A 288,358-nucleotide genomic window follows, 5' to 3' on the forward strand; every position below is an offset into this window, starting at 1 on the left:
AACGTGGGACAGTGCATCACAATCTCACAGCGTGCACCGTGTTCAGCCAAACCAGGGTTGGAAATGATGTGGCTCACGAGGCACCCGATTCGCATCCCAGGTTTAGCTAAACAGAACCATGAGGTGGTGCGGCTCATGGACCCCCTCTTGGATGGGTCTAAGGATGACCAGTCGTGGCTCAGAAACCTCTGGGGAAGGATGGAGTTGGCCCTTCAAAAGCTAAAGGACACAAAAAAAGGAGCAAAGAAAACTTCCAGAACATACAAAACCCACACTGAGAGGAAGTCAACATGAGAAATACCGAGGAGCGGACCGGAATACGGGCCCTGTGGGGCGCCATGGCCAAAGCAGAGTATAATTCTTTTGTCAGCCGCTCTCTGTTTGTTCGCTCCGCAAGGAGAAGGCCAGTTAACTTAGACCCTTCCACCCTGTGATCGCAGAAAAAAAAATACGTAGCAGGAAAGGGCTAGAGGTGACAGGTCAGCTTCAGGCTAGCTCTGTGGAATGACGCCTCAAAAGAAAAGCTAGTTTTCCTCAGCGTCATTCATGTTCCTCCCGGCTCAGGAAAAGAGGAGAGAAAAGGCACTGGTGACGGTCAGGAATCAGGATCGGCAGGGTCTGAGGAGGTTGGGTGTCTGCTCAGGCGTCACTGCGATCAAAACAATCAATCTGGGGACAGGCGCATCGCACCGACATGGCGGCTATCCTGTTATTGACGTCTTTGCGAGGACTCCCGATGACACCCTCAAGCCAGCTTAAAAAATGGCACTCTGGGTCCTTTTATTCATTCGAGGCTCAGACCCCTGTGTCTAATCCCAGCCCAGGGGAGGATCCAACATATACAAGAATCTCTGTGCCCTCAGGAACAGTTTTTTCCTCATGGCGAGTTCCACGTGAACAAGTACGCCTTCTGTGCACCTCTGGGTCGCTGGGAGGTGCTCTTGAACAAGGATGGGACCACGTCCAGAGGATCAGAAACCGGGGTCTGACCTCATGAAAACGGGTCGGCTACCGACGCTGAGCACATTTTCGTAAAACCGTGTTCTTGATTAGACTTTTAGTTTTCTGAGGTGCTCGCCCAAGACATACAGGAGGTGACCCCAATATCATCCCGGTTTATTTATCAGGGGACAAGTCTTTGGTAAGGTCCCTTACACAAGCTTTATCATCACGAACAAGGGCTGTTTGAGACACACAGATGAACCCAAAGCCTCATATGACCTCAAAGCTGGTCCATTTTCTCTTTGCAACTGGTTTTCAGTGCCAGCTGATGGCCACGAGAACAAACCTCAAAGACCCATCGCCTGGATACAGTTCGTTTCCGCAGTGTGATATCACAACCAAGGCCTCTTGAAAAACACTGGTTCATGCTCCAGTGTGGACAGTATCACAGTGCAGAAAGTTTAAGAGCAAAACACACCCACCCACCTGCTGATTTCTCATTAGCACAACCTCTTCTTACCAAGTAGGAGCCCCTAACGAACGCTGAAGGGACACAAAGACCAGGATCCGTCCCCACCTCTCTCCCCATGCAGACCCAATCCAGTTACACATAGCTGTCTGCCTTTCCCTGTTCAACCATCGTCTTAAACCACTAAAAAAAAGAAAAGCACCAATATAAATTTCATACGTGATAATAACCGCATAGGAAAAAGTCGTCTCTGGCTGAGCAGGCCGAGATAACCAATTTACACACTCTTGTAATGACAGCAAGGAAAGAAAAGAAAGGAAAAAAAACTCCACACATTTCTATGTAGTGAAATATTTTGCAGTTTTTGACACTATCATATACTTTGCTTGTTATAAAACTGTTGCATTTGGCAATAAATGGGTAAATATAAAAATGAAAGGCACTGCCACTTTTTTTTAAAATACTAAACATTTGACTTTCACGGCCTTTTTCATGCAACTTTTTCTTTCTTTTCTTTTTATAAATAGATTTTTCATTTACTTTAGATAACTTTCTGGGGTTTTCTTCTTAAACCTGTTTTATCTACCTGCAGTCAACACAGGATTTAAGAGGGAACTGGGGAGGGCTTCTAAACATTTGTTCAAAGCCCTCTCGGATTACACAAGAAACAGAAAACACACTCACGCACTTATATACAAAACTTAAGAGGACATTGTCGCCTACACACAGTCCATACAAAAGAAGCTCATTCAAGGGTGGGAAAACAAGAGAAAGAAGGATATGGTTCTTCATATCAGAATTTTATCATGGTTACCAGCCATAGCAAGATATATATTTATCCAAAATAATAAATCTCAGTACTCAGATAACCTCTGTTTTCTATATTCAGCAAAGGAATAAATAACAGACTGATTTGCAAATACTTTGAAGAACGGCTACGCTTTTTTTACACCCACCCACCCCCAATTACACTGCATAGTTCAGTCTTTCCCCAACCTGGCGTTCTCCATAACTGTTGGCGAGGAGGTTAAGAGAGATGTAATCCAAGACATCTTTGCCAGGCAAAGCCGGGGGGTCATTGGTGGCTCCTCGTCAAGCTTCAAAACTGCCACCCTCTGGCCTTTGGTGGCCAATCCTTCTCCTACCTTCTCGGAGAAGCCACTGGCTTCCCCGGCCGATGACCCTGGCAGACAGCGGTTCCTAACATTGAGTTCCCAGATGTTCTCTGGCTAAAACTCTCCAAAGCCTTCTCCACTAGCTGTGCCGGCTGGGATTTGTGGATGTTGTCGTCCTTGAACATCTCGGGACCCAATGTTGTGGAACCACGGCTGGCCGAGGCCGACACGTCCCAGAATCTTATAGCCAAAAGCGCAAATCCCTAACGGGTAACTTTTTCTACCAATGCAGCCTGGGGAGAACCGACCCCCCCAGGCTGATCTGCAGAGAAAGCCACAACCGAACACGAAGAGGAGGGTTGTGTTCCGTGCAACGCAGCCCGTGCAGGAGGAAGCCAGCTGCCGGAGCGAGCCTTCTTTCTCAAGTATATATTTTTTAAAATCACCTTCTAAAAACCTTTCCCACAATCTTCTTTCTTTAGACAAAACGCATTCCCGTCCACTGTGACACCTTCCGGTGCACATGAAACCGAGAAATGACAATGGTGTTTTGGCACTTTTGTTATTATTCAAAAATAAAAAAACACACACATTGAATCTCTTAAAATACTGCATCTTGAGCACACCTTCCTCGATTTCTTTCATCGACGGGCCCCGAAAATTGTCCCAAATTCAGAAGGGCCGTTTATTCCCCTCCCCCTCCACTAATACGTGTTTAAAAATATCACTTGTACTGTTTGGCACAAGATGGGACCGGAGAAAGAAATGCTTTGTTCTCCTTGAATTAAACACTGGGTAGCGTTGGGAGTGTGGAGCGATTTGCATTACCAGCTTATCTGCGGTGGTGGTGGGGGAGCTTTTTGTGTTTGGAATATGCACATTTAAGGCTTCAAACCGATTTCACATCGACTGCTGAGGCTTCCAAATGAAAAGTTTGCCCTTGGGGGTATGGAACTGAGATGTCACCAGCTTTGTGACTCGGAAGGAGGCTAAGCGGGAACCATATCTATTTAAAAATGGCCTCAAACCCATTTTAATTTGAAGTATAGATTTTATCTCAACAGATCTTTAAAATATATATATATCCTCTGGTTTTCCAGGAGAAGCCATGCTGGTGAAACTGGTTTCCAGCCATTCATGGTTTTTGTGGTGTAGGAATAGGGTTGGACCTACCATGCACAACCGAGAGAGTTGTCTTCTGGGAGGAGAAGACACTCAAGGTATTTTTCCTCCATCTAGATCACTGGTCCTCGACCTTGGGCCTCCGGATGTTCTAGGGTTTCAACTCCCAGAAATTCTGGCGAGCAGAGGTGGTGGCGAAGGCTTCTGGGAGTTGTAGTCCAAGAACATCTCTGGAGGCCCAAGGTTGGGGGATGTGATAGGCTGGCATGCATTAATATTTTTTGCTGGATGTATTGAAGCAGCATCTTCCCACCGGTGGAAAAAACACACAATCGCAAGGCTGAAAGGGAAAGCTTGCATAGAGGTGGTCAAAACTTAGCCCTCCTGACCTTACTGGATTTAAGGCCAGGAGCGTTCCTCACCCGACTGGGGAGGGACGCTGGGGAGCTCCGAACCCACCAACATCTGGTGGGTCAGATTTTACTTACCTTGAGCCATAAAACATGGAGTGTGCGAGACTCACACTTTTATTTCTTCAGTAGCCAAGGGTATTTATGGGTGTCGGTTGTGTTCCCCTCTACACTGCTGTTCTTTTGATTATTTCAAGTAGACACGAGGGATGGAAATCAGCCTAAGACACAGCGGGGCCTCATTCAGACCAAGCACGAGTGAACCCCAGGTATACGGCACTTGTCCAGGTAATCCCGCATGTGTCTTATGGGCTGACATCGCGAGAACTTGGAAAAGTTGCCTTTTTGAACTACACTTCCCAGCGTGCCCCAACCACCATGTCTGTTGCCTGGAGGACTCAGGGAGGTAAAACCCTGGAAAAAAGCAACGTCTCAAGCAAGGCAGCTCCCCTCTCTTTCGGCTGCTTCTGGAGGGGGGCCTGGGCGTGCAAATTAAACTCAGGCAAGCTCGAGTGCTGTCGGAGTGGAAAGGGTTGCAGCATCAGAAAGCCCAGCGCAACCCGAGTTCTGGTCTTTCGGGCCCTTTTTCCTGACCCACCTGCGTGCACTGACCTCGGCTGAGCTCCCTGCAAGAGCTGGGCTTGCTCGCTCATTTCCTCCGCTGGCTTCGTGCGTGACCCTTGTTTGCCAGGTCTGGAGAAAGGCGGCCGTGTCTTGCTTTCCAGCACAAACATTCTCCAGAACAAACGGCCCATTTAGACGGAGAGCCGCTGTCTCACACACTGCTTTATTTATCCTTCCCTCCTGCATGGGTCTCTTCGGCACAGGAAGGGCACACTGTGCCCTCCTAGTCTTACACCTCCTCTAAGTAGCTCACGGGGCAGGAAACAACAACCAGCCAGGCATCTTTGCCTGGGGAGTCCTTTTACGGATTCTGATCGGTAGAGGTGGGCACCTCCTACACCAAACACTGGCCCGAGAAGGTCAGTCCACCACCGGTTCCTTGAAAGACGGCCCAAGGAAGCCGGCCCCCTAATCACTCTGCCCTAAGGATTTTTACTCAGAAGTATAAAGAGCTCTTTCCAAAACGACCTCAGAAGGTGGCGAAAGAGGGTTGGAATTTGGGGGAAGGCACTAAAGTAAAGTGACAGTGAACCTCTCAAGCCATGATGCATCTCGAGATGAACAACCACGCCAGGAGGCAGTCGGGAGACGAAGGCTGTTGAAGCCGGGCCCACCATTAATACTGGTTTGTTCTCCATTCTACTCCCCAATTTACACTGACAGTACTTAAGCAGAGGGTGGCTTATGGAAGGTGGGAATCATGGCCGCAAGGCAGGTAGGTCTGAGAGTGGGGCCAATCCTGGCAAGAAAGGATTCTGAGCCCATGAGAGGAAGGAACCAAAGCTAGCAATACTATCCAGTAAAGATGTGCAGATCTGTGCGTCTTGAGCTACCGCTCCCAGAATTCTGGGAGCGGTAGTCCAAAGAACACAGACCTCCAGATTTCTACAGTCTACAGACACCATAGAGGGTTCCCTGATACTGTGGAAAATCAGCCATCACATAGCAAGAAATTAGTATAACTCAAAAACATGTTTCCATAGGCGGCTTTAGGTTATGTGCAAAGCCCACAAGGAGACATCTGGTGCTAAGTGGCCCTTTTCTGCGGGTGGGGAAGGGCTGTACACTTCTGCCCCATACTTATTGTCTTGCATTACAGTTCCAAGCCAAGAGCAGACATACATCTGTTCCCCCAATAGACATGCCTCTGCTCATCCAGATAAACATCCTTCTTCCTACAACATGGGACCAGCTGCGTCAAGTCCCAAATGCAGCATCCTTTTTAAATATACATTCTCTCTCTCTCTCTCACTCACGCACACACAGACAGACAGACACACACACAAAACCAAAGGAAGAGAACCTTCCCTGCAACAATTCCTCTGTCTGCTCTGAAACGTTTCCCGCTTCCTTCTTTGGCACCCTGCTTCGGCCCAGCTTGGAAAGACCAGAAAAAGTCACAAGGGCCCAAGTCTTCCTAGAATCAACAGCCTGGCAGCGATTTCAAAAGGCAAAACTTGCTGCTACTGAGAAAGAAAGAAAGAAAGAAAGGAAGGAAGGAAGGAAGGAAGGAAGAAAGAAGGAAAGAAAGAAAAGAAAAGAAGGAAGGAAGAAAATAATACACACCCACACAGATACCATGCAAAAGATCCTTTACGAGAGGGAGGTGGGCAGGAAAGAGAGAAGGCTCTGGATCCCTGCAGGCGGCAGCAAACGCCTGCTCTGGGATTCGGGAGTCCTGATTTCTCCTCCTCTGGCATGTGTTGCCCCTTTGGATTTGGTTCCTCTGCCCTTCTTGCTGGGTCCCTGTGTCTCGGCAAGCAGCCTTCTGCAATGCTTCCGCTCCACGTGGGCAGAGTTTCATAAGGGACCGTGGCGGATTGGGTGGGGACACTGGCAATTACCTGGAGTAGTTAATGTGTGTGTGTATGTGTGTGCATATATATTTGGGTAACACTGCAGGAAGGGAAGGTGGGTGGAGTGCTCAGCACCTCTAAGCCGCTCTTTCCTACCCACCTTCGTGTAAACAATACACAGGATTCAAAGCCACTCTTATGAACTTCGCTGCAGGGAAAAGGTGGTTTTCCTGTTTGCTCACGGCTGTTTCCATCCGCACCCCCTTCTCCAGATATTTTTTTTTAAAAGCACAGCTCCATTTGCAGGTTGGATGTCACGTGAAATGTGGCTCATATTTACAGGTGACCGATAGGTTTCCTTCTTTCTTCTCTCTTGTGGTTTGGCGCTCTCGAGACGCACGGCGGGAACCTTGCCCTTTCGCTGGCTTCCCCCGCCCAAAATCTGGCCGGTCCCCGTTCTGCTTCTGACGATGTCACGGGGCAGATAAAGCGGCCCTTCCACAAAATGAAAACAAGAGAGAAAGGAGGATGATGGAGGAAATAAGAAAACAGCCACGAAAAGGTTGCCAAATATCTCCAGGGATCTTTAGCACGTCGAGAGAGGCGCGTCTTCGAATCTGTCACTGGTCCAGCAGCCCTATATTTTCACGGCCAGCACCGTTAAGCGCTTCCGACGTCTAGATGGTCGAGGTCCGGTCCACACCATCTGAAAGAACGTGTCCAGGGTTACACACAGGAACCAGAAAGCACAGCCAGAAGATCATCTAAACGTTGGCCTAAACAGGAGCCAAATCAGGCCTTCTGGGTCGCTGCTCCCAGGCTTCCGAACTCCCATCGAAGCGAAGCTACACCACCTCCCCGAAGCCCCATTTTCATTAAACACCAAATAGCTTTTAAAAGTTAGAGGAGCATCTGCCGACTTATCAGCCGGAAGGAGGAAGCCCAGTTTTAATGCATGGGTGCTCCCTGACTGGTGTGCTTTTAAAAATGATTTAAACTAAATTCCGTTTAAATTGGACTTACTTGTGGATGGGAAGTGAGGAGGCGGCTTTCCCTCCAGTCAATTAAACTGTCTTCACCTTTTCTTTAATCTTTCCATCTTGGCAAGGCTTTTATATACAGTGGTGCCTCGCACAGCGAGGTTAATCCGTTCCGGATTAACCCTCGCTGTGTGAAACATCGCTGTACGGAAAGAAAAAAGCCATTGGAATGCATTAAACTTAGTTTAACGCGTTCCAATCAGCTGATTTACTCACCGTACAGCGATGTCCCTCTATGGCCGGCAGCCATTTTTGCACCCTCCCCTCGCTGAATGAGGGCGCGAAAATGACTGCAATCAGCTGTTCCGCGGCTTCAAAATGGCCGCCGGAACAGCCGAAATGGCCGGCCGCAGTGTTTTCGTGCCCTTGGTAAACGAGGGCAGGGTGCGAAAACGCTGCGCGCAGCCATTTCGGCTGTTCCGGCAGCGTTTTCGCGTCCTCCCCTTGCTTACCAAGGGCGCGAAAACGCTGCGCCCGGCCTTTTCGGCTGTTCCGGCGGCCATTTTGAAGCCGCGGAACAGCTGATCGGCGGGTCGCAAAGCGAAGGTCGGTAAGCGAACCGCTTACTGACCTTCGCTCTGCGATTTTCGCACATTGGGGGCATCGCTCTGTGATCGCATTAGCGATCGCAAAAGCGTCACCGTAGAGCAAATTCATCGCTCTACGGGGCGCTCGTTCTGCGAGGCACCACTGTAATTGTTAAAATTTTGATATTTTAATGTTTTTAATGCTTTAAGACTTTATAATGTTTTTACGTATGTAAGCCGCTCCGAGTAGACTTGGTCTAGAGGGGCGGGGCATAAATCTAATTAAAGTAAAGTAAAGCGAGGTCGAGAGATTAACTTGACTCAAAATGGGTGGGAATATCAATAAATACACATGTGCATACATAGACACATTTCTCTGTTTGAAGCAAGGTATCTGTCCAACTCTGCCCTGCTTTTCTAGAAAAATCTAGCAGTGAGGGGGGGCACGCAGGGTTCATTTGTAAATTCTTCTGCATGTCCCAACTTTTATGCGGACGAATGGATGCTCTTTAAAAGTGTTACGTAGGCGAGGGAGAAACGGCGGTGCTCAGCCAAGTCCCTTCAAGTTGCTCTTAGGGAGCGAGTTCAACCAGAGGATGACATCACACCAGGTCAAGGAAAAATGGACGCTCTCCATTTAGAGATGGGCTTCCTGGAGGAGGTGGAGCTGGGGAGCACAGAATACCTGTTCGGCCAAAGGACGAATTGCTAAAATAGCGATTTGTGCCCATCTCTGCTCTCCATCCTTGGCACCATTTCGAAGATTCTTCTTACCCCCCCTTGCCCAGAAGGGAATTAGAGCAGGATTGGGGTTAATAGGGTGAAGATAAAGCGAGGTGAGCACGGGAAATGGAACACAAGGTAAGACGGGAATGAGAGAAATAAGACAAAAGCTGAGCCCTCCTGGGTCCCACCGGTGATCCTACCCACCTTCCAAGAATTCGGTGACACCTGCCGGAAGCCACTAGATCTCCCTGCAGCATAAACCCTGTGTGCCATTGCAAAACGGCCCGTGGCGATCTACCAAAACACAGCCCCGAAGTGAGCAAATGTGTTTTTAATGTGATACTTCTTTGATTCTTTTTTCAGTATCTGCACCCTTGCTGTTTTTAGCTTTGTATATCGCCTTTTGAACGATGCGAGCCGCCTTGGGTCCTTTCGAGGTGAAAGGTGGGCGGGGGGGGGGAAGAGAATATTGTAAATAAATACATAATAAAACTGGGGAAATAATTTTGTGAGGATTGGTGGAGATTTCTTGTTTGATCAGGGGTGTGCCGTCCCTCGGAAATCAGAGCGTCTGAAAAGCTTACAGGGCTTAAGGCACATTTTGGAGGAATACAAGAGGCACAAATTCAAAAACATGTTTTAAAAAGGATAACAGAATAGTGTCTACTCCCCCCCCCCCTCAGATTGAGATCCAGGACAGGCGAGATCCAGGACAGGCGAGTCTTCTTTCCTATCACTTATAGCCTGAAGTGTTTTGGAACTGAAACAGCTCAGGATTAAACCCGGGACGTCCTCTTGGTACAACACGGCCTCTGCTACATGGTTGGCTCTTTTTTCCAAACACCAATTCTGAGGATTAAAACGGTGGTCTTAATTGGAAAATGTTGGGATGTATTCGAAGCAGATGGATCAACGCGAAACGGGGAAACGACCTAAGCCTCAGCATTTTGCTTTCATCTGTTTTGTTTATAGGCAACCTCCTATAATTGGAGGCCCGAGGCAGCTGGGTATAGGCCAGGCTTACTTGGCGAAGTTGTTTTTTTTAATATATCATTTCATATGTGCCTCTGGTCGAAGAATCCTTCATGATTTTTGTAGGTTTCTAGATAAACCATCGCATCAGACTGTGGGGCGTGTGTGTCCCATTCAACATCCCTGTTTACACACACCCGTCTCAACCGGTTCTACATCGCCATGCGTGTTTCCGAAAACTCTGGTTTCGGAACCCAGCTATTTTTAATGTTTAATGTAAAACCTCCCCTCTTTCCAAGCTCAAGCGTGGAATATCATCTTGAACGTGGCAGCTCTTTCACCCATCCGCAAGAGCGTCACTGCGACCTCCCATTTTTCTCTTGGAGAAGTTCAAGAAGGACGCAAGAACTGGAAAGGAGCCATTGTCATTTTAACACCCACCCCCACCCCGTCTGCTGCCACGAGGACTTGCATAATGCTCTCCTTTTAGTGCTGAAGTGAAGCAGAGGAAATACCTCTGAGGGTTTCTGCTAATGCTGTGGCTTCTAAGTTACACAGGCACAGATGGCAGAGAGACACAGTGGGTTTTGTTAAGGACGGAGGCTGAGTAGCCCCCTACAACTTCTCTGGCCGTCTCCAAGTGAGCTGTTCCATCGCTCTCCCTTGTCAATGCTTTTAAGTCAAATAAATATGACCACTGCCTGGCCCCCATAAGCCTGAATGGATCCACCCAGGAAACTTCTCAGACGTAAGAGCAACAAATGTGGAGTCGTGCTAAAGGTCTGATGCAAGCAGAAATCACACAGAAGCCAGCCAGACTCAAGGAACCCACTTGCTTCCCCTCTTTCTTTCCCAAGTTATTTATAGCACTGGTTCTTAACCTTGGGTTACTCAGGAGTTTTGGACTGCAACTCCCAGAAGCCTTCACCACCAGCTGTCCTGACTGGGGTTTCTGGGAGTTGCAGTTCAAAAGCATCCGAGTAACAAAGGTTAAGAACCACTGATTTATAGCATCCTTCCAACTGGAAATCCTTGGTCATGCGTTATTGGATGGAAACAACTGACAGGGAACAAGATTCAGGTGTGAGATGTCTCCGTAAGATGCTTTTCAAAGCAGCTGCAGAAAAGATGAGCCTCGCTGTCCCATTGCAGCTTGAAGGCATATAAGAAGCCAGGCCGAAACAGGTCTCTGACGCTATTTCGTCTCCTGGGCTGAAATTCTGATGGACCCTTTGGGTTTCTCTTCCACCTTGATGAGCGCAACTTCCTCAATTGACACTTCATCCTTTGAATGGCCGCTGGCTTGCTATGATTGCTCCTTTTCACCCACAGCATGGAAGCCTCTTCACTCAGAAGGAAATTCCGGGGGGGTCTTCTGTGAGGCTTACTCCAGAGTAGGACAAATAAGAAGGACCCAAATAGGCTTGCCCATCTCCGTCCTCCTAAATCTGGGTCTCTCTCTCTCTCTTACTCTCCTCTTGTTAGTGCCATCTTGACTTCTACCACCTGGTTTAGCACAATAGACAAGACACCCAAACATGCTATATTGGTGGAAATGCAAAGGAGGGAATAAAACGTCATACTCACCTCCCAGGGCATGTTCGGTCATACTGAGGCACAACGACTCCAGCCTGTTATTGATATCCGGTTCTGTTGCCGGTACCGGGAACTCTGCCGAGGTAAGGAAGAAAATGCGTAAGGTGAAGAAGAAAAAAAACCCCACTGAATGCTAGAAGGAACTTCACAATGGGATCACCACCAGGACTTTTGTGTATTTTTTTTATTGGGACACTTTTCAGTTAGAGGTGGGCTTGTGGACTACAACTCCCAGAATTCCGCAGGCGGTCAAGCTCCTCCCCCCACTCTCCCTCTTTTTTCCAGGATGACGGACAGATGCCTTTCTAGCCAGCTGAACCAAACACCTCGGAGAGATTTATCTCTAGTGGCAAAGGCGCTTCTAGGACCTCAGAGGTCTTGTCTGCAAAACCCGTTTGCAACAAAAATCCAAATCCTTTTCAAGTCTTTCATACCCGGGAATACTCACAGTGGGTTCAAGGGGAGCTTTTCGGCAAGGCTATTCTCCATCTCTCGTTTCGCTGCTCTGAAAACAAGGAGGGTGGCCGGCCTGAACAGGAAAGGTTTCTTAACAGTGGGGGTTCTGTGTGCGAATTGGACCTCTGTGAAATGAGGACCCCAGTTCACATGGAGAGCCCCCATGGACAGCGTAAACTCTCCTGTTCATATTCGCCACCTCCCATGCATTCAGGGTTAACAGCAGGGAGAGGGGGAGAGGTATTGGCTAGAGCATACGTCCTAGGCGGGGTGAGAATTCCTGCATCGTCATATCTGTAAATTCCCAAAGTGAGATGGAAAATACAGGGATTCCACACCGCTCCCTTTTCTGCTTAGGGTTGCAATCCAAAAGATCATGAGTCATAAACAAACGGACTGTCTCAATGCAGCTAGCTTTACTGAAAAGCAAAAAAGGAAGGATCCAATTGCAATTAATTGCACATAAGCGACAAGAGTCCAGAGGCCTCTTGCGACATAAGGCAAATCGTCCATACAGCGATAAGCATTTATCGGCTTGATGCAAAAATTGTTTATGCCCCTTTGTAACATTCTTCATCTCCAGAGACTGCTGGGACTTTCCAAACTATTTCTTAACACAATGCAGCAAAGCATGCTGTCCATCATACATTTCCTCTGCTTCAGCACATTTCTTCTGTGGTTGCCAGATGGAGCTGGGTATAAATTCAATCAATCAACCAATCAATCATCGCTTTCTGTCTTTCCTGGCTGTCCTGTTTTGGTCCGGGAAAATCCTAATTTCATGAACCGAAGTCTGCCTTCTGTGTCAGGCTGACAGACGGGCGGTTTGCCTCCCAGATTTTTCACACAAGCTCACACAACGGAGGTCTGGTTTGTACTGGGATAGGAGAGGATCAGCAAGAATCTTCTGGTAGCGCTGGGGAAGCCCAGCCAGGTAAGGGTCAGAAACATTGACTGATGTAGCACAAGGCTCTTCCTGTAAGGTTGCTCTCCCCCCCCGTTCCTGCGAGACAAAGCGTGAGGATACCTTACTTACCAAATGCGGAGGGGAGAGAGAGTGAGACAGAGTGTGTGTGTGTGTGTGTGTGTGTGTGTGTGTGTGTGTGTGTGAGAGAGAGAGAGAGAGAGAGAGAGAGAGAGAGAGAGAGAGAGAGAGAGAGAGAGAGAAGCAGAGATGGCAACCATCATCAGCAAAGGCCTACCTGACTGCTGAAACATCAGCATCGTCTGAGGAGAGGTCTGGACGGGCAGCGAGCGCGTTCTTTGTACCGAGCTGTGGCTTCGGCTGGGCATGCTGTTGCTCCCTCCTGGATTGGCAAACCAAAGGTTCTGTGGGCAGAAAGAAGGAACGGGGCATCGCGGAGGTAAGACAAACCGCCAAATCAGAGAGGAAAGGAGGAGTACGAGACCGCCCCTCGCCTCCACTCCATGCTACTGCTCTCGGCGCTCCAGATCTGCCCACCACAACCTGCCGGGACCATTTTGGGGGTGTCCGCCCGCAAGTGTTGGGTGGATCCCTCTTTAACGGTCAGATCCGAGTGCCAGAGCTCACAGAGTGCTAAAATGGACCTGCCGCCTAGGGGATTCTTGGAACCGTAGTCCGAAATACAGTGGTGCCCCGTATAGCGAGGTTAATCCATTCCGGATTAACCTTCGCTATACGAAAACATCGCTGTGTGGGTAAGGAAAGCCTATTGGAATGCATTAAACTTAGTTTAATGCGTTCCAATAAGCGTCCAAACTTACCCCTCCAGCGATGTTTTCGCGTCCGGCGGCCATTTTGGAGCCGCCGATCAGCTGATCGGCGGCTCCAAAATGGCCGCCGGACGCCCCAATCATCGCAAAGAGAGTGCGGCGATTGGGGCAGATCCGTATAGCGATCCCCAAAAAGGGATCGCTATACGGATTCTTCGTTAAACGGTGCGCTCGTTAAGCGAGGCACCACTGTACAGCTTTCCTAGAATCCCAATGGCCTGCAAGGCTCTATAACAGGGTGCCTCGGGTTAAGTACACGAGTGACTGACTGCCTGGAGCTCAGGAAAGCCTGGCTCGGCCAAACGCCGACTTCCAAGAGGGATTGCACGTCCTACCCGCGCGTCCCAGACGGGAGGGCTGAGAGTTTTAACCCCAAGGGAGGCCCAGAAGGATGAAACAAGGGACCGGACCTTCTTGGCGGTCGCTCCTCAGCTTTGGAATGAGCGACTGTCTGACATTCGCCTGCCCTCCTCTCTGGTGACCTTTAAGAAATCCTTCAAAACCTTCTTATTCAGTAGGCTTTTCAAAATACTCCATCTGAATAACCTCTGGAAAGATCAACCTATGGCTTTTGGTGGCTGCCGATTTTTAAAGGCAATGTCAACTTAACTTTAGCTTCGCTTTTAACTATGTTTATGTTATTTAATGCTATTATCGCTGTTCTACACTTGCCCAGACACATGCTGTATCTGGCAGAAGATTGCACAGACCGGGGTCCACTTCACTGAATGCAAGCAGCTGATGAAGTGGGACACTGTTCACAAAAGCTTACACCAAGCAAAAACTGATGTCCCTACACCCCCAAACCACTGTGAACACCCCCAGTCTTGTTCTGATTTTGCAGGCTGAGCAGGTTCAGATCTGGTCAATATCTGGGTGGATCTCCACTTAGGGACAGGAAAAGATTTTGCCTCAAATCCTGGAGAGGTGCTGCCAGTCAGAGCTGACAGCCCTGAACTAAATGGGCCAAGAGTCTAAACTCAGTGTAAGGCAGCTTCCTAAATTTCCATGGGCTCAAGAAAACAGACCTACAATTTCATGAGTGGCCTAAGGTGCTTTTGAAACGACCCGGACGAGTTGCAGTATTTTATAACAGCACACTCCAAGAGTCCAAGCAACTTTTCCTTATACAGTGGTGCCCCACATAGCAACGTTAATCCGTCCAGGAAAAACGTCGCTATCCAGAAACGTTGCTATGTAGGGGGGGAACCCCATAGGAACGCATTAAACTCCTATGGGGCGAAAACTCACCGGTAAGTGAAGATTCCCCATCCGGCCGCCATTTTTGCCGCCTCGGTAAGCGAGGGCAGGGCGCAAAAACGCTGCGGGCCGCCATTTTCTGCACCTGCCAGCCATTTTGGAACCGCTGATCAGCTGTTTTCTAAACATCGCAATGCGTTTCGCTTACCAATCTTCGCAATGCGATGTTTTGCCAACCAAAACATCACAATGCGATCGCATTAGCGATTGCAAAAAACACGTCGCTATGCAGATTCGTCATTAAACGGTGCGCTCGTTAAGCGAGGCACCACTGTATTCACGAAAAGTTCCAGCGGGATCGGTGGTGACATGGGAGTAACCTTCAGCACAGGGGCACACTTGGATTCCGTTTTCACCGCAATCCCTGCGGGAGGAGAGCCCTGTGCTCCTTCGAACCTCTGTTCACAGCCCATCCTTCCGTTGGAAAGAACCAATCACGCCACCTGGCGGATACCCACCTGTCTCCCTTGCTTCAGGATGGTGGGATTAGCAGCTGCGTTGCGCTGGGTTGTTCCGAGAAGGCCGCTGGGGCCCAGAAGGCCCAACCGTGTGGTGGAGAGGTTCCGGGAGGGAATCTGGAACTGGCGTGGGTTCCGCCGACCCATTCCTGCACCTACAGATCCAGCTGTCGGTAAGGAGTTTGACTGGCCAAAGCCTCGGCTGAAATAAATAGATAGATAGATAGATAAATAAATAAAACAAATCCACCACAGCACCCATTTGAAACCACTAGAACCATCTAGAACCATGCCGCTTGTTTCTGAACTAGAGATGGGCACGAACTGCCAGTTGGGCGGTTCGTCCGGTTCGTTTACTGCTGCAACAGGTCTTTGGCGGTTCAGCGTCCCGCCCCCTCTGGTGGGTGCCCACTCAGAAGCAGTGTCCCAGCTTCCCTGCTCTGCCTCCTCCGGGTGCCGTTTCTGAGTGGGCGCCCAACAGAGGAGGCAGGGCCCCGAACCGCCAAACCCCTGTTGTGACAGTCAACGAATCGGGACGAACTTCCAAACTGGGGGTTTGTGCCCATCTCTGCTCTGAACCATAGACTCGGCTGGCTAAGTGTCACTGCTCAAAATGGGAGAGGATGCAAATTTCATCTCAACGACTGTAGTTAATTACACAAATGTTTGCCTCACCGTTTTTAAACAATTGGGAATTAATTATTATGTAGGCCTATCCATCCCACACCTCAACAGTTCTCCTAGTATCGTAGATGTTGGTTAGAAAGATGTCTCTGAGCTAGCATTAGGAATTTCTAGGTCCATCTCCCACACGGGCAACAACAAGCCAAGGTCTGGATTCTGGGCTTCTGGCTCCCCATCATCCTGCCCACCAGCCTCCCAAAACCAGCGCAGAACCCGCATCAAGACCACCTTCCCCCCCCCCCCGAGGCCACCTTTTGGAGGCAAAGTTCTAAACCTACGTTCTTTGCTGCCGATATCCCGAGAGGTCCAAGATGGATTTCCGAGGGAAAGACCTGAAGAGTTTTTGCACCTGCTGTTTCCACGATAAAAGTCTTTTCTTCTGTGTCTCTGTAAATGCCTGCCCAAGAGAGAAGGAGAGGGGGGGGGGGAAAAGATCAGGAAAAAAAATATGACGACGATGGATGATCACATACCTGGGTCACTAACAAAACATCTCACTAAACAAATCCAACAGAGGTGTGTGTGAAAAATAACACACTTGTTCAGAGGCCCCTTCGGGAGCCAAGCAGCAAAATCCCGGGGAGCCTGAAAGCTCTTATTTCTTGAAACGTTGACCCAACTGATTACCCTTTGGAGAAAAACAAATGGAGGCAAAGACGGGTTGCTCAGAGCCGTCCCCACAAACCAAGGTCGATGAACTCCACGGATTGAATGCGTTGGTGACAACCTTGTGGGGAAGCGGGGCCGAGAGCAGCCTACGCTCTCGACGCCAATTATGGCTCTTACCGTAGCCAGCAAGCAGGGCGCTTGCAATAAAGCACCTCACGCCACTCATGCACATCTGGAAATGGCAAAACTCCTCCGGTCGCCATGGGACCAAACGTTCAGACATAACAGCCCTCTTTGGCCGTATCTGCCCATGTTGTTGGGACCGATGTGTTCTCACCCTTCTCCATAACGCCCTGCCACTCCCTCGAGTGGACAACGTCTCCCGTGGTATTCCATACGGGATTCTTTTAAAAAAGGAACAATTTCCCTCTTCTCTTCTTTAAACAAGGCCCTTGGCAGAGACGGCAACCGAAAGACTACAGAGAATGGAAATGCAAAGGAAACGGTCACTACGCTGGTCAAGGCCGAGCCAGGAGTCTTTGCAACAGGGAAGATTTCAAACCGCACTGGGTGGTTTCTAACACCACGTTCATCTGACAAATTAAGAAGGACTCTTGAGACTTTTAGGGTCAAACTCAATGTGAGGTGAAGGGCAGGAATGAAGTTCACATGCCGGCTTTTCAATTATGGAAACAGCCGCGGCCTCTGGACCAGGGGGTGAGGAATAAAAATGGTTTCCCCCCCTTAAAACGGGCAGTTTTTCTGTTCTTGGACTTCACAATAATGCACTTTTATAGACCTGAGTATCAGAAGCCAGCTTGCTCTAGTTTTGTTTAACGGCACTCCGCTTTGGGGTGAAAAAAAACCACCCCAAAACAAATAAAGCATGCAGACCTCTTTTTGGTAGAATTAGGATTTTAGGAATGATTACTCTTACACAAAAAGAGAAAATAGGAAAGCTTGGGGAAGGTTTTTTGGGGGGGCAGAAACAACCAAGGAACCACAGGAGGCCACGCTTGATTCGGAGCATCAAACGTGGCGGGGTGGCCAGAAGAACCAAAATGGTCGCTGAGAGGTGAGAGACGCTTTCGTCTGAGTTTGTACGGGTCCGGAGAAATGGGGGGAGCAGCAAACATTTTTGATCTACGACTCCCAGATTTACTTAGCCCGCTGAGCTGGCTGAAGGGTTCTGAGAAATCTACTTTCCAAACCTTCAATGTGACAGAAAGCCACAAAAACCAGGAGCAATGGTGTGGACGCAATGTGGGCGGGTAATGGACTCGATTGCCGTTTCCTTTACAGCAGGGGTCTCAAACTCAATTTATCTAGGGGCCGCTAGAGGCAGCGTCTGGGTGAGGCTGGGCTGCATCAGATTTTCCGCCAAGCAGAGCAAGAGCACGAGGAAGCCGCCCAGGAGTTTCCTTAGCCCGGCTGGGGCTCCAAGAAGGAGGAGGGGTGTGCGAGCCCTCTTCCCTGGAAGAGGCGGCGGTGGCAGCTGTTGGCGGCTTGGAGGCGCTCTTCGAGGGCAGACCGGGAATGAGCTCCGCTCTCACGCATCGCTCAGCGGCAGCTCAGGCGCTTGGGGAAAAGGGCCAGCAGCGCACCTCGCTCACCAGCTCTCTCCCAAGACAGCGCCTCTTGCACCCTCCATCTGGAACTGCAGCCTGCCAACCGGCAGACAGGTGGGCTGGCTGGCAGGCTGCAGTTCCGGATGGAAGGTGCAAGAGGCGCTGTCTTGGGGACAGCCAGCAAGCGAGCCAAGGGTTTTTTTTTTTACTCTTGACAGCAGAGGACGCGTGGGCGCTTCAGGGGGCAGGCAAGGTAGGGGCCACAAACTATCATCCAGCGGGCCGCAAATGGCCCCCGGGCCGCATGTTTGAGACCCCTGCTTTACAACGAAATAAGCATCTGGATATGCCAAATTATTATAAACAAGCTATCTCGGTTAGCCGAGTCCTGTTGTTCAGTTACCATATGATACCTGCTGAAGTTTATCCTCCCCCCCCCTCTTGAAATATTCTATACTATGGAATGTAAGTGTTCCTTGAGATAACCTTAGTTCCAGTTCCCTATGAATTAATCATTTCTCTACTGAAATTCATATCATCCTTCTCACCTTGCTCAAGAACGGTGCTAGAAAACTAGCATATATTGGCATATCAGAAAAGAACAGAAAATTTGAGTGCATCTAGCGGGGTGTGACATGGGGTGGACGGGGCTCACGTCTAGACTGCTCAGCGGCAGAATGTTCCGGAAGGTCACACGGTGCTGGCACAGAGATCCAAATGTCTGACTCACAGAGACCACGGCCAGGAGCTGGCCAATTCAGAGATCCAGAAGAATCCAGAGGTTGTCTCTCTCAGCCGTGGAGGAAAGGAACAAAGTTTTCTATTTGCCTAACACATGCTTGTATTCCTGCCGTTACTCACCTCATGAATTAGGCATTTGTCTATGAGCTGCAAATAGGAGCTGATGTTCTCCTCATCGGGTCTGGAAACGAGGAGCTGAGTACACACTGGAAAAGGGAGGGGAGGGGGGAAAAAGCCACAATACTTTTAAAAAGTCAGGGGAGGAGAGAGGCGAAATGAAACTCTTACTCACTGGGGAAATATGTGCAATATGACATCATCCTTTTTTTTTTTAGAAGGCCTCGAACCGGCCCTGCGCAGCCACTGAAAAAGGACCCACGACTGAGGGAAAAGCCACCCACAAAGAATACGCATGAGCACATGCATGCATGCACCCACACACAGAGGTGGGATTCCAGCCATGCCTTGCTGTGTTCAGTTCCATATTTTGCTCGCGGTGACTGTGGTGTCAAGTCTGGAATTACTCCGTTTAAGTCTATTTATAAAAGGGAAGCAGCTGGGTTGGCTCTCTCTTGTCCCGCTACGGGAAGGGGAAAAAAACGGCTAGGAAGGTTTCCCCCTCCGAGGAGAGGAGGGAGTCGCCGTGGGTCTCTCACGTGGCCATGAGGGGGCAGATGTGAATGCTGGGGCCTCGCATCCTTTCAAGCAGCTTGTACTGTCTTGGGCAGCTGAGACTCCCTATACCAGGGTGGGTGATGGTGGCAATAGGGCCACAAAGATTCCCGCCCCCCGTTTCCAAATCTGCTTTCGCAGCTCCCCGTCCTCCCTTGTTGCTATTTAGTCACTAAGTCGTGTCTGACTCTTCGTGACCCCATGGACCAGAGCACGCCGGGCCCTCCTATCTCCCACTGCCTCCCTTATTTTGGTATTAAGAGGCGACACTTTGACTTACATTATAAATAATAATAATAATAATGAGCCGTGAAGTCCATTCTGATGTAGGATGACCCTCTTCAAGGGTTTCCCTTGGGGGAGAATACGCAGAAGTGTTTTACCCTTCCCTTCCCACAAGTTCTCCAAAGGAATGCCAACTCATCACTTTTAAGCCAGATTAGATTGAGCAACCAAGCACAATTACTCAAAGTGAAAAGAAACCAATGCATGCACGTGTGCACATGCGCGCGTACACACGCACACATGTGCGCGTGCACGCACGCACGCACGCGCGCGCACACACACACACACACACACCCCAAACGGAGTTTTGCAACATCGGAGCGGATGGCGGCGGATTACCTTTCCCCATCACTTTAGTGAACTGTCCAGGGAGGTCGCCTTCGGGCAAAGGAGCCCCGCTGGATTCGCTCTCGCAGCCCGGCAAGTGGGGGTGATGTGGGCGCATCCCCCCAGAGGCGGCGTCCTTGTAGTCGGAGCCTTGGCTGTCGGAGCCGATCAGAGCCGGGCGGCGGGGCTCCGGATCCCGTCCGTGCTCGCCTGCCGTTGCGTTCCGAGAAGAGTACGCTTTGATGGGGGTGAGGATCATTTGGTGAAGCTCTTGCAGAGGGACGCGCAGATTACCCCCTTCCAGGATGTCCTGTGGATCAGAAAAATGGCCCCCGACCATTAATGTGGGTAGCTTCTTATCCCAAGTTCTGAAAGACAGTAGGACCTCACTATTTGCAGGATAAAGAATCCGCGCACTCACATCTGCTGGCTGAAAATACTAAATAACAACACACACATACACACCCCTGAAATATCTGTTTATATGTAATTCCAGGGTGTATTTAACTGGCCAGAGACCACGAAAGGAACAGCATGCAATACTTTTGCATTTTTTTTGCTTCTGCAAGATGGGGGAGGGCCTTGGATCTCAAAACACCATTCTGAGCACCACAAGTCTCTGCAAACGGATTTTATTGCACTAGATCAGACAGACAAAGGAGTTGCAAAGGTCAATGGTTAGAGGACTTTGCAGGATCTAAGACGAGTCATGTCAGGTCAGACTGGGAGCTCATCTTCATCCTGATCCTACAGTGGCTCCATGCCCGGACGCAACAGGAATGGAAACCTCCGTCTTGCACTTCTGAGCAACTCATACAAGAGATGGGCTGTATTCTAATCTAAGGGGCTGAGGTATAAAAGCAATTTGTTAGGAGAAGCCTCCGTGAGATAGATTTCTTGATATTCTTGCTGCCCAGAAAATCCTTCATCCATTTCCTCAGAGGTTATGTCCAATGGCTCAGAATCCCATTCATTCTACCCAAAAGCACAAGCGTTTGGAGTGAACTGCTGCAAGTGAAGAAGTTAGCGTTGGCATTTGCTGACATGTGCCATGCCGGGCAACCGGAAAATGCCTACGCTGACTGCTGAGGAGATGGAGGCAAATTGCATTAGGCCAGGAGGTGTTAACAAACTAACAGGGGGTTTGGCTGCTGTGTTTGGTGGACCTTTCTCTCCAGTCAATGTCTTGAGCTGAAATATCAAGAACCATCATCTTCAGTTTTGCAGCACACGTCACAGGGGGATCATGGGGGCCTTTGTGTCTTCTTGACCCTCAAACGGGCACAGAGTGAGGAAAGGAAGGTGTACAAACTATGGATTTGGCTCAGAAATCAATGAAAAACGTGCTGGCTGTTCCTCAGCCTTTAGGAGCGTATATCAACTATGAAAGAGATCTATCACAGCTTCATTGCCCTCGGCAGGTTTCCTCAAGATGGCCTTGCCTGACAAACGAACAGAACAGAGGGCTGAACTAAGCAAATGCCTGGGTAACTTGATCAGGCACTGAAGAGGCCCAAGCCGAGATGGGTGGGTAGTTAACTATACACCTACTGTCTGCCTGGATGCCCTGATTGATAAGGCCTCCTTCAGTCTCTGAGGGACAATGGGAACGTGCTCTGAGTAGAGGACTTGGAACAGCATCTAATGTGGCTGAGGAGGCCAATTTGAGAGTGACCATCCCTTCCACATGGAAGACAAATACAATCTGCCCCTCGTCCAGCTTCCTGATTTGGCTGGTTTCGCGACTGCCTCTTGGCCTCGGCCTGCTGGACAAGGGTCTCTTCAAATTGGGAGAGGCCATGAGGCTGAATGCTCAGATGTCAAGGTTTCCCATCTGTTGAGGTCAATTCCTAAGGCCCTCAGATCCCGCTTGCAGATCTCCTTGGATCGCAGTTGTGGTCTCCCTCTGGGGTGATTTCCCTGCGCTAATTCTCCATACAGGAGATCCTTTGGAATTCGACCGTCAGCCATTCTCATGACACACCCGAGCCAATGTAGATGTCACTGTTTCAGTAATGTATACATGCTAAAAATTCCAGCTTTATCTAGGCCTACTCTATTTGGAACTTTGTCCTGCCAGGTGATACCAAAAATGAATTGGAGACAACGCATATGGAAGGTGTTCAGCTTTCTCTCCTGCCGTGCACAAAGGGTCCAGGACTGACTGCCGTGCAGGAGTGTGCTCAGGACACAGGCTCTATAGACCTGGATCTTGGTCTATGCCATCAGCTTCTTCTTCTGCCTCGATACCACGAGTGTAATATTTAGAGTACCAAGTATTTTGTGAGGCTTCGTAGACTCTGACTGTTGAACTACGGGCCACCACCTTTCCCTCTCCCAGACTCGAGCCTGCTTCATCTCCTCCTCTTCCTGAAAAATCACTCTTTCTTCCTTGTCTCCTTCTTGATGGCACTGGTCCCTTTCCAATTCTTCACTCAATAGATTAGATTTCCTCTTCTTGGAAACGGAACTTACTGTGACATCAGGGGAGACAAACCAATGACAGCATGTGGTTAAATCGCTGTACTGCAGCTAAAACTGTGCTCACGACCTGGGGTTCAAATCCCAGGTAGCTGGCTCAAGGTTGACTCAGCCTTCCATCCTTCCGAGGTCAGTAAAATGAGTACCCAGCTTGCTGGGGGGGGGGGGGCAATGTGTAGCCTGTATAATTTTAAAAAAAATTGTAAACCGCCCGGAGAGTGCTTGTAGCACTATAGGGCGGTATATAAGTCCAATAAATAAATAAATAAATAATAAACATTGGCTTCCAGAGAGAGAGAGAGAGAGAGAGAGAGAGAGAGAGAGAGAGAGAGAGAGAGATGCAAGATCTGTGGAGCCATTCTTCAACCCTAGGGTGGAGCAAAAATCTGGGGACCTTGGTATTCGACGTGGTGTTTGGTGATGATCCAGAAATGCCGCAATCATGTCACGGTCCTGGCGACAGAGCATACTGAAGTATCTCCCAAAGGGAAAAGGGCACATCACCCCTCAAATCTGTGTGCCCTTTACCTGGTTGGGTGTGTGTGTGTGTGTGTGTCCACACACCCCTGGGATCAGACCGATCGGCTTAGAAAGTTTAAGAGTTCTAGGTGAAGGCCAAAATGATTAATAGCAACTGACCAATGTAACAAAAGTCACGGGTGAAAACCTCAGCTGAAAGTAAAAGCTGAGGCCACCTTCGAAGAAAAGATGGGACCACTCACCCTTTCCAGAGATTTAAGAAGATTCTGCCTCTCCTTTAGCTTTTGGATGCTGATTACGATTTTGTGTCGTGCGCCTTTGGTAACGTTCTGCAATGGAAACACAGGAATCCCTGTTAAGCACGTACATACGGATGTCAATCTCCCCAAGGAAATGGGGCTACCCATTACATTTAGCCAAGAATCGGAGAAAAACAGAGTTGGAAGGGGGGGCCTCTAAGGCCATCCAGTCCAACCCCCTGCTCAAGGCAGGAATCCAGGTTAAAGCAGATCTGACAGAAGATTATTCCATTTTTCTCTTGAAGGCCTCCAGCTTTGGAGCCCTCACCACCTCCAGAAGTCATCAGTTCCACTGTTGTACTGCTCTAACGGTTACGAAGTTTTTCCCCTGATATTCAGCCTAAAAGTGGCTTTCTGTAGCTTGAGTCCATTATTATGCCTAGGTCTTTTCTAATTGGGGGTGATTCTAATTCCAGTGGATGGGGTTGCTTGCGTAAGTACAGTGTGTCTTACAATGCTAGCAAAAGCTACTATTTTGGACACCAATTCCCAGAATGCTCCAGAGAGTGTGGCCATGCATCACTTCTGCTTGGAGGAGTCTGGAATTCGGAGAAATATTTCCTCATTTTTCTAAAGCTAATTTCCCCCAAGCAGGGCCGTTACACGGGCCCCGCCATTTTGTGGAAGTCCTTTACTTGGTAGTCCAACTTACTTGTGCCTCAAGCTGACTTTCCGTCAGGGCCATCATTTCATCGTACGTCATCTGGGAGAAAAGGGCAGCGTATTTATGGAGGCGCAGACTTTTGAGCCACGCAGGGACGTCTGGAAATGAAACAAGACAAGTGTGACAATTAAATACCATGTTTTGGGGTGAGGGGGAAATCACAAGAAAGTTGAACAGCCTAACACAGAGACCAGGGGCGGGTGGGCGGTAAAAAATCACATTTTAACTGGCAACCACAGAGTACATTCTTTCAGACCGCGATGTCAGGAATCCTTATTGTCATGATGGGATATCTCATCCAACCCAGGCGTTCTTAACAGGAAGGCGTTCTTAATGACTGCTATTTATGACCTGTGTTATCTGCTTTTCTGTGGGGATATCAGGAGATGCCAAGCTTTCTGTGACATGCTTTGCGTTACTACTGTACATAGCATGAAATAGTGTTATACAGAGAAATACCTAGCGTTACTTGAAGAATGGCCTGGGGTACGGAAGGGTCTTTGTATCTTCTAGCTGGGAAGCGAAACTGTAGAGGTTCAGATTGAGACTGATATGGGCCTGAGGACAACCAGCAACAATGCAGAGGAAGACAGGATAAAGACCCTGAAACAAGGTTCTCCTTGGTGCATATGGTCGGACTCAGATACTTCAGGACCCAGGACAGCTCCCAGGGATTGTAGAAGTTGCTCCAAGACTGGTCACAGGGCCATAAAGAAGTCCCAGCATTTTCACGCAAGGCAGCCAAAGCCTCAATCTGTGGGTGAAGTCGCACTACAGCTTGAAGCATTTTGGGTACTGTGTCTAGTGCAGGCAACACACAGCCTTGCAACACATGCTCTAGAACAGTGGTCCCCAACCTTGGGCCTCCAGATGTTCTTGGAGTGCAACTCCCAGAAGCCTTCACCACCACCTCTGCTGGCCAGGATTTCTGGGAGCTGAAGTTCAAGAATATCTGGAGGCCCAAGGTCGAGGACCATCTGCTCTGACAATTAACAGCTCTCCTGGGTTCTAGGCAAAGACCTGAGTGCCAGCAAAACAGAGAAGTGGTTCACGCCTGAACCTTCACCTGGACACAGCAGGGGGTTCAATCCTTTGGCTTGTCAATGACACAGACTTCTAACTGAGCTCCTATTTCAGCCTTGAGGGGCACAAAAAAAGCCTTCCTTATTTTCTAATGTTCTCAGCTGGACTCACATCACAAGTCCAAGATTTGGCATTTACTTATCCTTTAGTCCCCAGCAGGACGTCCTGCTGCAGAATCTACCAAACCGACACAATAGGCATTTTGGGGCACGATCACCAAACGGGTAATAATCCATTTCCTCAGGTGTAAGTGGCTGGTCATGGGCAAATTTTTGTTTTTTTTAAACCAACCACCACCCCCAACTCACCTGTTCTGTCTGTAAAAGGTCTACTGACAAAATCACTAACGTCAACAAGTCTACTGGCTGTGGCCACTGGGGTACTAACGTCACCTATGTCCCAGGCTCTTTAATGCCACCAAAAAAAAAAAAAAAAAAAAAAAAAAAAAAAAAAAAAAAAAAAAAAAAAAAAAACCAAATGCAACAAAACCAAAATCAAATCTTCCCCACATTCTATCATGTACTAGCGTTTTATCAGGATACACCATGCTGCATCCATTTTCTCCACTTCTGTGCTAGTGTAAACAGTTAAATAAATTGGATTTTATAGTCTATTGTGGAGGTACTGCTCACAATAACAAACAAGGGAGGCAAAACAGCTTCTCCGCGTCTAGAAAAAAAAAGGCTGGGTGTTTTTCACACTCCTGGAAGCTCCCGGTTCAGCAATTTTTGCATGGGGAGGGGTTTGCTGCCTGTTAAACCTCCCCGTGTCCCCCCCAAGAACAAACTGGAAGTAAATTCCTGGCCCCATCCATTGAAATTTTGCGATTTCGGGTCAAATCCTGTGACAGCCTAAGAAAAGTCCTGTTGGACCAGACCAAACATTTTCCATCAGAGCTTGGAAAAGTTACTTTTTTGGGGATTACATGTTCAGACTGAAGCAGGTGCGGGGGGGGGGGGCAGAAGGGACCAGAATGTTCTACCCCTACACGCATAGGAAGAGCCATGTGGGGCACTAGGGGGCAGGTCCTTCCCAGCAAACCAGGATCCTCCAGAATGGTGTATTAAAAGCCAGCATTTGTGACATAAATCTTCCTTCGCAAGACCAAGTGTGCTCCTACAGCAAGAGGTGGCAAGAATCATGTACCCTCACCTCTTTAGACTACAGGCTGAATAAACAGTTTGGAATGCTTCCCCAAAGTTATAGAAAGAACTACAACTATGGGCTCCCTTTATAATATATGCACACGAGAGCTATTGCACTCCACCACTGCTGGATAGCTCAGTGGTTTAGGCATCTGATAGCGGAGTCAAATGTTGGGAGTTCCATTCCCCCATGGGGCCTCCTTGACAGAGTCTGGACTCTGTGATCCACAAGGTCCCTTCCCGCTCTGCCATTCTAAGAGGATGATGGTGGTGATGATCTATTTTGAATATTTATTTATTAATTAGATTTTTATCCCGCCCTTCTAGACATATGTCTACTCAGGGTGGCTCACAATAAATTATTCATAAAAACAATTAAAACAACAATTTACCGTGTTTTTCTGTGTATAAGACGCCCCCGCTTTTCTAATCCAAAATTAAGAAAAATAAATGGGGCTTAGCAAATGTAGGGGGAAAGGGATCAAACCACTGCAAGATTGCTTTGATCCCTGCTTTCCCCGCCACTTGCTTTTGTTGTCTCCTCAGCTTACTTCCGTGTATAAGACGAGCCTCAATTTTTAGTCTAAAGATTTTAGACATAAGTATAGTCTTATACACAGAAAAATACGGTACACTGACAATATTAATATTAATCAAGATGGAGAATATGAAACAAAAGATAAAGTAAAAAGTAAAAGTCAAATATGAGGTGATTTCTGCATTTTTTTTGTTTTGTTTTTTGGTTCCTTCCCTGTGATTGTTGGATTGTGGAAATGTATTTGTTTTTCTTAGTTCAGAAAAGAAAAGAAAAGAAAAGAAAGAAAACGAAGGCCGCACAACTAGTTAAGCTGAGGCAGAGAAGAAGCGATCACCCATTGTGAGCTAGATTTTTATTTCTTGGGCATGGAGGAGTTTATTTCTGTTTTCTAGAAAGGAATCTTAGCGGGAGCAGGAATTAGAATCCAAAGTTCCTTCTTCGTACGTCAACCCTCATCAACAGCGAGTGTGCAAGTTGTGTGATTCTGGGGAGTGTAGTCCAGAAAAGTAACTTCTCCAAGCACTGGGAAAAGCCATGACGGAAAGGTAAGGGGCTGGCACGAGAGGGCTTGCTCAGATGATGAGCCATTACTACATGGCACCAACTATGCTAATAATAAAATGCAAAGCAGTACGTAGCTGTCAACTAATGGATCTATAACAGATCCCTCTGCTTTGAGCATTCTGGCCCTGCCTCAACTCATTTTGATCTATGGTTGCTTTCTTAATTCAGCCAAATTAAAAGCGCCACACGCAGGGTACTAAAAGTTACCTGGAGCCATTGTAAACACAATAAAAAGCAGAAAAGCAAAACGCTGTCTCATCAATTGAAAAGGAACAGGCAGGCCGCTGAGATAAGAAAAAAGAAGCATCCTTTCCGAGTGAGACTATTTGGGAAATACAAGCAGATGGAACATCACAGACCGAAAAGAGCGTGAAGAATGATAGGAAAGCCTGCAAGTTACTCTGAGTGAGGGCGACATACCCAGACACATGCACTGGAGAAATTAGGATCACCAGACAAGCTGTGCAAATAAATCACATGAGAGTATGAAGAGTGTCCAGCTGGATCAGAACGAGCAAAGGTCCTTCATCAGAGTGTGGGAGTGGTACTTCTTTTGAATTAAAACCTCTGGAAAATCAGAGTCTCTGTTGGGTATTCTGAAAGTTGTAGTTCAAGGATTGGAGCCTCAGCTTCAGGATCTGTCCTTCCAGTGAGCACTCAGGGTTGATTTCCTTTAGAATGGATAGGTTTGTTCTCCTTGCAGTCCAGGGGACTCTCAAGAGCCTCCTCCAGCACCACAATTCAAAAGCATCAATTCTTTGGCGGTCAGCCTTCTTTATGGTCCAGTTCTCACTTCCATACATCATTATCACTTCCATACATCATATGCTAGGGAAAGCACTAATATAAATCCAGAGGGCCTACACAAGAGCCATTCATGGCCTGAGCCTGGGTTGGAGGTTCAGCCCATCGCTCTTGGGGAAGTTCTTTTCATGGACTATGACTCCCAGAAGCCCCCAACCCAGCAGCCCCATGGGCTGGGCCATTTGAAGAGCTGCGATCTAAAGAAGGCATTCCCCCTAAGCCCCTTCTCCTTTTCCTTAGCGTGACATGTGTTGCTCGCTAAGCGTGCCGACAGGTCTGAGCTGAACCTGGGAGTCTCTCTTTCTCTCCCTCTTTTGAGAGGCCAGGAGAAGAGTGGGACGTTGGGGAAACTGGATCATCTTACCACTCACCTTTCATGCCACTCCCTTCTTCCTGGAATGTGTTACGGGCAGAAGTCTGATCTTCTAAATGTTCACTCCCACCACTTCCCGAAGAGGCTACGCTGCTTTGAGGAGAGAGGGGGGCGTGGTCGGAGGGGACGGCTTGGGGTCCTCTAGCTCGCAGGTCCTCGTGAGACATCCATCCGTGTCCTAGAGGCTGGCTGGGCACAGTCATGGGTGGGGTGAGGGACACAGACCGTTTCAAAGGGCTGTGGTGGGTCTGGCTTGAGAGAACTGAAACGAACAAACAAGCAGACAAAAGTGGGAACAGGATTAAAAGCACGATACTCTCCCCCACTCTCCAAGGGCTCAATGGATCAAAACCATCAACGGCTTTGTCCAATCTAAACAAGAGACATTGAATGGGAAAGGTGGTGGCTATACTGCAGTACTGCAGTCCAGACTCTGCTGACAACCTGAGTTCAATCCCAAGAGGCTCACGTAGTTGGTTCAAGGTTCACTCTGCCTTCCATCCTTCCAAGGACAGTAAACTGAGTGTCCAGTTCACTGTGGGGGAGGGAGGGGGCAGTGTTTGGGCTGCATAATTAAATTCTAAACTGCCCAGAGAGTGCATTAAGCTCTATTTGGTGGTATATAAGAAGCACATCTTAATATTTTTTGCTTTCAACGACAGAGCAAAAAGGCATGGGAAGGTCTGAGGCATGGGCATGACTCTGGATTACAACCATAGCACTGGTTCATTTCGTAACTTTGGTGCTCCGAATAGTCTGTTAACCTGATAAGGATTTCTATGAAACTCAAAACTGTGCTGCACTACTAAGTACGCTAAAACGTCACTTGAGCAATATATACAAGATTTGTGTTTGAAAACATGAGCCCCAAAAGATGGGTGAGTGAGGAGGTGGAGGCAAGCATCTCTACAAATTACTTTTCTGTATTATAATTTTCAGAACTAGAGATGGGAATGAACCATGGTTTGGCGGTTCAGATCGGTGCCGGCACAATGTTCCAAGAGCACCACATGCTTCCCTGCTCCGCAGAATCACCCATGCGCTTCCCTCCTCTGTGTGATCGCCGGCTCACCAGCAGCAGTGTGTGCTTCCCTTCTCTGCCTCCTCTGTTGGCTGCCCACTCAGATCAGGAGGCGGGGCAGGGAAGCCCGTGGCACTGCTGGGGTGTGTGTGTGGATGACTGCATCAATGAGGCGTGGAGGGAAGTGTGGGGCACATGCAGAACACCGGTGCGGTTCCTGCCCTGGCCACGGGCACTGAGGGATTCTGGGAGGGGTAGTCCAGAAAAATGAGAGCCTCCACTTTTTGCCCTTTCTCCCCTTTGGTCAATTTTAGCACAGGAACCTGGTTAGAGGCCACCCATCTCGTTCAGGCAAAGTGGTTCAAAGACAGGAAGAAGCTCGGAGACAGATTTCTGCAGAAAGTGGAACAGGATTATATAAGATTCATGTTTTATTCATAGTGCCAACTGCGAACTAGACAGCAAGACCCTGTGGGATTTCCGGATCCAAATGGACAGAGACCTTGAACGTAACACACCAGACACTGTATAATAAAACAAAGAAAGGTTGGACCATTGACATGGCAATTCCAGGGGATGCCAGAGTTGAAGATAAAGAATTGAAAAAACTAACAAAATACAGAGACATCTCGCCTCTGGATGAAACACACTTCAGTGGTCCCCGTAGTCATCGGGGCTTTGGGAACAATATCAAGAAATTTCACACAGTGTTATAAGCAGTTGCAGATCTCAGAAACAACAATATCAGAGCTACAAAAAGGGCAATATTAGGAACACCATACTTACTGTGCTGATATTTAACAGACACTTAGATTTTTGGTTAAAACTTGTATCTATTATATAATTAATACCAATGTTTTTATAATTTTGATTGACTGTGCCTGGTGTTTTTGATTAATAATAATAACAACCTATGAACTGCAGAGCTGGAAGGGACCCTACTGATTATCAAGCCCAGCTCCTGTTAAAGAGGCCGAACGGGGAATTGAACTCCCACCCGCAGGTTCCGCAGCCAGAGACCTAAGGCACTGAAACACCCAGCAATTCATCTCACAGTTCCTTTCTCAGTTTCTACTGGGCTTCCTTTCCATCTGTATCTATATTTAATTTTATTATTTCATGCCGCTTCCGAAATGAAGTTTTGACAAGGAGGCGAAGCTGCGCCCAGGAAGATGTTGGTCAGAGAAATGCAGAGGAAGAGAAAGATGCCATTTGCATTTGCAAAGCTAACAATGGTTCCCAACCTTGGGTCCCCAGATGTTCTTGGACTACAAGTCCCACAAATCGTGGCCAGCAGAGCTAGTGGGGGAGGCTTCTGGGAGTTGTAGTCCAAGCCTATCTGGGGATGCTTGATGGGGAGCTGGGACAAGCGACGGGAGCTCCCTCCGTCACGTGGATTCGATCTTACGACGGCCGGTCTTCTGACCTGGAAGCACAGAGGCTTCTGCGGTTTGACCCGCAACATCACCACGTCCCCCGTTTCCTGTATACACTCCTAGAAAAGCAATGTTGGAACTGGTTCTTGGAGAGACAACAGAGACAGTAATGTTGGCATCGGAAGCAATGGGATCATCTCAGTGAAAAACCAACAAACCAGTGGCTTCTGATTTGGTCAAGACTCAAAGACCTTGCAAACCACCAAGACACTTTTCAGCCAGTGGATCACACAGATAACAGTGTCCCACTGTATACATGCAGCAAAATATTCTGCTCCCTCCCACGTGGCAAAATATATGGATCTTTTTCCATTGAAAGATATATAGGCAGAGAGTTCTGCTAATTTTTTATTTCTTCCTCTGGTGAACGAATTGGAAGACCGGTCATATTTTGTGCTAGTACCTCCTGCCCTCTACATTCACAGATTTGCTCTTTCGGTCCTTTTTCTCCCCACCAAAGCGTTACTCCTTTGAGCTATCGGAGTAACTGTTGGCCTTGGCTCACAGCAGATGCCAGGTGCTTTCTATATTATTCATAATTTCATATTACATAATTTCAGTGAAAGAAAAGTCTCCTAACTCATTGCAAGGCATAAAACTCTTGGAGCGTAGAACAGATGGCTAGTGCCATCACCGTTGCTAAAATAAAAGGAAGTGAAACAGAAAGAGCAATCAGGCAGAGACAGGAGCCAACATTTTGCAAACTTCCCTTGCTACAGAAATCCAAAATAAACAACTCCATGAATATCTGATCCGAAGATGGGATGCAGAAAATTTCATCTGATTCATAATTCTTCGATTAACATGTAGAGCAGAATGCAATTCAGGGATTTTGTTTGGTTTTTTTTTTTTTTGCAAATGCTATGCTACAGCTTCTGCTTAAAAACGTGGGAAAGATTGATTATAGGATGTGTATTTTAGGATACAGTACATATAAATATCTATATTTTAGAGTAATATATACATGAAAGGTAAAGGTTCCCCTTGACATTGAGTCCAGTTGTGTCCGACTCTAGGGCACGGTGCTCATCCCCGTTTCCAAGCCACATAGCCAGCATTTTGTCCATAGACAGTTTCCGTGGTCACGTGGCCAGCGCACCTAGACACAGAACGCCGTGACCTTCCCACCGAGATGGTACCTATTTATCTACTCACATTTGCATGCTTTCGAACTACTAGGTTGGCAGGAGCTGGGACAAGCGACGGGAGCTCCCTCCGTCGCGTGGATTCAATCTTACGACGGCTGGTCTTCCGACCTTGCAGCCCAGAGGCTTCTGCGGTTTAACCCGCAGCGCCACCATGTCCCTCTATATACATGAAAAGATGCATTTAAAGACAACTTGCATAAAACTTTTTTAAAATCAATGCTCATTTTTTTGTGAAGGAGAGAGAGTGAGCTGTCCTCCCCAGTCAGAGGAGCAGAAGGAGGAACAGAGTGTGTGGAGGGCATATTGGTGGAGGTAGAGACAGACGATAGGGAGGTGCAGAATCCTAGAGAAGTGTGTTTGGCTGACGATAGAGGGGAGGAACTTGATTTGATTATATTGGAAGATATAACTGAGGACGAAAAGACGGGAAGCTTCGGAGTGGTAAGGAGTGAGCCGGCTGATAAGAGAGATAGATCAGTGCAGACAGAATGGAGCATGGGCCAGGAGAGTTTCTTCAAGCTGCTTAAGGAATTCCCAAACTTACAAGTTGATGGAGCATTATTGCCGGGACCTCCTGATTTCTTCGCGCGCGGACAAGAGGTAAACCCTTGGAATGGACTGTGGTGGTTTACCCCCGCAATCAGCGTGGGGGGAGGAGCGTGATCCGTCCCAGTCCCTCTTTACTCCAGAGTCAGTGGGAAGGAGACTGGGTGAGACACCCTTGTTGTGGGATGGTCTGCGCGGTCAGAACCACACCGATCCGGCCTATGACGAACCGGGAGCGCTTTGGACCAGCCCCCCCCCCCCCCGTAAGAAGAAAGGACAAAGAAATGAACACTCGAGTTCGGAGTTATAAGTTGTTGCCAGAGTTAAGTTCAATGGACCTGTTCGAACCATCCGAGTTGAGTTTGTTTACTAATAAAACTGAGTCTGTTACAAAAGAAGAACAGCCTCCTGTCCTTTTTCCTGCGCTGTCAATGGAACCGCCCATGGCAGAACCAACACGTATTCACATTTTTGTTAATTTGCTAACCAGGTAGTATGTACCTATGAATGAAAATATGTGAAATGGGTGTGGGCTAGAAAGAGAATCATAGAATAACGAAGTTGGAAGGGGCTTATAAGGCCATCAAGTCCAACTCCCTGCTCAATGCAGGAATGCATCTCAAAGGAGATCTGCCAAGTGGTTGTCTATGTTTCTCTTGAATGCTTCCACTCATCATTTCTCGAGGTCATTGGTTCCATTGTTGTACTGCCCATCAAGGCCAGATAAAGCTGTAGGGAATGACCCATGAAAAAGAAATTCACAAATCACTGGCTCAGATGGAAATTCTTTCAAATAACTGGCTTGTGGTTTTCACAGGTTGTATTGGTTGGGGATTCTGGGCTCTAGTAACATTTTGGAGCTTGTGCCTTAGACAAATATGAGGATTACAGCCCCAAAAACGGAGACCTCAGTAACTGTGTGCCCTTTGATTATAGACAAGTCACACTTTCTGGCATTGTGTAGAAGAGAAACCCAGTATCTCTTGTGTTTATATAAACGAGAAGCTTGACAGTAGCTGTGTCATGTACTACATAACGAAATGTCCTTTCCACTGCCTGTTTTTTTTAAAAAAATCTCTTGTTTCGACTGATTTTTTTTGCAGCATCAAATGAGCAAATTCCAGCCTCTCCCAATTATCCATGCCAACACCGGGAAGTGCGCGCGTGGGATGAAGGGGCACAATTACTCCTCTGAAATTACCGCTCTGCAGCTGTGTACTCTGCAAAATAGGAAAGCAAACAGTGTCAAAAAGGACAACATGGCTTTTGAACTGAACAATCAAGGAGGAAGTGCCGATTGCCGAGAAATCCTGGCAGGCAAATTTAAAAATTGAGTGTTTTCAAAAGCTGGAGGGGGCTCTGTCCCCGGACGGTTATGATAACGCGCCTCCGAGGGTTAAAACGGGGGCATGGCGCCCATAGACACGGACCCCAAAGTGCACGTCAATTCATGCGAAGCTTTCTACTGGCCGAAAGGAACGTCTACTGCCATGCCGTCTGAAGAATCTGCAAGGCGATTCTGCCATTTCGAACGACAAGACTCTATAGCTTGCTGCTGAAATTAGATTCCTGGGCAGCTGTTCTGCATTCTAGTATCTGCTGCTGTGTGGGCGTTGGAGGAGAAGTCTTCAAAACTCTCCATTATTTGGGGCACAGTTTCTCCACTCTGCCTGACGCTTCGCTCCATAAATGACACGTCAAATACTCACATCTGTTACTTGCTTGTACAGGCGTACCTCGGTTTACAAATTTAATGCATTCTACGGCACGTTACATAATGCAAAACATTCGTACACCGAAACGGGGATTGCCATAAGAACGGGGGTGGGGTTATAAACCTCCAGGCACGATGCATCCTGGGGAAACTTGCTTCACACAACAGGAAAGAAAAAAAAGGGGGGGGGGAACACCAATGTAAACTGAGGCATTATTTTCAATGGATTTTGCTTCATAAACCAAAAATTACATTAACCGAGGCATTCATAAACTGAGGTACCGCTGTACTTTATGTCCTAGCAAGCATTTTCTGAGGAGAAGGACAACACTGAATTCCACATAATGTCCACATTCAATAAAAATAGACAAACTCAGCAAGCTTTATGAAGAATTGTTTCCTTTGCAGATCGCTAATGGTCCCCCAGACTGCAAAGAGAACAAACCTATCCGTTCTGAAGGAAATCAACCCTGAGTGCACACTGGAAGGACAGATCCTGAAGCTGAGGCTCCAATCCTTTGGCCATCTCATGAGAAGAGAAGACTCCCTGGGAAAGATCCTGATGTTGGGAAAGAGTGAAGGCAAGAGGAGAAGGGGACGACAGAGGATGAGATGGCTGGACAGGGTCACTGAAGCGACCAACATGAATTTGACCCAACTCCGGAAGGCAGTGGAAGACAGGAGGGCCTGGTGCGCTCTGGCCCATGGGGTCACGAAGAGTCGGACACGACTCAACGACTAAGCAACAACAAAATGGAACCATTCTAAGAACAAAACAATAATATGGTTAAAGGCGTCCAGCAGTGGGGAGAGTGGCTCTTTCCTTCGGCCTGCGGCTCCCTCCCTGAATACAGTGGCAGTAAGGAACGGAATGTTCTGGAAGCTGTCATCCAAAAAAGCAACCTTTCACCCTCTATCATCCTTTGAAACGCATTGGTCTGCAAGGGAAGGATGAAACTCTTAAGAGAAGCAATGGTTTGCTCCCATCTCATAGATATGGAGTGCTGGCTAGATAGCTCAGAGGTTAGAAGTTTGGTTCCCTCCACTGTGCCTCCGAAGAGAAAAGCCAGCCTGTGTAACCTTGGGCAAGCTGTACATTTCCAGGATGCTCCCAGGAGAAGGGAAGGGTCTACCACTACTAAGTACCCTCTACCTGGAAAACCCCAAAAAGGGCCAGCATACGTCAGAAGCATATCACTGAAGAACAAGACCATCCACACTCTTATATTTCCAATCACCGTACATGGGTGTGAAAGCTGGACAGTGGGGAAAGCTGACAGGTCAAAAAAAAAATTGATTTGTCTGAAATTTGGTGCTGGAGGAGCGCTTTGCGAGTACAGTGGACCCTCAACTTACAGACGGCTCCACTTACAGACTTTTCGAGTTACAGACTTCTCTGGCCGCAAAATTTAGGTTCGACTTGCAGCCGGAGAATCGACCTACAGACCGGGGGAAAAAAATGGAACAAAAACAGCTGGTTACGGGATTAATCGGTTTCCAATGCATTGTAGGTCAATGGAGCCTTGACCTACAGACTTTTCGACCTGCAGCCACCGTTCCAATGCAGATTAATTCCTTAAGTCGAGGGTCCACTGTATTCTGGACTGCCAGAGAGACAAACAAGTGGGGCCTAGATCAAATTGAGCCTGAATGAATTAATCTGGGGGCAAAAATATTGAAACAGAGGCTGTCCTCCTACTTTGGACCCATCATGAGAAGGCAGGCTTCTCAGGAAAAGACAAGAGAGTAAATATGAAATGGACCGACTCCCTAAAAGAAACCACAGGCTTGAGTCTACAAGAGATGAGCAGAACCGCTCAACATTTTGGAGAACATCATTCATAGTCTCGCCATAAGTCAGAAGCGATTTGGTGGCACTTAAAACAAGTCAGATCTGACTTGATGGCGCATACGTTTCACGATGATTACTATCTACTGTCAACATCTTGATTGCAGAATTCTGCACACGAATCTGGGCCGTGTGACAAAAACACTGGAACTCTATTAAAATCATCAAGCTCTGTCTGATCCTTCGACATTTCCAGTCAATGACAAAGGCTGGGAATTCTGGGAGTTAACGCCCGGTACCATCTAGCCTGGGGAGGTGGTGGCGCTGTGGGTTAAACCGTAGAAGCCTCTGTGCTGCAAGGTCAGAAGACCAGCCATCGTAAGAGTGAATCCACGCAGATGGAGTGAGCTCCCATCGCTTGTCCCAGCTCCTGCCAACCTCGCCGTTCGAAAGCATGTAAAAATGCGAGTTGATAAATAGGTACCATCTCAGTGGGAAGGTAACTGCGTTCCATGCCTAAGTCACGCTGGCCACGTGACCACGGAAACTGTCTTCGGACAAAACGCTGGCTCTATGGCTTGGAGACGGGGATGAGCACCACCCCCTAGAGTCAGACACAACTGGACTCAATGTCCAGGGGAACCTTCACCTTTACTTTACCATCTATGGACCCAAGTTTGGGACCTGCTAGTCTGGGCTCTTGGTCAATTTCTCTGAATGGTAAAAGCTGATTGCATTATAACAGTATTTTCTGGAAGCATCACATAAGGGAGGGATTATGTAAAAGATGCAAACCATGCCGGAATGCTCAGAGAGTTTAGGTCTCTGGCTGCAGAGCGAGAGGTTGGGAATTCAATTCCCCACTGGGCCTCTTTGAAAGGGGCTAGACTAGATGACCCACAGGGTCCCTTCCAGCTATGCCGTTCTAAGATAATGATGGTGAATGTGAGAGTACAGGTTTTTTCTCTACCAAATCTTTTAGGTAGAGAAAGATTTCACTTCTGAGTTGACAGCTTCAGATCGCACCAAGCTACTCAGTCGCTCTGTTCTGTTCCCAGGACATTTCTCTCTCCCAGGCTTACAAAAAAAATAAAATAAAAAGCAATGCAAAAAAGGGAGGTTCAATCAAGCGTGCTCCAAGGGCTGGCAAGCTATTCTCCGTTTGTGCACAAGCAACAAGGCCAATGGAAGCATCTAACAGAATTAAGCAAAGGAAAAACAGATACAAACAATTAAAAATGTGACCGAACCGAGCCAACACGCCCCCACCCATCCAGGCAATTCAGCATTATGACTACCAATTGCCCGAGCTGCTCATTTCTTGTTCTGTGAATCCATGATTTCCAGCAGCTTCTCCTTTGGATGTGGATAGAAGGGGTTGCAGCTATGAAAATGAAAAGAGGCTGTTTTCATGACAATCTGCTTATCGCTCTCTGCAGGAGATAAAAGGATATCTTTAAAAAATGGTTTGGAAGGAAGACAGCCTGGGGGGGGGAGCATGAACATCTTTAAAAAAATATTATATTACAGAGCATGAACAGGAAAGGATTGCAACATTTACTCATTTATTAATTGAGTAAAAATGCTAGATCAACGAAAGGGTGCTACCCATTAATTGGCTGCAGATTACTTTGGTAAAAATAATGAAAATAATTAGGACTTGTCAATTCTGATGGAAACCACAGACCCATGTACTGGGAAGGCTGGGTTTTTACTGCTAGCGTCAGTATCTGAAAATGGAGACACTGGAGGCGTTCAAGAAAAATGTGGCAGACAAGCTTTGATGGTATTCCTGTATTGAGCGGGGGGGGGGGGGTTGGACTGGATGGCCTTGTAGGCCCCCTTCCAACTTCACTTTTCTATGATTCTATCTGAGAATTGCAGAGCTGGAAAGGGCCCTACAGATCATGGGGTCTATCCCCTTGCCAGGGAGGAACAGGGAGGGAATCAAACTCCCAACCTCTGGCTCAGCAGCCAGAGGCCCAAAGCACCGAGGTGTCCAGCCGCGTGATCCTTTGAGGGCCAGCTTGCGGGCATGAAAGGAAGGATCTCCCCTTAGCTCCTCACGCATGGCACCTGAGGGCAACGCCTGCCGCTTTCCAGATTTGTTTCCCCCACCGGTTTCCAAAGTGGACTTCCTCCCGGTGTTTTAAACCGAGGGGCCTTGCATTTCACAAGGAGGATGCTCCGAACGTCGCCACCCCTGACCTCCATCATTTTTTTTTAATGGCCAGATAATTTGAAGGAAGGGGGACGGCTCAAAAAAGGGCTGCCCTGTGTAATCCCAAAATGAAAAAAAAAAACAGTTGTGTCAGGCAGAGGAGCACCCTAGAAAGGACCTGAGGCAGGAAAAGGCTCAAGAACGGAGAACCAATGATTTCCGAGGGAGCTGCAGAAATCAAGTCCGGGTTGGGATCAGAAATGCTGAAAGCAAACCGCGCTGTTATAAATAAGCGATGTGACAGCAGCTGTCAAAAGGGCTTACGGAAAGGCAGCCTCCGTTTCTGAGCACCGCTTAATTACATTCCACCGAGGGCTCCTTTTCTTTTTTTGCACAGACTTTGGTGCTGGATCGGCTGCTCCTGGCGAGCTGGCACGTTGAAGGAAGGAAATGTCAAGGTGCAACGAGATAAGCCGGTCGTTGCCACCCCTCTGTCTCCTCCCCTGTCTTTATTGTTTCAAGCAAAATCCAGAAAGGGGGGAAAGAAAAAGAAAAAAGAAACCTAAAAAGAGAGCCAAAAAACAGGTGACGCCTTAAAAGACTAACATATTTTAATCTACGAGCTTCCACGTCTCAAGATCACTTCTTTAGACATATGGAATTTATTTATTTAGGATCCTCTGTAAGCCAGCTTTGTCCCTGCGAGGGGACCCAAGGCGGCTTACTCTGTTAACATACACAATACAGTGGTGCCTCGCTAGACGATGATAATCCGTTCCACTGAAATCGCTGTTTAGCGAAATCATTGTCTAGCGAAAAGCATTTCCCCATTGGAATGCATTGAAACCTGTTTAATGCGTTCCAATGGGGAAGAATCGTCGTTGTCGAGCGAAGATCGGCCATAGGAAAGCCGCTTTGCGAACCACCGATCAGCTGTTTAAATAGCTGTCTTGCGAAGCTTAGGTCCCGAAAACACCCGTTTTGCAAGCACGGAGGGAGCTGTCAAAATCGTTGTCTAGCGAAAATCGGTTTGCGAAGCAGGGACCAAACATTGTCCAGCGAAATTCCCCCATAGTCGCCACCCCTGCCCTATAGCGATCGCAAAAAAGTCAATGTCTAGCGAAAAAAATGTCATGCGGGGTAACTGTCTAGCGAGGCACCACTGTACTTTAAAAAGCCATAATAAATTACAGCTCTGAAAGCTGCAGGAAGACTGTAGGAATAATTAAAAATCCATCAAGTTATTAAAACCGTTTAAAGCTATTATTGACATTGAAGGAAATTTGGGTTGCTGCCTTCGGCTGGCCTCCACATTCATGTTGGACATCTGGGTTACGTTTTCTCCCTTTGAAAGAAGGGGAAATTCAATTTTTAATTATTGGGTGTTCTGTGTCGTCAGAACTGACCTATAGTGACCCAAATAGGGCTATCGAGGTGAGATATTTAAGGAGTGGTTTTGCCAGTCCCACTTTCCCCCCAGTGAGTTCCCATGGCTCAGTGGGGATTTGAACTCCGATCTCCAGCTTCCAAGTCAATCTCTCCATCCACTATACCTCACTGGGAATTCCTAAACAGCAGACTGATGGGTGGGTTGGGAGGAAGAACCCTAAAAGTGGCAACCCTATAGATAAAATGTCCATAGGGAAGGGGAACTGTGTGAGTCAATAGCAGAAAAAACCCACCCAAAGACAAATCTTGCATCTTGAAGGCTGACAAATCTCACTTGGCTTAACGTCTTGTGTTCTCTGACTCAAACTTCCTTACCTCTAATGATCCCACGCCTTCTGATTTCAATGCCTGGACGCTAAAGTTTGGCTTGGGCAGTGACTTTTCTCACCAGCACTGGTGTTCAATCTCATCCAAGTTTGGATATACCGCATTTTTCCATGCATAAGACTACACTTTTATCTAAAATCTTTAGACTAAAAATTGAGGGTAGTCTTATACACGGAAGTAAGCGAAGGAGAGAACAAAAACAAGTGGAGGGGAAAGCAGGGATCAAAGCGATTCTGCAGCACTTTTATCCCTTTCCCCCTACACTTGCTTATTTTTAATTTTGGATTAGAAAAGTGGGGGGCGTCTTATACATGGGGTGACTTATACACTGAAAAATACGGTAATTGTCACTGTCTAAGGACTGTTAAATAGCTCTTAATGGCCACTGTTACCATGGTCAGTAACTTCAGCCACTCTTATTTTGCAGGATCACTGGACAGAAACCGCAGTTGCTCTTCTTAGGACATCTGTCCCCGTTTGACAAACGAGGGCTCAGAAGTAACACAGAGTTATGGTTCCTGTCCTCTGAAGAGGCTGGCCACAGGGACTGGCGAAACGTTAGGAAGAACAACCTTCAGAACATGGCCAAAGAGCCCGAAAAACCCACAACATGATCTTCTCCAGAGAGAACGACACCGAACTGGAGTGGGATTAATTGGAATGAATTAGTGGCTGAAATCCTGTTGCATAGCTACACAGACAAAATCTGATACTACACGAGCAGCAGCCAAAACACCATCAAGGCAGAAGGGCTAGCCACGAAACCTTTCTACCAGCGCACTGCACAGTTGGTCACAATGGGAATCGCATGACGATGTGCACAACTGGACGGTACGATCTGCGTTGCCTGGAACTAACCCCTGACAAAGTTACATCTGTGCAACTTCACATGACGTGGGACAAACTGGATTCTAGCCAGTGTGTGTGTGTGTGTGAAAACAGAAAAAGGGGGCAAATGGAGGGTGGGTTCTGAAATTTTGATTTCTCTCCTCCTGCCTGCAACAGATCGACGCAAGAACAGCCAAAGCTCTATGCTGTCTCTATTAAAAACTGTGTTTCTCAATGACGCTCCCGCGCTCTCTCATTCCACTGCCTCATGATGCTGGGGGGAAATGCTGAAATGATGTATTAACGCCTTTAAGCGGGAACTATGTTCCTGTAAGGAGGAGAAAACAGGCTGGTCTTTGTAAAGGTGGAAAGCTAAGGTCAAAACATGCGCACGTCTGGCTGAAAGCCGGGTCATTTCAGGGCTGTGTCCCATGAAAACCCATTTTGTCTTCTGCTGGCAAGTTCTGTGCCTCTGTGTGTGCCGGACCTGCGTTATAAGATTACCCACCACGTGTGTTATGAGTTATAAAGTCAAGGACCAGGTTGAGAACAGACCTCTGAAATTGCCTGATACGGAGCCAGACCCTGAGTTCAAGAAGGTTTCCTTTTCTGATGAAAAGGACCAGAATCTCCCCTGCCAGCTCAGCCATGGTCTGGGACTTGTGTGTATGGGTTCTGACGTTGAGGTTATACAGTGGTGCCTCGCATTACGATGTTAATTCGTTCCAGCGAAATCGCTGTAGAACGAAAACATCGTAAAGCGAAATTTAAAAGCCCATAGAAACCCGATTAATGCGTTCCTATGGGCTTGAAACTCACTGTCCAGTGAAGATCCTCCATAGCGCGGCCATTTTCGCTGCCCGTGCAGCGAGGAATCTGTCTCAGAAAACAGCGGGCGGCCATTTTTTTTACCCGGCGGCCATTTTGAAACAGCCGATCAGCTGTGTGAAAATCGTCGTTTTGCGATGATCGGTTCCCGAAGCAGGGAACCGATCATCGCAAAGCGAAAAAACCCCATAGGAAACATCGTTTTGCGATCGCTAAAACTTCATCGTTATGCGATTTCGTCGTAAAATGGAGCGCTCATCTCGCGAGGCACCACTGTAGTTATATGAGTAGCTGTTGCTCTCACGTGGCCTGAACCCCAAGGCAGATCTGAAGTTCATTTTTACGTCAATCTGCCTGCCGCTTCTGCAGAAATGTTGGAAGCAGACAAGAGCTGCAAATATTTTTCTGTGCTCAACGAAAAGGTTTATGCAAAGGAAGCCAAATCGATTAACTGCCCAATAGCTTGTTCACCTCCGTTTCTGGCTGATCCTTAAGTCAGTGTACATGTATGAAGTATAAAGTTGGGTTGAAGATTGTTCCCCTTCCACCCAAAAATAAGCTTCCTGAAACGTCCTCTCCTGCTTTTCCTCCCACTCAGTTTCCCTTCCCGGTCATCTGCACACAGAAAAACGAATCTCCTCCACGGGACAGACAAGGTAAGAAAGGTGTCTAGGCACCAATCAAAACTCTTCAAGACTGAACTGGGTTAGCACTTTATCTGGTTAGTGCTTTAAGCACTGCGCTTATATAGAGATGAACGCAAGCCCTATTTCCCCACAGCTTATCCCTTTATTCTAACAAACTGCAATGCTACTCCTGAGATCTGCTTACTTATTTACTTACTCACTAGTGTCCCAAGCTCTACTTTTGGTGGCATTTTGGAGCGCACCACTTGAAAACTAAATCTATAGCCCTCAAGCCGAAGGAGCCTGCCGGCTCTTGGTTGAACACATGGTTTATCTATTGAGCAGTAACTCTTGACAAAAACCTTTGATAAAGGTAAGAGGTCCGTGTGATCTCTTCCATCCCATATGTATGTCCGGGTATCTTTCAACTCTACCCATTGCATAGGTTGTGGCATATAGCACACAGGCTATTTCATAGCTGGGGAGGGGATCATAACCATGAGGAACTACAGAGCAAACACGGATGGCCTGAAGAATTTACTTTGGATGGGGAGACTGGCAGACCTATCACTCAGATCTGGGAGCCCGGGCAGGAATGGAATCCTGGCGTGTGTTTCGCACCACCCAAAACAGGTCTTCTGTTGTTCATGCCCCTGTAGATATTGCGGTAAGGATGCTTATGAGCTTGCAGGATAGTTGTCCAAACATACTGCTGTTCCAGGAGCTCACACAACTGTTCTCCGAAATCTCTCCCATACCATCATCACCCAGGGGTGATAATACCGGATCCCTTTTGATGTTTTCTGGTCTCGGGAGATTCTTTGAAGGGTGCTCCGTCTGCCCAATGGCCTCCCTGTGCATCTGATGTAGCAACCCAACAACCTGCAGAGAACAGGAGGGCCAAAAAGGAAGGCCAGTCCTTGAGGCCACCTCTAGTATCCTGGCAAAGATCTCCCAAATCCTAGCAGCACTTCAAATTTGCAAGTGAAATAATAATAAGAACCGGTCCCTCCTGCATGCTAATTGTGTAGTTCTCAGGCTATTACAGTGGTGCCTCGCTTAACGACGTTAATTCGTCCCAGTGAAATCGCTGTAGAGCGAAAACGTCGTAAAGTGAAATTAAAAACCCATTGAAATGCATTAAAACCCGGTTAATGCATGCCAATGGGCTAAAAGCTCACCGTCCAGCGAAGATCCTCCATACAGCGGCCATTTTTGGTGCCTGTATAGCGAGGAATCCGTCCCTAAGCACAGTGGGGAGCCATTTTGATCGTCGTAATGCGAAGAAGCGGTTCCCGAAGCAGGGAACAGATCTTCACAAAGCGAAAAAAAAACCATTTAAAACATCATTCTGCGGTCGCAATTGCAATCACAAAAACATTGTCATGAAGCGGACTCGGCGTAATGCGGGGTAATCGTTAAGCGGGGCACGACAGTATTCCTCTACTGTAAAATATTTTTAATTGGTTGCCTTTGACCAGGTAGCATTGCCAGCATGTGGCTCATGCTGGCAGGCCTGACTTTCTGCATGCCACCTTTCTCTGCCTAGCTCCAGTTGGTGGACTTTAGGGATCTAGTGAAAAAGGAACCAAGCCTGCAAGATTCGCGTCTACCCACCTGGGCCTACAAACACAAATGTCAAGAACCACAGACCGGCAGAGTTGAAGGGACCTCAAGCACCATATCGCCCAATGTCACGCTCATGCGGGAATGTAAGATTAGAATTATCGATCTCCATTCTGCACCCAGGAGGATGTGGGCGGGATGATTTGACTTGCCTAAAGGCCACTTTGTGAATTCGTGGCCCACAGAGCCGTCCGACTGAGAATGAGAGTACATGTCCCTTATGTTTCTCCGCCCCATTATCTGCAAAAAAGCAGCATGGGGCGTTTTTCACCCCAAATACTGTATATTAATTACACTGGCTGAGATTTAAAAAATCAGGTCAAAAACAAAAGAAAAATTTAAAAATAAAGACAAAAATGTTGTGGCACTGTGCAAACCCTAACTGAAATATTTTAATGCGAGCTTTCTTGGACAAGCCCACTTCCTCGGGGATAAAAATGTATCCTAGTTGGAAAAAGCAGAATTAGTAACAAAAGTGGTATACTGCACCGATCAGTGATAAAAACTATGCTGGTTCATGCCCAACATGAAACAGATGCAAGAGAAAATAAAATATATCTTAAATAAAATACGAACTGCGAGTACCATATAAATAAATAAGAGAGCTCGCAACAAATCAATCATAGATGGCCTGGGTCCAAGCTATCTCAAAGACAGTATCTCCCATTTTGAGCCAGCTCGAGTGTTAAGATCATCAGGAGTGACCTTTCTCTCAGTCCCACCACTTTCTCAGGTTTGCTTGCTGGGAACACTGGAAAGGGCCTTGAGTATTGCTATTCCCAGACATTGGAACTCCCTCCCACTGGAGGCTAGGCTGGCCTCATCTTTGCTGTCCTTCCGCAAGCAGGCAAAGACCCTTCCCTTAAGGCAAGCCTTCCCTTAGAAACTAGCCATCTGTAGTATGTGATTGGTCTGCATAGTCAAAGCAATGGTTTTTCCAGTAGCGATGTATGGAAGTGAGAGCTGGACTATAAAGAAGGCTGACCGCCGAAGAATTGATGCTTTTGAATTGTGGTGCTGGAGGAGGCTCTTGAGAGTCCCCTGGACTGCAAAGAGATCAAATCTATCTATTCTGAAGGAAATCAACCCTGAGTGCTCACTGGAAGGACAGATCCTGAAGCTGAGGCTCCAATACTTTGGCCATCTCATGAGAAGAGAAGACTCCCTGGAAAAGACCCTGATGTTGGGAAAGTGTGAAGGCAAAAGGAGAAGGGGATGACAGAGGACGAGATGGTTGGGCAGGGTCACCGAAGCGACCAGCATGAATTTGGCCCAACTCCGGGAGGCAGTGGAGGACAGGAGGGCCTGATGTGCTCTGGTCCATGGGGTCACCAACAGTCATTAACGACTAAACAAGAAAAATGTGATTTTTAGATAAGATTGTTATGCATTACCGCTTTGATTAGATTTCTAATACCACTTGTGTTTTCCATTTCTCAGAGTGGCCATTCAAAAAAAAAAGTATACTTATTGATCTTTGCCATACTATTGCCCGTTCATGCTGTAAGATGTCTCGATTCATTGCTATAGTTTCATATATTGTCATTTAATGATATTGACAACCGTTGTATACTCATTGTTTCCAACTTTGAATATTGTCTTTGTTGTAAGCTGCCTTGGGTGCTATTCAAGGAGAAATGTGGGGGCGGGGCGGTGTAAAATATTTTAAATAAATAAATGAGCCAACAAACACTGGGGGTGTAAATTGAGTTCTGTGTGTGGCATTCTGCAGCAAAATGCGGAGTCAGATGGTCCCGTCTGGGCGGGTGGAAGGGGATGAAGGAAAGATTCTGGAAGGAAAGGCACCAGGAACTGGTTCTCCTGAGCCTCCCGCTAAGGAGAGCGAGCGAGGCAGGAGAGCCATCTGCGGAGTCCCTTCAGCAAACAGCTTGTGTTTGCGGGGAAAAGTTTCCAGCCCAAGGGGCTCTGTAAAACTCCCTGGTGAAATAAGAGCTGCGTCTTGGCTCCAGACACGCCATGCTGCTGGTGAGGACAGAACGCACTCCTTGTGAGAAAAAAAATAAATACTACTTGGTCTGGGAGAAAGCCCGCTTATGTAGGAACATCACAGAGCGCGTAGTGAGTCAAAAGAGAGAACAAGCTGTGCACAGCGAAGCTCCTTCAGTGGGAGCGCATGCTCCCTGCGCCAGAAGAATGGCTGAATGGCACACTGTGCAAGAGTGAAAGGCCAGAGCTGGCCTTTTTTGGGTGGGTGTGTTCGACCTGGTAACTACCCGCCACTCCCCGGAAGACCACCGGAAAATGGGGTCTGGGATGGAAAGGCTCCTTAAAAGCTGGAAAACTCTCCCACTAGACTCGAACTCCCATCACCTCAGGAAGAGTGCTTTCATTTTTCCCCCCAGAGCTCTGGAAAGGGAAGCCTTGTGGTGCAGGGGTTAAATTGCAATACTGCAGTCAGAACTCTGCTCAGGATTGGAGTTCAGTCCTAGGGAACTGGCTTGAGGTTCACTCAGCCTTCCATCCTTACCATATTGGCAAATGGAGCACGCAGCTTGCAGAGGGAGGGAGGGGGCGGCAGCAATGTGAAGCCCGCACAATTAAACTGTAACTGTAAACCACTCAGAGAGTGCTTTAAGCACTACGGGGCAGTATCTAAGCAGCACACTTATTTTGGACTACAACTCCCATAATCCTCCAGGCAGAACACAAATGGTTCCAAGCAATGAAAAAGACTGAAAGTGAGGGAGAAACACATTGGCAGACGTTTGTGTGAAGCTCTCTCTCTCTCTCTCTCTGTGTGTGTGTATATGTGCATGCACGCGCACGGGCGCGCACACATGCAAAGTCATAGTACTTTTCTTTGGGAATGGCATCTTTTTTTTCACTTGCTTTTCAAAACACTCAGAATGCTTTTAAAAACAATTACTGTACGCTCGTCATTACATGGGCAAATATGAACTCAGCTCCCACCCATTCCACTTGTCTGACCAAAGACACGGTTCAGCCACAGCGAAAGATAAAAACCAGCACTAAGAGGCAGAGGTTAATCTGTTTTAAAATGGAACCTTTCCTGGGTGTTTTGACTGCCGGCAACACCATAGGAATTTGGGATATGTGAGACCTTTGCACCTTATTAAGATCAGGTGCCTTATTCTGCATTTGTCAGATGGTGGTGGTTGTTATACACTGTTGAGTCACTTCCAACTTACAGCGAACTTAGGAATTAATAACATGCCCCCCCCCAGGTCCAATCCTTAATAGACCAGCTCAGGTCTTGCTAAGTGTAGATGTTTGGCTTCCTTTAGGGAGCCAGTCCACCCCATATTGGATCTCCCTCTTTTCCTGCTGCCTTCAGCTTTTCCTACCATGATTGTCTTTTCCAGAGAGTAATGCCTTCTCAAGATGTGCCCAAAGTAGGAATCAAAACACTGTGAATTAAAACACTCTGTCTTGCATCTACTGATGCCTGTTCCATATGGCTGAGAGATCTGTGACAAAGTTATTGGATGGGCGGGTGGATTAAACCCCTTTCCTTACATTATACATTTTTCCCTATTTTTTTCTTTCATACTGAAATAATGCTTTTCTCTCTCTGTGTGTTTTTTTTTTAAATTGAAGGAAATAGATACAATAACTTTAGCTCTTTCCCCTGTGCCTTCACTCCATGGGGAATAGAAGCTGACTAATTACAGTGATGCCTCACTAGACGCTTATAATCCATTCCACTGAAATTGCTGTTTAGCGAAATCATCGTCTAGCAAAAAGCATTTCCCCATTGGAATGCATTGAAACCTATTTAATGCGTTCCAATGGGGAAGAATCGTTGTTGTCTAGCGAAGATTGGCCATAGGAAAGCCGTTTTGTGGACCGCCGATCAGCTGTTTAAATTGCTGACTTGCGAAGCTTAGATCCTGAAAACATCTGTTTTGTGAGCGCGGAGGGAGCTATCAAAATCGTTGTCTAGCGAAAATCGGTTTGCGAAGCAGGGACCAAACATTGTCCAGCAAAACTCCCCCATAGGAATCACTGTTTTGAGAATCACTATAGCGATTGCAAAAAGTCAATGTCTAGCGAAAAAACTGTCATGCGGGGTAACTGTTTAGCGAGGCACCACTGTAAAATGCAATTAAGAGAGTAGCCATAGAGGGGTGGTGGAAAACTGGGCTACTTTTCCACATATGGAAAGTGGGATGATACTGTGAGATTTGTGAGCCCTTTTGCTGCTAGAAAGGTTTTACACAACACTGTAGCCTGTGGGTGCTGAAAGTCCAGATGCAGGACCAAAATCTGCTAGAATCGCAGGGGAGGGAGGGAGGGACCTCAAAAGTCAGCTAGCTCTACTTTTTGGGGGTGCAAGGAATTGCCCGAGAGCAGTTCTGTCTTCACAAACAAATAGATTGACGAGGGAGTACTCCGAGACAGATGTTGCATCCAATCAGACACAGAAAGACAGAGGAGAATCCACGTCACACCTTCTTCCATCACCCTCTGAGCACCGTTTCCTCACTTCTATATACACCGAAAAGCCCGGACCTCATTCTAAAGGTGATACTTTTCATAGAATCAGTCTAAAAACTTGTCACATCTCCCAATCTCGCATTTGAAAAAAAAAAGCCTGAAATCATAGAATCACTGAAAAGTGAAGTTGGAAGGGGCCTCTAAGGCCATCAAGTCCACCCCCGTGCTCAAGGTAGGAATACCAATCAAGGCATATCTGCCAGGGGATGATCCAGGTTTTTCTTTAATGCCTCCAGCGTTGGAGCACTCATCACTTCTCGAGGTCATAGGTTCCCTTGTCGTACTGCTCTAACTGTTAGGAAGTTTTTCCTGATGTTCAAGCGAAATCTGGCTTCCTGTCACTTGAGCCCATGGTTGCGTGTCCTGCACTCTGGGATGATGGAGAACAGATCTTGTCCCTCCTCTGGATGACAGCCTTTCAAATATTTGAAAAGTGCTGTCATATCTCCCCTCAGGCCCAGTTCTTTCAGTCTTTCCTCCTAAGGCTGGGTTTCCAGCCCCCTGATCATCCTTGTCGCCCTCATCTGAACTTGTTCCAATCTCTCAGCATCCTTCTTGAAGTGTGGCGTCCAGAAACTAGACACAAGACTCAAGGTGAGGCCTAACCAGTGCTGAATAGAGGGGGACCAGCACCTTGCCGGATATGGAAACTATACTTGTGTTAATGGAGCCTAAAATATCATTCCCTGTTTTTTGGACCACGGTGGGAATTATATGACTTCTGTGCCCCCCGCCCCCCCAAAAACGCTTCCTCCTGGAAGCCTGCAGGCGTGTCTGACCTGCCTTTTAAAAAAGGCCTAGCCTGCTCTAATTTCCCTCCCCCAGTGGTTTTATGGCACAGAAAGTCAATTGCCGGTTGCTTTTGGCTTCATTTTGGAGTAAGGGAATTGCTACGGCCTTCTGGCTTGAAACGGTCACCTAAATCGGCTGCAGATGCAGTGACCCAGTGGAGTGACTGAATCTGCCCACCGCTTCAGTGGCTGTAGCGTGGAAATGGAAAAGGTATGTTGGGTGGTTCCCTACAACAGTTTTTGCCAAGGAGCACCCTACAGGTGTGTTTAACTACACGTCCCATTGTTCCCATGGCCTCTGATGGGCACCAGGCTGAAGACCCACAGCACTGCAGAAAGTCAATTGTCTAGCCCAGCCTTTTCCAGCCTTACGTCCCCTGGTGTTCTTGGACTACAACTCCCAGAAATCCAGTGTAAAAAAAGGATGATGTATTTGCACATGTCGTGGTCATGTGATAAAATGGGGAAGGAATGGACACAAGCCTTCAGAGAAATTAGGGAAAGGTAACTGGGTTTGATATTCAAATGTCTCCACTCCCTGCTTCATTGAATACAATTAATGATAGTCAACTGAAGAGAGAAGAAGGGAGCTCTAATTACTTTTAACAGCCACAGTCGCAATTCTTGTTTGCAAAGAATTGGAAAAGTGATCACTCAATTAATATTGAAGAATGGTACAGAGAAATGTGGGATACGGTAATTAATGATAAACTGGCTTGTGAAATGAAATTAAGAAGAGGTTTATCAAGAAGCAACGACTTAAAAAAAAAGAGGAATTTATTTCTGGAAGATGTGTTTCAGAAAGGGAGGGGGTATAAACCGGGAAAAGAATCAACGTGTTTCTGGAGAGAAAGCGGGCGGAACGGAATGTCAGAACATGAAAGGAAGACTCTTAACCCCGAAGGTGAAGTTGGCACAGGTTGAGTAATCTGTTTAAGAGAAATGAACTAAGGTAATGCAATGTAGAAGTGAGTTTTTTTTTGGTGTGGTTCATGTTGTTTTTGATAAAATAAAAATATATATTTTTTAAAAGGACTACAACTCCCAGAAGTCCTGGCCAGTACAGCGAGTGGTGAAGGCTTAGAGGTGTTTTAGTCTGAGAACATCTGGCTGGGAACATCTGGCTCTAGTCCAACCCAACATGAATGCAAGGAATCCAGAACTGAAGGACAGCCATTGCACCAGGCGTGGGGGGGACTTGAGTTTCTACAGGACTGCGACACCCATAATTCGCCAGGAATCCCCCTAGGTAGAATTCAGGAGGTGTGTTTAGTCGTTTAGTCGTGTCCGACTCTTCGTGACCCCATGGACCAGAGCACGCCAGGCCCTCCTGTCTTCTACTGCCTCCCAGAGTTGTGTCAGGTTCATGTTGGTTGCTTCGCAGACACTGTCCAGCCATCTCATCCTCGGTCGTCCCCTTCTCCTCTTGCCATCACACCTTCCTAACATCAAGGTTTTTTCCAAGGACTCTTTTCTTCTCATGAGATGGCCAAAGTACTGGAGCCTCAGCTTCAGGATCTGTCCTTCCAGTGAGCATTCAGGGTTGATTTCCTTTAGAACTGATAGGTTTGTTCTCCTTGCAGTCCAGGGGATTCTCAAGAGCCTCCTCCAGCACCACAATTCAAAGGCATCAATTCTTCGGCGGTCTGCTTTCTTTATGGTCCAGCTCTCACTTCCATACATCATGACAGGAAAAACCATAGCTTTGACTATTCGGACTTTTGTTGGCAAGGTGATGTCTCTGCTTTTCAAGATGCTGTCAAGATTTGTCATCGCTTTCCTCCCAAGAAGAAGGCGCCTTTTAATTTCAGGGCTGCTGTCTCCATCTGCAGTGATCATGGAGCCCAGGAAGATAAAATTTGACACTGCCTCCATATCTTCCCCTTCTATTTCCCAGGAGGTGATGGGACCAGTGGCCATGATCTTAGTTTTTTTGATGTTGAGTTTCAGACCGTTTTTTGCACTCTCCTCTTTCACTCTCATTACAAGGTTCTTTAATTCCTCCTCACTTTCCGCCATCAGAGTGGTATCATCTGCGTATCGGAGGTTGTTGATATTTCTTCCGGCAATCTTAATTCCGGCTTGGGTTTCTTCCAGTCCAGCCTTCCGCATGATGTATTCTGCATATAAGTTAAATAAGCTGGGGGACAATATACAGCCTTGCCGTACTCCTTTCCCAATTTTGAACCACTCAGTTGTTCCATGACCAGTTCTAACTGTTGCTTCCTGTCCCACATATAGGTTTCTCAGGAGACAGATAAAGTGGTCAGGCACTCCCATTTCTTTAAGAACTTGCCATAGTTTGCTGTGGTCCACACAGTCAAAGGCTTTCGCATAGTCGATGAAGCAGAAGTAGATATTTTTCTGGAACTCTCTGGCTTTCTCCATAATCCAGCGCAAGTTAGCAATTTGGTCTCGAGTTCCTCTGCCTCTTCGGAATCCAGCTTGTACTTCTGGGAGTTCTCGGTCCACATACTGCTGAAGCCTACCTTGTAGGATTTTGAGCATAACCTTGCTAGCGTGTGAAATGAGTGCAATTGTACGGTAGTTGGAGCATTCTTTGGCACTGCCTTTCTTTGGGATTGGGATGTAGACTGATCTTTTCCAATCCTCTGGCCACTGTTGAGTTTTCCAAACTTGCTGGCATATTGAATGTAGCACCTTAACAGCATCATCTTTCAAGATTTTAAATAGTTCCACTGGAATGCCATCACCTCCACTGGCCTTGTTGTTAGCCAGGCTTTCTAAGGCCCACTTGACTTCGCTCTCCAGGATGTCTGGCTCAAGGTCAGCAACTACATTGTCTGGGTTGTCCGGGATATCCAAATCTTTCTGATATAATTCCTCTGTGTATTCTTGCCACCTCTTCTTGACATCTTCTGCTTCTGTTAGGTCCCTCCCATTTTTGTCTTTTATCATGTTCATCTTTGCGCAAAATGTTCCTCTAATATGTCCAATTTTCCTGAACAGATCTCTGGTCTTTCCTTTTCTGTTATCTTCCTCTATTTCTTTGCATTGTTCATTTAAGAAGACCCTCTTGTCTCTCCTTGCTATTCTTTGGAAGTCTGCATTCAACTTTCTGTAACTTTCCCTATCTCCCTTGCATTTTGCTTCCCTTCTCCTCTCTGCTATTTCTAAGGCCTCGTTGGACAGCCACTTTGCTTTCTTGCATTTCCTTTTCTTTGGGATGGTTTTCGTTGCTGCCTCCTGGACAATGTTATGAGCCTCTATCCAAAGTTCTTCAGGCACTCTGTCCACCAAATCTAGTTCCTTAAATCTGTTCTTTACTTCCACTGTGTATTCATAAGGGATTTGGTTTAGATTATACCTGAGTGGCCCAGTGGTTTTTCCTAATCTCTTCAGTCTAAGCTTGAATTTTGCTATGAGAAGCTGATGATCAGAACCGCAGTCAGCTCCAGGTCTTGTTTTTGCTGACTGTATAGAGCTTCTCCATCTTTGGCTGCAGAGAATATAATCAATCTGATTTCGATATTGCCCATCTGGTGATTTCCATGTATAGAGTCGCCTCTTGTGTTGTTGGAAAAGAGTGTTTGTGATGACCAGCTTATTCTCTTGACAAAACTCTATTAGCCTTTGTCCTGCTTCGTTCTGAACTCCAAGGCCAAACTTCCCTGTTGTTCCTTTTATCTCTTGGCTCCCTACTTTAGCATTCCAGTCCCCTAGAATGAGAAGAACATCTTTCTTTGGTGTCAGTTCTAGAAGGTGTTGTAAATCTTCATAGAATTGTTCAGTTTCAGTCTCCTCAGCAATGCTGGTTGGTGCATAAACTTGGATTATTGTGATGTTGAATGGTCTGCCTTGGATTCGTATTGACATCATTCTATCATTTTTGAGATTGTATCCCATTACAGCTTTTCCCACTCTTTTGTTGACTATGAGGGCTACTCCATTCCTTCTACGGGATTCTTGCCCACAATAGTAGATATGATAATCATCTGAGCTGAATTCGCCCATTCCTGTCCATTTTAGTTCACTGATGCCCAGGATGTCGATGTTTATTCTTGCCATCTCCTGCTTGACCACCTCCAGCTTCCCAACGTTCATAGATCTTACATTCCAGGTTCCTATGCAGTATTTTTCTTTGCAGCATTGGATTTTCCTTTCACTTCCAGGCATGTCCACAGCTGAGCGTCCTTTCGGCTTTGGCCCAACCACTTCATTAGCTCTGGAGCTACTTGTACTTGTCCTCCACTCTTCCCCAGTAGCATGTTGGACGCCTTCCGACCTGAGGGGCCCATCTTCCAGCGTCATATCTTTTAGCCTTTTGTTTCTGATCATGGGGCATTCTTGGCAAAGATACTGGAGTGGCTTGCCATTTCCTACTCCAGGTGGATTGCGTTTAGTCGGAACTCTCCACTATGTCCTGTCCGTCTTGGGTGTCCCTGCACGGCATAGCCCATAGCTTCTCTGAGTTACTCAAGCCCCTTCGCCACGACAAGGCAGCAATCCATGAATCCTTTCAGAAGGGGAGAATTCAGGAGGAATCAGCCAAAAATAAAAAGGCCCCAGGACCAGCTGTCGCTACCTACACACGTTGTCTTCAGCCACCATTCTACAGCCTGAAGAAGAAAACCACGCCAATGGTCCCCGGGGAGGCACAACGCTTCTGGAGACTGGCAAGGAATCTAGGGAGGGGTAGTCTTGCTGCCCATTAGGCTCCATATTGTTCCTTCCCAAGCAAACACCGGCCATGAGCCCCTATGACTCCCATCGGGCACGGTGCCTTCCCGGGAACACGGGGGCAGTTTCATCGTAACAGCTCCCCCAGCCATGTCTCCAAGGAGGACTACAAGCAGCTATATGGATCCACATCCACAAATCCATTCTAGAAGTTTCCATCTCCACCCAGGAGCAGGGGTTTTGTAAAGCTCACAGATCTTAATTGCTCAACCCACAGCAAATGGCTTTGCATTACAACAGGGATTGCCGATTACCTTAGAGGGGCCAAAATCCAAATTTATATTTTATGCAGCCTTAAGGGAAAACATGTAGAGATTTCTGGCTTACGCCCTTGCACACAATCGTCTGCACAACTGATTTTCGCAAGCAGGGGTTGCCCGCGTGCACCAAGGAGAGCCTGCACACTCGATTCCTCCTACACCATCACTGAAGTGAAAAGAATTCTAGTCCTTAAGAAGACTGAACAGGCGGCACAGGATCTCACGGGTCTACAGTACTCTGATCCTGAGAGTCTTGGAGCCACTGTTGGTATCAGTGGAAAGCATTAAAATACCCACGCAAAACCACACTGCAGACGAAGGAAGTGTGGATGTATTCAGCACATGCAGAGAGAGAGAGCGAGTGCTGACACTCACCGGTTTGATGGTTCGAGCCGGTTCGTTTCTCGGTCCAAAAGGCGTTCGGCCCTTCCCAGCCCCGCCTTCTTTGGAGGGCGGCCACTCAGAGGCAGACCGCCCAGGTTTCCCTGGCCCGCCTCCTCCGGGCCCTGCCTCTGAGTGGCCACCCGTCGGAGGAGGCGGGGCTCTGAAGTGCCGGACACCCGTTCGGCCGATACACGAACCAGGACGAACTGCGAAGCCAGCCTTTCATGCCCATTCCCACTCGGTGTTGTCACTGGGGGAGGATTTCTAGGACATTTCACATCTTCTCTGCAACTTACATTCGAACCCCGTAAGCAAGTTCCAACATGTTTACGAATAATCTGGCCTTTCTCTTCAGATTACTCATAAAATGCGTTTGAACTAGAGATGGGGATGAACCGCCAAAATGGCAGTTTGTGGATTATCAAGGTTGACGACCCACAAATTTCCCCAGGGGATTTTCGGCGAACCACGAATCGGTTCATCGGGAAAAACAAAACAAAGAAAGCTGAGCCCCCACCCACCCCCACTCTCCTTTCACTGCTCTCAACGGAGTTGGCCAACCACGTCAACGTCACCCACTTACTCGGGCCTGTGCCGGTCCCAATCGTGTTGATGGTTGCTGGGACAGAGGAGGAGGAATAGAGGGGCAGGTGTCCATTCTCACACCCCAGATTTTTCTCCTGCCAGCTGGAGGCGTTGACGCAGATGCCGGAGTCCCGAGAGCTTTGCCACCCGTTCAGCTTATCATCCGAGTTCTGTCTTTGGTGATAGTAGTGCGACTGCCCGTAATCCACCGAGTCGGAACGGCCCCGGTTTTGGCTGCTGAAAGGACCCGACGTACGATCTTCTAAGTGGTTCAGCCACATGGCCAAGGCGCTCCTGTCCTCCAGGGACGTGGCGGGGTGGATCAAAGCATAGGACAAGAGTTGCCGGCTCTCCTCTATGTGTTGGTTGTGTTCGATCGAGTGAGCCAGGATTTTGGGGAGCAGCTTCATGTACTCCCCTTTGGCTTCGATGTTCCCGGGCTTCAGCAAAGGCAGGTGGGTGAGCAGTAAGGAAATCACTTTGTCCTTCGATTCTTGCTGCCACTGGTTAATGATTCCTGGGCGGGGAGAAGGGGAGAAAAAAAAAGGAAAATGGGGGTGGGGTGGGGTGGGGAGACAGAAAGAGACAAGAGAGTTGTGAAATCAGCAAACAGACTCAGGAAACCAGTAAAGGTCCAAAACACATTTTAGGTGCCCTTGCAACCCTCAAAAGACGAAAAGCAGCCCCCAATCGCATGACGGAATAAAAGGCGTACAAAAGTGAAAACACAAAACAATTTTAAAAATGGAACTTTGATTATCTCTGCGGAAATCTGTGGACTTCTGAGTAACAGAAGTGGGAAATAGTCTAAATGTGCTTAGGACGACTGCAAAGCAGCTTGAATAACATCTGTAATCATTGAGAGAAGAAGTCGGGAGTGATCTCTCCTTTCGATGATTCAAATATATTCACGCTGGAAGCAACAAGGGAAAAGGATTGGGGCTAGAGAAGGTCACTTTTCTGGATTACAACTTCCCAGGATGATCTATCAAATGGTAGGTGCTGGGAATTGCAGCGCAGAATGATAATTTCCCTTTCTTGATCCTGTGATTTTAGGACCATTCATAATTTTAGTAGCCATTTTCGAAACCTGGAATGTCCCTTCAGCAGCGGCCGGACCTTGAAGATGAAACAACCGGTCACTGCCTTAGGCCAAGAACGTGCAATGTCCACTCAAAAGATGCAGTGGGACCCAGACAGCGTTGAGGTCTCAGCAGAGGTAGCAGCTGCACACGAAAGGAACAGGAAGGTCTATGTAGGGAACAGAAGGACAGGCACCCCCTTTCCCTGGCCCATATGCACCTAAATTGCCTTCGGCCCCAATGAACCCTTGACCATCATGCAGCTACTTCCAGCATCAACCACACGTTCCAGACCTTGTGCTCTCTCTCTCTCTCTCTCTCCCCTTCCTTGCTGGAATTGTAGTTGTGTTTGCCTAAGGGCTGTATGACTTGCCACTGCTAATTGAGGACAACTGACGTTCATCATCAGATGATGATTAGAATCGCCGAGCTGGAAGTGGATCATCCGCTACTCTGGACGGCTCACATCTTGTCTGTTGTGAACCACCCAGAGTAGACTATATCTAGATGGGCGGCATATAAGTGCAATAAATAAATAATAAATAAATATCCAGTCCATCCCCTGTCAAGGAGGCCCAGTGGGGGAATCGAACTTCTGGTTCCTCAGCCAGAGACCTAAACCACTGAGCTATGATGTGACAGGGCACATCCTGGTTGTCCTGCTCATGTGATGAGACATGTGATTGAGATGCATTCCAGCCCCTCACCAGTTAGTAGCAATTAGCTACAGCAGATAACACAAACCCTATGCATAATAGGATTCTCCCCCAGCCTCTCTTTCTCTCTCCCACCCCCACAAACACAACTTAAAAGAAGAAAGTTAGTTCAGTGGTGTGTGTGGGTGTGTAGGGGGGGGGGAGAGACTTGTTTCAGAGGCTGTCGAAAGTTGTCATACCTGGCATCACAAAGCTTAGGAAAGAAGGAGTGGGCGAGAGAAGCAAGAAACGTCGAGACTCGGTCCTGGCCAGGAGTTACAGCCCTGGCAACTGTAGTTACTTTAATAATGGCGATTGCCAACTTAGAAAGGCAGATTGAAGGATGCCATGATCAGTGTACACCTTAAGGGGCACAGAATCCAATCGCTTAGCTCCATCCATGTTGGCAAAAGCGCCTGCACCTCGCTGAAAATCAAGGCAGAACCTGGACAGAAGGAGGGCATTGTCTTCAAGAAACTCAAACGTTCTCAAGATGTGTACAAGAAACGAATACAAATGCACCCCTCAAAAGTCTTAACACAGATTGGTACGAGAATCCTGCAGTGCTTCTTCTACAATTTCTAAACAAGACAGCCATTTATAACAAGCGGCAAGAACTATAATTAAAGTCCAAAAGGGCTGAAAAAACAGGGACGGGAGGGGGAATAATACATTGCCACGGGAATCTAAGAGTGACCTACTAGCAAATGGGTGTATTAGTTTTACACAGTTATTTATAAATTTGGTTATAAAATGTTGCACGGCTGCCTTTTCGTTCTGCAACAAGATCACAGCACCAAGGCGGTGTATTTAAGGGTTCCAGTTGTTAGCAAATTGCCCTTAAATTGCTGCTTTATTACACCCTTGTTTTCAGTGGAACAACACACTCTATAAAAACACTCCCCTTCTCTCCTGAGAACTCCAGATAATTTCCTCAGGCCAGAGGAACAGCTGAAAATTAGGGTCAGACCACAGGTTAAAGCAAAAGCGTTATTTCCTCCTCTTACAACTTCATCCCCGGAGGCAATGCATAACTTTCGGTGTCATTAGCCCAGAGACATCCAGACAAAGAAGCAAATAAAAGCGGTGCTCTCTGCCAATTACAAAAGAAAACCAAACTGGCTTGCCAAATCCAGGCTGAGGTAAGTGGCACCGACACCCACACACAAAAAGAGAAAATACAGTGGTGCCTTGCTAGACAGTTACCCCGCATGACAGTTTTTTCGCTAGACATTGGCTTTTTGCGATCGCTATAGCAATTCGCAAAACAGTGATTCCTATGGGGGAATTTTGCTGGACAATGTTTGGTCCCTGCTTCGCAAACCGATTTTCGCTAGACGAAGATTTTGACAGCTCCCTCTGCGCTCGCAAAACAGGTGTTTTGGGGATCTAAGCTTCGCAAGACAGCAATTTAGACAGCTGATCGGCAGTTTGCAAAGCGGCTTTCCTATGGCCGATCTTCGCTAGACAAGGACGATTCTTCCCCATTGGAACTCATTAAACAGGTTTCAATGCATTCCAATGAGGAAATGCTTTTCGCTAGACGATGATTTCGCTAAACAGCGATTTCAGTGGAATGGATTATCATCGTCTAGTGAGGCACCACTGTATAACCCCTCAGTGGAGCAAATTCAGAGGAGAGCAGTAAGGGTGACTGAAAGCAGCAAGACTGAAAGAACTGGGCATGTTGAGCCTTGAGCAAAGAAGACGGAGGGGAGATAAGAGAGCATTTTTCAAAGGCTTGAAAGGTAATCATCCAGAAGGGGAACAGGATCCGTTCCGAATAATCCCAGAGTGCAGGACACGTCACAATGGGCTCAAGTGACAGGAAGCCAGATTTCGATTCTATATCAGGAAAAACATCTTAACTGTTAGAGCAGTACAATGATGGAACCCATGATCTTGGGACGTGGGGAACGCTCCAACACTGGAGGAATTCAGGAGAACATTGGACTACCCTCAGATCGGTTTTGACTTGGATTGCTGCCATGAGCAGGGGGTGGGACTTAAAAGGCTTTAGAGGCCCCTTCCAACTAAATTATTCTAAACACACACTCATACTCATACACACACACACACACACACACACACACACACACACACACTAATGAACTGCTAAAATGGTGGATGCAGATACTGTGGTGCCTCGCTTAACGAGCGCACCGTATAATGACAAAATCGCTTTGCGAAGAGGTTTCAGCGATTGCAAATGCGATCGCATACCGATGGCCCCATGGGCAAAACTCGCTTTGCGAAGATCGTTCGCAAAACGAAGCCCCGACGATCAGCTGTTCGGCGGCTCCAAAATGGCCACCGGAAGCCCCAAAATGGCCGCACGCAGCGTTTTCGTGCCCTGCCCTCGCTTAACGAGGGCGCGAAAATGGCTGCCGGACCGGGAAGTATCGCTGAACGGTGAGTTTTCGGCCCATTTGGAATGCATTAAACCATGTTTAATGCATTTCAATGGGCTTCCCTGTCCCGTTCAGTGATGTTTTGCTATAGCGAAGGTTAATCCGGAACGGATTAACCTCGCTATGCGAGGCACCACTGTATTTGGCATAGCCACAGCTGCCAGCCCGTGTGGGCAACACTGGCTTAGACAGATCAAGGGCCCAACTCTGTATAAAAAGAGGCTTCCTGAGTCCCTCTGCCCTTAACTGGGGATGGGAGGACAGTCACCTGGGAGGAGGTCCCAGGGCCCATCCAGAATCAATAATGTGGGTGATGGAATCCCTGTTGTCAAACAGCTGGTGCAGATGCTTCTGGAGCGGTTACACACACACACACACACACACACACACACACACACACACACACACACACACACACACACACACACACACACACAAGAGGACGAGTCAAAGAGACATGTTTTGTGGGACCCTGGCTGGCAGGCAAAATTCCATTGAGAAGTCAACCCTGATGTTTCATGGTTGCAACGGCCAACCTCTGTATTCTGGGGGAAGGGGTGCACAGTTCTATGCAGGGGCCTTTGAGATCAGACGAAGGCAAAGATTCAAACAACTGGACTATGGACTTCTACCTGTCCCAGCTCAGCTGTTACGCAGGACGAAATCACGGGCTAGGCTGAGTGGAGGAACGTCCGGCAGAAGGACACCCCACTCACCAGCCTAAGAGGGTTGCATAGCCATGGGGAACCATGGCTTGGAATAGTTCCTTTTCTGAGCCACGGCTCCCGGGATCCTCCAGCAAGCTTGGCCCAACATGTGAGGTATGTTGCAATCGCGACAACTTTGCCTTCTCCACTGGCATCGGAGGCTGCCCCACTCTTTAGTGCAAGATCAGCCACAATGTGCCCTTCCCTGTTTGCAAGTTCATAGAATCCTAGAAGGCCATCAAGTCCAACCGCCCTGCTCAAGGCAGAAATCCAAATCAATGCAGATCTGACAGGTGGTTGCCCCATTTCGCTTGAAGGCCTCCGATGCTGGAGCGCTCACCACCTCCCGAGGTCATGGGTTCCGTTGTCGTACTGCTCTAACAGTTAAGACGTTTTTCCTGGTATTCTGCCTAAATCGGGTGTCCTGTAGCCTGAGCCCATTATGACATATCCTGCATTCTGGGTAGATCGGAGAACAAATCCTGCCTCTCCTCTGGAGGACCATCTTTCAAGCATTGGAAAAGTGGTGTCACCTAGCCTTCTTCTCTCAAAGCTAAACGTCATTTTAGCCTTTCCTCCTAGGACTTGGTTAACAGTCTCCTGACCGTCCTTGTTGCCTTTCTCTGAAATTGCTCCAGTCCTGACCTAGAGAAGATGGTGAGGATCTTCTTTTCTGTTGCACCGTGATTCCAACTGCTCACTGGAAGGACAGATCCTGAAACTGAGGCTCCAATCCTTTGCCCATCTCATGAGAAGAGAAGACTCCCTGGAAAAGACCCTGATGTTGGGAAAGTGTGAAGGCAAGAGGAGAGAAGGGGACGACAGAGGATGAGATGGTTGGACAGGGTCATCGAAACGACCAACGTGAATTTGATCAATCAAACTCCGGAAGGCAGTGGAAGACAGGAGGGCCTAGCGCATTAATTGGAACAAGTGATTCCAATTAATGCAATGACAGGTAACGACCCTTCCCCACCAGCTGGTTACATTCTGGAAAGCATTGCTGGTGCTTCTCTCCTCACGCTCGCCAGAGGGCGATGGAGCCCTCGCCTTGACGAACGACACTGCGGGTCCTCCACAGACCAACTCAGAGGAATTCAAACACGCTGTAGCATTTCTTTGCTTCTATGGATTACTGCCGGCCAGAGTGACTGGTGCAAAATAAAAACAACAGTGGGAGCCAGCATCAGCGGACTGCGTGCTTGATGACTTTGGTGCGGATGGATCAGAATCCCAATTCCCTGCAAGACCACTTCATAAAACTATTGACCTCCTGTCTTAAAAACCACGTCCCTTTTTCCTACCACCATCCAAGTTGAGAAGGCTTTAATGGATGTGATGAGGAAGGTAGTTGAAGAATAAGGGACCAGAAAGGGTAGAGCTTCTGATCAGAGCCATGCTGGCTGGGGGATTCTGGACACTGTAGTCCAAAAAAATCAGATGGAGAGACTGGGTCTCAGGACGTAGAAAAATGTAAATAATATTTATTCTGATTTAGAAATTCTCTCTCTATCTCCCTATCTCTCCATCTATCTAAGCAAAGCAAAGCAAAGTGTGCTGCTTATATACCGCCCCATAGTGCTTCAAGCACTCTCTGGGCGGTTTACAAGTTAATTATGTAGGCTACACATCTATCTATCTATCTATCTATCTATCTATCTATCTATCTATCTATCTATCTATCTATCTATCTACCTACCTACCTACCTACCTACCTACCTACCTACCTACCTACCTACCTACCTACCTACCTACCTACCTACCTACCTACCTACCTACCTACCTGATTTCTACCCTGCCCTCCCCCTAGACAGCGTCTACCCGGGCCGGCTTACAAATATTGTAAAATATTGTAAAATATAAAATAAAAACATCATAAACATTAAACAATTAAATCAATAATATGGTGTGTTCAAGATGGGGAATAATAAGAGGAGATAGAGTTTCGGCACAGAGCCTTCTCTGGAAGCAAGGTTTTAGGACCTAAACTTCATCAGCTCGTTTTGGAGCTGAAACAGACCAAAGAAGCTAATGAAGTATCCATTCTAAAACTTTGCTCTTGAAGAAGGTCACGTGCCAAAACGTGCTGCGCATTTTAAAATATGATCGCACATTACAAAAACTTGAACGGTCGTCATACAGAGGAACAGGATCTGTTCTTGATCATCCCAGAGTGAAGGACACGTCATAACGGGCTCAAGCTACAGGGAGTTTGAGGCTGAATAGCAGGAAAAACATTCTTAACTGTTAGAGCAGTATGACAACGGATCCAACGACCTCGGGAGGTGGTGAGCGCTCCATAACGCTGGAGGCATTCAAGAGAAAATGGGACAACCCTCTGTCAGATCTGCTTTGATTTGGATTCCTGCCTTGAGCAGGGAGGGGGGTTGGACTTGATGGCCTTCTAGGCAGATCACTTCCAACTCAATTATTGTAAGATTTTAAATCAGAATAAAGATTATTTACATTTTCCTACATCCTGAGGAAAATTCTGAAGGAAATCAACCCTGAGTGCTCACTGGAAGGACAGATGCTGAAGCTGAGGCTCCAATCCTTGGCCCATCTCATGAGAAGAGAAGACTCCCTGGAAAAACCCACTTGATGTTGGGAAAGTGTGACGGCAAGAGGAGGAGGGGAGATGACGGAGGACGAGATGGCTGGACAGGGTCATCAAAGTGACCAACATGAATTTGACCCAACTCCGGGAGGCAGTGGAAGACAGGAGGGCCTGGCATGCTCTGGTCCATGGGGTCACGAAGAGTCGGACACGACTTAATGACTAAACTACAACAAGACTCCACCTAGCGCTATTGATACCTGGACCTCTTCAACAGAATCTGCAATACAGTATAGTTTATAATTGATCATTCTTGGCCTTTTCACGGTTACCATCTACTTCTTATTTTCTTATATTAGGGTCACGAAGGGTCGGACATGACTTAACGACTAAACGACAACAACATCCTGAGACCTCGTCTCTCGTTCTGATTTCTGACATCACTGGATGCACCAGTTCCTTGCGTTTCTGCACTGCACTCCAAAACCAGCATGCAAGAGAAGCGACGAAGGCCAGTGAGGTTGGCTCTATACTTAAAAATACATCTGTCTGGGCAACTGGCGAATGCCACAGGGTGGGTGGGGGTGGCGTGGCAGGAAAGGAAATGCTCCAGCAGCTGACTTGTTCCTGCTTGGTTTTCAAAGGGGTGGCACACCAGCCCATTGGGTTCTCACCCATCAAGCTGAAAAACAAAGCAATATTTGCAAAAGCCGTCCCCCTGTGTAGTGCCTGATATGTGATCTTTCTTCCTCCCCCCCCCCCCCCACTTTACTGCTCCATCTTGAGGCTACCCACTCTTGGTTCAATCTCGAAACTGACTCTCTGTGACCTGTAATAACACCACTCCAAAATTAGATCACACACAAGTTTCTCTTGGCCTCTCTCCGCCCCGCAAAGCGGAACACAAGCGTCCAGGGTTTTATTTCCTCCTCTCTCTTTTCTCAGCGTTCATAATAGCTTTCTTTCTTCTTGCCAGGTCCGGCCCTCCTTAAGCTTTGGAAGCAGGAATTTCCAAAGTTTTCTGCTTTTAGGAAAATCTCGTCACACCGTATGACTTCTTGGCCTCCAAAAATCACCGTGCGTGGCTGAAGATTCCCACGAAAAGATCAAAAGGTACAGATCCAGAATCCATACAGGGTGTAAGACCAACCCTTCTACTGCAGAACTGGAGTGTTGACCATCTTAGGATCAGCACCTTCATTTCCCCCTCCAAGTTTATAATTAGCAGGAAACTGTTCTGGACATTTCCAGCAGACGTTGGCTACCCACAGCACCCATTAGGTGCCCAGCACCACCAGCCAGCCAGCACCCTCCCATCTTCTCTCTGGAGCACCTTTTCTTGTTAAAAAAAAGTCCCCACCCTTAGGGAAAAAAATCAAAACCCAATGATATCGCATTTAGGTGCTTGTAAGGTGTCTGTAGAGGGATGGGGTGGTGCTGCGCATTAAACCGCAGAAACCTCTGTGCTGCAGGGTCAGAAGACCAGCAGTCGTAAGATCGAATCCACGTGACGGAGTGAGCTCCCATCGCTTGTCCCAGCTCCTGCCAACCTAGCAGTTCCAAAGCATGTAAAAATGCAAGTTGATAAATAGGTACCACCTCGGTGGGAAGGTAACAGCGTTCCGTGCCTAAGTCGCGCTGGCCACGTGACCACTGAAACTGTCTTCGGACAAACGCTAGCTCTACGGCTTGGATGAGCACCGCACCCTAGAGTTGGATGCAACTGACTAAATGTCAAGGGGAACCTTTACCTTTTAAGGTGTCTGTAAGGTAGGCAGATAACTTAGAAATCCCAGAATGGAGGAGAATGGAATCTGTAGTCCAGAAAAAGAAAAAAAACATTCCTACCTACTACACATACGTAAGAACCTGTGAAGAGCACAGCTGGATTAGACCTCATGCCCACAAACAATAGGAAGGCCACTGTTTCTTAAATTCAACCAGGACATTTCTAGCAACAACCATTTTCACCCTCCTCTCCTACCCTCAAGTATGTCTCAAGTACACAGTCTGGTTTTTGTTGGGAGTTATAGCAACCTCGCATGCTTCCTTATCAGGTTTGACTGGAAGGCACCTTTCTGGGGTGACCATCAATTAATAATAGCACTAATTAATAGTTTCTTTTCTGCCTCCAATTCAAAGAGAGACCCGCCTCTCTATTTTTGGTTGTTTCCCCCCCCTCTTGTCTGTTGAGACCTGTTGCTGCAAAGCAGTCACGTTAGCTTGCTGTTATCTGTTGATTTGTAAGTAATGAAATCTTTTAATTCTTTCTCTTAGCCATGTTTCAGAGTGAGTTATTGAGACTGTAAGTGCCAGCGGATGAGAAAAAGAGAGTGAACTATATTGGAGAACCTGAGGCTATTCTGCTCTGCGAATCCCGGCAGCTAGAGCAGTTTGACCAAACTTTCAAAACTCTGCAACCTCTTCCACATTTTACTAAACTAAGGGTGGGCGACATGGATTTCTGCAGGCTGCATTTGTCCCCCCCCGGGATCACTTCTGTCACACATTAGCACTCTGCTCCCCAAGCACTTTAAAAGAAAGCTGATCAGAAATCTCCCTTGTGCCTTGCATGAAGCAGAAAAAATGGAGAACAAATTTGGGGGGGGGGAGAAGGTGGGGCGAGAAGGAGGACATAAAATATACTGTCATCAAATCCTGTTCTTCATGTTACAATATCAAGTGCACTTTTTCCACCTTTCTACAGTTTGATTGCCATTCCAGATTTCTACTTGCAGTTACTTCTTAGCTTAATTCTATGTTAATCTACCTCTCTCTCTACTGACCCAAGCCATTTATATAATAAATCCCATCGTTCAGTTGTCTTTTGCATTGGACAATCTTCCAACACTTCCGATACGATATCCTTTTCTGCCGCTTTTTGCGGTGTTTTGAGGAGCTTCCGTACTGCCGAAACACCTTTAATTCAAAAAATAATGTGATCAGTAGAAGGTGTTTCAGTCAAAAATCTTTTATTTTTAAAAAAAGTGAAATATATTTCAGGTAACTAAATCCACTATAGCAACCAGTCCATAACCATCCCATTAAAAACAACAACTGCAATTATACTTTAAATCTCTCTTCTCCCTTGAGAAAGGGGCCTTTGAGCTGCTGGATCATCTTAAAAACGCCCCTCAGCCCATCTAAGACCACTTACCCTTTCACGCACAAAGTAGTACGTCTAGATGATCTTTAGGGTCCCTTCCAACTTTCATCCTTGTGATACAGATATTATGGAATGTCTCTCTGAGGGACTCTCTTGCCAAAGACTATGCAAAAGAATGAATGGCAACTGCCAACTCCCTACCCTTAATTTCAGAAATGGATCCATCACTTTACCACCAACAACAGCAGTCAAACGGCAATGACATAAGAACACAACTCTAATCTAATGGCAGGAGAAGTTACTCTTGACATGGCCCAGCTGACTTTGGAACTCTGGGAGTTGCAGTCCACAGAAGCAATGTTTCTACACTCTGCTCCACAAAAGACCTGACTGTTTAGCCGTGAGAAAAGATGACGGAAGGGAGAAAGGAGAGCATTTTCCAAATCCTTGAAAGGTAGTCCTACACGGGGGAGACAGGATCTGTTCTTGATCATCCTAGGGAACAGGACATATAACAATGGGCTCAAGCGACAGGAAGCCGGATTTAGGCTCAATATCAGGAAAAACTTCTTAACTGTTCGAGCAGTATGACAATGGAACCCATGACCTCAAGGGGAGGTTGGTGAGCGCTCCAACGCTGGAGGCCTCCAAGAGAAACCTAGACAACCAGCTACCAGATGAGCAGTGGGCTGGAACCGATGGCCTTAGAGGCCCCTTCCAACTCCATCATTCTCTGAATCTCTACACTATGAATCAGACAATCCCAACTGTGTAGGAACAGACAGGTCTTAGCAGCAAACAGAGGTGGCCATAAAGCATGGAAGGGCCCCTAGTTCTACACCTGAAGCTTTGCTCCTCAGACTGGCTCCAGTATCAGGAGAAATCTCAGCGCCAAGAGAGTCAGTCTGACTGTCAAGAGGTCAGCAAACAACCACAGGGAGAATCAAGTGCGCCTTCAGCTGTTAAATTTGGAACCCCTCTCTTTTTATGCAACTGGGGGCAGCTCTGCATTTCAACTGCCCTTGCTCCTATTTTGGCCGTCATGTGGCTAGAAGATTATCTGGCACACTCTCCCCCTAGCAGGGCGTGAACTCAGTCTCCAGAGCCTTCTTGTGGCAGACGGGAGTGAAGGACAGGCCACGCCAGCTCTTGTGATTGGGGAGGAGGCTGAGGTCTCTGGGTCAAGAAGACCAGCTATAAATAGGAGGGTTTCTGCTAAGGCCCGGTCAGCGGACCCAAATGGGGTGAATGACTGACATCAGGAATTCTGATTTAGGGAAACGAACTCAGATTTGGGGGTTGGGGTGGTAGAAACTTACTTACAGCGGTGCTTCGCTAGACAATGATAATCCGTTCCACTGAAATCGCTGTGTAGCGAAATAAGTGTCTAGCGAAAAGCATTTTCCCCCTTGGAATGCATTGAAACCTGTTTAATGTGTTCTCATGGGGAAGAATTGTCTAATGAAGATCGGCTATAGGAAAGCCGCTTTGCGAACCACCGATCAGCTCTTTAAATAGCTGTCTTGCGAAGCTTAAGTCCCGAAAACACCCGTTTTGCGAGCGCGGAGTGAGCTGTCAAAATCGTCGTCCAGCGAAAATTGGTTTGCGAAGCAGAGACCGAACATTGTCCAGCGAAATTCCCCCATAGGAATCACTGTTTTGCGAATCACTATAGCGATTGCAAAAAGTCAATGTCTAGCGAAAAAAACTGTCATGCGGGGTAACTGTCTAGCGAGGCACCACTGTATTTTGGACAAGGGCTCCAGGAATTCTTGTGGGCAACTGGGGGACCAGAAGGCTGGAGGTTTTCTGGAAGCTGTAGCCCAAGAAAGCTGCACTTTTCCAAAGGTGGGTTTGGTTCTTTGTTTGACAGCCACCGAGCACCGAGGCCCACAACCTTTTATGTCCATCCTCTTAAGAAACCATACTGGATATTGAAACCCATAATGTAAGCCAGAATGTACAAAGACAGAGGAGGGAAACATCTGGCACCACAACAGTTAGGTGTGGGGGGTTTAGGTTCAAAGGTGTGCACACCAATCTGGATCTGTCCCTGGTCTCCTTTCTGAGAGCCAAAAGGATTCTGGGGCTGGGGGCGCCGCAAAAAACACCAAAGGAAAGAAAAATCAACAAGAAAGAAAACTGGGGGGAAAAAACGGAGCAGAAAGGAAGCTATGCAACACAAATACCAAGCTGGTGACATGAAAGCTGGACAAGCAAGGATGATGACTCACCAGCGAATAAAATGTGCCTGAATCCAGCCCCATATGCTCCAAAGCCATGATGCACTTCCACCTTCCTTTTAAAAAGGAGGAGGAGGTGGTGCTGGGGAGAGCAGGGTGAAATCATTGGGCATTTCAAGCCAGGGTGGAAAGAAGCGTTGGCCAAACGCAACCCTACCAGCTCTGCTCTCTCGCTGCAGCCAACGGGAAATTTTGAAAGGGAAGGGGGGAAAGTGGGGGGGGGGGGGGTAGGGGTGGGAAGAGAAAGAGCCAGCTGGCTGGCTTTTTGGAAGGGAAGTTCCCCTCAAAAGGGTCAGAACATCCCAAATTCCTTCCAGCCTCCCGTCCCAGCTGCGTCTTTCCAAATCCGCCTGAACTCTGCAGACTTCTTAAACGGAACACAAATGTCTTGCAAGCAGAGGTCCAAAGAGTTACTTTCTTTGGATTTCAACCTAGCCCCGATATCTGTGGGGGGATTCCAGGAATCGCAGTCCAAAAGAAAATAACTCATCCAGCTATACACAGAGTCGCTAGGAGGCCTGGGTCTTTCCCTCTAGAAGACCGTGTAGCGTCAGATTATACACTACAGATAGCAAAAAGTGGATCCACGTCAAGTAATTTCTCAAGTGTTGAAAAATGCCTGCTTGTTATAGTGGAAGATCTTCACATCTCCCTTAACAACAAGCACAACAAAAACGGCATGCTGTCAAGTCCATTCCGGCTTATGGTAACCCTCCCTAGGGTTTTCTAAGTACAGGGTACAGAAGTGGTTGACCCTCAACTTCTACTGGGGAACCCTGGGACTGAGCCCAAGGCTACACAGGCTGACTTCTCTCCCAGAAGGCAAATGGCGACGTGAATTCCCAACCTCTTGATCTACAGCCACGTACTCCACTAACTGAGCTATCTAGAAAGTTAGGTCTTCTTATCATTTGCCTATATGTGATCGCACACTGCAAGAGATACATGGATTTTCATGGATTTTATCTACAACTTTCTTTTTTGGTCTAGACTGGAAAGCGTGACGGATTCACCTCTTTAGAACCCTTATGTGATTCAGCTCCTAATGAGGTTGAGTGAAGTTGTAGTTGGGTCCCTCAGCTAAAGTCTTGGCTGCATGCGCTACGAGTGTGGCATAAAGAGAGGACAAAGGGCTAAAATTCACACTGGATCTGTTCACAGATCCATGGCGGGGCCTGGGCGCAACAATAAGAGATGGAAATTAGATGAAATACAGTGGTGCCCCACATAGCAACGATAATCCGTTCTGGATAAATTGTCGCTATCCGGATTCGTCGCTATCCGGGGCAAAAAAAACCCCATAGGAACGCATTAAACCCTGTTTAATGAGTTCCTGTGGGGGGAAAACTCACCGTTATGCGAAGAACCTCCATAGGGGCGGCCATTTTCAGTGCCTCTCAAGCAAGGCAAGACAGCGGGCGGCCATTTTGGAACCGCCGATCAGCTGTGCGAAAATGGGGCCTTTGGGAGGGCCGTGGGGGAGAGAACCCTCCCCCGCGGTTCTTCCAAAGCCACCGCCGCTCAGCCTGGCGAAAATGCTGGCTAGGGCTTGGGAAGGAGCGCGGGGGAGCCCTCCCCCGCACTCCTTCCCAAGCCCTAGCCGGCATTTTCGCCCAGCTGAGCGGCGGTGGCTTTGGAAGCTCCCGCCGCTCAGCTGGGGGAAAATGGGGCTATGGGGAAAAACCGCAAAGCGATTTTTCCCCATAGGCAACATCGCAATGCGATTGCAAAAGCGATCGCAAAAAAGCCATCACTATGCGGATTTGTCGTTAAACGGGGCGCCCATTAAGCAAGGCACCACTGTATCCTACTTTGAAGATCGTCCCTGCAGTCCAGCTGTTCACTGAATTTTGGTCCGCTGACCTGGCCACAGCAGAAACCCTCCTATTTACAACTGGTCTTCCCAACAGGGCTTCAACCACCTTTGGTCCCAGTGCAACCCTGATATACTTGGTCCAGTTCTGAGAACATGGTCTGATCCTGAGCTGTCAAATACAAAAGTCTTGCAGTTACCAATCTGCTTAGCTACTGCAATGTTTGAACAGGGCAAAAACCGTATCTGCAAAGTGAACCAGAAATTGTTTTATTTTAATTTTTTTAAACTAGAGTTTGCAATAAATGCACTGACACATAGGGCTGGTGATCAGTAAATAGCAAGTGGCCCAAGACATGTTGTTGAAGATCCCAAATGAAAAAAGGAGTATGTTGACCAATGTAAGTTATCTTCCAACTGGGCTATATTAACAGTGGGATCACAGCCATTCAATAAAAGCCAAACAGAGACGGCCCCGAGCAGCTTCCTTTAAAACACAGAGGAAAAACGAGAAGTTAAAACTGGTGCTGAGCATGTGCATTGTACAGGGTCAGGTATTCTTGGCTCTGATGCACGGCATGCACCCCAAACTTTGACATCTGTGACTTTTTAAAAAGAGGCATTTGAAATATGGCTTCATCACAGGGTGCTAAAGCTTCTTTGAATCAAGAAGATGTATTGGAGCAAATGAATAAAGACAAATAAATCAGCAGCTCCTAAATGTACCAAGCTTGAGCATTTTGGTCGCATAATGAGAAATAAAGAGTTTATTCCAGCTGATCACTCAAATCAAAATAAATGGGAAAACATTTGCCAGAATCTAACTAGTATTTGTGTAAGGTCTGCAGACTGCAGTTAACTGATGAGGTTCGAGTGTGTATCTCAGCTGCAGACTTGGGCGGGTAACCAGGCATGTGCCCTGGGCACCTGGTGAAGTAACCACAATTAGTTGTGACAATTTTTACATAAACACCAGTAGGATTTTATCCAGAGGTACACTGTCTGGATGTCACACAACAAATTGCTTAGAGCTGCCACACCCAAAGTCAGAATAATCAAAGTGATATCGAACTTCGGATGGAGACAACTCCCAAGTAGCAGTTAATTGTAATTTGCCCAGTTCAAATGTCACAGTAAGCTAAAGTTAGGTGAACAAACAATGAGAGATTAAAAGGAGCATGTAAGACTATCGCCAGACCAGTCTAGAGCATGGCTTCTGGACAGAGATGGGCACAAATCGGTTCGTCCCGGTTCGTAATGGCAGCAGCACAGATGCTGCTGTTCCCCCTGCCCTGCCTCCTCTGGCTCCATCAGCCACTCAGCAGGCCCAGCAGGCTCGCTTCCGTTGCCTCCTCAACTGATCTACCAATCATAAGCAAGAGCTCAGGCTTCTCTGCTCCGCCCTCTCGGCTGATCTCCCAATCAGAGAAAAGGGCGGGGCAGAGAAAAAGTCTGGGCTCTTGCCCTTGACTGGGAGATCAGCTGAGGAGGTAAGAAAAAAACAAGCCAGCTGGGCCTGGTGAGTGGCAAGGAGAGCAGCCGCACTTGTGCTGCAGTCTTTACGAACTGGGACGAACCGGTTCGTGCCCATCTCTACTTCTGAACAAGACCCCTGTTGTCGAGTCTTTCAAAAGGTTAAGGAACTGAGAAAGGCCCAAACCAACTTTCACAGATGATTAAATTGCCAGGAAAACTACTGAGGGCGAGGCAGGGTGGGAGTGAGCGGTAGGTGATGTAGGAGTTACAGAGAAGGCGATGCCGTCAACGCACGTTGCACAACTGATTGGAACGATGACCTCGCTCAGCTTTCCTCGGAAGGAAGTGGCAAAAATATTTTATCCGACAAAATACTGGAAACGACAGTGGCGGTTTCTGGCTGGCTGGTGGCCAGAGATGGACCACATGACAGACGAGATTCCATCCACTGCGATGACCTTTTCCTGGCAAAGCAGAAAGCGCTGGCAGAGGATGCTGGCTTGCACTCCGCAGCTTTTGTTGCTATGTGTCACCCCTGCTTGCACCGTCCATGCTCGCCACCGGCAAGTGAAAAGGCATTCCTTCTCAAAAACATCACTCTCTCAAAAGCCAGCCGTGACTCATCTGGACATGCCAGCCCGGCGGGATGTGCCGGGATCCTCTTCTGTCTTCCTGATGCCCCCCCCCTCCAAGCTCCCCTTGCATATGACATTTGCACCACCCAAGCGAGGAAGAAAGCTGAGTCAGGTCTGGGTAAGCACATGCACAAGAACGGCGCTAGAGCTGAGATGTGAAACCCTGCAGGAGATGGATGCAATTCTGATGACCAAAATGTTTCCCCCACAAAAAGCCATTCAGAACCATCCCACCTAGATCCACTTTTTTGTTGCTTTAAAAAAACATTTTGTAGTACCTTAACGATTGACCAATTTTTACTGAGATCAGCTTTCCGTCGTCTTTCACCGACTCCAGCCTATTCCTTCGAATGTGATCTGAAGAAGGAGTGCCAGAATCCATGAAAGCTTGCGCCGGATAATATAGTTGCTCGTCTTTAAGGTGTCACCAAACTCTGGGCTATTTGCCCTCCTCCGTGAAACTCCTTTCGGGCAGGGAAAAAAAGTGAACGCACCATCAGCCTTCTAGACAAAATGCAACCCAGCAGGGTCTCCCTTAGTCCGATCCTAAGTTCTTCAACTATGCGTTGATGCCTTTGAAAATAAAACCAGTAAAATCTTTTCTCTGTTTCAGAATGTACTACAGAACGTATTTTATAGCTTGACCATTGTTATGGTGTAGTTTTTTAAAGTTGAGATATTTTTTAGGATTCTATCGTTTGTTTATCGCTGTTTTATGTTGTAAACTGCCCAGAGTGGCCCTCGGCCAGGTGGGTGGTATGTAAATTGAATGAATGAATGAATGAATGAATGAATGAATGAATGAATGAATCAATCAATCAATCAATCAATCAATCAATCAATCAATTCTCTCCACAGCCAAACAGTCCCTCTTTGGGGCTAAAACAAAGCTCACAGCATTTTTGCCATTGATGTAAACCACTTTGAGTTCTTTATAAGGAGAAATCTGGGGTAAAACTATTTAAAACAAGCAAAATAAATTGTTCTTTAAAGCAGTGGTTCTTAACCTTTTTGAAAGAAACGCCCCCTTGAGCCATTGAGGAAGTTATCATCGCCCCCCTCCCTGCGGTGATGATATCTTATTTATTTATTTATTTATTTATTTATTTATTTATTTATTTATTTATTTATTTATTTATTTATTTATTTATTTATTTATGACACTTAAATCCAATGACCCCTGAAAACAAAATTCAATTGCAAGAAAATGAAATGCCCCACAAAAGTAACATTTTATGATTTTAGTTGCAAGTGAATTTTAAAACACAAAAAGCAATATAAAAAGGGCATAAAATATACCGCAATGCAGGAACTAAAAATTTCAAGACGAAAACTCTGAAACTAAATTAAGATTGGAGGAAAATATATATTCATGCACACCGTAAAAAGGCTGCAGCCATCTTCACAGGTTTGGCTTGCTCCAGCGCCCCCCTACTGCCCCCTTCTGCTCCAGCGCCCCCATGCTGCCCCTTTTTGTTCTACCGCCCCCCTGAAAAATGAAATCGCCCCCTGGGGGGCATTATCGCCCACGTTAAGAACCACTGCTTTAAAGAATTATGTGGGCGTGTTCTGGTCCCAATGGCCATAGTCCAACCCTAATTACAGTAGTGCCTCGCTGTGTGAAACCATTGCTGTACGGATCAAAAAAAGCCATTGGAACGCATTAAACAGCATTTAATGCATTCCAAATGGTCAAAAACTCATCGTACAGCGATGCTTTTCCGGGTCCGGCAGCCATTTTCGCGCCCTCGGTAAGCGAGGGGAGGGTGCGAAAACGCTGCGCGCGGCCATTTCGGCTGTTCCAGCGGCCATTTTGGACCCGCCGACCCGCTGATCGGCGGGTCGCAAAGCGAAGGTCGGTAAGCAAACCGCTTACTGACCTTCGCTCTGAGATTTTCGCCCTATGCGGGCACCGTTTTGCAATCGCATTTGCGATCGCAAAACTAGCCTCATAGAGCGGATTCATCGCTCTACGAGGCGCCCGTTGTGTGAGGCACCACTGTATTATACTGGCTGCTCTTCCTGTTTCAGACATGCAATGGGGTTAGCTCTCTGTGCCCTTCCCAGGACAGAGACATTTTCCTGCCCCAGGACACAATGTCTTCCTGGCAGGCCAGGGAGAGATGGGCACAGAAACACAGCCACCTAACTGATGTGTGTTTAATGCAGATTTTTCCCAACCTGGCACCTTAAGTGATGCTTTAGGTTGCAATTTCCGTAATCCCGAATGCCAGCTGGGAGTGAGGGACATCACATCCCAACAGACCTGGAAGACATCAGGGTGGCCACACACCAAGGCTAAATAAAGAGGGTAATAATAGCGGCATTATTATAATATAATATTATATATATTATTATAATATTATAATAATAGCTGCAAGGAACATTATATTATGACATGTAATTGTGAATGTGTAACTATGTGTAGGGACGTATTGTGGGTTAAACCACAGAAGCCTCTGTGCTGCAAGGTCAGAAGACCAGCCGTCATAATATCGAATCCACGCGACGGAGTGAGCTCCCGTTGCTCGTCCCAGCTCCTGCCAACCTAGCTGTTCAAAAGCATGTAAAAGTGCAAGTCGGTGGGAAGGTTACAGCGTGCCCTGTCTAGTCACGCTGGCCACATGACCACAGAAACAGTCTTCGGACAAATGCTGGCTCTACGGCTTGGAGATGGGGATGAGCACCACCCCCTAGAGTCAGACACGACTGGACTAATGTCAAGGGGAACCTTTACTTAACTGTGTGCATATGTTGTAGTTTGCTTTTGTGTGCATAAGGTGAGTCATAGACGGTACTGCAGAATTCTGCGCTGGATGTCGATTTCTGCGCCCAGTTTTAAGTGGTCTCATTTCAAGATGGGCAGGGCAGGTGGTTGTAGCTCCCCATCCAGTTTGGAACGGACCTATTTAATACAGGATGAAATCTTAAGGAATTTGGCACTGAATGCCACATTTCTGTGTTATACCCCGTCTAGAGTGGTCCATTGGTCCAGATAGGCGGGGTATAAATCAAATAAATAAATAAATAAATAAATTTACACTGATGTGAATTTGCAGAAAGATGATAAAGGTAAAGGTTCCCTCTGACATTGAGCCTAGTCGTGTCCGACTCTAGGGCGTGTGGCTCATCCCCATTTCCAAGCCGTAAAGCCAGTGTTTGTCCAAAGACAGTTTCTGTGATCATGTGACCAGTGCAGCTAGACACGGAACGCCGTGACCTTCCCACCGAGGTGGTCACTATTTATCGACTCACGTTTTTACATGCTTTCGAACAGCTAGGTTGGCAGGAGTTGGGACAAGCGACAGGAGCTCCCTCCGTCGCGTGGATTCGATTTTACAGTCGCTGGTCTTCCGGCCTTGCAGCCCAGAGGCTTCTGCGGTTTAACCCGCAGCACCACCACGTCCCTTGCAGAATGATGAGCATGAGCATACTAAAAAAAAAGAAAAAAAAAAGACAGATCACAAAATCCACCTTCCATATCAGTGAATCTGGTCTACCCCAATGCGGAATGGTTATTTTGTTTTCTGCCTGTTAACAGCACAACAAAAATACTCCAAGATTCAACCTAGTACACCACATGACTCCTAATTAGTGTAGGAGGTTATTACAACAAGCTTCAAAGCTCTGTCAAACTATTCCTAACAGCTTGAAATGTGGATTTATCACAGGGTTACTTGGTTTACACCACCAGAAAGGGGTGTAAAAGGGAGCCAATTGTTGAGTAAGATGAGGATGGACTGTGTTTACATAGCAGATGGGGCATCTGGACACTTCCTCATGACATTCCACCCGAAAACCCTTTTCTACCTCTATAGCAAATTTTGACAAAAAGAGATGTACAAAAGCCATCTGGAAATGCAACCGACTGGCTTTTACTCATGTATTTGATTTATATGTCACCTTTTCCCCCAGACTGGCAGCCAAGGTGCTTCACAACCAAATTAAAACAGATGCAAATAAAAACAAATACAGATAAAAACACACAAAGGGTTGTCATATATTGTCAGTGCTGCCCAGAGAGGGGCAACGCTAATGGGACAGTAAAGAAACGGAAATGAATAAATGAATAAAATAAATTGGAATGCACAAGAGAACTAATGCAATATTCAGGTGTTACTGAAATAAAAACCATCTAAAACAAGTTAACGAGAGTGGGAGCAGCTGAGCAAAACTCCTCTTCTTTAAACAATTACTCTACTGCTGAGAGTCTTCTAGGATGAAATAAAAGATTTTTGCTTGCCAGTGAGAAGACATCACAGAAGGGGTGAAGTGAGCATCCCGAGAAGAGAATTCCAAAATTGCTGAGACCGGCCAGCAAATGCCTCTGTCTCTATTCTCTTGGGCAGATTTGCAACCCTTAACTAACCTGTCTGAAGTTTTTTTGGGGATGGAATTCTTTAAAATTGTCTCCCTGGATCGAAACAGGTCCCAATTTCTCCCAAAGCTATAGGGATCATGTCCCGCCCGTGGGGAGCACCGGTCTGTCCTTTCTTCAATAGGGTCAGCCTAGACAAGATGCCAAATTCGTAATAATTAAGAAGCTGAAAGTTCTCTTTCGGCCACGGGATTTGTCCCCGAGCCATCATGACTTGCAAAGGAAGCACCCTGTTGACTTCAAAACAACCCATCCCAAAACAAAGCAAACTCATTTGCAAATTGCGGAAATGATCTTCCTAAATGCAAAGCTGGCCTCCATCTTGCATAGTTTGGACCGGAGTGTAGATTTAACTCTTGGAGCCCTCCGTAATTGACATGTAACATGAGGTTCAGACTGTGACCCTTACAGGAGAGACAAGGATGCTCTTAACTTCAGTATGCCATCAAGTCGATTATGACTTAATGGTGACCCTTTTGAGGGTTCTCCAGGTAGAGAGTACTCAGACGTGGTTTGCCACTCCCTTCTTCTGGGGGGCACTTCTGGGATTGTATAGGTTGTAGGTTGCCCAAGGCTCTTCCGAAACGCACAATCGGGAACTGAACTCTCAACTTCTGGATCTACAGCAAGATCTCTACAGTGGGGTCTTGATTTACGAACTTAATCCGTATTGGAAGGCAGTTCTCAGGTCGAAAAGTTCTTAAGTCGAATCTGCATTTCCCATAGGAATGCATTGAAAACCATTTAATCCGTATCTGCTCTTTTCGTCCATAGAAACTAATGGGAAGCTGCTATTCCGCCTTCTGCCACTAGAGGGGGATATTTTTTCTTTTTTCCTTTTAACCTAAGAGGACTTAGCTTTTAAAAAAAGGGAAAAAAAAGAGTCCGTAACTCGAATCTAAGTTCGTAAGTCGAGTCCATATATTCCTATGAGAGCGGTTCGTAAGTCGAAACGTTCATATGTCGAGCCGTTCGTAAGTCGAGACCCCACTGTAACTCGCGGAGCTATCCAGCCTGCTAAGTACAGTAACTGTCCCCCCTCCGCCTCAAAAATCTAGGACATCTGAGCACCACCATCACTCAACAATGTTTACTACTTTCAGCCTAGCAACCTCTTTCCACCAACGCATCCCTTCCCCTATAGCAATATGTCCACTCAACTGGCTGGAAAAGTAAATGATGCTGGGAAAAGCTGAAGACAACAGAAAAAGAGGACGACCAAATGTGAGGTGGATCAATTCCATAAAGGAAGCCACATTCTTGGATTTGCAAAAGCTGAGGAGGGCCAGTTGAGGATCCGGGACCATCGCTCATCCATAGGGCCACTATACATCGGAGGCAACTCAGGTGGAATTAACAAGTGGGAAAGCAGATGCTGTTTGAGAAGCCCAGCAAAAGAACCAGAGCTTGGAAATATTACATTTTTAAAAAATTATATATTTATTTCAAATATTTATATACTTCGTGCCTGGCACTGCTCCAGGCAGTTTTCAATCTAAGCGGAAGAAAATAAAACTCACAAACTCACCCTGCAAACCAAAGGTTACACTAAAAATAATCATCATCAACAACAAAAGCAAATGGCAAAAGTAACTAAAACCTTAATAATGTCAGATTGGGCAGCTCAATTATAGTTGAGTTCAGGAGACCATGTCCTTGAACCCTCCTCTAAAGAGTCGTACTGTCAACATTTTCTTAAAAGTTGGCAGGGAAGGGGCCTGGCGCAGCTCTAGTGGGAGCTCCTTCCACAAGGATGGGGGCCTAAACTTGAGAAGGCTTGGTTTCTAGGGGGGGGGGTCTCCCTTGGTGTCACCCCCTGCAAGAGTAGAATCCGTGAAGACCAAGTTGTATGGGCCAGAGTTCTGAGGAAAAGATGCCCCAACAAACTGCAGGGTCCCAAACCATGAAGGGTTCTGTAGGTTAAAACCAAAACGTGGAACCTGGCTCAGAAGGGAGCAGGAAGCCAACACAAGTGGGGTCACTACTGGGGTGATGTGATTAAACTTGGGCACTCCAGAAACCACCCTGGCCATTGCATTCTGCACCCACTGAGGATTCCCAGTCAGCTTCAAGGGCTGCCCCACCTGAAGAGAGTTACAGTAGTCAGCCTTTGAAACTGCCACCAGATGCACCCACATTGTCAGGGATCTCTTTTCCAGGTCTGCGTGTATACCTCCTTTTTGGACTACGGCAAGCCAGAATGCCCATACCAGCATAGCAGCGGTAGCACTATAATTCACTTACAACCCACAGAAGCCCACACTGAAATAAATACGCTAGTCTTAAAGATGCAGCAAGAATTTTGCTGTTGTTATCATGATCGCTATCATTATCAACCCCAGCGACACAGGGGAAAAGGTGGAACGTAAGTCCCGTAGCAATACAGTGGTGCCTCGCAAGACAATTTTAATTTGTTCGGCGAAAATCGTCATCTTGTGAAAAAAATAGTCTTGCGAGGTTTCCTATGCATCGGTCTCAAAAAAAAAAGTCTTGCGAAGCATCGGTCTTTAAAAAAAGTCTTGTGAAGCATCGTTCTAAAAAAAAAGTTTTGCGAAGCACGGTCATAGAAAAAAAGTCCTGTGAGGCACCATAGTGATCACAAAAACCAATTGTCTTGTGGGTTTTTCGTCCCGCGAGGCAATCCTCTAGTGAGGCACCACTGTACAGTGGTGCCCCGCATAGCGAGGTTAATCCGTTCCGGATTAACCCTCGCTATGCGGAATCGTCGCTAAACGGGTAGGGGAAACGTATTGAAATGCATTAAACTTAGTTTAATGCGTTCCAATACCTTGCTTACTTACCCGTTGCCGGCAGCCATTTTCACGCCCTCGCTAAGCGAGGGCAGGGCGCAAAAACGGCTGCTGGCAGCCATTTCCGGGCTTCCGGCGGCCATTTTGGAACCGCCAATCAGCTGTTCGGCGGCTCCAAAATGGCCGCCGCAATACCCGATCTTCGCAATGTGGGTTTTCCCCATTGCGAAGATCGGGTATGTTTCCGTATAGCGATCCCGAAAAAGGGATTGCTATATGGAAACATCGCTATACGGTGCACTTGCTAAGCGAGGCACCACTGTACTAACAATACAGTACATGCTATGGCTAGTAATAAACAACTCTTTGGCCCGGCAGGGTTTACATTAGATTTTGCTGGCTATCAAAGATCTCAGGCTTTCTCCACCCAAATCTATGTAAAATCAGAAGCTACAAAAGTTACTTTTCTGGATTGCAATTCCCGGGAACCCCCAGCCAGCGTGGACAGAGGCCATGTTGAATGGAGAGGTGTTGGGGAACTGTCCTTTGACCTGCGATGAGGCTGCGTACCTCTAACAGCAATGCAATAACATGCACTGATAAATGCGGACAACGAAGTGCGCAGCTGTGTCACCCTCTGCGGTCATCTCTCTCTCTCTCTCTCTCTCTCTCTGTTTGTGTGTAGGGGAAGGAGGTGTATAATGTGGAAGTGAGAACTTGTGCTCTATCTGTTAAGAGGCAGAGGGCTGTGTACGAGTATCATGCTATTTGCTCTTGCAAAGTAAAGCTGGACACCCTTTTTTTAGACCCCTTGCGGCCAAGTCACCTGGCAAAACATGAAACACCAGGGCAGCCGGCCTAAACCCAGCACCGACTCGATGAACTCCAGTCGTTCGGCGCTGAATATAAAAATAACTGTGCAAATACGTGCAAAGGTCTCCCAAGATCTGCACTGCATCGTGGAAGGAACAGGACTTTTTTTTTACAACCCTCAGGCGATAAACACCATGTGTTTCCCTTTAAATCTTCCTTGCGCAGAAGAAGACCTTCTTGCACGGCGTTTGTGATCTGTAGGTGTGCGGTCTACATAAACTCAAAGGAAAGTGCATGGGGGTGTTCTGTTGTATATTTGGCAGGCAGGATGGGAAGATGACTTTCTAGGGTTCACTACTGATTGATTGACTGAATGACTGATCAATTGATTGCCAGAAGCACAAGGTCCACTGCCAGAAATCAGGAGAAACACTGGACGGTTCAGCCCAGTTTTCACATGAAAACTTCCTCAGCAAGACCTTCCTGTTAGATCTACAGTATTTGAGACAAGATGGGTGTCACTGCTGCAGCAGCCAGTCCGAACCTCCTTCCTCTGGATCGCCCCCAAGAGCTTACCAGCAGGTAAAGGTAAAGGTTCCCCTTGACATTGTCGTGTCTGACTCTAGGGTGCGGTGCTCATCCCCGTCTCCAAGCCGTAGAGTCAGCATTTTGTCCGAAGACAGTTTCTGTGGCCACATGGCCAGCGCGACTAGACACGGAACACCGTGACCTTCCCACCGAGGTGGTCCCTATTTATCTACTCACATTTTTACATTCTTTCGAACGGTGAGGTTGGCAGGAGCTGGGACGAGCAACGGGAGCTCCCTCCATCACGTGGATTCGATCTTACGATGGCTGGTCTCCTGACCTTGCAGCACAGAGGCTTTAACCCGCAGCGCCACGCTGTTCACCCTGTCCCACGTTACCAGCAGAGCCCACCCTAAACCAGTCTGACCTTATTTTCCCCCCCTGCCATGCCAGAATTTGCAGGGGAACGTTCTTCTGCCTTTCAATTCCAGCTAAAATGATAGCAATCCTGACCCACCCTCTATGGCTTCACGGGACACGTTCTGGAGGAAAGGCCATCCTTCAAAGTCAACTGTGATGGGGCGGGGGAAAAAATTCTAAGCCAAAAACACGTGGAGGAGGGGGAAACAGTCTCACCCGTGACCTAAGGGGATGTCTTCGTGAGCCAAAGAAGTAGCGTGAAAAATCCAAAGTCATCCTAGAAATGTATCGCGACAGCAGTCAATAAAAATATTCAGAAACATTGCTATTAATAGAATATGGGGGGGTGTTGGTGTCCCCCAACCCCTTTTGATGCCTTCAAGAAATGCTATGATCACAACCCTTTGCCTAAAAGGTCTAGAGACACTGCCTAAGGAAGTTCGGGTTTTTTTGGAATGTGCGTTTTCCCCCCATGTGGTTAATGAACCACGTTCTTCCAGCCAGGGGGCAGATCTCCACTTATCCCCGCCTGCTGGTCCCGAAGGGTCTCTTAACAAAACGTTCAGGTCTCTGAAGAGAAAACAGCAGCCTCTGGATTTCCTCAAAACCCTGATCAGGCGTTCTCCAGCAGCTTTTTATTCTCCTTTGGACTTCCACTTTAAAAGCCGAGAACACCGAGCCGCCCCCTCCCACACGCTCTCTCTCCCCCAAAGAAACCAGTTCCAGATTTTTCTTGCTTCCTTACCACAGGCTCCCCTTCCATGCCTCTTGTCTAGAACCCCCGGGACAGGTTCCCCCAGGCCAGCAGAGGCTCCTTCCCCTCCTTGTGTTCAGGAAACGGTTGGAAACAGGACAAACGCAAGGCGGCCTTCAAGAACTCAGTCTCTTGGATGCTTGCTCTTAATATTAATTCCCCTCCCTTTTTTTTGTAGGATTTTTTTTTAAAAAATCACCATGTTGTTTACATACATTGCTGTGTGGGGTCAGTGGGATTTTTAAGTTTTAACTTGTAAACTGCCTAGTCTAGTGTTTACATTAATGGGGTGGTACATAAATCAGATAGACCAACTGACCGACCCACCAACCGATAGATGGACAGAAAGATGGACGGACAGATTGAAGGAAGGAAGGAACAAAGGAAGATAGATAGACAGACAGACAGACAGATAGACAGACGGACGGACGGACAGACGGAAGGAAGGAAGATGGATGGACGGACAGAGGGAAGGAAGGAAGGAAGGAAGGAAGGAAGGAAGGAAGGAAGGAAGGAAGGAAGGAAGGAAGGAAGGAAGGAAGGAAGGTAGGTAGGTAGGTAGGTAGGTAGGGAGGGAGATAGATAGATAGATAGATAGATAGATAGATAGATAGATAGACAGACAGACAGACAGACAGACAGACAGACAGACAGACAGACAGACAGACAGACAGACAGACAGACAGACAGACAGATAGATGAAGCAAGCAAGCAATGAATGGGGGATTGTAATCAGAGGCCAGCAGGGATTTAAAGTAGAATCATATTTATTTTACTTTTTACATATATTTACTTGAATAAAAAAGGGACGTGGTGGCACTGTGGGCTAAACCGCAGAAGCCTGCGCTGCAGGGTCAAAAGACCAAGCAGTCGTAAGATTGAATCCACCCGACGGAGTGAGCGCCCATCGCTTGTCCCAGCTCCCGCCAACCTAGCGGTTCGAAAGCATGCAAATGCAAGTAGCTAAATAGGGACCACCTCGGTGGGAAGGTAACAGCGTTCCGTGTCTAAGTCGCACTGGCCATGTGACCACGGAAGATTGTCTTCGGACAAAACGCTGGCTCTATGGCTTGAAGAGCGGGATGAGCGCCGCCCCCTAGAGTTGAACGCGACTGGACAAAAATTGTCAAGGGGAACCTTTACCTTTACCTTACTTTAATAAAGGCAATTAATGAAACAATAAGAGGTAGTAACACAGACATCTTTACTTTGATGAGGATTCCTGGGGGAGGGAACTAACCCTTGTTAGTCTGTTCTACCAAGGTAACAAAGTACCTTACAGCACCTTATAGGCACAAAGCACGGGTTCGTTTAGCAGTTTGAACAGGTGTTTGGTGCTTCAAAACCCCGCCTCCTCTGGCGGGCACCCACTCAGAGGCCTGGCTTCCCTGCCCCGCCTCCTCTGAGCGCTACCTCTGAGTGGATGCCCTCTGGAAGAGGTGGGGATTTGAAGGGCCAAACATCTGTTTGGTCATTAGACAAACTGGCACAACCCGCCAAACCTGTGGTTAGCGCCCATCTGTAGATACAACTCTGGAAAGTAAAGGCAAAGGTTCCCCTTGACCTTTAGTCCAGTCGCGTCCGACTCTAGGGCACGGTGCTCATCCCTGTCTCCAAACCGTAGAGCGAGAGTTTGTCTGTAGACAGTTTCTGTGGTCACGTGGCCAGCGCGATTAGACACAGAATGCCATGACCTTCTCACCGAGGTGGTACCTATTTGTCTACTTGCATTTTTTACATGCTTTCGAACGGCTAGGTTGGCAGGAGTTGGGACAAGCAACGGGAGCTCACTCCCTCACGTGGATTCGATCTTACAACAGCTGGTCTTCTGATCTTGCAGCCCAGAGGCTTCTGTGGTTTAACCCCCAGCGCCACCACGTCCCACTCCACAACTCAGGAAAGCTTATGGCAAATACAACCTGTTCATCTTCAAGGTATTTAATGTCTGGAGCTTGCTGGATGCAAACTCCACACCTTCCATAACTCAGATACAAACGCCACTCCTTCTGGAACCCAACAGAATTGCTGGTAAAAAGGAGGCAAAACCACATGTAATTCCCTAAAATGAAACTGCTAAAAATTTACACATTTAGACTGCAATTCCTAGATTTTCAGGTGGTTCCCATCTGTTGAGGTCCATTCCTAAGGCCTTCAGATCCCGCTTGCAGATATCCTTCTATCACAGCTGGAGTCTCCCTCTGGGGTGATTTCACTGCACTAATTCTCCATACAGGAGATCTTTTGGAATCCGGCCATCAGGCATTTTCAGTTCTGCTCATCCCATGCAGAACTGGAAAACCAAGCTCCATCCCCTGCTCAAAAATCTGTTCACTTCCCATCTTTATTATTTTTCGTGCCAGCTCTGCTACCATGCAAATATTCTTGCTTGGCAGGAGGAAAGATTTTATTGTCCCTGGGTTGTTGGCAAAAGGGTTTCTTTAATTCTTTAGAAATTACAATTAAACCCCTGTGTGTTGTTTGGGTAATGCCATCTATACGGTGCAATTTACTGTGATGATGTTAACTATCTGTTTGCAGACAAACGGATTTTAACGGTTGTTTGATTAAATTTGATCTTTACCTGATTTTAATAGGTCGTTAACCCTGAATCTGGGTCTTATTTTGATCCTTTACTTTCTGTTTTCAGTCTGTTGTGAGATGTCTGTAAGCCATCTTCTACTCTATAGTGGAAAAGGTAAGGTAGAAAGCCTGTGTACGTATAGTCCTGACAGTAACTATCTCACGTATCAGAAATAGAATTTATACCCCAGGGTTGGGAGCAAGTCAACTGCATGAAAGCAAAATTAAGAATTCTCCCGTTTTAAAAATACTTACATAACTCTTATTTCATTTGGATGGAATGTGAAGAGGAGGCTTAGGAAACTTCTATTTTTAGACTACAACCCCCAGGATCCCCCCCACCAGACATAACGAGAACTTTTCTAAAATCTGTGAAAAACCCAACAGGTTAAAAGTGGACCTAATTAACATATCTGGCGTTCTGGTATCAAGTGGAAAAAGAAGAGTTATAAATTATATACACGAAAGGTATTACCATGAGTGACCGTGTAATATTACCCATAGCAGCGGAAGGTTTAGCATTTTATTTAAAAGGAAAAATTGCCTTGCGTCCTTTTAAAGAACAGACTCTTGACACTGGTGTTGTTTTAAATCTGTGTGAGCTAATTGATCCCGAAGAATGGCCATCTAGCAAAGCGACCCACGGTCCTCTTGAATAGATGGGTAGCAAAAGTACAGACATATGCTAGATATAGCAAAGGCATGACTGTTTCTAAAAATATATCTGCGGTCTCACCCTGAGCCAGGAATAAACCAGGGGCACACCAGCTCCTTTGTAAGACTATTGCCTCTGTTTTCATCCTCCCCGGGTGCCCACGACTTTAACTCAGGAGAGAAGCTTCCTGCCTTTATGCCGCACTGCCTTAGAGGTGGCGAAGCATCTGAAAAAACTGATTGGCCGAGCCAGTTATGATGCTACGGAACGTTCGCAAGCATCTCAACTGGAGACAACGCCGTTCGTATATTCGCAGCCTGAACGTTGTGTGAGAGGAGAGACAGTCCGTCAGTTTGGCTAGCACTGAAGGCACAGCCTCGTGGTTTTGCTTCAGGGGGCCTGGGAGCGAACTAACCAATTTGCTGGCTTGTCTCGGGTGTGCAATTAGGTTGCATGCCCACTGCTCTAAGCACGGGGAAAGCTGTACTCAAGCAGCAGACGGACAAAAACACACCTTGAGCTCCTGCATATGTTTGTCAGAAGTACTGTAAACACTTTCCTCAAGTAAACACATGCTCCATCTGACTTCCCGTCTAACACGGAGCTCTGTGGTGCTAAGCTTAAAATCTCCCACTTGTTCCAGGGAAACAAAGTACTACTTATAGGAAGCAAGTACTACTTAGAGGTGCTAACGAAAAACCAACCCCCTACAAACAGACAGAGCTCCCGCCATCATCCTCTTCCTCACCGTAGAGCCAGTGGAGCTGGGCTGTTGAAACCAGTTTATTAGACATGGGAAAGTTCCTTAGAGGGACCTGTCACAGAGACGGATGTTGTAAGGAGGGGAGGGTCGGAAGACAAGCGCTGAGTTCGCCGCCTTGAGCTCTCTGGAGGCAAGGTGGGATACGATAAACATTGTAGGGGAAACCTTGAAAGGTAGGCTTATCTCATGAGTCTAAGGCAGTGGTGCCCAACCTTGGGTCTCCAGATGTTCTTGAACTACAACTTCCGGAAACCTTCCCTACTAGCTGTGCTGGTGAAGCTTTCTGGGAGCTGTACTCTAAGAACATCTGGAGACCTAAGGTTGGGTCTAAGTACTGTATTGGACTAAGAGGATACTGCCGCTGGTACGAAAATGTCTCACGGCATCTTGCTCTCCCGTTCAGTCAGCCAACTGACTTGGTGGGATTCACCCAACGGTAGGCATGCCAAAGTTCCCAGTGGTCAGTGACTCTACTCCAGTCTAGGAGAAATGCATGGGTTTAGCACTATTATTTCCAAGCTATCCTTTCAGGACGGTGGACTCAGAAAACCCCAGGTCAAGGAGAACACTATGTATGTGCATTAAAGAGTACTATCTCAAACTAGAAGCGGGAAGGTAGGAAAGATTGGTGGAACGGATGCTTCTCCTTCCCACAGGGGCTCATACGAGTGACCTCCAGCCATAACTTTGAGCAAGCAAAGCATCTGCCCCCTTTTTGCCCAGCTCCAGTCAAGCAAGATGCCCCCAGGGTGGGATGGGTGTATGAGGCTGACACTCTCAATTAAGGACTTTGCTCTAGGGCAAGAAGACAGCTCTCTGGTTTATGAGTTCTAGGCCTTCTACGATGTCGCACAGGTGAGATCATGACTGGGTCACCTCTTTCATGCATGATGCGGTGGAACTTCCTTGCTCCCCATCCATCCTTTGGCCGTTGCACAAAGGAGATCGACAAATGAAGAGAGAGAAAAAGCCATTCTGTCTAGCAAAGTTACTTTTTTGGACTACCATTTCCAGAATCCCCCACGCAGCTGGGAAATGTAGTTTGCGGGAGGGGGAGAGAAGACAGTTTTTTAACACTGTCAAACCTTGATACCATCTTTGAGAACTTTTCAACATTCTGCCCAAAATGGGCGGAAAGAAAACCGCGGAAGAGAACCATCCTTGCTTCTCTCTTGCTGCCTTTTTATTTTCAGTATCAGGGAGTTGAAAAAAAAACGAGAGCACTCTGGTAAGAAGATTAAAAAAACCATGAAGTTAGTAAGATAGCGCTCCGATTTTTAAAAAGAAGAAGTGGAGAGAGGAAAGGACGGAGAAAATCACAGCATCTGGAAGGAGCTAAAAATGGGCCTCGAAGCCCTCTCGGTGAGCAAGAATATAATTTAAGAGTCCTTTAAAGAATCCCGGCCCCCTTTTCTCCAACCCCAGCGTTCAAATCACAACAGGGCTCACGACCACTTCTGCTCTTCCACCTCAGGGGATCGGAATGGGCTCGGCAAACCGCAAGCCGGCCGGGAAAGAATGCGGCGTTTCCGTAGCGTAGGGCCTTTGGAGGATCCCAAATGACAGGGGTTAGCTGCATTCTTTTGCCTCGAGATCACCGAGCCCCATTTAGAAAAGCCGGACTGCGGAAAACGGGGAAGGAGAGAAGGCGCGGAGGAGAGAGGGAGGGGGGGAACAGAAAGCAAGGATTTCTCCTCTTCTGTGTCTCGAAACTCCCTGCAGCTCAGGGAGAACAGGTGCCAGAAAGGGCGAAGAGAGCAAAGAATTTCGGGGCCCCTTATAAACTAACAAGACTTTTTTTGGGGGGGCCACAACTTTAAGATTTCATGAGTGTTAGACCCCAATTCCTCTCTGCAGGCATCAGAAGAAGTTGGCTGGCGTACACAAAAGCTTACAAATTTATTGTTTTTGCTCCAACAGACTTAACACAGTTACCCGCTTGAAACTTTCAGAGTGAAATATGCAAGCCAAACAGATTCTCCCCTTCCTCTTTCAATAGTTAATCACAATAATCACGTGCTTTCAAATCAGTTCTGAGTTACGGCGACTCTTTTCCGTATTTTCTCAGTAGCGAATACTCAGAAGTGCTTTACCGCTCTCTTCCTCTAGGAGGCACCCTGGGACGGTGCAGCTAGCCCAAGGCCACACAGGCTGGCTCTATTTGGGGGGGGGGGAAATGGCGGGGAAATCGAACTCCCAACTTCTGGCTCCTCTACCATACTAAATTATCCAGCCAGCTCATCTTTCAATATACCATACGATTTAATTTCCTGATAGAAGCCAAGTAGCCAAACAGCAAGAATTACTCTTGACGACTGGGGTCTATAGTCAGGTTTGTTTCTGACTAAATCCAGCTACGAACTGCTGGATAGTTCAGTGGTTTGGAGCCAGAAGTTGGGAGTTCGATTCCCGACTGAGTCTCTAGGGGCATAGACCTGATGATCTATAGGGTCCCTTTCTAGCTCTCTAGGTCTAAAATTATAATGATGATTCACCAGTGGAAATCTAGTGGATTTCACTGAATTGTAAAATCCCACATATGTAGAAGCTGGAAGGAAAGCTAAGGATCATGCAGTCGAAGCTCCTGATGAAGTAGGAAAAACAAAGCTAAAGAAACTCTAAAGAAACAGGTGGCCATCTAACATCTGTATAAAAACTCTCTAAGGAAGGAGGGCCTCCCACTCGCTCCCAAGGCCGTCTGTTCCCTGGCTCAAGAGTTCTTACCATAATTTCCCCACGACCTACCGATTTTGCATGGAGCTTTGCACACTCGCTTTTTAGAATAAAAACTCCAGATCTCGCACAACATCCTACTTGTCCTGATCAGGGAAATTCTTGGGAGAGGCTCCTTATCCATAAATTCAGTTTAAATTAAATCTCGACCAGCATCAAGAAGGAGAGGAAAAAAAAACTTTCCGAGCCCAAAGCAAGGATATAAAATTGTACACCCATCCCTGAATACTTTCATAGGGTTTATTTTGGTAAAAAAAAAAGATAAGTAAGTAAGAAGAATAACAAGATTCAGTTTAGTCATGAGAACATTAATCTGAGCCGCCTACAACGGATGGCTTGAATAATCTTAACTATTTTTAACTTCCTCTGATCTCACAAAGCAACCCCTTATTCTTGAAGAGAGCAAAGGACCACCAATGGACCCCACACAGCACAAAGTTTAAAAACTGGGAATGTTTGATTAAGTGGAAGCTTGTAAGACCTATTCAATAAACCCTATCTAGTTTAGCTCACCGTGCACACTTGTGTACTTCTTTGATCTGATTTCTACGCCAACTTGTTCTCCAAAACCTGGGATCCAAGGCAGATCACATCATCATCATCATCATCATCATCATCATCATCATCATCATCATCATCATCATCATTATCATCACCAATACCACCAACACCAAGTACAGTTAGAAAACAATCTATTATAAATATTGCAACATAATTAAATCAGTGATCATTTCTTTAAAACAAAACTGTTTAGGGCTCAGACAGCTTCAATATAGATATAAAAGATGTGTGTATGTGTGTGTGTGTGACACATAGAAGGTTACCTTGGGGATTCTGGGAGTTGTAGTAGATCTACTAAACTCTTCTAGAACTGTGCTTGTTTGTATCACAGCTACAATTTCCTTGGCCAAAGAATTGTCTTAAATGTTAGAAGGTTGGGCAGTGGGGTGCACAGCAATGGCAAACCATTCCTTGAATTTATCCCATACTTCCAAAATCCCATCACGGTCATCATAAGTGACTTCACGGCACACAACGAGGACACGTTTAATCTCAGAGACTTGAGATCTAGAAAGGGAAAGCAGTAGGTGGGGAATAGCAGACGTGCCGGAACAAAGGAAACAAGAAGTCTTTGAAGTCTGAGCGAAGGAACTTCCCTCCCACAGCTTGATAAGAGAAGACCTCTGTCAGCACGCCTAGAACGGAGTAAGTATAGAATCATAGAATAAAGGAGCTGGAAGGGGCTCAATGGAGGGATCTAAACTGAAGCCTATCTGACAGATGCTGATCTCATTTTTTTTCTTGAACGACTGCAGTGTAGGAGAGCTCACCACCTCGTCACGGACAGCTAAAACAGTTAACTGAAATCTGGGTTCCTGTAACTTGAGCCCATTCTTGCATGTCCTGTACTCTGGGATGATGGAGAACAGATCCTGCCCCTCCTCTGTACGACAATCTTCCAAGCATTTGACAAGTGCCGTCGTAACTCTACCGTCTTTTCTCAAAGCTAAACATGGCCGGTTCTTTTGGTCTTTCCTTCTAGGGTTCGGTTTCCAGACCCCCAAGTCATCCTCGTTAGGATCTTAGAACTGCAGAGCTAGAACAGACCATATGGGCCACGGCGTCTAGCCCCTGTCCATGAGGCACAGTGGGTCATCAAACTCTCTGAACTCGTTCCCGTTTGTCGTCATCTAGAATTGGACACAATACTCAAGATGAGGCCTAAGTGTATTAAAACTGGCTTTCTTTCCCATGAAGTACTAGATGGGAACTAAGTACCTCATGGAATTTAGAGACTATACTTCTGTTAATGCGTACTAAAATAGCATTTGCTTTTTTTGCTGCTGCATTGCACTGCTGGCTCATATTCAGCTTGCGATTCACAACAAGATCCTTCTCGCTCGGAGTTTTTCTGAGCCAAGAATTCCCCATCTTGGAACTGTTTGTTTGGTTCCCCCCCCCCCCAGGTGTAGAACCTTACACATATACAAGGTTAAATTTCCTTCTCTTGATTTCAGCTGAGTGCTCCAGCCTATCATCTGTTCGAATTCTGTTTCTGTTGTCCAGGGTGTTAGCTATCTGACCCAATTTGGTGTCCTCCGCAAATTTGACAAACATTCCCTGCACCCCCCTGATCAAGGTTGTTAATAAAAACGCTGAAGACCACCGGGCCAAGGACTGACCCTCAGGGTAACCCACCATTTACCTCCTCCCAGTTGAAGTAGGAGCCATTAATCATCATCTTCTGAATATGATTCTGAAGCCAACTGTGTATCCACCTGACAAGTTTTTCTATCCAGATTGTGTAGGATTTCTGGGGGTTGTTGTCTCTGCGCACCTCTATCTCAATCGTCCTCAAACTGGAGAGGTCGGGACAAACCTCAAAAACTCACAAAGAAGGAGCGAAACAGCTCAACTCGAATATTTGCACAGTCAGAGAAACAAAACACTGGACTAAAAAAAAAAAAACCCACAAAAACTGAAACCCTTCAACTCTTAAATGCATATGAAAAAACACATACACTCCCTTCTCTTTCTCCTTCTTTTCTTGATGCCAGGGTGCAAAAGGAGAAAAGTCTACAAGAAAGGCACTAAATTGGACTCTGAGTCGGTTGAAAAGCTTTAAAAACATTGCATTCATTGTTCTCCTTTGGCGAGGAGGCTCCCAGGCCATGTAAAAATAAAGCGAGAGAAGAGGTTGAAAAGCTCTATTTTTAAATACTGGGCGGCCGCAGCCACGCTGGAGAAGCAGGCAACTAGGCCACACCATAAATGTTTTTTTGGAAATGCCCACAATAGAACTGCAGAGTATGGGACCAAATTGACTTCCTTCCTTTTATCATTTCTGCTGGCAGATGTTACCACGTTTCCCTCGGCGGCTGAAACCAAAGCAGAGACATCTAAAGCCGCAGGGTTCAAAGAACTCACACTCGTTTCTAAGGAGAAAGGCAGGATAAAAATATTTTAAATAAATAAGAACTCGATCAAGGAACTTCACTAATATAGCTTCTGTCTTTTCTGGAAGTCTTGGACAGAAAACCAAGCGGCCTCAAGGAATCACACGTGACCTCTTTTTCTATATACAGTGGTGCCTCGCAAGACGAATGTAATTCATTCCGCGAGATGCGCTGTCTTGCGAAAAAATCGTCTTGGGAACCTAGCAAGGTGAATGAAAATTATTTGTCTTGCGAAGCATCGAGCTTGGGGGGGGGGGGACGTCTTGCGAAGCATGGCCATAGAAGAAACCGTCTTGCGAGGCACCATAGCGATCACAAAAACCAATAGTCTTGCGGGTTTTTCGTCCCGCGAGGCATTCGTCTTGCGAGGCACCACTGTACCAGGAGTAAGTGTATGCTTGACGATGGAATTCAACGTATTTCTTTGATGCTTCCTCCCTCCCTGGCAATACTTCTCCCCTGCTGAAAATCTGACTGCATGGTGGTAGACTTGAAGGACTTAGTTGACTCAAGTCAACCTCCACGTCAAGATTGGATGCAGAAGGTACCTGTGTCATTCCAGAGCTTGGGAATAATTTGTTGCAAGTAATATGGTATTGTGACTGCAACTAGTTACTTTTGTGGTAACTAAGGTGTCATGAAGTTACATTTCAAAAACGGAGCCCCTCCAGGGAATCTGCAAGATAACTGCAATAGCCATTATCTTGAAAATATCAATTGGAGGCCATCTAAGATTCCAACTTTTCCACCCGGCTTTAGGTGCAGTGAAGCGTCCCCAGCCCTTTCATGGGGGAGGAAGGAGGTAAGACAAGAGTTAGCTCCAGTAGTAAAACCCAAAGAACTGAGAACTTAAGTGGGTTTCCTTATTCTTTAGACACTGCAAGATGGTTTACTTTTGAAAGTGAAATGGGGTAACAGTAATCTAATGAAGATAACAGCCACATTTACCAAGATCTCCGGTTTTCTGGGTGAGTCAACACTGCAAGATTATTATCAGCTTTACTTAGAACAAGATGGCTATCTCCCACACGCAGTCATCACCTGATGATGGCAATATCACTTGATGACTGGCTCATGGTAAATGAGCCATCGCAGATATTATTAACCAAACAGAAATTCTGTGCCTTCCAGTGCTTTCTGAACACCCTCCTTTTCAGCAAAATCCACTCCTATGCTCAAAACCACTTCTTCGTTCCATCCATAAATATATCCAAATACAGAGTGCTTAGAGAAGTTACTTTTTTTGGACTGCAGCTCCCAGAACATTTCAATGCCAGCCTAACCGGTGGCCATGCTAACTCAGAGCATTCTGGGAAAACGTTAAACTGACTGGGGAATTCTGGGGGTTTGTCCTCCCAAGCAAAGTAACATAACAAAAGCCACGCTGAATTGGACAGAAGGGCTGTTTAGTCTACCGTACGTACCTATCTATGGAAGTGAGAGCTGGACCATAAAGAAGGCTGACTGCCGAAGAATTGATGCTTTTGAATTATGGTGCTAGAGGAGACTCTCAAGAGTCCCCTGGACTGCAAGGAGAACAAACTTATCCATTCTGAAGGAAATCAAGCCTGAGTGCTCACTGGAAGGACAGATCCTGAAGCTGAGGCTCCAATCCTTTGGCCATCTCATGAGAAGAGAGGACTCCCTGGAAAAGACCCTGATGTTGGGAAAGAGTGAAGGCAAGAGGAGAAGGGGACAACAGAGGACGAGATGGATGGACAGGGTCACTGAAGCGACCAAGATGAATTTGATCCAAGTCCGGAAGGCCGTGGAAGACAGGAGGGCCTGGGCGTGCTCTGGTCCATGGAGTCACGAAGAGTCGGACACGAATTAACAACTAAATAACAACAACAAGATACCTATCTAATCCTGAAAGGTAAGGCATGTGTAAACACACCCAAAACCACCTCCAGTCACCAAGCACCTGCAGACAATTCTCACAAAATATGTGGAGAGGAGCCAGACGCCATTTTTCAGCCGGATCTTACCCAACAGGGCTGTTGAGAAGCAAGACATTCCTGGGAGCCCCTTGTAAAAGTCACGGAACAGATATACTCCTGCTGGTGGCTCTGTTGGCGATCTGTAGGTTCCTGTCTCAGATGAAGGACTTCTACTCATTTTATGGCAGCAGCAAAAACCATCCTCTCAAATAGAGATGACTGAAGTGGATTTCTGTAGGGAAGGACTGTGTGATCCGTCCTGCTCTAGTATTCAAAAATAGTACCTGGATTTGGAATGGTTTAATCCTGAGTAGATATCTTGCAGAACAGGTTGTGGTCAATGCATCGGGCATCTTTAAAACAACAACGATGCAGGTGCCTATAATGAGCGCCCGTTCCATTTCAGATACACAAGCAAACGGAGAAAAAGAGATGGAGAGGAAGAGAAGGGAAACCGGCTTGTGGTCTGAGTGAGATGGTCGCATCCCAAAATTTCAGGATAGGGGTCATCTGTTCCTTCTTCTCCTTGGACCACAAGCTGCAGATGGAGAAACATTTGTACACTTCTCCCATGGCCCAGGGTTGTGTTTTCCTCCAGCTCAGATCAAGTGCTTTTTCCAAGAAATGCCAGCCAGCTTTCTTATCGTCAAGCTAAAACGAGACCTGTGCTTTACAATGTCCTTGACGTGGAAAGAAACAAGCCCTGTTTCTACCCCGGCTCTAAAAGGGACCAGTTCTGCACCCCACTCCTCCAAAACAGGGAAAGAGCTGAGGGAGCGAAAGATCCCCAGAACTGGGACTTGCATGGTCAAATGCTGCAGGCCCTGCTCTGCTTATAAAACAGGAAAATTCCAAGTATTTCTCACCGAACGCATGGCGCAAAGGCCGATTCAAATCGGCTGAACCCTTTTCGCTTCACCCCCCTCAAGCTTCTTTTCTCTGCCACTGGGATGCTTCCGGAACAATTGGAACTGGCTTTTTCTCGCATGGTGAGTTGTTGTACTTTATTGTAAAGATGAGGCCGTGTTCTTGGTAACATAAGCAGTTGGGGTGTGATGTTCAGGACTGGGGGAACTCACCCCACACCCTTTCCTCTTCCCCCTCAATCAACCACTAATTTTTAAATACAGTCATGCCCCGCTTAATGAGCGCCCCGTTTAGCGACGAATCCGCTTAGCGATGTGGATTTTGCAATCGCAAAAGCAATCGCATTGCGATGTTTTAAATGGCCAAAAATCGCTTGGCCATGATCGGTAAGCGTTTCGCTTACCGATCTTCGCATTGCGATGTTTTTTAAACAGCTGATTGGCGGTTCCAAAATGGCCACCTGCAGCGTTTTCGCGCGGTTTCCTCACATACCAGGTGGCGAAAATGGCGGCTGTATGGAGGATTTCCACATAGCGGTGAGTTTCCCCCCCATAGGAACGCATTAAACATGTTTTAATGCGTTCCTATGGGCTTTTTAGTCCCGCATAGTGACGAATCTGGATAGCGACGATTTTTTCAGCATGGATTATCATCGCTATGCAGGGCACCACTGTAATTTTAAAAATTTCTTACCTATATGCCCTACATTGCCTTATTGTGTTATTGCTGGGGTCCTTGTTTTTTTTATTAGAGGACAATTTCTATGACACATCATATTTTTTCTACAGCCTACGTTTGAACTTGTAAGTGGTTTTGGACACGTTTATGAGTAGTCTGGTGCAAAAGGCCAGATTGCACATGTTCACTTGCTTGTGGGTTCAAGTATAGGTTGCATAGAAAGTGAGAAATGTCACAGAAACCCTCCCCTTAGTTATTATTATTTCCCATAGTTACATCCTCTTGTCAGATCGGCAGAGGCAGGACCAGAGGAAGGAAGGAAGAATTTCTGGGAGTTGTAGTCCAGGGACATCTGGGGACCCCAGTCTGAGAGCCACAGCTCTTGATAGTCAGCTGGTGAGAGCCTAGCAAAGCTGAGGAAGCCAGAGCTCCATCAAGACCTTCAACAGAATTTGCACGAAAACAGCAGCAGGGAACCTAAAATGTGTCGAGATGCCGAAAAAGCAGGATTCCTCACAAAATGAGCCTCCATCATTTTGCTAGAGAGCTAACCCTGATTAGGCAGCACCGGATGAACGACATTCCCACCTCAAATCCCATTTCTTCACATTCTCTTCCTTCAAGCCACAACGGCCTCTGGAGTTATCGCCAGCGCCAAATGGCCGAACGTTTTGGCCTCGCAGCTGTCATCTTCCTTCACACAAGAAGCAGGGTGTGTTAAGGGACATCCCCCACTGCCTTCAAAAATCCCCCACTGCTCAAATTTTGGCCACAATAGGGCATCAACCTTACTTTGCTGACTTCCTCAGCATGACCCAAAATGAAACTGAGGCAAACACCTGACAGTAATACAGGTACAATCGGAAACTCCCCCATCCACGGATCAATATCCGCAGATTCATTTTTATGCTGCCTGAAAATATTAAATATAAAACCTCAGAAATATGTGTTTATAGCATGTATTTACCAGAGCTGGCCACTAGAGGATGGTAGAGACCACACAATCTATGGTACTTGATACAGTATTTCAGCGTTTTTTGGCATCCGCGACCCGAACCCCCCACAGTCCTACTATATGGTTAGGTTGGTCACCGAACATTACAGGAGTCCTAGCAGGAACATTCTCTGTTAATACACTTTAAAAAAAAGTTTCATTCTGGAAACAAACAAATCAGAACAAAGCAAAACACTCTCGTCCCTATGGCTCTGAAAGGACCAGGGTCTAAGTGGGGCTTACAATTACAATGGCCAGCAGTCAGAAGATGATTTTTTCCCCCCATCTAGAGAAGGAAAAAAAACATTTAAGACAATTCTTTGGCCACAGTTCTAGAAGAGTTTAGTAGGTCTGCTACAACTCCCAGAATCCCCCAGGCCACATGGCAACTATAATTCCCCAAATTAATTTTCTGTCTTCCCAGGGTCACCACAAGGACAAAAGAAGAGACCATTATCTATATTTCCCACCCTCCTTCCACGCAGGATAGAGCGTGACATGAATGTAATTAATAACACTGTTAATGATACTTTTCCAAAATACCAATGATTTTCACGGAACTCCTACAAAAGTAAAAATGTTTTGAGCTGTTTGGCCATCTTCAGAGGACAGGAGTCAGAACTCTGTCTGTGTTCTCATCTATCCCACACACTGCACCAGAACACAGACAGAGTTTTGACTCCAGTCCTCTGAAGATGCCGGCCACAGAGACGGGCGAAACGTTAGGAAAAACAACAACCTTCAGAATATGGCCAAACAGCTCAAAACAACCATTGGATCCCGGCCGTGAAAATGTCCGGAGAAAAAAATATCTCAGTAAATATCCAGACCAATGCATCCATTGCAAGTCTTAACTACCCAAACCTTGTCTGCTTTATGACTACTGTTTAGTCATCTAGAATAGTGCTTGTAGTCTTTACAATGCTATTATTTCTGGTCCTGTGGGAGGTTAAACTTAATCTCTTAAATTGGACAAAGCCCATTCATCACCATCCGTATGTTGATCTGCTTATCTGTGCTTGGGTGTCCTTGTCGCCTTTCAAGGGTTGTTCAAGGATGTGCTGTTAAATTCTTCACTTCCTGTTACTGTTTGCACGTCCACCCCCGTCCTGCCCTACAACAAGTCTCTCGACACTCCAGGCAATGCTCTCTGGTCCTGGAGGAAGTGGGGTGCGAACCATAAAAGCAGATGCCAAATGCATAAAAGCATGGATGCATCGGAGGTGTGGCAGAAATCTTCGCTTGGTTTGACTTGACTGAATGACCCAGAAAAGTGGAACGGGGTTTTACTACGAAGAACAAACTGCAAACCAAGCAATAAGGCTACACTGGCATTGTGCCATCCCTCCTTTCCCGGAGATAGCCAGAGAAATAACTTTTGCTGGCCAAGGTGGCCCATGGTTTAAGCCTGGGTGTCCTTACCCCCATGGAGGTCACTTGCACTGATGGCCAATAAGGCCATTATTTGGATTTAACAGGTCGCCATTATTTGGAAGGCTGTCTGGATCATTCAGTGAGTGAGGTACCCGGCGGCAGGGCCAGAGGTTGGGAGTTTGATTCCCTACTGCGTCATTTGGGAAAAGAGCCAGGCTGGGTAGCCTTGGGCGAGCTGCACAGTCCTAGGATGCCCATTGAAGAAAGTAAATCACTTCTGAGTAAGGTGAACGTAAGTCGGAATTGACTTAATGGCACACATCATCATCACTATTCAAAAATACTAGGTGCAGTCCATCAAAATTATAAAAACATGAACCGGTATTATGTACGAGATACAAGTTTTAACCAAAAACCAAAGTATCTGATAAACATTGGTGCAGTATGTATGCTGTGCTTCTTAAGTATTCTCATTATCTTCGCCACCTCTTCCTTTTACTCTTCGGATTGGCCAGCTGGCTAAAGTCATCATGTATGGCACTTACAGTCATGTCCTTTGTCTAAAAGTGTAGTTATAGAAGGGGAAGCCACGTTAAGCGTCATGGGCGAAAACAACATTAAAAAAAAGTTTTTTAAAAAAGACAAAAACATGGTGGTACCCTTAAAAGACTAACTTTTATATATATATTTTAATGGGAGCTTTCGTGGACAAGACCACTTCATCAGACATTAGGGTCTATGAAGAGTCTACTGTGACACATCAACCACGGCCCCACAAAGGCCCCACTGAGTGATGCACTCCTCTGGTCTGGGCTGTGCGCATGGATTGCACAGGAGAGTAAAGGCAGGTGCACACAAGACCATCAGCAAGGCAGGGGAAGCTGGACTGGATGACCTTCAGTTGCCCCCATCTCTACAAGTCTGTGACTTGGGCAGATGGTCGGACCTACATGGTGGAGCACGGTGGTGGAAAAGTGAAATTTCAGACAGCTGTTCGGTTGAATGACAGGAAATACACATTTTTGAGTCTTGAAACGATGGACTTCTGCTCCAGCGGAAGGGCAGAGAGGCAGACAGACAGACAAGAGACGAGATTAGCAGCATCAACTGGATGCAAAACAGTCCGAGAGGCAACTGCTTTGAAGCCAGTTCCAGCAATCTCAATGCTATAAACACATGCCAAGGGAAAGGAGTGCCTGAATCTCATTCTTCCTGTTTCGTTTCATAGGTCATGGGCAAAGCACCTTCTTTCTGTCTGTTTTAAAACCTAGGGTAAAAAAATACACAGCAGATGCTGTTTTTCCATCTCTATGCAAAGAAGGCAACAGCTTTTCTAGAGTGTTCTAGGTCACACTAGCTTTTCCAGTGTTCTAGGCCACACTTTAGGTCACGGTGATGCTCAAAGCCACCATTCAAAACAGGTGTTTACAGACTCTGCTTAGAGTCTTTTGATTATGACATGTCAACAGCCGGGGGAAAGGATGCCCGAATGTTAATAAGTTTTCACAACAGCCAAGCGGTGGCCTACTGGGGCATGCCCTCCAGTCGCTTCTGAATTAACAGCAGCCCAAACAGGTATGAGACATGTTCAGGGAGTCATGTCATGTTGCCATCGCCTCCAGCGATTTTTCATGGCTGATCAAGGATTTGAACCCAGGTCTCTCTCCCGAGCCCCCTGCAAAGAGTTCCTAAGCAGGGTGGAGAGAAATCAATTATTTTTTTCTTTTAAAAAAAACCTCAAATTGATTTAAATCATGATTGAAATTTTTTACAAAATTAAATTGTCAAAAAAATCCATTTTACATTTTTTTTAAAAAAATCAAATCTATCCTGGTTCTAGCATAAATTCCAGCACTCCACAGAATGTATTAAAAAAAAGGAAAACAGAAATAGAAAGTAAGAAAAAGAGAGGCAAAAAATGGGGTGGAACCTTAAAGACCAACTTTTATAATTTTTTATTTAGTGTGAGCTTTTGTGAACAAGTCCACTTCATCAGCCTGAAGCAGACTCTTTTTTAAAAAATAAACTTTTTATTTCTAGTTCGCTTTCACCTATAATGCTTCCCCAGACTAACACACCTACCCCTTCTACAGTACAACAACCGTTAAAGCGGTATCAAACAGATATAACCATGTAGTGCAGATTACTCTGTATTTTTGGACACTTCTGCGGGTCTACTCTAGTGATGATTTACTACGCTAAAGTCAAGGGCAACTAGAGTATGTCCATTTGAATCCATGGAATTTAGGGAAAAGCTGACTCACCAAAGCCCCACGGACTCAATGGGCCTACTCTAGTGCAACTTACTGTGCTCAGCAACATGGTCTCAGGCCAGGACTGAGTCCTAAAACCTGATCCACGAAACTCACACTAAAACTGGGTTGTATTTTGTTCCTTGCTTTCCCTACCAAGCTTGCTTCTTTCCTCCCAGTTCTGTCAACGTGCAGAACGAGACCAACAGGGCCATTTCTTTGGAACCGGAAGACAAAATAAATAAGCAGTGGGGCTTCTGAACCCTTCCTTGATCTGTTCCTTGAACCCTCCCCACCAACCCACAAATGGAGTTTAAAAAAAGGAATCGGGGAACACTACAGGCGCTCAAAGAACCGGCCTCCCTCTGAATGTTTCTTCCTCCTGCGAGCTTAAGCAGGGCCTTTTCCTTATTTAAGACTGCCTTTTCTTTGCTGGTTCCTCCTCCTGCCCGACCCGGGGCCGAGAGAGGAAAACGAAGGAATGCATGCATTCTTTCAGAGAGGCCCCGGCCGGTTGCTGGAAAAGGAATTTTCTTTCTTCTCCAGTGTGTCTGGCCCTATTGTTCCAGGACATAAATAGATCCGTTGGGTCTTCCATGCCAGAACTTTGTCGTGTCAGTGAGCAGAATGTTTCCCCGGCTCCCTTTCGCCTTCAAACCTCCGCCCCCCCCACCCCGAAACGCACTCCTCCATCGCAACTGCAAAAGTCTGCCTGCTCAAAAATAACCGGAATTGCAAGCTTGAGATGTCACAGACCTAGCCATCTTTGAGAAAGGAACGAGGCGAACCTCTAGAGAGCTCAGTGGTTGTGAAGCCGGAGGTTGGGCGTTTGATTCCCCACGGAGCCTCCTTTGACAAGAGCTGGTCTCGATGATCCATCGGGTCCTTTCCAGCTGGGCAGTTCTAAGATCAAGTTTACAAACAGATATTCTCGCGTGCACACACTGAGAGGCTTAAAAGTAAGGACCAACGTTGACTGCGGTCTGACAGAAATTTCAACACAAAGCCACCTTTTTATAAAAGGTAAAAGTTGCCCTTGACAATTCGTCCAGTCGCGTCTGACTCTAGGCGGCGGTGCTCATCTCCGTTTCCAACCTACAGAGCTATTGTTTTGTCTGCAGACAATCCTCCGTGGTTAGGTGGCCAGCGTGACTAGACACGGAACGCCGTTAGCTTCCCACCGAGGTGGTCCCTATTTATCGACTCACATTTACATGCTTTCGAACGGCTAGGCTGGCAGGAGCTGGGACGAGTGATGAGTGCTCCCTCCGCCGCGTGGATTTGATCTTACGATGGCTGGTCTTCTGACCTTGCAGCACAGAGGCTTCTGCGGTTTAACCCACAGCGCCACCACGTCCCTACACCTTTTTATAAGCGGCAACAAATGTCAGCTTGGCTAAATTTGCACCGCTGGGGATTGATTTATTCATTGTTTATTTACTGATTATTTAGATTTGTACCCCGCCCATCTAGACTGAGTCTACTCTGGCCGGCATTACAAAATTTAAAAACAACAGAACCAAAAAATATGTAAAAATCCAAGATGTAAAATGTATATCTTAAGATGCAACAGGAGGGAAAGCCTGCCTGAATAACCATGTCTTAAGTTTATTTCTAAAGACACCCAGAGAGGGAGCCAGGCGGATCTCTAATGGGCAAGTTGTTCCAGAGGCGAGGGGCCACCGCCGAGAAGGCCTGGTTCCTCGTTCTTTCCTTCCAGGCCTCGCTCGGCGTTAGGCCCCTCAGTCGCCCAGCCTGGCTGGAATGAGTGTCTCTGAAAGAACTGGGTGGGAGGAGGCGCTCTGCCAGATATCAAGGTCCTAAACTGATGACCCCGGACAAGGTCAGCCATGAAAGTCGGAACAGAAAGATCTCTGATCTCTCCCAGGAGCTGGTAACTTTCGCTAGAATGGAAAGAGGTTGAGTGCAAAGGTTGGATCCAAGGGATTTGTGCAATAACAGGATGTGCTTGTGGAAAACTCAAAATGCCTGGAGAAAACCAGGCAGGAAAGACAGGTACACGGGCTCATTTTCTTTGCATCGCTAAAGCCTCAGAACAGCCGGGTGTAAATGGGCCGGGGGGTGGGTGGGTTATGTGGATGTAGAGAAGCGCACATTCATTACCCTTATCATCATCCATAAATGCCCTGACTGCCGATTTAGAAGAGGTAGCCAAGTTAAGCCATGCTACCGTATCAGGCAAAATGAAAATCAGAGATGACCAAAATGATATAAGCCATACGAGGTGTTACATCTGAGGATGTAGCTTGTTCCACAAACATTTATATTTAAAAAAACAGCAGATAGGCCTTAAGGGTGGCACAACGTTTTAGTCTCCTTTAATTTTTATCTTTATTTCATCAGAACTACAGAGATAGAAGGGACCCTGTGAGATCATCTAGTCCAGCCCCTGGCAAGAAGGCACAGTGGGGAATCGAACTCCCAACCTCTGGCTCCACAACCAGAGGCCAAAACCACGGAGCATTTCGTTTTTGTCTGAAACGCCTTGATGTGACTTAGTGCTGATCTGGGGAAGAGGCGCCCAGGCACAAACAGACAAGGCATTTTTCAGACAAGTCCTCCAAAACCCATTAGAGAGCACAGCCACGCCGGGGAGAGGATTCTGGTCCTTATCGTCCCATAAAGTAAAGTCACTTTCCCTGGCTACATCAAACTGCTAAAGAGTACCTAAGATCTGTAAGAACGTACGTGTACCCTGCTTCCCCGAAAATAAGACCTAACTTGAAAATAAGCCCTAGTAGGATTTTTCAGGATGCTCGTCATATAAGCCCTTGTAAATGTTCCCCTTGACATTTAGTCCAGTCGTGTTCAACCCTAGGGTGCGGTGATCATCCCCGTTTACAAGTCGTAGAGCCAGCGTTTGTCTGGAAAAAAACGATAAAAGTTTCCATGGTCATGTGGCCAGCGCGACTAGACACGGAATGGCGTTACCTTCCCACTGAGGTGGTACCTATTTATCTACTCGAATTTACATGCTTTCGAACTGCTAGGTAGGCAGGAGTTCGGACAAGTAACGGGAGCTTCCTCCGTCGTGTGGATTCGATCTTATGACGGCTGGTCTTCTGACCCTGCAAGCACAGAGGCTTCTGCAGTTTAACCCGCAGTGCCACCACATCCCCATGTAAGCCCTACCCACAAAATAAACCCCAGTTAAGTGAAACGCCACCCTCCACCCTTGTGCAGCAACCAGAAGAAGATGACAGGACTGCATTTGAATAAATGCAGAAAGCTGTATCTGAAAAAATAAACATCCCCTGAAAATAAGCCCTAATGCATTTTTTGGAACAAACATTAATATAAGACCCTGTCTTATTTTCGGGGAAACAGGGTAGCTGTTCTGTATCAGACCAAAGGACTACTTTGTCCAGCATTTTCTTTTCACCAAAAACCAAACTGAAATTGTTTGGTAAGCTGGAAAACTTGACAGGAACAGTGTAGAGCGCTCCTCTACTTGCATTCCCCTACCGAGACACACAGCATTCCCTTATCAATGGAGGTTCACAGGTTGCCATCAATGAAATGATGTGTCTAAAACAGTGGCCTTCGCAAAATCCCCCAAAGAAATCAATTCCACCGTTCTGGGTGCGTAGCGTGCAATGGAAGCTGTGGGCAGATTCTGGCCATATCACTGGCACAGTGGCTCTCAAATATAGCTGAGAAAGCAAAGATGGAAGAGAGTCAAAGGGGAGTAAAGGCTGCAATCTAAAGGAAGACGTAACAATACTTCGTCAGAAGCGTTTTAACTGGAAGGCCTTTCCTCCACCCCACCAAGGATAAATACCTATTTTCCATCCACAGAGAGTGTCAAACCAGAGGGAATGCAAATAGACTTTAAATTCTTTCCAAAACACATGTCCATCGCTTACTGGGAGACCATCTTTCTTTAAACCGATGTCTTCTACTAGGTTCGGATGGCCAACACGCCATCAAGAAGAGTTAATGATGGGTCTTTTCCTAATAAGGGGACGTGGTGGCGCTGCGGGCTAAACCGCAGAAGCCTGTGCTGCAGGGTCAGAAGACCAAGCAGTCGTAAGATCGAATCCACGCGACGGAGTAAGCGCCTGTCGCTTGTCCCAGCTCCCGCCAACCTAGCGGTTCGAAAGCATGCAAATGCGAGTAGATAAATAGGTACCACCTCGGTGGGAAGGTAACAGCGTTCCGTGTCTAAGTCGCACTGGCCACGTGACCACGGAAGATTGTCTTCGGACAAAACGTTGGCTCTATGGCTTGGAAACGGGGATGAACACCGCCCCATAGCTGTGGATCTCTCCCTCCCTCTTTAAGTGAAGCTGTCCTCTGGGCTTAGAGGAGCAAGTCTGCCCTAAAGCGGAGAGAAAAAGCCCTATAGCCATGAAGTTCAGTTGTCGAAAAACTGAACTTGGGGGGGAGGGGGTACAGAGACATCTTTAAGTTAGAAGACATATCCTTGACCTTCAAGGATTTACTTCTGGAGATTAATACACAATCCCTTGTTTTGCTCTTGGTTTACAAGGGTATATATGCCTCCGCTAGATTCTACTTTCATACTCATCAATATGGCAAAAAAACAAAAACAAAACAAAAAAAAATGTGGGGAAGTGGCCATGTTTCTCAGCCACGCAAACTTTCGGATATTCCCCATAGTTGGTACAACCGCCACCGCCACCACCAACAAACAAGGATCATTGTCATTTTCACAGGCTGCTGGTGTGGTCTTTTTGATGTTGTTTATCTGTCTGAGAAGATGTACAAATATTCTTTCCAACAACACAGGGCCCCACAGAGAAAAGGAAAAAGCAACATGTAGGTAAATCAGCAATTAATTACCGGCCGTGAGAGTTTTTGGTTTGTCACGCACAGCCGCCTTTGAATGCAAAATTAAAAGGTAACTTGTGGAATGCTGTAAAAAGGTAAACCAGTAAACGGGCACACAGGCCTTGCAAATCATTGCCAGCGCCTCTACACCGTCGGTTTCAGAACCCAGTATATTAGAATCTATTCATGTCCAATTTACACGTGCTTTTATCCCCTGCTGGGTTTGAGGCGTTCTCCTGGAAGAAAAGCAGCAGCACATTGCCTGCCCTGCTTACCTGACAGAAAGCCCTGTTTATCTAGCAAATCAACCCTCTTTTCAGCCATCTTTGAGAAAGGAAAGGCTAAAAAGCAGGAACGCTCAGGGGTTTAGAGGTTGGGAGTTCGATTCCCCACTGTGCCTCCATGATGCGGGCTGGATTCGGTGAGCCACTCTTCTCTCTCTGCAGTTCTAATATGATGATTATCTGCATCAGGGTCAGATTTTTAATTCTTTCATACAGCATTCATGTAAGAAAAATGGTGCACTGGTCATTGATGGCCCAGGGTCCAGCAAGCTCAATTCTGCAGCAATTCCTACTGAGCTCAACAGGACTCGTTTCAATGATAAGCAGAATACGGTCATAGTGCTATTAAGCCCGGGAAGAGATGGGGCCATTTGGGAGAAAAGAGAACTTCAAAGCAAGACAAGGGCAGAAAAAGTGCTTTTGGAAAATATGTCTGTGATCTTATACTGACCCAGGACCATTTTTGCAGAAGTACTGGGTTCAATTCTGATACTCAAAAGCAAATTCCTGGGGCTCAGAATTATCTGATTGTGTACGTGTTCTGCTTCTGCATATGGTTCCCCCTTCGTTGGATTTGGAATTTGAAGTTTTTATTTTAAAAAAATACAAACTCCTTCAACACACACGCAATATCTTGTCCCTTCTTTTTAAATTATTTTCAAAGGCAAAGGCAAAGAAAATAAAAACATTGGTTTGTTATATTCCTAAGCCGTCTTTCTCCCAATATGTGGACCCAAGGCGGCTCACAATATTAATAAGAATAAAATGAAAAACATACTAAGTTAAGCATGAACAAAATCAAACAAAGTGCTAATTAAAATACAACTGAACAATTAAAAGCAAGTAAAGATTAAAAACCATCTTAATTTTAAAAAGGCTGTCATGGACTCAGTTGTGATTGCTAACAATCTGCCTAAAAGATGGTAAAAATACAGTGGTACCTCGCTAAGCGATTTCCTCGTTTAACGATGTATTCGCTTAGCGATGAGGTTTTTGGAGCGATCTTGCGCTCCGTTTAGCGATGTTTCCAATGGCGGAATTTCGCATAATGATGTTCGGGACCTTGCTTCGCTTAGCGACAACAGTTTAGGTCCCCCTGTTTCGCTTAGCGATGTTTTTGACAGCTCCGTTTTCACTATTTTTAAAAGGTGTTAAATTGTTTAAAAAGGGTTTAGAGTGCTTGAAGTCGTTAGTGCACTCAATAAACCCTTTGTTAACCAAATTTGGCTTCATTTGGACTCTTTTTGATTTTTTTGTGATTTTTTTTCTCCCCCATTGAAATGCATTGAAAAGGTTTCAATGCATTCCAATGGGGGAACTGCGTTTCACTTAGTGATGTTTCCTATGGCGATTTTCGCTTAAGGATGGTAATCCGTTCCCATTGGAACGGATTATCCGGTTTTCAATGCATCTCTATGGGAAAACGCGTTTCGCTTAGCGATGTTTTCCCATAGCGATGAATTTTTGGGGACCATTTAAAATCGTTAAGCGAGGCACCACTGTAAGTGAACTTTAAAACAGCTAAACACCTAATAACATCTAATAAAGCCAGTAAATAAACTTGTCGAGGGTAGACAACGTCTTGCATCATCCCACATATTCTGTTGACTCCTTGGCTCCATCCAGTTGGCAACTCACCCTCTCCTGATCTGCTTGCTACCTGTGGGCCGGGGGGGGGGGGGCAAAGAGCTTGCATGTGTGCACGCCTCCACAGTTCTACTGGTGAGAATGTTCACTCCTTAAGTCTAGGATCAAACTACACATTATTTTAAAGACAAAGCCCTTGTGGCTTTACTTCAGAGTGGATAAGAATCAATGATTTAGAAAAAAATCAAACTGATTTAAACCACAATTTCAGTTTTAAAAATTGAGAGTCCCCTGGACTGCAAGGAGAACAAACCTATCCGTTCTGAAGGAAATCAGTGCTCCCTGGAAGGACAGATCCTGAAGCTGAGGCTCCAATCCTTTGGCCATCTCACGAGAAGAGAAGACTCCCTGGAAAAGATCCTGATGTTGGGAAAGTGTGAAGGCAAGAGGAGAAGGGGATGACAGAGGACGAGATGGTTGGACAGTGTCACCAAAGTGTTGCCAACTGGATGGAGTCAAGGGGTCAACAGGGTACGTGGGATGATGCAAGAAGTTGTCTACCCTCAAAAAGTTTACTGACAGGGCTCTGTTAGCCTGGATGCAGTGGCAACTCTGCAGAGGCAAGCGTCTACATTTCCATCACTTCTGGGTATTTCCTCCCCCTAGAAATGCTACCTGGAACCTATATCAGCCCTATGGGAACTAGAGATGGGCACGAATGTCCAGTTTGGAGGTTTTCGGCACAGTGCTCCAGCCTATCACGACCATTTTGAATGTTGTTTCTGTCTTACTTCCTTACTTCAACCACAGTTTGGTCAATCTAGCTACAGCACATACTAAACCTAAACCTGATTTGCACGTTAGACACAAACCTGGACTTCCAGGGTGAGCAGGAACCTTAGTTAGCCTCTATCTGTTATTTCTGTTGTTGTTGTTGTTAGCTTCCATCAAGTCCCTGCCACTTGTCCTGCCTTTAAGAGACCTTCCTGGAGGTTCTATCTTGCAAACTCTGGCCGATGGGTTCCATTACTGAGCCAACCCATCCCATAATCAGCCTTCCCGGCTGCCTTCAGATTTCACAGCATTATTGTCTTTTCTAGCGAGTCCTTATCTTTCCATAAAGTCTCCCTGTGCCCGTAGCAAAACCTCTTCGGCCATCCACCCTCATCTGTTGCATCATACTTTTTATTGAGTTTATCATGGAAGAAATTTGTAACACACACAGAGAGGCACACTGCATCGGATCGGAAACATTTAAGCCCACTCTCACAACAGTTTACATAAGCATTCAGCAAATGCCTTTTCCCTTACAACGAACATGTCAGAACTGTGGAATTTGGCACTGGCGTTTTCCAGTGACCTAACCAATTATTATATAAAAAGGGAGCAAAACCAACTGCAGATTCTGTCCCTCTTTAACAAAAAACAAACAATAATAATAATTTCCAGGTACATTCATACAAGGAGAAGCTTCTGGGATGAAAAGAGACCGTACTGCAGGAAGATTGCGGGGTGGGGTGGGGACCCACAAAAAAACAACAAAAAAACAACAAAAGAAAATAAAGCCAAATAGTCTCTGCACTAAAGACACGGCTTTTAGTACAGCAGCAATCTTTAATAAGAGCATCTCAACAAGAGAAGAGCACGAACGGAACTAGGAACGGAGGAAAAAAGCTCAACAAACTTGGCTGGTTCGTGGTTCAGTTCGTGCAAGCCATTTTGCCGAATTGAAACAAAACACTGAATTCCCCCCCCCCCAGTGACTTTGTTGTTTTTCGTCAAAAAGAAGGCCTCCCCATTTCACTTCTCATTGCCCCCCCCCCCCAGGCCCGGTCGCCGCCCATCTCTACGAGTCCTAATCCTAACCACTGGTCCTCACAGGTTGCTAGAGCACATCCTTGAAGGATGGAAGCTTTCGTGTCAGAAAACGGCTGGGGTGGGGGAAGAGATACTCCAGCTTGCCAAGTCATTTGGGGCTTCAAAGGCTGACTTTTGAGGGCGCCCAGAAACACAGTGAGAAACCGAGCTGACAGAAGAATGTACCATAATAACAGAAAGCTCTTCTGAATAGGATGGAAGACCCTCTGTGGCCGCCCAACAGCCCATAGGATGCCCATCAGAAGGACCTTCAGGCCCCAAACAAAATCCAGGCACTCTTTGCAGACTGCCTTCAAGGTCAGAGCAGCGCACAGCATATTACAGCAGTCCAGCGTAAAGGTAACTAGGGCAGGCATGACTAAAGGCTGGGAAAGGTATCACGGAGTAGGAGTAACGCATGAATTTAGCGAAAGGTGCACACAAACCCACCCCTTTCACTGGGCCACCAAAAGCATGGAGAGGTCTAGGGGTATCTAGAGGTCTAGAGCAGTGGTCCCCAACCTTGGGCCTCCAGATGTTCCTGGACTATAACTCCCAGAAGCCTTCACCACCACCTCTTCTGGCCAGGATTTCTGGGAGTTGAAGTCCAAGAACATCTGGAGGCCCAAGGTTGGGGACCACTGGTCTAGAGGACATGCAATCCCATCCCAAAAGATGCTGCAGATCACCAGGTGCCCCAAACAGCAGCACCTCCATCACGGAGCTGAGATGTTGAAGACCGCAAATCCCAGAATCTTCCAGCCAGCGCTGCCAAAGCTCTGCTCTGTTGTATGAAACTTCCCATCACTCATCCTTATCCAGTCCCAAGCTGTGCCTACCTATCGGCCTGGAATTTCCAACCCCATTAAGAGCAATGAAACAATACCCGGTTTCCCGGAGAATAAGACCTCACCTGAAAATAAGCCCTAGTAGCAATTTTCAGGATGCTTGCCATATAAGCCCTACCCCCCAAATAAGCCCCAGTTAAGTGAAGCCCCGCCCTGCACTCTTGTGCAGCAACCAGAAGATGATGGCATGGCTGTATTTGAATAAGCGTAGATTGCATATGAAAAAAAAAATAAAGCATCCCCTGAAAATAAGCTCTTATGCTTTTTTGGAGCAAAAATTAGTATCAGACCCTGTCTTATTTTTGGGGAAACACGGTTCCATCACTTCTTTGGATGTTACCTGTATCCCACCCTCCAAAATCTTGGCCCAAACTCACCAGGAGGTTTCCTACAGTTTTGGAAACCATGTGACAAGAGGGCAAAAGGACCCTCTCAATGTACCCCAAAGGACGGCAGCCATGACAGGGGGCGTAATTCCGCCATGATGGTCTTCTTGGACCTTCTCTTTAAGAACAGCCAGACGTACAACAAAATGGCACCCCCTCCCACCATCCCAGGTCAAGTGGAATAACAGGGACGGCTGCACCACAGGCCTGACCCAAGACCACTGATTCAGGCCAGTGGTCCTCTCCAACCCCTTGTCCTTCAGATGCTTTTGGACTTCACCTCCCAGAAGCCTCAGGAAGGCCAATACTTTGGAACCCTGGGAGTTGATGTTCCAACATATCTGGAGGCCAACATTTCAGAGCCCCTTGGCCCCTAGGAATGAACAAGCGGGCCGTTCCTTGGTCCGCCATGACATACAGGCCCCCCACAGGGACCTCGTAGATAGGTCATCATCATCATAGGCATCCTTCAGTCTCAAGAGACTATGGTAACATGCTCTGAATCGAGGAGTGTCCTCTCCAGAGCATGAAGCCCGGGTAGGGTAATATGGAGGATAGGCTGTTACCCAAGCAGCAGATCCCCCCTCTCCACATTGCTGCAAGCACCTCTAAAATTAACCAGACATCCAGACACCTAGGAAATGTCTCCACCGCATGCCTCCTTTAAGATCTGCCGTTTATTGGCTACCATGGGCTTACACACCTTGTCCCAAAGAGTCAATCTGCAATGGGATAACAATGAATCGTTCTGATCAGCTAGGTTAGTGGTTCTTAACCTTGGGTTATTCAGATGTTTTTGGACTGCAACTCCCAGAAGCCTTCACCACCAGCTGTGCTGGCTGGGGTTTCTGGGAGTTGCAGTTCAGAAACACCTGAGTAACCGAAGGTTAAGAACCACTGAGCTAGGTCATAAGAACGTAAGAGGATCCACGCTGGATTAGACCTAAGGGTCAGATCTATTTGCACTCTTGGCTGTGAGAGTCTCCCGCCTCTCCGAAACACTGGAAATACGTAAGCATACTACCAACAATACTAGAGAGAGTATACAGCCATCTGGACTGCTGGCCATGGACGGCTTCTCCATCATGAATTTACCTCATCCCTCTTTTAAAGCCATTCCAAGATGACAGCCACGGTGTCATCCTGAGGCAGGGAGTTCCACTGTTTAACAAAGTCCCTCCATTCCTCCGAATGTCTCTCACCGTTCTACTCATTCTCCATTCCCTCAAGGGGAACCCCTTTTTGCCCACTGACCCACCACCCTCTCAGAACGAAGCGTTTGCAGCCTCCAAAGCCACGTCCCCTCCTTTTGCTTGGAGGATCGGTGGTGCCGTAGTGAAACCGCAGTGATGCCTCTGCTCACGATGCGGGTTCGATCCTGGGCTGAGGTCGCCGGCTCGACCTTCCGTCCTTCCAAGGTCAGTCAATCGAGTACCCAGTTTGCTGGGTGTACGCAATGTGTAGCCTGCATAAATGGATTGCAAACCGCCCAAAGAGTGCTTTAAGTATACAAAGCAAGGCACAATTTGCTTTGCTTTGTTGTAGGAAATTTTACTCAGACACCCTGTAAAAGCACCACAAACAGAAACAGATGTTTACTCCCCTCTGAGAACCTTGTCCATAATTTACATATATTTGCAATCCGTCTGGCACTGAGGAAATGGACTTGGTCCGCAAAAGTTCACATTACTGGATACCTGAAGGACCGCCTCCTTCCATAGAAGCCTACCCAGCAGTTAAGATCTAACCAGGGGTCCCTTTTGAAGGAGCCGTCCCTCAAGGAGGTAAGAGGGACGGCTGGTAGACAAAGGGCCTTCTCGGCAGCTGCCCCCAGACTATGGAACGCCCTCCCGAGTCAGTTTCGTCTGGTGCCGACGCTGATGACGTTTCAGCACCAGGTCAAAACCTTCCTGTTCCAGAAGGCTTTTAATTGAAATAGTATCAACTGTGGGTCCTGATGGCAATTTTTAGAGTATATATTTTAATTGCATTTAAATTGTTTTATCTTTTTTTTAAACTGTGTTTTAATTTTTGTAAGCCACCCAGAGACCTTTGGGTAGTGTGGGTGGCATATAAGTTAAATAAATTATAATTCTAATTAAAATACAGCAGTTGGTCTTTAATGGGCCACAACATTTTTGCCTCTTGTTTTGTTTGTTTGTTTGTTTGTTTTGGTTTGGCCTTATATGCTCGTATCGAATAAAACAGCGACACCTTCAAAAATATGTCTGCAACATCCTTAAAAATGAACCACGCAGATCTCCAGGGATAGATGTTGTCCACGGCATCCTAGTCAGAGAGCAGCTTTGCTAAGTCCACGGAGAGATGCTGGCCCAAGGGCCTGCAGAAGCTGAGGCGGCCACTTTCCTTCCCGATTGCCGCCTTCGCTTCTACGCGGCTGCACAGAAAAATGAAGGTGGCAAGCGCCGAGAGAGGCTTAAAGCGCTGAGTAACACGGCCTAAAAATAGAGCAAAAACGCTCAGACTAATTATTTCAGTTACTCAGGTTGAATGCAAGGCATCGTGTAATCGCTGGCGAAGAAGGGAAGCGAAAATCACTGCGGTGGACCACAGAAAATACACAGAAAGCCAGCAACGAAGAAGGAAAGAAAGGGGGGGGGGAGGATGTTTATAACCAGTGAGCTACACCCATGACCGGAGAAGCCCAAAGCATCGTTAATTGAAAGACACGTCCAGTTTCCATGCAGACAGGGAAGACAAGTTAAAAATGCAAAGATGAAAGAAAGCCAAATGGCCAGATTTATCCCTAAGGACGGCATGGCTCCTGGACCACATTGCCTTATAGCAGAGCTTCAAGAACCACCAACCCAAACCAGGCACGGAAGACACGTCCTGAGGTCAGCAAGGGAGGTTCAGCACCAGAACTAAGGTCTTTCCCCCTGAAAAGTCCACTCTTTTGTTCTATCAATCCGTCATCATTTCCAATTTTGCCAGAATAATGCCACTTGGCTGTTGATCTTGACTCAAACAGGAGTCCAGAACCCTTGGCGATCCATTCCGAATCCCCCTTGGCCTACGCGATTAAATCGAATCAGGAACTCTGTCGGCGTTCTCTGCAATCAAGCATCCTCCTTCGAAACCCATCTTTTTCTAGAAGGTTTATGGCTTCACTCTTCCGTTTTAACCCCCCAAATGAAAACGCTATGTGGCACCAGAGGTAGGGAAGATAAACAGTCCCCAGGGGCTAAAGGCAACCCCCTGCTGCCTCCCCCCACAACCCAATAATTTCACTGCAAAGAAAAGCAAACCCACACATTTCTCATGGGGCTAAAACAGCTCCAAGGATGGAATAACTAAACACCGTGGAAGACAGAAGCACAATTCAAAATGATCTAGATAGGCTGGAGCGCTGGGCCGAAAGCAACAGAATGAAATTCAACAGGGAGAAGTGCAAAGTCCTGCACCGCGGAAAAAGAAATCAAATGTGCAGTTACAAGAGGGGGGGCATCTGACTCAGCAAAACCACGAGCGAGAAGGATCTTGGAATTGTTATAGATCGCAAGCTGAATATGAGCCAACAGTGTGATGTGGCTACAAAAAAGGCAAACGCTGTTTTGGGATGCATTAACAGAAGTATAGTTTCCAAATCCCGAGAGGTGCTCGTTCCCCTCTATTTGACACTGGTTAGGCCTCATCTGGAGTAGCGTGTCCGACAAATTAGAACAAGTTCAGAGAAGGGCAACAAGAAGGATCAGGGGGACTGGAAACCAAGACCTGTGAGGAAAGACAGAAAGAACTGGGCATGTTTAGCCTTGAGCAAAGAGGACAGGAGACTCATATGATAGCACTTTTGGAATATTTGAAAGGTTGTCATACAGAGCGGAAGGATCTGTTCTCAATCATCCCAAAGTGCAGGTCATGCAACAACGGGCTCAAATGCCTTCATTATAGGAAGCCAGATTTTGGTTGAATATCAGGAAAAAATTCTCAACTGTTAGAGCAGTACGACAGTGGAATCACTTACCTCGGGAGTTGGTGAGTGCTCCAACACTGGAGGCATTCAAGAAAAACTTAGATAATCACCTGGCAGATATGCTTTGACTGTATTCCTGCACTGAACAGGGGGTTAGACTTGATGGCCTTAGAGGCCCCTTCCATCTTCACAATTCTATGGGTCTATGATTCTAAAACCTACCAAAGCCCACAAACCCACTCTCAAAAACCCACAATGCATGAGAAAGCTCTTTTTCAAGAAAAAGAAAACAGCACCCCCTACAAGGCTCTGATGAAGGCATGTGCAGGCCACATTTATCCACCCCTGAATTACAACTATGCCATATTCCTACAAGGGAAGGCTTGAGATGGCTTCACCATCACAAGAGCGGTGAATCCATGTTGGGTTTTAATCTGAACTTTTCCAAGGCACCAAATCCCATCTGCAAAATACCTTTGGCGCTTTGGAGAGCTCCCTCAAAGATATGTACCACATGGATCCTACTCATCATCTGCATCCCCTGATAAATATATATTGGTATATGCGTTTACGGTTCTAACCTGGCACATTTCGAAAGGAAAACAGACTTAAACGCTATTCTGAGCAACCCAAAAATAAAATAAAAAGGTAACAGGTGGGTGCAGCTCTGACAGGGGCGAGGGAAGGAGAAGAATCTGGTAGAAACAGCCGAGTTATTATTGTCACTAGGCTGAGAAATTCATGATGTCAGCCAATGTGATACTGAAAGGTATTCTCTTTTCCTGCTGTGGCTGCACAGCCAAAAGAAATATCTTCAGAATTTACTGTACAACTAGAGCTGTAAATGGGCTTCAGTATATCGCCTTGTCTTGTTGGCTAAAATGGACTTTCACAGGACGGTAAAAAGTGGCAAGATTTGATAACCACTTGGACGCAGAAAGAAGTAGGGGGAAAGAGCCCTGGACGCCTCTAAGACTATAGAAAAGTAAACACATTTTCACCTCTGTTGTGGAGGAACACTTAAAGCTGCTTGACTGCTGATCAGTTTGCTTGTTCATGTGTAAATTAGTTGTGCCTCTCATGGTCTTCTGGGAGTGAATACAGTGGTGCCCCGCTTGACGATAACCCCGCTTGATGATGAAATTGCTTAACGATGAGTTTACAGTGATTTTGCTGGAACGCATTATCGTCATCAAGCGGGGCACCACTGTACTGGGAGCTGGCTACTCCAATCCTCAACAGCAGATGCCCGGAACCGAATCCGGGGCATTCTGCTTCCAAGGCAGGTGTTCTATTTACTGACATTTTAATAGGGTTACCTACATTTGTCTGTTGTGACCAAAAGCATAAGGAATCTTGTTATATATTAAGAGCTCTATTGTTCTGGGACCCTACTGTGGTTTTCAAGGAATGACCGAAATTTAAGGAGTCGCTTTACCATGACATCACCCGCTTTGTGAGTTTCTATGGCTACGCGGGAATTCAGATCCAGGTCTCCTGTCGCTCTCTCTCCCACCTGTAAGACTAATAAGTTTTACCTGGCAACCCTGTTCTTCCGAAATCAGAAAACAAAACAGCTACATCACAAAAAACAGTTGATAACCTTTTTTCCTGTATGGCAGAATGCTTGAAAACGGCTACAAACCTATAAGGGAACTTGTGATTTTCCACCTGTCTCCCATGTCCATCTCAGGGGCAAGGTTCCAATGGATGCAGGTTATAATTGTGTGCAGGTTATAATTGTGTGAAGGTGCTATATATTTCCACTCCTATTTTGTTCCGCTCCTGATGTTGTTGCTTGCATGTTCTTTCAACAGACTTTTTTTAAAAAATCAGGAAAAAAATAGGATTCAACTAGAGATGGGCACGAACCGTGATTCGGCGGTTCGTTTTCCGGCAGAACCGGTGTTCATCCCTTCCCAGCCCCTCCTCCCCCAGCAGCGCCCACTCAGAGGTAGTGCCCCAGCTTTCCTGCCCTACATCCTCCAGCGGCTGCTTGTGAGCAGGTGCCCGCCAGGGTCAGGAAGTGGCCGTTTGGCCCAAAAACGAACCGGCACGAACTCAGATTCGTGCCCATTTCTAGATACAACCAAGGGAACCTTATAACGGAACACTTAAGGCTTCCTTCTGGACATGTGTGTCTGGAGACTGCTATCCATAGTTTAGACTAACATACAGTTGTGTTCAAAATTATTCAACCCCCACTGAAATTGAATGTTTTGGCCATTTTGACATTGATTTTGATCATTCAGTCATCTTGCTTACATTTACATGAAAGAGGCACTTGTAGGTCAGAGAAATATAACCTTAAGTTTATAATGAAATAACCACAAAAGTCTTTTCTGTGCTCACATCATTATTAGTTTTTATTCAACCCCCAAGTGACATTCAATCTTAGTACTTAGTACAACATCCTTTTACAGTTATAACAGCTTTTAAACGTGAAGCATAGCTTGACACAAGTGTCTTGCAGCGATCTACGGGTATCTTCGCCCATTCTTCATGGGCAAAAGCCTCCAGTTCAGTCAAATTCTTAGGCTTGCGCACTGCAACTGCTTTCTTTAAGTCCCACCAGAGGTTCTCAATCGGATTTAAGTCTGGTGACTGCGATGGCCACTCCAAAATGTTCCAGCCTTTCCTCTGCAACCATGCTCTAGTGGACTTGGAGGTATGCTTGGGATCATTGTCCTGTTGAAAGGTCCAACGTCTCCCAAGCCTCAGGTGTGTGACGGACTGCATCACATTTTCATCCAATATCTCCTGGTACTGAAGAGAATTCATGGTACCTTGTACACGCTGAAGCTTCCCTGTACCTGCAGAAGCAAAACAGCCCCAAAGCATTATTGACCCTCCGCCATGCTTCACAGTAGGCAAGGTGTTCTTTTCGTCATATGCCTTGTTCTTCCTCCTCCAAACATAGCGTTGATCCATGGGCCCAAACAGTTCTAATTTTGTTTTATCAGTCCACAGAACACTATCCCACAACTTTTGTGGTTTGCCCACATGACTTTTGGCATACTGCAGTTGACTCGTCTTATTCTTGGGAGACAGCAAGGGGGTGCGCCTGGGGGTTCTGGCATGGAGACCTTCATTACGCAGTGTGCGCCTTATTGTCTGAGCTGAAACTTCTATACCCACATCTGACAAATCTTTTTTCAGTTCCTCAGCAGTCACACGGGGACTTTTCACCACTCTACGCTTTAGGTAGCGCACAGCAGTCGAAGTCAGCATCTTCTTTCTTCCACGACCAGGTAGCATTTCAACAGTGCCCTTTGCCTTGAATTTGCGAATGATGCTTCCTATGGCGTCTCTTGGTATGTTTAACTTCTTTGCAATCTTCTTATAGCCATTGCCCTTCCTGTGAAGACAAATCACCTCTTCTCTTGTCTTCCTGGACCATTCTCTTGACTTCACCATGTTTGTAACCACACCAGTAAATGTCTAGAAGGAGCTGAGTATCACAGTCATTTTAAAGCTGCCTAATTGGTGCTTATTATGCTTGATTGGTGCTCGGTGACATCCACAGGTGTTTTCAATACCTGATCGAAAACACCTGAATGAACCTCTCTTTTTCAGAGTGGTAGTCTTTAAGGGGTTGAATAATTGTGGCAATGAAGAAACCACAAAAGAAACATTTACTACTGTATTACATAAACAATTGATGTTATTTTAGTTGCATTTGGTTCTTTAAAACGTCCTTGTAGGATTTCATTCTGAATACAATTCCAAATGTACACTATAGTCCCTAAACCCCTTTACAGCATTGGGGGTTGAATAATTTTGAACACAACTGTATTTTTACAACAGTAAATACTTTTTTTTAAACTGTCGTATTCATGTCTGGAGCTTGCGGGATGCAAACTCCACACCTTCTGTAAGTCTGATACAAACGCCATTTTGCAACCCAACAGAGTTGGTGGTAAAAAGGAGGCAAAGCCACACGTAATTCCCCAAAACGAAAGGTCCGGAAAGTTACCCATTTGGAATACAACTCCTAGAATCCCTCAGCAGAAGCTCAACATGTAAGCATATTAAAAACTTCTCTCCGTGCCCTCCCCTTCCCAAAGGGAAGGGAACTGGTCAAAATGGTTTGATTCTTATTATTGCGGCTGGCTGATCTCTTGCCAAGGAGTACAGAGTGTGCGCGCGCACACACCCGACATGCTTTGCTTTATCAGGCAAAGTGCAAAGACTTGGCCCACAGAAGCTCACCTTAAAATATAATTGTGGGTCCTTAAGGCGCCATGCGGTTTTGTCGTGTTTCGTTTCTTTGGCATTTGCCTGATCTGCTTGCACTGCCTCACACGGCAACCTCTTCGAAAAATACCCTTCGTTGATGACATCTCTCGGGCTCAGGAAAGTTTGGCTTGGGTTTTCTAAGCTGGAGTGATGCACCAAATCATCTCTGCTGATGGAGGAGCTTTACCAGCGCAGGAAAGTGCTCTGCAAAGGTTAACCAGCCTCGTGGACCAGAGAAAACTAGCCGTTGCACTGACCAAGCCCCTTCTCCCCAGGGCCGTGGAGGTAAAAACAGACCTTCTTGCATCTCACTCTACCGTTGGGGGTTGAGAACGGCTTCTGAGCGGCTGGAAGCGCTCGCACAAAGCAAGGGGACCTTGCCCACCCTTTTTTCTGAGCCCTGGGGGAGAGACTCTGAGGAGAACGGGCTATTCTTCCCACTCCCCGTCCAACTCTGGAGGGCGGCTGGAAGGGAAGGAGGAATCTCCTTGGCCTCTTCCGGTCTTTCTCCCCAAACACAAGGCACAAAATGTGACACACTTTCCTTCAACGGCTGGCTGATTCCAAGCGCTTCCAAAGCCTTGCACCATGCTGACTGGGGATTATGGGAGCTATAATCCAATACAGGCTGGCTGGCTTAGTAGTTTAGGTCTCTGGTTGTGGGCCCAGAGGTTGGGAGTTCGATTCCCCCACTGGGCCTCCTGGGAGTAGAGCCAGCCTGGGTAGCCTTGGGCAAGCTGCACAGTCCCAGGGCTCCCCCTAGAGGAAGGGAAGGATAATGCACTTCTGAGTATTCTCTACCTGGAAAGGGTCAGCATAAGCACAAATTGATTTGACCACACATAATGAATATTATTGATCCAACACATCCCAAAGGCACCGATAGACAGAGGATTCCACTGCATCCATAAAAAAACAGACGTCGTATTAAAATCTCCTGCAACACCTGTTGACAGCAGCTTTTGTGGGTTACAGCCCATTTTAAACACTTGTGTCATCATCCTACTCCTATACGTCATCGTGTCCATTTTTTTTTTTTGGCATACATACAGAGAAAGAAGGCAGTACTGGGGCTGAAAATTATTGCAAACCAAGGACAGGAATCCCGGCATTAAAAGAGACAGAAGCACTACCATGCAGAGGGGGTGTGATCCGTAACCTCAGAAAGCAAAAACAAAACAACAACAACAACAACAACAACAATGTACAGGAACCCACAAACAAGGGAGAAGCGCGGCTTCTCCAGACTGAGCCGGCCTCTCCTCAACCCGCAATACAGTTGCATCGTACATCTTTAAAAAAACATTAACTCATGCCTAGAATGGTGCTTGACCCTTTACACGGTTTGCATGCTTACTCAGGAGTAGGTCTACCCACTCAATAGGATGTAAACACACCCGCCTCGAGAAGTCCCAGGTCAAGCGAGATCCGATCCATGTTCTGCCCAGCCTGTTACTCCAGAAAGCCATCAACGCTCACTTTGGAGCTTCATGTTTGGGACTACAACTCCCAGAATCCCCAGTCAGCATACAAAGGAGAAGCGGCCAGGCTGCACTGCCTGAGTCTTCCGGGGAGTTTTCTTAACCTAATTATTATTATTAGTTTTATTTTAATGAATTTAATTGCCGGAGACCCGGAGATTTTGACGTTTTATGCAGCGTAAAGGGGCTTTTTAGACATCATGCGCAATGCGGTTTCCCATATGAGTGGCATCAGGAATCCCCGCCACCATCCCAGCAGGGCTCCAGGGCCACCAGGCCAACCAGTAAGCCATCCTAGCCCTGAATGGGATGCCAGTTAGGTTCTCTCTCCCTCCCCCCCCCCCCGGAAATTTCTGTGCCGTCTTCCAGGCCCTGCCGGAGGAGTCAAATGGCATCAGCAACAGCTGCCAGAAAAATCTGCAGGCTCGGTGCTGCTGTCGTATACACTGGATGAACACCCTACATTCTTTCCTCTGAGGAAACACTGGCCTCTCTGTTTGGGATCCTGTCACAGCCAGAGGCCTCGGTCTTCTGGCTCCTGCAAAAGGGGGCTGAACCCGCACGTTTGCAGCACCCATCCTGCTCCAGCCTTTACAAGCCATGTGCAAACTTCAAGGCATAAAACACTTCATCCATAAACAGCATCCTTGTGACTCCCTTGCTTTTAAAAGGGAAGGGGGAAACAGAAAACGGAGGGAGAATCGAAGAATAGAGGGTGGTTTTTTTCCGCCGATGACGTTGGACCAAAACGTCTACGCAGACTGCGCAGTCCTAAAGGAGCGCCGGAAGAATCTGTTCAAGAACTCTTATAGTCAGGGTAAAGACAATCTCTAAACACCACCCCGGATCTCACACATCTGGGTCTGCATGTCACCAACAGCGCCTATGATTGGGTCAGGATTAAATACGGCCAGAACACCGCGGTGGAGACCACCATAACAGTCAGAAATGAATTCCCTTGGGATTTAACAGACTTGAACAAAAGTTGTGTTTCTGCGCCTCCCAAGACTTTGCTTTAAGAAGAACACGTCGTGAGACGGATCTGCACAATGATGCAGCTTACAGTCCATCTCTGGAAAATGAGCAAGGTGTGCCTTTTAAATAGCTATAAAGGTACGTGGGTTGGGAAAAGGGGAGAAAGCACCTGCCAATGAATGGGAGGTTGGCAAACATTAGCTAAATGCGTAAACAAGCATGCCCACTAAGGGAAATGAATGTATATATAATATGTATCTGTGCAGAAATCTCCATGTGGGGAAAAATAATAAAACACCAAGTGTCATAACCTGATATGAGACAAACAGGCAAAATACAGTGGTGCCTCGCATAGCGAGCAGCCCGTTTAATGACGAATCCACATAGTGATGCGGATTTAGCAATCGCAAAAGCGATCACATTGCAACGTTTTAAATGGGCGAAAATCGCATTGCGATGATCGGTAAGCGTTTTGCTTACCGATCTTCGCATTGCGATGTTTCCCCAACAGCTGATCGGCGGTTCCAAAATGTATATATAATATGTATCTATGCAGAAATCTCCATGTGGGGGAAAAATAATAAAACACCAAGTGTCATAACCTGATATGAAGCAAACATAGGCAAAATATACAGATATCATTAGAAAAAAATACACTGTATATCACTGAACATATTTAACCTACAAACTTTCATTGATTTGGATTCCTGCCTTGTGCAGGCGGGTTGAACTCAATGGCCTTAAAGGCCCCTTCCAATTCCATTATTCTGCAATTTGGTGATTATTCCTAACAAGCAATCCCACAGCTTTTTATTTTTGAATGGGGCGAAGAACGCCAGGAACTGTGGGTGAAAGAAACAGAATGCGGTCACAGTGCTATGAAAGTTGTTATACAGCAATCGCTGTAGTTTGCAGATATTGCCTTAGAATATTAACCGTCTCTTACCTACCACTCCCAAATCATGGATATAGGATTCATTCTACGATTTATATTTTTATATCACTTTGTTTTTATTTATGTAAAACTGTGTATATTTTAAATTGTTTTTCTCTTGTATGTTGTGAGCCGCCCAGAGTAGACTATGTCTAGATGGGCGGCATATAAATGCAATAAATAAAATAAATAAATAAATTTTCACCTTTAAAAACAAAAATACAGAAGCAGTTTGAAAATCCTAACTTCGGAGGAATAGCAATGCCTGCAAAACTCTCTAGTGCCTTTGTTGACGGAGGATTCTGGGGATTTCAGATGGAAGAACGACCTCCCCCAAATTTTGCCTTCTTGGTTCATTCTCTAAACACCAGTGTTCTAAGAATCCAAGCCGGGTCTTGGACAAAACGACATGAGATCAAGTCACCCCGTCTTCCAAAAAAAAAAACCAACAACCCCACAATCAAACCTTCTGTCAGCCTGGGTGTGAGGGCAGACCTTTCTTTGTCCCACATGGCTGTGTATCCTGAGGAAACTCCAGGAAAGGCGTAGGAAGCGACTCCTCCCGGATCAGGGCAAGCCTTCCAAATCAAACATGAAACCAGTGCTCCGACGCACGCACGGACTACTCCGAACCAGAGCAAACAGTCCTGCAAACATGTTCACCAAGAGATTACCAGCCTCTCCAAAACATTTACATTCTGCGAGAGAACAGCTCCTTTCCTGGGCTTGGCCACTTCTTGCAAATCACCAGGAACATCCACTCTAACAAAGGCCAGGAGAGGGAAGCATTAATAATTTGCAAAACGTAGAAAAGAAGACTCAACAGAGAGCTAAAGAGCGGGGGACTTCCAATAACCACACAATGAGAAGAGACATTTGTAATCATCATCAATTCTCACTTCTAAAGAAGACTCTGACATGTATTTCCCTTCCCTTCCTCTAGGGGCGCTCTGGGACGGTGCAGCTGGCCCAAGGCCACCCAGGCTGGCTCTTTTTCCAGGAGGTACAGGTGGGGAATTGAACTCCCAACCTCTGGCTCCACAGCCAGTTACCCAGAATAAAAACAAGGGGGAGAAAAACACCACTCAGGGTCTTTTCTGTAGCTCAGCAAAGTCATCTTGGATTGAAACTCCAGTAATCTCCCAGTGATCTTGTCTCCTGAGGGATTCTACGAGCCGTAGTAGGGAAAAAAAGTAACTTCCCCCCCCCCAAACTCTGCCCCTTTCTAGCTTTTGAAAGGAAGAATGTTTCTTTCTTTCTGCCCCTAAAGAGAAAAGTTTGACGGATGTGTCTAAACTGACACCTCTTTAGCAGAAATACAGGAGGACCTACCTCCTTCTCCAGTCCAGGCTTAACTGAATACAGCTGCCTATAGTCAACTTGGAGAACTTCTGACATGGTTGAGGTTGTGCCTTAGAACTGTAGACGAGTGAAGCTGGAAGGGGCCTACAAAGGCCATCCAGTCCAACCCCCTGCTCAACGCAGGAATACCATCAAAGCAGATCTGCCGGGTGATGATCCAAGTATTTCTTGAAGGCCTCCACTGTTGGAGCACTCACCAACTCCCGAGGTAACTGGTTCCACTGTCGTACTGCTCTAACAGTTAGGAAGTTTTTCCTGAGATTCCGCCGAAACCTGGCTTCTTGTAGCCCATGGTTGCGTGTCCTGCACTCTGGGATGATCGAGAATAGATCCTGCCCCTCCTCTGGATGACAGCCTTTCAAATATTTGAAAAGTGCTATCCTATCACCCCTCCGTCTTCTTTTCTCAAGGCTAAACAGGACCAATTCTTTCAGCCTTTCCTCCTAAGGCTTGGCTTCCAGCCCCCTGATCATCCTCGTCACCCTCCTCTGAACTTGGTTCCAATTTGTCAGCATCCTTCTTGAAGCGTGGTGTCCAGAACTGGACCCAAGACTCAAGGTGAGGCTGGATAGAGGGCCTTGTGCCAGGTCTGTCTGGGAATTCAGCGAAAACTGGGACAGAAGGGTAGAATCGTGGACATGTCAAGGGAACGGTCCCCACCACCACCACCACCCCACCCTTGGGACGAAGCCAGAGAGGAGAATTTCCAGGCAGGCTTCAATACAGTGGGGTCTTGACTTGAGAACTTAATCCGTATTGGAAGGCGGTTCTCAAGTCAAAAAGTTCTCAGGTCAAATCTGCATTTCCCATAGGAATGCATTGAAAACCATTTGATCCGTATCTGCTCTTTTCCGTCCATAGAAACTAATGGGAAGCCGCTATTCCGCCTTCGACCACTAGAGGGGAATATTTTGTTTCTTTTTTTCTTAGGTCAAGAAAGGTTCAGGGAAGGCAGGGAAAATACAGTCCAGGCAGTTCAGTACCAGGCAGTCCGAAGACTGTCTCCCAATCCACTCTCTAAACGCTGCGAGGAGTGAGGAAGCAGACAGGCACCCTTTTCACTGGCCAACAGTTAACTGAAAGTTCACTTTTTGCACTTTCCCTGCCTCCCACGTGGGTTTTTTCCAGTTTTTTACAGTTCGTAACTCAAATCTAAGTACTTAAGTCAAGTCAATATTTTCCTATGAGAGTGGTTCTTAAGTCAAAATGTTCTTAACTCAAGCCGTACTTAAGTCAAGACCCCACTGTACCGACATGTCTCTCTTCAGGAATTGACTGCCCGGACAAAAGGCACCAGGAAGGGTTGCTTTCTCATGGATCCAGCCAGCAAAACACGCTCGTCTCCCCCGCCCCCAGATCCTCCCTTCCACCTCTCCAGACAGTTTCCTGTCTACCCAAGCTCTTCCCTATACGCTTAGGATTTTGTTTGCTGCTGAGCGTGTTCAGTCCTCGATCTTCCATTGCGAATGTTATTCCCCCAGCCTTTCCCCTCTCTTCTTTATTTCTCCGACCCTGGAGGGTCCCTCAGGAGCATATTCGTACCTCTGACTTCTCTCTGAACAGCCTTGTTTTGACAAAATGTATAATAATCATCATGGGCCATCAAAGCCAATTCTGACTCATGGTGACCCTATTTCAGGGTTTTCCAGGCAGAAAATACTGAGACGTGGTCTCCCACTCCCTTCGTCTTAGGACACCTAAAGATCGTGCAGCTGGCCCAAGGCCACACAGGCTGACTCTTCGGGGACGCACAGCGAGGAACTGAACTCCCAGCTTCTAGCTCTGCAGCCAGATACCTAACTCAGATACAGTGGTGCCTAGCAAGACAAATGCCTCGCGGGACAAAAAACTCCCAAGACGAATGGTTTTGGCAATGGGGTTGATGACTCGCAAGATGAATGTTCCTATCGCCGTGCTTCGCAGGATGAATGTTTTCCGTTTTTTCTTCCTGCCTCATGTTTGCTGATTTTTAAATGTTTTTCTAGGATGCTTAAAAAGTTAAAGTTTTTTTGATTGAAATTTTTTGAAATCATCTGCACAATATGTATGGCTTTAAAGAGCAGTTAATAAACCCTTTGTAAACCAAATTTGACTTTGTTCTGATTTTTTTTGCCCATAGGAACACATTAATTAGATTTCAATGCATTCCTATAGGAAAACGCGTTTCGCAAGATGAATTTTTCTCAAGACGACATTAACTGCGGAATGAATTAAATCCGTCTTGCGAGGCACCACTTTACTTAGCTCAGATGCCACTGAGCTATCTAGCCATCTTATACTGTAATAATCATGTGCTATCAAATACATTCTGACTTACGGTCACCTTTCTCCGAGTTTTCCAGGTAGAGAAGACTCAGAAGTGTATTACCCTTTCCTTCCTCTAGGGACAGCCTGGGACTGTGTGCAGCTGGCCCAAGGCTACCCAGGCTGGCATTTTTTTCTGGGATGCACAGCGAGGAATCAAAGTCCCAACCTCTGGCTCTGCAGCCAGATACTTAAACCACTGGGATATCCCGCTAGCTCTTTGGATTCCACAGACAAAAGAGTTTAGAACCCAAGTTAGAGTACAGAACACTGTGCTTTCCAACAGCTTCACATTATTTATTACATTTATATGCCACCTTTCTATCCAAAGTGGCTTACAAACATTTAAGAGAACAAAAACGGGTGTATGCATGCATCGCAAAGAAAAAAATTATAATGAAACTATATAAACCAGACCTACCATAACAAGCATTAAAATTACAGAATGCCAGTTACACCGTCAGTGAGGAACCTGAACACTCCATACAAATCAGGAATTTAAAGTGAAACAATCCTGTGCCGTCATGTCATTCTGACTTACAGCAGGGCAAACCTTTTCAGAGTTTTCTAGGCAGAGAACACTCAGAAGTGCCTTTCCCCTTCCTTTCCTCTAGGGGGAGCCCTGGGACTGTGTGCAGCTGGCCCAAGGCTACCCAGGCTGGCACTACTCCCAGGAGGCCCAGTGGGGGAATCGAACTCCCAACCTCTGGCTCTGTAGCCAGAGATCTCAACCACTGACTTACTCAACCAGTGAGGAATTTAAAAGGCCAGGTAAAAAAACAAAGGTCCACCCCATCATCGTACTCTTTAACTGAACATCATTATAGGCTGTTTTCCCTTATTCTGATGACAGCTTCCCTCCCGCACCCCCCCATCTCCCCCATTTTGCCCAGGAGGGTCCCCTGATTGATGCCGAAGCCACCTGGGGTATTTGCCTATTCAGCATTATTCAAAAGAAGTTTGTTAGAACTGTCCCGCCGTGAGTTTCCCTAGCTGAGTGAAGATTTGAACTCAGATCTCTAGTCTTACACTTCGCCTGCTATACCACCCTAGCGTTTCTGTAATCATTAAGTAAAAGCAAACGTGTGCTGCTAATATATACCGCCCCATAGCACTTAATGCACTCTCTAGAGGGGTTTACAAGTTAATTATGCAGGCTACACATTGCCTTCCTTCCCAGCAAGCTGGGTACTCAATTTATCCATCTTGGACGGATGGAAGGCTGAGTGAACCTTGAGCCGGCTAGCTGGGATTAAACCTGAGTCATGAGCAGAGTTTTGGCTGCAGTACTGCAGTTTAACCACTGCAGCCATGAGGCTCCTACAACAACATAGGAAGGCAGGTTAGCATGACAATCACTTTATTTTAGGTGAGATTAACAGATTGAGTTTATCAACAGTGCTCATCTAACAAGTTTACGATGGTTGAACCATTTTGTGTCACCCCGATTCATTGCTAGATTCCGTCGACTGTTGACTTTAATGGGATTCATGATATTTATTTTAAAAAAAAGATCACTTTCTTTAACAAAACACTCAATGCTATACGAACAGTATGCAAATCCTATTGTCATTGCGATGTGCCGTCAAGTCAGCCACCGCAAAAGGGCTTTCAAGATAGCGCGAGATGTTTAAGCTGTGTTTTTACCAGTTCCACACACCCAGGGAGCTTTCACGGCTGAGCTGAAATTCGAACCCGGTCCTCCTGAATCCTAGTATCTCACTCTGTCCACTATACCACACCTGTCCAAATACATGCATGTATAATAAACAATATTATGTTAAAGGTATACCTTTAAAAGGTCAAGTATACAGAAATGTCTTGGCTTGGCACAGAAAAAGTAATACAAGTGACTCAGCTCCATGGTCATTCGTGGTACCCGGAGGCTCTGTTTTCAAGACTCAATGTGTTTCGGTTACATGGAAATATCTGGTATCCGTGAAATTCTGCTGCCGTGGTCTCCCCAAGCTTTCAAGTGACACCTACCAACCTGTCAAGCTGTACATAAGACTGGTGTGTTTAAGCATCTGTGCCACACAGCTTATGTATTTCTCCCGGGCAACTCTCAAGCCCACCTCAAGTAATATGAGGCTCATTATACTGGTCTGATTTACAGGGGTGTTTTTATTTTAATTTAAAAAAAAAACCCAGTGTAGGCTTAATAAAGCTGGCTGGACAGCTCTGTAAGTTAGGTTATTGACTGTGGAACCAGAGGTCAGGAGTTCAATCCGCCACTGTGCTTCCAGGGAGAAGAGCCAGCCTGTGTAGCCTTGGGCAAGCTGCATAGTCCCGGAAGGAAGGAATGGGAAACCACTTCTACTACTCCTTATTCAGAAAACCTTGAAAAGGATCACCCTAAGTCAGAATTGAATATGGAATATGGAAGTGAGAGCTGGACCATAAAGAAGGCTGAACGCCGAAGAATGGATGCTTTTGAACTGTGGTGCTGGAGGAGACTCTTGAGGATCCCCTGAACTGCAAGGAGAACAAACCTATCCGTTCTGAAGGAAATCAACCCTGAGTGCTCACTGGAAAGACAGATCCTGAAGCTGAGGCTCCAATCCTTTGGCCATCTCATGAGAGGAGACTCCCTGGAAAAGACCCTGATGTTGGGAAAGTGTGAAGGCAAGAGGAGAAGGGGACGACCGAGGACGAGATGGCTGGACAGTGTCACCGAAGTGACCGACATGAATTTGACACAACTCCGGGAGGCAGTGGAAGACAGGAGGCCGGCCTGTCGTGCTCTGGTCCATGGGGTCACAAAGAGTTGGACACAATTTAACAACTACACAAAAGTCAGAAATGACTCAACGGTACATGATAATTATTAATATAAGTTGACAGCCACTTGTAAGGTACTACATAAACACCCAGCCTTATTAATCATCTTTTACCACCAGAAATGGATCGCTCATTATGCATCATCTCTGTACAATTATTTTTTTAAAACATCATCCATATGCATCAGCCATAAACACCCTGGTGCTTCGGAGACCAGGCGCTTTGAGTTCTTCCTGTTCCCTTTAGAGGTGAGGTACCTATGACCATCCCGATCTTGCTGGGCTCGAACTCCCATCTGTTGCAGACCTCATGGTCATCGGTACAGGACGATGGTAGTTGGAGTAGTACAACAACAGCTGAAGAACAACAGGTTGACCGCCCGGCTGCCATACATGCCTGAGAATATCTTCACGGTCACTATCACCTGACAGCTGAAGAAAGTCATTGCCTTATTCCTACTATAAACCCAGTAAAACCTGCTTTTAAAAATGTAGATATATTTAGTCAGTAACGTCCAGCATTTCCAAGCACACTTTCAAAACCAGGCACAAGAACAGAAGCTCAATTTCGGGGGGGGGGACCCCTCTTTCCACCGAGAAGGCTCATGAAAGAATGGCTTTCTTCAAAGGAGCAAAAGGTAGGTGACGGACAGACGGTCGAATGAATTTGTATTAGGGGTGAGTGCCAGCCTGCCCCTCTTCCCCCCCCCCACTGCCACCAGCAAGGTGGGGGGGGGAGAATGATCCGAGAACCCGCCTGAGAGAACACTGGGGTTTCTCCGCATGCCGCTGAACCGCCAAACAAGTCACGCTGCTCAAACGAAGCCTAGGAAACCCAGACTCTACGTGACCTGATTACTTATTTAACAGGAAGTTGCAGGGGAGAGAGAGAGAGAAAAAATTAAATTTACAGCCGTTCAGGACACTCAACTTAAACCACCATGGCAATACTTGGGGGGGGGGCAGCGATGAGAGAATGGGTAGGCGGAAGAGAGAGTGCATGAAAACAGAATGGAAATCAGTGGTTTCCAGCTGTTTGGTTCATTTTTTGGGGAGGGAGGGAGGCCATTTCCATGGGGGGAGAACCCACAGAGCCACCTTTTTGAAACAGGAGCACCAAGAACCTTCCTTTATAGTCATGCGAGAGAGAACACCAGCGCCTTGGAAATGGGTCGGATCCGTCAAGGAGGAGCAGGGGGAAAGGGAAGGGGAAGGGGGGGGTGCAGAGAGAGGGAGAGAGAGGCGCCGCGTGGGAAGACGGAAAAGGCCGAGCCAGCAGGAGAGGCCAACTTACCAGGGCTGTTGGCTTCATTTTCCAGAACGTGCAGTTCTGCGCAGTCGGCCAAGGAATGCTCGAGGCAGAGCTGGAGGAAGCGGGCTTGACTCCGGTTCACCCGCTTCAGCAGAGAGAGCAGGGCCACTGTCTGCTCGCACTCGTTCCAGCCTTTGAACCAACCTGCCAGGACGCCCACCTGGTCTCGAAACATCATGGTTGGCCTGAGTGCGGGACAGACCAGGAGAAAGACCCAAGCCTATAATAGATGCTTTCTTCAAGGTTGGGGGGGAGGAAAAAAAGTTTAAAAAATAATAATAAAAGATTCCTTCTCCAGGACGTCTTTCACCCGATCCTCCACCACTCCTCCTTCTTCTTCCTCCTCCAGCTGACTTTTGCAACTGTTTGCTGCGATTGGAGAACAGAACGCACAACTCTTGAGGTTTCTGTGCGTGTCTTGTTTTTTTGTGTGTCTTTTTTTAACACACTTGCCCTCCTTCGGAATTCCTCCCCAAAAGGATGAGGAGGGTGGCCGCAAGACCCTAACGCGTGGCGGTGTGTAGACAGACTTCTAGAGAGCCGGATTCCTCATGAAGGGACGGCGTCCACGCATGAAGACGTGCGAGGGGGGGGACGTATATCGGATCGCCTTTCCTTCCTTCCTTCCTCCGCTACCCCCTCGCTCTTTCCTCGCCTCCCCTACCAAGAGTCTGGTTATTTTAGCCCGGCGGTCTCCGGCTCCTCGGTCCTTCTTCGGGCGGGCGGGCGCGTTCTGGATCACCCACCAGCGCCCGCCACCGCAAGCAGCATTCCTCACTAAGGCAGCAGGCGGTGGTGGAGGGGGGGGTTGTGAGAACCCTTCACAACTGTAGGAGGGGAGAGAGAGAGAGAGAGAGAGAAGGTAGTGTGGGTTTGCTTGCTTGCTTTTTTTTTTCCTGCAGTGATGATAACGATGACACAGTTTGCACACTATGATTCAGCAGGGTGTAGAGAACTCCGCTTCCTAATATGACAGCGTGAAATCTGGGAGCATGGATTCCTGCGGAGGGGGGGGGGACACACAAGTTGGGTTTTGGATTTTTTTTTTTTAAGAGGGGGACGAGAGGGGGAAAAAATGCAGATCACGGGCTTGCTGATCCCTCTGCATCTCTCTTGGTTTCTCTGTGCAACCCCCCCCTCTGAAAAATACCAGGCTAGGGAGAGGTGGGGGGCAGGCAGGAAGAGCCTGAAAATGCAGCACACCCACGGGGGGGGGGGGTGGATGATGATTGAGAAGCGTGGGCTTTGCTGGGCACCCAGAGAGGAGGCGGGAAAGGGTCCTTTTTCTATTCAGCAAAAAGAGGGAGAGCCTCGATGGCTGGGTAATCCCCCCCCCCAAAATGCACACACATGCCAAGCATACCTGCTTCCCCCATCCTCAGGATACCTGGATTGGGGGGGGCGCTGGACTGGGGAGGGGCTGGGAGAGTGACAGGGCTGAACTCAGCCCTTCCTGGACTGGAGGGGGGAAATGGGGAAGGGGTTTGAGGGGAGCACTGATGGGGAGGGGTGGGTCTGCGGGGGGGGGGAGAGAGACCCCTGGCACTGCAGCTCCGGGCAGCGCCCGCAAACCGGCTCGAAGCTGCTGCGGGCGCCTCCGGGCTCGTCCTTGCCCGCAAACGGGAGGGCTGCGGCTCCCGCAACGGGAAAAGCCCCCCCGCTGCCCCCCCAATCGAGCAGCCCCCCCGGAGTCACACTAGCCGCCGCCGACTCCCCCCTCCGGCTCCTCGGTTGGATCCTGGCCCCGAGTCGGTCGGTCGGTCGGAGCCAGCCCGGCCCGGGCGGTGGCAGCTGCCGGGTGGCAAAAAATAACCTCTTCCCGGGCCGTCCTGTCCCGTCCCGGGGCTTGGAGGAGGAGGAGGAGGAGAGTCCGGCCAAGGACTCTCCCCCCCCCGGAAAAGAAAATCCCACTACGGAGGGAAAGAGCCCCTTAATGATCAAGCCCCCCCATCACCTGCGGGGGGGGCAGAAGAGGGGCTGAATCCCCCTCCCGTCCTTCTCCAGCCGCCGCCCCCACCCACACCCCCGACGGCAGCAGGCGGCGTCTGCCCGGGATCCTCGCTCCCATCCCCGACCCCCCGGAGTCGCTTTTGCCGCCGCAGGGGGGGGGGAGGGAGACCTTCGGGATCCCCGGGGGGACTCCTCCCCCCCCCGCGGAAGGGGCCACAGGATCGGGCGCAACCGGCGGCGCAGCTCCCGACGGGCACCCCACCTGTCTTCCACCCGCCCCCTTGGCGCCCGGGGACCCTTCCCTCCGCCCCCCCCGGAATCCCCCCTCTCCTTCGGGCCCCACCTGCTCGCCTTCCCGGCCGGCGCGGCTGCCCGGCTTCTCACTGCCGGAGACCAGGACGCGACGGCGGCGGCGGCGGCGGCGACGGGGCGGGCGGCGAGGGAGGAGGAGGCGAGGCAGGCGAAGAAGCCGGCGCCTGGCGGTGCCCGGCTCGGGCCATGGCGAACCGGCAGAGGCGGCGGCGGCGGCCGGAGGAGCTGCCGCCTGGGGTCCGGTCGCGCCGTCGGCGGGAGAGCCCCCGCTCCGGCTGCTGCCGCCCTCCGCTCCTCTCCGCTCCGCCTCTCCGGCGCGACTGAGCGCGGCCGGGGCTCCCCCCACCCTCACCCCCACCCCCGGGCTCCTCATTAGCATAGCCCATGACGTCATGGGCCGCCCTCCCTCCCCCCCGCCCGCTCCGGAAGAACCCGCGCACGCGCGCGCCCGGCTTGGGAGGGGGGGAGGAAGGCCCGGGAGGGGCTCGGCCCGGGAGACCTCCAGCCGGGGAGACCTCGCGCCGCGCCCCCGGGTTGTGCCCCCCCCCCCGCGCGCGCTTCCACTCGTCGCCCCCCCCGGCGGTTGCGCAGGAGAAGACGCGCCCCACCAGCAAGGGAAGCGGCCGCCCGGCCTTAACTGGCCTGCCTACAGGTGGGGGAGGTGGAGGGATCGGGCCCCCGCGGCTGCTCCGCAGTCATCGCCCCGCCCCATCCAAAAAAAGTGGGGTTTGGAGAAGCATGGCCCCCCTATACTTTTTTTTAAAAAACCCTCTTTCCCCCCTCCTCTTCCCTTTCAGTCGCTCCTTTGCAACAAACTTGGGGGTGGGGGGGTGGGGGAGGCGCGGGCACGCGCTTTGACATTTTTACAGTATTTTTATTTCTATTTTTATTATTTGCGCGTGTGGCGGGTCCTTCCCAGGCGCACCGGAGAGCAGCCCGCCCGCCTTCCCTTCCCTCCCCCGCCGCCCACGCTGCTGCATTGCAGCCCGCACGGGCGACAGGTGGGGAAGGATGCGCGCAGGGGGCCGCGCAAGCCCCGCGCGGGGCGCTCCCTCCAAGCCAACGCGCAACTATCTCTCTTTCCTCCCCCCCACATCATCCCCGGTGTTTCGCCTTGCATCGCAGTTTGCGCCGCCGCCCCGGACCGTCTGCACTGGAGGGGGGCGCGCAGACTTTCCCACGGATGCGTTCGGTTGCGCGCCAGAGCAAAGAGGCGCCTGGCAACCGGGGGTGGGGGTGGGGGTGGGTGGATTCTCCCGCAGCTACTAATAAATATTTGCCCGGACAAAAATAAGTACCTAAAGATCGGGGGGGGGGGTTGAATCTGGGCGCCAGGGGCATAATCTCTTTGCCAGATGCCACCTCTGCACGCCAGGACAACATCTGGAGAAGACCATGCACCCAGGGCAACATCTGGGGGAAAATAAGCACAATGGAACATCTGGGTGAGCCGATGCATTGGGGGCAACATCTGGAGGAGACACCCTTGATCCAGCTCCCGTGCAAAGAAATGTCACAGAGACTTGTAACGGATGCAGTGACAGGCAAGGACTTCGCCTGGGTCAGAATCTCCAGTCGGCCGTAGAACCAGGATGGCCGCTCCTTAAATATCTCCCGAAAACCTTATTAGGGTGGCTGTGAGTCAGTTCGGACATGATCTGCAGAAACAGCCCATCATGTACACCGTGTGGGACGCTGCTTTGCGGTGCTGAACGTCCCAACGGGTGGTCAACCTACGACCTGCCAGATGTGTGGCCGGGAGGACGGTGGTCATCATCCTGCACTGCTGAGCCCAGGGCTGATGGGCCTTGCAGTCCAACCATATCAAGGGGAGGCACACAGACCCCTTGACCATGATTGATTTTTTTTTTTAAATAAAAGCAGTTTCTGGGCCTTTCCTGTGGTCGAAAACATGGGGGACTTGGGCTGAATCCAACCCACGTTCTCTCTGGTCCAACACTCTGTTCCAGTAGCGGCTAACAACATTCCCTGCCACCGATATTTGGGAAGAGGTCACCTCTGAGAGCAACCGGTAATACAGAGCCCATCCTGACTAGTCGCTGTTGATGTCTCTTTACACACACGTGCCCGGGCAGCCATCGAGTGAGCAACGTTGTGAGTGTAACTGCCCTGTACGAGATGTTCCACACCTCTCAATGCTACTCCATCTTCAGCCATGTAAAAAGCAGAAATCTCCCCACTGCCAGCAAAGAGCTTCCACTTGTGAAAAGTGAAAACTCCTTTGCAGAAGTTATGGTGAGAGGAGAGCTATGCGTGCAACACAGCACTGCTTGTAGGATGATGGCGGGGAGAAGATTTCAGCCCATGATCAATCTCCGGCCTCCAAATTTTGCAGCTACTGCTGCATCTTGTGGTGGTGAGTTCCACAGTCTTCTCTGCTGTGTAAAGGAGAAGATCTTCTCTCCCCTCGTCCCCGCCCTGAATCTTTCATTTTTCCACTTTGTTCAGTGACCTGGGTTGTGTACACTATGTGCACGCATGACTGGGACGGCCAGATGGTAAACTTTGAAATGCAAGAAGTATAGACAAAGACCATTATTAGAAAAGAGCTGTAGAATGATGACAGAGTCCGCCTTGAATTGGGGAGCTGGCTGAGCTAAGAAATGTGATTTTTAAAAAGTTGTTCGGATCTTCTGCTTTGAAGGCCCTCTTTGTTCATGAAGGCCGTTTCGGGACGCCACGACACAAAAGTCCTGGGAAGTGGGGTTCTTCCCCCTCACTGATTTTTGAAAGTCAAATGAAGAAAACAAGTGGACCACATTTTCAAGACAAATTCCAAAAAATGTTGCCGAGTTTTCATGAGCTGGAAGTATTTCGCATGAGCGAAACTCCCGCCCGCGGGGTTTGCAGAAGTGCAACACTGGCATTTATTTTTCATCCAAAGTCATGGTGCAACCATATTTTTGGAAATCTCCATCCTTTAGGGTTATCCAATGGCCTGCAAAACACTCATATCCAGTTGTGCTAACCTAACGTAACCCAATACCACTTTCGTCTTCACACCCGGGAAGAAAATGCAAAACCTGGCAAGTTACAAGACGGCATGCATCCGTTGTTACATTCTTTAGCCCTTTTCATAAACCCTGTGAAGATCTTTGTTGCAAAAGGGGAGAAAACAGCTGGAATCCGATCCTAACAAACGACTGCCAGCTGTTCTTAGATAAAAGTGCAATCCTGTGCATGTTTTCTTCGGAAATCCCTCGGAAATCATTGGTGCTTTTTTTTCTGAATGAACATCACAGGTAGGTCCAAATGTGTCTTAATTGTTCTAGTTAGCAGGAAGGAAGGCGATCTTAATTAGAAATAGGAAGGTGCTTAAAAGGAAGGTTGACCGTTTTTACCTGGTTAGCCTGAAAGAATTTGGTAAAAAATTACTTTTTTGGAGCGCAGCCTGGTGGAATCATTGGTTCCATCTCTGGAGATGAAGAACCGAGGCTTTCAAAGAGTGCCCCCTTTCCCCACTTCTTCATTTCAATTCTTTAACTACAACTCCTGGTGCTGATGGCTGGGGGTTTCTGGGAACTGTAAGGGTTGGGAAGGAGTCTTAAGAATTCACCTGGAAGTCTTTTCATGCCCTAATGGCTGGGACTCTGTTGCCTGCACCATCCCAAAATCACAGATTTCCCATAGTAAAATGATCCCTTTCCCCAGAGGTAAAGCCAGCCCAGGAGGAACTGCAGTTGTTGAGCTCTGAAGAGCAAGAGAAAAGAAGCAGGATTATGTTTTTTTTTCCAGAATACACTGCAGGCAAAAATAACAACTGTTGCAGCAGGGAGTGGAAACCCTACCAGATGCAGTGGTTCTTCTCTAGGCAATGTAAGGGGAAAGCACCATCTAGCGGACATTTGTCAGATATTAGCGCAAGAACATTCTGGTTTAAATAGTTTTGGGGCGTCAATGTCATTATGCACAGATTTCACGAACACTGACTTATTTAATAAGCAGGTGCTGTCAAGTTAATTCTGATATATGCCATCCCTTTCAGGGTCTTCTAAATTGAGATTACTCAAAAGTGGTTTCTTTTTTCCTGGGATGAAAGCGCAGCCGGCCCAAGGCCACCCAGGCTGGCTTTTCTCCCTGGAAGGGACAGTGCGGGATTCGAACTCTTGGCCACTGAGCCAGCCAGCCAGCTCCTTAATGCTTATTCACCCTCCCCCTCTTTACCCCTCCCCTTCCGTTCCTCAGAAGGAGCTCAAGATGGCAAACTCAGGTCTCACTGCTTTCGCCTCCCACCTTATAGATAGACCCTATAAAGTAGGTTAATCTGGATCGATAGGACTATTATAGGCTTATTAAGTGAGTTTCATGGCTGGGTGAAACTCAGCTCCCCAACGCTGGTTTAGCGTTGGGACCACTCTCCCACACTGCCCATGAAACAGGATCGTGATCTGGCAGGCTTTATATATAGTACAGAGATTAATTTTGATAAGCTGAACTATTTGCTAGCGGAATATTAAGATCTGCACCATAGCATCCTGTTCTGGAATAGATCTGTACTATGCATTTAGATTTGAGACCTCTGTAACCATTAGGACTGGATTCTAAGACATCTGTATCCTAAGACACCCAAAGCTCACTAGCAGAAAATTCCAATAATCTGACTGGGCTGCAGCCCCCGGATTCGGCATGATGGGATGATGATGGTGAAAATGTTATCCAACTGTATAATATGGATGGACCTTTTGCTCCTTAGGAGCTAGGAAACTGCCTTGTATTGAATCAGATTGTGTGCTCCAAGCAGACTGGGAGTTGTAGTACAAACAAACAGCCCCCCCCACCTCTGGCTGCAAAAGCCATCCTGCAGGGAAGGTAGCCTTTAACTGGGAATTGCAGCTAGTTTTCAATATGCAAAGCATGTGCTCCAGCACTGACTACGTAGCCCATGTGCTGCCATCAATAGTGCCACAACCCAGCTGCCACCAATGGGAAGGTGTGACGGCTCCTTGTCACCTTATTCCCTGACCCAATCAAAATGTACATGAGGAGGAGCCAAGAAAAAGGCCACGCCTCCTTGAAGCGGCTTCCCTCCTGCTTTTAAGTGGAGGTGTGTGGAATTTCCCAGGTGGCTATGGGGAATTCTGGGTATTGTAGTTCAAGAAGGCCTTCGCCTCTACTTTTCAGCAACATCAGGCTGTATATGGAGGCTGAAGTCTCTCTCCCCCTCCTTTACATCGCTGCCTGGATATGTCACGCAAACATGCTTTAGCTTTCAATATGACAGGCGTCTAATTGAGCAAACATGAAACGTTCCTTGCCAACAGAACTGGGGCCATCTGTCGGGACTTGCGGCTCCGTCTCTCGTCTCGTGTTTCAAGGAGCCCCAGATTTCCATAACTTAGAGGCTGACCGCCTGGAGAAATTGGTGGAAACCGCAGAGAGGAAGGACAGGGCGCAGTCGCTGGAATCATCTCTGATGCCGGAGCATGTCTGCAGGGGGTGATGAACTCTATGCTGTGGCCCTGGGGTGAATAATGCATCTTTGGCACATAACCGTGGCTCTTGTATGTAATTAAGGTAAAGGTTCCTCCTCTTGACATTGAGTCCAGTCGTGTCCGACTCTAGGGCGTGGTGCTCATCCCCGTCTCCAAGCCATAGAGCCAACGTTTGTCTGTTTCCGTAGTCACGTGGCCAGTGCGACTAGACACGGAATGCCATGCCCTTCCCACCGATGTGGTCCCTATTTATCGACTCACATTTACATGCTTTCGAACGGCTAGGCTGGCAGGAGCCGGGACGAGTGACGGGTGCTCCCTCCGCCACGTGGATTCGATCTGAGGACGGCTGGTCTTCTGACCTTGTTTAACCCACAGCGCCACCACGTCCCATGGGGGAAGGCCAGTCCCCACACTCTTGAAAACAGGGGTAGCCTCTGGCTTGTGGAACCAGCAGATCCACAGCTGCAGAAGCTCTTGCCTGCACAGAACAGGCTACTGGCCTGCCGATTTATAATAGCCTGTCCTTTTGGCTATTACACCAATGAGAAATGTTGGTTGCCTTTGCAGGAAGTGGGAAGCAGGACGCAAAACGCTGTAGCAGGTCAAGGTTTAAGATGCTGCAGGATCTTTGGCTGGTTTTGCCACAGAAGGCACGCGGACACACTGGTTTGCAAGCTGATCTAGTCAAGATGCATCAGTGACTGGAAATGCTGAGTGGAGGCAGGGGAGGAGAAAGGGGTATGTATGCAATGGGGGGGGGAGACGGTTTGCATGTGAATACCTGGACGTGGTGGCGCTGCGGGCTAAACCGCAGAAGCCTGTGCTGCAGGATCAGAAGACCAAGCAGTCCTGTCGCTTGTCCCAGCTCCCGCTAACCTAGCGGTTCGAAAGCATGCAAATGCAAGTAGATAAATAGGGACCACTTTGGTGGGAAGGTAACAGCGTTCTGTGTCTAAGTCGCACTGGCCATGTGACCACGGAAGATTGTCTTCGGACAAAACGCTGGCTCTATGGCTTGGAAGCGGGGATGAGCACCGCCCCCTAGAGTCGAACACGACTGGACAAAAAATGTCAAGGGGAACCTTTACCTTTTACCTGGATAAAGGTGCATATCAGAGAAGGGTGTTCCTTTCTGTTTTGCTTATTTTGCCATGTCTACGGCAGGAGGTGGCTCCAGAGAGAAGAGGCAAACTGTCCTCTGACAGAGTGGAGGTGCTAGCCATGGAAAAGGCAAGGCGTAACAACAACCCCAAGCCACCCACCCACTCCTTCTTGACTTTCTGCTCTTTGCATAGGAGGTAGGTGCCAGGGGTGGCCCTGTAGACCCTTGCCTCTTGAGCCCCGAGATTCCCCTAGCCTTGCTGGTGAAGACTTCACTCTAACAGGACTTGGAAGGACGCACTTTAGCTACCGTTGCTGTAGCCAGAGGAGAAAAAGAGAACGAGGGGCACCGCATGAAAGATCAGAGTAAATTCACTTTAGGCCATGCGTGTTACAAAGAGGGGTGACCAAATTGCCCCTTAACCTACACTCCGTCAGACCTTGGCGCTCACCTCGATCCCACTCACAAAATCGCAGCGAGGAAGGAAATGGAGATTCCAGCTCACCTCGAATCCCTGGCTTTGGGTGAAACCCAGTCTGTTTCACCCGACCCGACCTTGCAAGAATTTTCAACGTGGCAGCCGCGTTTGACCATTCCAATTCATATATCAAAACCAAAGTCTTCTGGCACCCTTAAGGCTGACGAATTTATTTCAATGTGATCTTTCAGGAACGACAGTTTGCATCTTCAGAGACGCTGCGCAAAGCTCACATTGAAATAAATCTGCCCTGTGTTGTTTATTTAAGTTGTACGTCACCCCCACACTACCCAAACGTCTCTGGGCAGCTTACAACAATTATGGGATTTGAGGGGGGCTAAAAGGGCAAGAACAAATCCAGTTCTTGAAGCAGCACTAAAAATCGGAGGCAGGAGTGAAGCGTCGGGTGTTTTGGTTCCTTGGAGTGGACGCTGGATGCAATGATGAAAAAACAGAATGATTTTTTGTGATTTAGTCCTCTCCAACCTTGGAAGTCTATTCCTAATCAGTAAGGGGGGGGGGATCAGAATGGAAGACTTCATGTAGGCCAAGGGCTTAAAAACCATGGGCATGAGACTGTATTCCACCAGAACACTTAACATGTTGGCACATACTGTATCCTGTTGCCTGCAAACGTTCTGCAGAACAGTTAAGTTTTGTGTGTGTTTCCTTCTTCCTCGCCACTTTTGCTTTGTATAAAGCAAAGGGGTGATTCCTTCCTTGCAGAACTACAGTATGGGCCGCAGATGGGTAGGGCTCAGACCCATAGTCAAATGGAATGGCACTAACCGTTGTTTCCTGATCTGCCCGCCCTTGTCATCCCTAGGCTTCCAGCCCCTCATGACTGGGACAAAGGGCTCCATTTAGAGTCTATGGGTCTGTCTGTGGGTTCTTAACACAGCACATCCGTACTCTGTGTACATCTTGTCTGGGGCAAGCTAACCTCTCCGGTTTGCCACTCTCTGGCAGAAAGCCAGTAGTGAGTCACAACCGAGTAAGCCCATTGAATCAGTGGAGATTTGATGGGTCAATACCCATTCATTCATTCATTCATTCATTCATTCATTCATTCATTCATTCATACCACCCCGTTAGTGCAAGTACTGCACTGGAGGGTTTATATAAAATCAAAACTAACAACTCTCAACACCTTACAAGATCAAATAATACAAATATAATTTAAAAAGATCATGTTTTATTTTCCTGGAAGTTGGAATGCCCAAGTATCTGACTTATGTAACTTCCATTCATTCAGTGGGCCTACTCTGGTTGCCCCTTACCAGTGGGTTTCAGTCACTGAATATTTTCTTCTTAAGTTTTGAGCCTGCCCATTTTTCTTGACTGTGGCCGTCCCTACCTAGGCTGAGCTGGTCTTCACCGGAGGAGAAGCGTTCCAACCCTGAAACAATACTTCTGAGAGTTCCACAAGGAAATCAAAGCAGCCAGTTCTATCCAGAGTGAACCCAAGAAGATCATATATATGCACAAAAGAATGACGGACTATTGGAAAAAAAAACCAGTGAATGAGCTGCACAGATTATATTCCTTTCCTTGCGTTATTCCCTTTGCTACAGCGGAAAAGCCCAAAGTGACTAGTGATTGGAAATCCACCCACCGTCTTTTGAATCTTTAATAAATAAATAATACTATATTCCTCACAAGGGAGAGAGGAAAGAACGTCGGCCCGGTATGTTCCTGCTGCACCCGGTTGCTGGCACGAACCTCTTCATCATCCTTCGTTAGAACACCCCGGAGATTGCTTTCTGCGTTAAAGACGCTCTTCACGCTGAGCGCAACAGGGCGGCTTCTTTCTCCGTTTGTGGCGCCCCCAGAAGGCTGCGCTGGGGCTCCGACCTCAGGCACGCTAAACGTTCTTGGCTTCCAAAATAAATTAAGGGGAGGTGCAAACGCTCGCGGCTGATCAGCCACCGGAACGGTCTTTGGAGTGGAAGGAGAGAGATAGACTGTCCCAAAACAGGTGAGTTTCTCTTTCTGGTCTTTGTTCTTACTGCGTTTGGCTGCTCAGGGGAAAGGATTCACCCACAAATTGCCGACACATCGGGCACTGCTGGAAGTATTTCACACACTCGTCACACAGGCAGGTGTGCCTGCAAGGGAGGAGGACCCAGTTGACGGGCCGATTCTGGCAGACCACACAGTCCTTACTGCTCTCTTCTGGTGTCTCCAGCTCGTCCCCAGCCAGCCTGACGTCTTCCAGCAGAACGCGGTCGTCTTCGATTGTGCGAACGGACGGGGGACTGTTCAGAGACGATGTGTTGCTGTTGGCCGACATGAAGAGTTGCTGGAGTTGCAGGGAAGCCCAGGAGGAGGAGGAGGGAAGGAACGAACCAACATTTAGGAACCAAGGAAGCTACCTAACATCGTAATATCACAAGAAGGCAAGACTTTTTTTTCAACAGTGCTGAAAAAAAAAACAACTGGTGACAGCAGGAAAAGAGGAAGCCTAAATATGAGATGGTTTCATTTGGTAAAGGAAGCCATGGGCTTGAATTTGCAAGACTAGGGCTATTAATGGTAGCGCCTTTGGGAAGTCATTCATGGGTAGCATCAACAAAGTTAATACGTGATGTATATAAAAGGAAGCTAGAGGCGGTGCCTCAACTTATGGACGTCCCGACTTAGGACCATTTCGAATTACGACCAGCTCTGGCCGCAAAATTTTGCTTTGACTTATGGGTGGAGCTTCCAGTTACGACCGGAAAAAAAAGAGGGAAAGGTGGGGAAAGTGGGGAATTTGAACTGCTTCCAGTTAACCACTGGTCAGCGAAGAGGCTGCTTCTCTGTACCTCGTTCGTCCCAGTGGTTAGAGAGTGTGGGTTCGGAGAGAGACTTCAGACTGCCTGGTACTGTACTGTACTGTGGGTTGTTTCTTTTTGGCTTCTTTTTTTAAATTTTTGCTTTTTGGATTTTTGGCTTTCTTTTTTAAAACAGACAGACTGCCTGTTCTGGGCGAGTACACTGTATGTACTGCACAAGGTTTTTGCAGTGTGGGTTTGGGCTAGGTGGAGGGGAGGTTATGTTTCTGTGCTCTGATGGGTCTTGCGGTGTGGGTTTGAAATGTGAAAATCAGACTGTAATATGAAATTAAAATTAAATGTGAAAATTAAGACTGTAATTTTAAAATGTAAAATTAGACCGAGAGGTCTGTTTGCTGGAATAATGGTTGCTGGATTTATTTATTGCATTCTGTGGCTTCTAGGGTTTGTGTACTGTGACCTCTCTTTTGTTTTAAAATGTGTGGGTTTAAAAGGTGTTTCATTTTAAAAGGTATTTAGACTCCAAACTCTCCCCCCCCTTGTCTTCTCTCTCTCTCCTCTCTCCCTTTTTGTGCCTAAAAGCACAAACCTTCGTCTGTTGGAGTCTGTGTGCCCCAGTGATAACCTTCTTTCTTTCTTTCCTCTTTTCCCCAATGTTCCCTCCCTCCTTTCCTGTCCTTTTTTTAACCTAAGTCATCTTAGGTTAAAAGAAGAAAAATTCTCCCCTAGTGGTCGTGGATGGATTAACCGCTTCGACTTGCGACCGGTGCCTCGAGATACTACCAAAAAAAACCCCACAAAAAACAGCCAGAACGGATGAATTGCGTTTCATGCATTTCAATGGGAAATGGTGCTTCGACTTACGACCATTTCGAGTTACGACCATCTTCTGGAATGGACTGAGTTCATAAGTCGAGGCACCACTGTGCCCCTATTTTAAGTGACCAAAGGAACCTCAGATTTTGCTACAATACGCCTACAATTATGAAAGGCTCTTGTTCTTTCCTTTTCACCTTGAAAACTAGAGGCTAAAAACAAGACAATGTCATGCAATATTTACATTATACCTATCAGTTATATCACTGAATGACTACAGTTCTCCTTTCTCGTCGTTCTACCATTGTTGCTGGGAAAAGAAAAAGCAATGCCTCTGCCATCCAGATGTTTCAGTAACGTTCTTTGAACTTTCTGCACCCCCAGGTAAACAAGAATAGTTATCTAGCACTCGATTTTCACCAGTTATTTCTTGTCTGGATGCAGAACGCTCAGCCCATTTAACACGAACCTCAGTCTTTTTTTTCCTGAAAAAACTTTTGTTCCATATAAAAGACAAGGAATCCCAAAGCTTACCTTTAAATCATGAAATTGTCCTTGGGCTAAGAGCAAATACTGATACAACATCCTGCAGGAAAGTCTGTAACTGTTATCAGGAACATGAATGATTGACACCATAGCGATCTTTTAAAAAAAGAAAAGAAAAAAAAGGTTTCATCTATTGTTTAAAAACAACAGTAACCCACCAAATGTTCTGACGGATGAGAAAAAAAAATATGAAGCCTCTTAGCCTTAATTTCTAACAAGATAACATCCACATTCTGCATAAGTTCTGCTTGATCGTTTAGGGCTAAAATCCCAACTGCAACTCACAGGCCTCATTCCGCCAGCTTAACATGTATGACATTTTCTCGGCATGTATTTATATCTCTCTCTATCCATGTACAACACACACCAGCAACTTGCAATTTGAACCCACAGGGATGCTTCGCACCCGCCAGAGAAGTGACACCCCCCCACCGCGACTTTAGACTTCACTGTACCCACATGCTTACATACATGTGTGCGCGTTTGCTCACATGTGTCCACGCCTGCACACTCTTACTGCAAAATTTGAAATTCTATGCTGCCTTTTGAATTGAAAGGGTGCATTTCCATGTCTGATGTTATCCATGCTCCTTTGCTTTGAGCTGGTTGTCTTATGTTTTGTGCCGAGGACACAGAATAAAAGCTGGAAAGTGAATACTTTGGAAGAAAAGTGAGGAAAACATTTTAAGAAGCCACCTAGCTTTCGTTCGACACCTTCAACTTTGAAATGCATTCAATTTCCTGCTTCAGGTTGAGTAAAATCCTCCCCAGTGACCATAAATTAGCTCTTCCAGGCGAAAGTTAAATGAAACCAGTTGAATATCACTAATCAGCCCCATCAAGTTACAAGTTCACCCAGACAAATCTTCCATTAGATGAGAAATCAGGACCTGTTATTAACTTTTGCCAATTTTTCCCTGCAGGCTGAAATGGATCCAGCTTCTAGAATATAATAATTTCCAATTACTAGTTTTCTACTCCAAGACCGTCGGAGAGATGCGACTTCAAAAAGGACAATAAAAAAGACCCAAAGCAATGCAACAGTAGGGGAAAAAAAGCAATCACCAAATTGCTTTTGCTCAGCAGTAATTCTTCTATATCTCTAGTATATAAACTTGTTTCCATGTTGTTTTAAAAGACAAACATTACTTACAATGTCATAGATTTCTCTGTTGTCTTCATCAGCTAAGGTCAGCAGCGCTACGAGTGGGTACCGAGATCGAGGCACCGGTCCAAAATCGGTGATTTGTGCCTCTTCTGGTAACTGACAGTGCTTTTCCTCCTTCTCTGTCTTTTTAATGCTTGGTACGTGTCAAGGAGCTTTCACGCTGCCAGTACAACTGAAGACAAATGCCATTTTGGATGCCAATGTTGTTGGTTTTTTAAAAACAAATTTGGGAGGGTGTGCCAACTCTCTTGCTAAGCCAACCTGTTTAAAGTGGGACAGCTTGCGTTGTGTTTGTCCCTGATAATAATCTGCAAGCACAGAATGCTGTACTGCCACCTTGGACCCTTTAGGAGAAAGGTGGCATGAAAATATTCAAAATAAAGACATTCCGTTTCAAATACTGTGAACTTTCTCTCCTCATCACCTCTTTTAAAAACAGTACCAGCTGGAGAAATGAGCAAATTTTTCAGATATCAAGGAGCATGGCTCCACTGGACTCTGTAACTGTCTGTTTTCAGCCATTAAGACGGAACTGACTTATAGAGAGCTTAACAAGTGAGATATTTAAGGAGCAGCTTTACCAGTTACACCCCAATCCCCAGTGAATGTCTGCGGCCGAGGAACAGGAATGGAACCCTGTTCTACCAGAGTCCCAGGCTGTTACTCTGTCCATTACACCACACTGGGAATCTGCAATTGCTCCACTCCAAATCTGCCAATACACAGAACAGGTCTGCTGACAAGCCGAACAAATCAGCTAATAAATAGAACACGCGATGCACAAAACCTAAGTAAAATTAATAAATGCATGCCTAATTCATCTTGCATGATTTGGTCACAACTTCTCTTTTCAATTGCTCTGGTTACCCTGCCAAAGACTGTAAATTTCTGATAAAAAACAACAACTGATCTGTATACAATGGCAAGGCTGTCAAAAGACTTGCAAATCTACTTTCTGCTCTCCCCTCGGCTGTGCAACAGCTATGCCACAGAAAAGCAGTGCACAGAGCAAGTGGGTCATTGGCAGCAATCCACATATTTCCAAACAGCTCATTAGTGGGTGCAGAACAGTTTGCAAAGAAGAAATGGAGATATGTTTTTCGACGCTCCATATCCAGAGCTAAGGGAGGTCCTGTCTTCAAATAAATAAGGGTTCCATTTGCAAACTGAGTTTTATCACCATGATTTCTGTCCTCATCCTCCACTACGCTAGTGGAAATCATTTATATAAATAGTGGAAATCGTTTATGTAAATCATTTATATAAATATATAAATATCTATCTATTGATCAATCAATTGATCGACAGAGATATAGATAGATAGATAGATAGATAGATAGATAGATAGATAGATAGATAGATAGATAGATAGATAGATAGATAGATAGATAGATAGATAGATCGATCGATCGATCGATCGATCGATCGATCGATCGATCGATCGATCGATCTTACGTTGTTTATATAAACAATTTCCACTAGTGTAGTGGAGGATGAGGACAGAAACCATGGTGATATATATATTTAAAAAAAGAAACAAAACCGGAACCTAGGCACCCAGAAGAGGATATAATATCACCAAGCATCCATTCTCTGGAACCTCTTTTCCTTGTTTTTTTCCCTCTGAAATGTACTTGGCATGTACAGTACAAAGGCTGGAAACTTGTTTGTTTACAAGGGGCTATTTCCTGGAATCTGCTTCCACATGAAGCTGAAGGCGTGGAATCTTGGTTAAAGGATACTGGTACTGTTGGCGGTAAAGGTATTCGTTGCACAGCGCATCTTCAAAGGCCTGGGGAGTTTTTAGGCGAAGGGAACGGGCATGCATCTGCAGAGCTTCATGGAGCCTTTGCACACTGCAGTCCCAGTAGCACGTCAGGTGACAATCCTCCAGACAATCAAGCCCCAGCGTTATGCCACCTTGGGGATAAAACACCGATACAAGGTCATGAAATCAGCCACTTTGAAAGGTCTCTAGTGAAACATGACTCCTACAGTCCCACTGGGATACAGCTGGCATCATATTACGATCATGGAGTCTTTCAAGTCAATGTCTGTTCTTCTGGCAATGATGATCTGGCAAGGCCTCTTAACCAGCTTTAAATTAAAGTATTTTTACCTCTTTGAGCTGAGGCTTAAATTCTAAGCATGTTTGGACTTCATCCCTGGAGCTCAAAATGTGTCTTTTGACTCAGCTTTCTAAATTCTACGTAGCAAAGCACCTGTGTTCCAACTGGGATTCCCCGTAATGCACTTGTGTGGTACCACATCAGACTTCTAGCACCAAGGACAGAGAATCGAGAACAGCATTTTCCAGCCTTGCGTCTCCAGGTGTTCTTGGACTAAAACTCCCAAAAGCCTTCACTCCTAGCTGTGCTGGTCAGGATTTCTGGGAGTTGTAGTCCAAGAACATCTGGGACCCAAGGTTGGAAACCACTGAACATTAACAACACAGTGTGCTCTACATATCTACTCATGTTTAGATATATTGGATTTCAGTGGTGCTTCCTTCCAGGTAAATGAGTACAAGATTACAGGTTACGCCTGTTATTGACAAGCACAGGCCATGGTTCTCTTGCAGAAACCTGTGTGTGCAAGAGCAACGTCTGGTGGGCTTTCTTCTGTGTGTGTGTGCGACCAGGTGCCTGCCTGATTGTGCAACTAGAGCACAATCAGTCACATGAGACGCAACCTGCTCTCTCCATGTTTCACAAAGGATTCTGCCTTTCCCCTTTGCTTCAGTCAAGTTTATAACGGAGACGTTATACAGAAGTCAGAACGATCATTCACATTCCACTCTGCTTTCTCTTGGGTTCGATCAGTGAGCTTGAGGGAGGCAATTTAAACCCAGATAACAACCCTCTAAGTTAGGTGAGGAAATATGGCTTTTTAAAAATCTCATTCAGACAAATTCAGTGGATGATTTCCTACAGGAAAAGTTTCTGCAAGTAAACAATCGGCTTCTTGATGTGGCCAAGAACAAAGGGTAGAAAAGGATGTACGAACAATGGCTAAACATTTACAGTTTAAAAAAAAAAATCCACTGACTTGTAGCTGAAGCCGTCGTCAGATTTTTTATTTCCAAGCTGAACGGGTTCTTCACTTGCCGCATCTGTTTTTGGGACACTTTCACATTTGACTCCGTTTCTTCTGAGTTTCTCAAAATCACGGGGACGTCCCACCCAAACCTGGGAAGGACAAAAGGAACATACGTGAATAGGAGCTTGTCACATACACTGAAATAGTAATTAGAGCTGTGATCACGACAACAACAAGGATGATGGTGATGTTGCAAAAGTTACCCTTGGACTTACATATAAAGCCCTAAACGGTTTAGGACCTCGATACCTGGCAGAGCGGCTGCTCCCACCTGGCTCTACCCATGTCAGTCGATCTAGCCAGGCTGGGCGGCTGAGGGGCTTGACCCCGAGAGAGACCTGGAAGGAGAGAACTAGAATCTGGGCCTTCTCGGCGGTGGCTCCTCGCCTCTGGAGCATCTTGCCCCCTGGAGATTCGCCCGGCACCCTCATTAGGAGTTTTTAAGAACCAAGCTGAAGACTTGGTTCTTCAGGCAGGCCTCCCCCCCCCCGCCCTTTCCATCACTTTGTCCCCTGTGTTTTCCCCATCTTGGACTTTTCCTATCTCCCATGTTGTCTGTTTTAATTCTTGTTTTATATATCCGGACTGCAAGCCGCCCAGGGGACATTCGTTGAATCTAGAAGGGCGGGGCAAAGCTGGAAAAAAATAAATTAATTAAAAACATTGGCATCTGATTATATTAGAGGGGTAAAAGCCAGAGGTTGGGAGTTCGATTCCCCACTCTTCAAAAGGTCAATGACCAGCCCCGGAGATTTTCCAGAATTATATTTATATTTCAATAAGATACAAACAACAACGAGTAGACATGGTCTAGAGGGGCGGGGTAAAAATCAAATAAATAAATAAATAAATAAATAAATAAATAAATAAATAAATAAATAAATAAAATAAACAATAAATATAAATAATTATATTTCCTTGCCAAAAGCAGGGGAGGAGCGGGGGGGGGGAAGAGAGGCTACCGAGTGTCCAACCCCCCCTTATCATGTCTTGCAGGTGCAGATCTGCCCCCCCACACTCAGTAAGGAAACCCAATATTTAGGTTTCTGACAGGTCCCTATATCGCCGCGCCCCCCCCTTTCCATCCCCATTCATCCCCACGGATTTCTCCACCTCCCTCCAAAATCCTGAGTCGCTTGCCCCCCCTCCCTTCCATTCCCCTGAGCCTCCCGTGCATTTTTTGGGGGGGACTACACCCTCCAGAATCCCCATGGCTGTGGATACTGGGAGGTGTAGTCCCCCCTTTCCCCCCCTCCCCCAAAAAAGGAATTTTTCTTCCCAAGGCTCTGCACTGACCAGCCCATGACGAGGCCGCTGGTGACCAAGAAGCAGACGAAGACCACGGAGATGTAGAAAAGCGGGGAGTACTCGTAGAGCGCCACCAAAAAGGCGGCGGCCATCGGGGAGCCCCAGCCGGAGAGAGACGCCCGGGGTTGTCAACCCAGAGCGCAGGCGCGAGCCGCGCGCGCATGCTCCCTCGAGGCAAGGAAGCCGGCCTGCCCGTTCTCCGCTCGCCCTTCGTTCCCCTCTCTGCTTCTCCCCCTCCCCCCCGCCTTCCTTCTTACTCTGAGCGACGGCTGGGGTTTTACAGCAGCCCTGTTGCTTGTCAATCTATGGCCCTGAATTTCCATGGACTGCAGCCCCTTTTCCCATCCTCATCTTGCAACCCTCTTTGTCTAATAAAATGATATTTATATGGTGTGATTATATTTTGTATGTTGTTTGATGTATTGTATTTGAATTGTATGTATGGGGGGGGTGCTATTCCTTTTATTGTTGTACACCGCCCGGAGTGACCACCAGATCAGGCGAGTGGTCTGGAAGTCGAATGCATGCATGCACGTGCACTTGCGTGCATACATGCATGCATGCATGCATGCATACATACTTGGGGAGAGAGACTGTATTCCAATTTGCACCACTAGATTTGACATTTGCAACTTGCACCTCAGAGTCTGCAGCCCCCATTTTGAAGCATCTCTAAGCAGGGAATCATGTCTGGTGATGATGTTTTGAATGTTTATGTCCCTTTTGCACCATCCCGCGCTCTTTCAGTCCAGGTCTGATTGAAGACTGGAGTGGGTTTGAAAACAGCCTAGCCAGCTACATTTGAACCCCACCTTTCTGCATAAATTGCACCTTTCGGGGTAAATTCTGAACAGCAGCCCCCATACATACAATAAAAGGTGGCTTACTTTGTGAAAAGAGATATATAAATTATTGAAACATTTAAAAATAATGAAATACTGATTGCATCTTAAAATGTGATATAAAAGACTTATTAAAACAGTTTATAGCAACAAAATATGAATCATCCTAATTGTAAAATCCCACATAGCCACTCACTACATGTCTTTTCACAATCACGTAGGTTAAAAACACAGCCTGAAGAAATGTAAGCAAAACAGATACCAAACAACACACCCTTGTTGTATGATTTCTCGGGGGTAGGTTTACTCCCTTCTACTGTATGGGAAAGATTCCAAGAAAGATTGTTTTACTAATTATTTTGATCTTTCATGCAAGCTATTTTAAACAGACTGGCATCTCTTGGATGACATGATAGAAAGGATTGTAATAATATGTAAACCCCTGAAGATGCTTTTCCCCCAAGGAACCCAGCCTAAGATAAAAGTAGACTTTGTGGGTAGTAGTGAAACAGAAGGCATAAAAATAAATCAATCAATGTGTAAATGTCAATAATGTTTGCAATAATTTCCCACTTCAGGGCTGTGCATGCTTGCCTACAGTCTGTTGGACATGGCTGGATTTCTCTCGAAATAAGGCATGGGGTTGTCTGGTTATTTAAAAATAGAAGCACAAAAACAGACCTAGCAAGTAGATTGATCTAATTTGGTGCAAATTTCTTGCAAACCAGGTCCAGCCATTTTGCAGGCTGCATTATCCTTATTGCTTTTGTTATGAGTATTTTAATAGCAACAACAATAACAGGGACAGGAACCACAACGAAAGGTCTCCAACCTCAGGGATCTTCAACATGTGGATGGTAACATTTTGGGGGGGGGGGATTCATCCCCAAATGTTTCGGTCAAATGAGACTTTTGCAACAGGGTAACATGGAGGTGTCCTGGAACAAAATCATCCTCCTGATCATCAACCTTGTATGTGAGATGCAACGGTACACCCCAGACTCTTCAAGCCAATGAATCTTTCGGGAGCATGTTTTATTTGTAAACTCTGTATTTTGTTTTATTCCAGGTGTTTCACATAAAAATATAAGTTACTCTTTAAGGGGTCACAAGGTTTTGATCTTTTTTATTTTTGTTCTTCTTTCCCCCCCCCCCTTTGGATTTTGCCCGATATATCATAAATTCTTTCTCTTATAAAGGAATTCCATTCTCGGTTTATCAGGGCACTCTATGAATCCCGTCTTCTCGTTCCTTTCGGGTGGATTAACCATAAAGTGGTTTTGTTTTTTTTAAATGGGGGGGGGAAGTTGTTTTCAAAGGAAGAAGCTCTCCGGTTGCCATGGCAACAGCGCTTCCTGGTTGGCGCCGAGGAGGGAGGGAGCGCATTTAGGCCTGGCCGCGGGCGCCTCTCCCACTTCGGGCCGCTCTAGGCGTGGGCGGGTGCTCGAATGCCTGGCAAGGATGGAGAAGCTGCGAGGAGGGGATGAGAATGACGTGAGGGGAGAGCCCGCCGCCTCTCGCTCGCCGTAGCCGAGCGAGGCCTCCCGTCTGAACAGAGTGGCGGCCCTGATTGGTTGGGAGGCTCCATAGAGCATGCGCAGTAGATACAGCGAGGCCGCCTCGGGGCGGGCCCACTCAGGGTCTTAAAGGGGCCGCGCGGGGGATTGGGGTGGGGGGAAAGAGACGGTTTCTGCTGCTGCGGATGCAAGATGGTGAGTCCAGGGAGTGTATTGGGCGCGTAGCGGAGGCTGGGTTCCCGGGCTTCCCCTTTTCTTTTTTACCTTTTCCATAAAGTCTTTCCCGGTGCAAATCAAGGCTATGCAATCTGGGGACGCAGGAGGGTGGATTGGGACCATTGCAATGCACGAGCAAAAATTGCAGACCCACAGATTGCAAGGGGCCTTTTGGCTCATTGCACGAGAGGAAGCAGGAGGTGGTGGTGGTGGTGGTGGTGAACGAGGCAGGGCAATTTTGCTGTAGCTTTTCTTTTAAAGAGACCTCTATGAATGTGAGCAGAATGAGCAGGGGTGGGGGGCGGAAGGCTGCAAACTGGTCTTATTGCTCGTCCTGTTAAAAATAATCCCTTTTTTCCGCCCAGGCTCTGGGCTAGAACTCTCCTGCTTCACTCCTCTGTATAGAAATCAGGGGGTTTCTTAGGAGGCAGGCTGTGATCCCTCCACCCCTCATTTGCTCCCTTGCAAAACTGGCCCCAGGAAAGGAGCTGCAATGACTCCCCCCCCAAAGTCCCCCTCGCTTTTTTTAACTTTCTGCTTTGCTTTCTAGAATGGCAGAAGCGAGGATGTTCCCTAAATGGGTTGATAGGATCTGTTCTTCATATTTTTCTTTATTTTGGCTTGCTTTTTAGGCTTTCTATGGATGCTTTTAACTTGCCTTTTTTTGGACTGTCAACTGCCCAGAGTAGATTCATCTAGATGGGCGTTATAAAAGCCAAATAAATAAAATAAATAAACATCAATGTATATTGATCCGTATCAGACATTTTGGAGCAGCATGTAGATGAAACGAATGAAAGTTAATGATTGTATCCCACTAGGATATTTGATTGTATTCCAATTTGCTTTATTCCAAATAAGTTCCCTTGTATCCCCTGGCGGAAAACCTTGGGCCCGCCCGGTATTTCAGCCTTCTTCTGAAAATGGCCAATAATAAGGGACGGTGAGAACTGTTTATCTGTGAAGGACCTTAGGTGTTCCACCTTTGCTTTGGGGGCCACATTCACTGTCACAAATAGGGGTTCTGTTACCTGACGTCATTTGCTGTGCGCATGAGTAGAAAACAAATGGACAGTGAAACATCACAGACATTCATGCACATGAGGAAAGACTGAAAGAACTGGGCATGTTTAGCCTTGGGAAAAGAAGAATGGAGAGAGGACAGCACTCTTCAAATATTTGGAAGGTAGTCCTACAGAGGAGGGGCAGGATCTGTTTTCAATCATCCTCAAATGCAGGGCACCTAAGAACGGACTCAAGCTACAGGAAGCCAGATTTAGGCTGAATATCAGGAAAACCTTCTTCACTGTTAGAGCAGTACGACAATGGAACCAAATTACCTCCGGAGGTGGTGAGCGCTCCAACACTGGAGGCCTTCAAGAGAAACTTAAGACAACCCGCTGGCAGATCTCCTTTGATTTGGTTTCCATGATTTTATGATCCACGTCCAATGATTGTGCCAGTGCAACCCTATGCATGGCTTTAGAGAGCAACCTGAACCCCCTGTTGAGCCCTTGTAATAACATTCTTACTTAGTGCATGGTTCATCCTCAGAGTGGCTACTGGTATCTGCTCAAAGGTGGTTCTGGATTGCCTATAGGCCCGTCCCATTCATATTTATTGAAAATAAATGTTAATGAATTAAGTGAGATTCGCAAAGGCTTTCACGGCCGGGATCTAATGGTTGTTGTTCAGAACACGGCCAAAGAGCCCGAAAAACCCACAACAACCAATTAAATGAGACTTTTAAAGGATTTGGAAACCTTATCTTCTTGCGCAAAAGGGACTGTATTCCCTAAAAATCACCTGAGAGGGGGAGTAACGAAGGCTGCAACCCTTATCTGCACCAGAGTAAGTTGTAAGGTCTCATTGTTAAAGAGTAATAAGAGGGTGGAAATTTCCTTTTCTCCTCTCTGCTGTAAGGCATCTCCCTGAATGTCACGCAGATAATCTATGTAAGTGATGGTGAATTTGGCCCTGGGGGTGACTGCTGGGTTTGACTACTGGGTGTAAAAGGGTGGTGTTGCATGCCGTCTGTTCTCTTGTGTGTGACGGATCGCAACCAATGGAAAAAGGCTAATAGGTGCCTCTTTGGACTGAAAGGGGTAAATGGCTTTGGATCGCGTCATCCATTTCTGGTTCTCTGAGAATAGTTACGCCTCGTCCTGCATTCCTAAACCTCCGTCTTGAAATTGACATTGTCTCCTTTGGTTACCTATGAAAAGTTGCTGGGGGAATTTTTACCTTCACACAGAAAGAGCAAAAGTTTGATGGGCTTCAAGCGGTTTCTTAGTGAGACGCCTTAGTCTTAAATCCGGCTACGTATGAAGAAATGTAGGGCAAGTCTGTATTGGAAAACCTAATCCAGTTTAACTGTCCAGATTGCCCCCTCCCTCCCTCCCACCAAAAGAATTAGATGCTGTAGAGTCCGCTACTGGAGCTGAGGCGTCTCTACTACTAGCACCAATATGTGATAATTTTAATTCCAGCAATATGCATGAGAAGTAAACATGAATAAAAAGGTAGCCTCCGCCCCCCCCCCCAAATATTAGTCTAAATATCAACACAAGGCCCATAATTTCTCATTTACTCAGCCACTGAAACTGGCTTAATCTAATGCGGACCTGGTCCCTGTTTTTCTACACTGGAAGCCTGTAAGCTGAAACAAATGCATGTCCCTCTCTTTTCCTTGGCAACAGGATTGCAATACATCCTTGTGATGTTGAACAGCTTCTTGCCAGGCCTCCAGTTTCTCGAGATGAGCAAATCATTGAAAGTGATCTAGAAGGCGGTGGCCTCTTGGTGTACAGTGGTGCCCCGCATAGCGACAATAATCCATTCCGAAAAAATCATCGCTATGTGGATTCCTCGCTATGCGGGGCAAAAAAGCCCATAAGAACGCATTAAAACATGTTTAATGCGTTCTTATGGGCACAAAACTCACTGCTATGCGGAAATTCTCCATTCGGCCGCCATTTTCACTGCCCGGGAAGCGAGGAAAGGGTGCGAAAACGGAGCAGGTGGCCATTTTCTTTACCCGGTGGCCATTTTGGAACCGCCGATCAGCTGTTAAAAAAACATCGCAATGCAAAAATCGGTAAGCGAAACGCTTACCGATCATCGCAATGCAATGTTTTACCATTAAAAACATCGCAATGCGATTGCATTATCGATCGCAAAAACGTCGCTATGCGGATTCGCCGTTAAACAGTGCGCTCGTTAAGCGAGGCACCATTGTAATTCTTAATTGCATGCACTCGTAATTATAACCACCAGGGTATTTTTTTTACACAAAACTTACAATTTTGGAGATCTAATATGCAACTCATGTGCTCTGTGATAGCTCTGTGGTCCTTCTCTTTTGTACTTGCTTTTTTCCCTTTAATATCCCTTCAACTGCTGTGTAACTCCCAATAATTCACATGCCAGTTGCAGTCATTTGCCTTTCATCTGTGCTAAAAATGGCCAGCTTGAATGTGTTCTGCAGCACATCTTATCTGCAGAATATCTTATCTTAGCCCTGTGTGTTAATAAATACATTTGGGATAGAAACTCCCAACACGCTTGAAGGCCACCAAGTTGGGGAAGATAAGCTACATCTTGATGTCTGCTAGAAACCAGTGCTTGCCAACAACAGCGTTTTAAAATCCTTTGTCCGCTCCATGGGGTCATGGATCTGTATTCACATCAACCCAAAATATTTGCTGTTGTTTATTTCCAGCTCTCATAGCATGTGAAATATTGCTTTTATCCAGAATCTTCAACAAAAGGGAATAGGGAAAATGTGGCCGAGTATAATGGAAATCTCTTTTTCACCCTCCCCTTCTCTCTTTTCCTCTTTCTCTCCTCTTTCTCCTTTCCTCCATTTTTCTCTCCCTGCAACCCCGACAGAGTGAATCCCTGGTGGTCTGTGATGTCGCCGAAGATCTTGTGGAAAAGCTGAGAAAATTCCGTTTCCGCAAAGAAACAAACAATGCGGCCATTATCAGTAAGATGAAAGGCGCTGCTTGCTTGCAAAAAGTTGCAAGACCCTTGGGGGGGTTGGGGGGGAGATGAGCCTGGGAGTGTTGTTATCCAACAGGAGCAGCGCCTTGAGTTTTGTGTTTGGGCCTGAGATTATCCTGGGACCTTTAGTTCTGAAAGCACAGAGTCAAAAGAACTTTTATGTTTCAAGGCCAACAAAAGACATGATCAGCTGTGCAAACAGGCGGCCGGTGGGGGTGGGTAACTTGAGCGGCTCAAGAATATGACCCGTGAATCCTTCCTTGAGATAAGACCTCTGCCACGAGTTTGCTGAGCAGCCGCTGGCATGCTGACGCACTGCATCTCAACCCCTTTTTCTGGAGTGTGAGAATTGCACTGATTTACTTACAGCAACTTTTGCCACGTGGTATCCCTGGATGGGTCTCTAGCTCCCCTGCCAACAACCTCATTGACCCTACTGGGTAGGGGTGATGAAGATGATGTATTCACTGTCTACCCTACCCCTCTTTATAAGAGATCAGGGTGGCTAACAGTGCTTTAACAGAACATTGGCTATACATGTAATGAATAAAGCATCTACATTTAAAAAAGAAGCAGCAAAGTATTTATATACCACTTCATAGTGCTTAAAGCACCGTAGAGTGGCCTTTTAGACCAGATGGGCGGGGTATAACTCAAATAAATAAATAAATATGAGCAGTTTACAATCTTAATTATATGGGCTGTACATCCCCCCGCACAGCCATAAAAGCACACAGGTAAATTTGCATGCAAGAAATACCAAAATTGCAAACTGCAAAATTCAACAAAAGCAATACAAATGAACGGTGGGAAGAGTCTGATCAAACATGTGCTTATTTCTCTGACGGTTTGTACCAATAGTTATGTCTTTAACGGTTCCTGAAAAGACAGAAATATAATAACAATATTTATTTATATTGCACTCTACAGCAGATTGCACTCTAAGTAAAATCAGTAATGTACAAAATGTGTAATAGCATTTAACCAGGGCGGGGGGGAAGACACACACAGACGGCTGGATCTTTAATGGAAGGAAATTCCAGAATAGGGTGGCGCCACTAAGAGGTGGTTATCATAGGTAGGATTGTGACTGAGAAAGGCTGCTTTAAAGAGCAGTTGTTAGTAGGTAGATTGACTATACATTCATTTAAAGTGTGATGTCACATAAAGTGGATCAGTTTGTTTTGGGTTCATGTCACTTCTGCATGTGTTGCCGCTGTAAGAATCTCAAGACTACGTAAAGAAGCTGGTTGGTATTTGAATTTAGCTGCCCAACCAGAAGCTGGTTGGTATTTGAATTTAGCTGCCCTCGTCGCTATGAGGAAACATCACTAAACAGATCGAAAAAACCCATAGGGATGCATTAAACTTGGTTTAATGCGTTCCTATGGGGCCCAAACTCACTGTTGAGCGAAGTTCCTCCATAGCGCCGCCATTTTCGTGCCCTCGGTAAGCGAGGGCAGGGCGCGAAAACACTTGCGGTGGCCATTTTGGGCGTCCGGCGGCCATTTTGGAACCGCCGATCAGCTGTTCTAGGAACATCACAATGTGAAGATCGGTAAGCGAAAAGCTTACCGATCATCGCAATGTGACTTTCGCTCTATCTAACCATCGCAATGCGGTCGCATTAGCGATCTAAAATATAGATCGCTGTGCGAATTCGTCGTTAAATGGTGTGCTCGTTATACGAGGCACCACTGTATAGTTTTCATACTGAGCATTTGTTTTGCTGGAAGACTACTAGGATCCTCATTAGGAGCAGGCAGGTTTGTTCTACATCATCTTAGAACAGCAGAGCTGGGGGCAGGGGGAAAGTCCAGTCCTTGTCAAAAAAATACGGGGAAGAACTGAACTCCTAACCACTGAGCTCTCTCCAGCATGTCTTGTCTGATATCTCCAGTTGTCCCCAACAATACACAGTTGCTGGTTGGTGCTGTGGCCAGGTAATATTGATTGATGTAGACATCCAGAGGGGTTTGCCTGGTACCTTATGGCTCGAGTCTACGTTACAGCCTGGCAAAATCAGCCTGTAAGGATTCAGTGGCAGACCTGAAGGCAAACAGATTCTCACCAGCAGATAGGAAGTTCTGTTCTCGAAGGCTTTCGCAGCCGGGATCCGATGGTGGTTGTAGGTTTTTCGGGCTGCTTGGCCGTGTTCTGGAGGTTTTCCTTCCTAACATGTCGCCAGGTGCCGGCCACAGAGACCGGCGAAACGTTAGGAAGAAAAACCTCCAGAACACGGCCAAAGAGCCCGAAAAACTTACAACCACCATCAGATAGGAAGCTATTTGTGATATGAAAATGGATACAACCAGATCTTTCAGTAAAAGGGAAAGAGGTTTAAGAAGCATGGGTCTAAATGCAAAGCACGTTTCTAATAGCAAAGCGTGAGCTGTGGGTTCAGGTTGACTTTCCATGTTAAGGCAGTGCAGCTTCTGCTAAAGGACTGCACTAGAGAAGGGAATCCCTTCTATTTGTGGCTTTCCAGTCCAAACAGCCAGGAAAGCAGATGCTCTTGAACGAGGGGAAGCACACTCAGTGTGGCGGTTTCTTCCGTAAACCTGAAACTCACCTTCTCTTCCGTTTCCCCTCTTACAGTGAAGATTGATAAGGACAAGCAGCTGGTGGTTCTGGACGAAGAACATGAGGTTTGTAGGGGATCCTGTCCCGTGGCAGAGGCCATGTGCCTCTCTCTGAAGTTATTGACTGTCTGGTTTTGGTTTAATCTCCCCAGGGCATTTCTCCAGATGAACTAAAAGATGAGCTTCCAGAACGGCAACCTCGATATCCTTTCTGTTGGGGAGAGGGGCACAGAACAACAGTTTAGAAAACCTCTGTGTGTTATCCGTCTTTGTGCCTAGGGAGGTGTAATCCGATGGACTGCACTGGGCCCTGATGTACAGCAAGACAACATAATGGGTGTGTAACTCATCCATGCTCTGTAGAGATGCCCAGGGAAGGCAGGATTTCATAAGGTGGGTAAGAGCCAGAGCTTGGAAAAATTGACTTTTTTTTTTTTGGACTAACGCTCTTAGAATCTCCCACCTGAGGACATTCTGAGTAGCCCAAAATGTAATATTTCTAAGCTCTGGTAAAACATCTAGTTCTGTCTCTGTTTCAGGCTGTGACATGTGGCTAATGTGGCATATCCTTTGGTCTGCCTGGGATATTTAGGGGGTATGCATGCGAATATAATGTGGAGTAGACGTTGTCTAGAGGGGCGGGGTAAAAATCGAATAAATAAATAAAAGATGTATGTATGCTGTGGCTGGGATCCTGTTGCTGAGTTATGCTGGCGGAAGGGCAATGGCTTAACTGGCAGCAGCAAATTGCCACTAATTAATAAGTCACTGGTTGGATTCCTCCTTGGATGGCTTGGCACACAACTAGGAACCCAAGTGGGGACTCTTTAATCCATTTGCCAAGGCACATTAGGCCATTGCCTTTCTAACGACATGATGTTCAAAACCCGCAACAGAATTTGGACCAATGTGCATGTATTGGCCTCTGATAACATAGCCATAAAGCAAGACATCTTACCGGAAGTAGTGTGTGCTGCTTTCTTTTGATCAGAGATAACAGGCAAAGAAATTTGCGCACTTGATGGGGAACTCCTGCAGACCTCATCTGCTCTTGGTCAGAGATTTCCTGCCTTTGTTCTAGAAGTTACCTGATGAGCATCTCTCTATGGGACTAATGGCCAACAGGTGTGCGAGTTTGGTAGATTACCTGTATATGAAAAGATAAGCATTTCCAGGAGAGCCATGTGCTTCTCAGAGGCAGGAACTCATGAAATATAACTTCCGCCAAGCAGGAATTTCAGATTCTTCGTGTGGCCACTAGTTGTGAATGTTAATTTCTAAATGTCCATGAGTGTCTCCTTGGGAACACAACAGAGCTTCCTAAGTTAATGTCTGTGTGGTCCAGAACTGCTGATGGAAGGATGTAGCGAACAGTGTACTTGGGGAATGTTCATCAGTTTTTAATTATTATTTTTTATTTTCCAAAAACAACAATTGCTTGTAAGGAAAAACAGCGTGTCAGAATCAGGTAGCACATATCCGTTGGCCAATTGCACGATGCCTGTGTATTAGCAGTGCTCGGAATCTTAAAGAAGCCTCCTTCAACTTGGGGCCCTCCCATTGTGTTGGACTTCAACTCCCAGAATTCCAAAAGAAGTAGCTGAGGTACTCTGGGAATTGTAGTCTCAGTGCATTAGCAGGACACAAGGTTCGGGGAAGGTGGCTTCTAAAGACACTTCTAGGTATGAGAAAGTTGTCTGTTTGTGACAGGTGGCTAGTTTTCTGCCATTTTGAAAACACGGATAGTAAATATTGTTTAATCTGCTAAAATAATCAAGTACTTCTTTAATCGACTACCTTTTTAAAAGGCTTTGATTCAAAAACAAGCAAGCTTCTGTGGTCTACTGGCTGATTTTTCTGCCCCTAAGACCCACCGTGGGCTGCATTACCCTGAAACTTCAAAACACTTGAAAATAGATCAGGGTGGGAGGCGCTGAGGTGCTCATGTAGAGCACTGGGTGTTTTTTTGTGTGTGGGTTTTTTTTGCCATAGTTTGCTGGAGATGATTGCGCATGAAACTGCTGTTCCTGTGGGCCAGTTGTTATTGGGATTTTCTTTTCATTGTAGGGAATTTGCAGGTACCTGGACCACCAAGAAACCCTTGAGATCTGCTCTTGCAGTCTGAATTTTAACTACCTCTGTACGAAATGTTGCAATATATACTTGACATCCATCATTTTTGGGAGTTAAGATCTAGATTGTAGCAGGCAGCGTTGTAAAGAACTTGTGCCTCTTTCTTCTCGGCCTCTCTGTTCATTTTCTTTAACCTTAGGGAAACATTCATCGTCTACAGCTACAAGTACCAGCATGATGATGGAAGGGTTTCTTATCCGCTCTGCTTCATCTTCTCCAGCCCGGTTGGTAAGTTCAACCCATGCCAGGCTTATGGTGCAATTAAAAATATAATGCCACTGACACCTGCCTAGACTAGAAACTTCTCACGGGTACAGAGGAAGCAGGTTGCCCTCAAATTCGGGTTTGGATTGGCCGAGTGAAATATGCGACATTGCAGACTCCTGAAGGACCATTTGAAGGCCTTCTAGACGTGGTCTCCTCTTGTCTTTCTGATAAAAACGGGTATCTCTAGAAGGAAGGAGAAAGTGGCAGGCAGAGCAAGGAGTGAGAGGCAGGAGAAGGGGAGGAGCACAAAAAAGTGGGATGATGTATTCCTCTCTTTCCCGTCTCTCTTCTTTCTCTGGCAGGGGTTCCCAGCCTTGGGTAAACCCAGGTGTCCTTGGGCTGTAACTCCCAGAAGGCTTCACCACCAGCTGTGCTGGCCGAGGTTTCTGGGGGTTGCAGTCCAAGTACATCTGGGCCACCCAAAATTGGGAACCACTGGGCTACGGCATAGAAAGTCTGGGTATAGCCAGTGACCAGGGCCTGCACTTGGCAAACATGGAGCTCTTCTGAGGTCCAGCTGGCTGCTGACTAGGCCAAGAAGGGAAAAACCGAGGAGTAAATTATTTATTCACTACCATCACTCACTTCAAAGTACCACATTTCCCGTGTATAAGACGCCCCCCCTGTGTAAGATGCCCCCACTTTTCTAACCCAAAATTAAGAAATCTAAGTGGGGCTTAGCAAATGTAGGGTAAAAAGGATCAAAGTGCTGCAGGATGGCTTTGATCCCTGCTTTCTCCCTTTCTGCTAAGCCCCGCATGGCTTAGCAAAAGGAGGGGGAAAGGGATCAAAGCAATTCCACAACTGCACAATTATTTTGATCCCTTTCCCCTTTATATAGCCACGGGATTGCTTTGATCCTTCCCCCCTCCTTTTGCTAAGGCTTAGCAAGTGGAGGGGAAAGCAGGGATCAAAGCCCTGCAGGATCACTTTGATCCCTGCTTTCCCCTCTACTTGGTTTTTTCCTCCTCAGCTTACTTCCGTGTATAAGATGACCCTCAATTTTTAGTCTAAATATTTTAGACAAAAGTGTAGTCTTATACATGGAAAAATACGGTATATACGCTTTCTGAGCTTTCACCCAATTTAATAGTAATAGTCATGGTTGTGATTATGATGATGATCATTGTCACCATCCAGAGGATTCTAGAGTTGAAAATAAAGAACTGGAAAAATTAACAACAGTTCAGAGACCTGGCCATCAAATCATCTCGACTCTGGAAGAAACACACTTCAGTGGCCCCTGAAGTCATTGACGTTGCAATTCTAGGGGATGCTGGAGTTGGAAACAAATAATTGGAACAACTAACCAAGTACAGAGACCTGGCAATTAAAACATCTTGCCTCTGGAAGAAACACACTTCAGTGGTCCCCATAGGCATTGGGGTTTGGGAACAATATCAAGAAATTTCACTCAATACTATTGCAGATCTCAGAAATCACACCATCAGAGCTACCAAAAAATGGCAGTATGAGGAACAGCATACATACTGCACTGATATTTAACAGATACTTAGGTTTTTGGTTAAAACTTTGTATCTGTTATATACATACTGGTGAATGTTTTGATAAATTTGATTGACTTTCTGGTATGTTTGAATCATCGTCAACATAATCTTTGAGCTGCAGAGCTGGAAGGGACCCTCAAAGAAGCCAGGTGGGGAAATAAAACTCCCAACCACTGGCTCCGCTGCCAGATACCTGAACCACTGAGCTATCCAGCAATAATTCTCTCTTGTCTGTACCTTGTGTATGTGTAGATACAATGGTGCCTCACTTAGCGACGTTAATCCTTGCAGCAAAAATCGCTGCTAAGCGATTTCGTCACTAAGCGATTTTAAAAAGCCCATAGAAACGCATTGAAACCCCTTCAATGTGTTCCTATGGGCTCCTAAACTAACCTTAAGCGAAAATCCTCCATTGCGGTGGCCATTTTCAGTACCTCTAAAGCAAGGCAACACAGCAGGCGGCCATTTTGGAACCGCCGATCAGCTGTGTGAAAATGGGGCCTTTGCGATGATCGCAGGGAAGCGATCATCGTAAAGCGAATTTTTCCCATGGGGCCATCGCAAAGCGATCGCCTTTGCAATTGCAAAAACAGCGTCACAAAGCGATTTCTTCGCTATTCAGAGCAATCGCTATGCAAGGCACCACTGTTTACCCTAAGGGTGGTTATAGCTAGTGATCTTCTCAAGCTAATGTCCTATGAGGATCATCACAGTCAAATCTACCAGGAATTGTGCAATTGCTGGAAATCTGTACATAGAACTTAGCAGTGTTTTGTAGAACATTCTTATGGATGCTTAGCATTGCTGTTGCATCTTTTCTAGCAAGCTGTTGCACTGGGTAAAACATATGGCCTGCTTTAACACTTTTCGGTTTTGTAAATAGAATTGGCACATGTTGACTTCAGCAAATATGTCGTAAGAGCTTAACACTCAGATAGAACAATGGCGGTTTTGCTCTCCCGGCTATACAAATCTATATCGCAGATGTGTTTATTAGAATGTGCATAGACTTGTTTACAGGAAGTCCGTCTGAGTGGTGTACAAGGTGGTGAACAAACAGCTTTTAAAACAAAACCAGAATTGAAAACTCAGTATAAAAAAACTTTGAGAATAAAATCGGATGTCAGTCTTTAAAATTCAGGAAATGCTGATTGGAAGAGGAATGTCTTCACTGCTGCTGGAAACCGAAGAGCAAAAGAGCTAATCTTTTCTCCCTAGCGAGGGAGTATTGACTGGCCATGTAATGGGGCTTCAGGAATAAGGTTATAAGATTACAGGCAAATCTGGGGGAGGAGGTGGCCTTTCGAGTCTCTTGACTTCTTTGTCTGATTCAAGGGCAGCTTTTAAACCCTGCTGGGGTTTGCTGCAGGTACAGAAATGTATGTGCCTTCAAAAGGAAAGGAGCCGGATGACTAATTCTAAAGCGAGAGGGATGGGAGAGAAAAGTTGGGCTCTGTATCCGCAGAACCAAAGTTTCAGTTGGGTTGTTGGCCTCCACAACCCAACTCAAACTTTTGAGTTGAGTTTTAAAAGGTTCTGCAGAGATCTCCCTTGGGCAGAAATGGTATAAAATTTGGAGGAATAGGTGGATAAACATAGCCCAACGTGTGGTGCCCCATGCATGTCCTTGGATGTCGACTGCTGGGAATCGGAGACGCATGGTGATCCCGAAGGGTTGGAGTGGGAGACAAGAAAGGCTTCTGGGGACTCCCATTGCCCTGGGTGAGAAAAGCAGGCCTCTTCGTTGGCTTAACCGAAACCTAGAGACACTCGTAGCAGTAATATCTCTAGTAGAGGAGGAAACCGAAGCACCTCTGGATGTCGCTGGGCTTCAACGCCCGTCATTCCTTACCATTTTCTGACCAATGCTCATGGGAGCGATTTATTAGTTTAAAATATTTATATGCTGCTTTTCTCCTAAAGATTCTAAGGCAGCTTACTCTGTTTTTGTTGTTGTTGTTGTTGATATTTGTTGTAAATCGCCCAGAGTGCCAGATGGGCGGTATATAAATCAATCAAACAAACAAACAAACAAACAAACAAACAAATAAATAAAAGTTTTAAGCTAAATAATAAATTACTACAATATTATAAGGAGGGATACTATATTGAACGAGAAGAGCAATGTTAAAAACACAAGTAAAGCACAGAAGGAATTGATCCCTTCATAAAATTCGCTTTGTCAACCAGTCATTTAAAGGAAAGCTTGGCAGAAGAGGAAGGTCTTTGCCTGCTTGCAGAAGGACAGCAAAGACAGGGCCAGTCGGGCATCCAATGGGAGGGAGTTGCAGAGTCTGGGAGCAGCCAGAGAGAAGGCCCTTTCCGGTGTCCCCACCAGACACACCTGTGATGATGGTGGGACCAAGAGAGAATGACCTTCCTTGATGATCTTAACACCCAGGCAGGCTCGTACAGGGAGACAGCTTGGACCCAAACTTTTGGGAGAAAAGGAACCAGGTTTGACTGCAGGAGGGCTTCCTTGTAAAACAGACTTTGTAATATGATTTTCGCCTTGTCTCTGCCTGCCTCTCCTCCCTTCCTGCCTCTCCCTTCCTCTTATTGCAGGGTGTAAGCCTGAGCAGCAAATGATGTACGCTGGTAGCAAAAACAAGCTAGTACAGACAGCGGAACTCACAAAGGTAAAATCAGGACACCGCTTGAACATACTTCTTTCTTTCCCTGTTGTTGAACTCTTTGGTCAGTTTTACGCACAGAGTGCGATGGGTATAATTTGGTAATTACAAAGAAAAATTTAAAAACATCCCCAACCCTATTCCAAAGGAAAACTAAACTTTGACATTTGGATTACACCGTTGGAAACATTGCTTTGCGGTTAGGCAAAATTATGTTTGTTCTGCTTTGGTTAATTAAAGAGCTGTATGTGGATAACACACACACACACACACACACACACACACACACACACACACACACACACACACACACACACACACACACACACACACACACACACACACACACACACACACACACACACACACACACACACACACACACACACACACACACACACACACACACACACACACACACACACACACACAAAAAGATGTATGTGGATAGTGAGAAGACACACACACACACCGCTAAGATGTATGTGGATAGTGAGAAAACACAGAGAGAGGTCCGCGTTGTGCTAGCAAACCTCTGGTTGGAAGCACTCTGAACGTGGCTTTCTGTTATTTACTTATTCAAAGTATTTATGAATCACATTTTTGCCCATCAGAACTTCCAGAGGGGTAGACAATAAAATGCAATTTAAGGAAACCTCTGTACAAACAATTTCCAAAGCCTGTTTTAAGTGCTAGATGAAATAATACAGTTTTGACTGGCAGCCAGAAGCTCAACAAGGATGCCTGCCTGCCTGCCCTGCCTTTTGGGGTGGGACGTTCCATAATCAAAAGAGTGCTCCAGAAAAAGCTTTGTCTCTTGAATTCACCAACCTAGCCTCTTAAGGTGGTGGGGACACACATGGGGACTTCTGCTGAAGCCAGGCTCCTGCAGGTGGAGATGATCTTTCAGTTATCCAGGCTCCAAGCAGTATAAGGGTTTTGGGTGAGGACCATAACTCTGAATTGAGTTTGGAAAGAAATTGAAAGCCAGTGGAATTGGTGGAGAGGGTGTGTGTGTGTGTGTGTGTGTGTTTGTTTGTTTGTTTGTTTGTTTGTTTGTTTGTTTAATTCTTAGACAACTGCATTGCGCTCACCTGGATCAGAGCCTACCTCCGAGGCTACAGTGGCCGTCTTGGGCCTTGCACCTTGTTGTTAATGCACCAAAAAGGAAGCTTCTGCAGTGCTTCCCGAGAGTCATAATCTTGTTGTTGTTTAGGCTGTATAGGAAAGCACCTCCCAGAGGACTACAACTCCTAGGGAGCATTTTCCTTTTTTGTACATTGGCATCAGGAAACAAGGCCTGGGATAGGCTGTGGTCCACATGAGCGACACGTAGGTGTGTGAACTGGAACTCCCAGAATTCTTGGAGGCTTTTGGGAGTTGGAGTCCAAAAAAACCTGAATGGCCCACCTCTAGCAGGAACTGAAACATCTGATCTCTAAGTACATGCCAAACAACAGCCCATCCCCCAAAGTTGGAATTTTTAGAGCTGTAATTTTTAGCATGTATACTTGACTGAAACGGTGGTGTCTACGTTGGCTCGGGCATGTTGTGAGAATGGCTGATGGTCAGATTCCAAAAGATCTCCTGTATGGAGAATAAGTGCAGGAAAATCACCCCAGAGGGAGACCACAGCTGCGATACAAGGATATTATCTGCAAGCGGGATCTGAAGGCCTTAGGAATGGACCTCAACAGATGGGAAACCTTGATATCTGAGCGTTCAGCCTGGAGGCAGGCGGTGCATCACGGCCTCTCCCAAGGTCCAGCAGGCCGAGGCAAAGAGGCAGTCCCAAAACCAGCCAAGCCAGGGAGCTGGACAGGGAACAGACTGTATTTGTCCTCAGTGTGGAAAGGATGGTCACTCTCGAATTGGTCTTCTCAGCCGCACTAGACACAAGACCTCCATACAGTGCCTGCTACCATCGTCTCTCGAGACGGAAGGATGCCTACACCCCCAAAGTTGGCACTGACACTAGTTACCAAGGGTCTTTTTGACGTTATCCTCTGCAGAGTGCATTACAGAAGTCCAATTATTTATTTGTTTGTTTTATTTTATTTAACTCGTATACCACCTGTCTTAGTGGGAATCCACTACTCTGGGCAGTAAACCCAAAGGAAATTAGAACCACCACAGCATCAACACCAGCCAAAAACAGTATGAAATAACAAAATAGTACAAGTGGCAGCAAAGAGCAACAAACTTGTATGGAGACATCAAATTAGGCTCCAGCGTAAAAAGGGACGGAGAAATATCTCCCAGTGTGAAGTTGATCTTTGTGGTCATAAGAGCGAAGCCAGCTGACTCCTTGCCAGGGAAAGCTTCCCCCAATCTGCTTGCCACCGCTAAGGTGTCTAATAGGCACCGTGCAAGTTGTCTAGCCCACAGCCCCTGCGAAAGCCATCTCTGGGGCAAGGAGCTTGCCTTAAATCTTTCCTGCATTCTTCCTTGTGTGCTCCAGGCTTTCAAAATATGGAACAACTATTCAGGCTTTTGAAAAAGCATCTATTATGCCCTTATCCCTTTGATCAAGCAGTGACACATTTTGTAGCCATTCGTAACGGGGTTGTTTCTGATGATGCTTTACCTCCCTCCCATTCTGTTCTCCCCACCCGAAAGTGGGTGCCCAAAACACGGCCAAACGAGCCGTGCCTGCTGTTTCAAATGCCACAACGGCTTCATGCTAGGTTGATTTGTCCTAAGTTATTGATTTGAGGGCCTTTCCAGTTTTCCTCCCATCTATGCATTTAAATCAGTGTGTGAATCGATAGCTGTAAAGGCGGGCTGAGTTGACGTTAATGCCGTGTGGCAGTTGCTGCAGATTTTTTCCCCCTCCTTCCCTTCCATGGTGTCATATTTAGCTCGGCCAAAATGCCTCCTTTTCCATCCTTGACAGTCAGAGGTATCCAGGAGACGTCTCGTCTGGCCTTGGAATCCTACCCATTCCTCAGTCCCAGAGCTTGGAAACGTAAATTTTTTGGACCCCAGCTATCACAGTCTCTCTAGACCGCATAGATATTCCTGGAATGATCTATATAAAAAAATAACTTTTCTAAGCTGGGTCACTCCCTGCCGAGCTAAGCCTGTGCCCCTTTAGATATATTTATTCCTTTTGTTTGTTGACTTTCCTGCCTTTCCCCCAAAAACTGGGGCTCAGTTTGGGACAATGCATTAGAGTTGTGCCCCATTTAACGATTGCCTCACTTAACGAGGAAATCGCTTTACGATGAGGTTTTTGCGATCGCAAAAGCGATTGCAAAACGATGTTTTAAATGGGTTTTTTTCGCTTTGTGTCGGGATCTGCAGATCCCGACAGCTTTGCAATGATCGATTCCCTGCTTCGGGAACCGATTCTTTGCAAAACAATGTTTTTTGAACAGTTGATCGGCTGCTTTCAAAATGTCCCCCCCCCCCCGGCTGTTTTCTAGGGACGGATTCCTTGCTTTACAGGCACTGAAAATGGCTGCCATATAGGCTTTTTTGTTTCATTTGACGATGTTTTCGCTTTACAGCGATTTCGCTGGAACGAATTAACGTCGTCAAGCGAGGCACCACTGTATTTTTAAAGAAACTGACAACGGGTTAAAACACGACATCGGGAAGGTTCCGTTCTCTGCTGCCCTTTCTTGTTGACAGTGTCTCATGTTGCCTCTCTGTCTCTGAAACAAGGTGTTTGAAATCCGGAACACGGAAGACCTCACCGAGGAGTGGCTTCGAGAGAAGCTCGGCTACTTCCACTGAAAGAAGCACAGCCGTGTCCCATCCTGGTGCAGACTGGAACCAGATGCGAATCCTCCTTTTTTAGACCTACAAAGAATGCACTGTACTTAAGGTGGTCTCCTGCAGTGTGTGTATGTATGTACATATATCTATTTTTGTGTGTGCAAAGTTTATACAAACGAGCGGAGGAAGTGCCTCCTGCATGACCAAACTTTGCCCCAGGGGTATTTGCCCCCCCCTTCCCCTCTGTTCTTTGTAACTATTTAAAAGGGAACAATTTTCTTCTGCAGGGATGGTTATTTTATTTTATGATTTTTATTTCTTGCACTCGGAGTAACTACTATTATCTCAATGGCTTGGTCCAGATATTGTAACTGTTTACCCTTAAGGGGCATCATCTCTGAAGAAGCATTTCCTGCACCAGACAGAGCCCTCAATATTACTCCAGGTTGTGTTGGGGACGGGGAGGGCAATCTGTGGAAGTTCTAAGTCAAAAGCATTTCTAGCTTTTTTCCCCATCTGAGATACAGATGCATTCTGTTTAAAAATGAAAAAAAAACTTGACGCAAATAACTTGTATAGGAAAATTGTACTGTATTCAGTGGCTTACTCAGAGCATGGAAGAGCTAGCTGGCCTACAGTTCCCAGAGTCCCCCAGTGGTCATATTGCCTGGGAGATTCTGGGGCATGTAAGATAAAAAGCAAACAAAAAGACCCCAGGCCTTCCAAGCCCTGAGCTTGTATATCTTTTGAATAGATGTGGGCACGAACTTTGGTTTGGAAGTTTGTGCCGGTTCGCCAACTTGGCACCATAGGTTCGGCACATTTCCTTCCCTTCCCCCAGCCGGCCTCCGCAGTCACCGGCCGGTGCACGCAGCTTTTCTCCTGCTCTTTGTGTGATTGTCTAATCGCAGCAGAAGCACAGACTTCTTTTCTTTGCCTCCTCCAGCAGCTGCCCACTCAAAGGCAGCACTGTAGGAATCCCTGCTCCACCTCTGACTGAGCAGCTGCTGGAGGAGGCAAAGAAGGGAAGTCTGTGCTCCTGCTGCTGGTGAGTTGGGGAGCCAGATGGGCGTGGGTGAGGGAAGGGAATGTGTGCCGAGCCAACAAACCAGCACAAACCTTCGAATCGAGGTTCGTGTCCATCTCTGATTTTGAACTGGCCTCCAGTGCAGCCTTTCTGAACTATTAATACTGGTACTTCAATCTGTAACATCCTAATTTCTGCTTTGGAGACAGATTGTTTTTCCTTTCCCTTTTCTCTAAAAAAATCCCAATTATGCAGTCAGTTGACGGATGAGTTAACATGATTCCATTCAGGGTCAGAAATCTGACTCACCTGTTGTTTTGTGCATGGGTAGAAGATAGCATTTGTACTAGTCAAACAGAAAGTAGACTTTTAAAACAACAAATAAACCTCTTAAGGGCTCGGTAACGCATCCATTCCAGACATCTTTATACCGTAGCGTAATGGTTCTCTTGCCTTCTTCTCTTGTCTTTTTATATAAGCACTTCTCAATCTGCGTGCCTTTAAAAAAAAAGGAATCTGTCTTGACTGATCATAAGAAAATCCTACACTGCCAGTTTTAAAAAAAAAACACTTAAACTTGATACAGGCCCTCTTTGTCTAAAATAAATAGACACAAGGATGTTTTCTTTCTCGTCTTTTCCTTATTAACTTCAGCTGCAATAGGGACAGACTCTGCCATGTGTGGCCATGAATAAAGTGGGATTCTTTTCACTGGCAGAAAGCCCCTGCAGAAGGAAGCATCCCCCCCTTCCTTTTTACCTCCCTTTTTAAAAAAAATTCGTGAGCAACACCATTTTTGTTCCTTAGAAGAAACTTCTTTTCTCTAAGGACTTGGTTTTCTGAATGTGGCTCTTTTTTGCTTTCAGGTTCTTCCCAAATGCTTGCCCCTTAGCCTGGAAAAAAATAGACGCAGACGGGGAAGACCCTGCTAGGAAAACCACAATGATTTCCTGAGGCTAGGGAGGAAGGAAAATACACACACCCAGTATTGTGCCGTTCTTCTCTCAATGATTAACACTCAGGTCACGGAATCTGTTGTTCTGCAACTCAAAAGGTTTTGAGTTCAAAACCCGACTCTCTCTTACTCTCTCGCTTTCTCGTTCCTCTCTTAGCCCTTAATTGCCCAGCCGTGCCTCCGGGAGGTTTTGAGCCAGTGGACTTTGAGACCTGTCCTGTCTAGGCTTTTTCTCCAGAGCAGTGGTGGGCAACTTGCAGACTGTGACTCCCATAACCGAGGAATCGGCGTGAAAACACAGCGGGTGGCCATTTTGTTTGCCCGGCGGCCATTTTGGAACCGCTGATCAGCTGTTAAAAAATCATCGCTTTGCGATGATCGGTAAGCGAAACAGGGTACCGATCATCGCAAAGCGATTTTTCCCCATAGGGAATAATCTTCGTCGCTATGCGGTTTCGTCGTTAAACGGGGCGCCCGTTAAGCGAGGCACCACTGTATATTGCTTTGTCCTAACCTGAGGAAGGGAGGAGGGGGTGGTTTTTTAATTTCTTCTACCCACTTAAACCATCTGTCTTGCCCCCTTCCTCGTCCCCCCCCCCAGTCACCAAATAAATTGTGCCTTTTTCTAAATGCTACCTAATTGTGCAGCCTGTGATGCTCGCACGGGAGCTGATACAATTGAGCATCTAAGGCGTCCGCATGATGTGGCCGTGAGCTGCCTTCCTGCCTCCCATCGCAGGTTACAAGCCATGATGGGGATGTAAAATAAATATGCCGTGCTCCAAGAGAGTAAAAGGCGACTCTCCCTTTCCTGCCATGAAATCAACACTGGAAGAATAAATCGTGCTGCTCAGATTATCTCTTTCCATAAGTTCGTGGGGCCTGGTTTGCCACCTGGCCAGGCAGCCATGCTCCCTTTTTCAGATTAGACCATCCGTCTGGTCCCTGCTGTAGGATCAGGAGAGAGAGGGGCACTTTTTAGGCTTCCTGCCTCGGTCTATAACATTTCTGAAGCTTTTGCTGTGCAGGAAAGTTTGGGCATTGGTTTCTTTGCTGGAGACCCCACTTCGAAGCTGTTTGTTGTGTTTGGTTCCCCTCCCCTTCATTGTTTTTGCTAGGTAGCAAAAAAGTGTATCACCTTTATTGACCAATTTACTCCCCATGTTCCCTCACTGGCATGGCATATGAAAAAGTAACTTTCCCGACCTTTGGAGCATAAAGAGGATTCTGGTTTTGGGTGAAAGCGGTGGCCGTGGCAAAGCGTGAACCTTTATTGGCTTGAGAAGATTGGCAAAGGAGCATGGGGTTTGTTGTAGAAGTAACCAAGAGCGTACAAACTTCATTGTAATGGGAGGTTCAAGAGATAGAAATAGGTGCCGGGTTCGTGCGTGCCTTCTGACCACCTTTTGCATGCCTAGAAGCAAGGATCTGTTCCCTGAAACTCAATGCTGCCTTAACCGTTGTTTGGAATTCTCTTGGGGAGGTGGTTGATGTGAACTACCGTTGATGCTAGTTAGGATCCTGCTTAAACTGGACATGGAATTGCCTTGGGATCCGAATTAAGAGCATTACTCCACCTTCCCCCCCCCCCCCCAAATTGTCTGGTTTACCTACATTTCAGGCCTTGAGGAAGAACTGCAGTACCTTGTTCAAACCAAATCCTGATTTATAAACGTTTTGATAAGCAATTTTAGTATCTTCCTTTTACAAGCAAACAGTGCAATGGGGTCATGAAATTTCAAAACGTGTTCAGTTCTTAGCCTAGATGCCTTTGGAAACCAATAGAGAAGAACTGGGGTGGGGTGTGGGGTGGGGTGGGGACTTTGGACCAACCCGGGGAGGTTCGCCAGAGTTCTAAAGCCGGGGTGGGATGGAGGACAACGGGGCCGTTGGTTTTGCTGGTCGGGGGCGAATGGACATGGCAGTCCAAGAGCAACTGGAGTGATGTAGCTGGCCACCGGTGTGTTCCTGAGCCGTGGATGCTCGAATCAGGAAAGCATTTTCGTCCTCGGGCATTTTTTTACACGTGTTGCATGTGTTGGCGCATGTGGTTGCCGCTGGAGTAAATGGAATGGAGAACAGCAGCCAAAGCAGTTTCCTGATGGCAAATGCCTTCTGGACGCCTGTACTCTACAAACTTTAAAACATCTCAGCTTTTAGGTTAAAAGCAAGGAGTTTTGCGGCACCGCAAAGGCTCCGATTTTATGGAGCAGAAGCTTTTTGTAGATCTCCAGTGTGGTGTATTAGGGGGAACGAGTGATGGAGGAGGACTCTGGAGGCCAGGGTTCGAATTCTCACTCGGCCATAGAAACTCACCAGTGGGGGGGGGGGCAGAACTGGTAAAACCACAGAAATATCTCACTTATCTTGAAAGCCTTATTAGGGTTGCTCTAAGTCAGTTCCGACTTGACAGCATATAACTGTAGTTGCAGCTGGAGTCGTCTACATTAACATGTCATTCAAAACCCCTGATTGAAGAGGGGACTGAAACCGTACCCCTTCCACACAAGCATCTGGCAGACTACAGCTATCTCAGAAGCTACCCATGGCCCCCGACAACAGCCATGAAACTTTTGTGACTTCAACATAAACGTATAATTTTGGAGCTATCCAGGAGAACTTGGTGCACAGCCTGAGGAGGATGAATTCTCATTGAAAGCTTGCTGATGTTTTTTGCTTTATTTTCTCCATCGTCCAATAAAGGCATCACCCGCTCCTACGTTAACATGGAAGCTCCTGCCAAATGGTTAATTTTTAAGGGGGCCACGAGATGCTTTGATTTTGCTGCTGCAAACTAACCCTGCTATAGTCCCTGAAAAATTCTGCTTTTTTTTTTAGTGTTGACACAGGTGCATGTGGTTCTAAATGGGCTTGTTTTTCACAAGTGCATAAGTTGTTTTTGTAAAAGGTGATCACACATTGTGCTGTATCAACCGGGCAAAACATGAAACAGGCAGCTCTTGAAAGTAGCCTGCTCCATTCTGTGAGGAGGTTCGGGGTTTGGTTTAACCTGTTCCTCTTCTTGTAACACAAAAGATGAGTCCGGATTATTAATAAACGAACTTTTATTAACATAATCATTGGCTTCGTCTTTGTTTAACTCATTCGAACCACATAATGATAATTGAGTAGAACTCTCCCCAAAACATAACAACGATTTCTTTCTAACTACAGTATTAGCATTTCTCTAGCTAAGCCAGGTACTATTCCAATTTCCAATTTCCGTTTTTCCCCTTTGATTTCAATCATAGCAAAGGCAGTCTTATAAGCTTTCACATCTCCATGTATACACCTAATCATTAATTCCTTTCCCTTTTCATGTTCTTTCAAGTCTCTAACCAAAGTCTTTCCACTTCCTGAATCAATTAAAGCTAACTTCGGTTCTCCATTGACATAAGCAGTTATTTCCCACTCCTTTTTGGGTCCCCCTTTTCATCCAGTCACCTGGCTCCATTGGTTTACCCATGAACAATCAATGCCGGGGCAATTCTTCTTTTGATGTCCCTCGGTTCCGCAACGGAAACAGACCCCTTTAAATTCTCTCTGCTCCTTCCAATTGGGATATCCCTCCATGATTCAATGTTGGGACCCTCCTGGCTTATGCATCTCTGCTTTAGATTCCTTTCCATGCACTCCCAGGCGTGCTGCAGACGACGTGGTTCATTCAGACACCATTTTCTCCCTCTGTCGTGTCTTCTCAAAGCTTGCCCAGCTATTCTCGCGATACCCCTCATCTGCTACACAAAGGTGCATTTGAACCCACCTTTCTGCATAAATTTGGCGTGGTGGCGCTGCGGGCTAAACCGCAGAAGCCTGTGCTGCAGGGTCAGAAGACCAAGCAGTCCTAAGATCGAATCCACGCAACGGAGTGAGCTCCCGTCGCTTGTCCCAGCTCCCGCCAACCTAGCGGTTCGAAAGCATGCAAATGCGAGTAGATCAATAGGGACCACCTCGGTGGGAAGGTAACAGCGTTCTGTGTCTTAGTCGCACTGGCCATGTGACCACGGAAGATTGTCTTCGGACAAAACGCTGGCTCTATGGCTTGGAAACGCTGGCTCTATGGCTCTATGGCACAGCCCCTAGAGTCGAATACGACTGGACAAAAATTGTTAAGGGGAACCTTTACCTTTACCTTTACCTTCTGCATAAATTGCACCTTTCTGCATAAATTCTGAATAGCACCCCCATGCATACAATAAAAGGTGGCTTACTTTGTAAAAAAAGAGAGAGATAAATAATTGAAACATTTAAAAATAATGAAATACCAATTGTATCTTAAAATGTGATATGAAAGTCTTATTAAAGCAGTTTATAGCAACAAAATATGAATCATCCTAATTGTAAAATCCCACATAGCCACTCACTACATGTCTTTTCACAAGTGCAGGTTAAAAACACAGCCTGAAGAAATGTAAGCAAAACAGATACCAAACAACACACCCTTGTTGTATGATTTCTCGGGGTTAAGTTTACTCCTTTCTACTGTATGGGAAAGATTCCAAGAAAGATTGTTTTACTAATTATTTTGATCTTTCATGCAAGCTATTTTGAACAGACTGGCATCTCTTGGATGGCACGAAAGAAAGGATTGTAATAATATGTAAACCCCTGAACTTGGCATAAAACATCACCTAATAAGATAAAAGTAGACTTTGTGGGTAGTAGTGAAATAGAAGGCATAAAAATCAATCAATCAATGTGTAAATGTCAATAATGTTTGCAATAATTTCACACTTCAGGGCTGTGCACGCTCGCCTACAGTCTGTTGGACATGGCTGGATTTCTCTCGAAATAAGGCATGGGATTGTCTGGTTATTTAAAAATAGAAGCACAAAAACAGACCTAGCAAGTACATTGATCTAATTTGGTGCAAATTTTTTGCAAATCAGGTCCAGCCATTTTGCATTTTGCAGGCTGCATTATCCTTATTGCTTTTGTTATGAGTATTTTAATAGCAACAACAATGACAGGGACAGGAACCACAATGAAAGGTCTCCAACCTCAGGGATCTTCAACATGTGGATGGTAACATTTGATGTGGGGGGACTTCGTCCCCAAATGTTTGGGTCAAATGAGACTTTTGCAACAGGGTAACATGGAGGTGTCCTGGAACAAAATCATCCTCCTGATCATCAACCTTGTATGTGAGATGCAACGGTACACCCCAGACTCTTCAAGCCAATGAATCTTTCGGGAGCATGTTTTATTTGTAAACTCTGTACAGTGGGGTCTTGACTTGAGAACTTAATCCGTATTGGAAGGCGGTTCTCAAGTCAAAAAGTCTGTAAGTCAAGTCTCCATTGACCTACAGTGCATTGAAAACCGATTAATCCCGTAACAGGCCGTTTTTGTTCCATTTTGGTTTTTTTCTGGTCTGTAAGTCAAATCTCAGTCTGCAAGTCAAACCTAAATTTTGTGGCCAGAGAAGTCTGTAACTCAAAAAGTCTGTAAGTCAAGCCGTCTGTAAGTCAAGGGTCCACTGTATTTTGATTTATTCCAGGTGTTTCACATGAAAATATAAGTTACTCTTTAAGGGGTTGCAAGGTTTTGATCTTTTTTATTCTTATTCTTCTTCCCCCCCCCCCCTTTGGATTTTGCCCGATATATCATAAATTCTTTCTCTTATAAAGGAATTCCGTTCTTGGTTTATCAGGGCACTCTATGAATCCCGTCTTCTCGTTCCTTTCGGGTCCATTAACCATAGAAGTGGTTTTGTTTTGTTTTTTTTAAATGGGGGGTAGGTTGTTTGCAAAGGAAGAAGCTCTCCGGTTGCCATGGCAACAGCGCTTCCTCGTTGGCTCCGAGGAGGGAGGGAGGGAGCGCATTTCATCCTGTCCGTGGGCGCCTCTCCCACTTCGGTCCGCTCTAGGTGTGGCCGGGTGCTCGAATGCCTGGGAAGGATGGAGAAGCTGCTCCGGACCTCGACCCTTTGGATACACTAAAACTGTCCATTCTTCTGGACTCAAGCCCGGTATTATTGGTCTCGCTCGGTCTTTGGCTGAAGTTTCTTCTCTTTCCTCATCCACACTAGCGGTGGCTCTCTTTCTCGGCACAGAAAAGACTTGCACACTTTTATCAGTTTTCTGAGTTAGGTTCTCTTTAAATACAGTGGACCCTCTACTTAAGGAATTAATCCGTATTGGAACGGTGTCTGCAGGTCGAAAAGTCTGTAGGTCGAGTCTTCATTGACCTACAGTGCATTGAAAACCGATTAATCCTGTAACCGGCCATTTTTGTTCCATTTTGGGTATTTTCTGGTCTCTAGGTCGATTCTCCGGCTGCAAGTCAAACCTACATTTTGCAGCCAGAGAAGTCTGTAACTCAAAAAGTCTATAAGTCGAGGGTCCACTGTACAGTTATTTTCTCTGTTTCTTTCGATTCATCGCCTTCTTCAGTGGCGAGAAACACATCAATCCTTTCCCTGTTCTCTCCTGCTCTCCTTGTCCCTCTCATCTCTCTTTTTTCTAACAAACTTAACCGCTCCCCTCTCTCGTGACTTTCTTCCCCTCGAGACACTGCTAGCTCCTCCGTGCAGCTGTCATCCTCTCCTTTCTCTCACTTGCTCTCTCACCTGTTCTGCTTCTACTTCCCTTTCTGCTTTCGTTGTTTCCCTTGACGGCTCCCTGTCTTGTCCTCACACATTCCCCACCGACCATGTAGCCTGGGGGTATGATCAGCATCTCTGGCAGGCTGCGGAAGGCTGGCTTAATTGGGCCGATGCAAAAATAAGAACTCGTAAAAAGTTCTTATATTCGCTCGCCATGTGAAATTTCTTATTTTCTCTTAGCATGCGAAATAAGAAGGTCTTTAAAGGGAGAGAATTAAAACATGGATCATGTTCCAAGTGAGATAAGGCAGTTTTCTGTCTCCCCTGTCTCCCCGACCCAAAGCTTTTCCCTTTTGCTGTGTCCAGAGAAATGGATTGACTTCAGAACATTAGTGTCAGCTCTCACGTGTGACATTTGCTCAATAGAAATGATAGATCCACCAGGCAGCTGTGAGCGAAGGACTGAACGAGGGTGATGGGCAGAGCATGGTGTCCAGCCGTGGTGATGGGTTTAAAGAAAGGTCCGAGGCTTTTGAGTTAGATGCTACAGCACATTCGGTAGATGCTTGCACGCTCCTGTTTGTTGCTTGGCATGCACACAGCAAATCTTTGGAGATAAGCAGAGTGAGAGAAGCTAGGTGTGGTTTGTGTAAGGTTTAGCAGAAGGAGTTCTATCAAAGGGCACCCCTTTTGTATTTGGCATTCCAAGGGCTCTTATGTGCCCCGAAGTTTGACTTGTACACAGATCTGCAGAAACACTGTCAGGAGAGGAGTTGAATTCAACATTGATGGGAGTGGAAAGAGGTTTGGCTCTTTTTTGGAGGCCTGGAGATCTAGGAGTAGTTGCTAAAACATGCAGTTTCCCCAAATCATTCGAAGCAGGGTACTCTTGGAAAGATCTGCATGAAGATTTGAAGGAAATACCTGTTTAAAGGGGAAGCATTGTAATCACAGTAAATACGCCATCTCTTATAACATGCAATTTGACCCGAATTGGCCTTGTACGGAAGTAACACTTCATGGTTTATGCTTCTGTTTACTCAGCAAACAAATTTTTGCTTGCTCTGTTGAACAAGCTGACTCTGATGCTGCTGTTATTCAGAAAGATCAGGTGTCTGTCTTTTAAAGTTTGAAGACCTGAATTACACTCTTAGGATTTAAATCCCAGAACTTGGAAATGATCATTATTGGGGATGAGAGGGAGAATGATGGTACAGAGCCTGGAGAAGTTACCTTTTTGCATTACAAGTACAGGTCAGGGGATTCTGGGAAGTGTAGTTGTAGTACAAAAAAACGAACAATCACCTTCTCAGTTCCAGAGGAAGATGTTTAGATGAGAGGAGTCGTATAGGCTGCCTCTTGCCAGGAGGGTTGCACATGCATCTCTTTAAATTAGTCTTGTTGCACAATCGGGGCCTCATCTAGCCATTGTTAAGTGTTTTCAACATCTCATGATTACATCAGAAGATCTTTTTTTTACATTTCTCCTGTTGAAAGGAACAGGATTTTAAAAATGTTTGATGCTGGCTGTATTATGAACACCCAGAAAATTGGGCATTCTGGGGAAAGAAAGGATCCACCAGCTAATGTCTGGGAGAAATCCTTGAACGTGTCATCTAGCCAAGCAACGTTTTAAAACTCTTGATTGCGATGTGTGAAAAAGTTCTCGAGAAAGCACGCTGGGGGCTGTTTAAAGTGGAGGAAATAACCCCTACAAGTTCCAGAAGTCGTAATCGGCCAGTCCATGCTACTTGTAAATATGAAGGTTTTTTTTTTTTTCAAAGAAGGGACAACCAGAGACATTTCATTTAAACTTCTGTTAGCCACCCCGCCTCCGATTTTGGGAGCAGCAGTATGGGGTGCATCCTTTTCAGAAATCCCCAAAGGGCAGGGGTGCCGAGGCAAAGTGGCTTGTGTTCGCAGCTGTACGAAAGGGTATATGGTCCATGATTTCAGAAATAAAGAGTTTTTTAATGGTAGGGTTTGGGAATGCAGTTAGAATTGTTACCTTTTAAGGATGAGGGCAGAATCTCCTCTTCAATCTACAGTGGTGCCTCGCTTAACGACGATAATCCATTCCAGGAAAATCACCATTAAGCGAAAACATCGTAAAGCGAAAATAAAAAGCCCATTGAAACGCATTGAAACCCGTTCAATGCATTCCAATGGGGTAAAAACTCACCGTCCAGCGAAGTTCCTCCATACGGCAGCCATTTTCGCTGCCTGTATAGCGAGGAATCCGTCCCTAAACACAGAGGGGAGCCATTTTAATTACCCGGCGGCCATTTTGAAACCGCCGATCATCTGTTCTAAAAACATCCCCCCATTTAGACCATTGTTTTGCGATCACAATTGCGATTGCAAAAAGATCGTTGTAAAACGGATTTGTTGTAATGCAGGGCAATCGTTAAGCGAGGCACCACTGTATAGACACACATTCCCTGGCTGACTTGTCTTTTATCGCAGTGGTCCACTTTCTTGGTACCATCTGCATCCGGGTTGGGCAATTTCAGCTATTCCATTTGCCCTGTTTCATTCAGCAGGAAACTGGAAGGGACCAACAGCCACATCCTTAAAGAAGTAAAAAAAATTGAGTGTTTGTGTGTGTTTTACGAGTGAGTGTGAGCAATTTTCCCCCCAGCCAAAACAAGATGTACAGCAGAATGCACCTTGTTTTACGGAACAACTGTGCTTCCTGGAATGTGGCTCAGCTTGTTTTATTTCTTCTTAAATTGTTTGGGGTAGCAATGAGGGAAGCTTCAGGGAGGGTTCACAAAAATGGTCCTGTTTTCCACCCCTTGATCTCTTAATCCAGTTGGCAGGATTTCTCCAGGGTTTCAGGCCATGGTCTTTCTATCTTGTAGGTGCCTGGATTTGAACCCTAGACCTCTTGCGTGCAGTGCATTTGCTCTGCATTGAGCCACAAACCAGACTGCCATAAAATGTAAAATGGGATGGGTGGGGGTGGAGAGGGGATGAAATGGGCAAAGAATTGTATTTCTTCTCCTTGAGCTGTCTTTGCCGTTCATGGGTCCCCGTTGGATGTGGGAAGTCTCTCGCTTTCCCTGCGACGAGCGATTATAGAAATGGGAGGTACTTCCTCGAGCAAAGACTGTAATTCTTCTCGTTTATCGATCTGGTTAAACAAATGAATGGAAACGCCCTGACAGTTCCATGAGACTATCCAGACTCAGAGCTATTGCAGCGTCCGCACACTTTGGTTGTGTTGTTTTCTTTATTTTGTATGCTCGGCTTAGTTGACTCTGCATGTTTTTATTTCAAAACAGTTTTTTTGCTTTTGTTTTTGGCTAAGCATGGTGCTTGTACTGGTACAGATGAAGAGAAAATGTTAATAAAAGAAAACCCATCAGATCTTTGGTGTTCCTGTTTTTATTTCAACGTTCTGTGATAAACTCACTGCACGGCAAGCACCTGCGATGGGCCACAACTGCTGCGAGGGAGTAGATTCCACGGGTTTTGTAGACGGGTGTTCAGGTGGGCACTGAAAAAAAACTTTCCCAGTAGATCCAGCGAGACGCTCTTGGGGAAGGGATGATGTTGTGACTTCAGCTGGGGAGTCCTCCAGCAAGGGTGAGCCTGAGGAACCGAACAATCGAAAGCCTGAGGAACCTGTTTGTCCCTCAACATCCTGGATCTTCAATGTCAAGTCAGGGAGTCCGATGCCTGATCATCTCTCTAAGGGCTTTATAGAACTCCTCACCACGGGAAAAATCAGAAGCACGTGTTTGTCACAGCTGACATTTATTCCCCCCCCCCAAAAAGGGTTAATATCAGAATGAAATCAGACACTCGTTTCCAATCACATTAAAATTACCTGAGGATCAAGGTGTCTTTTCATGATTTCAGACAACATAAGCTGGCGTAATTCTACAAGCTTTCTGTAGCTCTGCTTCTCTGTGCAAGGCCTGCTCCCTTTTTCATAGGGACTTTAATCATCATCAGCTTCATGCTCCTCACTCAAGGGTTTGGTTATTGTTTCCATGTGAATTAAAAAACTGATTTTGCAAAAAGATAAAAGTGCTAGATATGCAGAACCAGCATATGCTCTAAAAGCAGTGAAAAAAAAATCCAGTCTGGCCGCAGGACGAGTGGTCAGTGTCCAAGCATACTGGTGGTCTCCAACAAGGTGCCACCACCATGGGCTTTAACTTAACCACCCACCTAACTTCAGATGTCGTGGGGTGGGGGGGGAGGACTTGGCAGCACTTGATGGACGTACGTTTATCACTGGAACACCATCTGCAGGCAGAGTTTTGGCTCCTGTCCTCTGAAAATGCCGGCCCCACAGAGACTGGCGAAACGTTAGGAAGAAAAACCTCCAGAACACGGCCAGACAGCTCGGAAAACGCACAACTATCTGTTAAAATATCAGCGCAGTAGGTACGCTGTTCCTAATATTGCTGTTTTTGTAGCTCTGATGGCGTGATTTCTGAGATCTGCAACTGCTTATAATTTTTGTTGTTAATTCGTGTCCGACTCTTCGTGACCCCATGGACCAGAGCACGCCAGGCCCTCCTGTCTTCCACGGTCTCCTGGAGTTGGTTCAAATTCATGTTAGTCGCTTCAGTGACCCTGTCCAACCATCTCGTCCTAGCTTATAATACGGTGTGAAATTTCTTAATAATTGTTCCCAAAGCCCCAATGACTACGGGGACCACTGAAGTGTTTTTCAGCCACAATGTGGGTGAGATGTTTCAATGGCTGGGTCTCTGCATTTTGTTAGTTTTTACAATTCTTTATTTCCAACTCTGGCATCCCCTGGAATCGCCAATGCTCTGAACCTTTCTTCGTTGTATTACTACCATGTCCTATTACTACCATGTCTAATGTCCTATTACTACCATGTCTAACGTTCTATTACTACCATGTCTAATGTTCTATTACTACCATGTCCTATTACTACCATGTCTAATGTTCTATTACTACCATGTCTAATGTTCTATTGCTACTATGTCCTATTACTACCATGTCTAATGTTCTATTACTACCATGTCCTATTACTATCATGTCTAATGTCCTATTACTACCATGTCCTATTACTACCATGTCTAATGTTCTATTACTACCATGTTTAATGTTCTGTTGCTACTATGTCCTATTACTACCATGTCTAACGTTCTATTACTACCATGTCTAACGTTCTATTACTACCATGTCTAATGTTCTATTATTACCATGTTATCCATCTCATGAGAAGACTCCCTGGAAAAGACCATGACGATGGGAAAGTGTGAAGGCAAGAGGAGAAGGGGACGACAGAGGACAGGACGGGTGGACAGGGTCATCGAAGCGACCAATATGAATCTGACCAAACTCTGGGAGGCAGTGGAAGACAGGATGGCCTGGCGTGCTCTGGTCCATGGGGTCACGAAGAGTCGGACACGACTTAATGACTAAACAACTACATGATTGAGAATAGATCCCGCCTCTCCTCTGTACCATTCAAGAATTCTAAAAATCTTATCCTCTCTCCCCCTCTATCTTCTTTTCTCAAGGCTAAACGTGCCCCACTGTTCCAGTCTTTCTAAATAAAGGCCTGGTTTCCAGTCCCCTGATCATCTTGTTTCCGTTTGTCGTATTCTTGTATCAGGAATACAAAACGAGGGGCTAAGAGGTGGCAAGCTTCAGATTCCGACGCAAAGCAAGTTGTGGCCAGCACAACAGCTTTCTCATAGGGCTGCTGTACATATCCATGTTCATCAGGCGATGGCATCAGCTCTGAGTAACAACTTGCATGTTTCAATGAACCATTGTGCACCTAATACAGCAAATGACAACTTATTGGCACTTCACAAAGCCTGAGTTGTGGTGTATTTCAAAAGAGCATACCCGCTCCTCCGCTGCGACTCCTCAATTAGCACACGTGACTTGAGCTCTCATCCAAGAGCCGAATAATGGTGTTGGCCAAGGGCTCTGACCATCAAGAAGGCTTTCTGGAATGGGTGGGGTAGAGAAACAGGGCAGGTGGAAAAGCCAGAGAGGAAACAGGCAACATTGTTTATCAAAGATCTGCCAGGAGCATGGATTTAGCTTGGACGGGTCAGATCAAGGGAGGGCCACTTCCAAAAGTCCAGAGACCACCCAACCAGCCCTGGATCTCCTTTGGCTTCTCATCCCTTGATTTCCCGGGCATTTAATGAATGAGAGGGTCTTACCCATTCTTGCAACCCTCACTGTTTAAAAACAGGTTTTTTAAACTGACCAATCTCCCTGACGCCCTCTAGTGGGCATGGATATATATTTTAAAATGGAAAAGAACGAGTCACGAGGAGTTAGACACAACTTAACGGCTAAACAACAACATAAAGATGATTTTTTTCCCTCTCTGCATCTCTTAAGATTGGTCAAGTTGGAAGAAGATGGCCCGAAGTCACAGAGGGTGCTTGTGTGAGCTTGAGAATTCAGCTTTGGCGTCATCTGTAACCAGAATAAAATCTGAACAATTTTATTTCACACACATCCACGACTTTTAACGACTAAGCCACAAAATGTCTGGTGTGTGCTGTTGTTGTTGTTGTTTCTCCTCCTCCTCTTTCGTTTCGCTCGTGTGCTTCTTGTCGCTGCGGTCGCACAGACGACCACAAATAACCCTCTTCAAACCAGCCCTCGTTTCACCGTCCCAGAAACTGTCCCGCCTCCCTCGGCAGCGTTTCCGGCCCCTGTTCGAGCGAGCCCGCTCCAGCGTTCACACGTTCCGCTCGAACGCCGGCGCTTGGACGGCAACACGTGTCAACCGGCCTATGAACTCCGCCGCACTCGAGAGGGCCCGCTCCTCGGGCGGCAGGAAAGCTGAGGAAAACCCCGAATGCATGGGGGAGGGAGGTCTCTGTAGTGTCCGGGTCCCGCCCCGTGTGAACCCGACCCAAATCTCCAGAGATCGAGAGGGAAAAAACAGAGGCGTCGCCGCCGCCTGCCGCCAGGGGCCGCTGCGGCGGGCCCGAGGCGAGGCGGGGGGGGCATTGGCCTCGTTTTCTCTGCCGCGCCTGCGCAGTGGCTTCCCCGCGCGGCGGCCGCTCTTTCCCCCCCTCTGGGCCCACCGCGGCCTCCCTTGAATGATCCCTCCCAGCATCCACCGCGCGCCGCCGCCGCCGCCGCCGGGCCCGGGCCTGCTCCGCGCCTCCCGCCTCCCGCCATCATGGCGTTCACGTTCGCCGCCTTCTGCTACATGCTGGCGCTGCTCCTCACCGCCGCCCTCATCTTCTTCGCCATTTGGCATGTGAGTGAATGAGGGGGAGGGGGAGGGGGAAGAGTGTGCAAAGAGGGGGGGGAGGGGAGGGGTCTCCTCATGAGGCGCGGTGAGGGAGGGGGAAAATGCATGAGGGCCCCCCTCCCCTGAGGTAAGAAGGCCTAGAAGCCTGGGCGAGGGTGAGGGTGTGTGTGTGTGGGGGGGGGGTTTAAAGAGAAAATGGGATGATGACGATGATGATGGGCTCCCTTGAGTCAAGTTCGTAGGGAGCAGAGCTGTCAAGATTTCCTAAAATGCCCATTTTCCCCCACGGGGGAAAAACAAAGAGGGGGGGAAATGGCTCTTTTTCCCGAGGGGGGGTTGGAAAACGCGGAAATTTCCCTTCAGTCAGTTTCCATTACCCCCCCCCCACACCCCCCCCCCCGTTTTCTTTTAAAAATTGGAATTTTTCGGAAATCTTGCCTCTCTAGCAGGGAGAAGGGTGGCGTCAAGGGAAGAGGGGCTTCGTGGAGAGGGAGTGAAATTCGGGGCCCCCAGGAGTGTCTTCAGAAGGGGAAGTGGGGAATAGGTGTGTGGGGGGTGTGTGGATTTGGGGAGGGCCCCCCCGGGGGGGGCTTGAGAAATGTGGGGCAGGAGGAAGTGGGGGAAGTGGCCTGCCTTGTTTGGGGGGAGTGGGATAGGGGAAGAGTGACAGCAAGGCAGGTAAGGAGTGATAGTAACGAGGTTTCCCTGCCTAACAACCGCCCCCCCCGTCTTTTTCTTCCTGCTACCTAGAGCATCCTGAGACCCTCCCCTGAGTGGTGAGAGGCCCCAGAAGATAAGGATTTTTTTTATAAAAATCAAATTGATTGATTTAAAATGTTTAAAAATGTTTTATTTACCTTGCATTTTTTTTTAATTAAACCATGATGTATATCGTGATTTAAATCCACCTGATTTAAACCGGATCCACCCAGGACAGAGAACACAGGCATGGTTAAAGGGTGCAAGTTCACGACCACCAGAGATATCCATGGCTGCCAGCTTTAGAAGGAGATGAAGAAAATTCAGAGAAGGAGGAGAGAGGCTCCTCTGTGGCTACTGACGAGGACAGCAATATACCATTATCTGTCAAAGTATTAATATCTCTATTTCTTGGAGAAATAGTTAATATGCCTCTGGATACCGTTTGCAGAGGAACGCAGGAGGAGGGAGGCAGGGAGGTGCCTGCTGGCTTCCTGGGGGGGGGGGGCAACTGGTCAGCCAGTGGATGCACAGAATTCTCCTCCTGCCAAGGGCCCTTGGTCGCGAGGCAGCAAGCTCTTAATGTTTGCATGACGGTAGGGAAATCTCCCCTCCCCTGGGCAAACGGTTGGTAGTTTTGTTGCAGTAGAATGCAGAATGTTGTGGCTGAGCTACAGTGGGGTCTTGACTTGAGAACTTAATCCGTATTGGAAGGCGGTTCTCAAGTCAAAAAGTCTGTAAGTCAAGTCTCCATTGACCTACAGTGCATTGAAAACCGATTAATCCTGTAACAGGTCGTTTTTGTTCCATTTTGGTTTTTTTCTGGTCTGTAAGCCACATCTCAGTCTGCAAGTCAAACCTACCGGTAAATTTTGCAGCCAGAGAAGTCTGTAACTCAAAAAGTCTGTAAATCAAGCCGTCTGTAAGTCAAGGGTCCACTGTATAAGGTGCTGTAACCGGGGTTCTGGAGTCATTTGAGGGCTCTAGGTGGATAAAGCATGTGAGGTATGGGCAGAGGTTTCATCATGGGGCAGTTTTAAGCAGTGCCGGAGAGCCAAACATTCTAGTGCTTAAGTTTTCCACAGGAAATTGACCATTTTGTAAAATAAACAACAAAACTGTAAATTGTTACTAAAGAAGCCATGATAGTTTTGTTGTAACTCTTCAGAAATGGATGTTTATCAGATGAATATCCGTTGGAAGTTTATGTGAGAGGCCATGATGTGTAAACTGGAAGGGAGGGTTAAAAAACTCGAGATTACTAATAGTTTAAGCAAGTATAAAGTTGTAAATTGTCTTTTTAGCTGTGTAGGTCAAGCAGAGACTAAAACGAAAGCGAACAATTGGTTTGACTGTCAGAAAATACGCTTTTCTTTTTTTGAAACATATCTCCCCCACTCTGGCCGCATTGCATTGGCTGCCCATCCGATTCCGCATTGATTTCAAAGTGTTAACGCTTACTTACAAAGCCCTAAACGGTTTAGGACCTCGATACTTGGCGGAACGCCTTCTCCCACCTAGATCTACCCGTGTCACTCGCGCGAGCCAGGAGATAAGGCTGAGGAGCCTAACGCTGAGAGAGGCCCGAAAGGAAAAGACCAGAAACCAGGCCTTCTCGGCGGTGGCTCCTCGCCTTTGGAACAACTTGCCCCCTGAGATTCGCGCGGCTCCCTCCCTGGGCATTTTTAAGAAACAACTAAAAACATTGATGTATAGGCGGGCCTTCCCAACAGAAAACCCTTGACGATCTTTTTTCTTATTCTGTTCTTTATTTTTATTTTTTTTATTTACGTTTCTGCTGTAAAGTTTTAAAATTACATTGTTGTTTTTACTGTAAGCCGCCTAGAGTGGTCTAATATGATCAGATAGGCGGGATAGAAATAAAATAAATAAATAAAATAAATAAATAAATAGATCTTGGGAAATGCTTTGCAGCCCTTCGAGTTTGTAACCACTACAGTACACTGGTCTTTTTATTAAGATTCTGCCTCATGTACTGTTCCGTGTTAAATTTAGAAGGCAAGGATGCAGACAAGCTGGGAATCATAGTGAGGGAGACAAGGCTAAGAGAGTGATTGTTTGTAGGTCTCACACAGAGCCTCATGGCTGAGTAGGAAGTTGAACCTGGTCTCTCCAATTGTAATCAAACATTTTCTAACCATCTATGAGCTATTGGAACAATAATCCCTCTCCTCGGTAAATATGAGTCAAATAAACTTTCTAATTCAATTTATATTGGGTTCAGGGCATAAAATAAGATTAAAGAGCCATCTATAGTCATGGCCAAAAATATTGGCACCCTTACAGTTCTGTCAGAAAATGCAACCCTCCTCTCAGAAAATTGTTGCAGTTGCAAATGTTTTGATATTCATATGTTCATTTTTTTGGTTTGCGTTGGAACACCACAAAAAACAGAGAAGAAAAGTCAAATCTGATACAGCCACACAGAAACCCAAAAATGCACTGGCCAAAATGATCGGCACCCTGTCTAAATGGTAAGAAATAATTGCTTTCCAAGCATGTGATGCTCCTTTAATTTGTATTTAGACACGTCTGTTGCAAGTAAGAGGTGTGGGCAATATAGTAATCACACTTGCAACCAGTTAAGATGGAGAAAAGTTGACTCAATCTTTGTGTTGTGTGTGATACCGACCATGGAGAAAAGAATGAAGTGTAAAGAGTTGTCTGTGGATTTGAGAGAAAAATTGTGGAAAAACATAGACAATCACAAGGCTACAAGTCCATCTCCAGAGATTTAATGTTCCTGTGTCTACTGTGTGCAATATTATCAAGAGAACGCCCATGGCACTGTAGCTAACTTCCCTGGACATGGACAGAAGAGCAAAATTACTGAAAAATTACAATGAAGACTTGTTTGAATGGTGGATACAGAACCCAGATTAACTTCCCAACAAATTCAAGCTGATCTGCAGACACGGGGTACGACAGTGCCAGCTTGCACTCTCGGTCGCCATCTGAATGAAAAGGGATGCTATGGAAGGAGACCCAGGAGGACTCCATTGCTGACACAGTCATAAAAAACAAGACTGGAGTATGCCAAAACTTATGTGACAAAACCACAATCCTTCTGGGAGAACGTACTGTGGACAGATGAGACAAAAGTAGAGCTTTTTGGTGAAGGACATCATGGCACTGTTTACAGAAAAAGAAATGAGGCATTTAAAGAAAAGAACACAGTCCCTACAGTCAAACATGGTGGAAGTTCAAAGATGTTTTGGGGTTGCTTTGCAGCTTCTAGCGCTGGATGCCTTGCCTGTATGAACGGTATCATGAAATCTGATAATTGCCAAAGTATTTTGGGGTGCAACGTAGTGGTCAGTGTCAGAAAGCTGCATCTCCACCAGAGGTCATGAGTCTTCCAAGCAGGACAATGACTGGAAACGCACTTCAAAACTCACTCAGAAATTGTCACAAACAAAGTACTGGAGAGTTCTGAAATTGCCTGCAATGAGTCAAGATCTGAATCCGATAGAACAGGGATCTCCAAACTTTTGAACCCCACAGATTGGCTGGAAAAGGTGGGGCACCCCCTCATGCTTGTGCAGGTGCGCTCGCGTGCATGCGCAAACGGTGTGGCGCTTGTGCAGGTGCTCATGCCACATGCACAGACAGCTGTGCAGCGGGCGCTCTTGCGCATGCACAAATGGCAGTGCGGCGGGCGCTCGTGTAAAAGGGGGAAGCGTTCGCATGCATGGGGGGAGTGCATGTGAGGGGGTGGGAGGTCTGTCTCCATGGCCCGGTCTGGCTCAGGCCATGGACTGGCACCGGGCCGCGGACTGGAGGTTGGGGACCTCTGCCATAGAACACCTGTGGAGAGATCTCCAAACAGCAGTTGGGAGAAGGCATCCTTCAAATCTGAAGGCCTTGGAGCAGTCTGCAAAAGAAGAGTGGTCCCAAATTCCAGTAGAGAGGTGTAAGAAACTCATTCATGGTTATAGGAAGCGATGTATTTCAGTTATTTTTTCCAAAGGGGGGTGCTACCAAATTTTAAGTTTAAAATGCCAGTCATTTTGGCCAGTGCATTTTTGGGTTTCTTTGTGGGATTGTATCAGATTTGACTTTTCTTCTCTGTTTTTTTGTGGTGTTCCAAGGCAAACCAAAGAAATGAACATATGAATACCAAAACATTTGCAACTGCAACAGTTTTCTAAGAGAAGGATTGCATTTTCTGACGGAATTGCAAGGTTGCCAATATTTTTGGCCATGACTGTAGCTCTCAGGAGATGCTATTTAATATCTATATAAGGCCATTGGGGGAGATAATCAGGAGGTTTGAAGCTTCGTGTCACCAATACGTGGATAACACTCAGCTCTATATCTCCTTCCATCCTTCTGCCGTGGATGCCGTCCCGTCCCTTGAGCACTGCCTGGAGGTGGTGCTGGGATGGTTGAGGGACAACAGACTGAGGCTGAACCCAGACAAGACGGAAATCCTGCGGGTGGGGTTCCTTAGTGTCTGTGGTCTGAGTGCTTCCCTATCTTTTGGCGCCCCCCCCCTTTCCATGAAGGACGAGGTTTGTAGCTTGGGCTACGATTGTCAATGACATCTCAGATAACGTCTGTTGTGTCCAGTCCGCTTATTTCCACCTAAAGCGGATGACCCAGCTATGTCCCTTCCCTTGACACTGGGTCCCTCACCACGCTGCTCCATGCGCTGGTAGTCTCGAGATTAGACTGCTGCAATGCCTTCTATGTGGGGCTCCCCTTGGGACTGCTATGGAGATTACAATGGGTCCAGAATGTGGCAGCCAGACTTGCCAAGTGGGGTTACAAAATACCAGCACATCTCCTTCACCCTGGCCACCTTACACTGGCTACCTGTTCGCTTCTGTTCCAGTTTCAAGGCGATGGTACTAAACTATAAGGCCTTAAACGGCTTGGGACCTCATTATCTGACCGAGCGCCTCCTTCAAGTTAGGTCTGCCCGCCCTACAAGGTTGTCGCAGGCAGGGCGGCTGAGAGTTCTGACCCCAAGAGAGGCCCGGAAAACAACCACTAGAAGTCGGGCCTTCTCGGCGGTAGCCGCACAAAATAATGGAATTTTCTTCCGCCCAAAGTCCGCCTGGGCCCTTCAAAAAGCTACTCAAAACCTGGCTATTTACACAGGCCTTCCCTGAAGAAACAATTCCCTGATACAGTAGTGCCCGATAATATAACATCTATCATACTGCCATGCTCCATGTTTTTATATTTTTCTATGCTTTTAATTGCGTTTATTGTAATTTTATCCTCACTGCACTTTATGATTTTTGATTTTTGCCCCTATGTGTGGATGTTGTGATTTGCTATTTCGCTACTTTGTTGTTTTATGTTACTTGTTAAACTGCCCAGTGTGGCCTTGGATGCCGGATGGGTGGTATATAAATCAAATAAATAAATAAATAAATTGGGGTGATGAAAGAAGTAGAATTTGAAAGAGTCATGGTTGAAGCTGGGAGTGGTGATCCATTGGAGGTGCTGGGATGTCATGAGGAAAACTAGATCTTGCTGTGGAGGCTTAGGGTGGCTCTAGGAGGTTGAAGGCGTGAGTGGGAAGGATTAATGTTCCAAACTGAGATGATGGTCTGATAGAAGAGTTTGTGCTGAAGGAACAGCTGTGCTGCTGGGTGTGCTTGCAGGGGTTCTTGAGTCAATCAAAAGTGGAGTTTAGGGGAAAAAATTGCATTTCTTTTTGGGTCTAGAATTCCCAAAATAACCCCCCCCCCCAAATTTTGTCCAGTGGGGCACCTTTTGGCATCATGTTTTTTTTAACTTCACCCAGCAACCCCACAGCATGACAAGGTGCCGCTTTCCCTCTTTATTTCGACATGCCAGCGCTCCTTATTATTAAAAGAAAAGAGGAAGATGAAGGACATGCCTTCTGTTCATCTAAGGTCACCCCCGATGTGGTTGGAATGTGGGGCCATGGATCACTTCTAGGTCTTGCCAGTAGCAAGTTGAAGTGTCGTACAATGTAGCCCACTCTAGAGCCCATGTTTTGCACATTTGGATCAGTATCGACAGGACTTAAACACAGTCCCTTGGAACCTTCAGAGAGACTTTCCTTTCGTATCTTTCACCATTCCCTTTGCCGTAGGTAACTGCCAACTTTAAAATACACAGAGTAGAAAAAATTGGCTTCCTTAGCAAATTCTCTTGGTTGTGGGGTCATACTGTCCTGAAATACCTGTGTGCCTGTACAGTGGGTGCGCATTAGGAAATGTGTAAAAATTCTTAGCAATTTGTTACGGATGCTGTCCACGGTCCTTTTAAGCTGTACGCGTGCAGAGCTCCATCACGGCCCACCGGCAGCCGGCGTTCCCACCATTGTAGTTCTGGTTTCGGCTGGAACCCTGCCCCCACATGTGCGCGTAGGGCGAGGCTCCCATGCAGCGGATCTGAAAATTAGAGGGAATGTTGGACGCTGTGGTTGTCTTTCCTTCAACCAGCGGATGACGTTCAAGAGTGTTGTCTGCTTCCTTTCAAACTGAAAGGGGGAAATAGCATTCTGTCCCCCACCCCACCCCCTTTCCCCTCAAAACAGCAACAAACTTGTGAATAGCTAAGACACGGCTGTTTACATTTAAATTTTTTTTTTTTTTTGGAAAATGAAATTCTGTCATGAATTCTTAAAGTTGTGTTGAGAATGCAGCCCTGCTACTAAATATTATTTAAGAGGCTAGGTCACTGGGTCTCAATTCAAGAGCAGTACCTTATGGGTTTGGAACAAGGACTTATTCTCCAGGGTTTGATGTCTAAACAGAGGTACCCACTGTTATTAGGCTCTTTTGGCACTCCTTCCTAACTATTTTGATTTTATTGTAGATTATAGCATTTGATGAGCTGAAGACTGACTACAAGAATCCCATAGACCAATGTAATACGCTTAACCCTGTAAGTCTACGTCCGAGAGATCCCTTTACATTCATTCCAATTGGTTTTTAATATTTTTATATATTTAATATTGACTTAGCATGCAACACTAAATCTAATATCTAATGGTATTAAGATTTCTTAATAGAATTTTCTATCTTCCTTGTTTCTTGAAGCTTGAAGTTCTGACTTATTTATCTGCTGGTGATCTTGTCAGCTGTCATACTAACATTCTTCCAATCTGCTTTTTACATTTTCGGCACAAAGACAGTTGAAAAGGTTAAAAAGATTAAAAGAGTCAAAATTGCATTAAAGGTGTGTACTGCTTTTTAGTTTAATGTCTTAATGCCACTCTCTTCTTTATTTTCCATTTTGTTTAGGAACATCTGTACGATTTTTGTTAATCTTTTTTGTTCTGTGTGGTTGTTCATCTGCCTGTATTGTTGTCTTTTCAGGGAACTGTATTAATTTCATGGATTTTGTGCATTGTGAGTTCACTTGCTTAATAAGAGACGGGGAAAACTGTTACATGTTTAAATTCTTCTGTAATTAAGTCAAGATTGCAAAGAGACCTTGGAGCCAAGAATCCAGTAGGCTTGACTTTTGTGCTTAATTGGTGGTGGTGGGGGGTAGCCAGGTCCTCTTCATTCAGAGTTTGAAAATCAGGCCCAGATGCTTAGCTCTGGTTAAAACGGGAACCCTGGTTAGCATTGAGCAGATTTAACTCTAATCTGTGCTTAAGGGAATTATGATAGGAGAAGAACGTGTGCACTCCCAAGGCTGGCTTCATGATTTGTACTATACGGCTTTTGGGATTACAGCACTACTTTTGCACCAGAACCTCACGAGAGACCCAAATCATCTTGTTTAAAAGGTGTTCAGTTTAAAATAGAGTTAGATAAATAGGATTCCACAGACGTCTCTTCTGAAGTCACTCTTAGGGCACTCGAACCCTGAATTGTTTGTGCGTCCTGTAAGTAAGACATTGTTGCTACAGCTTCCAACAGGTGTTCTTGGCCTGGTTGTTGCGGGCATGTGGGTGGCTGTACAGGTAGCAAGGAGAAAGGGGTACGGGCTTGTCTTATTTACAGCACCTATCGGTAGGTATCAATTTTGGATAGAGGGGTATTCAAAGTGTTGAGCGTTACTCTGCCTTTTATCTGTAGCATTTCCCATCTGCTTTTGACTCTGCCTTTAACTGAGGGTGACTGAGAATTTTCCTTTTGGCTTGGGCTGGTGCATTCAGTTATGAGTTTAGTGAACAGTCCTGGTGATCCTGCAGTTGTTGAGGCCACCAGCTGGAACACGTGTCAGAGCTGAATGTGGCATGTTCACCTGCAAACGAGAGTGGAGTAGGTGAGACTGATGGCAGGTTGCTTCCGTAGAATGGAAAAAGATGAAGCAGAGAATGCAGTGAGCTTGTACAGGGGCTGCACATGGAACAGTTTACCCCACTCGATCATCTCTCATCTGATGTGGGAGGGTGAGAAAATGTTCACTGCATTTATGCATTCTCCTGTCACAGACTTCTAGTCAACAAGATACTACCATATGCATGTTGGACATGGCTATCAGCGCCTCTGAGCTGTACGTGTGTAATTTGTCTCGACTATACAGGTGAGAGTTGTTGGACTCTCATGTGACTGAATCGTGTATCTATAAATATGCCCAGAGGCAGGAAACTCTCTTTTCATATCAGATGCTGCTTAATAGGTGGAGGCTCAAACAAATCAAGAATCGACAGCAAAGCAACGGCCTTTCTTATTCTGTATGGCTGTTATTTTGTTGAATACACGCTGTTGTCTGTAATATGCACAGTACACTGGGTCCACAAGATTTTTTAGTGTAAAGCATGATGGTTAAGAAGTAGGTATGTCAGAAATGCAAATTGCAGTGATACTTCCTGTCTAGCAGAAAAATATACATTCCACAGAAGTCGATTCTAGACATTGCATTTGAAATATTTTCTAGACTTATTTACTCCCTTTACACACATAAATTGTTTATGTGTATACACTGGGTCTAGTACAGTGTTGGTCCTCACTTTGCCTGAACTTTTCTGAAGAGGAGAGTGCTTTATGTAAAAAAAAATCTGTGTTAGAAATATATAGCAGTCTGGAACTTCAGACTGTAGTGCACAGTTTTACCAGACTAGTTTGGGACACCAGAAATACACTGGAAGAGGAAGAGAATAGCGTAAAATTCTACAATTCCTGAGTTTTGATTTGAAAGTAGATGCTTTTCAAGATTCTGTGTAGGTTTCTAGTCCTCATGATTGTGAAGGCAACCAAGAAAACCAGGTTTTAAATTGTTAGATTACAGGCAGACAGATAATATTTGAAATCTGCTTAATGAATTTTATAAAATAAATAATGTTTTTAAAGGATGAATTGTTAATACTTTTTAGAGAAATAACAGTGAGTTAAAATATAGCCTGACTTAACACAGTGAATGAAGTCCTGAAAATCTCCTGGTACTTCAGGATCACAAGAATTGTTTTCCAAAAGAAAAGGGCATACATCCTGTTTCCTTGTTTACTGGGTTTTTACTTTTATGTATGTTGGACACTAAAAAGTGTGTAGCTCTGGCTTGTGCACATAGCATTTTTAACCCTTGAATGTTCTAACAAAATAACAGGTGGTTTTGCCTCTATGCAGTTGAAATCCCATCTGTAAAGTGTGGTTTAGAGGTAGTTTGCTTGAGGTAACCTGGAACGTTCCAGCTGTAAGCCCTTATACTGATGCAACATGGACACTGATGTAAGCTACCTAAAGTAAAATTTATTTCTCTTCAGGTAAAGGTTGGACAGTGGAAGATGCTTACAAGACCTCAATTTAAATGATAATGCTCTTGATTTTTTTAATTCCATACTCTGAATTCTACAAATGGTATTAAGGTTCTTGCAGTGACTAAACAATTTATATAAAATAGAACATACACACCAATAATTATGACTCAATACATTGGAATTCCTTGCATTGGCTTATCTTGTCTAATGCTGGCTTTGCTTTTTGTATCTTGCTTTTTCTCATCTTCTCTAAACATCATATGCAAGTTAAATGCTAGGTCATTTTGCCTGAACTAAACGCTGTCTGTCTTTCTTTGCAGCTTGTACTTCCGGAGTACCTCATCCATGCGTTCTTCTGTGTTATGTTTCTGTGTGCAACAGAATGGCTTACACTGGGACTCAATATGCCTTTGTTGGCTTACCACATTTGGAGGTAATGCTGGTCATGGTTTACTGTTGGTTTACTCATGGATATATTCTTACTATACTTTGGACCTCCTTTGGAAACTTAAGTATGTGGAGAAAATGGCACAAAGATGCTGCTGAAGTTGTAGAAATAAAGACAAGAAAGACTGAATAATTATGTCACCGGGGTTTTTTAGGATGTGTGTGCGTGAGTGAAAGTGTGTTGTGCAGTTTTGATGACTTGGGAGTCTCAGCTTCGACCGGAAGGAAGCAAGTTTTCATTTCTCATTGTTGACAGAGCAAGTCAGGAAATAAAGATATTACATACCATATGGGCCCCTCTTTTCCTTTTCTGGCTTCTGTTTGCAGAATAGTGTTCTTAAAAACCCTAACTTTGTAGTTCTGTCTCACATTGAGGGTACATTTTCTGAGTAAATGTAAGTTCATAGACACCTATGCTGGAACATGCCAAGAGTATGCTTAATCCAGTGCTCTGTCTGTAGCAGCAATGAGTTGCATACCCTTAGGAAGTTTCCAAGCAGAGCAAACTGAAAATAACCCGTCTGTTATGTGTCCACATTGTATAGTAATCAATGGTCTATTTAATGCATTTAGCTCATAGCTATTTCTGCTCTATTTCTTTAGCCCAAAGCAGCTTAGGTTTTAAAACATACAAACATTATTTATAATTCCTACATTTTAATCAGGAAAACAGTAACATCAGCAAATTAAGAATGGAGGGGTCCAAGGCTGATTGCTAGCTCTTAATTGTTGGCATTTGCTCTTGTTTGCATAGCCTTTTGTAGTCCTCTGTGTTGAATGTGTTGAATTAGTTTAATTAGTTTGATAGTCGGGCATGTACTTTGTTAAACTGATGCAAGTTTTGTGTGTGTTGATGTCTACATTATGATGTCAGAAATCTTTAAAAGTTTAAGAGTACAGGTATGCAAATTTAATTGACATAGATTGACTTTTCTTCATTGCTGAATAGAGCTTTTTTACGTATCGACACAGCCCTTCTCAACTGAGCGAGTGTGTGTGATCCCAACAATTGGTTACAGGTTTAAATTATTTTATCTGAAAACAAATGCTCCTTTTGCTGTACTTTAAACGTGCAATTTTGCTTTCTCAGGTATATGAGTAGACCTGTGATGAGCGGACCTGGTCTCTATGATCCAACAACCATCATGAATGCAGATATTTTAGCGTATTGCCAGAAAGAAGGATGGTGCAAACTAGCATTTTACCTTCTATCTTTTTTTTACTACCTATACGGGTGAGTTAATTATTTTATTTTTATTGTGAGATTTAAAAATTCTGTCTTTCCTACGACTCAAGTTGATGGACAATTTAAGCAAAAAGTCATAACATTTGCTGTTAGGTTCCAGCAATTAAAAACAATTAAACCCAGGCATCTCATGCCCATGTATTAAAGGTTGTAGAGAATTTTCTCTGATGTATTTCCTTTTCAGCAGGTGGTGGTTGGAGTTCTAAAACTGAACCATCATAACTTTAAAAGCTTGTCCAGAAACTTCATGAAAAAAATATGTTGTTAAGCAATGACGTAGAGTAGGGTTTTCACAGTAAGTCTTAAACAGCTTGTGACAGTGGTTCCTAACATTTTTCAACTCGTGTTTCCTTTCCTCCCCAATCCGGGGCATGGGGCACCCTTTCCTTGTGCGTGGCTCATCCTTCTCCTTGAGTTTGGCTCCTGCCACAGCTGGGGTGTTACCAGCACCAGCAACCCTAGCCAGTTTGGTGCTTATTCTGAATTGGTATGTTAAGCAAAGAGAAACTTGGTTGTTGTGGGTTTTTCGGGCTCTTTGGCCGTGTTCTGAAGGTTGTTCTTCCTAACGTTTCGCCAGTCTCTGGCCAGCATCTTCAGAGGACAGCACTCTGTGCTCGGAAACAAGAGAAACTTGTTTCCGACACAGCACCTTTCCCCGGAATGTGACTTGTCCCATGCTTTTGCTGGCGGTAAGTATGTTCTTCCACGTAAAGAAAGGGCAGACGTGGTGGTGGTATCTCTGTTCCTGGCAATGAATAACCAGAGAATAGTGAACATATTGAGCATGCCTTTGTAGTAGTACTACACCTACATTTAGTATATATGTGTATGTTTTTTATGGCTTGTCTTTCTCTTTTCCACAGCATGATTTATGTTTTGGTGAGCTCTTAAAAGATGACACCTTAGCAGACTTGGTTCCAGTGAAGTGCATGCAGAAAAGCCACACTACAGTGGATTATTTTTGAAGATTCTGGTGTCAAGACTCAAATCTGTGGACTCGGATGATGACAGTTGCAATAGAGGAGTGGAAACGCCTTCCTCTCTCATTCCCCCATCCCATCCCCCAGATGTACCCATTCTTTAATACCCATGGAAAGACTTAAAAAATATACTGGGATGTTTAAAGTGATGAGTATTGCATATAATTAATGTAAAGCAATTACCTCTGGCTTTGGACAGTTTTGACCCTGCACTCCATAAGGAACAGCCATACCCTCAATTATAATTGTATTAATTGCTGTCCTTAGTATGATAGAGGATTTTTGTTTACTGGATTTTATAGTGGCTCAGTTGGGTTATGGATTCCCATCTAGCTGTCAGCTGTAGGTACCAAGTGCTTCTGAAGGACTGAATGCTTTTCTGTATGTTATCTCTTAGGTAACCTCTGTGTGTCTTATAGATGAATACATGAGTACAACCACAGAATTATTGTAGTTCTATTTTTTACACTTTGGATATCCTGTCCCTCTAAAAATGTGCATGGCTCTGTTTTTCAGTGGTAACAGCAAGCAGTGAAGTGAATGTTCCTTGCTTTAATGTTTTAAGCTAAGAGTATATGGTTAGAAAAGTAGAGTTGTTAGCAGAGGAGTATATTTGTAAAACAACCTTTTTTTAAAAAAGGAAAGGCATCTTGTGCAGTACAGTGCGCAAGACTCCTGTACAATGTGGATCAACCATGTTAGTAAACATTATTCTGAGGGTTTCCTAGTAGAATGCATACACTTTGCGATAGGCACACATGCAGCAAAGATGGATGAATATCCAGCCTGTTCATTAGTGCAATACAATAACAATATCAGTTTTTTCCCTGCTTAGGGTTTGTCAGAGTGCTGTAGGAGATTAAAATGTTGGTTTTAGCCGCTTACTAGATACACACTTCCAATTTTTGAAGACATTACCTTGAAAAAGTGCATCTAGTTGCACAGCAACAGTGAGTGGAAAGTAGTCATTGAGCCTGATCAAGTACTTAGTTTCTTCTAGTTGCTGCAGTTTTTGCAAAGGTGATCTTTGCTCTGAAACTTGAAGGTGATTACCTGTTAACTAAGCAAGAACGTAAATTCTCACTATGTCTTTGTACTCTTGCTTTCTAGATTTAGCACCCTTTGGATTGTGGAGAAAGTAGACCACAATCCAAGGTCATTTAACTAAAAGAGTCCAACTAAATTCAATCTGCCCTTCCTTCTACTGAGCATCTTACAAATCTTTAAGGTCCAAGTCCACAGTGGTTGATGCTCCTTGGAATCAAGGTCTTCTAGAAGATGAGAGAGCTACCTTTCACCACAAATGGCCAGTAGAACCAGTCATCAATATTTGAAGAAAGATAGAGGTTATTTTCTTGGTCTACAGATGTATAAAAATGTCTCACCTCAGCCTGGTCTTGCCATTGTCATTTTCTTAAGAACGTTTCAAACACTATTTTCTGATTGTATTGAAGAGTTTTGAAGCAAACTTTAAAGCTGGGTGAAATATATCAGAATTGTTTGATGCTATGAATGTACAGTGTGAATTCATGTTGTGTTGTGAGAGCTGTTCAGTTCGTTCTAGGTGGTTTCCTTCTTCAAAAACAGTCACTCCCTCCAAAGCCAGTGTCTGACAGGTCAGGTTACATTTGCGTGATGCTGCCTTTTCCAGCTGTAGACGCTCCTGCCAAAAAGTATTCGCATCTTCCTTTTGCTTGGGATAATGGTGTGCCGTATCGATAGTATAGGTTCACACAAGAGAGATATCTCTGTTTCCATAACTTACTGCCTTTTGTAATGCAACTCAGTTTTTACATATGCACATACAGGATGGCTGCTGCATTAGTCCTCATATTTGGAGACATATAGCCTCCTATGAACAAGTGACATTGTGGGTGAGCCTGGCTTTGCAGAGTTTGTTAGCAAGCCAAGCGCTGGTGGAGCCGTTTCTTGCTCATGTCTGCATACCACAAGTTTGCTTTTTGAAAAAAGCTGTAGATTTGTTCATCCATAGCAATAGATGAGAATTTATGCTTTTGAATTGTGGTGCTGGAGAAGATTCTTGAGAGTCCCCTGGACTGCAAGATCGAACCTATCCGTTCTGAAGGAAATCAACCCTGAGTGCTCACTGGAAGGACAGAACCTGAAGCTGAGGCTCCAATACTTTGGCCATCTCATGAGAAGAGAAGACTCCCTGGAAAAGACTCTGATGTTGGGAAAGTGTGAAGGAAAGAGGAGAAGGGGACGACAGATGACGAGATGGTTGGACAGGGTCATCGAAGTGACCAACGTGAGTTTAACCCAACTCCGGGGGCAGTGGAAGATAGGAGGGTCTGGCGTGCTCTGGTTCATGGGTTCATGAAGAGTCAGACACAACTGAATGACTAAACAAGCAATATATGAAGCTGCCTCATGCTGACTTGGAGCTTTGGCCTATCTAGTGAAGAATTGGCATACCGATTGGACTGGCAACAGCTTTCCATGGTTGAAGGCACAGTATCCACCCCCCTCCCTGCTTCAAAATGTCAGAGATTGAACGTTGTACTATCTGCATGTCTAGAATGTGATCAACATTGAGCTGCAGACTCTCCCTGAATAAATTTGCTATCACCATTTTATTATTTTTTTGTAAATTACAAAATTTATCTTCAGAGTACTGTACCCACCTTTTCCCTCCGCTAATTCATTTTCTAAGATCTGAATTATATTAAAGGGTCAGTAAGTGGCACATGTGAAGAAAGAGGCAAAGAGGAAAGGTTTCTTTCGAAGGAAAATAGAGCTCATGCTTCAAGAGGGGCATAGGTAGAACCACTTTCATAGTAGCCCCATTGTCTTACAACTCTATATGTTCCTCTCAGAGCGAACTCCAAAGGGGAAATTTTGCAAACTTCTGTTTCTTGTTTTTACCTCCCTACTGCCTCAGTAGTTGGGAGATAAAAAGAGATGTCTTGGTCCCTGTATATATATAAAAAAACAATGTTTGTGACAAAATATGGATGTTCTCTTTCCAATCGACTGTGTACTTTGTTTTTTCACCTGTTTCATCCCTGCCAACCCCCTTACCTGTTTTAGGTGAAGAAGGGTGGGGTCCCTTTCACTTTTCAAAAGTGACAGTGAGGGAATCAAGTCATTTTTGAATGTTATTTATGAAAGAATATTGCCTCTGTAGAATTTGGGCAATCTACCCTTGCAATGAGGTTGGACCAGATAATAACCATTTGCCATCAGATCAATTCTGAATTAAATCCTGGTGGCACGCTAGGACTTGACTGGGTGGCTCTTCAACTCCCTGAATTCTCCTGCCTGCCTGGATCGGGCCCCTCATAATATTTTTCTGTTAGCCATGAAATCTTTGCGATGCTGTAGGCAAGATTTTGTGCTTTCGCTGAGAGAAGGCCTTCATGGTCTTTATGGATCGGAGATTGGCTTCATCTGCACATTTGATATTCAGAATATGCAACTGTGCCTTGTGAGGTACTGAGAGGCTGTAGACTCCTTGCCTCTTTTCAAGAAAAGATTGGACAGCCATCTGTCCGGAATGGTCTGAGGTCTCCTGCCTTGGGTAAGGAGTTGGACTTGATGACCCCCAAAAACCCTTCTGACCCTGTCACGATTCTATGATCCTTGTCTGTGTGAGAGGCAGGGCTCTTAGGGGAAAATGCTATTTTTTATGAACTCTCTCTCCCAGAATCCACTGGGCCAGCATTTCTAAGCTCAAGCCCAAGGAACACTGAGAGTGTTTATTGTTTGCTTTTAACATTATAAACCGCCTTGGGGGTTTAAATATTTTCAATACATAAATAATAATTTTTGTTTTCAAACATGTTTATCTGGACCCAACAGGTGGAATGGCGGGCTCGGCCCCTTTGCCTTTTGGGGGGGGCTTGTCGTTGCTAGGAGACCGCGCCCACCTCCGAGGGGCGCACGCGCACCGCCTCTGTTGAAGCCAAGCACATGCCTTTCCTCGCCAACGATTCCTAAAGGCGGCCGTGAGGGGGTGGGGAGGAGTTAGGAAGCTCGAGCAGACCGAGGTCGCGGATTGGTCTCCCGCTTGTCCCCTGCTTTAACGTGCTCTCTCTCTTAGCCTATCCGCCACGGGGAAACAACGAAGCTCCCGCCCTTCCCCAGGCTTCTCTCTCGCGCTCTGCTTTGAAAGGACGCTTCTTATTGGGTGGTGACGGGAGGCGGGAAAGAGGCAGACCCGAGACGGATGGGGGAGCTTTCAATGTGGGCTGAGGGGATTTTCTGGGGCGTTTAATGCCAGGGAACCTTAACGGGGCTTTAAATCAGAGTAGAAATGCCTAGGGTTGCACTGAACGTGCTGGAAACGGAAAAAAGAGGGGAGATTTTTATTTGTATTTTAATGAGGAAATAGGTCTCTGTCTTTGAATTAAGTTGAGGGGGTTAAAACGAGGACGCCGGGGACTCAGGAAAGCTTTTACTGCAGAAATATATTTTAAAGTATGTTATTTCTTAATGGCATTTGCAGTTTTATACCTAAAATGACAAAAACAAGGCTGTCGTGGTAGAGGAGGCAGGCAGCGTGATAGGTAAAAAAATAAAATAAAAATTTAAAATAAAAGAACAAATAATTGCCGCCCGGAGTAGACATTTGGTCTAAATGGGTGGGGTATAAATCCAATAAAATAAATTAAATAAAAAGAGAGAAAAACGTTGTGGCCTCTTAAAGAACTAACTGCTATATTTTAATGTGAGCTTTCGTGGCTGAGGAAGTGGACTTGTCCACCAAAGTTCACATTAAAATATAACAATCTTTAAGGTGCTGCCACATTTTTTCTTTTAATTTGTTCTTTCGTTTTATTTATTTTTTGCTTTTACCTAGAATAATAGGCCGGCGGCTCATTGAAAACTGAAGGAGAAATTAAAGAAATGACTGAAGACAGCAGGTGGATGGTCCAGAGACCACTTCCCCATTTGCATGACGGAAAAGCAAGGATCTTCCTGCACTTGAAAAGCTCACAGATTTATCAGGATGAGCATCTGTTTGCATCACAGGTATCCATCTGAAATGATAAAGCTTGGGTCTTACTTATTAAAATATGTTTGCCTTGCCTCTGTCCTTTAAAAAAAAGATCCATTATTAATGACAGTGTTTAAAGCTAAAAACAGTAAGCATGGAATTACTTAAAAGGATGAAAAATGCATCACACTAAAAAAAAGGAAACAAAAGCAATAGTAAACTAAAACACATTCAAAGCAATAAGGTACTGTACAACCATTCATTTAAAGACCTCTCAGGCAGCCAGCATTAAAGGTTTGCCTGAAGAGAACCTATTTATTTATTTGATTTGATTTATACCCCGCCCATCTGGCCTAAAAGGCCACTCTAGGCGGCTTCCAGTGAAAACAATAAAATAATACAAAAATTTACATAAATCATAATTATAACATACACAATACAAAAATAGAACTGAAATAAAGGAGAAGAGAAAATCAAGTGTTAGCTGGAGGGAAGGCCTGAATATATAGCCATGTTTTTAGTTGCTTTTTAAACGTGCCCAAAGTGGGGGCTGCGCGAATCTCAGGAGGGAGATTATTCCAGAGGCGAGGAGCCACCGCCGAGAAGGCCCGGTTTCGTGTCTTTTCCTTCTGGGCCTCCCTTGGCATCAGGCTCCTCAGCCTCACCTCCTGGCTCGCGCGGGTGATCCGGGTAGATCTTGGTGGGAGCAAGACTTTGAGAGGTGTTGAGCGCTCCAGCACTGGAGGCATTCAAGAGGAATTTAAGAAATCCACCTGGCAGATAGCCTTTGAATTGTATTTCTGCATCGAGCAAGAATTTGGGCTTGATGGCCTTAGAGCAGCGATGGTGAACCTTTTTGAACCTGAGTGCCCAAACTGCAACACAAGGCTTGGTTCTCCAATCCCCTGTCAGGCTAGACACTGCACCAGCAGAGGGGTAAATATTTTTCTCCTGCCAACCTAGCCATTTGAAAGCATACAAATGCGAGTAGATAAATAGGTACCACCATGATGGGAAGGTAACAGCATTCCGTGTCTAGTCACGCTGGCCACGTGACCACGGAAACTGTCTACATACAAACGATGGCTCTATGGCTTGAAAACGGAGATGAGCACCGTACCCTAGAGTGTGACACGACTGGACTAAATGTCAAGGGGAACCTTTACCTTAAGTATTTTTTGAGGGCAACTTGTGGCTCATGTGCCCACGGAGAGGGCTCTATGTGCCAGCTGTGGCATGTGTGCCATAGGTTCGCCATCACTGCCTTAGAGGATCCTTTCCACTCAACTATTCTATGATTCTATGAGAAGGACAGCAAAGATGAGGCCAACCCAATCTTCTGTGGGAGGGAGTTCCTCAGCTTGGGAATAGCATGACATGAATGAAAGCTAGAGATAATCACAGAAGAAACTTTTCCTAAGAACTTTTTTTTTTAATTTTTTTCCAGGCATCTGTCCTTCCCGAGCAGAGTAGGATGGTCAGTGAGGGAGCTGCTAGAAGGCAAAGATGATAGCAGAAATCCGTTCTGCAAACAACCTCATCTGAAGACCCAGGCTCAGTTTTGGGCAGCCCCAGCAGAATCCTTTTTGTTTTATTTTGTTTTTTTTTAGAAAGCTCACTTGCCCTGAACAAGGCTGGAAGAAATAGGTAGGATTTTTCTCTCCCGCAAATGTAGTGTTTCTTCTCAGTGAGAACTTATAATTATTGTGGGCCCTTAGCATTATAAAAATGTGTGTACATGAGAATATGATAGGTGCCTAAAATTAAGCATTCTGCAAAGAATGTGAGCAGAGAGGACTTTTTGTTTTTCTCATAATGCTGGACAACTCACAAACGTCAATCCAAGCAATATGCTGAGCAATGGGATATGGCCATTCTGCCGGGGATTCTGGAAGCTGTAGTCATAAAAAGTAATAACCAAAAACATAAAACAAAAAAAAATCCACCATAAATATTATGGTACTTAAAAGATCTAGTGATATACTTCAGTGTGAGCTTTCATGGATACATTTCTTCAGCTATTTGAACATTTGGAAATGTCTGAAGAAGTAGATGTATCTATGAAAGCTCATATGGAAATACAACAGACTTTTAAGATGCTGTAATACTTTTGCTCCTGTTTTTAATTTTGTATTTGTCTGGATATACTGTACTTTCACAGACAAACTTGGATACTTCTTGGTAAACTACAAAAAAGGAATGTTTCCAGGTTTACAGCAGACACCCAACATGCGATAAAAAATGGAATTTGCTAGTGTAGGACAATGTGAACGATGGCCCCCAAATTGGATATTTTTAAAGGGCTGTTAGGCAAATTCATGAAGAACCTATATCTATATCATTTTCTTTTCAATATCACAAGTGGGAGGAAGTTTTCTTTCCTGTGGACTTGCTTTCGGGGCATACAGGTGGTCCCTGTGGGTAAAAGGATAGTTAGGTTCATACAAGTCTTTGCTACCTGTCTCTAAAGGTGTGGTGTAGTGGATAGAAAAAAAGACTTAAGTTTCAGGAGGCCTGGGTTCGAATTCCTGCTCAACCATGGAAACTCACTGAGGGTTGTGGAACTAGAAAAACCAGTCCTTAAATATCTCACTTATCTTGAAAGCCTCTTAGAGTCACTGTAAGTCCAGCTCGAAGGCACATAACAACAACAAACGACATGGGGAAAATGCAGAAATTGTGTGAACATTTTTCTAGAAGTCATCATGTTTACAAAATGCTTTAAAACACAAAAGTAATTTGTTCCAAGTGATCAATTGTTTATAATTTCTATCTCCCAACAATTGAGATATAAATAAGTTACACTGCAGTTGTAATACAAGATGTCTTCACTCCACTTGTAGGAATGGCATAACTAAGTTGTGGTGAGGAGTATCACATGGTTCTTTGTGGTCTCTGTGAATGCACACTAATGGGTTTTATCTGTGCTTACGCAGAGGTTTCCAGAATCTTCTAGAGCTCAAACCTTTTTTCATTAGTACCGCCCCCCCGGTACATGTGGTCCACCCATCCTGGCAAGCGCCTCACTTCCTTTTTGCCGTCGCTGAGGTTTCTTCTCTCCGACAAGCTCCGTTCGCTATTGCGTTCAGAAGGAACTTTAGTGAGAGACTTCCATGTTGTTTCCTTCTCTTTACCGCCCCCTCCCCTTTCCCCTTTTTTTACTTCTCCATTTTGTTGGTTTATGGCCTCCTCTGGGCCATTCAACAGTCACGACTCTTGTCTTTTCTGCTTCCGTGAGACCCATCAGCCAACTTCTTGCTCCCTTTGCAAGAAATTTACAAACCAGGTCCTTAAATTGAGACAACAGCATCTCCATTCTTATTTTTGGGAACAATCTCTTCGCCCCACTCAGACTATGGAGTCGACACAGCCTCCACCAGCTCATCTACCGTCTCCAGACGCTTCTGGGGGCTCTTTGGTAAAATCAAAATCCAAGATGAAATTGCCTCCCAATACTAAGGCTGGTGGCTTGACACCAAAATCTACACTGGTACAGAATTCTCCCTCGATAGCAGAACAACAACCGAAACCGAGGAAATCTAAGAAGTAGTTGTCTGATACACAATTCCCTAAACACAAGAAGGATAGAGCGGTCTCCTCGGTACCGCTTCAAGAGCAACGAACTATTTGTCTTGAATCTGTTTCGGTCGAGGACAACAATTACCTCCACCATCGGGACAACCCCCATCACCCTTGTTGGCACAGTCCCCTTCTTGGTCCAATATCTCTGCTGAGGTTACCGTGCTTCCACTATATGATCATTCAAGCCCTTTGGGTAGCTCCGTCTTCGTGTGTGAGTTGGAGTCAGCGTCTATTCTGCCTGATCCGCAACCACCATGCAAGCGGTCCAGAAAGACACATCATACACTGGAGACTGGTCTTTCTGATGTCGATGTCCCACATCCTCAGGGATCGACAAGACGTCTCGCATTGCATGAGTCTTTCATGCAATACTGCCGTCCCCAAAGGGTCATTCTATATGAGCCGCCCACTTTTTATCAAATGCCACCAAGGCGATACCAACATTGCCGATACCACTATGGGCGTCCCGATATGGGGATCTATGTCAAAGCTAAGCGCCCTCGGTACTCCTATTCTGATTCCAACTGAATCTCCTCGGTATCACCCTCGTGTCATGAGTTCAAATCAAATCAAATCAAATCAATCAATCAGTCAATAAATAAATAAATAAATAAATAAATAAATAAATAATCATGGACGCAAGTCCAACCGGCTGGGGAGCTCATTGCAATGGTCTCCATATTCACGCCCTCTGGTCTCCTTCAGAAAAATACCTTCATGTAAGCAACCTAGAACTTCTGGCCATTTTCACGGCTCTTTGTGCCTTCAAACCACTTGTCACATGGTACTGCCATTCATATAACAACAGACAACACCACAGCTCTTTTTTATCTTAACAAACAAGGCAGCAATCGTTCTCTACCCCTACTCTACCTCACCGTGAAAATCTGGAAATGGTGTCTCGAACGCCATATATTTCCAATAGCGATCCACATCTCCACACGCCAAAACCAGTTGGCAGATGCTCTCAGCAGACGCAGCACCCAGATGCACCTAGACGAAACCATCTTCCTTCAACTTTTCGATCCCTGGGGACACCCACAGATAGACATCTTCACAACAACAAAAAATGCAAATTTTTTCTACAGCGGCAGACTTTGTGGGAACTGAGATGCTTGCCAGGATGGGCAGACCATGTGTACTGGGGTGGTGGTGGTCCTAGTGAACAAAGGTTTAAGCTCTAGAAGATTCCAGAGACCTCTGTACAGGTGCAGCTCAAACCCGTTAGTGTGAATTCACAGAGGACCACTCGAAGAACCAGAGTTACAGGTAAGTAACCTCTATTTCAGCTGCTGGCCTCCACTGTGCCTTTTACTGCTGCTTCTGCCTCATTTTCTGTTGTGGATGCTGGGGTGAGAATGACATAGATGAGAGGATATGTTTTGTTCCTTAGCCCAACAGTTTACAGAATTTAGATGCTACTTTTTAAGTTACTAAAAAATTGATGAAATCACTACCTTGTACTTTGTCTCAGAGAGCAAAATGCAGCACTACCCCTGCAGCAGACAATGGTAGATAGTCTGCTAACACTGGGAATCTAAAAGTATAAATTTTATTACTTCAAGGTTTTTATGACTCCAGCCCTATTATTAATTAGAAGAGCAAAGGAAGGACATGGTTTTTTTACAATATTTTTGAAACAGTAGAGGGCACCCTTGCTTTATAAATGTAGGAATTTTAACTTCATGTATTTAAAAATCTTTTTGTTAATGTGATGTGCACTTAAAGGACAATAATGGTTTCCAAATAAGGCTTAATAATTGCTTAATAACATAAGTTTTCTAGCTAAGAAATCAGTTGGAATGATACAGCTATAGTCATTTAGACAAGAGTCCAATCTATTTCAAAAAAAGTATAGAGCACATGTATAAGACAACATATATGTCCATCTGGATTGTGCATAATTAAAAATGTTTGCTATGTCACCATGTTTTAGTTTTTCCCAAGACTGTATACCATTATCTTTCACATGTACTACCAGGCCTACATGGGCTTCTTGCACAGTTGCACGCTTATGTGAACATTCCTCTCCAGATGTGTACAACAAGGTGCCACATATATAGATCCATTAATGGCAAGGCATTAGCAGTTCCTTGTGTTGGATAACCTGTAGACCTAACCTACTGCAAAATCAAGGGAGATTTTCATATCGTTCATACATTTGCTGTATGTGATTTTCATCAACAGTATGCAGTGGTTCATAATCAGACTGACATACTGTACCATTTTAGGATTAGCACAGTGCCAGGAGATGCATTGTGCTTTTGATATATCTCAAGTAGTACAGGAGTGTAAGTCTCCAGCTGCTACTTAGAGCACAACCAGTAGTTACTGTTGATGAGGAAGTCACACAAAACCTTGCTGCATGCAGCTATTTCTGCCCCAAGGTCTTTGTGTATGGGATTTATCATCTTTGATGACTCCCATATCCAGGGAATTAAAGACAATGCAACAAGAGCCTCGTGGCGCAGTGGTTAAAACGCTGTACTGCAGCTAAAACTGTGCTCACGACCTGGGGTTCAAATCCCAGGTAGCCGGCTCAAGGTTGACTCAGCCTTCCATCCTTCCGAGGTCGGTAAAATGAGTACCCAGCTTGCTGGGGGGGGCAATGTGTAGCCTTTATAATTAAAATTGTAAACCGCCCGGAGAGTGCTTGTAGCGCTATGGGGCGGTATATAAGTCCAATAAATAAATAAATAAATAAGGCCAGTGGAGGTGATGGCATACCAGTTGAACTATTTAAAATCTTAAAAGATGACACTGTTAAGGTGCTACACTCAATAGGCCAGCAGGTTTGGAAAACTCAGCAGTGGCCAGAGGATTGGAAAAGATCCGTCTACATCCCAATCCCAAAGAAGGGCAGTGCCAAAGAATGCTCCAACTACCAAACAATTGCACTCATTTCACACGCTAGCAAGGTTATGCTCAAAATCCTCCAAGGTAGGCTTCAGGAGTATGTGGACCGAGAACTCCCAGAAGTACAAGCTGGATTTCGAAGGGGCAGAGGAACTAGAGACCAAATTGCTAACATGCACTGGATTATGGAGAAAGCCAGAGAGTTCTAGAAAAACATCTACTTCTGCTTCATTGACTACGCAAAAGCCTTTGACTGTGTGGACCACAGCAAACTATGGCAAGTTCTTAAAGAAATGGGAGTGCCTGACCACTTTATCTATCTCCTGAGAAACCTATACGTGGGACAGGAAGCAACAGTTAGAACTGGATATGGAACAACAGATTGGTTCAAAATTGGGAAAGGAGTACGACAAGGCTGTATATTGTCCCCCAGCTTATTCAACTTATATGCAGAATACATCATGCAGAAGGCTGGACTGGAGGAATCCCAAGCCGGAATTAAGATTGCCGGAAGAAATATCAACAACCTCCGATATGCAGATGACACCACTCTGATGGCAGAAGCTGATGAGGAATTAAAGAACCTGGTAATGAGGGTGAAAGAGGAGAGTGCAAAAAACGGTCTGAAACTCAACATCAAAAAAACTAAGATCATGGCCACTGGTCCCATCACCTCCTGGGAAATAGAAGGGGAAGATATGGAGGCAGTGACAGATTTTATTTTCCTGGGCTCCATGATCACTGCAGATGGAGACAGCAGCCACGAAATTAAAAGACGCCTGCTTCTTGGGAGGAAAGCGATGACAAACCTCGACAGCATCTTAAAAAGCAGAGACATCACCTTGCTGACAAAGGTCCGCATAGTCAAAGGTATGGTTTTTCCAGTAGTAAAGTATGGAAGTGAGAGCTGGACCATAAAGAAAGCTGACCGCTGAAGAATTGATGCTTTTGAATTGTGGTGCTGGAGGAGATTCTTGAGAGTCCGCTGGACTGCAAGGAAAACAAACCTATCCATTCTGAAGGAAATCAACCCTGAGTGCTCCCTGGAAGGACAGATCCTGGAGCTGAGGCTCCAGTACTTTGGCCATCTGATGAGAAGAGAAGACTCCTTGGAAAAGACCTTGATGTTAGGAAAGTGTGAAGGCGAGAGGAGAAGGGGACGACAGAGGATGAGATGGCTGGACAGTGTCTGCGAAGCAACCAACATGAAATTGACCCAACTCTGGGAGGCAGTGGAAGACAGGAGGGCCTGGCGTGCTCTGGTCCATGGGATCACGAAGAGTCGGACATGACTAAAGAACTAAACAATAACAGCATAAAGATGATTTTTTTTCTTTGCACCTATAAGATTGGTCAAGTTGGAAGTAGCTGGCCCAAAGTCACAGAGGGTGCTTGTCTTAGCTGAGAATTCAGCATTGGCTTCATCTATAACCATAATAAAATCTGAACAATCTATTTCACACACATCTACTGTCTTTATGTTAAAATTAAAGTATGTCCCTTTGATCTTTAGAAGGTCTTTTTTGTTAAGATTATAGTGTTGTTTAAATGGCTAAAACTATATTGCTTATTTATTTATTTATTTATTTGTTTGTTTGTTTGTTTGTTTGTTTATATGCCACCCATTTTGCAGCCAAGGCCACTCTGGGCAGTTTACAACAAGTAACATAAAACAACAAAGTAACAAAATAGAATAACAACAATGCATAGGGGTGAAAATCAAAAGTCATAAAGTGTGGTGAAGATAAAGACACACTAGAGTAGGCCCACTGAATCAATTAAAATTTGCTGAGTCAACTCTGTAATTTATGGCCTGTATTAAGTTTAAAATTGCAACCAGTGCAATTAATTTGGGCATTCACTGTTCATGTGATTCATATTTCATGCGATTCACAGACTCCTTTCCTTCCTGCCTGCCTGCCTCTGTTGATCCTTGTTGTCTGGAGGTATAAATATGGGAAATAATAATAATTATGACTCAGTGATAAGATGATAGGATGATCTAGTGCTAATCTCATATATGTAAGACATTTTTTAAAAAATCAGAGGACGATTGAGGGAGAGGAAACATATGTTCTCTCGGTCCTGAACATCATGTTCCAACTAGCTACTGTGTTTTCCTGAAAATAAGTCAGGGTCATATATTAATTTTTGCTAAAATAAAATCATTAGGGCTTATTTTCATGGGATGTTTTATGACCAGGCATATGGACTGAGACTCCTTAACATCATCAGGTCCTTCTATGAGGGAATGAAAGGCACTGTAGTTTTTGATGGCTCAACATCAGATCCCTTTGACATCCGAAGCGGAGTGAAACAGGGCTGTGTCTTCGCACCAACCCTTTTTGGGATCTTTTTTGCTGTCATGCTGAAGCATGCCTTTGGAACTGTAACAAAGGGTGTCTATCTCCGGACTAGATCAGATGGAAAGCTCTTTAATCTCTCTAGAATGAGAGCGAAGACCAAAGTCCAACTGAAATGCATATGGGACTTCCTCTTCGCAGATGATGCAGCCATTGTTGCCCACTCTGCTGAAGACCTCCAACAACTCATAAATCGTTTCAGCAAGGCCTGCCAAGAATTTGGACTAACAATCAGCCTGAAGAAAACACAAGTCATGGGCCAGGGCATGGACTCACCTCCCTATATTACCATCTCCACGCAAGAATTGGAGGTTGTTCATGATTCGTGTACCTTGGCTCAACGATCTCTGACACCCTCTCTCTAGATGTCGAGCTGGATAAACGCATCAGGAAAGCAGCTACCATGTTCTCAAGATTCACAAAGAGAGTATGGCTCAATAAGAAGCTGACGACATATACCAAGATCCAGGTCTATAGAGTCTGTGTCCTGAGTACACTCCTGTACTGCAGCAAGTCCTGGACCCTTTGTGCATGGCAGGAGAGGAAGCTGAACACCTTTCATATGCGTTGCCTCCGATGCATTTTTGGTATCACTTGGCAGGACAAAGTTCCAAACAGAGTAGTCCTAGAACGAGCTGGAATTTTTAGCATATATACATTACTGAAACAGCGACGTCTTCGTTGGCTTAGGCATGTCGTGAGAATGGCTGATGGTCGGATTCCAAAAGATCTCCTGTATTGAGAATTAGTGCAGGGAAATTGCCCCAGAGGGAGACCACAGCTGCGATACAAGGACATCTGCAAGTGGGATCTGAAGGCCTTAGGAATGGATCTCAACAGATGGGAAATCCTGACATCTGAGCGTTCAGCCTGGAGGCAGGCGGTGCATCATGGCCTCTCCCAATTTGAAGAGACCCTTGTCCAGCAGGCCGAGGCAAAGAGGCAGTTATGAAAGCAGCAAAACCAGGGAGCTGGACAGGGGACAGATTGGATTTGTCTTCAGTGTGGAAGGGATTGTCACTCTCGAATTGGCCTTCTCAGCCACACTAGACGCGGTTTACAGAGCATGTTACCATAGTCTTTCGAGACTGAAGGATGCCTAATGGATGGACTGAGAGCTGCTCCAATACCTCATTGATTAGCCACAATTAGCTATAGCATGTTACATAAGCATGGCATGAGCACTAATATAATACTAGGCATGGATATGTGCCTGGTCTGGTAACCTTAAGAAAATATGGTTTGCATTGACAAAGGTATTTTCATTCTCAAATGACAAAGTTCCATCTCCAACTTTGTGCTTGTTTTTCCATTTTTGGTTGTTGGGTTTACACACTGACCCTGTTTTGTTTAAAATTGGTTGTTTCATTATTGTGTTACTTTCTGATTTTTAAAAATGTAGCATGTATATATCCCAAGAACAGTTTGTTGTTATAAGTAAAGTTTGTAAATAAATATGGATAAAACATTTTTGTCATTTCTTTTAAATGAGTAAATGTGATGCTAACATGAATTTCAGAAACAGACTGGAAGTAAAATCCATTCTCTCTCTTTCTCCTCTCCCCCTTACCTTATTATCACAATATAATACTAAAGAAATCAGACTGAAAATTAAGAGATTGGCCCAATGTCATCAGAAAATGGATTTTGCATTGTGTTCTCTTTGGTTTAGGAGTGCTACATTGTAGCGATTCTTTCACTTAAAAGGATGGAACAAACATTGTATTGCTCCACATCCTACTCAAGTAGAAAGGCTTAAAATAGCTAATGGACATACTGAACCTAAACTCTAGTAACCAGCATAGCAAATTAAAGTGCCGTTTTAGGATTAGCCCAATGCCAGGAGATGATTTAATTTATCTCAGGTTGACACTACACCGGCAAGCCGATGTGGAGTGATTTGGTTTTGCTGTGGCTTGATTTGCAGCCTGTTTTACACTTGAATTCAGTGCTTGCTCAGAGACTGTGGTTTGTTTTGGGGCCAGTGTTATTGGTCCCTCAGTCTGATGTAGTTTGATCCATACCATAGCCTACAGACCCCCTCCCTTCCTTTGACCCCACCTTCTGTCCAGCCCCAACTATCCTTTCAAGGTTCATTATAAAGCTGGTGGACTGCTTAAAGTGCTGCAGGGCACTAGGGAAAAGAGACAGTTTTCCTAAGTTTTTCATAATGTACAAGGACATACACATATACTGCAGAAACAGAGCAGACTACTGGAGTTTGTCAGAACTCTTTCTATTTTTTTAAAAAATAATCTCTCTCTCAGCCATGGAAGGCACCCCATCTAGGAGAAGGAAAACTCCAATTTCAAACCTCCACTGCCTTGTGGCTATATCCACTCATGGAAAAAGCTTCAGGAGTTAACTTCAAGGCAAAATCCGGAGCTGGAGTCCCAAAGGCAGTTTGTGTCATTCTGCCAACTCCTGCGACGTTTCTGGAACCAGTTGTATTGGCTCTTGCCTTTCCATTGGACCATTTCAGTGATGTGGAGAGGGGGGATTTGCTCTTTGGGTAACAGCCTATCCTCCATACTACTTTACCCAGGCTTCATGCTCTGGAGAGGACACTTCTTGATACACAGCATGTTACCATAGTCTCTTGAGACTGAAGGATGCCTATGAATCTCTCTCTTTCTCTCTGTCTTTTGGCCATACAGAGGTGATCTAGCATTGAACTTTTGGGGAGAAAGGTGGCATAGAAATATTTAAAATAAATAAATAAATCACTGTAGCGATAAGGTGATCTAGCACTAAACTCACTAGTTTGGGGGGAAAAATACTTGGAGATGACTAGGGAGAAAGATCACAGTGGTGGGAGTCAAAAGCATCAGGGGCAGCTTGGTATGTCACCAGAATGCTATTCACAGTCACATGTTCTATCCTTTCAGAGAAGAAGACAACTGATCACAAAGGGGAAAAGTCTGTTTGAATTGATCCAGCTTGAAAAAAAAATAGAAGCTCCTGATGGCAGAGAAAAAAACTGCATTGGGAGCGAAAAAGGCTAGTCTAGGTTATGTGATTTTTTTTTTAAAAAAGTGAATTCATCCCATTTTACACCTGCAGCAAATACTGCAGTATTTGACCATGTAGTCACAACCTCAGTTGAGCTGGAGCAATGGTGTGTGTTGCCCTCTGAATTTCAAGTGCAGTGTATCCTGAGCTGGGGAGGGTGGGGGAAACACCTATTTACGTATCACTATTTTGGGCTATGCATTTGAATCACAGGGCATTCCTGCTTAACTTTTCGGCAGTGGTGGTTCAGTGGAGATATTGTAACTGTTCTGTAAATGGATAGTAAAATGGACTTGAGCCATGGACATTATTTCCCATTTCCCATGAGATTTTATCAAAATGAATAAAAAGCCAAACTACTCTGATCCAGAGGAGGGAGGGAGAAGAGAAAGAAAGAAGAAAGGCATGTAATAATTTGGAGAAGTACTTTTAAGAGCACAGACTTTGAAATTCCACTCTAATAATTCAGAGGATTCAAAATGTTTAATCTTGTTTAACTGGATTCTGCCTAGAACTCTTTCCACGGAAGAGATGAAAAAGGAGTATTAGGAACCAGGAAGACATAAAATGTTGTTCTCCTCCACAAATTTCAGAGATCACAAATAGTACACAAAAGATATGTTTTGAAGAATGTTCAAAGGAAGCAGGTTGCTTCAGTCTGGTTTGTCATAAATCAAATTTTGTTCTCTCTTCTTTTGTCTATGAGGTTGGCTTTGATTCCCAAACCTCAAATCCCAAAGGATAGCAATTCTCTTGACAGGTATGTGTCTTCATTCCCCCAGGCTGCCTCTACCAGTCCTGCTGTCACGATGACCTATTCTTATCTTAATCTCTACTGTTGCTTCTTCCTGGAGCCATCGGGAAGTATCACAGGACTTAGAAGAGGGGGGATGCCCCCTGAAATACAATGCCAATTGCTACTGCGAGAAGATTAAATAACAAAGATATTTATCAAGGACGTCCAAAAAAGGAGAGGAGACCATGTTTATACACAGGAATAAATCAAAGTTCAAACTTCCAAACACTTTTACTTCGATCACCTTAAATTGTCCAAAATTAGCATGCTTTATAGAGTTCAACATAAAAGTATCATCTGCTTGTGAATTTTGGATTTTATTTTATCAGTGAAGGCAGTCAGAATATACCTTTGCTCATTTAGTTTCATTGGGACCAAATAGCTCTGCCCATTCATCAGCAGGTAATAGATTAGATGCTTCATTTCAGAGACAAATTGCATGTTTTAAAATGGAGCTGTCTGAACTCTGCAGATGTTGTTATGCACCATGAAGTTGCCTCTGACTTATAGAGACCCTATGAATTATAGAGTCTCCAAAATGCCCTGTCCTCAAGTGCCCTGCTCAGCTCTTGTAACTGCAAGCCCATGGTTTCCTTTAGGAAGTCAGTCCATCTCGAATTTGGTCTTCCTCTTTTCCTTCTGCCTTCCACCATTACAGTATTGCCTTTTCCAGAAAATCCTGCCTCCTTGTGATGTGTCCAAAGTAGGACAGCCTCAGTTTTAACATTTTTGCCTCCAGATATCGTCCAGGCTTGCTTTGCTCTAGGACCTATTTATTTGTCTTTCGGTTGTCTCCTCCAGCATCACATTTCAAATGAATCAATTTTATCCCTGTCAGCTTTCTTTGATGTCCAGCTTTCACATCCATACATAGGTGATCAGGAATACCAGAGTGGATGATCTTGGTCTCCAGCGACAGATCCTTACATTTGATGATCTTTTATAATTCCTTCATAGCTGCCCTTCCTAGTCTCAGTCTTCTTCTGATTTCTTGGCTGCTATCTCCATTTGGATTGATAATTCAATGAAGGTACTGTATACAAAATCTCTAGCTATTTCAGTTTTTTTCATTATCAGTGTTGAAGTTACGTCATGCGGTAACTTTGCCTCTTGATTTTTTATTTTTTAAAGTTCAACTGCTTTTGGCATTTTCTTATTTCGCTTTCACTAAAAGTAATTTCAAGAGAAACGATTTGCCACCCTTCCTTCTGCCACATCTCAAGGCTTAGTTAGGTAAAGGTAAAGGTTCCCCTTGACAATTTTTTTTGTCCAGTCGTGTTCGACTCTAGGGGGCGGTGCTCATCCCCGTTTCCAAGCCATAGAGCCAGCGTTTGTCCGAAGACAATCTTCCGTGGTCACGTGGCCAGTGTGTCTTAGACACGGAACGCTGTTACCTTCCCACCGAGGTGGTCCCTATTTATCTACTTGCATTTGCATGCTTTCGAACCGCTAGGTTGGCGGGAGCTGGGACAAGCGACGGGCGCTCACTCCGTCGCATGGATTCGATCTTACGACTGCTTGGTCTTCTGACCCTGCAGCACAGGCTTCTGCGGTTTAGCCCGCAGCGCCACCACGTCCCTGTGGCTTAGTTAGGGTACAGGAAAACTGGGGAAAAAAATCCCGGAAGCCTAGGAAAATAAAACAAAATGGTATTAAAACCTCAATGGCATATTCTCATGTTTTCTGACTTGTTTGTGGCCTGAAGGCCGATCGAAACAAGTAGTCTTCTGAAGCTTTGCTGATGGTTCACTATGGAATGAATCTGCAAGTAACTGCAGTCACTGAAGGAAAAAAAAAATCACTGAAACCTGCCTTGCCCATACATGGGACTGTCTTCCACTGAGTTCTTTCCTCTTCATTCTGATTCTCGTTATGCTTTTCATTTTCCCATTGTTGATGACCCTGCTGTCTGAAGCTTGTGAAATTAATCAGATACACCTTACTCTGACTTAAGCAGCAGTATTTGTTCAATAAAATTCTGAGTTGTACACAAATATTAGAAGTATAGTGAGCTGTTTCTTGGTTAGCATCTAGTAACACAGGAACAAACAAGAAGTGGACATACTGGAACATGATTTAGGCCATCTAGGGCCCAGTCTGTAGCCTCTTATTTCCACTAACAATCTTGTTGTTTGAGTTGTTGCTTTTGTAAAAAAAAATGAGCTTTTCTCTCTCTCTCTCCCTATAGAAGCTGACATACCTGAGACAATTGTGAGGCTGTGTGCAGTGTCTAGCATTTGTGAATATTTTTAGGTTTCTTGCACTAGTGTATATAAATATACAGTGGTGCCTCGCTAGACAGTTAACCCACATGACAGTTTTTTGGCTAGACATTGACTTTTTGCAATCACTATAGCAATTCGCAAAACAGTGATTCCTATGGGGGAATTGCGCTGGACAATGTTTGGTCCCTGCTTTACAAACCGATTTTCGCTAGACAACGATTTTGACAGCTCCCTCTGCGCTCACAAAACAGGTGTTTTTGGGACCTAAGGTTCGCAAGACAGCAATTTAAACAGCTGATCGGCAGTTCGCAAAGCGGCTTTCCTATGTTCGATCTTTGCTAGACAAAGACGATTCTTCCCCATTGGAACGCATTAAACAGGTTTCAATGCATTCCAATGGGGAAATGCTTTTTGCTAGATAATGATTTCGTTAAACAGCGATTTCAGTGGAATAGATTATCATTGTCTAGCGAGGCACCACTGTACATTGGGTTTTTTTTTCTGTGTGTGGTCTTTTTGAAAATGAGATTTTGAAGAGTGTTAAGACTCCACCACAGATCAGACTCCACTCTTGCGCAGCACATGGACTAGGCATACAGTGATCCCCTCTCTTTCTCTCGAACAATGGAAATGCCACTTTCAGGGCTGAACCCAACCAGGGTCCAGCACTAACTCCTAGTGAGACCTAGCCCAAATTAAGCCATCCTGCCCTTTATCAAGTCAAAGGGGTCAAGAGACATGGGTTCAGGAAGCCTGGTGTTTCCGCTTGTCATCAGCCTGTCCACCTTCCTGTCTCACATCCACCATTCAGATAAACATGTTCTGTTGGTGATTAAAAGGAAGTGACCTCATAGGTTTGTCTTTTCGACCACAAAGCCTTAGTTGTAATGTGACATTCCACCCCGCTTGCTCTGGCTTACACCAAAAATCCAGCTTGTGGCCTGCAGATCCTCAGCGTAAAGAGCAGAGAGTGCCTGACCTTGACAACCTCATTTCTCATTCCTTTCTTGTTATAGGTAATGTAGTCGAGAAATGTGGTTTTAATTAGAGCAGTAATGAAAACTGAAAATCCAGACAGACACTTGACAAACTCTGGTACGCTTTATATTACATTTGTGCTAACTACAAAGTATCCAGCTGAGAGTAACTTTATCTCCCCTTTCCTTGAGCATCCGCCTGACTTAAGCTGGATAATTAATGTGTACTTTGGCTGGAGGTCAGCTTACAGTTGGTTGGGGTTGTGTTTTTTATAAAGAATTTTTACATTTTTAAAGACACTGTAATGAAACAAATATGTTTACTACCTCCTCTACTAGCATTCCCGTAGAAATGCTTGTACCTGCGGAGGACGCCACGGTGCCTGGTGAAATAATCGCTTAACAAGGCATTTTACATTGGTATAAGGCTAGCTTTTAGTGAGGTTGCATGAGTTTTAATGGCAGGCAAGGGACAATTTGTACCACCGTTTTGACCAGGCTAAATTAAATACTGTGTGTGTGCTTCCTGTGCTGGGGGTATGACTAGTTACACTTTCTTCCTCAGAAAATGCAATCGCATACATAGAAGCAAAAAAAGAGCTTTCTATTGCAACTATTTCGTCCAGTTCTGTGTTTTGTTTAGTTGGGGCTATTCCAGATGGGCAAAAGTTCTCTGTCTGTCAGCTGGTGGTGGGGCTTACCAGGATTCATGCTCAAACGTATTTTAAAAAGTGATTTCTCTGACAATCCCTGCTCTTCACAACATGCTAGAACATTTTAACGAAATATATGAGAAATCCACTCTCCTCCGGGAGCTTCTATTCTAGAGATACCTTAGTGGTGGACTGTTTGCATGCTAATTGAAAGTTAACTGGACATTTCTGACCGGGAGGGGCTAACCATTGAGACTGGTGCTGGGATAAAGGCTAAAAATATGCTTTTAAAAAAAGACCCAGAATGTCTTACTGTGTTGACCAAAACAAGGAGAAAATCATGCAGATGGCAGGAAGAAAATACTGGTAACAGCAATGTCATGAGTGGGGAACACATGCTTGTTCTGGAAGAGCTTCCAACCAGTCCTTCTGCAGTCTGTCTGCCCATCCACCCATTTATGTATGCCTCTGATCATGCAGGATTTTGATCTCTCTTGCTCTTTGCTTATATTGTTGCTATGGTATTATTTGGATTTGCCACACATTTTATTTTAAAAAAATAACCAAGTAAAAGTCAATACATATAAACAAACAAATTTACAGAGATATTGTGACATTTCTTGCTCAAGCACTGCTTTTCAAATCATGCCCCTAGGAACTTTTAGGTTCCTCAGAAGCTTATCAGGAGTTTCTCAAAGAGAGAACTACTAAAGGACATGTTTTTTTCAACACAATTGCTCTGCCATGGGAAGCTGCAGAGGAAGGCTGGGCGTGTTCTACATGTGGGGTAGTTGACAGCTTGCTACTTACGGAGAAAGGAGTTAGCCCCGCTGGAGTTGGCAGAAAAGAGGGAAGAATAAAAACCCAGAGGAGGCAGAGTATCTCCTTTGAAGTAGGCACAGGGGCACTGAACATAAAAGCTGAGGAGCCGGGAAAAGATGGAGACACTAGCCAAGTGCCTGTAGGGTGAAGCAAAGTGTTTTCTGCTGTCCGCCTTTCGATTACCCTCGTGGGATGCATAGATCAGGCAGGACAGAGGTGCAGCAGCTCTTGTTAGTTTATTCGTTGGACCTGGCAAGCATCCTGCACAAACTGAGTGAACAATTTATAGTGTGTCCTAGAATCCTTTGCAGCATACATTGATTCCTAGGGAAGATACAGAGCAGAAATGGGCAGCTTTGACAGTTCTTAGAATCAATGGTATGCCCCAGGATATATCCCCCGCCTTGGGAGTCAAAAATGTGAAATTGGTTCTTTGGCTGTATGGAAAATGGCTTACTATAGAAAGCTGGGACTTTATCTGGTGTGTTTTATAAGTAGGATTTACTCAGAATTCTGCTTGGATTAAATTAAGAAAAGCATTCTGTGCTGTAAATTAAAATGCCAATGAGATCTTGCTCTTTATGTCTGAAACATGCCTGGTGAAGAGATGATATTTCAAGAGATGGAAATTCCAATTTGTGGTACCGCCGTTTTCTAGGAGGTGTCCTAAAACCACGGATAAAATCTGGTTTTGCAAGTTTGCTTCTTAAGACTTTTTAAAATCCTCCTTCGCATTTAAATTCTACAATTTTTTGAGCTCTTGGATGCTGTTTTTTTTGTGGAACACTTGATGTTTGCTCAGTCAAACCTGTGTTCAAGGATATGGTCAGTGGAAAGCTGTGCTGTTGCCTTGTAAGTGTCCGCTTGTTAAATATTCAGATTTTAACATTGTTTGTTATATACTATAATCTGGCTGTGTGATGCTATCCAAGAAACAGACCCTACAAGAGGCTTACAGTGATGGAAAGCAGGGAGAAGCAGGAGGAGGAAAGCAAGAGGATGAATATGACCTGCCTTAACCCTAGATACAATAAGATAGCAGAATGAGGGGAATGATGCAAAAGCTTCATAGAATTTTTTTTAAAAAATAGAAATATTATTAACCTGTGAGATGGGCTGTTTGCAAGAGCTGAGCAGGGCTGTTGAGAATGGGACATTTTGGAGATTGCTCATTCGTTGGGTTTCCATAGGTTGGAGTTGAACTGATGGCACACAACAATAGCCACCACAACAGCAGCAACAATAACAACAGAGGAATTAAGGGACGAGACAAATACCATTTAGTACAATCCTGATCGTCAAACAAATTGGTCTAATGGTTAGGTGTCTTGACAAGAGTGCTCGTTCTGAGCAGATAGGCGGGGTATAAATAAATAAATAAATAAATAAATAAATAAAATAATATTGGTTAACATTCTACTTTGAAGGCAGATTGTGGAAAAGTTTCTTGACCAGCAGAAACTTAATGTACACAGTGCAAATAGATATCATTATCAGAACACTTCCTGCTCTCTGAACCAAGTTAGGTTCTTGCCAGCCAGGTGCTAGACTCCCAAAGAAAGCTGCTGTGTGGGTGGAAAGGAAAGGCTATGTCTGTCGTGCCGTTCCAAGCAACATGCTCATCACACCAGCAGATATGATCATGGTTAGTGCACGCTTGTCACATGAAACTCAAAACAGGCCCACTATAAGTGATGGGGTGACAAACCCACGATGGTGTCAAGCTGCTCATTCTGCTACTAAACATACGGTTACAAAGCCAATACTAATATTTTCCTGAAATTGATGTTTCTATAGTTGAAATGCTTTACTTCTTTGCTTGGTCTTAGTAAGGTAAAGGTTCCCCTTGACAATTTTTGTCCAGTCGTGTTCGACGCTAGGGGGTGGTGCTCATCCCCGTTTCCAAGCCATAGAGCCAGCGTTTTGTCCGAAGACAATCTTCCGTGGTCATATGGCCAGTGCGACTTAGACACGGAACGCTGTTACCTTCCCACCGAGGTGGTCCCTATTTATCTACTTGCATTTGCATGCTTTCGAACCGCTAGGTTGGCGGGAGCTGGGACAAGCGACAGTCACCCACTCCGTCGCGTGGATTCGATCTTACGACGGCTGGTCTTCTGACCCTGCAGCACAGGCTTCTGCGGTTTAGCCCACAGCGCCACCACGTCCCTTCTGGTCTTAGTAGGCATAGTGAATTTTTCATCTCTTCTTCTATAAGCTAGAGGTTGACTAGACCAGTGCCTTCCAGATCTTTTGGACTACAATTCTTAGAGTCCCTGACCATTGGGCGTATTGTCATCTGAGAGCAGTAGTCCAAGATTACTATACCAGGACTTGATTATCCCTGCTGTAGGTGAAACATTCCCAATGTCCCCTGATAAGATCTAGCCCCTGGTTTGTGGAAAAGACTGTTCTGCTCAGGATAGAATATAAACCTTAGCTTTCTCCACAGTTCTTGGAAGTCCTAGCTCTGTAAAGTACATGGACATCAAAGATTCTGTATGCTTGTACAATGGCTTGTTTTCTTAAATATTATACCAATAATAAATATCTATATTTTCATGTAAGAGGTGTAAACCTGTTGTATAAATGTAGAGGTTACTCTACTGATTGCATTGTTAGCTTCTGCTTTTCTGTTTTGGCAGTTAGGTTTTTGCTTTAGCTATTGTATATGCCAAACTGTGTTGCAACAAATGAAACTGTAATTTGATTAGTGGGTTGGCTAATGAAATAAAAAAAGATGGCATTACTCCAGATCATGTAGCCTCCAAGAACTATGGTACTGATGCTGCAGCTTTGGACGTTTTAATAATTCACTGGGCTACAGAGTAGATCCCAACAGTAATAGCTGATAAAGTAAGTTAACGATATGTGGCAAAATAGATTCAAAATGGCCACATACTTTTGGATACCTACTTGAATTACAAAGTAAATGGTGGCCCTCAGAATGCAGAAAAGCTGCGGAGTGAATTGATGAGGCCTTTTGTATAGAGTTTGGAGGGTTTTTATGGTGGCCAATACTCAGAAACTCATTCAAATAATAAATTTACTTGCCTTTGAGTTTACAAGGCTATAAACATTTAAGGCCTTTGACCCTGGCATTTACGAAATAAGTTTGCTGCAGTTGTGTTTATGGGCAACTATTTATAGGGAGGTATTTTACACTGGATTTCACATGCAAAGAAACAAGTCATTTAATTCTGCAGCCCTCTTGCTCTTCCTTTTGGTTTCTATCCCAACTTCCTGGCTGATTAGCTTTGCTTTACTTTATTGAGGGATTCAGGCTCCAGGAAAATTGACATTTGATTGGGAGAAGTTAATTTAGAATTCATTTTAGTTTTCTGGGAAGTTTCCCATTGACATGGATTGTAGGTGGGGGTAGCCAGACTTTTTCATTTGGGCTGCAGTTTCTGAACATTGTTTAGACAGTAAGTTTCCATATATTGGGGAATCACTGCCTACTTTGATATCTCCAGATTTCTCATGGATAGCATTAGTTAAAATTCTGTTGCACAGGTTGTGCCTTCAGGAGGGTGATGATGTCACCAGTGGGAGAGATTTGTAGTAATTGGAATATTCCTTTTTATGTCCTGTGGCTTGTCCAACTAGCAAGTAGTCCATTTCATTGAGTGGAATCCATGGGTCCGAAGAAGGAAGTTTTAAAATAACTGAAAATCTCCTCTGCTGGCAGGTAGGATTTTTTTGTAACGAAAGACTTCCTCATTTCATGGCTTCCATGTGATGAAATGGATTGCCTGTAAGTTGGACAAACTAAAAGATAGAAAGACAAAAACTGACACAACAGGATTTTGGCCAACATTTATTTAAAACAAGCAATGTAAACACCATGTTTCTTTACACAGATTTGCATTTGCAGTGCTAAAACAACACTATCTGTTTGATGAACTAGCATATAAACATATTTATGTCATGGCTACTCAAAGGTCATGGGCTGATGTATCTGGACCCGGCATGCTGATGTATACTGCCAGTGGATCATAGGGCTAGTGTTGTATCTTCCATCAGTCTTGCACTTAATGGAGGCTCTGTGAGCCATGAGAACACATTACTCTGGTGAGTCCCAACTTCAGGGTCAGTTTAAGCCCTGTCATCCTTAGTACAATGGTGCCTCGCATAGTGATGATACTCGGTGCAGCAAAAATCGCTGCAAAGCGAGTTTGTCGCTATGCGATATGAAAAAGCCCATAGGAACGCATTGAAACCCCTTCAATGCGTTCCTATGGGCTTCAGACTCACCTTTAAGTGAAAATCCTCCATACAGCGGCCATTTTCACTGCCCAGTAAGCGAGGAATCCGTCCCGGAAAACAGTGGGTGGCCATTTTTTTACCCGGCAGCCATTTTGGAACCGCCAATCAGCTGTTAAAAAATCATCACTTTGCGATGATCGGTAAGCGAAACAGGGTACCGATCATCGCAAAGCGATTTTTCCCCATAGGGAACATTGCAAAGCGGTCGCAAAAGCGATTGCAAAAAGTTAATCGCTATGTGATTTTGTCGTTAAACGGGGCACCCGTTAAGCAAGGCACCACTGTAATGGTAATTTAAACTACTAGAGATACAGTCTGAATAGGAGAGGACAAAGCACGGTGATCATGCAACTTTTTTTGTGTGGTCTCATTGCATTCAGTGTAATGGCCCTTTTGCTGGAATCCCTCTTTGTTATGGTTTCAGTTCCTCACTGATAATCTAAATCCACACTGTTTCTTGTCAGGAAAGTCCTCTGACTTCCAATTCTCCCCGCTCAAAGGAAAGTAAAGAGATTGTGATAACTCAGCTTTTTGTAAGTCCACTTCTCATGGAAATAGGCCAGCTGCTACAGTACAGATGTGGCACCCTTAAACTCAAGCCAAATGAGAACAGTATTTTGTTGGCAAAAGTTAGCAGTCTTAATGCAAAGTGAAGAGTCTAGTGGGGCCTCTTACACTGCAGGTTTTATACTTAATGAGGCAGATATTTAATCAATTTTAGAGTACATTGGTATCTGCTTTTTGCATGTGTTTCAAATAACTATGAAATTTATACGCAGATGAAGTAATTGAAGCATGGCCATTCTTCAGAAGGGCATGTGGTCCCTAGCACAGGGTAACACAGAGAGATGGGGACCCATGAAAGGGACTTAATGAGATTTTTTTTGCAGCTGGATGATGCTCCCAAGAGGCCTAATACGCTTGCTTGTGAATTAAAAACCAGTCTAGAAACAATTCTTCTTCTTTGTGGCCTCTGTAAATGCACACAATTGGGTTGTTTTGCGCCTGCGCTGAACCTCTCGGAAGGTTATTCTTATTCCACCATGAAAGTTTATATCTCTGCTCATCAGCCTCCTAATTCTGAATTGGCCAGATTGTTTTCTCATTCAACTGTAAAAAAATTTCTTAAAAGACTCAACAATATTCGCCCACCACACAAACTTCCTATTCCGCAGTGGTCTTTACAACTTGTCCTTAATAAACGTACTCGACCACTCTTCGAACCGATGGTTACCTGTGATCTTAAACTACTTTCCTTGAAAACGTCTTTCCTCATGGCAATAACATCTGCTAACCGAGCTAGCTAACTGGTAGCCCTCTGATCTGACCTATCCTTCCTTTAGTTCCATCCTGATAAGTTCACCCTTTACTTTGATGTGTCCTTCTTACCCCAAGTTGTATCTGAATTTCACCTCAATCAACCGATAATTCTACCTACCCTATTTCCATCTCCGTCAACACCTCTCAAGTGTATGCTCCATACACATGCAGAAAAACATAGAGACTCTTTCTGTGTTTTCACGATCCCCATAAAGGGGCTCCAGCTTCACCACAATCTATAGACAGATTGCCCAAGCTATCTCATTGGCGTATGAGCTAATTGGCGAAACACCTCCTGAACATTTAATGGCCCATTCTACCAGAGTGCTGTCAACATCTACTGCCTTTCAGTGTTGGATTGAACTCCTTCCTATCTGCCAGGCAATACAATGACCTTACATTTCTCCCTGTTGAAATTCATTTTGTTAGTTTTGGCCCAGGACTCTAATCTGTCAAGGTCATTTTGAATTTTAATCCTGTCCTCTGGGGAATTAGCAATCCTTCCCAATTTGGTATCATCTGCAAATTTAATCAGCGTACTCTATTCCTTCATCTAAGTCATTGATAAAGATGTTGAACTCCCTCACATCAGCCGTGCAGCGACATGGTCTGCTCCATCGACCTTTGTCAGGCATTATCGTCTCAATGTCATTATGGGATGATGCTGGTTTTGGAAGAGCTGTTTTGGTGGTTGCGCTCCATGGGGAAACGTCCCACTAATCATGTGTCTTTAGATGTGGCTCCAAGAGGTTCAGCGCAGGCGCAGAACAACCCAATTGTGTGGATTCACGGAGGACCACTAGAAGAACTATGGTTACAGGTAGGTAACCTCTCTTTTTGCTTTTTGCTTTCCACAGTTTCCCTTCATTCTTTCATTCGGTAGTAAGGAAAAAAGCCCGTACAGTTGTGACAACAGTTGCAGCATCATGGCTGGCCAACTCAGTGGTTTAGGGAGCCAGAGGTTGGGAGTTTGATTCCTCACTCTGCCTCCTTGACAGAGCTGGACTCGATAGTCTTCATAGGGTCTGATCCAGCTCTGCAGTTCTAAGATGACTGTGGTGATGATTCATAGCCCTATTGTATTCCCCAGTGATTCTATGTTAGGATCTTTTTTACTTTTGAGAAATGATAATTAGGACGTCTAGGAAGAACAACTCTAAGGGGAGAGGCTTCTCATCTCCTCAGTCAACCTGGTTGGTTATGGGGGGGTTATGGGGGGCACATATTCTTGGCTTTGTTTATATCTTAGCTCCTGTGATACTATGTGACCAGACAGGATGATTGTTCCACCTTGATCGTTGTACTGTACGATCACAGATCAAACTGTTATGTGATTCCCACACCTCTGTTTTCTTTAGCCCAGGATGCTACCTTTCAGCTGTTCTCACGGTGGATAATATTAGCAACATTGCTCCTTCAGCTTCTCCCTCTTAGCCTTCCACTTCCTCCTTTGCCAATATCATCACCTGTTGTCTTTGCCATTTACATTCTCTTTTACACCTTGTTCCCGGTCACCTGCTGTTTCCCTTGGTGTTCAGGTCAGTATAAATTGCCAGCTCGGAGATATGGATTTACTGATTTCATGAAACAGCGGATATATGGTGACAGTTGTGGGATGGCCAGAGCTGATGGAATAATTCTGCCCTCTTTTTTGCATCTGTACTGTAGCAACGACCACACTCCTAGGTGAAGTAAAATCAAAAGAGACTAGCTTTTTGGTTGCTTGTGTGTATGTGTGTGTTTTGCAGTTATTGAGCTGAAACCTCAACATTTGAGAAAAAGATCTCAAGGTCTTTGGCTGCACTTGATGACACCACCTGACTGATGATGACCTGTGCCACTCATTTTCAACATCTGTTGCAGAAATGCACAATCTCCTGAAACTGAGCAAGCAGCCCTGATCATATATGTAGTGGATTAAATATCAAGAAAGTGGCAAGGGGCAAGTCTCTTGTACTTCCTGTCACCTTTCCCTTTTTTGAGAAATCTAAAACAACTATTGCTGTTACCTCTAGTTAACACCCACAGTTTTCTCATCACTCACTGTTTGGAATGCTGTTTGCTTACTAAAAGGATAATTTGGGGTTGTTGACAAAAAATAACCACCACTACTACCCTCCTCTGAAATTCCTATAATTTTTTTTAACATTAGCAGTCTGGATATTTGGGTAACTCTTCTTTCAAAAATCTTAATGGAGCTCTGCAGCTAACCCCAAACCCCATTCTTAATGTGTGCTGGAGCCAAACAAAGGGATATTTAGTCGACTCAAAATATACGACAGCCGTCCTGTATGTGACGTCCTTACATGGAAATGGCTAATGAGAAGTATCCTGGATGTATTTAGGAGAACATATATTTATCTTTTTTTTATCTTTTGTATCAATAAAGGAAGATAAAACCGGCTAGAATGTTGTGGCCCAAATATAGTTTTAAGTACAAAGATAAGAGCCCAAGCAAACAGAGGCACTCCCCCATTCCTGAAGGAAACTGGTAGGCTGCCCACAGAACCTGCTGATAAAGCCCCATCTGTTAAAACAAAGTGCTGCAGAGAGGGTAATAAATTTCAGCCAAAGACCAAGAGAGCCTGTTTTTGCTTGACAGTCTTTGGTGAGAAGTTCTCCTGCTCCCCGCCTGCTTTTTGGCGAACGAGCAAAACTATTTTGAAAATGAAATATAGACGATGACTATCAGCTTTAGGGTTAGCTTTACACTTTTTTTTACAGGGCCAGTGAGAAATCTCACTGCACGTTTTATTTCTCTGGCAAACAGCGTAGCATGATAAACTGTTATGAGAAGAAAGTCAGAAGGAAAAACTCTGCTTCGGAGAATGACCTACGTAGAAAAACAACAGATGTCAGGCAAAGCGCAGAGCCCCGACCTATTGCCAAGCCTTTGGAAAACAAAATTAATTTCCTTTTGACTTTGATAATGATGATGTAATGGACTGAAGATGAAGAGCTGCCATGCTCGTAGAGTTATTAAGAAAAAGAAATCTTTTGCCATGCAACAGGGTGGATGTCTTGGGACTATTACTGATGTGCCTGGAGGGAAAAATTAGGTAGCTGCGAGGTGATGGAAGATTTAAATGTTCTATGTACCTCAGTTTCTAACGTGTTTTTTCATATATGGATGTCAGGAATCAATGACTGGAAGAATCAACGAAATCACTCTAGAAGTAGATGGGATACAAAATAAAAAAGGGGGTTACAAAGGTTGAATCTGTTCAAATCCTAAGAAGAATTTCACAACAAATATGAAAAATAAAACCGCCTAAAAGTGTACAATATAGACTCCAGTTTGAGAAAGAAGACACCACAGACTGCAATAACCATGGGATCATCTCAGTAGTTTACCGTGCAAGCAAAGAGATGCTCAAGTTTCTACAGCAAAGACTTTTACCAGAGGCTGACTGAATAGCTCAGTGAGCTTGGGTATTTGGCTACAGAGCAAGAGCTTGGGGGTTCAGTTCCCTACTCTGCGTCTCTTATGAAGAGCCAACTTGTCCCCTTTCGACAAACTACACAGTCCTAGACTGCTGGAAAAAGAAGAGACTTTTAAGCTGTATCAAGAAAACCCTAGAAAGGGGTTTTGTATGCCAGGATTGACTTGATAGCGTATTTTCATAGTTTTTACTGATGGAAAAGGCTTCAGGAATTAACCTCGAGGCAAAATCCGGAGCAGGAGTCCCGGAGGCAGTTCGTGTTGTTCTGTCAACTCCTGCGACGTTGCTGGAGCCAGTTGTATTGGCGCTTGCCTTTCCATTGGACTATTTCAGCGATGTGGAGAGGGGGGGATCTGCTGCTTGGGTAACAGCCTATCCTCCATATTATTTTACCTAGGCTTCGTGCCCTGGAGAGGACACTCCAGGTTTGTGTACAGCGTCAAAACATTAGACGCTGTTCCAAGTCCTCCATACAGAGCACGTTACCATAGTCTCTCGAGACTGAAGGATGCCTATGATGATGGGACCAGTGGCCATAATCTTAGTTGTTTTGATATTGAGCTTCAGACTGTTTTTTGCACTCTCCTCTTTCACCCTCATTACAAGGTTCTTTAATTCCTCCTCACTTTCTGCCATCAGAGTGGTATCATCTGCATATCGGAGGTTGTTGATATTTCTTCCGGCAATCTTAATTCCAATTTGGGATTCCTCCAGTCCTGCGTTTCGCATGATGTATTCTGCATATAAGTTAAATAAGCTGGGGGACAATATACAGCCTTGTCGTACTCCTTTCCCAATATTGAACCCATCAGTTGTTCCATATCCAGTTCTAACTGTTGCTTCCTATCCCACGTATAGGTTTCTCATTCATAGGGTCACCCTAAGTCAGAAGCAGCTTGATGGCACATAACAACAACATATGTATGGGCACACAAATGGCTTTCTGCATCTTATTGGCCTGTTGTTGTAGTCACCCATCACCACGCACAAGGGGGGCTGCAGTTCAACAATTCCTGTATAGGCAGACTTTATTTATTTGTTAAATGTCTATAACTCCCATCTAGGGGCAGATCATTACTCTGGGCAGTATACAACAGAATATAAACAGGAAATGTAAACAGGAAAAAAAACCCACCGAAAAAAGAAACCCACCCCTACAGACTAGTCAAACAGACATAGGTAAAGGTAAAGCTAAAGCTAAAGGTTCCCCTTGACAATTTATCCAGTTGTGCTGGACTCTAGAGGGCGGTGCTCATCCCCGTTTCCAAGCCATAAAGCCAGCGTTTGTCTGTAGACAGTTTCCGTGGTCACGTGGCCAGCGCGACTAGACACGGAATGCTGTCACCTTCCCACTGAGGTGGTCCCTATTTATCTACTTGCATTTGCATGCTTTCGAACTGCTAGGTGGGAGCTGGGACAAGTGACGGGCGCTCACTCCATTGCATGGATTTGCTCTTACGACGGCTGGTTTTCCAACCTTGCAGCACTGGCACCACGTCCCTGACATAGACATAGAAACCCCCAATGACAATAAGGTAAATTATAACGATTCAATAGTTCAAAACAGGAAGAAGATTCTCAAAAGCTTGGCTGAAAAAGCAGAATCTTTATCTGCCTTCTGAACATTAGGAGGGCGACCTTACACACTACCACTGATAATGTATTCTGTAAAGTAGTGGTTGCCACTGTGAATGCTCTGAGACTCCCTCAGGGTGGCCACCAAAAACATCAAGATTTGGGAGGTGCAGGTGGAATGGGTGGTAGATCTGAGGGAGTGGATGAAAAAGAGAGGTAGACCTATGTGATATCGGCATACTGATGATAGCACACCCCAAATCTCTGAACGGTCTCCCCTGGCAGCCTCGTCTAGCTATTGAACAGAAAGGAGAAATGATTGACCCCTGTGGGACTCCACACAGTAAGACCCATGGGGGTGAAACAGCATCGGCAACCTGAATCATTTGGCACCGGCCCTTGAGGAGTGAGCACAGCCAGCAAAATGCTGTACCCCAAAACCCCAGACTTGACAACCGGTCCAGGAAGATACCGTGATCAATGATACTGAAGGCCGCTGAGAGATCCAGGACAGCCAACAGGGTCACACTCTTCTGGTTGACCTCCTGTAAGAGGTAATCAAGCGGAGCAACCAGAAATGTCTCAGTCCCATAGTATGGCCTGAACCCCAACTTTCACAACATCTACATGTTGGAAAAATTATTTATAACATTAAATTCTCTTCTGGTACCTTCTTGCAGTTCACCTATCTTCTGTTAACCTTTTACTCGCTTTAAGGTTCATCTTATATGATGAAATTATCCGCTCTTTTCATAGCAAGGTAATTTCTTTTATTAAAATGACATATTTTAGAGATATTCCAAGGTATGAAGTTGCCCACGTACGCTTTGAAGACCTACAGTACAGTCTTAAGCATATTCATTCAGAGATACGGCCTCCTGAACCAACTCTGGGTTACTCTGTTTATAAAACATTTAGGATTGCAGACTCAATGATAAAGCACAGCTCAGCAGCAGCCTAATTTCTAGCTATGTAACACTAGTAAGATATATGTTTGAAGATCTTAGGTATTGTGTATGGTTATGTGTGATGGAAAGGACTGGCATGGAATTCTGCAGTAGAATTGGTGTGGATAGACTGGGAAGGATTTTAGAGCTCATTTAACCTCTTAATTCTCATTGAGAAGTTCCATTGTAGAAGCAAAAGCTTAAAGGAGAAGGAATTTCACCTTCTGGCTACATTGTTGTGTAAGATTTATGCTTAGAAAGATATTCATAATTCTGGCTTAAGCTACAAACAGGTGTACAAAAAAGCTTTTTTGGAATGATCCCCAGTTAAGAGAGACACTTGGGTGCTGGTTAAATTGTAGTGAGCAGGTCCTTCTATAAAGCTGTGTAGGAGAACTGCTGCTTGCTTTTTTTTTCTTTTTTTTTGAAAGAGCTTTCTAATAATGGTTTGCAATTTCCACCGAGTCAGCCTGGAAAGGTCTGAGGAAAATCTAGTGATTATGCTTTTTTTAAGGGACAGAAAGATGGCAGTTTTGCGGAAAAAATTCAGATACCTTCGAATCTCATGGTTGAACATTTTTGTATGATCCCACCTATCAGGTTTCCTTCATAGCCTTCCTCAAAATGAAACCATTGACACAACCTCCTAGTTCTTATGCTCCAGTAATAAAACTTAGTGAATAACTACCGATGTTGCTGAAACACAAAGTAATGTGATATTCCAGGCTCATAATTCTTGAATGTGCAACAAACACTGACCTACCTCAGTGAGAATTAATATACAGTGGTGCCCCGCATAGCGAGGTTAATCCGTTCTGGATTAACCCTCGCTATGCGAAATCGTCGCTAAACGGGTAGGGGAAATGTATTGGAACGCATTAAACTTCGTTTAATGCGTTCCAGTACCTTTGTTACTTACCCGTTCAGCGAGGATGCCAGGTGCCGGCAGCCATTTTCGCGCCTTCGCTAAGCGAGGGCAGGGCGCGAAAACGGCTGCCGGCAGCCATTTCCGGGCTTCCGGCGGCCATTTTGGAACCACCAATCAGCTGTTCGGCGGCTCCAAAATGGCCACCGCAATACCCGATCTTCGCAATGCGGGTTTTCCCCATTGCGACGATCGGGGATGTTTCCGTATAGCGATCCCGAAAAAGGGATCGCTATACGGAAACATCGCTATACGGTGCACTCGTTAAGCGAGGCACCACTGTACTAATGGAAACAGTCTGATCATGAATTCAGTTTATATTTCCATGCAATCTGTCTGTTTGGAATGACTAAGGAGGAACCGTGCTCCAACATGTACTTCTTTACAGTGCCAGCCACATTCTGAGTCCTTTGATGATTAAATAACATTGTTCCCCCTTCTCCTTGTTCTTCAGACAGAAGCTGCTGCCACCAAGGTCGATCTGCAGTTATAAATTTTATTTATTTATTTATTTATTTGATTTATATCCCGCCCATCTGGTATATTTATACCACTCTGAGCGGTAGATAAGGAATGTGTCACCTTGCATGGCATTGATGGATGGATGGATTTCCTTTATATCATGCCTTTCCTCCTTTGCAGAAACCCAAGGTTGCTTACAAAATGATTAATAAGAGGTACAAGTTAAACACACGAAGAGGATGGCCAGATGGGCATTTGTTCTGCTGTTTGTCCTATGTTCCTCGCTGATTATTTTGAGATTTTCTCCAGCGAATATACAACATTGCTTACCCTGAGTAGATCTGGTCTTTTTTCATGAGCATCTGGTATATTGTGTTCAGCTCTTAGTACTCCTTTTATTGTTGCTTATTTATTTACTCATTTAAAATACTTTTATCCCACCTTTCTTCTTAAAGGCAACTTCTTATTTTATTTTGAAGAGGGGAGCTTGGAATTGTACTGTGTGCATGATTTTTTTGGTCTTTCTGGGACATTGTTGGGTATGTCTTGAGAACACAGATCAAATCAGATACAGTGAGATGTTGTATAGGAGTAAACCTTTCTGCCTCTTCTCTTCTACTGGTTTGCACTACCACTAAGTATCCAGTCTGTTACACCTGTTATCCGGTATACAGAATGCTCTATTCCAGTTACTTTACCAGATGCAGATGCTCACATCATTAGCTCTTCAAGTAGCTCAAGAGCTGGTCTCAAACATTTTTTCATAGCAGCTTCTTTTGGGTGGGTGCTACACCTTCCATGATATCAACAATGGTGACACCATTTGTGAGGGTGCACATAAGACCCCTAGTTTCATCTTTTATCTCAACAAATGCAAGATGTTTTCTTCTCCACGTCAGTTTGACTTGACTTGAGATGATAGAATCTCTTCCCAGCCTTTATAGGGGGGTCCTATTTAAACTGCTGCTGAAGTAGAAATGTTGTGTGACGGTGATTTAATTTGCCCAATTCTGTCTGCTAATTTTATGACCTTCTGACCATATTATTTCATTTTTTTGCTAGTTTTTCTGTTGTTCACTGCCCAGAATAGTGCCATGCCCTAATGAGGCGGTGTAGAAATGAAATTAATAAATATGATAAATACATAACTGACTTGCTTGACAGTGCGAGTCACAGATGATGTATGTTTGAAAGATACGGGAGTTGTAAGTCTGTATGAATTTTACCTTCAAGATTCCGTCTTTTATAAAACGGCAACAATTAGTCTCCTGCTCTAATATTTCAAAGGTGTCATTGGCTCCACTAAGATAGAATTCTCAAAAAAGAATAGTTAATTCCATGGTTCCCCCTCTAAAATTAGTTGGATAGAGTAAAATTAAATATGTCTTATAAAAAGAAATGTACGTAGGGACACATTCTGGGAAAGGCACCAAATAGGGAGCAGAGTTGGATTTTTGTCAGATCTTTTAAGATGCTCCATATCTTTAGGGACTCAGTTTTAGTGCTTTTGTTTTTTATAAGCCTAAGCCACTCTTTCACCAAAACTGTGACCCACCACAATTTACATTATAGTTAAAAATGCACTAGAATATTAAAATAAAATAGAACAAAAGTTTATTCTGATGGCATTTCACATAGCCTGGACTGACATTTTAAAGCTGTCACACTAACTATCTGTGCAAATGCGCTCCTGGCCAATGCTGAAACTTGGACATCGAAGTAAAAGGGATGAATCCAGCAGTACACTCAGGTTGTGAACCTGAGTTTTCAGGAGAATGCCATCCCATTCAGCACAGGTTGTATCCCAGTTCTCTGATCTGTGCTTTGAATGACCAGGAGTACCTCTGACTTGTCTGGATTATTAAGCTTCAACGTGTTCACCTACATCCGCTTCATTACTAAATCTTGGCTGCGTGATGCTTACGGGGAATTACTTAGTTGGCACAAGAAACTGGGTCATGTTGCAGCTGGGTTTTAGTTGGCATTCTTCCAGGATACCCTCCAAAACATCAGGGAACCCCAAGTAGCTACTCTGCACAGCTTGAGAGATATTTTCTAAGAGACTTGTGTAACATTCTTTTTGCTGCCTGGGATACCAAACTATCTTGCAAATTGGAAAATTAATGGAACCAGATTTTTTTAAAGTTCAGGCAGATCTTGTCACAACAGGTTCCTCTTATTTCCAACAATATAGCAGAGCACAAATGGCAAACACAGAGGAAAACATAGGTGCAGAAATAGCCTTCTTTTTCTAAACTTTGGAAATTTGATTTCAGCTGTAAAGCAGAATGTCAGAGTTAGCCTAACAACAGTAGATTATTGAAGAAGATAATCTCTGGGATGAAATCTGAATGGTCCAGATGATTCTTAAATCATACACTGCAAAGTGTAGCCTGAAACCCATGCTTTGAATTTTCAATGCCATCAGATGCACATTTTGGATTCTATGATAGTGAAATATTTGGGTCTGTTCTTGGGAATGTTAACATTCAATCATTTACGTATATCAGGATGTAAAATGTAGTGCAATCCACGTGGTACTATATAGTATTTCCAACCTGCAAAACAAACTAATATTGTCACTAAGTGCAGAATACCATGGCACCCCTCTGGGGAAGGCAGTTCCGAGACAGGATGTAGAAAAGATTTCATTACAGTGAAATGAATGTACAGAAACTATCAACTGGCTTTTATTGTTACAGCTACATTTTTGCATAAACAGCTGGAGAGCTTGTAAAGAGGGGAAAGTACACTTTATTGTAGCATGAAGCTGGCCTACTTACCTTTTGACTTCTTAGAAATTTTTATGAAAATGCAGTGGTTTGGGGGAAATTTCCTCTTTCCCCCTCCTAACAAGAAAATGTGGAATTGTATAAATGCAAAGGTTTTACACCATTAAAATGTAGACCATCTAACGAGACACCATTTTTAGCGATCCTACTAATTACAAATTCTGAGGAAAAGCTCATGGTATATGCTGCCGTTTGCCATATGTATAATGATGTTTGCTGCAACGAACACATTCAGTGTGAAGGGAAGACACATGTCTCAAACACTCAGGGACACGTGTTAAGCATTTGTTGGGTTCTGCAGATGGAGGGAGGATTTTAGGAGCCACTGCACCGAGTGAAGAATTCTATAAGACAGAAACCACCAGGTGCAGAAAATAATTTATTACCATCTTAATTCCCTGACACATTTCAAACATACAAGCTCTTCCTCAAGGGAAAAATTAAGATATGAAAGCAATCTCTCTAGTCTGGCCTGTTCTCTTCCAGATCACATCAAAAGAAGGTAGATTTTTTAGTAATAGAACACGAGAACAACATTTTGCACTCCTTTGCAGTTCGCGCAGAAGCTGCTGCCCTTGAATCTGATGTGGGTTACAAGAAGATCCGAGCACAACCCATAGGCCTCTGTAGCACTGATGTGAGAAGGAACCAGATAATTTGGTTTACAGGTATTTTTAATATCTGGCAGATATTTGGCAGAAAATCCAGATAAAAGCCAAGCAATAATTGCTAGGGAGATACAAAATGCTACCTTGTTCTGAGCTTTGGGTCAAGAAATGTCTTCTAGCAAATCCCTCAATGTGAGAATAATATTAAGTCTTCAGTGCCATCCAATGCTTGACATGTTGCTCATTTTAAAAAAAAATCTTCTAATTGCTTGGTTATTTTTCTTGATTAATTAAATTGGGACTCCAATTATGGGAAATCTGTTTCAGCTATTAAATGGGACATAGCACTCAACCGTGGATGGAAATAGATGTAATTCTTACCAATACATCGATACCAAGCATGTGAAACATAGATGAATTTTAAGCACATTTACTCAGAAGTAAAGTGCAATGTTACAGGCAACAACTAGAGCCCAGTTCTGTACAACAGCTTCCAGGACTCAATAGTCTCTTAGCTGTTGCTTTTGGTTAGTGATCAGAAGTAACAACAATACTTGTGAAGTGGATTCCCTCGGTGGGCCCCTGGGCTAGAGTTCCATCATCCCTTAAGAAATGAAAGGCTTAGAATTTGGCAAAGTCCCCTTTCAGACTACAGTTCCCTGCATTTGTTGAGGGATTCTGTGAGTTGTTGTCTAAAAAGTATATTTCCCCGTTCTGGAATGTTAGCTAACACTAACCCTAATGCTGTGGATCGCAAATAAGATAAGGGTCTGGGTTTTCCAATACTCTTCACTGGGAAAGGAAGATATAAAACTTGGGGGTAAAGCTAAATAGTTCAGAAATCCGACCAGATATCATGGTCTTGGCTCATGAAGTCTGGCTCCCCACAAAGACAAAAGATTCAATTTTTAAATGAGGTTTTTAAAGTGAGGATTTGGTCTTATCCCATCTACTGCATAAAAATATCAACCAGGCTGTAATTGACTGCTTATGCTACCACAATGCATTCTCCTATTTTTGTTTTTGTAAAAACGAGACCCATCTTTCATTTTTTTTTTATTTTTTGCCCAAAGCCTCCTAAAATGTGGCATGTGTTTGGCAAATAAGGCAAACAGGGGTCAGAGGGCCAAGTCTAATTCTTGTCAGCAGTGGGAGAAAGAAAGTTTTTTCCTCGGTCACTTGTATTTCATGTGAAATCTAAACTTCATTTTTTTGGGCGGGGGGTGGCGGTAGTCTGGCTTCATAAACCAAAGGAATCACATCCGACACAATTTTAGAATTATTTGCCCAAAGTTTTATGCCATCCTTTTCTGATGAAGAATTCTGGAGAACTCAAATGCTCATTGAATTTGTTACTTTAAAGTGATCTAGTAATGCTATCGTCCAGCTCATGAGTGAACTTTTTATATTCGAGGTGCCGATTAGCTCCTCCTGCGTAGCCAGGAGTCTATGAAGGCCTGAGATCTCAGTAGATCTGTGGCCAAACATGATCTGGTTGAGCTCTGACTCATCTCTTTGCTTCTGGTATTTCGATGAGTCCTGAAAACTGACTTGCTCTCTCTTATCCTGGCTGTGCCTCCCAGCAACTGGCTCATAGAAAGAGAGAGCATGAGCTTCCTAGATCAGTCCATGATCTCTGGCCAATCAGAGATCTTGCGGCAGCGTATGGGATGATGTCATATGACTATATGGGTAGTCAAGTTTTGTTATATACAGACATAATGGGGCAAACAGCATCGGTTCACATGGAGGGCATGATATGTTGAACATATGAGCACTTTTGACCCCTTTCAAAGCAGTCAGCAAAAATTGCTGACAGTTGTCTTTTGATGTTGCTGAAAAAGGTTTTTTCCCCCCAAAACACCCTGCAAGTACTTTGGCAACTATTCCAGGAACATTAATTGGCCCTCTGAGAAAATCGTAGAAGCATTAGCTGGCTGTGCGGGTCAGGGCAGAGTAAATCTTTCAAGCATCGTTTTGCTTAGGTTCCTTTGTGTTCTTCAATACTTTTTGAAATGGAGATCCCTTCTTACCTGGATCTAGTCTGAAAATTTCTGATCAATTTATTCCGAGAGAGGGAAATGTTACTGGACAGGGGCTCCTAGTATGCCTACGGTTTTGGCATGTCTCTGAGATTATGCAAGTCTTTTTTTTCCAAAGTGGTTTTTACATTAGCACTTTTGTTACAGCCCATTTGCACACACCTGCTAAAACAATTGCCATCTTTTCCTTTCCTTTCCTGACGCGAAAGTCCTTAAACCACCCACTTTTGTCCTGGCTGTCATGACTGCTACATTACAGAAATTACAGAGGTCTTGTTGCTCTGTGTCACTTTTCATGCTTTGATAATCTGATTTGCTCAATTGCAAGAGGTTTAGAAATATCCTCCTGTGATTATCAGACATTTTAAAGGTGTTCCTCTCTTTATGACAGCCCAACTGTAGCAAAGAGTTTAGAACCAAGATTAGAAATTAATGGTAGAATTTTTCCTCCCATTAGTGTTGTGGTTTATCCTTAATCTATTATTTGAGAATTAAGTAGTGGCTAAGAGACGGATTATAAAATTGGAAGTCTGTGGTTCAGAGGTCTCAGCCGTAGACAAACCACGTCTTAGATTTAGCCCATCATCTGTAGTATGGACTAATGATACTGATATACTTTTTTTTTTGAGACTGTTTTAAGAATTACTGCATTAAGTTCACAAGAAGAGCCCAGCTTGACCAGACCAGACATTTAGTTGGTCCAGCATTCTGTTCCCACAATGACCAAATGAGAAGCGGACAGGCAGGATGTCAATGCAATAATGCCCTCCTGCCGCTTAGTTCTCTAGTGCTTGATATACAACGGTGCCTGTTTCTGGTACTAGCAAGAACATATAATCATAATGATAACATGTAAAAGTGTTCTGAACAATTTAAGGTACTATATGACTACTATTAGGCTTACTGATTTATTGTAAATCTGCTTCAGATTTACTGGAACTGACAATCTCTGGAGGGTTTGGGGGACTAATTAAGATGGTCCACCCCGGGGGGGATTTATGGATCCAAATGGCTTCCTCATGGCGCTTGGAGAGTTTCCTGTCACCTCGGCTGGCGATTCTGTTGAAGCCCCCCAGCTGACCTCTGCAATGGGGAAGTGGCCAGGGTCGTGGACACAATCCGTCCTAAACTAGTTCCTGATTTACCCGGGAGCTGGCAGTGAAGAAACAAGTAGGATGCAGACTAGAGTGACAATGGTAGAAAACTTGGAGTGGATGCTACTGAACATGAGTTCGAGCTCCTTGGAAGGCCTGCTCTATGAAAGTGGTGGCAGAAAAGAAATGGCTTTTTTTCTGCGGCTGTTCCATCTGCTCAAAGCCATGCAGGGGAACTCTTTCGAATGGTCACGTTCCTATTACCTTGCCCATAAGGATATTGGCCACTTGATGGCCCACTGTGAAGAATTTGGGTGAAGAATCCAAGGTATTGGACTATTTGAATTGTTTCCTTTTCCTCCTTTTTTTATATTGATATGTTTCTATGTATAATCACGTGGGATATACGGTATAATGCTGGGCCGGTTCAAAAGGCTCTTAGTCCATTTCTTGCTATGTGTAACTGGTTCTGTAGCCTACACGTGCCATCTCGTATAAATTGATTCCTTTGTCATCTTGTTCCTGGGTCCACACCGCCCTAAAATTTTATTTTTTCCTTTTAATAATTCGTAAGTGATATATTACTATTTTTTTTTTCGTTTGTCAATGTGCAACCTGGTAGTATATGTCACCTGCAGTCCTTCGTCCCTCCCTTTTTACATTTTCACTTCCCAATTCCTTTCTCCATTTTCGGTTTTTCTTGCCCCTTTTCCTTCTCTCCCCTTTCCTTTCCCCCTTCCCTCCTTTATTCACTTGTCCTCTTTTTTCCTTATTTTCCTGCATATCTCTCCCTGGTTTATTATGGTTATTATTATTTTGTTTAATATGTGAGCTGCCTTTGGTCCATTACCAATAGAAAAGTGGCATAATAAATAAATAAATAAATAAATAAATAAATAAATAAATAAATAAATAAATAAATAATAAGTAATATTGCTGTTAGCACTGTTAGATTTGTGGTGGCTATAGAAGCCATGTTATTATCTACTCAGACTTCTGGGACCCAGAAGTGAACTGTTATTACCATCTTGATCCTGTCACAAGTGGATGAAGTCAGTACCACTTGCCAGTAAAGACTTTGGAGTTTTTTTTTAAAGCAAAAGTTGGAGAGCCACCTTTCAGGGATTCTGTAACTGCAGATTTCCTGCTTCAGCAGGGGACTGGACTCAGTGACCCTGCCAGCATTACAATTCCATGATTCTGTTATGCTTTGACACTGGGTTGCTTCCATGGCATTTCAGGAAGGGGCCCATGATGGAAAGTTGTGGGGGCAGCTTTGTATTGTGATGTGGCGTCCCTCCCCAGACATTCCAGGATGATTGGCTAGGAGGACATTATTTTTAATTCAAAAATTCAAAACACACACACACATGCTACTGTTGAATAAAGTGACAGGTCCTCTTTGAAGTTTTGGATTTATTTTCTTCACACAACCCTAATCTTTTGTCAAGATTTTGTTTTGCGCCCAGCCACATAACAAATAGCCAATTTTCACCCCCCCCAAATATGTTGATATAGTTAAATAAATAAATAAATAAATAAATAAATAAATAAATACATAAATAAATAAATAAATAAATAAAAATCTTTTAAACTTATCAAAAGTTGACAATGAAGCTATAATACCAGACACTAACATTCATTTTATGACTAATTTAAAAGACAAGAAAGTTGGCACAAGATGAAGTCTTTTGCAAAAAGGCGTTCTAATAAAGGCCCGAAAAGATTCTTTTTGCAATAGGTCTCTGCCACACAGGACACAATCACATGCAAGTATCCAGTGAAGGGACACAAAAAATTTTTTTTTAAGGTCCAGATTGAGACATGTCGGGAAAACTGGTTGTTAGATATTTTTTTTATCTCCAGCTGATTCAGAAAGTCTCTTTCACCCATCGGTTTATGTGGGATTTTGTTAATAATGCAAGTAAAAATGTTTCTATCTTGGTAACAGCTAATTTCCAACATTCTGTCCCCAGCTTTAAAAAAGGGCTTGTTGGGCAATGACTCCCTTGTTGGGGGAATCTGCAATTAGAAGTTTTAAAAGTAACTTTTCCAAGCACTGATTATGTTGCATTCTAAGATGCCATTTAAAGCTTGAATTAAAATTGCAGCAAATAGTGTTTGCTAAAGTTAATCATGCCCTGCGGACCACTTGTGTTTTGCATTGTGCATTTCTGATGCAAATCAAAGCTAAATTGGTGGCAAAAATTTTGCTTTATGCTCATACAGGGTGGTCTGATCAGAGTAATTTCAGTAGCTTCATAAAAGACTTCCTGATAAACTCTGTACTGTGACTGACATGTAGATTTCTACAGTATAGATTTCTACAGTACAGCGAGCACAAATGAGACACGAGATAACTAGGAAAACCTATTTGTCTAAATACCTGGTAGAATATACCAGATGGGCGGGATATAAATCGAATAAATAAAATAAAATAAATTACCAGCATTTCTGTTATAAATCCCAATTTTTCAGAGGGCTATGAGTCACCTGTAAATTTTTCTCTCTCCAGGCTAAACTTCTTATGCATATGTGTTTCTCAGCCTTGAGAGATTTTTTTAAAAAAATATTAGAACTAGTATTTCAGGCAAGGGTTGCGACAAACTGCACACAAAGCTTCACCATGTAAAATGGCCAAAAGGAAAGAGCGAGGCAGTGAGGAAAAGAAAAGAAAAATGGTGATTGGTTACAGATGTTTTCCTTTGTGCTTGTATAACTCAAAATTGCTGACTTATTTCAGCAGTAATTGTGGGTAGATGTTAGGTTAAAATGGTGGGTTTAGTGCCATTTTTGGCAGGGGGAGGCAGCTGGTATTTGACAAGCAAATAGAAAACAGGCAAGAAGGCTGTATTTGCTCATGAAGAAGCTAAACAGCATGTAAATTGACCTGATCTAAAACTAGTCCTGTGTTCTTTTCTTTGGAGGTGATTTCAGCCTTTTAAAGACCACTTGCTTTTACATAATCCAAATAAGAAGTACTGTAGAATCATACAATCATAGAAACGATTGTGTTGGAAGGGGCTGCCCACTCCTGCCACCACGTCATCTCTATTGGATAAGATCAAATCCAGGATCTCTACTCCTCTGGTTTCTTCGTCCACTTTTATGTAGCAGAAAATTATCAGCCAATTCTTGTAATTGGTTTTTCAAAAGTTTCATCTGCCTCTTCTTTATTGGACAGTCTGCAGTAGACTCCAACGGCCATGTTTCTTTTGATCCCCTCCCCTGCATTTATATTAATCCAGAGGCTCTCGATGGGACAACCAAGCTCATCCTCATCTTAGGCAGGAATGTGTTTTTGACATACAGTGCTACTCCACCTCCCTTTCTATTCTTTATGTTCTTTTTAAACAATTTATATCCTTTGATTGCTGTATTCCAGTTATGGGAATCATTCCACCAAGTTCCAGTTATTCCTATCAAGTCCCTCCTGAACTAGGATTTACCCTCCTGAACTAGGATTTCCAGTTCTCGTTTGTTTCCCATACTCCTGGCATTCGTATACAGTTGTGCCTCACTTAGCGATTGCCTTGCTTAACGAGGAAATCACTATACGATTAGGTTTTTGCAATCACTTTTATGATCGCAAAACGATGTTTTAAATGGTTTTTTTTTTAATTTAATGATGATCGGTTCCCTGCTTCGGGAATGGATTTTCCCTTTACAACAATCAGCAAACAGCTGATCATCTGGTTTCAAAATGGCTGCCGGCTGAAGAAAATGGCCCCCTGCTGTTTTCTAGGACGGATTCCTCGCTATACAGGCACCGAAAATGGCTGCCGTATAGAGGATCTTCACTGGACGAGCAGGTATTCAGCCCATTGGAACGCATTGAACGTTTTTCAATGCATTTCAATGGGTTTTTCTGTTTCGTTTGATGATGTTTTCGCTCTACAGCAATTTCGCTGGAACGAATTAACATCGTCAAGCGAGGCACTACTGTATAGACACTGGAGATGGTCTGATTTGCGGCCTGCTTTATTCCCTACATTTTTTTGCAAGATTATTATTGGGTTCTATTAGAGGTGCTTGGTCTATTCCTCTTTTTGTGCATAAGCCTTCCTCTATCCTTATCTTTGAGCATGCATCTTCCTCCCCCCACCCCCGCCAATTCAGTTTATAACTCTCCTGATGCAATTCTTCACGTTGTGGCCAAACACAGCTCTGTGAGGTGCAAACCATCACTTATCAGCATCCCATGTTCCCGAATGCTTAGCCCATGGTCCCAAAGTCCAAATCCCTTACATCGCTACCACCTTTGTAACCAGTCATCCACCCGAAGTATTTCCCTTTCCCTTTCTATTCCTCTTCTGAGTACTTCTGAGCTCGCTCCTTGGGCTTTGACTCAGTGTTATCCCTCTGCTGTGCTCTGTTAGGAGGAGTCAACAAACAGAAAGTCCTTGTAATTTGTTTGTGTATGTTGCCCAACACCTTGTGCACGTTACAAACTCAAGGAGGGACCCTATGGATCATTGTCCAGCTCCTGTTAAAGGGACCCATTGGGGAACTGAATTCCCAATGTCTGGCTCCACAGCCAGAGACCTAAACCACCAAGCTATCCAACATATTTCATTCGTCAGTGGGGGGGGGGGGGGAGTCAATGTACACTTCTCCCTTGAATTGCACAGGACCAAGCCGTGTGGTTTTGGTTATACGCAGATTCACACACACACCCCACTCCATTGGGAGGAGAGGAGCAGAGATTGTGCCTCAATTTTCCCCCTCTGAAAGAGGCTTTTTCTGACTTTTAGCTGCTCGGCGCCTCTTTAAAGGCAGCTAAAGGACAGAATATTATTGTTATAATTTATGAAATGTGTGTAATACTCTTATGCAGGGATGGTGACTTGAATTGCAGAACTTGCTGTCAAGTCAGACTTAAGTCGCACCAACAACTCGACTAAAGAGTTAACTTTTTCTTTTTCATTGACTCAGACTTGACTCTCTACTTGGAAACAACTTATCCCCTCCCTTTTTTTTTCTGGGTAGAAAAACTTTTTTTCAATAGGGACTCGGGACTTTGTACCAAAGACCCAGATTTTGGATTTTGAGATCATCACCGGCAGTGCAGACACCTGGCATTCGCTTGACTGAGTCATTTGGAGATGATGGGCCTGCATCAAGTGACTTGTATGTGACTTGGCAGATGTAACACGGAAGCCAGAAAATTCATATTAAAATAAGTTTTTAACACAATCAATTGCCAGAGCAGAAATTTCATTTTGCTGTATGAAGGAAATATAGGTGAACTGGGTTCCTCTTATTCTGTATCACACCCTACTGCTCTTGATTTTGTCTGTCTTAATTAATTAAAATGCTGAATACCCCTGTGGCTTTAGGTTGGGAGTTCGATTCCCCACTGGGCCTCCTTGACAGGAGTTGGACTTGATGATCCACAGGGTCCCTTCTTGCCATTCAAAGATTATTAATTATTATTATTATTATTATTATTATTATTATTATTATTATTATTATTATTATTATTATTATTATTATTATTATTATTATTATTATTATTATTATTATACTCTCGACCCTACTCACTGCCAAGATATGTTCCCTTTCCCTGGTCCCATTCCTTGTGCTGCACTGTATGACATTTCAGAGCTTGGAAAAGTTCTAAATCCGATGGGAACCTTTGCCCTTTCATATTTTTCTTTTTTAACTAAACTGCTATAATTATTTATCATTGGCCATGCTGACGAGAACACCCAGGAAACAAAGTATAAAATATCTCAAGAGTGACTCGTTATTCCAGGCTGAAGCCAGATTCTGTGCATGGCAGTGGGCAGATGGCCTTAGTTCCCAAGCTTAGCTCTCTCCTCCATAGGCCTGTCAAGCACTATTTCTGTGTTGTTGTTGTTGTTGTTGTTTAGTTGTTAAGTCATGTCCGACTCTTCGTGACCCCATGGACCAGAGCACGCCAGGCCCTCCTGTCTTCCACTGCCTCCCAGAGTTGGGTCAAATTCATGTTGGTTGCTTCAATGACAACTATTTATGTATTTATCATTTATCTAATACTTAAGAGTCACTGTTGATAATAAAGATTGTGATAGACATAGAAAACAAAAAAACTGGAACCATGGTTTGTCAAAACCTTCCCTCCCACCACCACAGTGTTGTTTTAAATCCTGTGGGAATAATCCTGCAACTTCAGTTGATAAAACGCCTAAAGTCTGTGAAGACAATTGTTGTGCTGAACTATTAAAAGCCCGCAGGTGGTCACAAAACAAGAACATGTGCCCATAGGGATAAATCAGTTCAGAGAAAGCGAGGGGTTTTGTTGTTGTTGTTTAACAATTTCCCTCAAATCTATTGGGAGGTAAAAAGAAATGCAAACAAGCAATTGTATTAATCCTCAGATTAGCACCCCCTGCCATCAACTGAATACTGATCAGCAAACAATGTCCATAATTAAGCTGTTGTTGCAGTAAATGAGCCCAAATTAAGTCCAGACTTTTAGTCTTTTTATAACGTGAGAGTCAGAGACAACACCATGCACAAGACAAAAAGAAAACCCGAGGAGTTGACGGTAATTAAGCTGATGGTAGATGCCCATGTTACTATGCAGCTTTTTATTTGTTTATTGACGTGGTTGCTCTTGGGTTTGGCAAATCAAACACCATGGAGATCTGATGGGTTAGCCCCAAACTGGGATGACATGTCTTGGGGAGAGTCAAAAGCTCAGGTTCCTGGTCATCAAAGGGCCGGCACACCCTTCGCAATGGCAGATGACATTCATGGCTATGACAGAGGTCCACAGGGCCGTGGGGGCCTCCATTGTTTTCGAGACCTTTTAGTCTTCCTGTAGACTGCTTGTCTTGGTATTTGTGAGAACTAATTGCTCCAAGGCTACCGCTACCAGGTTTGCAGCCCTTCCTTTTAGCTCATTTCCCCCAAGAATAACACTTCACTCAAAACCAATTGGGTTTGTCAACATGATCCTGTTGGCTTCAAGAGGGGAGGAAGCTGGAATAATTCGCATGGATATGACTGTGTAGATGGGATGGGTGTAGCTCAGGTTGCACCTCTGATCTCTACTTGTGTACCGAAAACACTTGCGTGCTTATCTTTAAATATATATGCCCCTTCCCTCCCATGCCTCTTTAGCACTCAGGGTGTGTAAGAACAAATAAGCCAATAAAATCACATACTGTATAAGCTAAAAAATAAGAGAATGATAAAATGGAGATGGGTGCAGCAGACAAGGGCTTGCTACCACAAAAGTCCTCAGTAGGGCAGGGCCGATGCTTGCCATGCTAGAATTAAAAATTATGCCCATCAGGAAAAATAGGAAGAGGAACCCCCAAAACTAGTGTTATAAGCTCCATGGTTGCAGCATAAATTGTTTCCAAGTCTCATTTCCGTGCAAATAAAAGCCAATCATGGTGAATTATTGTATGATAAATTAATACCTCTACTTATGCTCATGGTGCTTCCACTTATGCTACTCCTAGCTCAATATGAATTGATTTCTTATTTTTCTTAGTAAAGGTTCCCTTTCCCCTTGACATTTAGTCCAGTTGTGCCCGACTCTAGAGGGCGGTGCTCATCCCCGTTTTCAAGCCATAGAGCCAGCATTTGTCTGCAGACTGTTTCCATAGTCACATGGCCAGTGCGACTAGACACGGAACACCGTTACCTTCCCACCGAGGTGGTCCCTATTTAGCTACTTGAATTTGCATGCTTTTGAACTGCTAGGTTGGCAGGAGCTGGGACAAGCGACGTGAGCTCCCTCCGTCACATGGATTCGAACTTACGACGGCTGGTCTTCTGACCTTGAAGCACAGAGGCTTCTGCGGTTTAACCTGCAGCGCTACCCCTTTTTTCTTAGTACATTCAATCAAATGTTTAATGGAAAGCCAGCTCTTTTTCTGGGATGCATGCTTTCCTCCTCATTTTAGATAATTAGTATTATTGAAATTATTTATTCCTGCCCCTTTTCCTGCACTGGAAGTAGGAGCAATAGGAGGTGATCATTCGGCTTCATATGGAGAAGATGTTTTTTAAAAAGGCTACAACAAAACCCTTATCTTCTAAAGCCAGCAGAAAATCTGCATAATATCATCAGCTCCAAATGCTACGTATGATAACTCCTGTGATATCCTGCTATGGCACAATGTTAACAAAATAAATGGAGGGTGGGGGAGATGAGAGGTTCGGTCTTTTCAGCAGAGAAAAATAATTGCGAAAATTAATCTTCTCCCTTGCCTTCTTTTTTGGGATTCTGTTTCCTCTCTTCCTTCTTAACAAACCTGTTCCACAGTATAATTTTGAGGATGAAATGGGGAGGAAATTTATTTTTTGCTTAATTATTTTTTTATTTAAAATTAAGTTATTATTTGTTGTGCTTTAATACAATTATAACAAAAAACTTTTTTTTTAAAAATAGAATGCACCAATAAAATACAGACAGCACATACCTATGTACTTAATAGCTGTTTCTGCAGCAACTCAGCTTAATTACTAAAGGTTTTCCTGAGGCGAGAGACAACAGGAGCGAAAGAGACAAAGAATTGGAGGCAATATGGTTCTTTTGGCCACAGCTATGGAAAACTTAATGGCACTTTCAGGTATATATAGGGCACTGGCTCAGTTGTGCAGCTCAGTGATGTGTTATATTCTCAGATATATGTTATTATTTGTTTATTACGGAGTGGGGGGCTTGCTTTTCTTTCCATTACCGCATGACCTGGTGCTCAGACAAAGGATTTTCTGAACACACATGAGGAAGGAATCGCTGCTAATTAAAGCCTTCTCCAGTGGCTGATTCTAGTGACAGATGATTAGTCCGTAATTGCCAAACAATGATAATTTGCCATTCTTCTCTGCTGCTACTGCGCAGTGAGATAATAGGGGGCAGGGGAGAAGGTCGGGGTGGGAGGTATGGTGTGGAGTTTAAACCAAAGCTTCGACAGCCAGGATAAAGGCAAATAGCATCGTGAAATATTTTAGTGTCACTAAAATCTTTATGATTTTAGACATGTTTTTCCTTATATTGGCAGGCCAGTTTTTGTTGTTGTTGTTGTTTAGTTGTTAAGTCATGTCCGACTCTTCGTGACCCCCCATGGGCCAGAGCACGCCAGGCCCTCCTGTCGTCCACTGCCTCCCAGAGTTGGGCCAAATTCATGTTGGTCGCTTCGATGACACTGTCCAACCGTCTCATCCTCTGTCGTCCCGTCTCCTCTTGCCTTCACACTTTCCCAACATCAAAGTCTTTTCCAGGGAGTCTTCATTTCTCATGAGAGGGCCAAAGACTCAGCTTCAGGATCTGTCCTTCCAGGCCAGTTTATACACTTGTAAAAATAAACAAAGGCTACAAACTATACACTTCTAATGCGCAGAGATGACATGTGGCTCACGGTTGCTCCCTCTACAGCCTTGAAAATGGGCTCTCGTTTACATTTTCCCCACAGGGAAACCAATCTGTTGGGCTTCAGGGGAAGATTGCTGGCAGAGAAACAGTAATTTTGGTGCAAGGTGCAAAGGAATGTGAGAGGCTTTCACTTCCACCAAAACACAACGCCCATTCTTAGTCCCATGGCTGCTGACACACTGTATAAGCCAGACAAATAAAAAGCTGTGAGCACCTACCCTTTTCTACTTGAACGTCCAGTGAGTAATTATAAAGCTGCAATGCTGTTCAGTGAACTGGCCAGTTCAATGGACAGGGTACTTTTCACATTTTCAGAGTTTAATTGGCAGTGATTTTTTTTTTGCCAATTAAAGTGTGATCTGAAACTGGGCATAGCGGATTGGAGCCCCAGAACACGTTTCCCCATGTGACTAGTGTTCTACGGTTACATGTGAAATGGTTAAAACTGATGCTCAGTCCAAATGTAACTTTGGATTCTTGCAAGACATTGACAAGATGTAGATCAGGTATGCTTGGAATTCCAGATGTTTTGGACTGCTATTACAGTTTTTTCCATTGATCATGCTGGCTGGAGCTGATGGGAATTATAAATGATCACACCAAGCCCATTTTCAGGGCAATGACTCTACGGATATTAAGGTCTACAAGTCTCTTCTTTAAAAGCGAGCTCAGTCAATCCACAAACAACAGTGGGCAAGATATCCAAGTATGATTGTCTTTAATAACATTGTGTTGCAGATGTTTTAGCCATTGTATCAAATGTGATATGGTTTTCTCCAGGGACTATAAAAATCGGATAAAAATTGTTCCTTGATTTTGCATTTATTTTTGTCATTACTGAACCTCTCACCAGTCATTTTGGTTAACTTACAACCTCTGTTATTTTAAATGGCTTTGTCTGTGGATAACCTTCCAGTCTGTTATTGAGGCACTAATCAAGATCTGCTTACTGTCAGTAAGAGGGCTTAGATAAATACGTTTTCTGGAGTACTGCTAGTCTTTTTTAAAAAACCCCAAAATAAACAACCCCAAACCCTTCTAAAAGCTCTAGATTGCGTTTTATTTTATTTTACTTGTTTAAACGTATACCCTACCCATTTAGTGGACAAGCCACTACTCTGGGTGTATCTCCTCCCAGACAGGCCAGGTTTTATTGTCCGGATGCAAATTCTGAGAGGCAGCTAAATTCCCCCTAATATTCAAATGTGGAGAAATTTCACCTCTGATCTGAATTTTCGAGTGAAGCTGCCAGGTCAGAGACTGTGCCCTCCAGGGCAATTTTGGATTCTTTTGTCATAGAAATTAAGTGCTACTGCCTGTAATGTTGTCAAGGCAGGACTTCGGGGCAGAAAGCCAGGGCTCCATTCAGTAGGATGAGCAAATGAGTTCCTGTACACAAAGTAAGGGTCTTCATGACCCTTAAGCCTCACTGAACATTATATACATTTTTAACCTTATCTGTTTCTTTTGCATAAATTCAGTCAACCTCCCTGTAGATATGCTAGAAGTGATCACTTTCAGTACGGACCCGGTTTACTTTGCTCCCTCCCTCCCCTTCTTTTTCCTGAATTTCATGACAACATAGCTCTGGCAAGCTGGAATTCAGCCAGGATGTGGGGTTAATTCTTTCAGCCTCTGGAGAGAAAATTGTGCACCGAAATCTCCAATGACCACCAGTAGTCAGGACCTTGCTTTTTACAAGGCATGTGTATTGTGATGTCTCTGACAGCACAGGGACCTTCGACACCATTTGGGGGTCGCTCATTCAGTAGTCCTAATTCTCAAGCAAGCATCTCACTGTTCCCCCCCCCCGCCCAAAGTAACCTCTTTAAGCAGAAGGATGTCTTGAAAATGCAAAAACATGAGAAGAATTGCCGTACTGGTGCTAACGAGAGATCCATCGCACCCAGACCTTCATCTCCAGCAGAGCTGGAAATATGTGTACAAGCAGAGCAGGCGTGCAAATCTCAGCAACAAACAGATCTCTTGCTAGATTTCACCCGAGCAACATTTTGGATTCTTCTGCTTTTACTTGCCTACTCTCAGTTATATTCATAACGGATGCTATTGGATGGAAAATAAATAACTGAACCTAAGTAGCTTAACCAGACAAAGTTTTCAAAGGGGTGGCAAGCATATCTGTCTAAAAATGGAACAAAAGAAAAAGACGAAAAGTCAAAAATGTTTCTTTGGCAAAAGCATATAAGCCCACTCTTATGGCTGAGGAGGTGGACTTGCTCCATGAAGCAAAACATAGCAGTGAGCTTTAAGGTGCCACAATGATTCTCTCTCTCTCTCTCTCTCTCTCTCTCTCTCTCTCTCTCTCTCTCTCTCTCTCTCTCTCTCTCTCTCTCTCTCTCTCTCTCTCTCTCTCTCTCACACACACACACACACACACACACACACACACACACACACACACACACACACACACACACACACACACACACACACACACACACACACACACACACACACACACACACACACACACACACTCTTTGGTCTGTTTTTGTTTTTAGTATGCTCCCAAATACTTTGGCCATTTCATGAGAAGAGAAATCTCCCTGGAAAAGACCCTGATGTTGGGAAAGTGTGAAGGCAAGAGGACAAGGGGACGACAGAGGATGAGATGGATGGACAGCGTCATCGAAGTGACCAACATGAATTTGACCCAACTCCGGGAGGCAGTGGAAGACAGGAGGGCCTGGCGTGCTCTGGCCCATGGGGTCACGAAGAGTCGGACACGACTTAATGACGAAACAACAAAATGCTTACAAGTATTGATACAGAAATGGCACAAGTGTCATTTACAAGGCTAATGCCATGGCTGGCATTATAGGCACCTGCTTAGCCCACAATAGTCCAGGAGCAGTGTAGGAATCATGTGACCCAAAGGCCATTTTTGCAGGCTCTTGGGCTTCCCTGCAGGGAAAAAAATATTGGTTTTGGCAAAAGAACTATGCATTGCTGCTCTGAGCCACATTGCACATTTGAAACAGGTGGCAGCCCCCAATTGCCATCATAGACCTGAGTTTCCAGCCTCACTGTATTTGCATTTTCTGTTTCTTATTTTATTTGGGGCGGTTGGTTCAGCCCACAATGGGTGGCTGGAGCTAAATATTGTGACACGGAGCCTCCTGGCTCCATGGTTGTGGCCATGGGTTCTCACCTGCACTCTAAAACAAAGGTCGGTGACAAAATGAATGAGATGGTGAAGCATTTTCCCTTCCCTTCCCTTTCTCTTCTGAGCAGTGGAGGAGGAACAGTTCAAACAGAATGGGCTTAGGGAGTTTTGTCCCAAATTACTATCTAAACCAGCATCTGACATAAGCTGATGGTGTTTAAGAGCCGATTGCTGCAAAATTTTCTTTTGAGCATGAGCAGTGCAAATCCACTTTTGCACCTTCTGCTCCCCAGTTGTGTCAAAGGGATTTTGGGGAGATACTGTTCATCAGGTGGGGGTGTTAAAAAGTTGGTTCAGCTGAAATTACTTCTTCTGCACAACTTTTCTAGGTACAGTACTGGTGTCCTCTTGTACTTGGTCAGTCCCAGATCTCAGACACTTTCCCTCTCAGACTGGACATGCAAACACTCTTCGATCCTGTTAAATATTTTCTCTTTCAGCTATCTCACAGGTGAGTGGAACTTGTGGAGCTGCAATATCTTCCTGAGGCATCCCTGGTTATTTAGCTAACAGCCTCAAGGAATCTGTGGAATAATCTATGAGGGTTGATGTAGAAAGAAAGAAAGAAAGAAAGAAAGAAAGAAAGAAAGAAAGAAAGAAAGAAAGAAAGAAAGAAAGAAAGAAAGAAAGAAAGAATGAATTAATGAATTAATGAATTAATGAATTAATGAATTAATGAATGAATGAATGAATACATCTGTTGCCCCTGTAAGAGGATGGATACTAAGGAAGGGAAGTAGCTCTGTTGAATCAATCATAAACCATAAAAAGACACGTACAATGTGGTCTATTCTGCACAATGTTCTTGTTTCAAGCTAAAAATGGCTTTTGTGGGGGGAGGAGGAAGAGGAGAAAGATTTTTAAAAATCAGGTTCAAGAAAAATCTTATAGCAGCCAATTTCAAAGGTGGCATGTGAGAAAAACCTAATCTGCTTGTGTCTGAATGCATAAAACTGTATAACTTCTTAAATTATTACAGGATGTTCATGGTGCACATTATATAGCCTTCAAATGCTCCCAATGTCTGTATTTTCTATTAAAACTATGGAATTTCTGCATTTCACTCCACATATATAAGCCCTGGCCAAATGACTTTGATCCGGAATATTTCAGAATGTAAGTAAAGATGCTGAAAGAACAGCACTCTTCTCTCAGGTGTGGGGTGGATGGGAATAAATCTAGTTTATAAGTATTCAAATATTGCATGCAGAAAAGGAACCCTGCTTTGTGTTATGTCTAGATTAGGATTCCGTCATGTACATAGTAAAGCAATATGGGCCATCCATCCAGCAGATGAGTACAAAAACTCAGAATAGATTAGAAGAGCCACTGGGCGTGTGAAGAGATGCAATTTCAAATCTTCACTCAGATATAAGCCTCACTGTGTGACTAAGAGTCTTGGGGTGCAGTGGTTAAACAGTTGTCCTGCAGCCAAAACTGTGCTCACAACCTGGGGTTCGATCCCAAGTAGCGGACTCAAGGCTGATTCAGCCTTCCATCCTTCTGAGATTGGTAAACTGAGCTTGCTCTCTCTCCCTCTCTCTCTCTCTCTCTCTGTGTGTGTGTGTGTGTGTGTGTGTGTGTGAGAGAGAGAGAGGGACAATGTGTAGCCCGCATAATTAACTCGTAAACTGCTCAGAGAGTGCTTGAAGCACTATGGGGTGGTATATAAGCAGCACGCTTTGCTTTTGCTTTTGGGCTAGGTGCTATCTCTCAATATAACCTATTTCATAGGATTTATATGAGGATAAAAATGGGGAGGAGGGCCATGTGTCTTGTCTTGAGCTCATGGGAGGAAAATGCAGGGCATCCATATAACAAATAAGAAACAAAAGAGGCTACAGGGGTGTCATAACAATGAATGTAAAGATAACTAACAAGCTTGTTCTCTAAAAATCGAACCTGGACCCTGATTCCCACTTCTTTGGCTGATTAGTGATGGGTAGAGATGGCCATGAATTTTTTTTTTTTAAAAAAAGCAATTTGTTGTGATTCATAATTCGTCAAAGTTGACGAATCACAAATTTACAATTTTTTCCAGTGAATTGATTCCTCAATTCTTCTTGACTTTAAAACCCTATAAAATGGCCATCAGGTACCTAGAGATACCAAAAGCACAAAGAGGCTTCCCCTGACTCTCCTCTACAAGCCCTGCCAGTTTGGTGAAGTTTGGGTTTTGGACATCCAAGTTATATGCCTGCAAAGAGCCTCCCCTGGCACTTCGAGGCACCAAAACTGGTCGTCCTCTCTCTCTCTCTCTCTGTGTGTATTCTTTCAGTTCCAGTTTTGCTGAGTCATGGTCATTAGAGTTTAATTATGAAAACCTGTTCTTTATATGGTATTTTAATTCTTTGTTAATACTGTTCACGTTATATTTTGGTACTATATTTAATGTACTTCTGCAGCTTTACTCTAATAGTTGATATTAACAGTTCATGGTCTGTTAATAGCCAGCTACAGGCCTTGTTTTTGCAGAAAGAATAGAGCTTCATCTTCCGAGTTATATATTCTGTTTGGTTTCTATGTTAACTATTTAGTAATCAAGTGTAGAATAGTCTGTTTGAAACAAGTATTGTGATAAATAGGGTTTTCTGTTTTGTTTTTTGGATTCACAGTATTCTGTGAATTGCTTACACACACATAAAAAGTAGTGAGACATAACAACCGCCATGGACACTACAGAATGGGGTCACTCCCAAGACACAAGCCATCGTACCCATTTTGACTGGATAATTATTTGTTACTTCTCAACAAGAAGAGAGGGGGATAAAAGCCTAGGACAAATGTGGCCGACAGCTATCTCCCAGGTGGGGCAGAACTCTGTGAAACTAAGAAAAAGCCTTTAGCTAGTTATCACCAGTCATTCATCTCACCTCTTTGCTTCTGCTTTTTGGCAGGCACTCAAACCTGCTATTACCAGGAGGAAAAAAAAAGATTACCCTGCATAAGGATTGAAAGTGTGGCACTTTATCAATGCAATGACAATAAAGGAAAGGATATTGCATTTCAAACAGGTGATGGCTGTTGAAATAATGGAACAATTATAGCTATGCCACAATGTGGTGTTTGCCTCTTAAAAACACAAGAGGCGTCCTACTAAATCAGACCAAATGCTGATTTCTTTCTTTCTTTCTTTCTTTCTTTCTTTCTTTCTTTCTTTCTTTCTTTCTTTCTTTCTTTCTTTCTTTCTTTCTTTCTTTCTTTCTTCCTTCCTTCCTTCCTTCCTTCCTTCCTTCCTTCCTTCCTTCCTTCCTTCCTTCCTTCCTTCCTTCCTTCCTTCCTTCCTTCCTTCCTTCCTTGTGCTCTGCTAACTAAAGGAATAACCAACTTTCTAATATAAAACTTTTTTGCCAAAATTCCCAGTAAGAACTGCCCAATGTTCCAACTGGAATCGGAAAAGGAAGAGGCACTAAGACTCATATTGCAAAAAATCATTAGCTACTGGAGCATATCAAAGAATTTTGGAAGAAGATCAGTTTATGCTTTAGCAATCATGGCAAAGCCGTTGACTGTATGAATCACGGAAAGGTGTGAATTATTCTGCAAGAAATGGGTATGCCAAAACTTTTGATTGCCCTGATGCATGACTATATTGTGGACAAGTAGCTGGTGCTAAGATAGAACATAAAGAAGCAGAATGGTTTCCCATTGGCCAAAAGTATTAGGTAAGCATGTAATTTATCTCTGTATCAGTTCACTCTGTATTCAGACTGTATTGGCCAAATATGTAGGGAAGGGCTTCTGTCTGGGCAACAGAGTGATGTTGTTGTGTCTCCCTGTGGGCCAAGGCAGCTTGTGGACCAGTTCTGGGGAACATCTCATCCCTTGCCCCAATTGAGGGACCTCCCACTGAGCTGCCTATGAAGCATAAACCTGACACAGCAGGTGTTGGCTTCAACTGGAAGAGAGTTGTGTGTCACATTAATCCTGATCCACTAAACTGGCTCAAGTGTCATATCAAGAGATATATCCCACTGGGCAGTATTCATTAGGTAGCTAGCCGTCTTCTTTGTGCAGAATGGGCAGAATGAGGTTGCAGGGAGAGGCACCATGTAGGTAGGTAGGTAGGTAGGTAGGTAGGTAGGTAGGTAGGTAGGTAGGTAGGTAGGTAGGTAGGTAGGTAGGTAGGTAGGTAGGTAGGTAGGTAGGTAGATATCAATAACTATCTATACATATACATACATAGATTAGGCACCCTTCAGTCTCGAGAGACTATGGCAATGTGCTCTGTATGGAGGACTTGGAACAGCATCTAGTGTGGCTGAGAAGGACAATTCGAGAGTGTCCATCCCTTCCACACTGAAGACAAATCCAATCTGTCCCCTTTCCAGCTCCCTGATTTTGCTGCTTTCATGACTGCCTTTTGGCCTCGGGCTGCTGGACAAGGGTCTCTTCAAATTGGGAGAGGCCATGATGCACCGCCTGCCTCCAGGCTGAACGCTCAGATGTCAAGGTTTCCCATCTGTTGAGGTCCATTCCTAAGGCCTTCAGATCCCGCTTGCAGATATCCTTGTATTGCAGCTGTGGTCCCCCTCCAGGCCTCGTGCTGTGGAGAGGACACTCCAGCTTCACATACAGTGTCGAAATAAGAAGGGACGTAGCAGTTACCGGTTATAAGTATTTGCTCGATTGACGTAGAGCATGACACCAGGGCCTACTTCTGATAGTGGGAGAGGTCACTGCACCTTGCCATGGTCTGTTAATCTCATGGGGTGCATGGAGTTTAGGGTGAAAGCCAACAAGCAGATTGATAATCCTGCACCATGCAACATACATACATATATACATGTGTGTGTGTGTGTGTGTGTGTGTGTGTGTGTGTGTGTGTGTGTGTGTGTGTCTGTATGGTGAGAAGGCATATGCCACATTTTCCTATCATGAAGGGTCTTTCTCTTGTTTCTTGAGATCTGTGTGCTCCTAGATATGCCTTCCCACCAGTTTAGAAGCAGGAATGGTAAAAGGATGGTCAACCTGCAGATTCCTGCCACAGTTAGCTTCAATTTCTAAATGGTTTTCCAGGGGAGAGGAAGAATTTGTGGGGTTTGTCTCAGATGGTGATATTCCTCTTTGGCTAGCTTGTTCTGTGACATTATATAGCATTTGGAAGGAGCGTGGGATTATGAGAGTATGCTGTTACTAAAGCTCTGGTTAGCAGTGTGTGATTAGCTTTGCTGGAAAATATAAAAGTATCAAGTTTTCCTTAAGGGAAATTGTCTTAATAGATAACAGCATGTTGTACAATGTTTCATCAGTAATATTTGGACCTAAATTAAGAGCAGTCGTGGGATGGGTTGCTGATCCTTCCTCGTGATAAAAGGGAAATAGTTCGAGAAATATAGACCAGATGTTACCTTAATCCAGTCCTCGTGTAAGCAAAAGCGCACTATGAGACAGTAATAATATTCCTTCCTACCTGGTTCTAATTTTCCTGCTCTCGAGCACTCGCTCTGAAAAATAGATTAAACCGGCCCAACGTCAAGTATGAATCAGCATCGTCAAGGGTGGACCTGAGTGTAGAGCCTTCCAAATTCATGGAAGGGGTAGATGTTAAGATTCCAGTCCTTTGACAGGGGTGTTCAGAAAAATCTCAGGGTGATTTAATTTCTTGCTCTTGGAAGCAAACCTTTTGCTCAGCAAATGCCGAACATGGGTCCAAATTTGTCATCATCTTTTCAGGGCAGTAAAGGTGGCAATTATAGAATCCCCAAAGCAGGCAGGCTAGAGCTGAGCTTGGCCCAGCTCTTTCCACTTATGTAAACAACTCGATTTATTATGCCCTCCGTGGTGCTGGAAGAACCTCAGCTTTAGCTTGGGCCTGCACTAAATGGAACTTCAGAATCCTCTGGGGCTGTGTTTGAGGGAGAACAAGCAAGCGAGGGAGGGTTAGCAGTACTGAAGAATCCTAGAAACAGAAGAAAAAGGGAGCCCATGAATCACAGCGGCCGATCCCTACCGAAGCTCGTAATCCACAGCTGAAGCACCGCTGAAAGGTGACCATCCAATCTTTGATTAACAATTAGAGATGGGGACGGACCTCCAAAATGTTGGTTCGTTGTGGTTCATGGGTTGTCAAGGTTGATGACCCATGATCCACGAATAGCCGCAGAGATTTCTGACGAATCCCAAATCACTTTGTTGGTTCCTTGCCCTGAGCCCCCCCGTCCCCTCCCCACTGCCCCCCCTTTGTGCTGATGGTGGGGGCAGCGCGGGAATGGGAGCTGCCGTTCTGGCCAGCAAGCCTGCGTTCTATGGGCTGGGCCCATTCGGCAGAGAGAGAGAGAGCAGGCTAGCAACACAAATGCAGCAGAATTTTTTTTTATATAAAATCAAAAACATTTTAAAAGGACATGCATGGTGACAGTAGTTCAAAAAAGTGCCTGTAAAATTAACCACACATGCAGCAACACATTTTTTTTCCAAAAAGATTTGCAACAAAAAAAGTAGAAGCCTCTGGCCGATGGAGAAAAGATCTGCCGTTAGCGCACAAAATGATTTGCTAACGGCCATGCAGAGTGTGACTGCAAATGTATGATACAAACTCAGTGGGGGGGTAGGAAGGCAACATCTGTGACTGTGGCCGTAGTCTACTCAGTCTGTTAGCAAAGGACAAGAAAAGACAAAATACTGCAGCTCTTTAAAGGCTAATATTTTTTATCTCAGTGTGAGTTTTCGTGCATCAGAATCCACTTCTTCAGACACAGGAGTACAAATAATACGTTCTGTGTATTTATATGTGTCCACAAAACCAGGGGAGGGTGCAGATAATAAAGTGACAACAGTTCCTTAATGCAAGAATGGTACCGTTGAGCTGTTTATTTATTATTATTTATTTACAATATTTTTGCCCCACTTTTCTCCTTGAGAAGGACTCAAGGTAGCTTACAACACTGGTAGACAATATTTAAATTTAGTAGGACCTGACAAAGGCTATCAATTATAGGCCAAGTGGACTTGGGATAGAGATCAAAGTCTGTCAAGGGAAGTGCTCTAAGATGCCTTGATCTCTACTGAGACTCTTAAAGATGTACTGGATCCAAAACAGATCCAAAACTGAGAGGCTGAAGTGTTCTGAAACTGACTTCTCTGTCCTACAGGTTTATACTGAACAAGCACAAATCATATATGACCTATGGACAGCAATAGTGACACCCAAGTAACCCTTATTAGCACAGTGCAAAAGAAGGCAATAGTAAACCATTTTTGAGTATTTTAGATCTTGAAAATCATATGATGAAACAATACAAAATGAAAGAAGAGATAGTGCTGGAAGATGAGACTTGGGTACAATATTTTACAAAATGAGTGGTTAAAAAACCACTTAGGCTCCTTCACTTTCTAACTCCAAGGCTCATAACGATAACTGCATGCCATCAAGTTGATTCCAACTTATGGTGACCCTTCTCAGAGTTTTGTAAGTGGGGCAGGCTTGGACTTTGTAGCTTACTCAAAGCCACCCAGGCTAGTTCTTTTTCTGGGAGGGAAAAAGGGGAGTTGAAATCTCAGCCGCTGGGGTGTTCCAACTCAGCATGTGATTACCCAGTTGGAAAAATACATGTCGATCCATTGAGATTCACACCTGCGGAAATCCCCAAATTAAGTTGCTGTCGTCGTCCAGATTTGCAGGCGTCACCATGAGCGGAGCTTGATTTGCACTGAGCTCCAGCAACAGAAGCTGCTTAACAAGGTGCTACCGAGTGCTGGCTGGTAATTACCACCTCCCTCTCTGTTTCTTTTTAAAATTATCCTCCTAAGTTCTTGCTCCAGCGAAACTTTGTTCAAGCACTGAGTCGAAACCTTGGGGGGAAAATGGCTTGGAGACAAGAATGCTCGGTTGAGGGGATCTGACACCCTCACAAGGACCCCTTTGTTTCCGATCAGGTGATCCTACTGTCAGAAAGCAGACAAAAACAATGTTAAACCAGTTGCAACAAATTTAAACCACTCCTGCTGGCTGAACAAAAAAAAGAGACGATTCCCCACATGTAGTGCCTAATCCAACATAAATTGTGGGATAAATGGCTAATGTATTCACTCCCTCAGTGAGCTGTCCAGCCAGCTCCAGGGACTCATCATAGTCACTTGCAATATGTCGAAGCTGTGTCTAGCAACTTCATTTGTTCCTGTGTGGATTAGAAGGAAGGGACAATGGTCAATGGGTTTGTTGAACCTTGGCAAGCCATGGTCAACATATGCCAAGAAGGGTTGCAAATAAGAAAAGGAAGGTCCTCTGAGCACGTTGAAAAGTGTCTCTTCCTTGGAAATCAGGCAACATCTCCCCTTCTGCGAATGTTTGAAATGATTAATATGATTAAAAGGGACCTACTCTAACTGTGGACTTATTATGCTAAGCCATTTCCGATTTCTACTGCAGTCTGTAACATGTAATTGCTGAATGTGAAGAAATAGCAATCCTTTTTTAAAAGGAAATGCTCACATACCATTAAATGTTTTGTTTTTTGAAACTTAGAGATTTTCCAATGTTTTTAAAACGTTTGAAAATAGCTTCTTTTTTAATTTCAAGGGTAAGGGGAAATAAATCAGGATAATCTTGTTTTAAAATTGATTTTTTAAAAGTATGATATTTATATGGTATGTTCAAAATGTATAGATATAAAGATATACTGTATCTCTTTCTCTCACCCATTATAGTGGCAGAGGGCATGACCAGATGAAGATACAAACAATAGAAATGTTGAGTGAAATCCTGTTACACTACTCCACTTGCGTAACAGGAATTACATCATCAGCAGTGGCAAATTGGGGTGCAGATGGCTTGGACACAATGAGCAAAATCCTCTTGTGCACGTGTAGTTACACAATAGGATTTTGCCAGTATGATAAATTTGCATGAACCCCGAAACCTCAACAGGAAGACTTTAATCAGCAGCATTCTTCCTCTGCTGACGGCATAATGTTGTGCAGGTGGACCCTGCCAAGCGGTATTTTGGGTATTAATTGTGTAACAGACCAGTCCAAGGCTTGCTTTCTTGCTTATTTATTTATTTATTTATTTATTTATTTATTTATTTATTTATTTATTTATTTATTTATTTATTTATTTATTTATTTATTTATTTATCCCGCCTATCTGGTCTTGTGACCACTCTAGGCGGCTATTGCTGATAGGTCCAGTTTCTGTTGCATTGAGGTAGTAGCCTCATTCTGCCTAATGAGAGGGTTTGCCCCATGCCTTGATGTTTTTATTTTATTTTATTACTTTAACTTATATACCACCCTGTTAGTGCAAGGCCCTATTTGGGGCCTTGCACAATGTAATAAAATAAAACTGAGAAAAAACATAGTTTAAAAGAACTTATAGACTTAAAACCCATTTTCAAGCCTTTCTGACAGTCATTTGTGTTGTGTTGTGTGTGTGTGAGAGAGGACATATTTGGGGAGCTTAACCCTGGAATGGTATGTGGCATGGGTGGCACTAGGATATGAAGGTTAGTAGTCGGATCAGGTTTATTAACAATGACTGAAGATCTTTGACCTCCTGTCCACATTTTTTCTCTTTTTATTTTCTTACTGTATAGAAAAGGAACGTATAACGCCCATCATGCTGGGGTGTTTAGTAACCTATTAGTGCATTTATCTTTTCATAATTTGACAGGTGGAAATAGTAGCCCAACTTTTTCTTTTAATTATAAGGGATTCCAGATGTAGAAGGGGACACAAATTAAAAGCAGACTGACCCGTGCAACTTTTCAAAGTATGCCAAACTTCAAGGTATCTGCTTCTCATTTCAAAATGTTATTAAAGCTATTATGAAGAAATCCATATTCCAAACTCTGTCCTAGTAATCGACACTTTTAAAGCAACTGGGCAGATTTACAGTGTGTTGAAAAGAAAATTTGTTTTCAAGGACGACCTTGATAGTTCATTTTTATAAAAATGGATAGGCAGTCTTTGAATATGAAGAAGGTGAGAGAATAGCCTAGTCACTTCTCATTGTCTCTCTTCCCTCTGGCATCACTTTCCGACGGACAATTATTCCTATTTAGCACGGCCTTATGAACGTCTTGGTTGCACCTGCTGCAGTCCCATGAGGGGCAAACTCCCAGATACTACGATCATCGTCAATTTACTTCTTCGGATTTCACCTTTCATAATCTCCCCATCAGAAAGGCCACCGGGCTTGTTGGCTGGGAGATTCTGGGTGCTGAGGATCACCACAGGGAGATCCTGGAGAGGAATGATCAATACTTTACAGTGGTGCCTCGCTAGACGATGATTATCCATTCCACTGAAATAGCTGTTTAGCGAAATCATTGTCTAGCGAAAAGCATTTCCCCATTGGAATGCATTGAAACCTGTTTAATGCATTCCAATGGGGAAGAATCGTTGTTGTCTAGCGAAGACTGGCCATAGGAAAGCCGCTTTGCGAACCGCCGATCAGCTTTTTAAATAGCTGTCTTGTGAAGCTTAGGTCCTGAAAACACCCGTTTTGCGAACACGGAGGAAGCTGTCAAAATCGTCGTCTAGCAAAAATCAGTTTGCGAAGCAGGGACCAAACATTGTCCAGCAAAATTCCCCCATAGGAATCACTGTTTTGCGAATCGCTATAGCGATTGCAAAAAGTCAATGTCTAGCGAAAAAACTGTCATGCGGGGTAACTGTCTAGCGAGGCACCCCTGTACTTGTTAAGACCTCTTTCCATATCCCTCCTTCTAGGGAAGAGGCAGGCCAGAGGTAAGGAGAAAAATATAGCAGCCAGTGGGACGATATCGGTCCCTTTCGTCTCTTGAACCCTCCTGCAGTTCCTCCCTCTGGCGATCAGAGTCCAGGCTAATGACTCAGTTTTCGGACTAGTTAACTCAGGTTCCATCCCAGTTCATTACAGACCTGACTGGAACCCACTGCATATCTCCCAAGGACAAGCTTTTCAAACAAAGAGAGTGACCGTTTTCTTTCTATTACAAAACGAAGGGTGAAACAACACAACTTTGTAATAGTTTTTTAGGGCTGGAGGATGCGCTCCTGTACATAAAGCATGTGTGAACAATTTACAAGTGAGATACATATTTTTTTTAAACTCCTGCAGAAAGAGCATGGGGTTGGGTGTCAAGTGGTGCCTCGTTTTTGCCTTTTGTTCTCGTTATGAGTTGCCTACGAACGCGTAGTGATGTTTCCTGTGTCCAAGTGAAGCTAGACCCGGTATTTCTTTGCATTCTCCCCTGTCACTGGAGTGAAGTTGCACTTGATACGGTTCACCAACTGGAAGGATACAGATCCAAATCGCCTCTAAGTAAATGGGATTCATTCTGCTGATCCCCGTCGGCTGGAATCCAGCCTGCCTTCTCCTCTGTTTACTTTAGCTGGGTTACATTATATTGGAAAATTGAATCCAGAAGTGTTCACTTCATTCCCCTGCCCTACTTTGGGTAAAGAAACCGGTAGGCCCACGTCCAGAAGACATTATTCTGCTCCCCTGCTTTATGCTTGCCACTCCCCCTCAGCAAGTGGCTTGAGGAACCATATAAATGATGTGTTTTCCTTCTTAAAAACAACAACAAAAAACTACACAAACTGATCCCCCCCCCCAATAATAATGATAGCTGGCTGGTCTGATCAATGAAAGAAACACATCCATTGGCGTAAAGGGGGCTTGCTTCTAAAGCACAACTGTTCAGCATTTTTATCCTCCAGAGTGTGATTGAAAGGGTGAGAAGTTAATTTGGCAGATTCGCTTCTATGGTTTCATAATGTGTCTCTCCTCCTTTCCCGAGCCCCCCCGAGCCCCCCCCTCCACTCTTTCTCCCCTTCCCCACTGAAGCCCTGCTTTGCGCTTGCCCTCGTACAAGGCAAGAGCATGACCTGAAATGCAACTCTTCTCCCCAGGGCGCATCCTGAGCGGCAACAGCTTAGCTCAAGTGTTTCTCATGAGCCGGCATCTTGAGCACTTGATCTAAATCATGCTATTTCCTTCACAGTATGGCCCAGTTAACAAGTTAGTGCATCGACGGAATCTGCAGATGGCAGTTCAAAAGGGCCACGTCGCCCTACGAGATAAAGGCCAAGGCGGGGTTGCAGGGCTTTGCTCATTACTTGCATTCAGCTGGGGGGCTCCGGAGGGGTGTGAGGAGGAAGAAAGAACGGGAGGGGGAAGCCAGACAGATTTCTCAGAACAAGCCTTTCTGTGCAAACAACATTGGAGAGAGAGAGAGAGAGAGAGAGAGAGAGTACTCTTTTGGCTCAACACCCTGAGATTTTTAAAAAAACAAATTAGTATTGTTACTCATGGTGGATGTACGCATTCTTTTGTCCCGTTTTCCCAGCAGCTCGCATATGTTTTTCAACGGAAAAGCTGTGTCGGATGTGGTCTGATTGAGGCATAATTTGTGTGTGTGTGTGTGTTGCACATCCATCCTGGTATATTAATTTCCGTCTGTAGTTTTGGTAGTGGATTTTTGCAGCACTTTGTGAACCTTGGCCCAAATCCTGTTATGTTGCCCCATTTGAAAGGGTGAGTAATGTGATAATCAATGGCAGACTGGTGCTTGATTAAAAAATTCATTGGGGTGTGCAATGCTAATAAGGCCAAGTTGTTGTCTGAGTCCCTATTGAAGCAATAGGGACTTGAGTAACTCTTTTGGAGGACAACTGCCAGAATCTCCCGGTCGGCATAGAGGATTCTGGGTCTTATCTCTCTCCCCACCCCCACCCCCAGGGCCCTCACTCATCGCTCTCATTCATTGTCTTCCTTCTCTTCCTCCTCCTTTGGAACAGCTGGCAAAATGGCCGCGGCCCAGCAGTGGTGCTTGGCAGAAGGCCTCACCTGTTTCATTCTGGGACGCTGCTAGGCTGCCATGCAAGAAGTAAGGAGGACCCCAGAGAGCTGTCACCTTGCTGCAGGCTAGTGATCTGAGGAAGGCTGGTACTTGTCAGGGCAATGGGGATGCTCTGGGCCGCCTTGAGGCTCATCTTTGGAGCCTTGGGGGGCTCAAGAAGCAGCAGACCCTCTTGTTGAGGGGCCCACTGCTCCTCCCTTGACTTGCAACTTGGAAAAATGGGTCTGAGGCATGAGTCCAGTCCAAGTCTTTTAAAACACACACACATACACACACACCTGAGTCGAGTCTGAGTTGAGTCGCAGGTGCTATATAAGTCGGACTCGACAGAGAGTGGTCAGTCGCCATCACTGGAAAGAACCCACCCCAAGCATGGACTAATCCTGACAGTGGCTCAGCAGAAGTGACTGTATAAACCATGGGGGTTGGAGCCGCTTGAAAATGATTGTCTTAGCCAGCCAAACATTTCCAACCAAATCTGTGAACAGAACAAAGATGATAGTGGGGGAAAAAGAAAAGGGATAGAGATAAAGGCCACCAACAATGGGTAGTATTGCATATCATTTCCAGCTATCCACAAATAAGGACCAAACGAGACATTTACTTATTTATTTATTTTAACTTATATTGTTAGTATATTGTTAGAAACATGTTAGTATGAATGTTTTTTTTTTAACTATTTGCCACTGCTATGGTCCCCATCCAGTTTACTCTACTCAACCCTCAGCTGCCACTTGGCCCGTGTAGTGTGTTTATATTCGTATTCCTGTAACAGCATCCTTTTTGCCCTTTCTGGCTTTTGGATACCAAACCTGTGACTGGCATCAGCTCTGCCCAGGGGAGAGGTGGCAGGGAAGCCCTCTTTAGCTACAGGCGCCATGAAGTCAAGACTGTCGTTACTGCTTGAATTGGACTTTATTAAGATGAAGGGAAACAGGGCACAAGGATAGATTGACAGCCTATTGTACCGCAGGGGGCCAGATAAATCCCACTAGCTTCTCGCAATGTCCAGTTCTCATGTGAGTCTGAGTTCTAGTCACTGGGCTGGCACAGTCCACCGTCCATGGGTTGAGTCTAGTTTGTCATACTGACCTGAACCAATGGACACTCTTCAAGGAAAGCTGGTATTATTCGGTTGTTAGGGTCCTGCCCTCCCACTCCAGTCCTTTTTGCCCCTGGCAGCTCTGCTGAAGGTGTGCCTTCTGGTGCTTCCTCCATCTATGACTCCTCAGGATTGGGAGGTGCTATGTGTACAGTGAGACTCCTTTGTCTCCAGGGTGTTGGTTTTCATGGCCGGCTGAAGAGTGGTGGATCTTCTCCCCATGTCCTCATCCCTTAGTGGACTGAAACTAATTTCCTGGTCCAGTTGTAGAATATGGAGTCTGGTTTCTCTGCTTTCACTGCCCACTCCTTTCCTATTGTGTCTGTTGAGGGCAATATGTTCTCCCCCTCTTTCTCTTCCTCCTCCTCCTTTAAGCTGGGGTCCCGCAAATTCATCCCAGCCTCTGCCCCTAACCCAAGTATAGCTCATATAGTACCTCCACCTCCTTCCTTCTACCTGAGACCTCACTGTCTTGTTCTGTGCCCTCCTGCTGTCTCGGTCCCCATCAGGACCACCAGAGAGCATGGGGCAAGGGCAGATGGCGTGCCAAGAACAGCCAGAATGCCCCCCTCACAAAACCTGTATTGAAACTCTGGGGATCTCGTGGCGCAGTGGTTAAAACGCTGTACTGCAGCTAAAACTGTGCTCACGACCTGGGGTTCAAATCCCAGGAAGCCGGCTCAAGGTTGACTCAGCCTTCCATCCTTCCGAGGTCGGTAAAATGAGTACCCAGCTTGCTGGGGGGGGCAATATGTAGCCTTTATAATTAAAATTGTAAACCGCCCGGAGAGTGCTTGTAGCGCTATGGGGCGGTATATAAGTCCAATAAATAAATAAATAAATAAATATCTGGCTTGGAAGAAATGTTAGCCTGATGTTGTTCCACTTGATACATACAAGGGATTGAGTTTACCTAAAACATCTCTTGTAGATCCCACCCAAGATGATAGCAATTCTTCTTGGTGGCATCTGTGATTCATACTGATGGCTTGTTCTGGATCTGTGCACAGATCCTTGAAATCTTTCAGAGCCCAGAGAAAAATCTGTTAGCTCCACCACTTAGCACATGCACCTCGACCTGATGGTTAACTCCAGTTCCTTTTTGACGGTTAATGAAGTAGCACCTCAGTGGTCGCTCCAAGGTTTTTACTTACCTTTTCCAGTTAGCCTGTTCCCCCACTTTTCTCTTTCAACCTAAAAAAGAGGGAGAGTTGTTTTTTGTTGTTTACTGTGCTCCTGCATTTTATGCAGTTCAAGAGCTTCAAGACTCTTAAGAACAAGATCCCTCTCAGAGATGGACACGAAGTGCCTCTACTGTCTTGGAGAGGGTCCTCAGACATAGTTCTCCCAATGTTATGCCTCTGATGCTATCTCAAAAGACCATGTAACCATCACTTTTAATCTGCAAGACACCCCTCAAAATCCACTCTTATGGACTCTCCTAAGATTATATGACTTTGAACACCCAAGAGGAATCAGTCGAGTTCCACAAGCGTTGAGAATGTCACATTCACCTCCAAAAGACATGGTTTTGACACTGTCCGTGTTGAAACTGACCCTGTCAGTGTCAAGGAAAAGGAAAATACCTCCCAGGGAAAAGATGCATCTGAGAAATACTAAAGGGTGCAGCCAAACAAGGAGATCATTTTCCATTGGCAGAAGTCTGCCCCCAACCTCCCAGCTGAAAGAACGGGAAGAATTAGTCTGAGGTTGATATCAGAGGAAAATAAAGCTCTGTATCTTTCCACAATTACCTCTCCACCTCTGACATATTCGTCAGCATTGAGACATAGGGCACAAATATCAAGGGGAGAGCCTGCCTCTCAACCCACTGAGAAGCATGTTGAGACACATCAATACCGCAAGAGCACCACTCCTCGATCTTGAAAATCATCTTCTAAATCAGAGACCACCTGACAGTCAATTTCAGGAAACCTCCAAACGGATAGACCATCTCCCACCCCTTATGGGCAGATGGCAATGAGATTCAACTTTTAACCACCCCCTTTCTTCTAAGGAGTGTCGCCTCCATTTGACGCAGGTGCTGAATGGCCTTTCATGCAGCCCTGTACTGACTATCAAAGGGCACAAAGAATCAGACATACAGCCTTCCACTGTGCCAGGTTTTCTGTTCAAAGAAAGCATCAACACACATGCACACACACACAGACACACACACACAAACATCAGGGAAAACAAAACTGAAGCTGACTGACCTGTCTATCCCACATCCTCACATCTGGAAACCAAAGTCTAAACCTACAAAAGAAAATGAACAGTCCTCTGACACTATACCAAAATTCCACAGATACAGAAAAATATCTCTTCTCCAGAATCAGGACAAGAAAAATCTCAGGAATCGGACATTGGTGATAACAATCCTCCATCACCATCTGAGGATATTGGGTCTTTCTCAGACTTAATGTTTAGAATGGTGAAATCCCTGCAAATAGAATTCCACAGATTTCCTCTCCCAAAAAGACATGATTTGATTTAGATGCTGTCACCCCAGTCAATATAGCTTTGCGGCCATCATTGCTGGACCTGGTGAAAAAATCGTGGAAAAAGCCATCCACCTTCCCCCTCACATCCAGAAGGGTTGAACATTTATACAGAATACAAGATAACAAGGCTGGCTTCCAAGCAGCTGAAATGTTCTGTTATAAGGGTTGTTTAACAACAACACGACAACACAGACAATACCGATCGTTCTGGAGAAGATAGTATCAGTACCATCCTGGCATATCTCCGTTCAAAAGATGTTTCGTTCGTTCGTTTAGTCGTTTAGTCGTGTCCGACTCTTCGTGACCCCGTTCAAAAGACACAGGGCACCAAACACTTCTTTAGGACATTCCTACAGACGTTTGAAGTGGGGTAGCCCAAGGCTCAGTCTTGGGCCTGGTGCTCTTCAATATCTTTATTTATGACTTGGATGAGAGAGTGCAGGGAACGCTTGTCAAATTTGCAGATGATACGAAATTGGGGGGAATAGCTAATACCCTAGAAGATAGAAACAAAATTCAAAATGACCTTGATAGGATGGAGCACTGGGCTGAAAGCAACAGAATGAAATTCAACAGGGATAAATGCAAAGTATTGCACCTCAGAAAAATAAACCAATTACAGTTACAAGATGGGGGATATCTGGCTCAACAAAACAACGAGCGAGAAGGGTCTTGGAATTGTAGATCACAAGCTAAATATGATCCAACAGTGTGATGTGGCTGCAAAAAAAAAGGCCAATGCAAATTTAGGCTGCATTATTTATTTGTTTATTTATTTATTTATTTATTTATTTATTTATTTATTTATTTATTTATTTATTTATTTATTTATTTATTTATTTATTCATTCATTCATTCATTCATTCATTCATTCATTCATTCATTCATTCATTCTATTTGTACCCCGTCTATCTGGTCAGAACGACCACTCTAGGCGGCTGGAAGTATAGTTTCCAAATCCCGCGAGGTGCTGGTCCCCCTCTATTCCGCACTGGTTAGGCCTCACCTTGAGTATTGTGTCCATTTCTGGACACCACACTTCAAGAAGGATGCTAACAAATTGGAACAAGTTCAGAGGAGGATGACAAGGATGATTAGGGGGCTGGAAACCAAGCCTTATGAGGAAAGGCTAAAAGAATTGGGCCTGTTTAGCCTTGAGAAAAGAAGGCTGAGGGGTGATACGATAGCACTTTTCAAATATTTGAAAGGCTGTCCTACAAAGGAGGGGCAGGATCTGTTCTTGATCATCCCAGAGTGCAGGACATGCAACAATGTGCTCAAGTTAAAGGAAGCCAGATTTTGGTTGAATATCAGGAAAAACCTCCTAATTGTTAGAGCTGTACGACAGTGGAACCAGTTACCTCGGGAGTTAGTTGGTGAGTGCTCCAACACTGAGGGATTCTTGGATCATCACCTAGAAGAAATGCTTTGATTGTATTCCTGCATTGAGCAGGGGGTTGGACTTGATGGCCTTTGTAGGCCCCTTCCAACTTCGCTTTTCTATGATTTCTAAACAAAGTTTCAGTCTTCCTCTAAAAAACTAGGCAGGAAAACAAACAACAGTTTTGACTTTTCCTCCACTGGGATTGTTACTGTCACACAAATTCTCCAGTACCACCCATCCTCTACACTATAATGCCCTTATCAACACCTGGTGCATTTTTACCAACAATTGGGTCTCATTCATCATAACCCATCGCTAGGTAATAAGAGCTTTTCATTCTGTCTCCAACAGGACATTTAACTGCCATCATCTCTCATTTTAGAGCTGTTGTTCCGAACATTTTTCGTGTCATGATGACTCCCTTTTATAATAGCTAAGTATCCTGTAACACCCCCCACCCCATTTGTGTAGACAAGCCAATGTAATCATTCCCCAACATGGCAGCACCATCCATGCTTCTGCTGCTCGCCTTCCTGCTGGTCCTGCCCCCCCAAACTCTGCTGGCGCAACTTGACAACTGGGGAGGAAACATGCTGGGGGAGGTTAAAGGTAGAGAGAAGAGAAGACTAAGGACTTTAAATATAGGCCAGGGGGCAGAAGGACATCACAAAACGCAGGGAGGAGGCAAAACCTTTGTGCAGGGAGGATCCTCCTCAGAAAACAGGACAAAGGTTTTTTCCTTGCACCCACTGCAGAAGAAGCAGGCCGTTCCCCCCCCCCCCCCGTTCTCTCCTGGGAGCTTCTTCTTTTCTTTACTTTCTTTAGGCTCCCCAGAAATGATGTATCATAATTAAAATTCATCTCTTGTGGAAGTGGCAGCAATTAGATCTTTACGATGGCCCTTTTGGTGATAACTTTCTAGAATACTTCCCTTCTTGAATAAGGGAGAGTGGTTGGCAGGGAATAGACCTCAAGGATGCTTATTTTCACATCTCAGTCTGACAAAAACATTGCTGTTTTCTCCACTTTTACTACAGACGACAAGATTTATGAAATTCAAGGCCCTCCTTGTCGGCAGCACCTGGAATCTTCACCAAAAGCCTGTGGGAGCATACCTCTGACTCCGTGGCATGAAATGGACTTGTCCACAAAAGCTCACATTAAAAAACACAAAAGTTAGTCTGTAAGGTGGCACCAACTTTTTGTCTTTTTATTTATTTTTTACTTTTATTTTGTTTTCACCTATAATCCATGATACGTGTGTCAATGATCGTGGCAGGCTCTGAAACAATAGCAGAGAAACATTTAAACCTCCTCGTATGGGTACTCTCTCCTCTCAGCCTATGACTAAATCTAAAAAAGTCACGTTTGAAATGAACACGTGTAACCCAGTTCGTTGGCACCCTTCTAAATTCAAAAATAGCAAGGGCTTATCTACCACAACAGAGTGCAGAATATCCAGCATCTTGTTAAAAAAAAAAACACCCCCAAACCAAAAACTGTGCAAATACTCTAGTCACAGCATATACATCTCAAAAGTTATTGGGCTACTTGGCCTCCATGACAACCATCGTCACTCCTGCATAATTAAAAACGAGGTCCTTGGAATCATGGGTTTCTCCTGAACTTTGACAACATCAGAGACAGCAGACAAAAACAAAACAAAACCCATGTCATCTAGCACCAGAGCTAGCAGACCAGTTTCTCTGGTGACCCAACATGCCAAAACCTGTGTGTGGGGCAACTTTTCAGGACTGCCTAGTACGCATGTCAGGATAAGGTACACACCGTAAAGGCACACCTATACCTCTGGTCCCAAGAAAGGAAGACCTGAATGTAAACATTCTGGAAATCCTGGCAGTTATAAAGGCTTTCAAAGCCTTCGAACCACTGATCCAAGGAAAGGTGGTACAGATAGCCATAGAAAACTCTATGGCAATGTTTTACCTAAGTAAGGAGGCACACATTCGCTATCTCTCCTGTTCCTCTCTGCCCTGCTGTGTGAATCAGGTGTTCAAAGGCATCATCTACCTGATTCTGGTCTAGATTGTAGGAGAAGACAACCAGAGAGTGGGGTTACTGTGCCGACAGACGGGAGTGGGAATTACCCCCTTGATTATTCCAAAGCATATGCAACCCGAGTGGTCGGAAGACCAGATGGGCGGGGTATAAATCAGATAGATAGATAGATAGATAGATAGATAGATAGATAGATAGATAGATAGATAGATAGATAGATAGATAGATAGATAGATAGATAGATAGATAGATAGATAGATAGATAGATAGATAGATAGATAGATAGATAGATAGATAGATGGATGAACCACAGGGAATAGATCTATTTGTGACAGCCAGAAATTCTGCTCCTGAGCAGAGCAGTGAAGAAAATCTCTAGGAGATTCTTTCAGAGTTAGATGGGACCAAGAGCCTCGTTTACTTCTTCCCTTCTTTCCCACGGCTTCACAAAGTGATTGCTGAAGTCATGTCAGGAGAAAGTGAACGGTACAACCCGAACTCCATGGTGGCCTCATTAACCCTGGCTTGGAACCCTGCTCAACATGGTGAATGACACCTATCAGATGCCCATGGGTCCAGATCTAATATCCAAACACAACAGAGCAATACTCTAAAGCTGACAGCGTGGAGGATTCATCAAAGATCTAGAGAGTGCTAATTCATCAATTTGAACCAATAGCCACCTCTGACATGTGACTTTTAACATACAAAGCCGTTTTCCTGATTGCTATCATGTCAGCCAGATGCGGGGTGATCCTCCCTTTTTACAGTTCTCCAGAGATAAGATGGTTCTTATGGCAGATGTATCTTGTCTTCCTGAAGTCATAACAAAATTCCACATCAATCAAACTTTGGTGTTGCTGACTTTCTTTCCAGCCCCTACTGCTGACTTAGAAAGATCATTGCACATGCTAGATGTCTGTAGAGGTCGCAGAGCTGAAATAAGATGTTAGACTCCCTGCTCTGTGGTAACTGATATGTAAATTAGTACCACTATATGAAACAATCCTGGCTTTTGGTTCACCGTGTTCAGAAATGAACTGGCTATGGGCTTTGCCACCACCGTTTTCTGCGCTTGTCCCTATTGTGCATTCCCTCACCTCCAGCAAGGCACCTGGGAAGGATAACATCCCTGCTGAAGTGCTGTAAAGATATCAACACCACCGAGCTGTATGAAGTCTTTTGTCTTTGCTGGAGGGAAGGTTGAGTACCACAGGACATGAAAGATGCAAACATCGTCACATTGTATAAGAACAAAGGAGACAGGGGTGACTGCAATAACTACCGTGGCATCTCTCTTCTCAGCGTTGTAGCTGCTTGCCTGTTTGTTGTGCTGAAGAGATTCTAGGAGTTTGCAGGCAGAGTCTATCCAGAATCAGAGTGTGGATTTCGAGCTCATAGATCCTCCACTGACATGGTATTCTCCCTCAGAAAGCTGCAGGAGAAATGCAGGGAACAACAGCCGCTCTTTGTGGCCTTCACAGATCTCACAAAGGCCTTTGGTTTGGTTAACAGGAACGACCTTTTTAAAATACTTCCCAACATTGGATGTCCACCTCAACTCCTTAACATCATCAGGTCCTTTCATGAGGAAATGAAGGGCGCTGTAGTTTTTGAAGGCTCAGCATCAGGTCCCTTTGACATCTGAAGCGGAGTGAAACAGGGCTGTGTCCTTGCGCTGACCCTGTTTGGGATCTTCTTTGCTGTCATGCTGAAGCAGGCCTTTGGAACTTCAACAGAAGGTGTCTATCTCCAGATTAGATTAGATGGAAAACTCTTTAATCTCTCTAGATTGAGAGCAAAGACCAAAGTCCAGCTGAAATGCATGTGGGACTTCCTCTTCGCCGATGATGCAGCCGTTGTTGCCCACTCTGCTGAAGACCTCCAACAACTCATGAATTGTTTCAGGAAGGCCTGCCAAGACTTTGGACTAACAATCAGCCTGAAGAAAACACAAGTCATGGGCCAGGGCGTGGACTCACCTCCCTCTATTACCATCTCCACACAAGAATTGGAGGTTGTTCATTACTTTGTGTACCTTGGCTCAACGATTTCTGACACTCTGTCCCTAGATGTCGAGCTGGATAAACACATTGGCAAAGCAGCTAACATGTTCTCTAGACTCACAAAGAGAGTATGGCTTAATAAGAAGCTGATGGCATAGACCAAGATCCAGGTCTATAGAGCCTGTGTCCTGAGCACGCTCCCGTTCTGCAGTGAGTCCTGGACCCTTTGTGCATTGCAAAAGAGGAAGCTCAACACCTTCCATATGCGTTGTCTCCAACGCATTTTTGGTATCACCTGGCAGGACAAAGTTCCAAATAGAGTAGTCCTGGAATGAGCTGGAATTTTTAGCACGTATATATTACTGAAACAGCAACGTCTATGTTGGCTCGGGCATGTCGTGAGAATGGCTGACGGTTGGACTCCAAAAGATCTCCTGTATGGAGAACTATGGATTTGGTTCATAGACTTTCAAGATATGACCTTTGTCTAAATCAATGAGAGCACTGCTTCCCAAGGATTAATGTTGGTGCCATATGGGATTCTTAGACAGCTTTTCAAGAAGTGAAAATAGACTTGGTGGGTGAGAAAAATGACAGAAATTAAGGTGCACAAATGACAGAAATTAAGGTGCACGGAGAGGTAATGTGAGGGGTGTGTGCACAATTCTAGGTTTGAGGAACCGCAAACAAAATGGCGCCATGTAATATCAATAGGTTCTTGGCTGCAATGGAAGGCCTTGAGCTGTCATTTAAATTTCCCGCAATGCTCCCAACCGAGCATCAAACTAGAAAATCATGAGAAAATAAATAGTGGCCCACAAACCTGGCCACTATTTTAAATTTTACATTGGATAGTGGCCTCAGGTGACCTACTCCTTTCTCCTCCTCATTCATGCTGTATGATGTGATTCACCAGGATTGATTTAATGTAAATCAAATGGATTCACAACCACGATTGACTCACGTTTACAATTTTAAAAAGTAAACTCATAATTGAAATAGACAAGTTGAAGAGGCCCTTGCTATTCCATAAAGTAACACGTTTGAATTTAAAATGAATCATGTAGGGATTTTAAAAAAAACAAACATACATACATAAAGCATTTTAACAACAGAATGTAAAAGCAACTTAAATATAAAACAGTTTTTACGACAATGATATTTTCTGCTCCGATAGTCATATTGAATTACTTTACAGGGTCATTGTAAAAACAGTTGAAAATATGTATACGAGGTACTGTGAAGACCCTTGAAAAATTGTGGGAAGAGAAACTACCTTTGTTCCCTTGCTTATTATGAATGCATCCTAAAGGGTTTCCTTGTTTCAACCCTAGACAATAGGAAAAGCTTAATTTTGATAGTTCCCAAAGAGATTCGTTTACTAAGATCGGTTCCAGGAAAGGCTTTTAGGGTCTACCAAGATGTATCTCATCCTCTGTTAATTCATGGAGCGACTCCTGCTGTTCTATCTCCAGCTATACGTGTATAATTATCTACCCTGATACCTGAGACTCAGTGCAACAGTCAGTACTGCCAATAATTCCAAGTATTCCCAAGGGCCTCGTGAAACACACCAATCGTCCAGGGCCATGCTGTGGAGGGGGGGACTAATTTACCTCTGGAAAACCAGCATATTAGGGTCTCGTAGTCATTTCTGTGCTAGTGTGAGTAAACCTTTTATACATTTATAAAAGCGACCAGAGTTTTTACTCACACACCCCCTGACCGTCTTACTTCCTAATATATTATACCCTCCCCTGCCGAGTCCCTAGGATTTAGGTCTGGATTTGGTAACTAAAGTAATATAAATGTTAGCTAAGAAGCATTCGAGCAATGTGGTTTCAATTTAAGTTTGTTTTGAAGTCTCGGGGACCAAATATGTCTTCTAGATTCTGCACTAGGCATGGAAGATCTAAATGTAATTTGTAGGGAAGTGAATGCTAGCTGGTTTACTCTCTCTAATGCCGGCTTGTAAAGACTCCAGTTACGGGAGAAACAGGAAGGCGAGGACCTGGGGGTGTAAATCTTGCATTCACTGAGAGTGTTTCTAAGATCTTTTGATCCTGAGGGCTTGTGGAGAAAATGACCTCAGGTTTGCCAGACCTCGAGAGATAAATAGAGAAGAAAAAAGGCTGTGATTTGTCACTGTTTTTTTTTCCACCTTGGTCTTCTCCAAAGGAAAAGAGTTGTCAGATAGTCTTTCTTCTGCAGGTAGTTCATCCTTCTGCTTTTAGCATGAGGTATGTGGAATCTCATCCTAAAATGTCAAAAAGCATTGCATCCAATCTCCAGCTGTGAAGGATTATCCTAGCCCTCAGAACAATGTATGTAAGGGCAATAGGGGCACCTTGTTTTACTTTGTTCTCTGTAATCTTCTTCCACAATTTGGACTGGAATTTAGAAATCTAGATTACAACTGGTAGTGCTGTCGTAGTGCTGGCTCACTGGAAGGACAGATCCTGAAGCTGAGGCTCCAACACTTTGGCCATCTCATGAGAAAAGAAGACTCCCTGGAAAAGACCCTGATGTTGGGAAAGTGTGAAGGCAGGAGGAGAAGGGGACGACAGAGGATGAGATGGGTGGACAGGGTCATCGAAGCAACCAACATGAATTTGACCCAACTCTGGGAGGCCGTGGAAGATAGGAGGGCCTGGGTGTGCTCTGGTCCATGGGGTCACGAAGAGTTGGACACAACTTAACGAGTAAACAACAACAAAAAGCTGTCCTCTGAAGATGCCGGCCACAGATGGCGAAACGTTAGGAAGAACAACCTTCAGAACACGGCCAAAGAAACCGAAAAACCCACAACAACCATTAGATCCCGGCCGTGAAAGCCTTCGTGAATACAAAGAAAGGACACTTTAGTTTCTTCTGTTAGAACGGAAGGAGACCCAGTGCTTTCCCACTCTTCAGAAATCTATGGGGTGGCAGGATATATGGGCACTCTCCTGGACATTGCTATTCCACAGCTACTGAATTATTTGGAGCAGGTGACAAAATGCATAATTCTGTTCCTAGAAACCTTGTGGCGCTTAAGATCATCGGAAGATCTTCTCGGTCCTTTAGATCACTGGTTCTTAACCTTTGTTACTCTGATGTTTTTGAACTGCAACTCCCAGAAACCCCAGCCAGCACAGTCGGTGGTGAAGGCTTCTGGGAGTTGCAGTCCAAAACTCCTGAGTAACCCAAGGTTAAGAACCAGTGCTTTAGATCATCAGAGGAGGCCCTCCACTTGGTCCCATTGCCACCACAGGCATGTTGGATGGAGACAAAAGAGCAGCTGTATTTAAGTGGCCCTCTGTGTCTTCAACTTTCCTTTCAAGTATCTGCAGCCCCCATCCATCTTCTTGCTATTTCAGGTATAGCCTCCACGGCCTTACATTTCTTCCACCTTTTCTTCCATTTAGAGGTTCTTTCATTTCCTTGTCAAAGTGGGTGGCCGTTAGCTCCCTTCAGCCACAGGTACTGGCTCTGCCATTGCATTTCACACATTTTCCAATTCTGTTGATCACTTAAGGGAAATCAGAAACTTCTGCTAGCATCAGTGTGCTTTACACGTTACCATAGTCTCTTGAGACTGAAGGATGCCTACTACAGTGTCCTGATTTCTTCAGTGGTCCTATCCAAACTAATGAAAGAATCATTTGTATTTATGCCTACCTGCAGTCTCCACTTAAGGGACGTGGTGGCGCTGCGGGCTAAACCGCAGAAGCCTGTGCTGCAGGGTCAGAAGACCAAGCAGTCGTAAGATCGAATCCACGCGACGGAGTGAGCTCCCGTCGCTTGTCCCAGCTCCCGCCAACCTAGCGGTTTGAAAGCATGCAAATGCAAGTAGATAAATAGGGACCACCTCAGTGGGAAGGTAACAGTGTTCCGTGTCTAAGTCGCACTGGCCATGTGACCACGGAAGATTGTCTTCGGACAAAACGCTGGCTCTATGGCTTAGAAACGGGGATGAGCACTGCCCCCTAGAGTCGAACACAACTGGACAAAAATTGTCAAGGGGAACCTTTACCTTTACCTGCAGTCTCCACTTGTTTATCTTCATAGTGGCCTTCTTTATTTCCATCACATTGGCTTATCAGGTGAATGAACTATGTGCCCTCTCTATGGTCTTACCCAGACTTATGAAAGGGTCATTTGAACCTATGGCTACCTGCAGTCTGCATATGTTAATCCTCAAAGTGGCCATCCTCGTCTTCAACATGTCAAGTCATTCTACCTGACCTGCTGAAGACAAGCATGTATCTTTTCCAGCTTGCCTACAAGGTTTCTCCTTGCCTCATCCATTGCGGATGTTCATTTCTGCTTCTGGTTCTTAAAGCCCAGTTAGCAATAGGTTCAAGATTTTACAGGCCTGTAAATAATGCCAGGCAGGGGGCAGCAGCTGTATTTTTGTGTGTGTCAAGTGGGAAGAATGAGAAATTGGGGACTTCCAATTGGACAGGAGTCCTGGAGCAGGACGACGCCAACCATCGGAGTGGGAAAACAGAGCTGAACAAGAAACTTGATGTTTCCTTCTGTGCAGCTGTCATCGTTTCTGCATTGCCAAAGCTTGCTGTACTACTCAAATAATTTAATCCACTGGATTGTGAATCTTCGTTTGCCTGCTCCTTGCCTTTTTCTTAAAACTTGCAGGAAACTAGGAAGAATTTTGAATTTAAACTCAGCTGATTCATTTGTTCTTTGCAATTGTGATCCAGCAGAGGGAAGGTTGTCCACATAGCTAGAGGAAGCATTTGTTGAAGCTTTCTCCAAGCACATGTCTTGCAAAACAGGCCGGTCCTGTTCAGTTAAGAGGCAAACCACTTTTACAGTGTAAAAGTGGTTTGCCTCTTCAGCTTGCAGTTCAATTTCTTTAGAAAATACCTGACTTTTTGGCATTTTCCACTGTTGTTTTGCCTTGCCTGTATGTGTTAACATTCTGGATAATGCTGGCTATCTCAAAATATGGTTTGTGTAAAGCATCTAACTAATGCCATATTCCCACAGAGGAACAGAGTGAAAATACAGACTGGAACTTGTCAGAGAGCAGATTTTTAGTTCTTAAGGTAAAGGTAAAGCTAAAAGTTCCCCTTGACATTTAGTCCAGTCATGTCTGACTCCAGGGCGCGGTGCTCATCCCTGTCTCCAAACCGTAGAGCCATCGTTTGTCTGTAGACAGTTTCCATGGTCACGTGGCCAGCGCAACTAGACACGGGACGCTGTTACCTTCCCACCGTGGTGGTCCCTATTTATCTACTTGCATTTTTACATGCTCTCGAACGGCTAGGTTGGCAGGAGCTGGGACAAGCGACGGGAGCTCCCTGCATCGCATGGATTTGATCTTATGACGGCCGGTCTTCTGACCTTGCAGCACAGAGGCTTCTGTGATTTAACCTGCAGCACCACCATGTCCCTTTCAGTTCTTAGGGCTGCAAAAACAGCTTACAACTGTGTTGGGAAAACTAGAATAGGTAGCTGCAAAAGTGTTCTGATGCTCTGAGGATATGGCTCAGTTATCTTGCAGAGTGCTTCACACATCCTGATCAGTATGAGAACCAAAATAAGTTAGGCAATCTGATCAAAATGGGAGATTAAATAACGCAGAATAAACGTAATTGTGCAGTCTTGTCCAACTTGCATTATTTATACTGGCTTAGATGAATCCTGGGTGTTTGGCAGATTCTGTCAGTTCTGTCAAAGAGGTCACCCCATTCCTCTGTGCATCTTTTCTTCTACTAGATTTCTTGCAGTGTATTTATGTATAATGCCGTATTTTGTACGTCCAAAACATCCCTCCTCAAAGATCCACCTTTTACAAATGTACAAAGATCTTGTCAGATCTCCCCGGTCACAACATTGTGCTGTTAGTAAACCGGAATGTGTACAACTGAAATAACTGCACATTCTTCCCACAGTAATCCTTGTTTCTATTTCCTTCCCCCTTATTCTGTGGTCGACATTCTTTAATTCTTTGTAGACTGTAAGTTACTGGAAGTAGGGGCCTGTCTTCTCATTCCTCAATAAACACTATGCACATGGATGTCAAAACAACACAAGGAGAGGTTGTAGCTCTTTGGCAGAGCACATACTTTGTTTGTAGAAGAGCCCCGGTTCGGCTGATAACATCTTTAAGCAGAGTTGGGGAAAGCTAGAACTGGTTTAGTGCTGCTACTTGAGTGGTCTCCTAGAGACTGACCTTCTTTGCTTTGGTCTCTCATTCCCGTCTTAGAAAGTTTCCAGATGGAGGCTCAGCTGTGCTCTTCTGATGAAGTGGGCCATGTCAGCTCATATTCAGAAGGGGAAAATTTTTTAGAAAGTCCCTAAGACTCTTTGTGTGCTATTAGAACTCTAGGATAGCTATTCTGGTCTTTCCACAATGGCTGGCAAAAGGGGCAATCAAGACTATACAGTGGTGCCTCGCAAGACGAGCGCTTTGTTTTACAACGAAATCGCATAATGACGAAGTTTTTGCGATCGCAAAAGCGATCGCAAAACGATGTTTCCTATGGGGTTTTTTCGCTTTGCGATGATCGGTTCCCTCCTTCGCTAACCAATTATTGCAAAACGACGATTTTCGCACAGCTGATCGGCGGTTTCAAAATGGCCGCCGGGTTAAAAAAAAAAAGGCTGCTCGCTGTTTTTCGGGACAGATTCCTCACTGTATGGGCAGCGAAAATGGCCACACTATAGAGGATCTTCGCAGGATGGTGAGTTTCAAGTCCATAGGAACGCATTAATCGGATTTTAATGCATTTCTATGGTCTTTTAAAAATCGCTTTACAATGTTTTCATTCTACCGCGATTTCGCTGGAATGAATTAACATCGTAATGCAAGGCACCACTGTATTTTTGCTCCAAGAGCTGGCATGTCCATCTGCCCACTCTGTTATATTAAAACTCCTGCTACTGGACATATATAAAGTGATGACTTAGTCACATCAGCTGACATTTGTCAAACATTCCAGAATCAATGTTTAGGATAGAACACATTAATAATTTGATAGAGTATTCAGGTGTGGCCTGATTTTTCTGCCACCGGTAAGTGAACAGACTAGTCACCCATGGGGAGACCATGAAGAAAAACAAAAATGCATGTATATGTAACTGTGGTTCTTCAAATGGTCATCTGTGGACTTCCAGAATCCACCTTCCTCCCATATGTAAACCATCTTCCTGGTTTAATTTGAGTTCACAGATGAGTACTTGAAGAATCCTGATTGAGGTGTGAAGGAGAAATCAAACCCCAGTCCGTTACAACTGAATGGAGTTCTTGTGCCTGCGGGTACACATTCTAGCTTTCTCTCCAGTTCGTTCCTTTTACAAGCATATAATGTCTACAAACATTTTTGCATCTTTGAGTCAATGAGACCTGATGCCAGCTTATAAGAAGTGGAGATAGACAGATAAGCTTCAAAACCATCTCACACACAAAGATAAAACTTCACCAACTTTGTGCTCTCCAAATAGACTACATTCCCAACCTTTGCTATAGCAATTGCAAAAAAAGGTCGTCGTCAAGCGATTTCATCATCATGCGGGGTCGTCGTAATGCAGGGCACCATTGTATATGCTTTCACCCTGTAGGAAGGGATAAAGTGTGAAATAGCTCACATAGCTGGATCTGATGCAAACTAAAGAGTTTGTTCCACTGAGTTCAATTGGATATTACTCTGGAGTAAACATGCATCAGATTGGATGAGACTGTTGCCGTCATCACCCACCAGAGGAAGGCAGTGACTTTTTTCCAAGCAAACAGTGGGGCAGCATTAGCTGTGAATAACTTCTTAGTAAATTATAGTTTAATTGGGTCCAGGTGGACAGTTAAGGCGAAAGATGGCAGAGCAACGCCAGCAGAAATAAGTCTGATTATCAGTTTTATTGTATATTGCCATGTTTTACCAGAAATATTTTTTTTTAAAAAACGAACAAAATAATGCACAAGGAGGACATCTACTTTCAAAAGAAATAAACAGACAAAAATGTATCAATACCACAGCCTCAAATCTAGGTCAGTTGTTTTTAGATCAAAACTCTTAGGGTTTCTCAGCCAGCGTGCAACTGGCTCTGCTGACTGAAGGGGAAACTAATTAATTAATTTGTGGGCTGTTAAGGCAATTCTCAAAGAAAGGCAGTGCCAAAGAATGCTCCAACTACTGTACAATTGCACTCATTTCACACGCTAGCAAGGTTATGCTCAAAATCCTTCCGAGGCAGACTTCTGCCATATGTAGACCGAGAACTCCCAGAAGTATAAGCTGGATTCTGAGGGGGCAGAGGAACTAGAGACCAAATTGCTAACATGCGCTGGATTATGGAGAAAGCCAGAGAGTTCCAGAAAAACATCTACTTCTGCTTCATTGACTATGCAAAAGCCTTTGACTGTGAGGACCACAGCAAACTATTTCAAGTCCTTAAAGAAATGGGAGTGCCTGATCACCTTATCCATCTCCTGAGAAACCTATATGTGGGACAGGAAGCAACAGTTAGAACTGGATATGGAACAACTGATGGGTTCAAAATTGGGAAAGGAGTACGACAAGGCTGTATATTGTCCCCCAGCTTATTTAACTTATATGCAGAATACATCATGCGAAACACAGGACTGGAGGAATCCCAAACCAGAATTAAGATGGCCAGAAGAAATATCAACAACCTCCGATATGCAGATGATACCACTCTGATGGCAGAAAGTGAGGAGGAATTAAAGAACCTTGTAATGAGGTGAAAGAGGAGAGTGCAAAAAAACGGTCTGAAACTCAACATCAAAAAAACCTAAGATCATGGCCACTGGTCCCATCACCTCCTGGGAAATAGAAGGGGAAGATATGGAGGCAGTGACAGATTTCATTTTCTAGGGCTCCATGATCACTGCAGATGGAGACAGCAGCCACGAAATTAAAAGACGCCTGCTTCTTGGGAGGAAAGTGATGACAAACCTTGACAGCATCTTAAAAAGCAGAGAGATCACCGTGCCAACAAAAGTCCGAATAGTCAAAGCTATGGTTTTTCCTGTCGTGATGTATGGAAGTGAGAGCTGGACCATAAAAGAAAGCAGACCGCCGAAGAATTTATGCCTTAGAATTGTGGTGCTGGAGGAGGCTCTTGAGAGTCCCCTGGACTGCAAGGAGAACAAACCTATCAGTTCTAAAGGAAATCAACCCTGAGTGCTCACTGGAAGGACAGATCCTGAAGCTGAGGCTCCAGTACTTTGGCCATCTCATGAGAAGAAAAGAGTCCTTGGAAAAAACCTTGATGTTAGGAAGGTGTGATGGCAAGAGGAGAAGGGGACGACCGAGGATGAGATGGCTGGACAGTGTCTGCGAAGCAACCAACATGAACCTGACACAACTCCGGGAGGCAGGAGAAGACAGGAGGGCCTGGCGTGCTCTGGTCCACGGGGTCATGAAGAGTCAGACACGACTAAATGACTAAACAACGACAAAGGCAATTCTGAGTTACGGTGACCCTTTTTCAGGGTTTCCTAGGTATAAAGTGCTCAGAAATGGTTTTCCTCTTCCTTTCTTTGAGACCACCATGCAGCTTGTCTGGAGTCACCCATGCTGGCTCGCCTCCCTGTTAGGCACCTTGGAGGAGTCCAACTTCCACATCTGGGAGCTCTTGTCCAAGACGCAAAGTTTCCGAAACTCCGGTTCTCTCCATGTGGTTCTTCCTCTTGGTTTACTTGTAGCAGCCAAATGGGGCAGCAAAATCTCTCTCTCTCTCTCTCTCTCTCTGTTTGGCAGCAGCAACCAAGCAGGCTATTAAAAAAAGATTCAGGGGGTGGGAGGGAGGTAGCCAAGCGGTGAGGCCAGCTCGGAGAATGCCGGGAATGTTGTGTGCTCTTCCATGCTCTGTTTATCTACACCTGCAGGTTACTCGGGCTGTCATCTGAAAGAGTGGCCTGCATCTTACCAGAAGGTCAAGCACCAAGGAGACCTAATTAAAAGCTCATTACAAGAGACAATCTCTATTAGCATGCCAAACTTCATGCAAATCCATTAACTCCAGGGCTTTCTTCGGAAGCTTTAAATTCCTGCCCAGTGCCCCAGGGACTGGAAAATGTGGCCAGTTAATTTGCTGTTCCCCCGTCTGTGAAAATTAGGCTCAGTCCAGCTTGCTTTCTGGATTATTTCACATTCCAGCAAATTAGTTTTATCCGTTCTGAGAACATTTTAACAAAGAGAGTTCTTTTGGCATCACATGGATAAAATAGCGATGGATAAAAGAATGAGCAGCCCGCCTAATCAGGAACAAATAACTTTAAATCTCTCCCAAAAATGCAGCCTTTCCTGTTATTTCTCTCTCTCTCCTTTTACCCCCCTTTCCTCTCTTCTATTTATCATCTGACACTTGGGTGTTTTTTTTCCTCCTTTCCAGTTGTGCTCTTGAGTCCAGATCTTTCTTGCCACCTCTCGCCCCACCTCTTGAGTTCTTCAAAAATGAAAGGGTTTTATTGCACTGTCACAGATCTCCAAACTTGTTAAGCATAAAGTCAGTAAATGATACTATTGTTGGGATAGAGGTGATTTATCTGGGATGTGGGGGGGGGCCCAGTGGATAAGGGCTCAAATGAACCCAAATGGCGCAGAGTAAACAGAGAAACCTGAAAGCTTTTGTGAGTTGAAAGTGGCTATCTGTTGCACGTCCTGCCTCATTAACTACTAATAGAACCATTGCTGTGGCCTTCTGGGATAAGCTAACACTCAGGGCCGATCTGTCTATCTCCCAAGTAGCTGAACTTCAGAGAATCTGCTGCTCTTGCCATTCTGATGTTGTGTGCTATGAAGGCTTGACCTTCACCTTTTCAGAAAAAAACATTTATCCACTTTCCCTTCTTGACTGTGATGTCAGAGAGACAAAGAGAGGGAAAGAAAACTGTGTTCTTCTTAAAAACTCAGATTCAAACAAAAGTAGGTTCTGATGGGAGATGTAAACTGAACTCCCGGTTAAAGAACAAAGTAGAAATCGGCCTCAGGTGGTGGAGGATGCCCACAGCCCACCTGCAAATCCTAGGATATTTTAGGGCTGCTGGACTATGCTCTCTCCCAGTTTCAGCTTAGCCTAAAATTGGCCAGTTGTGCCTCCCTCCCCACCAGGCGCTTCCAGGCAATATGAGTGGTCATTTGGGGCATTTTTGACCTCATTTGTGACTGGGGACAGGGAACGAACCTATCCATTTTGAAGGAAACCAACCCTGAGTGTTTACTGGAAGGACAGATCCTGAAGCTGAGGCTCCAATACTTTGGCCACCTCATGAGAAGAGAAGACTCCCTGGAAAAGACCCTGATGTTGGGAAAGTGTGAAGGCAAGAGGAGAAGGGGATGACAGAGGACGAGATGGCTGGACAGTGTCATCGAAGTGACCAACATGAATTTGACACAACTCCGGGAGGCAGTGGAAGACAGGAGGGCCTGGTGTGCTTTGGTCCATGGGGTCACGAAGAGCCGGACACGATTAAGCAACAACAACAACAACAACAACAACAACAACAACAACAACAACAACAACAACAACAACAACAAAAAGAGCAGGGTTTGAACTGGGACAATAATTTGTTTGCACTATAACCCTGAGACTCCCCCAGTCAAAATGGCATTCAGTCTACTGGCTGGGGAATTCCGGAAGTTGTCGTCCGAAAATAAAATTTCTTAGCGCTCTCCTAAGATCAGCAGTGGCTTGAGCAAACCATGAACTGCCCAGACGGGTGGCTCCTTTCAGCATGGGGTGTCATATCAGCACACCTTGTCACGAGACAGGAAGAAAATAGGCATAGCCTGAGAAAGCTGAGGAGGACAGTTTTTAGCAGAAGGAAGGGTGGGCAGGAGAAAATAAATGCAAAGGACTAGATAGGACCCCTGGCAAAGAGTAATATTACAGCTTCCTCTTGCTTGCTCATAAACATGCAGCCGGCGTGCTTCTAAAGGAGCCCTGTCTGGCAAAGCTTTGGAAATGGCAAATAATTACAAGCTGATGATGGAAACGGAAAGGGGGGGGGGAAGTGGGGAGGAAGTCCATAAGTGAGTCCCAGCTCATAAGGAAGTACAGGCTCAGGCTGTAGGGAAATTACAGGCTAAATAGTTTTCTCATTCAAGCCTTTTGGTGCCCTTAATCACAGACTTTAAATGTTTTAATAAACACTTTGGCCTTATATTGATCACTTTCTGTAGCAGCCAACCCTTCTTTTTTTTTAAATGTCTTTTAAAAAAAATGTTTTTAAAAGCCTCAGGAGTGAGATGGGTTCAAGGATGAGAATTTTCATAAGCAAAATACTGCATGCAAGGGAACAGATCTCTTTATGCAGAGGTCACAGCTTGTATTGGCTGCTGTGAACTGGAAGGAAACCAGTACGTGGGAAACAACCAGTCAATCCAGTAGGGATTGATTCATGTCTGTTGCCCTTGTCCTACTGAAACCAACATGGCCATGTATCTACCTTTATTCCCAATTAAGATGTGTTCGTTAGCATTCTCCATCAGCACTTGATTAACCTTGCCAAGCATTTGAACTATTCTTTCCTTTCTTGTGTGCGGGGGCGGGTGGGCAGTGGGGGGGGAGAAGCAGCTTGAAGGAATGAGATTGTTGGATTACAGAAATCATCTGATCCATAATGTCCTCCTGTTTTTCTTTTCATAAGTCCCATTTCCTGGTCCAGTAATGGCTCCCCCTTGCCTATGGGAAATAACGTCTTTATATTTAACTGTCTCTTTCCAATACAGGCCAGAATTGTTCTGAACAAAAGGCAAACAGAATAGGTGGAAACTATATATTAAACGCAAGACAATTTGTCTAGTTTTCATTAGGTTGCTGAGTGAAAAGTCGAAATGCCTCTGTTTTTCCCAAGGTACTCAGGTATCCAAGAATTGCCTCCTTCCCCAACCCCACTGGTTCGCTTCTCCCACCACCAACGTTCCTCCAAAGAATGCCCGGCTTTCTGCTCTTTATATTGTGAACCGTCACAGCATCGAGGAACGCTGACATTTCCTATTGTTTACAAGGGATGAGCACCAACAAGGCTTCCATGATGATTAGATAAACTTTTTTTTTGTTTTACCCTCCCCCTGCTCGATTGACCAAACTTAGCTTTTCATGGTATGTCACCTATAATTGGTGTTGAAAGACATTAACCAGAAATTGGATCAAAACGTTATCTCAATGAAAACAAACTGGCAAACAGCTATGGAGATAAGTGTACTTCATACCATGTGGCCCAGCAAGAAGAGGGTATTTCCTAGTGGGATGTTGGCTGCAGGAAGGAATGATATTTTAAGTCACAAATGAGTAAGGAAACCTGTACTAGAACTGGGTAAATGATAAGACATTTCTAGGGCTCTTCTTGTGAGTGGCATGTGATTAGACTCCAGTCTCTGTGGAGTTCTCTTGTCTCCGTGGCTTTGTGCTTTGTGTGACCCTAAGTTTCTTCAAAGATTCTGTCCAGCGGAAGGTTCCCCCTCCAGATCAGTGTAAGTGTCTTTTCTGCTTCTTTGTATATTGTACCTTCACCTGCAAAATTTTCGAACCAGATTGAGAGGAACTAGAGTGTCTGGTTAGGATCTGAAAAGGGGTGTTGTTGTTTTTTGGTCACATCTTTGCCAGCACAGATGTGGTCAGCTGGTGTCCTTAAGCTCCTGATGATCCACAGCAACCACACCATCACCGTCAGCTGGACCAACTAGACAGGTTTCAATCTCCTTGCCAGCCCAGCCTGTGATGCTCGCCCGAACCTGGTAAGCCCCAGAAGATAAAGGTGGGTAAGGCTAAAAGGAGAGGCGCCCACCAATGGGATATAAGCCCTCATCTGCTCAAGAGGATATTTCCGACGTTGGGATCAAACGTTTACCCTTAGGACCAACAAGAAGCTTCCAGTATTGTTCAGCAAAATGGGAAGAGGTTGAGCCCCTCTGTGAGATGTTCTCTCTCAGTTGTGGTGTGGGAAGATATTTTATTGTTCCCACCATTCCCACTAATTAACCGGTGTACTAGCAGAACTTCGATTCACCCATGGTGGATTTGCCTGTTGGAAGGTTCTTGAGCTGACCTTTAAAATAAGAGAAAGGAAAGAGGGAGAGAGAGAGAGAGAAATCTCCCCCATTGTCCCCTCCCGCCTCCAGGAAGAAGTTTTTAAAAGGATTTTTTATAAGTGCATCTGTGCTGCCCTAATAGAATCTTAAAAAACATAACAAACAAACAAAAGCAAACAAAAAACAAAACAAAACAAAACAGAAGAGGGGACCTGTTGGATAGCTCAGTGGTTTAAGTATCTGGCTCCGGAGACAGAGGTTGGGAGTTTGATTCCCTGTTTTGCCTCTTTGTCAGGCATTGGACTTGACAATCCATGGAGTCTCTTTCAGCTCTGTAGTTCCAAGGTAAGACTGAAGTGTTTCATTTGCCAATATCTTGAAGTGGCTCTCTCCTTAAGCCGCTTCACAATACGGCAGGTCAACAGCAGAAGACCTGGACCAAAGAGGATTGCTTGAGGGGTATATGGAGGCGAAGATCGCATCAAATGTCATTCCAGACCTTGATCCGGCCTCTAAGAACCCAAATGCATCCTGTCCCAATTGCCACATGAAGAAAAGTCCTAAGTCCAGTTGATAACATCCAGGCATCTTTATCTGCAGTTCCTTAGGTTAACATGGCTCTTTGTTCAACATAAACTTCCTCCTGAATCTACACCAGTACCCTCTGTTCAGTTTTTATTCAAGTTGCAAGGGCTCCAACGGCCTTTCATTCGCCCATCAGGCAGGTGAGCGGCGTGATCTACAAGCAGACCAGAGAATTCCTTTGGTTCTACCCAGAGAAGGTAGCACTCACACGAGTCACCGTTTTCTTACCCAAGGTTGTGCCTGACTTCAAGATGTTGCACTTCCTGCCTTATCCCCATCTCTTTCGGCACAGATGGAAAAGCACACTCCCCCAATGCTTGGACTGTCGGAAGAGTGTTGGAGTTCTTTGCACAGGGAAGAGCTCTAGTCAGATGGCATGACAAACTTTTTGTGGCATGCTCTGAACCTTTAAAAGGAAAAATTATTTCCTCTCAGAAATTTGCCAAGTAGATCGTTAAAGCAGTCACTTTGGCCTAGGTAAAGGTAAAGGTTCCCCTTGACATTTTAGTCAGTCGTGTTCGACTCTAGGGGGCGGTGCTTATCCCCATTTCCAAGCTGTAGAGCCAGCGTTTGTCCAAAGACAGTTTCCGTTGTCACGTGGCCAGTGCGACTAGACACGGAACGCTGTTTACCTTCCCACCGAGGTGGTACCTATTTATCTACTCACATTTACATGCTTTTGAACTGCTAGGTTGGCAAGGAGCTGGGATAAAGCGACGGGAGCTCACTCCGTCGCGTGGATTCGATCTTACGACTGCTGGTCTTCTGACCCTGCAGCACACAAAGGCTTCTGCGGTTTAGCCCGCAGCGCCACCACGTCACTTTGGCCTATCAGTTGGTTAAGACACCTTGGCCAAACCAACTCAAGAGCTGCAGCTGCAGCTGGGGCATCTTTAAAACCTGCCTGATGCTGAGCTTCAACTTAATCCTGGCCATTTGTATTGGTCGTACATTATCAACAGGATGCCAGGTCTCTGAAAGACACTTCCTTAAGGAGTACAGGTGCCTAGTTACCTGCATCTTTTTTTTGGAGGGGGGTGGGTTTGTGAAGTAAGCACATTTGTTTTCACCCATTACTGTGAACGGTTGGAGACTGTGATAAAGAAAATCAGGTGGCTGGTTATAATGTTTGTTTTTTTATTGGTCACCTTTGCATACACATGACTCACCCTTCCTCCCCTTTTTGGCACCTGTGCGAAATTGATTCTTGCCACGGTGTTGTCTGTATTTATTGAACCGAGAGCCTAAAATCCCAGTGCATATGTGACATAGTGGACGGATAAGACTACTGCCTAAATGTGCTTTCTGCAGCTGTATAGTTCTGAAAAGGTGGCTCTATGCAGGTGCAAATCCATTCTTTCGGAGTAGACTTTGTCTGAAATGACAGGATAGAAATCTAATAAATAAACAAATAAACAAATAAATAAAATTTAATAAATTATTTTATTTGAATGTTCTATTGATATTGTTTTAAGAGTGGTCTTGACCGACCAGGTAGGTGGGATATAAAAACAAACAAACAAACAAACAAACAAACAAACAAATAAATAAATAAATAAATAAATAAATATTGTATTATTATATTTTATTGTCCATTTTTGTATTGTTTTATGGTGTTATGTAAACCATCCAGAGTGGCTTGGGCTGCCAGATGGGCTGTATAGAAATTAAGCAAGCAAACAAACAAATATTCGTGTGAATGCATAATGGCCACTTGAAGAACAAGTGTTACAATCAACAACCTGTTTCTCTCCATGTAATTGGATTTAGTCAGCAGTCTACCGGTGGCAAGGGTTCATCTGGAAACCAGCAAGCAGAGCATAGCAGTAGTGATTTTCCCTTGGGAGTTTGCTGAGAATACCTTTTAGTACAAGTTTCTGGTCCAAAGGTAGCAAAATGGTGGG

General features: G+C 45.2%; 4 protein-coding genes and 2 long non-coding RNA genes across 10 annotated transcripts in view; 4 read left to right on the forward strand and 2 right to left on the reverse strand.

Annotated features, from left to right (window-relative positions):
- Positions 1-4,738: 4,738 nt before the first annotated feature.
- On the reverse strand, positions 4,739-129,370 carry SAMD4A (sterile alpha motif domain containing 4A). 2 transcript variants are annotated; one of them, XM_078384061.1, is made up of 12 exons: positions 128,526-129,370; positions 55,283-55,801; positions 28,584-28,847; positions 24,067-24,176; positions 23,358-23,444; positions 20,167-20,464; positions 18,991-19,076; positions 16,231-16,349; positions 15,269-15,470; positions 12,998-13,124; positions 11,331-11,414; positions 4,739-7,184 (listed from the first exon to the last, which is right to left on the reverse strand). In XM_078384061.1, exons 1-12 carry the CDS (start codon positions 128,719-128,721, stop codon positions 7,156-7,158), a joined length of 2,121 nt encoding a protein of 706 aa, XP_078240187.1. In that variant the 5' UTR covers positions 128,722-129,370; the 3' UTR covers positions 4,739-7,155. The 2 variants fall into 2 exon arrangements, with proteins under 2 accessions (XP_078240187.1, XP_078240192.1); XM_078384066.1 differs by lacking the exon at positions 28,584-28,847 and having other exon boundaries at positions 128,526-129,278.
- A 9,995-nt stretch (positions 129,371-139,365) lies between these two features.
- On the reverse strand, positions 139,366-147,700 carry CGRRF1 (cell growth regulator with ring finger domain 1). Its single transcript, XM_020813028.3, has 6 exons — positions 147,544-147,700; positions 146,197-146,336; positions 144,891-145,068; positions 143,134-143,281; positions 141,969-142,076; positions 139,366-140,143 (listed from the first exon to the last, which is right to left on the reverse strand). The coding sequence occupies exons 1-6, from the start codon at positions 147,645-147,647 to the stop codon at positions 139,847-139,849; spliced, it is 975 nt and encodes a 324-aa protein (XP_020668687.3). The 5' UTR covers positions 147,648-147,700; the 3' UTR covers positions 139,366-139,846.
- Positions 147,701-150,041: 2,341 nt separating this feature from the next.
- Positions 150,042-167,821, forward strand: GMFB (glia maturation factor beta). Its single transcript, XM_020813027.3, has 7 exons — positions 150,042-150,109; positions 154,022-154,118; positions 156,734-156,783; positions 156,870-156,919; positions 158,996-159,078; positions 163,191-163,264; positions 166,928-167,821. The coding sequence occupies exons 1-7, from the start codon at positions 150,107-150,109 to the stop codon at positions 166,997-166,999; spliced, it is 429 nt and encodes a 142-aa protein (XP_020668686.1). The 5' UTR covers positions 150,042-150,106; the 3' UTR covers positions 167,000-167,821.
- Positions 167,822-182,539: 14,718 nt separating this feature from the next.
- CNIH1 (cornichon family member 1) lies at positions 182,540-196,219 on the forward strand. Of its 2 annotated transcripts, XM_072986868.2 has the most exons (6): positions 182,540-182,747; positions 190,266-190,334; positions 190,581-190,628; positions 193,422-193,534; positions 194,639-194,782; positions 195,658-196,219. In XM_072986868.2, exons 1-6 carry the CDS (start codon positions 182,667-182,669, stop codon positions 195,683-195,685), a joined length of 483 nt encoding a protein of 160 aa, XP_072842969.1. In that variant the 5' UTR covers positions 182,540-182,666; the 3' UTR covers positions 195,686-196,219. The 2 variants fall into 2 exon arrangements, with proteins under 2 accessions (XP_072842969.1, XP_072842970.1); XM_072986869.2 differs by lacking the exon at positions 190,581-190,628 and having other exon boundaries at positions 182,545-182,747.
- A 3,404-nt stretch (positions 196,220-199,623) lies between these two features.
- The window catches only part of LOC144586247 (uncharacterized), a 105,388-nt gene continuing 16,653 nt past the window's right edge, over positions 199,624-288,358 (forward strand). Inside the window, exons 1-4 of one of the 3 annotated variants that reach the window (XR_013540971.1) lie at positions 199,624-200,303; positions 200,597-200,769; positions 202,182-202,381; positions 268,879-273,019. This is a non-coding gene — a long non-coding RNA (uncharacterized LOC144586247). Of the gene's footprint in view, positions 200,304-200,596; positions 200,770-202,181; positions 202,382-268,878; positions 273,020-288,358 lie in introns of those variants that run through there. The other 2 variants (XR_013540967.1, XR_013540972.1) reach the window with 2 other exon arrangements.
- LOC144586252 (uncharacterized) lies at positions 242,927-252,898 on the forward strand. The gene is made up of 2 exons (XR_013540973.1): positions 242,927-246,070; positions 250,390-252,898. It is a non-coding gene; the product is annotated as an uncharacterized LOC144586252 (long non-coding RNA).

Source organism: Pogona vitticeps, chromosome 1 (genome assembly GCF_051106095.1).
Source record: "Pogona vitticeps strain Pit_001003342236 chromosome 1, PviZW2.1, whole genome shotgun sequence".
NCBI lineage: Eukaryota > Metazoa > Chordata > Lepidosauria > Squamata > Agamidae > Pogona > Pogona vitticeps.

What these genes read in the sequence shown, in the direction of transcription:
- SAMD4A (XM_078384061.1), bottom strand. Translation starts at nt 128,721, where the DNA reads ATGATGTTTCGAGACCAGGTGGGCGTCCTGGCAGGTTGGTTCAAAGGC. An exon ending in AGAAGGGAGTGGCATGAAAG is followed by an intron (nt 24,177 to 28,583) that starts GTGAGTGGTAAG and finishes TTTCATTTCCAG; the next exon opens with ACGTCCCTGCGTGGCTCAAA. An exon ending in AAAGTCAGCTTGAGGCACAA is followed by an intron (nt 23,445 to 24,066) that starts GTAAGTTGGACT and finishes TTTCCATTGCAG; the next exon opens with AACGTTACCAAAGGCGCACG.
- CGRRF1 (XM_020813028.3), bottom strand. Translation starts at nt 147,647, where the DNA reads ATGGCCGCCGCCTTTTTGGTGGCGCTCTACGAGTACTCCCCGCTTTTC. An exon ending in AGCGGCCTCGTCATGGGCTG is followed by an intron (nt 146,337 to 147,543) that starts GTCAGTGCAGAG and finishes TGTCCTTCCCAG; the next exon opens with GTTTGGGTGGGACGTCCCCG. An exon ending in GACGACGGCTTCAGCTACAA is followed by an intron (nt 145,069 to 146,196) that starts GTCAGTGGATTT and finishes TTTATCCCCAAG; the next exon opens with GTGGCATAACGCTGGGGCTT.
- GMFB (XM_020813027.3), top strand. An exon ending in AAACAATGCGGCCATTATCA is followed by an intron (nt 154,119 to 156,733) that starts GTAAGATGAAAG and finishes CCCCTCTTACAG; the next exon opens with TGAAGATTGATAAGGACAAG. An exon ending in TTCTGGACGAAGAACATGAG is followed by an intron (nt 156,784 to 156,869) that starts GTTTGTAGGGGA and finishes TAATCTCCCCAG; the next exon opens with GGCATTTCTCCAGATGAACT.
- CNIH1 (XM_072986868.2), top strand. Translation starts at nt 182,667, where the DNA reads ATGGCGTTCACGTTCGCCGCCTTCTGCTACATGCTGGCGCTGCTCCTC. An exon ending in TCTTCTTCGCCATTTGGCAT is followed by an intron (nt 182,748 to 190,265) that starts GTGAGTGAATGA and finishes ATTTTATTGTAG; the next exon opens with ATTATAGCATTTGATGAGCT. An exon ending in AATGTAATACGCTTAACCCT is followed by an intron (nt 190,335 to 190,580) that starts GTAAGTCTACGT and finishes TTCGGCACAAAG; the next exon opens with ACAGTTGAAAAGGTTAAAAA.